The sequence below is a fragment of the Pteronotus mesoamericanus genome, unplaced genomic scaffold, assembly GCF_021234165.1.
Source record: "Pteronotus mesoamericanus isolate MK-2021 breed Mesoamerican mustached bat unplaced genomic scaffold, CSHL_Meso_final contig_214, whole genome shotgun sequence".
Taxonomy (NCBI): domain Eukaryota; kingdom Metazoa; phylum Chordata; class Mammalia; order Chiroptera; family Mormoopidae; genus Pteronotus; species Pteronotus mesoamericanus.
In genome coordinates, this window is record NW_026555089.1 from 1 (window position 1) to 253,111 (window position 253,111).

The window sequence follows — 253,111 nt, forward strand, 5'->3', positions numbered from 1 at the left end:
CAGCAGAAGGCCCAGCGCCACCTCGGGCCCACACCCACGCCGCCGCAGCGGAGGAAACTGAGGCCCGGTGCCGGGCGAAGCTGCGGGCCGGGGGCCGGTGGGAGGCCGTCGGAGCCCAGCCCCGGCTGCCCGCTGGGCGCCGCCCGCCGGGGCCTGGCCGGGGGGCTCCCGCAGGAAAACGGCAGACGCGCAGCGGCTTCCGAGACGGGCAGCGGGGAGGGGGAGGCCGGCCCCTCTGGCCGCACGCAGGGGTCACCACCCGGACCAGCTCCGGCCGGGGCTCCTTTCCAATCCCATCCCCGGACCCCCGCCCCCGCCTGCTCAGGAGCTCCTGCCCCGCCTGGCCACGCAGGACGTGGCCCCGCGCCTGCCCTTTAGCACAGCATCCATCGGCCTGGAGTCATCCCTCGGGGAAACGCCCGCCTGCTCGGCACGCGTCTCCCCGCTGCGCAGACGGAGCTGGGGCGGCGTGCGCCCCCCCGCTCCGGAGGAGACGCACGGCGCGGTCGGCGGCGGGGCTGGCGGGGCCGCTGCCGTCCGGGGGACAGAGCCCGCCCGGCCCCGGAGGGGACGAGGCGCCCCTTCGTAGCTCCGCTCCCTCGGGGACGGCTCGAATTCGGCGGCCCGTATTCGGGGCTCTCGGCGAGGGGCAGCCCCGCCCGGCAGGGCGACACGTCCCGGGGAGGCACCGGCTAGAGACGCGACGCCGCTAAGCCCACGACCGCCCCGCACAGCGAACGGCCAGCCCCACGGCACACGGCCGCCGACGCTCCTTTCCTCAGGGAGAAGGGCGGGCTCGCGGCCCGTCTGCGGAGCCTTCGCGCCGGGGCCCGGGGACACGCACACTCCGCTGCCCGCCCGCGCGCCGGGCCGAGACGCCGCCGCCCGGAGTCGCCGCCCCGGGAGGCAGAGGGGCGCGCCGCCCCCCCCGCGAAAAGCGGCGAAAGCGGCGACGGCGCGTCTCGCAGCCCCGGGCAGGGCGACAGGGACGGCCCGCCGGCTGGGGCTGCTCGAAGGCACCTCCGTCCGGGGGGCGAAACACCACGCCGCCGCCGCCCGAGGCAGGGCAGCGGCTCCGCGCGCGACGGAAGGGGCCGCCTCCGACCGCCCCCAGGGCGTCCGCGCGCTGCCGCCCCGCTTCCTCCGGGGGCCGGGGGCCGGGGCCGGGGCGCCGTCCCGTCAGGGGCCGCGGAAGCCCGCGCCGCGGCGGGAAGGCCGGGTACGGGCTCCGCTACTCGACGCCGCTACTCGACGCGCGCGGGGGCCGCTCGGGGATGACATCATGCGGGGGCGCCTCCGCGGGGCCGCGCTCGGCTCCGCCCCGCCCGTGCGCACCTGGCTCCGCGCCCCGCCCCCGCCGCGCAGGTCCGCGCCCCCCGCGCCCCCTCCAGGTCTTACCCCCGGACCCCTTCCTTCAAAGTCTGCACCCCGGGCCCCCCTCAGAGCGACACCCCCGGACCCCCCTCAGGACGACAGCCCCGGACCCCCTCAAAGTCTGCACCCCCGGACCCCCCCCTCAAAGTCTGCACCCCCGGACCCCCCTCAAAGGCGGCACCCCCGGAACCCCCTCAGGGCGACACCCCCGGACCCCCCTCAAAGTCTGCACCCCCGGACCCCCCTCAAAGGCGGCACCCCCGGACCACCCCTCAGGGCGACACCCCCGGACCCCCCTCAAAGTCTGCACCCCCCGGACACCCCTCAAACTCTGCACCTCCCGGACCCCGCCCTCAAAGTCTGCACCCCCGACCCCCCCCTCAAGGCGGTACCCCCGGACCCCCCTCAAAGTCTGCACCCCCGGACCCCCCTCAAAGGCGGCCCCCCCGGACCACCCCTCAGGGCGACACCCCCGGACCCCCCTCAGGGCGGCACCCCCGGACCCCCCTCAAAGTCTGCACCCCCGGACACCCCTCAAACTCTGCACCTCCCGGACCCCCGCCCTCAAAGTCTGCACCCCCCCGACCCCCCTCAAAGGCGGTACCCCCGGACCCCCGCCCTCTAGGTCCGCGTCCCCGGACCCCCCCCTTCCCTCAAAGGCGGCACCCCCGGGCCCCCCCTCAAAGTCTGTACCCCCGGACCCCCGCCCTCTAGGTCGGCACCCCCGGACCCCAGACCCCCGCCCCCCACAGGCCGCCGCCGCCACTCACAGTTGCGGATGTCGGAGATGAAGACCGCCAGGCCCCGCATCCCGTCCCCCTTGGACACGGCCGGCATCTTCGGGCCCCGGGGAGCGGCCTGCGCTGACAGGCCTGGAGGAGCAGCGGGGAGCGGGGAGCGGGAAGCGGGGAGCGCCGCCGCCCGAGGAGCCGCCTCAGCCCGAACCACCTCAGGCTCCCAGCGCCGCTCTCAGGGCGCCGCCGCGCGCGCGCGCACGCACGCACGCTCGCGGCCGCACGCACGCGCACGCTCGCTCGCGCGTCCGCGGCGCGGGGGCGAGCACGTTGAAGGCGGGCGTGTGATGATAGGCGCGGGGGCGCCCCCTGCAGGCCAACGCCGCGGGCGGGGCCGCGCTGAGAGCCACCGATTGGGATTCCCAGGCCCCCGCGACGTGCCCCAGCCTGGCCCGGCACCGCCCTGCCCAGCCCCGGCTCTGCGGCAGCTCGCTGTCCGCCTAGGGGAGCTGGTGCGCGTGCACAGCTGAGACCCTGATGCGCTTCGCCATAGCTGTCCAGAGACAGCCCCTACCTGAAGTGACAGGACTGCTCACCCCCGACCCCGCGACAGCACCAGGTGACCCGCAGGGCGCAGTCTACAATTTGATCCCTCCGTGCCCAGCCCGGGCCCTTTGCCACTGCTGCCACCATTGGCCCCTGCACCCCAGCGGGGTAGAGGCAGGGGGCAGCCCCTGTGGGCCCACACGGCAGCACACAGCGGGGCCCTTGGCCCGCATGACCACCCCGGGAGTCCGTTTGGACGGCAGGTGGCCCTGCCGAGGCCTCCTTTGTGAAGCCGGATGGCTTTGAAGAAGCTCCTTCTGAGTTATCTGGACCCCGCACCTGGAAGTGGCCCGAACCCAGCAGCAAGACCTGCCCCACCCTGGCTCACTTCCTCAGTTCCCGCGGGGGAGGTCAGGCCTGGGTGGACCCTCGCCAGGAGGAGGAAGGATCTGGCCCCTCCCACAAACAAGGCACCCCGCCCCCCAGGCTCTGGGCCTCCAAGACCCCTGGGGGAAACCGGAACATGTGGAGACCCAAATTCTTGTTAAGACAGCAATTTCACTACCTTCCAAGACCTCCCAAAGAGCTAGGCCAGTGACAGGGGACGGGGGGGCGGGGGGGGGGGGGGGTGTTCCTGGAAGAGGGGAGACACCCAGGCCCTGCGATCCCACAGGAGGAGATAACACTATCAGGTCCAGGCCGCGGGACTCAACAAACAGACCCCCACCCTCTCCCAGCAGCCAGGAGCGCACGGGGACCCTGAACAGAGCGCCAGCCCAGCCTAAAGTGGAGGGCTCCCCAGAGGAGGGGCTTGAGGCTGGGCAGGCCTCCGCCTTCTGTCAGGGGGGACTCTAGGCTCCCGAGCCTCCTGGGAAGCGTGTGTGCATGTGTGTCCAGGGCGGAGGGAGTGGCCTCAGGACCTGAGGGGAGACACAGGCGACCCGGGCGGTGCAGACAAGCCCTTCAGATCGCTCATCGCCATCGAGCATCGGGCCTGAGGCCACGCAGCCTTCCTGGACCACGGTCATGCTCCGCGAGGCACAGGCCGCTGGAGTGGTGTGCAGTGCTTGGAAACGGTTTCATTTCTTAAATTGCGTAAACTGGACATCTGCGACACTCTAGCCCACTTGTGGTCTCAGCACCGATCCCAAGGGCAGAAGTGGAGCCAAAATCTCTTTCCATGGGCGGTGAGGGCCCCATAGGTGGATGCCCCACAGTTGGAGGAGAAGGAGGACACGAAGGCGGGAAGCCCAGAGCCTGCAGTGCGGCCAAGGAGCCGAGGGCGTCCTGCAGCCGTAGCTGGCTGCGTCGCGGCTCGTACCAAGGCCGGGGCCAGCTCGGGCCTCCCGTGGGGCCTGTGACCAACCCGGCTTCCATAATGGGTTTCAGACAGTGACCCTTCCAGAAAATTGGGGTTGGCGGCCTGGTCCGGGCATGGCTAGAGGCCCTGGGCACCCATGCCTGTTCAGGGATGGGGAGGTGGCAGTCCTTGGCACCTGGTGGCTACCTGTGGTCACCAGGGATGACATGCTTGGGGAAGGCCAGTCTCTGGGGACCAAGCACATCCGGGCCATGGGCCCCGTGCAGCAGGAGGCGTTCAAGAATCCTGTGGGGGAGGGTGCTTCAAGCGGAGCTGGGCCCGAAGAAGGAGAGTGAGGAGCTAAGGTCCCTAACTGCTCCTGTGACGGTGGCAGGAGGGGCCTGAGACTGCAGATGTCATCTCACAGCCACAGAACTGAGCCCAAAGCCACGCACACAGCTGGGTTCGGATTATTGCAAAATAACCACAGAAATTGAACCTGAGGCCTCACCACGTCTTATGGGAACACTGGCGTGCGGGTGGGGCATGTAGGGGACCCAGGGAAATGCAATGCCATAAAAGGGGTAACTTGGGGTCCCTGGGGGAAGATCTGTATTTCCCAAGGGCCCCTGGCCAGCCTCCCCTCATTGGATGAAGTAGTCCCCATAGTGAAGACCCCATACTGACACCCAAGGAAGGAGTTACTTTCTAAGAGAAAACTCAGTTGCCCTCAAAGGCCCCCTGGCCAGCTCCATCCTCGGAGACCTGGGAGAGTCAGGTCCCAGCACAAAGTCGCACCTGGATGGGGACGGCTGAACCCCCATGACTGCAGGAAGTGGAGTTTACATCCTGCAGAGCACGTGTGGGACAAATTCCCAGGCAGCAGGCCTCAGGCAGTGAGCTACCTGGGTCAGCTGAGCCCACTGGGGCAGCCGATGGCCTGGAGGCTGGAGTCAGGGTGGCCCAGGACGCAACAGGGTTGAGATGCCAGAAAGTCTCTGGATGCCATGCGGAGAAAGGAACTCGGAGGTGCACTGCTCCCCAACAGGCCGCAAGTCTGCGGTCAAGGCGCCGGCCGGGCCGGCCCCTTGGAGCTGTGAGTGAGGGTCTGGGCCGGCCTCTCCTGCTCTCACAGATGGACGTCTTCCCTCCGTGCACATCCTTCAGCCCCCATTTCCCTTTTCTGAGGTCGCCAGTCACGCCCTCCTAGGAGCCCGCCCTACCCCACTGTGAATTTGTTGTACTTCAGTCTGCATTTACTCTCTTCCCACTTCACACCCGCCCCGCTGTGGTGGGGGGCGGGCGTCGGAGAGGCTTAGCGAGCACTGTCAACGTCAGTAAACCACCCCAGGAGCAGGCAGCTGGTGACACCCACCAGCAGAGGGGTGCAGGCCACAGCGACAGAAGTCCTGCCGCCCCCAGGATGCGGCCAGCTCAGGTGGCCCGTTCACCCACAGAGCAGGGACCAGGACCTCCCGTGTCCCTGAGTTACCGGTTGCAAAACACACCCCTTGACGTTAAAGGGCAGACCAGCCACGCCGGCAGCAGCCGGCCAGCAGGCCATCACCACACGGGCCTGGTGGTGGGGGCGTCTTCTGGCGAGGGCTGCCATCGCAGGCCGATGGACATTCACCGCCACCCAGCGCGGCTCCTCCCTCTAAGGGCCCTACAGGGCGAGCTGATGGGGTGTATGCCGTTTCAAGATGAGCCTGAGAGAAACAGCTTTAGGGGGGGAAACTTACCTAAGAACATCAGTTTCCCGGGGCCGCCGTAGCGATGACCACAGACCAGTGGCTTCTGAACAGCAGAAGCCGCCCCCTCCCCGCTCCCGGGGCCAGAAGTCCAGGCCAAGGTGTGGGCATGGTCAGTTCCCCGGACGCTCTGCGGGGGGCTGCTCCTTGCCTCTGCCCTCGCTTCTGGTGGCTGTGTGACCCCGGTCCGGCCCCCATGAGCTCCTGTCCCCATCCCCCCGTCAGTGAGTCAGAGTTCTCCATCTGTTTTGTTATTTTTTTTTTATTTCTTTATTTTCAGAGTGAGGAGAAGGGAGGGAGAAAGAGAGGGAGAGAACCATCAATTGGTTGCCTCTTGCTCGCCCCCCACTGGGGACCTGGCCCGCAACCCAGGCACGTGCCCTGACAGGGAATCGAAATGGCGACCTTTCGGTTTATGGGGCAGCACCCAACCCCCCGAGCCACACCAGCCAGGGTTCCACCTCTTTTCCCTTGTAAGGAGTCTATTCACTGGATTCAGGCCTCACCCTAAATGCAAGATGATCTCATCTAGGATCCCCAGCAACATCTGCAGGGACCCTGTTGTCAAATACGGCGGCCTTCACGTGCGCTGTGGTTTTGGGATATGCGCAACCTTCTGGAGTCCACCACTCGCCCCACTACGACCACCAAGAAACGCCGCCCATTTCACCGCAGTGACACACACACCGCCCTCCTGCTTTGTGCCAGGGCACGAGCAGGTTGGCCGCAGAACGACGAGGGGCAGAACTCCCGTGACTGACTCCGCGGAACACGGCCCCGTGCAGGGCCACCCACCCATCGCAGATGCCCGCCTGGGGGCCCGGCACCGCCTGGGTGCTGACCAGACGCCTACACGCTGGGCAGCACACGAGGCCCGAGTCTCGGCCATCGCTGGCCAAGGCCAGATGGGCCGGAGGGGCCCCCCGCGGGGGGACACAGACAGAAAATCTGCTGTGCCGGCCCTGGAGCTCGCTGAGGAGGCTTCCGCGCAGGGGACGTGCCTGCAGCCTCTCCCTGCCCGCTCAGGACTTTGCTTATCCCAGCACCTAGGGAGGATGTCTCCATCCACGGAGGGGGTGGCGGGGAGAGTCAGCAGCAGGAAATCCTGATGTGTGCATTTCTCTTCCTGAGCTTCCGGACTCAAAGCTGGAATGTCCCGAGGCCCAGGAGAGAGAGGACTCAGTCAGTGATAGTAGCCTGGGTCCTGCCCTTGGGGCGACCCCCGGCCAAGGCCTCCCTGATAAAACAGGACAAGTCGGGTTGCCCCTGCCGGGAAGGGCCTTGCCTTGTGCCGGCACTTGGCAAGTGAGGAGCGGCGCAGGGCAGCCTGTGGGGTTGGGACCCCACCCTCGCCCCACGCCAGGAGCCCTGGCCTGCTGGGGAAAGACACGGGTCCAGCCCGCAGCCGCAGGTGTGGCGCACTCCTGCGGGGTCAGCCGCGTAATGGGCTCCCCATAGTGACTCAGGGGTGCCACGGCGGCCGTCCTGGAAGGTGCGCCTGGGGTGGGGTACTCCAGCCCCGCAGGTGTCCCCAGACCACGGAGGGTCCAGTCGGTAGCAGGAAGGTGAGTCTCGCAGGGCCCTGGCTCCATGGGCCTGTCCCTGCCCTTGTCGGTCCTCTAGTGCCCACTGCAGACAGGCGGGGACAAGGAGAAGCACAGGTACGGTGGGCCAGGCTGGGGGTCACAGCACTGCTGGGTGGGTGGGCCCCGCGGGCCCCGCCCAGCAGAACCCCGGCCGGGCGGGCACTGCACAAGTCAGGGGGGCCTGGGCGAGGGTCTTAGACTCCGATTTAAAGGAAGTGTAAACAGGATTTACTGATGCTATAAATTCAAAACTTAATTTTTTTTTAACTTGTTAAGCTTAATTTCCCCTTGAAGAGCCTAACAGATTTTAAAGTCATTTTTTAAGGAGCCACTGCACCATGTTTTGTCCCATCTACAAAGAGAGTAAATTAAGCATTTTCAACATTTCAAATTGAAGTGATACATTACGTATCTTTTTTTCTTTCTTCAGTACTTTGGCTTGTCCGAAGGGACAGCAAAATCTCAGAGCTCGAAGAACTCACACACTCAGCAGATTACATGTTTAAGCGTGGTGAACCTGCTGTCTTAAATGTTCCAGAAACATGAAATACCGATGTGTTTGGGTTTCACTTAGTACGTAAATGCTCACGCTTTGGCTCTGGTTCTCTTCAACCTTCCTATGCCTCATTCTAATCTTCCTGTGGCTGAAAGATGTGCGCCCACTTAAAGAAGCCAGCTTTCAATCTGGGGCCCCGGGCACTGGCCGAGCCGCTGGGAGGCTGACAGCTTTGTCAGACCCCGGAATCCTGGCCAGTGCGGGGCGGGGGGCGACGTCTGCAGAGGGGGCCGGTGTCGGGCTCCCTGTCCCATCTTCCCACCTGCTCTTGGGGTCTGCAGTGCTGGTCCAGGGTGAACCCTGAGTGGGTTTTACAGTTCTTTAGCTCCAAAGACCCCTGAAGTCAATGGGATCCTAAGGTGACTAACCCTTTCTCACTGAGTGACCTGGGATCTTGCTGGGGCCACCCTGGCATGCGGGCCTGCACAGCTGGCCAGGCACCTGGCATAGCTTATCGGGACCCTGTCCAGAGCCCTGCCTGCCTTGGGGTCACTACGCCAAAGGTCAAGCCTCCAAGCTATGCTGGGTGCCAGAAACACAGAGCTGCCTGGTGACACCTGGCAGTTGGTCCATGACAAGTACCGGTGCACACAGCAGCCCCGACCACACTCCGGGAACACTGGCAAGAAATACGGGAAAGAGAAAGAAGACGACACGATTGGGGGAAAAAGAGAACAAAGTTCAGTTCAGGGAGAAGCCCGTCAAGCTGCAGAAAAGGGGAAACAGCTGAGCAGTAATCCCGGCAGTAGTGGGCGGGGCCGGGGTGGGGACCTGCTGTGTGGTTTTCGGCAGGAAGCTGCTGGAAGCAGCAAGGGATGAGTGAGGGATCTGCCTGCGAGTATCAAGTGATTCAAACTGCGGGCCAAGTGTGCCTTCAGACCATCCCAAGAGGCCCCCCTCCCCCACCGCTCTTGCTGGGGGCTGAGAGGCAGGGGTTCTGTTTGCATCTGCAAGACGGTGCCATTGTTCCTGGAGGCGAGCGCAGGAACAGCGCTAGGTCTCAGGTATATGGGGTTTTCGTGTCCCAGCTCCAAACAGCATGTGGGCACCGCAAGCCCATGGGCGGTGACCCAAGCCGAGGGCTGAGATGCATTCACCCAGGGAGATGTGAGGGATGGCGGAGGAGGGGGGCGGGCACCAGAGGAGTAGGAGGAAAGCCTGGAGAGGCGATTTGCGCGTCCAGGAGAGAAGAACGTGGAAGACGGTAGGATTTGCCCTGCGCGTTCCCCTCGGCCCCGCGCCCACACCAAGCTGAGGATCTGGAGCCTTAGGCGCTCTCTGGCGGTCACACGTGGCTACAGCGCTGACGTCGTACAAGGCGCCCAGGCTTTCAAGGAGCGCGTGCGCTGGGGAGGCAAGGAACCCACTCCCGCACACGCCGTGATGCCCACGAGGGGACCGCGACACCCCGGGAACCCCGCTTCCGCCCGGCAAGGCTGTCGGGCTCCCCGGAGAGCCCGAGACACGCGGAACTCGCGGCACGCGGCGCCTCGCTTTTCGGTCCTCCCGCCTCCAGGCCCCGTTCGCCTCCGGGTCCAGCCCCCGCGGGGCCTTAGATTCTCTGGGGTTCCGCCCCTTGACACCGCCCCCGGCCCGTAGCCTGGCCCCTCCGCTCACCCCGGCTCCTCCCCTCCGGCCCGCCCCTCGGCCCAACGCCAGACCCCGCCTCAATTCAGGCTCCTCCTCTCTGGGCCCCGCCCCAGCGCGCTTTGCTTTTCGACGGCGACGCGGAACTGGCGTGGCACAGGCCCGACAGGCGCGGGCGCTCTGGGGCGGGACTTCCGGCAGCGCTGGGTAGCGTCTTCCGGCCGTGCACGAGGGTGGTCCGGCCGGCCACCGGGACATGAAGGTGAGCCCCGTGGCGGCCGGCCGGTGTGGTGTCCGCGCCCTTGTCCCGGCGCTGCGCCGCCTCCGCTCACGGCCTCAGTCCCCTTCCGCGCAGTGGGCGCGCGGGCGGCGCGAGGCCGAGCAGTGTGAGAGCGGGCGTGGACGAGAGGGCTTTCTGTGCGGGGAGGACGTGGGCGGCGTGGGGGCACGGGCGCGAGCCGCGGCGCAGCGAGCGTGGACGTGTGCGGACGGGCGCATACGATAAGACCCTGAGTGGAAGCAGCACGGCACCAATGTGACAGGTGGCTGCGAGCGGGCCGGGAGGGTGGTGGCCGCCCTGTCCTCAGGGGCAAGGGTCCCCATGCTGCTTGGGGTGCACAAGGCAGGACCCCACCTCGCTCAGCCCCCAGCCTTGAAAGGCGGGACTTTGCACACCTTTTCCCTCGCCGCCCCTCGCTTCCCAGGTCACTTAGAGCTGAGCCCAGAGGGGTCAGGGGACAGTGGCTGGTGGCACAACCGGATCTCTGCTGGACTCCTTTTTCCATCGGCTTAGCGTAGCGCGGTGACCACGCGTCCTCCGCCCGCCTCCTGAGCCTGAGGGTATGCCGACAGGACCCGCTGAGGTGTGGGGAGCTCACGAGGAGCTCACGCCTGATACAGCCCGTGGTCATAAACGTCCTCGCGAGCTGCAGTCCTGCCTCCATGCGCCTTCACGCCTCCCCGCGGGAACACAGTGGGCTCCAGAATTTGCGCTCAAAGGCGAGAGCCGGGATGAATGACTGTCACACTTGCCGTTCCGTTAACGACAGAGTTGACTCAGGGTCTAGCCCGGTGTCAGTGATAAACACGCCGGACACATCATTCAGCGTTTTCAAATAGGCACATCAGTGACTAGGGAGACCAGCTGGACCGGTAAAAGCGAGTGTCTGAAAGGGTCTTAGAAGAGATAGCATCACCGAGTGGGGGCTCTGCTCAGCGCCTTCCCTGCACATGAACAGCGTGCACGCACGCTGTGTGGATGTGTGAACGGGGCCGTGGCCAGCATTCTTATAGTGGGTGTTCATGAAAAACGCTTGACCGACACTGGGGATCACTGCTTTTTGGGCACGTGGCTGAACCAATCACCCCAGGAGCTCACAGCGGGCCTGAGGGCCCCACCTCCAGCAGCCCTGTGGTTCGGGCGTGTAACAGCTCAGGCCGAGCTCAAGCGTCCAGTGGTCACTGCGCACCGCAGGTCCTTGGCAGCGGCGGTCCACACAGAGGCAGTCACGGGCAGGGGCGGAGGAGGGGCACGTTCAGACACGGGAACAGGGAGCGTGAGCCCAGCAGTCAGCTCTGGCAGGAGCACGAAGCCTCGGGCAGAGGCTGGGGGCCGTCACCCCACAGAGCACAGCAGGGAGCTGTGGGTGGGGCCTGGATCCCCTGCCCCGGGGTGCCCACTCGCCAGGCAGCTCACACACTGGGTCCCTGCCACCAAGTGCCAGGCCTTTGGTCGAGGGAGTCCCCTGCTGGTCAGGGGCAGCCAGCACCCCAAGTGCTGCTCCCCGCTGCTGCCGGGTCCTCCCTGGGCGGCCCTGCCCCACTCCGGGCGCGGGCAGGCAGGCTGCTGCAGTGCCCGCCAAAGCCTCACGCTCAGCCTGGTCCCCTTGTGTTGCTCCTTTGAGCACAGAAGCCAGCAGGGTCGTCACCCTCCAGATTGGCCCCCGCTCCGCCCTTTCCTCTTTCCCCCGGCGTGAGGTTGCAGGTCCAGGGGCAGGCAGAGGAGCCCGCCCGGGTGAGGACAGCGGGTGGGGTGGCCGGCTGGGGCCGGGGAGGGGAAGGGCACCACCGAGCCCCCCGGGTCACTGCTCTGTGAGCCCCGTCAACTTTGTTTCTCGCTCCTTTCCATCCTCCGTGACCCACGCCTGCACCGCAGAGCCGACGGGAGGCCTGCGGTCACCGAAAGGCCAGAGACAGGGCACCTGGCAGAGTGGGACCCCTCAACCCCGGCACTTTGCGTGGCCCCTGCCGGCAGGTCCCTCCTGTGCGCCGGCCCTCAGCTCTGTCACATGTGGGGCACCCTGTCAGGCCTCTTCCTCCTCACAGTGGCTGGGCCACCCTGAGCTGGCCCCTCACGGCTCGGCGGCTGAGGCTTCGTCCCGGCCAGGCAGCGACGGGTGATTCAGGGCAGCCTGCCCCTGCCGTGTCCAGGGTCCCCCGCCTTCAGGAGCTTCCCAGAAAGCCCGTGGCTGCCGCTGTGGCACTGCCACGCTGGGTTCCGAGGCTGGGAAGCCCCAGGGGAGGGGCACTGCCCCTGCTGTTAGGATAGATGCTGCTGTTGTCGGCAGCTCCGTGTCCTCTCTGCTCTCAAACCCTGGGCCGCGGCCCCACACGGCTGTGCTGCGGGCGCGTCAGGTGCCACAACATGGAGACTGCCCCGAGCGCCCGCCGCGCCCGGGGAAGGGACCGCCCAGAACGGCGCGGCCTGTGTGGCTCTGGGAGGGGGAGCTGGTCCAGAGGAGAGTTTCAGAGGGCTGGGGGGCCTGGCGCTGCCTGCTCCGACAGGCGCGCCTGCCTGACCGGGGCTGTGCACTGCCCTCCGGTCAGGGGGCTGGGCCCGGGGGCTGGTCTGGAGGGCGCGCCTGCCAGGGCCCTTCATGCCGGCACGTCTGAGTCTCTCAGGATGGCAGCTGCTCCGCTTCCCTGAGTGAGAGATGAGTAGGTGGGGTGGGAGGAGGGGTCTAAAAGCCAACGGTAAGCTGGGCCGGCAGTGCTGGGAGGGGGGCTGCGGCCGACAGGGCTGGTGCGGCGCAGGGCTGTGTCCTGGGCCCAGTGCCCAGCCCGTGCCATCAGCACCCCGGCCCCGCGATGACAAGGACCCCAGTCGCCAGAGGGGTGCCCCACGCTGTGGGTGGCCGCCACGTGCTCTGCGCTCTCTGCAGGCCCCGGACCCCGCGGTTGGACCCCCGCTGTGACCTGCCCGCCATGAAGGCTCTCCTCCACGTGCTCTGCCTCGCTCTGGCCTGCGGCTCTGCTCACGCCACCCTGTCGAAGTCGGATGCCAAAAAGTCCGCCTCCAAGACGCTGCTGGAGAAGGTGAGGGTGGTCTGGGGCTGGCCGAAGGGCTGACCCATCGTGCTTTCTCCCTGCCCACCAGGGCCCCATGCCCGCGTAGCCTGTGGGCCGGTGGGCTGGAAACTCGGCCGGTGCTCTGGCTGGACGGCCTCCAAAGGCGCAGCCTGTGGCACAGCCAGCTCTCAGAGAGGCCCTGCCCTGGCGGGCGGCACTGTGAGGCCCCCACGCAGTCCCTGGCTGAACGGAGAGGACCCCTCTGTCCCCGTTCCGCCTTCTGCTGCGAACACTGGGGACCCCTCCCCGCTCCTGTCGTTTCAGACCCAGCTCTCGGAGAGGCCTGTGCAGGAGCGGGGCCTGGTGGTGACGGACCTCCGAGCTGAGGACGTGGTGCTTGAGCATCGCAGCTACTGCCCCGCGAAGGCCCGGGAGCGGCACTTTGCAGGGGACGTCCTGGGCTACGTCACCCCAGTAAGCTGGGCCCGGAGCGGGAACGGGGCGGTCGTGAGGGCACGGGGCGACGGGCTCTGCGGTCTCGCCGCCGCCATGGGGGCGCAGGGGGAGACGCGCAGGGGTCCTCTGGGGGAGGCCCGCGGTGCCCCTCCGGCCCTGCTGCAGGGGGCTCACCCGCCCCCGTCCTCTGCCAGTGGAACAGCCACGGGTACGACGTCGCCAAGGTCTTCGGGGGCAAGTTCACGCAGATCTCGCCCGTGTGGCTGCAGCTGAAGAGGCGCGGCCGCGAGATGTATGAGATCACAGGCCTCCACGACGTGGACCAAGGTCCTCGCCTGGCCGCCCGTCGGCGCGGCCCCGGGCCCGGGGGGGTGAGGACGTGCGCGTGCGAGAGGACGCGTGAGAGCGTGAGCGTCTGAGTGTGTGCGCGCGTGACCGCCGTCCGCGCCGGCCTGCACCCCGTCGGCCTCGGCAGCTCGCACGCGCCGGCCTGGAGGGGCGTCTGGGGCAGGGCTGCTCGGCCTCGCTGGGGGCCAAGTCTGGGACGACAGGCACGGGGCGGCGTCTGCCGTGTCCGCATCCGCAGCAAGAAGGAGCCCCGGGCGGGGGTCCTCCCCGTTCAGCCAGGGCCTGTGCAGGGCCCACGGTGCCGCCCGCCAGGAGGCGGCCGGGCGGGGCCCCCCAGGAGCCGGCCGCCCCGGGACGCGCTCTGCCCCCAGGCGCACGTCTGGCCTGCCTGCTGCCACCGTGGCCGTCGCAGAACTCAACAAGCAGGTCCAGGGAGGAGCGAGCACCCAGCCGTCCTGACTCTGTTTTGCCCACCTGCGCCCGGGTTTACGCGGCTGTCCCCCGTCGGGGTCCGTGGGGACACACGTGTCAGCCAGTTGTAGGTTTTGAGACCCAGAGCAGCGCCCTGAGGTCGGAAAGGCAGCATCAGAGCCTGGCCCTCCAGATGCCCCTCCGCCAGGAAACAGCGCTGGGGCCGCAGCTGCCCTGGCCCAGGCCACTCTGCAGGGGGGAGGGCCCCGGGTCCGGCCCACCAGCCTCCCCGCTGCTCTCCCCTGCGCGGCCGACCGCTCTCCTCCCTGGGATGGGTGAGGGGCTCTGTCCCCACGTTGACTGTCCTCTTCGTGTCCTGCAGGGTGGATGCGTGTGGTCAGAAAGCAGGCCAAGGGCCTGCGTATAGGTGAGTCCAGGGCGTCTGGGCAGTCAGGGTGGCCGGCCCGTAGGCCACACACCGAGGGGTAGAGGCCCCGGCTGGTGGGACCTCCCCGTGAGAGGCCGAGGGCCCCGGGGTGCTCTCCATGCCTGTGGGTTGCACCCCGGCCACTCAGAAAAGAGGCCGACCCACAGCCTGGCACCTGAGGCCCTCGGTCCAGCCGGGGTCCAGTGGCTGCCCTGCCCGCCAGGCCAGTGCCTCCTTCACTGGTTCCTTCACTCATCCCGCGAGCTCTCATCGAGGGCCTGAGGGCCCAGCCTGAGAGGGACGCCAGCCCTGCCCACCCCAGAGCCCCCAGCCGGCGGCGGGGGTGACAGTGTCCCACAGCACAGCGGGCTCAGCGGGGCAGGGGCAGGCGGGGCGCAGGAGGAGCCGTGGGAGAGCCCTAGAGCAGACCGGCAGTTGGCGTCGGCAGGGAGCACAGGGCCAGGCCTGGGAGGAAGGCGGTCCAGCAGGGGCCAGGCGGCAAAGAGCCCAAACAGGGCTCCAGGCAGGCGGGGACCCACCTGCGAGGGCGGACGGGCCAGCACCTCCGTCCTCCCCCGACCGACCGGGGCCCCTCCCTCAGCAGGCCACGAGCTGCTGGGGTGATCGCGCCGGGAGCCCGGCTGTGCGGTCACTCTGCTCTGGAGGCCCACGGCCGCCCCGGGGGCGGAGCCGAGCGCAGGAGGGTCCCAGCACCTGCGCGGGCCTGTCCCCCCAGTGCCCCGGCTCCTGTTTGAGGACTGGACCCGCGAGGACTTCCGGAGCGTCTGGGACAGCGAGGACGAGATAGAAGAGCTCGGCAAGACCCTGGTCCAGATCGCCAAGGTGGGGGGCACGCGCCGCGTCCCTGGGCCGCGGGCCCCCCATGGGCGACGCCCCGCTGTCCGTGCGGGGCCCCGAGGGGCTGGGGAGGCATATGAGTGGGCTGCACACAGGGGAGCCCCGGCCTCTGTGGGGACCCCCACCGCCCCCTCAGAGAGGCCCTCCTGTGCCTGTGCCGCGGCCCTCGGGCCACGACCTTCCTGGGGGGCGCAGGCGTCTGCCGTCCAGCCCGCCCTCCAACCGCCTGCCCGCCCCGGTCCCTGCAGAGCCAGCACTTCGACGGCTTCGTGGTGGAGGCCTGGAGCCAGCTGCCGAGCCAGGAGCACAGGTAGGGGGTGCGGGTGGCCCTGCCTCTCGCGGCTCAGGTGGAGCCTGGGCGGGTGCGGGGAGGGGCCCCTCGGGAGGAGGCTTTTGTCCCAGGGCCGCGCTTCCCTGGCCCTGCTGGGTAGAGGGGAGCAGGAGGGGCCTCCCCAGGAGGCCAGGCCGGCCCGCCAGCAGGAGGCACTGCCGAGCCCTGGGGCCTCCTGGGGGCCTGAGGAGGGGCTAGCCGGGCCCCCTGGGCAAAGCATCCATTGGCTGCCCAGCCCTCAGGCTGTGTCCACCCTTCCCCGTGCGGCTCTTGGCCGCACTGCCCTGGGCCAGCGTGCCTGGCGGGAGTCGCCTGCCACAGCCACCACCCTGGTCTGCCAGGAACGTGGGAGGACGCAGGAGAACGCTGGGGCAGTGGAGGCTTTCGGCCGGGGGCAGCGGGTTCAGGAACGGGCCATCCCTCTGTCCCCACTCCCCACTCCGCCCCAGGCCTGAGTCCCGCTCCTCCCACGGCTTCCAGAGGGCGCTGGGCTGGGCTCCAGGCCTCCCCCTCTGAGCCACACTGTGCCCTCCTGTCCCAAAGGTGCTGGCCAGCCTCTGCCCAGGGGGAAGCCACGCCCCCAGCAGGGTCTCCCATTTCAGGGGGAGGCGGAAGGTGCACTATCATGGGGGCGAGGGGAGTGAGACCCCCACCTGAGGCACAGTCAGCTCTGCCAGGAGCCAGCGCGCCCGGGGCCCTGTGCCCCAGGGGGGTGGGTGCGGGGGCCCCGAGGCCCGGTCTGGGGGGAGGTTTGGGGGGGCGGCGATGGCCAGAGCCGTGCCGCTGCACAGCGGGTTCCAGGCAGCCCCGTGCTCTGCGCCCGCCCGGCCCGGCCCCGCTGTGACTGTGCAGGCAAGGTTCTGCGGCGCCCAGGAGGGTCACCCGGGGCAGCGTGTGGGCCGCTGAGCGGCTGGTGCCCGGGGGCGGGGTGTCCTGCGCCTGCAGGACAGAAGGTGCCACGGACGGGCGCCTGCCCGCCGGGCTCTCAGCCGAGCCTCCCGGCCTGACCGCCCTTGTCCCCGCAGGGGCCTCGTCCACATGCTCACCCACGTGGCCGAGGCGCTGCACCAGGCCCGGCTGCTGGTCATCCTGGTCATCCCACCGGCTGTCACCCCCGGGTAAGTGCCACGCTCACTCGGGGCTGGGGCACTCGTGCACCCGCACACGCGGAGACCGGTCGGGAGACCCCCACGCCGGGGGAAGGGTCTTGGACTCAGCGCCCCTCGCGCTCAGGTGCGGCCCTGGGGCGCCACGGCCAAGAACCCACCCGCCGGGAGCTCGGGGCCCCTGCCCCGCCCATGCGCCCTTCCAGACCCCATGGGACAGGGAGGTGTGGGGCCCAGGTGGCCTGGCTGCTCTGTCCCCGCTGCCCAGGGCAGGGCAGTGACAGGGAGGGCCACAGAGGCCCAGGCAGGCTGCCCAGGGGCACTGCCCAGCCCACAGCCCCTGAGGGACCAGAGAGGGTGCACCCCGGGCCAGTGACGCACACTGGGGACGTTCACAGGTTGATAGACACGCACAAGACTTAGCTGACAGGAGAGCCTGCGGGCAGGCCGGCCGCTGCGACACGCCCCTCAAGCGGGCGCTGTCCTCAGGTCAGCGCGCCTCCCCGGCGCTCGGCCCCTGAGGCCGGCAGCGCCCATCGCACGTTGCCAGAGGCCTCGGGCCCTTTGCGCGGCCCAGACAGCAGCCTCCTGCCCGGCTTTCCTCCCAGCGGGGCGGGCGGGCTGCAGGGAGGCGGGGTGCTCTGCGGGCTGGGTTCCAGACCTGTGCGCTCCGCCTGGGGCAGGGCAGCTTAACCCGGGGTGCCTCCCCCACGTGTATATGTGTGTTCACGTACGCGGCACATGGGTGCGGTAGGGCTGGCAGCACCGGTGCTGCTCCTGGGCCGGGGGTTCCTGTGGCTCCTGGGGGCCAGAGCCAGGCCCAGGAGGGGAGAGGAGCTGCCGCTGGGGAAAACGGGGCGGACACCCTGGCGGTCGGCACAGGCTCTGCTGCAGGCGCGGGCCCGCTCCCTGCCTCTCTTCGTTTCTTGGGGGCTTTGGGGGGCAGCTTCTCAGGCAGGGGTCTGCCCACAGCCGCTCCCTGCACGGGTTGTCCGCCCGGAGCCTCGCAGCAGGTGTCGAGGGCAGACGGGCGGTCGATGTGCGTTGGGGGAGCTGGATCCCCCTGGAGGGACCGGCTTCGGGCCCCGGCAGGGTCCTTCCCAGCTGCGCCCTCATGCCCAGCTCCTGGCACCGGGGCAGGAGGTGGGTGTGAGCCAGGGTCGCTGACCCCCGCCCTGCAGCCACCCAGGGAAGGAGCCGCCTCCGCGTGCCGGTCTGGGGGTGCCAGGGGCGGGGACTGGGGCCCGCCCCCCGCAGCCTGCGAGTTGTGCTGGCCAGCATGGGCTTGCGGCGGGCCCGGCGGCCGCACCCTGGGAGCTGACTGGGGGTCAGCGCTCCTCCTCCCAGGCGCCTGCCAGCATTTCTGTAGTGGACCCCTGATGGCCCGAGCTCCGGAAGGATTCCGCATGCAGAGGTGCAGTGCCGGGGGCCTCCCCGCAGCGGGGGCCTGGGCCCCGCCCCCCCCATTCGCAACCCACCCTGCGTGCAGCCACTGCGGTCCTCCAGCACAGGGGGCAGTTTGCTCAGCCTCATGCACCACTGGAGACGCCGGCGCCGTGAGCTGGTTCGAGGAGGGCCCTGGCCATCCCCGTGGGCTGGCTCCGGCGCATCTCCAGCGGCCACAGCTCCCGGCCCCCCGGCGGCTCGGCCCCTCTGGCTCAGTCTCAGGGAGCTGCCCTCGCACGGGACCTGCCAGGCCCAGCCCCCCAGCTGTTGCCACTGCCACGGCCGCCCCTGGGTTGCTCGTGGTTTCCAGTGGCGGTCACTCCGCAGCCAGCAAGCTCCTTCCGTGGCACCTCTCTGCACAGAGGCCCGTGCCCACCGGCCTGGGGGCGGAGGTCGCTTGTGGGTGTGGGACAGGCGTGGAGGGAGCCGTGTGTGCCACAGGGTGGGGTCCAGGCTGGAGGGCCGAGGGGCCTGCCCGCCGACAGTGCCCTCCGACCCTGGTGGGCAGGTGGGCTCACATTGAGCGGAGCAGCTGGGCAGGAGCAGGTGACAGCTGGTGGGGGGGCCAGGGCCACTGGGCACAGGGGGGCGCAGACGTGGGCACCCCCATCGTGGGCGGGCCTTCTGCTTGTCACCGGTGAGGTGCCCCCCAGAGCTGCTGTGGGGGCTGCTCTGCGACCGGGGGCAGAGGAGAGCCAGCCTGCAGGAGGCCGACTGGGGGCAACACTGGGGAGCTCCCCCATGGGCAGCGCTTCAGCCTCCAGGGTGGGCAGGGGAGCGGCACGAGGGGAGGGCAGAGCCGTGAGGGCCGGGCCACAGAGGGCTGAGGGCTGGGGAGGCGGCAGGTGTTCTCGAGGGGGGAGGGCACGCGGCGCCGGGCAAGGCAGGCGTCCTGGCAGGTTCGGGTGACCCACAGTGGGCTCCAGGCCCAGGGGGCGGCGGCCGGCTGGGGTGACGGGGGAAGGAGGTGTCCACCACGCAAGATGAAGCTGCGGGCAGAGGGTTTGGCTCTTGGAGGCAGACGAGGCCCTTGAGGTGACCGAGTGGACCTTGCACTCGCGCCTGCCTCCACCCCTGGAGCATGGCGCTGACCGAGCTGCCGGCTGCTGGCCTCTGCGCACGGGGCTGAGTCACCTCCAGGGTCTGGCCCGCACCCTCCTGGAGCGGCGGGGAGAAGGGGTGTGGGTGGGGGCGCCGGCTGAGAGGCCAGCAGGCCGTGCGAGGGGCCCCGGGGCTGCGCCTGTGTCTTGCAGGGCCGACCAGCTGGGCATGTTCACGCAGAAGGAGCTGGAGCAGCTGGGCCCCGTGCTGGACGGCTTCAGCCTCATGACCTACGACTACCCCACCGCGCAGCAGTGAGTGTGGGGCCCGGCCCTGCGCGCCCTGGCTTGGGCACAGACGCTCCCCGCCCACCGGGCTGGCACTCAGGAAGGCGAGGCCTGGCTCCTGCGGGCCCATGAGGGGGCGCTGCGTCAGCCCTCGGTTCCCGGGCCCGGTCCGTCCTTCCCCGAAGCCCACGGTGGGCCCGTGTTAGGCGGCCTTTGGCGGGGCGGGGGCGGGGGGCGGCGCACGACAGGTGGCAGCAGGCAGCCCCTGTGGGAACACCATGCCAGTGCCCAGTCCCGCCTCCAGGGAGTGGTGGCCACGGGTGGTGGGCCTGCCCCATCGCCAAGGAGACTGTCCCGCCCCTGGCACTGCTGCCCACCCGCCTTGGGCCTCAGCCTGAGCTGTGCCGCCCCCAGCGAGGCCGGCGTGGACACCAGAGCGTGGCAGGAAGACGCCAGGGGAGACCCACCGTCCACTGCCCCTTCCTTCCCGCTGAAGCGCAACCCCCCACCCCGCCCCGCAGGCCTGGCCCCAACGCGCCGCTGCCCTGGGTGCGAGCCTGTGTCCAGGCCCTGGACCCCAAATCTAGGTGGCGGAGCAAGATCCTCCTGGGGCTCAACTTCTACGGCGCAGACTACGCAGCCTCTCGGGACGCCCGTGAGCCCGTCATTGGGGCCAGGTGAGCTGGGGCTCCCTGCCTGCAAGGCAGCCTCCTGTGCCATCCGCCCCTGGGGCCTTCGTTCCCGTGGGGCTGCAGGTCCCCCGCTGGTGACGGGCCGAGCAGGCGGGGAGCCCTGGCAGGGTCTGCCCGCTGGTGGGTGCCAGTGGACGGAGCTTCTCCGAGCCTCGGGCGGGGGCCCATGCCAGCTCTGCCCAAGCCGGGGCCCTGCTAGAGTTGCCCCTGGTCAGCAGGCCCGTGGGCCCCCGTCACTGCGGGCGTGGCCCAGGCGGGACGCCACCAAGCCCTGGAGACTCTTGTCACGGGGACCCAGATTTTCTTCCACTCAAAGGACAGCCTCTCCGTTTCTCTCTGTGGCTGTGCTGGTGTGGGGTTTTGTTCAGGTTCATTCATTTTATATATTTATTCTTGGAGGGAGGTGGGGGGAGGAAGAAAGGCAGAGGATCGGATCACTGACGTGAGAGAGAAACGTCAGTTGGGTGCTTCTCGCCAGGGACCAAACCCGCCACCCAGGCCTGTGCCCTGACGGGGGAGTCGAACCGGCAGCCCCCCGCCGACCGAGCCACGCCAGCCAGGGCTGTTGAGCTTCATTTTGCTTCTCCTTCGGAAGGCTTTTGGGCAGGGCATGGAGCTCTGGGCTGTCCGCCTTTTCCCGGCTCTGCTGCGTGTGTCGCGCGTGCGGTGTTGCTCAGCCCTCTGGCCAGGCTGCCCCAGCACCCCCTGCCGTGTGCCTGGCGGGGCCTGCACAGGGCATCCTCCGTGTACTTGGTCTGCGTTGCACTTTTGGGATCTGTGGGCTGGTGCACTTCGCGGGTTTGGAAAGGTTTTGACCAGCTTCTTCAAATACCCCCCTGTCCTTGCCTCTCCCGGCTCTCCAGGCCCTCGAGTGTGTGCACGTCTGGTTGCTGGACTTGTCCCCAGCCCCCTGGTGCTCCTGGCGCGTTCCGAGCTCTCTGTCTTTTCGGTGCTCTTTCTGGCCTTGGTCCCTGTCCTCACGTTCAGTGGCATTTCCTGGCCTGTCGTCTGCGGCGGGTCCCCGGGCCTCTTCTGGTCACCATCGGCCCAGTGGCCAGGGTGAGGCCTTCCCTCGACTGCAGCGTCGCCCCGAACTCTGCACCGGACTGGCTGGTGCCGGTCCCGCCAGGCAGCGGCGGCTCCTCCCGGGGCCCTGCCGCCGGCCCTCTCCAGGCCCGCGCTCTGGGGCGGCTCGGCTCTCGCTCCCCGGAGACCGCGAGAGCTGCCACTGTTCTCCCGACCTGGTCCTGTCGGCGGAGGGCGTCCAGAGACCGCGGTTGGGCACACACGCTGCTGCAGCTCCAGGGTCATGCGTGGGATCCACGGTCATGGGCTGTTTCCGTCCGTCCATCCCTCTGGTCAGCTGCTCTGTGCTCCTGTGCGCCTCCCTCCCCGCTGCAGCCTTGCCCGGGAGGCCCGTGTGCCCCAGCCCTGCCCCGTCCCCAGTCCCTGGCCTGCAGGGGTGGGGATAGGGCGGTTGGCCTCCAGGGACCACCCATCTTAGCTCAGGCCGCTGCGTGCGCCCCTCAGACAGGGTGGCTTGCACCTCAGACACGGCCCGTCCTGGAGGCCGCAGGCCGAGACCCAGGGTCACAGGCCGGCCCCCCCGAGGCCTCTCCTGGGCGTGCAGACGTCGGACCCCTCCCCGTGTCCCCACGCGGTCGCCCTCTGTGCGCGTCTGTGTCCTGACCTTTTCTGACAAGGACCCCAATCCCACTGGGCTGGGACCATGCTGGTGACCGCATTTTACCTTCCTCGCCTCAGTCACGCTCGGAGGCCCGGGGCTCAGACTGTGGTGCCGGAGCTTGGGGACAGCCCCCCTCCAGTGCCCTGTGAGGGGCGAGGCGCCCCTGTCGCCCCCGGGCCTGGGCCCAGCAGCAGCCCACCCAGCGGGGCGGTCCGAGCCCTGGCGTGGCGCGTGGCTCGTGGGGTCAGGCGCGGAAAGGCCCCAGGCGGCCCCGGGGCCCCAGCTGTCCTGAGGGGGCCAGCGGCTGCAGGGAGGGAGATCTGATCATGAGGGTGCACATGTGTGCGCGTATACACGTGTGTCTGGGTGCGTGCACTGTGCACGCGTGCACTGGCTGCAGCCCCCGCTGGGGGGTCTGTGCCGTCTGCTGAGACCTCCCCGCCCCCATCCCCTCCTGTACGCGCCCCCCACGCGGACAGGGCGGGAGGCCGGAGAGGCCGGGAGCACCGATGTCCGCAGGTCGAGGGATGCGGCGGGGTGGAGAGAGGGGCCCGGGGCTGGGGCTGCTGCAGGTCGGGGGGAGCCGCCCCCCAGCCTCACCTTGGCTGGGGCGGGTGCTGCGCCCCACGGGCCTCCCTGGGGGCCAGGTCAGTCCACCCGCCCGCCCACAGCGCGGGGAGCAGAGAAGTGGCGGCAGGGCTGCGGCTAGTGTGCCACGAGGGCAGATGGGGGTCAGCGCCCACTGCGTCCTGCGGGGGCGCTGGGGGGGGGACCGGGCGGGCCTGTGACAGGCAGGGTCAGCTCAAAGCTCTTGGAGCAGGCTGGGGTCGCGTCTGCTTTGACTTCAGGGGCCGGCCCTGCCTGGCTGAGAGCCCTGGAGCCCCCCTCGCCCCCAGGCCGGGGCCACACCCTGCACGGTCCAGGGAGTCCTGGGCCGTGAGGGGCTCCTCTCTGCACGCGCCGGACCCCGGCCCGCCCCACTTGCTGCTCCCGGGAGGGGTCCCTGAGGCTGAGGCCCGGATGAGGTCTGGGCCCCACGCAGCCAGGTTCCCTGTGGCCTGTGGTGAGTCCTTGCTGCCTCCGCTGGGGTCCGCGTGGCGTGTGGGCAGGGCTGGGGGTCAGCAGGGACAGCCTCTCCCTGCAGGCGCACCTGGCAAGGGCCCTGCGCCCCCGCGGGATCCTCCTGGGGCAAGGGCTGCGTGGTGGGCGACGGGGTTTGACAGCTCTGCCAGGGGAAGGTGACTGGCGGGACCACGCACCTGCTGAGCCCCATCCCGTGGTGCGAGGCCGCAGCCTGGGATGGCTGTCAGGCCCTCGCTGGACCCTGGGCAGGGCTGGCCGGTCTTTGCCGCCCCATCTCCTGGCCCCATGCCTGGCCCAGCCCTTGTTTCCTCTGCCTTCGACCCTCCTCTGGGTGGCTCCCCTTCTACGGCAGCCACAGCCCCGCGAGGGCGGTCCTGGGCGAGGCCTCCCGGGGTGGGGGTGCCATGGGCAGGGGACGGCACCCACACCCAGACCCACGCCTCCCCAGGTACATCCAGACGCTGAAGGAGCACAGACCCCGGATCGTATGGGACAGCCAGGCCGCGGAGCACTTCTTCGAATACAAGAAGTGCGTGTGTGGCCAGCCGGGCTGGGAGCGGGGGCCGTCCCCTCTGCCTCCAGGGGACCCGAGGGGCAGGGGGGGGGGGCCGACACCAGGAGGCCGACGCCCCACTGTCTTTTGCAGAAGCCGAGGAGGGCGGCACGTCATCTTCTACCCGACTCTGAAGGTGCGTGTGGCCCGGCTGTGACACTGCTGCGGGGGCAGCAGGCCGGGCCCCTCCCCACAGGGGCCCTGCCCTCAGGGAGGCGGAGGCGGGCGGGGGGTGGAGCCGGGCCTGGCCTGCCACCCCAGGGCCGGGGGGCTCAGCCCCAGCGCGTCTCGGGGGCGAGGTGGCAGCCAGCGCTTCTCTCTGCCTGCAGTCCATGCAGGTGCGGCTGGAGCTGGCCCGGGAGCTGGGCGTCGGGCTGGCCATCTGGGAGCTGGGCCAGGGCCTGGACTACTTCTACGACCTGCTCTAGGCCCAGTGCTGGGCGGCGCGATCTCGGAGGGACGGGGACCGTGGGCGTGTGAAATACAGGCTTTTCTGTCGCCCTGGCCGTGTCTGCTGCAGTCCTTGGGTGGGGCAGACAGGGCCCGCAACCCCTACCTCCCTGGCAGTGACATGAGGAAGGACCCCCCCAAAACACAGTCCCTGCCCCCCGTGGCCTGTGGTCCAATGAGGGTTGGGGGCTTTGGAGCGGCCCAGGCGCTCAGGGCCTGTGCTGCTGGTGGCGGGGCTGCGCCCACACCCTCCTGTGGACCCTCCTGCCTGGCGCCCACCAGCAGCCAGGGCCCCGCGGCGGGGCGGGGGCCGCTGCGGAGACCCACCCCGGAGGGGCTGGGCCTCCCCTGAGGGGCTGGGCCCTGGGCCTCGCAGGTGGCAGCAGGGGCCCTGAGGGATGGCCGCATGGGGGCCTGGGCCTGCGCCCTTTGGGGCAGCCACGCTTTCGGGGTAGAAAGCTGGGAGGCAGTGGTGAGGGGCCCCTCCCCTCACAGCCCAGGAAGTCCCCTCGGTGGGCGCACCGGCCCCAGGACGGACCTGTCCTCGCGCTCGTCCAGGACACTGCACTCGCTGACCGAGGCCTGCTTTCCAGAAGCACTTGGGGTCCTGAGTCGGGTCCTGCCCCCTTCGCTGTAGGATGTGGAAGCGGGTAGGTGTCTGTCTTTGCGGGTCGGCCTGGCCCTGCCCACTGGTCCCTCACCAGAGCCGCTCACCTGCCAGAGCTGCTGAGAGGACCACACACCCAGTGTGGGCAGGCCAGCCCGGCGAGCACCCCACGTCTGCCAGGCCCTGCGACCCGTCCGCGGCACCCGTACGGAGGCCCCGGGGCTGTCCCTGGCCAGGCCTGAGAGCAGGCCCAGTAGAGCGGCCCACAGGCCCTGGGAGACAGACCGGCCGCCCAGGTCGGGCCTGAATGGCAGGATGGGCGGGGCTGGGGTGGCCCGAGGAGTGTGTGCTGCCACGGTGTGCGTGCGTGTGTACGCGCTGGCATGCACAGTGTCCACATGGGCCCTCTGCCTGCGGGCCAGCAGGTGCTGACCTGCACTTCCCTGAGCTGGCTTGTCCCCAAGGCCCCCGCCCCACCCCGGCTTTGAAGGCCTGGCAGCAGCGGGGGAGGCTGGGGCACAGCGCCAGGTTCTGGTGCGTCTGGAAGTCAGCAGGAGTTGGGGGTCCGCCGTGTGACCAGGGTGTCGGTGGATGTGGAGCCAGGGCAGTGACGGGGCTGGGCGTGCACAGGGGGCCCCTCGGCTTGGGGTTTGGAAAACGGGGACCAGTGAAGGGGACAGGGAGTTGAGTGACGCCCAAGGGCCCCCACACGGGGAGAGGCCGGCCAGGCGCTGCGTGGAGGTGCCACTGCAGGTGGGGCTGCCCGCCAGGGCCTGTCCCAGTGGGACTCCAGTGCCACTCGGACCAGGAGCCAGGGCTGGACACCAGCCCGCACCTGGCATTGATGGCCCCGTGGAGGCTGCGAGTGAAGGGCCCGAGCGTGCGAGTGCGCCCAGGGGCACGCGGGGGTGTGCGTGGGCGCTGGCCGACGGGGACAGCTCTGCCGGATGCAACTGTCCTTGCTTCCGGTCATTTGCGGCTGGTGTGAGGCGGTTCTGTGTACTGTGTCCCAAGACAGCCCCTTCCGCATGAGTGCTGGGTTAGGACCCCGGGGGGAGGGGGGTTGGGGAGCCAGCCCAAGGCAGGAGAGGGCCACAGGAACACGGGCTGGAGAGTGGGGACAGGTGGTCCTGGAGCCTCTGCACTGCACCCCCCGCCCCCTGGACTCACGCAGCAGGGGTTCTGCAGCTGCCAGAGGCTCATGGCCCCACCGGCCCGGGCAGCAGCCGGCCTGAGCCTGTGGGTGTCCAGGCAGTGCGGTCCAGGCGCTAGCCCCGTGCTCGTGGGGGTCCTGTGACCACAGGGATTGGCTGCACCTGGTCCCCCGGGGCAGGTCAGAGCAAGTACAGACTCCGGTGGGGGCTGCCACCCACGCACTTTATTAAGACGCACTGGGAGCCCGCCCTGCCCCACGCGGGATGTGGGCGGTGGGGCTCCGCCCACCCAAGCACCAGGGGCAGCCGAGGGCCCCTCCCCCACCTGTGGGTGGCCCCAGCCCCTTGCCCTGTGCAGGGTCCCGGGAAAACACTGCTCGGGAAGCACATGGGTGTGGAAAGTAAAATGCACCAGAAGCACCGCAGCCTCCGGCCCCCGAGGGTGGCCAGCGCCCCGCCGCGCCCTCCAGGGGGCTCCTCCGAGGCCTGGCCGGGGTCCGGGGGGCTCTGCCGCCTGGCCTGCCCTCCCCCACGCCCAGGCTGGTGCGGGCCTCGGTGGGACCGGCCATCTCGGGGCGGGCAGCGTCCTTTGGCAGTGAGGCACGGGGGCGGGCCACCTACGCGTAGGTGTCAGCCTTCACCACCTGGCAGTACATGGTCATGGCGAAGGTCAGGCCCAGGATCTGTGGGGACACAAGGAGCTGGGCAGATGAGCCACGCGGCCCGGTCCGCGGCCGCTGCCCCCCCCCCCCACTGGGGCCCGTCGCGGCCACACCCCTGAGCCTGGGACAGGGCCTGTCCGCCTCGAGCGTGGGCAGCACACGGTCGCTGGGCTCTGCCCCAGGCCCCCAGCGGCTCGGCCACCCAGGCTCTGCTGGTGGCATCTCCACAGCCCGTCAGCTCCAGGCTGGGTCTTGAGCCACATGTCCCCTTGAGCCACCTGCCTGGGGGGCCCAGCACCCTCCCCTTCGTCCTTCCGTCCCACACCGCTGCGTGTCCATCCGACCTGTCTGAACCCCAGGGACACTCGCGGCCTGATGACCACGTTCACGGACATGGCCTGACCCCCAGCTCCCCAGGTGCTGGGTTCAGGGCCCCCAGGCTAGGAAGCTGGGGCCACCAGCTGGGCCTGGCGGGCAGGGCCCGGGCCACCCGCCACTCCCTTTGGGTGGTCCCGTGACGACCACCTGCCACTGGGGCTGCAGGGACAGGCTGGCCCGTGCGCAGCATCCACGGCAGAGCCGTCCAGGCTGCACCCCCGCCCACTGGGCAAGGAGACTCTCCACGCGGAGCCCACGTGTCCCCGAGGTGTCAAAGGTCACCCGCTCCATGGAGGTGTCCCTGAGCCCCCCCACGAGACCCCCTCAGCCTTGGGACGTGGGCTCCACAGGGGCAGGGCAACGACCGATTTGTTCCCAGGAGCCCGGGGGCCCGTGCAGGTGCCGGGGGACCGGGTGGGGGCCCTGGGCAGGCCCCACCTTCCGTACCTGCACCAGCGCCGTGCACAGCCCGAAGACACCCACGGCCAGCAAGTTCTCCTGGAGCCACATCTTCACCGTCTCATAGCACGGCTGGAGGGAGAGCGGGCGTCACCGGGGCCGGTGTCCACCCGGCCGGGAGGCTGGCCCTCCTCCCCCAGGTCCCGGGGCCCACGCAGCGGGCGGCGGCGCTCACCGCCTTCCACCAGGTGCCGGGCGCGTGCAGCCCGCAGCCCTCGCTGAACTCCAGGCAGCAGGAGTCGGGCACGCGCGTGGCGTTGTAGACCTCGAACCAGTCCGTGTAGTTGGAGACGCCGCAGCAGCGGAACTGCAGGAGGCGCGGGAGGCGGGACGTGCTGAGGGGCGCCGCCTGCCGCCACCAGTCCAGCCCCCCAGCCCCCCACCCTGCGGGGCCACGCCCCGCCCCCACTCACATCAGTCTGGATGATGCTCCAGGCGTTGGTGAGGCCCACGTTGCCCGGGGTGCCGTACAGGTGCAGGCCCTTCTTCAGGTCCAGCTGTGCATACCTGTCGATCTGCAGGTGAGGCGGGGTCAGCAGGGACCCCCCCGGCCGGCCAGGCTCCCTCGCCCAGACCCCTCCTGCCTGCCCTCCGTGCCCCCCTGCCTTTGCCCCCGTGGTCTCCCTGGGCCCCATGGCACTGAGCCCTGGGCCAGTCGGACACGGCAGCCGGGACGCAGCCCGACGCGCAGACACGGGCCCGGCTCCCGGACCGAGAGCTGTGCGGACACGCACACGGCTCCCTGCTGCCCACTGAGGGGCCTCGTAGCTCCAGCACCCCAGGGCAAGCCGCGGACCAGCGCCCGGGTGCCCGAGCCCGTCCTCTGCTGAAGGGCCAGGGCCCCTGGGAGGAGTGGTGGTTCCCGGGAACACCCTGGGGGTGGGGGGGCCTGGGGTGTGTGGTGGCGCCAGAAGAGAAAGGACACGTTCCCTACAACGTGCGGGGGTGGGGCCCGGCCGGGGGTGGGGCCCGGCCGGCGATGCTCCGCGCGCTCGGAGGAGGACGGGCGAGCCAAAGACAGCAGAGTCCCGGGCTGGGCCCGAGGAGCCAGCCCCCTGTGACTCTGGTGGTGTAAACACGCAATGAAACAAGCGACTGGGGGGCGGGTGTCTGGCATGCGAGGGCAGCGGGAGCTCGGGCGGGGGCGGGGGCGGGGGGCAGGCGCACAGCGCCCCTCCCCGGCCCCGGTGCAGGAGGACCCGGCGCCCCCTGCAGGCCTGCCCCCGCGGGCTGCACTCCAATCCACACCCCGGGCCCCGACCCCTGGATGCAACGCAGGGGCCGCGGCCACCCGCTCGGAGCACCTGCCCGGAGACCAGCCGGGCCCTGCCGCGGCCAGTGGGCCGCGGTGGCTGCACCTTGTCGCTGTAGGCGAAGAAGAGGGTCGCGGCAGTGGCCTCCAGCAGGAACACCAGCAGCAGCAGCACGAAGAACTGCAGGGACACGGGAGGGGCAGGGGCCTCAGCAACGTGCCCCCCACTGCCCCAGCCCCCCAGGCCCCAGGGCCTCCCACCTTCGACGGGCTGGGCCACAAAGCCCCAACGTGCTGCCAGCAACCCCGCCAGGCCCCCCACGCGTCCCCCCCCCCCCCATCTTCACGCGTTCCCTCATCTGGCCTTGACCTCGCGGCTCAGGCCCCAGGGCTGTGCGTGCACAGGTGTGCCTGGGTCTGCGGGGGCCGACGGGCAGAGTGCTGGCCCAGGACGCCTGGGGACAGGGGTGGCGGGAACCCCCACGCCCCGCCACACCCTTCAGGGAAGCCTGGGGTGGCTGGTGCCGGCTCAGGCAGGACCACGCTGCAGGGGTCCCCAGGGGAGCACACCCAGACCCCGGGCAGCGCGCAGCTGAGGCAGCAGCAGCCCGGACCCGCCCAGCCTTTCCTCCGGGGCCACTGCCCAAGGAGGGTGGGCAGCCGGGGATGTGCCCAGGGCCAACAACGGGGAGGCAGGCCCCCAAAATGTTTTCCCCGCAGCCTGGGCCAGGACTCGGGGCCCACCCAGGGGAAAGCCTGGGGCCGGGCCCCATACGCACGGCAGCTTCCACCTCGATCTGCGGGGTCTCCCCCCAGCAGGGCTGAGGCGAACCCAGCTGCACCGCCACCCACACGCTGCTCCAAGGGCCCGAGCCCCAAGCCCTGAAGGGAGCCTCTGGAGCACGTGCGACACCCGGGGAAGCTGCACAGATGGGGGACGCGTCCTCCGAACCCCTGGGGCCCCCCAACGAGGGCACCCTGTGCGGAGGGCCTGTGTGAGGCAGGGGGTGCAGGGCTGGGCCGCCGCCGCCGCGTGTTACCAGCAGGGTCCGGGGGCCTGCCCCTCCCGACCCGTCTGCGGCTGGTGTTCCCGGGGCGACAGGCACATCTCCCCCCTGAGCCCGCCTCCAGGGCCCGGGTCGGGCCAGGTGTCTCATCAAAGGGTCCCGGGCCCAGGAGCTGGTGTCGGGGGTCCTGAGAGGGGCAGTCGCGGGGAAGACGGGCCCGGACAGGCTGCGCACGCCCCGCCTGGGCGCACGTCCTCCACGGGTCTGCCCGTGGCGGTCCCCGTCCTGTCGAGGGCAGCCCCCAAGCTCCGGCAGCATCTCCGCGCGCGGCCCCGGCCCCCCGTGCCCACAGCCCCACTCACGGTGAGCAGCAAGCACTTGTTCTCCTTGATGGCCCCGATGCAGCCCACGAAGCCGATGGCCATGACGAAGGTGCCGGTGACGATGAGCAGGTTGGCGGCCGACAGCGACGGGAAGGAGGAGGACAGGGTGGCGAAGTTCCCCTGCGTGGCGGCCAGCCAGATGCCGACTCCCAGGATGCCGCAGCCGCCCAGCTGGGACCGCGGGACGCGGGGGGGGGGGCGGCAGTGAGGCCACAGCCCGGGCGCCCACCCCGTCTGGTCCCGACACCCCCGAGCCGCAGCCACAGAGGCCCCACAGCAGGGCCTCATGCCCGCGGCTTGGCTATGCTGTGGTTGGCAGGGCGGGGTGGTCCGTGGACAGTATCGTATTGAGGCAGCCTGGGCCGGGGGCCCCAGGACTCCCCCTGAATGCCGCCCACGGAGAGGCGTCCCCCGCCACCTCCAGACCATGGCCTGCGCCTGCCCATCTCCCTGGCGGCCCAGAGAAACCCCCTTCGAGGCTCCACAGCGGCCCAGACACGTGCTCGTCCTGAAGTCTGGCTTCCCAGCGGGCGGCCCCACATGGCCGCCATCTCCTGGGTCCCTCTGGGCATCCCCAGCTGCCCCCTGATAAGCGCAAGCCCCAGAGCACCGCCCGGGCCCCTGAGGACTGGCAGGCGGGGAGCAGGGTGCCCACTCCTGGGCCTTGCTGCCCCCGCCCACTGGAGCTCTTATCGAGTTTCATAATTGCTCATTGTCACAAAAATTGAAGTCGGAGGAAGAAGGGGAGAAGGCAAGGCGGTGACGCACCCAGAGAGGGCCCTAGGCCTTGCTTGGTGCCGGGGATGCCCTGCGAGGGGGCTGCGTCTCCGCCTTCAGACACGGGGCCCCGGGCTCTGGGCTGGCTCCACCTGGAGGCCCCGCTGCCGGCTGCCGGCTGCGGGCGGGTAGGCAGCCCCGGGGGCCCGCCCACTCTAGGCTCCTGGCCCTCTGGCCTTGGCCCACCGGGCAGTCCCGGCCACCACAGCCACCCCTCGGAGTGCCCACCCTGCACACCCACAACAGGCCGCCACCAAACCCCACAGGACACAGCACTCCCCAGGGCCCCCACAAGCCCCGCATCCTCCCATAAGCCCCCCGAGCCTCAACAGCGAGACTCACCGCCTGAGGCCGGGGGACGACGGCCCGGGCAGCCAGCCCTGAGGAGGCGGCCACCCCTACCCCGTGCCCCAGGCTTGGCGCCTCAGCCCTGACAGGGACCCCCCACTCAGGCAGGCCCTGCAGCCCTGAGCCCCTGCCCAAGGAGGGCCCTCTCCAGCAGCAGCAGCAGCAGCAGCGGGGACGGGCAGTGCAGCCGCGCCCCGGGCTCACTGGGGAGCGCGCGGTGCGTTAAGCCGCCGGCTGGCAGGAGACCACCACTGCAGAGGGGCGGGAGGCAGCTCGGACAGGCCACCCACGGCGGCTGGGGGCCTGCGGCCTCGCCCAGGCTGAGCGGAAGGAGAGCCCCCCAGTGGAGTCCCCACGTGCCAATGGGGTCAGTCAGCCCAGGGGAACCACACCCTCCCCGCAAAACAAGGGCTGTCTAAGAATTACAGACACCTTTTCCGATGCTGCCAGCTCAAGGCGGGGCCAGGCGGCCACCCGGTGCCGGGCACCCTCAGTCGGGGCTCCTCTGTCCCTGGTCCGGGGCCACGGGGCCTGGTGAGGCCCCTCCCCGGACCGGGCAGGGACCGCGGCAGGGGCGGGGGTGCCCAGGCCCTGTGCTTCTGGACACCAGGTTGGGGGAACCCTGGTGCGGGGGCCTGCGGGGATCCCGGGGGAGCCGCCCTGTGAGACAAGGCCTCGGCCTGTGGCCCAGATCAGACCCTGCGAGGCCTGGCGCAGCGTCCAGCGCCGAGACTGGGGGCGGGGGCGGGGGGCGGCTGCCCAGGCGGGAGATCCAGGGCACTCGGGTGGGACGCATCACCTGCTGTCTGTGCCCCACACTCGGCAGCGGTTCCTGACCCGGCCACGCGCCCCGGCCACGCACACACCGCTCCCCTGGGCCGTCCTTCCCCAGGGTCCGGTGTGGGCACAGACCCGGGGCCCGGGGTGTGCTGGCTGCAGCAGGACCCCAGCCGCGAGGCGGGGCCGGGCACAGCGCTGACCGCAGCAAGGCCCCGGAGCGCGGGCCATGGGGCCTCTGGGCACCCCGCGCCTGCCTTCGTCACTGGTGACGTCACGGGGCACAGGGGAGGCAGGGACGGCACTGGCTCGCTGAAGTCTCCCACCCGCCGCCCCGGCTGTGCCCCCGCCAGTCCCCCGTGCCCGTCAGGACACCCGGCACCCCCTCCCACAGCATCTGGGTCTTGCGGGACGTCCACACACCCCAGCGGACGCCTGCAGCGGGGCCACCCACGGGGGCACTGTGTGCAGACACCACGGCGCAGACCCGCGCTGGGACGCAGAGGGCGGCCGCCACCCTGGAGGAAACTGGAGGTCAGGCCGACTCTGGCCAAGGGACACCATGGCCCACTGGGTCCGGCTGACCCCAGACCCCTTTCCAGGTTCACAGCTGTGGGCGTCAGAGGGTCACAGTTCGGGGCTGAGCCCCATGGCCGAGCCACGATGGGTGGGGCTGCAGTTGGAGCAGGTTCCCAAGCAGAGGGCTGGTGCCGGGGCTTTTAAAACCCAGCCAGGCCCCGGCCAGTGGGGCTCAGTGGATTGAGGGCCGGCCTGCAAACCAAGGGGTCACCAGCTTCATTCCCAGTCAGGGCACAGGCCTGGGGCGCAGGCCAGGTCCCCAGCAGGGGCGCGTGAGCAGCAACCCCCCCTGGATGTTTCTCTCCCTCCCTTCCCCTGTCTGAAAATAAATAAAATCTTTTAAAAAGTAAAGCCCAAACTGCCTGCACTCTGCCTCCAAAGGCGCAGGGCAGCCCTTGTCGGCAGGAGAAACGAGACCACACTGCCCAGCGGGGACGTGTGCACCGGTGCCTGGGGGACGCGACCGGGCGGGCGGCGCGGCTCCGAGTGCGCAGGACAGGCCCCACGGCCGCCCCCGGGGACGCGTGCTTCCCTGTCAGCGCTCCACAGGAGGCGCTCGCCAAGCCCCGCCCCCGCCCGAGACGGCAGGAGAGACGCCCGCGGGCCGTCACCCAGACCCAGAGGGCGGCCATCACCCAGCGCGACACAGACACGCCGCCCCGCTGTCCTGGATGCCCCGTGATCGCACGCTGCCCCGCACAGCAACGCACACGCCCCGCGCGTCGACGGCAGGCTGCCTGCGGCGGCGTCCCCGCAGGCCCCCGCACTCCGCCCGCTTGCACCGGACGGGCACCGGACGCGCACTAACAGGACACGCACGTGCCCAACACCATTACCTGTGATTTTGGAATGTGTCTGCGTGTGCAGCTTCTAAAACATTTTGGCAGGAAAATTACAGCGTCCGAGTGCGGGAGAAAACCGGCCCCGTTACACGCAGACACACAGGCTCCAGTGCCGGGCGCCCGGGGCCGAGGTCCCCCCCGGGCGGGGAGCTCCGGGCCCGCCCAGGCCCAGCGGGCCACACAGCGCAGCTGGGGACCCAGGACCCCACACCCGCCCAGCCAGGCAGAAGCCAGGTGGGCCCTGGCACAGGCCCCGGCCCCTCACAGCCCGGGAGAGGAGGGTCCACCCGCAGGGACCCCGCCCCAGCCCTGCCGTCCACTGGGGCCTCCCCCTCCCCCAGCCCCGGCCGCAGGCCCTGCCTTGGCTTTCCTTGTCCTCGCACTTTTCAGGCTGGCCTGGGGCATGGTCGCTGATGACGTCACCTCCGTCCCACAGCGTGGCCGGTGCCAGCGGGCCCTCTGCCGCTGCCCCTCCAGCCACACGGCTCCGCGCGGCAGATGGCCGGGCGGCTGGCCATGTCCTTGGAATGGGGTGGAGGGCCGGGCGCCTGCGGGGGCCCAGCCTGCGCCCAGAAGCCCCTCGCCGGTCTGCTGGCACAGCCGCGGGGTGGGGGCTGGGCACGGAGGGAGGGCTCCATCTACCCGCAGTTCGGGAACACGCTTCCCTGCTGTGCCGAAATCTGGTCTGCGGCGCCCAAGCTGGGGCGGGGGGCCGAGTCAGGGCCCGGGGCTGCCTTCGGACCAACGGCAACGTCCCCCACCCTGGCCATACCTTGTTACCTGGGGCAGCTCCCCGCCATCCGCTTAAAACTTACGCTATTAATTTTCTTCAACGCCAGGAGCCCCCTGTGCTCGTTGGTCCTCTCTCTCACCCCTGACCTGGGAGCCCCGAGGTACCCCCAGGACTCAGCCCTGGCCCGTCTGAGAGACGGCCCCACTGACCGAGGGCCCGAGGCCAGCATCCAAGGAGGGGTGGGGTGCAAGGGGCCTGCCGGGTGGAGACGAGGACCCGGGCAGGGCTGCCTGGGGTGGAGAGGGAGGGGAGGCAGCCGGGCCCGGCCCCAAAGGGCAGCACCTCGCCCCCTCAGTCCTCAGGACGGCCACAGAGGACGGGCCGAGCCCAGGGTGGTCCCGCAGGCCAGAGGCGGGACCGCGGCCAAGGCCTGACCCCTCACAACCTCCTGACCTCTGAGGTCGCCTTAGCAGCCTAGGTCACGTGGCTCTGCCCCAAACAGAGTCCCCACCTGGCCCGCAGCCCACCCCCCACCCCCAATTCATGTCTAGAAGGTCCGATTCCCACAGGGGCCTGGCAGGCCGCCTTCCCTCCCCGACCCCCCCCAGGCAGGATGGACTCCAGGGGCCCTCAGAGCCCCCGCAGAGCCCTTCTCAGTCACGGGCGGCCGCGGGCCTGACACGGCCACCAGGACGCACGGGAGCTGCCGCCACCGCCACCAGAGGCAGAGCCAGAGCCACAGCCAGGCAGGCAGGGCCCCCCGACAGACGGCCACGGCCCCAGCCCGTCGGGCAGCTGCTCCGGCCTCGCTTGTACTCAGAAAACTGTCCCTGCTGTGCCCGCCTGGGGACAGGGGCTCTGCCTGGGGAGGGAGCAGGGGGTGCGGCCACCACAGAGCGTGCCCGCATCCCCCGCCCCAGAGTCCCCGTCTGTCTGCCAGCCCGCGGCGGGCCCCCAGGACCGGAGCTCCCGCAGGACGGCTGCCCTGTGGCATCCTGACCTGACCTGACCGGGACAGCCGAGCACCCCCCACAGGGACACACCAGCGACTGCTGCCAGGCACCCTCCCGACCCGGTCCCACCAACTGCCACTCGGGGCCACCAGACAGCAGGACCCACTGCCCCGCCCTACGCGCTCAAGGGAGGAAGCCCAAGCCCGGGCACAGGGCCACCCCCAGCGTTCCCAGGAAGTTGGGGCCACAGCCGCCACAGGGTCTGAGGTCTGACGGCTCCCTGGCCCTGCCCTGTGACCTCCATTTCCCCAACTGCAGGGGAGTCGGGGCAGGTCACGGCCCCAGCTCTGCAGAGCCTTGTCACGCGTGGGTCCCCTCCCCTGACAGTCCAGGAAAACCCAGGGCCCCATGGGGCACAGGTGGGGAAACTGAGACCTCAAGGAGGGCAGGACTTGCCCCGGGTGCATCAGCGGGCAAGGGCCGGCAGGGCCCTGACCGCATGTGGGGACAGAGGCAGAGCGGGGGGCTGCAGGGCCGGCCGCTGGAACGGCCACACGGGGGGAGAAGACAGGGCAGAGGAAGGGCACCCCTCGCCTTGCTGAGCTCAGCCGCACCTCCACCCAGGTCCCCCCTGCAGACCCCCCCAGACGTCCCAGGCTGCCCTGACAGCAGCGACCGCCCCCAGGGCGGCCCTGAGCACCCTGCCCGAGCCCGGCCTCCACCTCCACTAAGGAAGAGCATGACCGGCGGCCGCCGGCCTCAGCGGCTCCCCAGGGCTGCATGGCCCCCCCCACCACAGCGGGGCCTCACCCCCACAGCAGGGCCCCCAGAAACAACCCTGGCCCCGTCTCGGGGGCCCTGGCCCTAAGCCACCACCACCCGTGCACCCTCAGAGGAGGCCCACCGTGCCCCCGCCCCGGGAGAGCCGTTTGCTGTGGGAGGGCAGGTGGGGGCCCGCGGCCCCTCGCCCGCCCCTCGGGGCCTCGCCTCCGGGCTCCCGGCCCCAGGCCCCACTCCACGTGCTGGTGACAACCGGCAGGCCTGTTTCCTCCCCTGACAGGAGTGGGCACGTTGACCCCAGGTCAGGAGGGTGACCAAGCTCTCCTGCCCCCTTGCACTGCTGGAGGGCCCTTCTCCGCGGCGGGTGCAGGGAGGGGCGGGTCCGCCCACCTCCGGGGCCTGACCACTCCCCACGTCCACTGCCTTCCTTTTCAGCACACACCCTGCGCCACCCACCACACGACACCTACGGCTGCCGGCGCTGGGCACCCTGGCCTCCCCTGCCCCGCGTCCTGTGCCTGCTCAGGGCCCCGGCGGCACCCACCCCCCTGCCGGCGCCTGGCTTCCAGGGTGCCCCTGCACTCTGGGCCTGGGCCTCCCCATCCCAGAAGCCCCTTGCAGAGAACAAACTCGGGGTGACCCTCTCTGGGTCACACTCCCACACTTGCCCCAGGCTAGCTGCCCCTCCCAGTGACCCCTGATGCCCCCACCAAAATGAGGTGGGGGGAGCCAGGGCCCAAGAGGAAGGGGTGTGCGGAAAGGTGGGCCTGGGTTTCTAGGCTTCTGGTCTTAACTGGACTGCTTGCCCACGAACACCGAACGCAGCCTCTTCCTGGAGGCCACACCCCCCCACTCCCAGGTGTGGCAGGAGGCCTGGCTCAGGGAGAAGGGGGAACAGGGAGCCGCTGGCGTCCTCTCTCCAAACAGCCGTCCAGCCCAGCCAGTGCAGCCCTAGGCCTGGCTGAGCTTGCTCCAGCCAGGCCAGGGGCGACACTTGCCTCGGCCACAGCCCAGGGCGGGTTGGGCAGCAGCTTTGTCCCCCGCCTTGGGGGCAGGAGCCACCCTGGGGCACCAGCACTGCTGGCACTGGGCTCAGGCACCTCCCGTTGGAGCAAAACCAACCCACCCAGCAAAAGTTATGGAAGCCCCCTCAACACACACCGCATTGGGGCGGGGGGGCGGCAGGCGCCCGGGCACCCACACACACTGGGTGGCCCACCCCGCCCCAAGGTCCTGCTCCGTGTCTGACCCACGGAGCCCTCGGTGGACACTCCCTCCCTCCCTCCCTCCCCACAGCACCTCGAGAGGGCAGGGGCTACCTCACCCCACAGCCCTCAGAGGCCTGCCCCCAGCGCCTGGGGGGCAGCCCGCTGGGTAGGGAGGGTGGTAAAGACGGAGCCTGGGGCTACAGGGAGGAAGGGGAGGGGACAGAGCAGGGGCGCAAGCACACAGACCAGGACGCGGACCCCTGGCAGGTGCGGCTCAGCGCTCCGGGCAGCCCCACAGGGCCCGCCGGGGTGGGACCCATCCCGTCTCAGGAGCGGAGAGGGCGCGGGGCGGCCGCCCAGGCGGAGAGGCGCGGCCGGACTCTCCCCGCTTCCCCTGCCGGAACCGCCCCCCATTGGCAGGTCCAGCCAGCACAGCAGTGACCCCGAGGACCACCCCCTGGCCCGCCATCTGCGACCCGTGTGTCCCGCCCCGCTCTGGCCGGGCCCCCATGATCGCCGGCGATGCGGTCCCGGCAGCCGGGCGGCCGCCACTCACCCAGAAGAGCAGGTTGAAGGCGAACATGAGGTACTTGACGCCCTGGAGGCAGCCGCGCGCCATGCCGCAACGCTTCAGCTCTAGGAGGAAGATGAAGGACAGGTCCAGGTAGAAGACCACGTACTTGGTGCCCTTGGGCGACGTGTAGCGCGCCTGGGCCGCTTTGGGGCCGGGGTTGGCGTGCAGACCGAAGAAGGGGCCGCCGGCATCCCCGCCGTCCCCGCGCCCGTACAGGCTGCTGTAGCGCCGGAAGGGGCCGCCGCGCGCGAAGCCCGGCTCCTTGCCCTGCGGCGACGGGCTGCGCCGGTACGTGGACTCGTCCGTGCTGGAGCGGCGCATCGCGCTGGGGCTGCCGCCAGGCTCAGCGCCCTGCGCCCGCCGCCCCTGAGCCCCGCATCCGCCGGCCGCCCAGCTCCACGCGCCCCCTGGCCCCGGCCCCCAGCCGGCAGCCCCCCCGCACCGCTGGGCTCGGCCCCGGCGGCGGGTCCCCGGCACCTGCCCGCCTGCCAGCCGCAGCCCCCGTGTCGACCCCGCAGCCCCGCCCCGTGCCCACCCGCCAATCCGCGCCCGCCCCGCCCCTTGCGGACCCCTCCCCGCCCCGCTGAGCCGCCCGGCAAATCCGACCGCTCCAACGCGCCGGCCAATCCCAGCCCCGGGGCGACGCCCCCGCCCGGCCCCTCACCAGGCGCCGGCGCCCCTCTGGTTCCCCTTTCCCTGCGCGCCTGGGAGGAAGATGTGGAGCACTGGGGAAGCGTTGGAGGGGGCTGGGCGCACAGGGTGCAAGGGGCGGGGGGCTAGTCCCACGCAGCTCACAGCCCCAGAACAGCGCCCCCGGTCTTCCCCACGGCCCCACTGTGTCGACCCCCAACCGCACCGATATGCAATGAAAGAGTGACCCAGTTGCTTTCGGGTGGCGACTTCGGGTGGCTCCGGCTTTGGTCCTGGGCCCAGGTCTCCAGACCAGAGCAAGGGAGTGAGTGTAGCCCAACACTTCTAGGGGTGCGCCCTGTCCGAGCAGCCTCTCACCGCCACCCCGGGCTTGGCGGGAGGGCTGCGCTGGGACCCCAAACCTCCCTCAGCACACAACTTGGGTGGGGAGGGGCTCCTGTGGAGACAGGGTGCGGGGTCAACCTGGGGTACCCGTCCTGGGGAGACAGTGGTTGGGGAGACAGAGCTTCAGTTCAAAAGAAAAGCCCCTGAGAGGGGCAGGGTGAGAGAGGGCACGTCGGGAGGGTGCTCTGGGGAGCCCTGGGCCGCGCGGGCAGGCGGGTCACTGTACCAGGCGGCTCAGGGAAGTTCTCAGACTTAAGGAGCGGGACTGGAGCACACGGGCTCAGGAGTGACGGCTGGGGACCCACAGACAGGCCCAAGGGGAGGCGGGCGGCCGACTGCAGGGCCCAGAGGCCACCGCGGGGCAGCACCCCGCTCCCGCCCGCCAGGCGCACTGAAGCCCCGTGGCCACCGTTTTGAAATTCTTGGTGATCTTTGATCAAAGGGCCCCGACTTTCGTTTTGCACCAGACCAGGCTGGGAGTCAGGCCCCAGAAAGGTCCTCACGCGCCTGCGGACACGGGCCCAGGCCAGGCTCACAGGTGCCAGGACCACTTGCACGCCCCCCGCGTGTGCATGAGTGCCCCTTGCACCAACGACGGGCACACCGGCTGCGCACACGCACCAGGAACAGCCGCGCAGTGCCCACACAGGCCCACACCCCCCAACGGGGACCGCTGCCCCCTGTATCGGGGCGGACGTCGCGGCCTCCAGGCCCAGGGGAGCTGCGCAGCTGCCAGTATGAGCCCTGGGCGCCCCTTCCTGTCGGGCCTGCAGCCCCTCCCCGACCTCAGGCAGGAGAGGGTGTGCCCTGCACCCTGGGCTTGAGAATGTGGCCGAGGCCCGCCTGGCGGCGTCTGCCCCCAGGGCAGCCCTGCGAGGACTCCCTTAGGGTCCCCGAGAGTCAGTCGGGCAGCACTGCTGAGGGCGGGGGAGGGGGGAGGGGGGACCAGAGAGGAGAGGAGGAGAGCGGGGGAGGGGTGCCCATGGCACTGTGACAATTTGAGAGGTCGGCATGCAGCAGCAGCTGGGGGCTGCCGCAGGGCCATCTGGACTGGACATCGGGGCTCCCCTCGGGACCACCAGCACCGGCCCGCCGGGCCCCCGCGGGCTCGTCCACAGGGGGCCCCTGGAGCAGAGCCGGCCCTCCTGGGGCTCCCCATGGCCCTTCTACCCCATCCCCGCTGGGCCCCAGGAGGACACAACCGTGCAGGCCCCCGGGGCGGGAGGAGAGGCAGGCAGGGGAGACCCCCAGGGCCCTGCGGAGACCGCTGTCCACAGCTCTGCCCAGGCAACCAGGCGCAGCCAGTGACCTCTCGGGGCTGCAGCGAGCCCCAGGGGCCTCTGGCCACCTCCCCTTGGCCCAACCAACTTGGCCAGCCCGCAGGCCCCCGCCAAGGGTGCGCTCAGGCTCCTGGGCATCCCTGCGCACGGCAGCGTGTGGGGGCGAGCTCCGAGCCCACGCAGGGCCGGGAGGGCTGGGGGAGGCCCAGCAGACCAGGAGACCCCCGCCCATCACAGCAGGCACAGCACCCCACCTCCCAACCCCCCCCCCGGCCCCGCCGCAGGAGCCCGCCGCCAGCCCCAGTGACTGAGGGCCCCAGCCAGCCTCGCCCACGTGGCGCCCCTGCAGCCCAGGGCCGCACTAACCCAGGGCGGGCTCCTTGTCTTCATCTTCCTTGAAGGCACTGGGGCCAGAGGTGGGTGGGGAACGCGGGGCTGGCGGGGCCTTGAGGACAAGAGGGAGGTCCCGGCGGCTGGGCTGCGAGGGGCAGTGGGGGCGTCAGCAGGGTCCCCTCCCTGGGCCCAGCACCCAGGACGCCCTCCGTCCCACCCCGCTTAGCCAGCGCCGTCCCTGGGTCCGCTGAAAGTCCTGCCATGCCCGCTCCCAGCTACAAAACCCAACGCCCATCGCGCCAGGTGAACAGGTGTGTCTGAGATGAAGCCAGAAAACCCAGCCCAGCACAATAGGCTCAACTGGAGTGCGGACCAGGTGCACCAGGACTGTGGCCGACGGGGCCTTCCCCAGGAACCCTGTCCCCAAAGCCCAGCGCCTCCCCCGCAGGAGCCCCCTTCCTCCAGCAGGTGGGGCCCCGACCCAGCCCGCTCAGGAGGCAGCCTCTGGCTCGTCGCCTGCGCCAGGCCCAGCAGTACCCAGACGGCAAAGGCCGGGGGCCAGGAGTGGGTGAACCCAGGAAGCAGCCAGATCTGCTCCCCACTGCCCGGCCAGGCTGTGAGGTGCCTGGGCTTTCCGCGGAGAGAAGTGAGGCGGCACAGCGTTCCCGAGGTGGCCCTTGGGCGGGCCCTGGCCAGTGGGCGCTCTGCGGAGGGAAGGCTGCCCCATCCCTGCAGACGACCTGAGGCCCACCCCCACCTCACTGGGGGGTATGGACAGCACCTGCCCCAGGGGAGTGAGGATGGGCCTGGGCCAGGGGCCCCCAGCCCCCCCCCCCCCCGGCTGTCCTGATGCCCTGGGAAAAATTGTCTGTGGAGGAGTTTCAGGCCCAGGGTATCAAAGGCAAGTGGACCTGCCCCTCCCCCATCTCTGACGAGCCCCCTCCCCAGGGCTACAGAGCCCAGAGCCCACAACGTTTCAGAAGCTAAAAACCATGTGTCCCACCACAGGCCACAGGCTGGGCCCGTGTGCCCCACCCCCAGACCAGGAAGGGGTGGGGGTCACCGCCTGGGCGTCCTTCACGCCCTGCGGCCCTTCTGGGCCCCAGGCATCAGGACCGAGGCCAACGCCACAAGGAGACTGCGCCCCCAGCCCCACCCACGGCAGCCCCGAGCCCTCTGGGAACGACCTCCGGGTCCAGGCCTTCCAGCCCCCACGCCACCTGGGCAGCTCACACACAGCCCTGCAGGCGGCATGGGGGCAGGCGCAGGACGGGACCAGGGCCACTCCCCTCCCTCAGCCAGGCCCAGCCACCTCCTCCAGGAAGCCTCCCTGCCCCACTCCCCACCCTGGGCTTCCTTTGAGGGCAAGAACCCACAGACCTGTGTCCCCCAAGACAGCACACACGGCAGGCAACAGGGACAGCGCCAAGGGAGAGCCCAGGACAAACACCCGCCTGCCAGCCCGGGCTGGGCTCCGTGAGGGACCCCGGGGCACTGTGAGCCGCACAGAGACTGCGGGCACCTACCTGGGCAGACCAAGGCCCACTCAGAAGAGGACCTGCCCCAACGCCGAAACAGGAGGCCTGGGTGGCAGCCGGGTGATGGACTGCCAGTGGCCCGCCCAGGGCCCCAGCGGTGGCCTGCAGCAGGGCCTGGCCAAGCACACAGCCCAGCAGGGGCCGAGCAGGGTGGGGAGCAGGCCAGGCGGCTCTGAGGCAGCCCTGAGGAGCCAGCAGGGAGGGCCCAGCCAACACAAACAGGCCTGTGGCGTCGCCTTCCCCTGCTCCATCCTGCGCCCACCCAGGCCCTGGCCTGGGGGAGGGGCTCGCAAACGCGGGTGGCACCCCCTCCACACCACAAGCAGGGCCCAGGCAGGGCTGTCTCCCCACGCAAGCCACAGCCCCCGGGGCTGGGAGACACCCACTCCAAGGGAGGGGTCCCCGGAAGAGGCCGCCAAGGGCCTCCTTTCTCCCATTGGGCCCACCCAGGCCATCCCAAGCTCAGGGCTCCCCACGCACCCCATCCCCACTGCTGCCCCCCACCCTCAGGTACTCCTCTGCCGGAGGCCACACAGGAGGCAGAGGTGGAGGGGATGCAGCTAGGGCTGGAGGGGGAGAGGAGGGCGCCTTCCCACCTACCAAGGCCCTGGGAGCACCCTGACTCAGACGCCCCTTGTATGCTCACCCCACCTCAGCAAACTCCCCTGTGCCACCCGGACTCCTACCGAGCAGGATCCTCAGGGACCCACAGGCCGCTGGGCTGGGCCAGCAGACAGCGACCTTCCCACACGCTGTGGGCCCAGGTGCCCCCACAGGCGGAGGGCCAGTTCGGGAGCGAGCACACCTGCGAACCCCAGCACTCCTCGCTCGCCGGCCCCCAGGGCTGGGTGTGGGCGCAGCAGGCGGCGGATCGGGTTGGCTCAGGGGACCCCACCCCGCTCTGCGCGCCCTGTGCGAGCACACATGTACCCACAACCAATGTGGCCGCGGCCAAGCCTGGGTCCCCAAGTCTGCACAGCCAGCCTGGGGAGGACCCCAGCCCGCGGCTTCGGAGGCCCGGCCGGTGGGCGGGGCCTGTTTCCAGGACAACGATCAGGGCTAGAGTCTCAGCAGCTAAAACTTCTGATTTCCCCTTGTCTCCTTCCTGCCCTCAAGTGACCCCTTCTGGCAGGGAACATGGCTCCTGAGTTCCAAACCACATGTAAGCATAGTTCTCTCTCCTCACGCCCCCGATCTCTGGGAGCAGGACACGGATTCTTGGAAAACCTGCGCCTCGCCCTGCGGCCCTCCCCGGAGGCTGGGCCGCTCCTCTGCTGCCATTGCCCCCTGAGGCTGTAGGCAAGGAGCACGCCCCCCACCCACCAGGGCTCCCTCCTGCCCCCGGCCACCCAGAAGAGAGCCTGGCTCTCACTTGAGCTTGCTCACCCGCAGCCCGCGCTCCACACACAGGGCCACTCAGGGCCAGGCTGTGGGGGCAGGGCTGACCTCGGAGGCTCCGCGGGGTCCTGCCGTCCAGCCGGGGCGGAGGTGAGCTGGGAGGCCTGGCTGCCCCCCCGTGCCCCTAGCGGCCCCCGCGCCCTTGTGTGTGGTAGCCAGGCACAGGGGCTGGGGCAATGGGGCAGCCACCCTGCTCCCCATGGCCTCTCCTGGGAAATTAGGGAGCCGAGGGGCGGAGCCGGGGATGAGGAGGACGGTGCTGCTGCCCCCAAATCTACGTACAGCGCTCAGAATTCCAGGAACGCCAACTTGGCTCCAGGCCGGGACCAGGACGGGAGGCTCCCTCACTCTTGCAGAGTAAACAGCTGGTGGGGGCAGGAGCCCTGGTGGGGCAGGCCCTGGGCCCCTCCTCCAGGAAGCCTTCTGCCCCCACCCACTCCCCAAGGTCCACCCAGCGAACATCCCGGCCGCTCTCCCAGTCTCCCCCTCACCTCCACAGCCTCCCGCAGCCTCTGGAGCTGAGCCTGGGTCTGACCCCGGGCCACTGTGACTCAAGGCCCCTATCCTGCCCCTCTGGCCAGGAACAGGATGTGCGTCCAGTGGGGGGGGGGGGGGGAGTGAGGGGTGTCAGCAAAGGGAAGTGGCTTTGGCTCGTGGCTCTGCACGTGGCAGGGTGGGGGATGGCAAATGCCATTGGAGAAGCGGTCCAGAGCTCAGGCAAAAGCAGAGGCACAAGTTCCAGGCAGGCAGCAGCTCCGGCCAGCTCGACCCTGGGCTCAGGGCACCCTGGGCCTCCCTGCCTCCCGGCTAATGTCTGAGAGGACAATTAGCCAACACCTGGGACCGAACCAGAGCTCCAGATACCCCAGGCCAGCGAGCCTGCCCTCGCCCAGAGCCGTGGTGCCACCAGCAGCACATCCACACCCGACAGCCCGAAGCTCCCCCCTGGCAGGGGGCCTTCCCTGCGCAAAGCCTGCCCCCAGCCCCAGCCCCAACATCACGGGGCTCACACCCCCCTCCCATTTCCAGACACACAGCCTCCCCTCCCTTTAAATCCTCCGTGTTCCTGCCCCATCACCTCGGGCTCCACCACCTACCCTGACCCTCACCCAAACCGGTCTCCTAGAGCCACCCGGCAGGTACGCGCCCTCCCGGCCTCTGCCGAGGCGCTCTGCCAGGATCTGCCCTGGTCCCCACACACTCAGGGGTGACACCGTGGGCTCCGCGGGGGTGAAAAGGCGCCTCTCGGCGACGCCCTCCCTGGCCACCCTCTCCGCCCCGCTCCCGCCCTCGGATCGCGGGGACCCGGCACAGTCTGGCCTGGGGCAGACGCAGGCCCATTCCGGCCACTCGCCCCCAGCCCCCGCCCCGAGAAGGAGGGACAAGGCGCGGCCGGGGCTGGGGGCTGGGGGGGCCACCGGCTGAGCGCGCCCTCCCGCCGTCGGGGCTACAGGTAACTAACTCCCGGGCCGGGGCCGATATCGTGCAGACGAGCGGGCCGGGCGGTTCCCCGAGGGGACCCCAGAACTCAGCCGCAGAGACCCTCGGGCGCCCGCGGGCCGGAGCTCCTGGCGAGTGACTCCCTTCGCGGATGGCTGGGGACGGCGGCGGGAAGACGCGCCCGGGGCCGCCGGTCAACCCCTCTCCGCCCTGCTGCGGGGTCGCCCCGCCACTTGTTGCTGCGGCGCGGCTCGGCGCTAAGCCTCGGGGCTCGAAGTCCACGCCGGTTCGCTCGGGTCCGGACCCGGGTCGGCCCCAGCTCGGGTGCCGCGCGCGCCGGGGCTCGGGCGGCATTCCCGCAGGCGGATGCCGTACCTGCGCGCGCCGTCGGCCCGCCGCTCAGCTGTCAGTCAAGCGACCACGAGAAACGCGAACCGCTCTGCCGAGCCCTTTAGGCCCCGCAAGGACGCCGTCCGCCGGGACGTACCAACGCTGCGGGCAGGGGCCGCTGCCTGCTCGAGCGCGGCCGCGCGGGCCCCGGGACCCCAGCCACGCTCGTAGGAAGCTCGTCGCAGCGGACAGCGAAGGCTCACCACGCCGGGGGCTGGCCGGCAGGGCCGGGGGCAGCTGGGGGCGGGGGCGGGCACCCCCACGCCCTGGGTGCGCCCGGGGCGGGGCGGGGCCTGAACCGGAGTGTGGCCTGGGCCGGAGCGCAGCCGCGGAACAGCTATCGCCATGATCATCCCCGTCCGCTGCTTCACGTGCGGCAAGATCGTCGGCAACAAGTGGGAGGCCTACCTGGGGCTGCTGCAGGCCGAGTACACCGAGGGGTGAGGCACCGGGCTGGACGGGCGAGGGCCTGCTGTGCAGGGGGAAGCGTCCCTGGGCCTTCCTGCGGGGCTGGGGCGGAAGTGGGGGCCGGGGCCGGGGGGAGTTGCCTCCGCCTACGGAGCAGAGGTTGGGGCCGGGACGGGGGTAGGGGGCCCGGCCCACGGAGCAGAGGTTGGGACCGGGACCGGGACCGGGACCGGGGGTAGAGGCCCGGCCTGCGGAGCGGGGGCTGAGGTCGGAGCACAGACGAGGAGTAGGGGGTGGGTGGATAGAGGTCTGGGTCTGCGGGGGGGGGGGGGCGGGGGGGATCCGATTCCAGTTTACCCTGCGAGGGCTTTCAATCCCAGCGTCTCTTACAGCCCTCCTCTCGGGAGGGCGCTGCCCGCCCCACCCTCGGAAGTTTGGAGAAAGGAGGGAGTTGGGTATCAAGCCAACGGTGTGGGGGGTTTCTAGGTACTCTCTGATCAGGCCCGGGGGCCTCTCCACCGCAGCTGAGCCCTCGGCCTCCTCCCTGCCCACCTGCTTCTCATCTCTTCTCTCTGCTCTTGGGTCCACCCCCGTGACCTGCAAGCCCCCTTGTCTTTTCGGATAGGACAGCTTCTTGACCACAGAGCTGTCAGCAGGAGGCTCCTGCCTTGTCTGTTTCTGCGCTTGGCCCTGTGCTCACAGCCTGACTGTATTTGCACCCCCAGGGCCTGGCGTGTGCCGGCGTACTCCAGGCTGTCAGCGCTGGCGTGGGAGGGAAGGGGAAGCGTGGATGGGCTGAGTGTCTGTGCCAGACCCCAGGAGGCTGCTGGAGTGACAAGAGCAAGAGCCTGGGGGGCTGGTAGGCTGCACAGGACCCCTCTCGGCAGTGCCACAGGCAGGGACCTCCCAGCCTGGCCTCCCCTTCCCCAAGATGCCCTCTCTACATGTTGGGGCCCACAGTGTGAGGATTTTCTGGAGGCCTCGGTGAATGGGCTGGGTCCCAGGGAAATAGGGGGCTCTGACTGGCTTGAGAAATGGGCCAGGAGGCTCTCTGGAGAGACATCCCCCTCCCTGATGTGGGAGCAGAGCTGAGGGGAGATCGACAGCACCCGAGAGGGGTTGAGAAGAACAAATCACACCCTGCTCCCTCCCGCCTGCAGGGATGCCCTGGATGCGCTGGGCTTGAAGCGCTATTGCTGCCGCCGCATGCTGCTGGCCCACGTGGACCTGATCGAGAAACTGCTCAACTATGCGCCCCTGGAGAAGTGACCCTGTGGACTGCGGCTGTGTCTGGGCGGAGCTGGTCTGGTGGGGGTGTGGGTAGCCGGAGGCCACGCCTGCCCCAGCCATGGGGACCAGTGTCCTGCTCTGGAAGGAACTCTCCAGTAAAGGCCTTTGCAGAACGAGAGGAGGTCCTGACACTTGGTCTGGCTTTCTGGGACCCACCGCCACCCGTGTCCCTGTGTTTTGCCTCATGCCTGAGGCTACTGAGCTCTTGCTTTGCTGCCCGGGAGGAGGGAGAGCCATCCCCACAGCAGCTGCTCGGCCAGGGCGTTCCCGTCTGGAGGGGGTGTTCCCACAGCCCCATAGAGACAGGCAGCTGAGAGCACTGGGGCGCTGGCATCGCCCCTCCACGTTCTGGGTGCTCTTCAGGCAGAGCACCGAGGTCCCCGATTTCTCTCTTGGGATTTGAAGAACGAGGTTTTCTGGGCCCTGGATAGAGTATCTGCTGCTCCTCCTGCGTGTCCACATGAGCTCGGAGGCCTCCCCCTGCCCAAGTTGCTGCAGAGCAGAGGGGCAGCGCCTGGCCTCCACCCCCACCCTGAGGCCCCCCGCAGATCGCAGGTGGCTCAGAGGGTCTGCTGGGGGGCAGGGCTGGCCAGGGCCCCGGGCTTAGCGTGTTGTCCTGTGGGCCCCCCGGCAGAGCTGTGACCGTGCAGAGGCCACACAGGCCCGGGGGCCCTCTGCAGCAGGAGGCAGACGCGCAGCTCAGGAAGGCAGCTTCTCCAGCCATGCTGGCCGGGTATCTGAGATGGAGTCTGCCCAGTGGAAAGCCCAAGCTCTGGGGACGGGAGCTAGGCAGCCACCAGGGCAGAGGTCCAGTGGCCAAGCCCTGGCTCCAGTTCACAGCGCACACCCTGCCAGACCCTGGGCCTGACACATGCCCTGCACATGGCCGCACCCAGCGGGTGTGAGGTTCTGCCACTAGGCCTGTGCTCAGCTGCCCAGGCCACCATCCTCCTCCCCTTGAGTCCTGTCAGCTCCTTGCTCACACCTGCCTGCCCTGGACCCCCAGAACATGCCCTCCTTTGTCATGGTGGTGGGGGGTGGCCCTGTGCTCCCTGCTGGGCAGGAGGGCTCTGAGGACCAGAACCGCCTCTCACCGACGTAGTGAGTCCACTGTCTATTACGCAAATGTTTATTGGACACCTGCTATGTGACAGGAGCAGTTCTAGCATCTGTAATACAGCAGTGAGTGACCCCCCAACCCCTGTCTCCAAGGAAGGAGGGCAGCAGGGAGCATTGTGGCCTCTTCGGGGATGGTGAGAGCAGTGGGGAGGCGGCGGGCTCAGCAGAGAAGGGCAGCTGGGACCAGGGGTCAGAGAGGCACGGGACCCTGGGGACAGGGCTGGCTGGCTGGCCGGGCCCCAGGGGGCGGGGTGGCGAGGGCATGGGCATGGTCACCCAGCCTAGGGGAGGACACACGAGCGCCTCCGTGGCAGCTGATCCGTATCCCCGGCCCCCCCCCCCCGCACCACCCCTCCGGGGCCTGCCCGGCCACCATGCAGGCTGTGGTGGCACCTGGCGCCGGCCAGCCCAGCCCATTCTCGCCTGGCCAGCCCCCAGACCAGCCCAGCCCTTCGGCTAAGCACAGGCATCAGAGTGCAGCCCGAGGTCCCAGGACCCCACAGGGAGGTGGCCTGTGGGAATGGAGCACGTGATTGTCAGAACCTCATCACCCCACCTGCGGCCCAGGCCCCCCCCACCCCCGGGGCAGAAGTGCTGCCCCCCACGGCTGGAGGAGACCCTGCCTGCCTCAGGCCTCGGGACTTTGGTGTGCAGCAAAAGGCACTTGACGCTCGCTCTGGGGTGGGGGTCCCCAGAAGTCACGGTGATGGCACGGTGGTGAGGGCACGGGAACACAACAACCTCCCTTGCAGAGGGGGGAGAGGGAAAGCATCCAGGGGCGCCGCCCCCGGCCGTCAGTAGTGTCAGCTCAGTAGTCGGTCTGCGGGAAACTGCAGCGGCGCATGCGCAGGGCCGGGCCCGGGCAGGGTCAGTAGTGCTCCAGCTTCAGGCTCTTGTACAGGCAGCACGTGAAGATCATGCCGAACACCTGCGGCACAGAGCCGGCTTGAGAGGCCGCTCACCGGCCTCCTCGGCCCCACCCCTTGCCCCCGCCAGGGCCCGCCCCGCCCCCAGCCCGCACCTGCACGCAGGCGATGCCGAGGCCCACGGCCCCGATGACCCTCAGGTGCTCCTGGATGAAGGTCTCCAGCTTGGTGATGCAGCCGCCCTGGCGGGTGGGGGTGGGGGTGGGGGTGGGGGCGCTGAAGGCAGGCGAGTCCTCCAGCTGCCCCCGGCAGCGGCCCCAGGCCCCTCCAAGGTGTGGGGTGGCCACCAGGCCCAGCATCCCTCGCAGGGCGCTCCAGGCCCCGCCCACTTACCTCCACCTTGTAGATGTTGGAGGCGTGATCCCGCTGGCCGCAGTTGGCCACCATGGTCTTGCAGCAGCTGTCCGGGACTGCGCGGCCATTCGCCTCCTCGGAGCGGATCCACTCGCTGTCCCGCCAGTCCTGGGAGTTGTTGCTGCCACAGCAGCGGAACTGCGGGCGAACGCGGGAGGGCTGAGTCCCCACCCACCCCCCTGCACCGGACTCCTGCGGGCGCTGTAAGGGCCCTCCCAGAGCCGCGCACCCACCTCCTGCTGCAGCTTGTCCACGGCGCTGGTCACGCCCTCGTGCCCCGGCTGGCGGTACCGCTTGGTCATGGTGTCCTTCAGGTTCTCCTTGAGTTCCATGTTCAGCTTGGGGTGAGGTGGTGACAACTTCAGCCACAGTCTAAGACCCTCCAAGTTGGGGCAGAACAGGGGCGAAGCAGGTGCTGGGAGAGGCGTGGGGCGGCCTCCAAGGGAAGGAAGGGCCACGCTCAGGCGCAGACGCTGGCTGGACTGGGCGAGCCACCAGGCGGCCACAGGGGAGCGGGTGCGGGGACAGTGCCCGCTCCGAGGGACACCGCCTGCCCCCAGAAGCCCCTACAGCACACACCACCCCCCTCTGGTGACCCAGCCCTCACCGCCAGGGCCTGAAGGCACAACGGTCAGCTCTGTGGCTTGGGGAGGGGGGTCCCCGTGTGGCCTGCCCAGGCCCCTCACCTGCTGGTAGTAGACGTAGGCAAGGACGCCAGCAACAATCTCCAGCAGGAAGATGATGAGGAGTAGGATGAAGTACTGGGGTAGGGGAAGGACACAGTGAGCGGGGACACAGACACCCCCATTCCGTGACGATTCCTAGTGCCCAGGCTCAACAGAGTCCCCACCCTCCGCTCCCAGCGGCCTCCGAGTGGGGGAGTCCAGACAGCAGGTGAGGGCTTCCCCCAGGAGCTGGTGTCTCCCCCTGCTGGGGGCTCACAGGAGGGCGGGTCACGTGGGAGGGACACCCCAGGTGAACAGAGGCTCTGCTGCAGTGTCACGTTCGACTCCCATCTGTCCCTTCTAACCCACTCAGGGCCCCAGAGCCGGCCCCAGATAGCCCCCCAGGCACCCCCACCCCCAGCGCCCGCCATGCCCTGCTGACCAGGCACAGCAGGTTCCGCCGCTCTTTGAAGGTGGCACAGCAGCCCAGGATGCCGGTGACCATGACAACGACGCCAGCCACAACCAGGATGTAGGCTGTGGCCAGGTAGGTGCCCGAGGCCAGCAGGCTGATGTAGTCACTCTTCAGGGCCAGCGTCCAGATGCCCACAGCCATGACGGCCAGACCCGCTAGCTGTGGGCCGCACACAGCGGTCAGTTAGCACATGTGAGCCCCAGACCAGCGCTCCTTTCGGGGACCAGGGACGGGTGCCAAGTGGAGAAGGAGGGTCAGGGAGAAGGCGGGCCCCCCTCACCCAGAAGCAGCAGTTGAAGGTGAAGAGCAGGTACTTGAGGCAGACGGTGCCACAGGTCGCCTTCTTCTCGTTGAACTCGCCCATCCTGGAGCTGGGGGGCGGGGGTGGTCAGAGAGCCCCCCCACCAGGACCTGGCTGGGAGGGCGGCCAGACCCCAGTGGGGACAGAAGGAGGGGACACGGACTCCAACGCCCAGGCAGCCGCGGGCCCTGGGCAGGGGCCCTGGGAGAGCGGGCAGGTGAACCAGAGCCCCTTCTGGCCGGGCAGCCCAGGACCCCCCGCCCCCACTGCCACCAGGGCAGAGGCCAGGCCCCCGCAGCCCTGAAAGTGGGAGGGCCGGGCTTCCCTGACCAGACCCCAGGGCACGGAGGCACAGAGGGCCCCCAGCCATCACTGGCTGACACACTCCCACTGGCAGTGAGGGTAGGAAGCCCTAGCAGGCACCTAGGGTGAGCTCATGCCGGCCACGCCCCCCGCATTCCCCAGGCCCCAAGTCACAGGCTGGCAGGAAGAACCCTCGGCCATCAGAGGGGAGGAGGCCGCTCAGAGACAGACCAGCCTGCCCTTTACCTAGCCACGTGGAGTTAACAGAGGCCCCTCAGGCCTGCCTCCCTCCCAGCCAGAGCGGGGAGTGGGGACAGTGGCGGGTGCAGGTGGGCGGGGCTGGCAGGCACACCCCCTGGCCTGGGGTGTCCTCGTTGCTGGAAAGGGGGCAGTCACACTAACCCCGGCGAGGGGCCAGCCCCAGGCCTGCTCCTCCTCCAAGGCGCCCCAGCCGGAGCGGTGACGGCACAGGAGGGTGGGGGAGGCTGTGGGACCAGACAGCAGCGCCCGGAGCCACCTTTCCAGACACAACACCCACAGCTGGACTTGTGCAGCCCCACCCAGCACTCACCTGGCTGGCGGGAGGACGGGTGGACAGAAGTTCCGCAGGAGGCTCCGCTAGAAGGGCAGGCACGGGTCACAGGCCTGGCCCACTGTGGACCCCGCCACCCCTCCCGTTGGCCGCCCCAGGGCCAGGACCTCCGGCGCAGGAAACGGTCGCTCCCAGCAGCAGAGGGGGAGTGGCCTGCCCGGTATTTTAGTCTGGGCCAGCAGGGGCAGGGGAGAGGACACTCCTGGACTGTCTGACCCTGACAGGAGCCTCAGGCCTCCTCTGAGTGCCACGCCCTAGGCCTTAGCACCAGACCTGTCACTGTCCCTTTCCCCACCGAGCAGCGCTAGCCCAGCCTGGCGGGGGAGGGGAAAGAGGCGCAGACCCCGACCGCGGAGCGGGAGGTGTGGAGGCCCCACGCTCGGCACACGTGCCCCTGGGCCTGCTCCGAGGTCCCAGGCCTCCTGGGGACGCTGATCCGGCCCCCGCGGCCGCGCGCGGGCCACGCATTAAGAGAGGCCCCTCTTTCCGGGAGAGCCTGGCGGATATGAACCCCAAGGGAAAGGCCAGCTAGAAATAGTTCCTGCGGCCGGGAACAGAGCTGCCCCACCCCAGGGCCCTGGAATTCAACCGGGCCCTCGGCGGCCCACGCGCCAAGGAGGGAGCCCCGCGGCTCGGCCCCAGCCAGGCCGGGTGGGAATTCCGCGTCACCGTGATGAAGTGGCCGCCGCCGCCCGCCCACTTGCACCGGATGGCGGGCGGGCCTGCAGGCGGAGGGCAGGGGGCCGGCGTCCGGGGACAAAGAGCGGGATGCTCAGCTGGGGCCTTTGGCCCAAAGGGACCGCCCGGCCGCTCTGAAGACCCGGGAGGCACCCTGCCCTGCCCTCGCCCTGCGCCCCCCCTCCGCCCGCCTGGCCTCCTAATGTCCGCCTCCCACCGGAAGGGGCCTCGCTGGGCCGCCGAGTCCGCGCCATTCAGGACCTTGCGACTCTCGGCCCCAGCGTTTGGCCTGACCAGGCGGCGCACTCACCGGTCACACTTTGGAGTCCGGCGGGGGCGGAGGTTTGAGCACCGGGAACGCACGGCAGGCGGGAGGCTTCGTGGGAGGTGCAGGCGCCGCCGGTGGCTCGCTCCCGCCCGCAGACCCCGCCCACGGCCGACAAACCCCGCCCCTGCCTGCAGGCCCCGCCCATAGTCTATAAATACGGGCTCGTGGGTCCCGCCCCAGCCACCAGGTCCCGCCCACCCGAGCCGACAAACACAGACCTGCGGGTGCGCCCACCGCTAACAACCACGCCCCGGCCCGCAGGCCTGCCGGCCCGCCGGCCCGCCCACGGCCGACGAACCGTGACCCGAGGCCCCGCCCACGGCCTGCAGGTCTGAACAGGTGCCCTTAGGTGGCAGGCGGCATCCCAGCCAGTGCAGGCGGCTTTGGAGGCCGGGGGGAGCTGCAGCCCTGGGGCCCCCACAACCCGGCGAGGGCCCACACCCTCTAGAGACGGAGACAGAGGACCTGGGCTAGGGGGACGGGGCGACGGGGGCGCGGGGGGGGCACCAGCCCAGCCAAGGCCCCGGACTCTGTCCCAGGCCCCGCTGTCCTCCAGGCCCCTTTCGTCCGATGCTCCCAGCACAGGGACCACCGGAGGCTGCAGGGGTCAGCAGACTGGATGCCGGCCTGACCGGGGGAGGCCGAGGGCTCCCGTGAGAGACACTACAGCCGCGGGATCGGGCCTGGCAGTGGTGGGAAGGCTCGAGGGAGGAAATCCGCTGACCCGCTGGACTGGGGATCTGGGAGTGGGGCAAGGAGGGCAGCCGCCCAACCCGCCGGCTCATCCCAGCCCCAGGCCGGGTCTGGGTGGTGCCCTCTTCAGGGACGGTGGCCGCGCTCCTCCCAGCCCTGAGCACCCAGCAGCCCCCGGCATGGGAGGTGGCTCCAGGCCCTAGCCCAGGGTGCTCCACGAGTCAGGACTGGCCTGACTCCGGTGGCTCCCCCAGAGCCGCGTGAGGACTGGCGCGGGAGGAAGCCCTGCCCGGTGCCCCCTGGTGAGGCACGGGCCTCTGTCTTCTTGTCCCTATGGAGAGGGCTATGGGGCTTCGAGAGTTCATAGGGTCTGGCCGGAGACACAGAGACACCCACAGGCACAAGCAGGGACTGACAGCCCCGTGCGTACCCGGGATACCTGAGGCCTGTGCCCCGCCCCCACAGGAGGCCCAGAGGCTGTGGTGCAGATGGTGGAGTTTATCTGGAGGAGGGGACAGGGATGGGTTTGATGGGATGGAGACAGGACGAGAGCCAGAGGGCAGCACAGGGGCCCCACCGGCCACCCCGGGTCAGTGCCTTCACGTCCACAGCCAGGCGGGCTGGACATCCCCTGGGTAGAGCCCGCATCCTGGGTGGGCCGCTCCAGCCACGATCAGTCACTTTCAAGGGGCAGTCTTTCCAGGTTCACGCCCAGTGAGCTGGGGGGCCGGTCACCGCGCACTGGGAAGGTGGCCTGAGCCGCGTCTGGGGGGTCGGGCCCCGGTGCTGGAGCAGCAGCAGCAGCAGCAGCAGCAGCAGGTGGGCCCCGGCGGGCGGGCGGAGGCCAGAGCCTTCCTGCGGCCACTGCCCAGCTGCTTGATCTCACAGGCGTCCCTCTCGTCTCGTAGCCGCGTGTTCAGCTCCCTGAGGAAGAGAGTCCAAGGGCTGTGAGAGGTCTCAGGGGGCGGCAGTTCAGGGTGGGCAACGGGGGCTGGGGCTCTCCCTCAGACCCGGAGGGAGAGGGGCGTCTGGCTGGGGCCGCGGGCCGCAGGCGAGAGGACAGACACAGGAAGGACTTCCTCGCCATCTGCCGGCCGGGGTCGGGGCGCCTGACCTCCGCGTGACCGAACCTGAGGAGCTCCAGCTGCCGCAGGAGGCTGACCTTCTCTTTCTGCATGTTCCTCGAGACCGCAACCACATCTCTGCGGGCGGGAGGCGGTGACCTGGGTGCGGGGAGACTCCACGAGCCCCCGGAGGACCTGGGCCCACGCAGACCCTGGGGGCGGGGCTGGGACTCGGGTGCAGACGGAAGGGGCCCCGCCCGATCCCCAGCGCGACTCCCGCCTCGGCGCCCGCCCCCAGCCCCAGCCCCACGCCCCGGGCACCGTAGGGTTTGCTCCTGGCGGCTCTGCGCGTCGCCCTCCAGTCGGCGGAGCTGCTGCTGCGCGGCCTCCAGCTGCGCCCGCAGCGCCTCGTTGGCCAGCCACAGCTGGGCGTTCTGCGCCTGCGCCTCCAGCTGCTCCGCGGCCCGGGTCTGCAGCTGCTGCTCCAGCTGGGGGTCGCGAGGGCATCGAGGCTGCAGAGGGGCCCCTCCTCCCCGCGGTGCCGCTCGGCCCCGACTTCCCACAGCTGCCAGGCGGCGGACCCTGGATACCAGGAGGGCGGGCTGGGGGCGTGGGCCGCCCGGACGCTCACCTCCCGCTGCCGTAGGCCCGCGCGCTCCAGCTCCTGCTCGCGGCTCTGCAGGTCCAGCTCCAGGCGGCCTCGCCGCTCCTCCCGGGGCAGGTCCTGGGAGGCGCGGGCGGTTCCTGAGCCTCCGCGGGCGGCCGCGGGGCAGGGGCCGGGGGAGGGACCAACACCGGGGAGGCGGGGCCAGGAAGACGCGCGCGCTTGGGATTGGGCCCGCCTCCCCGGTGTTGGTCCCTCCCCCGGCCCCTGCCCCGCGGCCGCCCGCGGAGGCTCAGGAACCGCCCGCGCCTCCCAGGACCTGCCCCGGGAGGAGCGGCGAGGCCGCCTGGAGCTGGACCTGCAGAGCCGCGAGCAGGAGCTGGAGCGCGCGGGCCTACGGCAGCGGGAGGTGAGCGTCCGGGCGGCCCACGCCCCCAGCCCGCCCTCCTGGTATCCAGGGTCCGCCGCCTGGCAGCTGTGGGAAGTCGGGGCCGAGCGGCACCGCGGGGAGGAGGGGCCCCTCTGCAGCCTCGATGCCCTCGCGACCCCCAGCTGGAGCAGCAGCTGCAGACCCGGGCCGCGGAGCAGCTGGAGGCGCAGGCGCAGAACGCCCAGCTGTGGCTGGCCAACGAGGCGCTGCGGGCGCAGCTGGAGGCCGCGCAGCAGCAGCTCCGCCGACTGGAGGGCGACGCGCAGAGCCGCCAGGAGCAAACCCTACGGTGCCCGGGGCGTGGGGCTGGGGCTGGGGGCGGGCGCCGAGGCGGGAGTCGCGCTGGGGATCGGGCGGGGCCCCTTCCGTCTGCACCCGAGTCCCAGCCCCGCCCCCAGGGTCTGCGTGGGCCCAGGTCCTCCGGGGGCTCGTGGAGTCTCCCCGCACCCAGGTCACCGCCTCCCGCCCGCAGAGATGTGGTTGCAGTCTCGAGGAACATGCAGAAAGAGAAGGTCAGCCTCCTGCGGCAGCTGGAGCTCCTCAGGTTCGGTCACGCGGAGGTCAGGCGCCCCGACCCCGGCCGGCAGACGGCGAGGAAGTCCTTCCTGTGTCTGTCCTCTCGCCTGCGGCCCGCGGCCCCAGCCAGACGCCCCTCTCCCTCCGGGTCTGAGGGAGAGCCCCAGCCCCCGTTGCCCACCCTGAACTGCCGCCCCCTGAGACCTCTCACAGCCCTTGGACTCTCTTCCTCAGGGAGCTGAACACGCGGCTACGAGACGAGAGGGACGCCTGTGAGATCAAGCAGCTGGGCAGTGGCCGCAGGAAGGCTCTGGCCTCCGCCCGCCCGCCGGGGCCCACCTGCTGCTGCTGCTGCTGCTGCTGCTCCAGCACCGGGGCCCGACCCCCAGACGCGGCTCAGGCCACCTTCCCAGTGCGCGGTGACCGGCCCCCCAGCTCACTGGGCGTGAACCTGGAAAGACTGCCCCTTGAAAGTGACTGATCGTGGCTGGAGCGGCCCACCCAGGATGCGGGCTCTACCCAGGGGATGTCCAGCCCGCCTGGCTGTGGACGTGAAGGCACTGACCCGGGGTGGCCGGTGGGGCCCCTGTGCTGCCCTCTGGCTCTCGTCCTGTCTCCATCCCATCAAACCCATCCCTGTCCCCTCCTCCAGATAAACTCCACCATCTGCACCACAGCCTCTGGGCCTCCTGTGGGGGGGCGGGGCACAGGCCTCAGGTATCCCGGGTACGCACGGGGCTGTCAGTCCCTGCTTGTGCCTGTGGGTGTCTCTGTGTCTCCGGCCAGACCCTATGAACTCTCGAAGCCCCATAGCCCTCTCCATAGGGACAAGAAGACAGAGGCCCGTGCCTCACCAGGGGGCACCGGGCAGGGCTTCCTCCCGCGCCAGTCCTCACGCGGCTCTGGGGGAGCCACCGGAGTCAGGCCAGTCCTGACTCGTGGAGCACCCTGGGCTAGGCCTGGAGCCACCTCCCATGCCGGGGGCTGCTGGGTGCTCAGGGCTGGGAGGAGCGCGGCCACCGTCCCTGAAGAGGGCACCACCCAGACCCGGCCTGGGGCTGGGATGAGCCGGCGGGTTGGGCGGCTGCCCTCCTTGCCCCACTCCCAGATCCCCAGTCCAGCGGGTCAGCGGATTTCCTCCCTCGAGCCTTCCCACCACTGCCAGGCCCGATCCCGCGGCTGTAGTGTCTCTCACGGGAGCCCTCGGCCTCCCCCGGTCAGGCCGGCATCCAGTCTGCTGACCCCTGCAGCCTCCGGTGGTCCCTGTGCTGGGAGCATCGGACGAAAGGGGCCTGGAGGACAGCGGGGCCTGGGACAGAGTCCGGGGCCTTGGCTGGGCTGGTGCCCCCCCCCGCGCCCCGTCGCCCGTCCCCCTAGCCCAGGTCCTCTGTCTCCGTCTCTAGAGGGTGTGGGCCCTCGCCGGGTTGTGGGGGCCCCAGGGCTGCAGCTCCCCCGGCCTCCAAAGCCGCCTGCACTGGCTGGGATGCCGCCTGCCACCTAAGGGCACCTGTTCAGACCTGCAGGCCGTGGGCGGGGCCTCGGGTCACGGTTCGTCGGCCGTGGGCGGGCCGGCGGGCCGGCAGGCCTGCGGGCCGGGGCGTGGTTGTTAGCCGTGGGCGCACCCGCAGGTCTGTGTTTGTCGGCTCGGGTGGGCGGGACCTGGTGGCTGGGGCGGGACCCACGAGCCCGTATTTATAGACTATGGGCGGGGCCTGCAGGCAGGGGCGGGGTTTGCCGGCCGTGGGCGGGGTCTGCGGGCGGGAGCGAGCCACCGGCGGCGCCTGCACCTCCCACGAAGCCTCCCGCCTGCCGTGCGTTCCCGGTGCTCAAACCTCCGCCCCCGCCGGACTCCAAAGTGTGACCGGTGAGTGCGCCGCCTGGTCAGGCCGAACGCTGGGGCCGAGAGTCGCAAGGTCCTGAATGGCGCGGACTCGGCGGCCCAGCGAGGCCCCTTCCGGTGGGAGGCGGACATTAGGAGGCCAGGCGGGCGGAGGGGGGCGCAGGGCGAGGGCAGGGCAGGGTGCCTCCCGGGTCTTCAGAGCGGCCGGGCGGTCCCTTTGGGCCAAAGGCCCCAGCTGAGCATCCCGCTCTTTGTCCCCGGACGCCGGCCCCCTGCCCTCCGCCTGCAGGCCCGCCCGCCATCCGGTGCAAGTGGGCGGGCGGCGGCGGCCACTTCATCACGGTGACGCGGAATTCCCACCCGGCCTGGCTGGGGCCGAGCCGCGGGGCTCCCTCCTTGGCGCGTGGGCCGCCGAGGGCCCGGTTGAATTCCAGGGCCCTGGGGTGGGGCAGCTCTGTTCCCGGCCGCAGGAACTATTTCTAGCTGGCCTTTCCCTTGGGGTTCATATCCGCCAGGCTCTCCCGGAAAGAGGGGCCTCTCTTAATGCGTGGCCCGCGCGCGGCCGCGGGGGCCGGATCAGCGTCCCCAGGAGGCCTGGGACCTCGGAGCAGGCCCAGGGGCACGTGTGCCGAGCGTGGGGCCTCCACACCTCCGCTCCGCGGTCGGGGTCTGCGCCTCTTTCCCCTCCCCCGCCAGGCTGGGCTAGCGCTGCTCGGTGGGGAAAGGGACAGTGACAGGTCTGGTGCTAAGGCCTAGGGCGTGGCACTCAGAGGAGGCCTGAGGCTCCTGTCAGGGTCAGACAGTCCAGGAGTGTCCTCTCCCCTGCCCCTGCTGGCCCAGACTAAAATACCGGGCAGGCCACTCCCCCCTCTGCTGCTGGGAGCGACCGTTTCCTGCGCCGGAGGTCCTGGCGCTGGGGCGGCCAACGGGAGGGGTGGCGGGGTCCACAGTGGGCCAGGCCTGTGACCCGTGCCTGCCCTTCTAGCGGAGCCTCCTGCGGAACTTCTGTCCACCCGTCCTCCCGCCAGCCAGGTGAGTGCTGGGTGGGGCTGCACAAGTCCAGCTGTGGGTGTTGTGTCTGGAAAGGTGGCTCCGGGCGCTGCTGTCTGGTCCCACAGCCTCCCCCACCCTCCTGTGCCGTCACCGCTCCGGCTGGGGCGCCTTGGAGGAGGAGCAGGCCTGGGGCTGGCCCCTCGCCGGGGTTAGTGTGACTGCCCCCTTTCCAGCAACGAGGACACCCCAGGCCAGGGGTGTGCCTGCCAGCCCCGCCCACCTGCACCCGCCACTGTCCCCACTCCCCGCTCTGGCTGGGAGGGAGGCAGGCCTGAGGGGCCTCTGTTAACTCCACGTGGCTAGGTAAAGGGCAGGCTGGTCTGTCTCTGAGCGGCCTCCTCCCCTCTGATGGCCGAGGGTTCTTCCTGCCAGCCTGTGACTTGGGGCCTGGGGAATGCGGGGGGCGTGGCCGGCATGAGCTCACCCTAGGTGCCTGCTAGGGCTTCCTACCCTCACTGCCAGTGGGAGTGTGTCAGCCAGTGATGGCTGGGGGCCCTCTGTGCCTCCGTGCCCTGGGGTCTGGTCAGGGAAGCCCGGCCCTCCCACTTTCAGGGCTGCGGGGGCCTGGCCTCTGCCCTGGTGGCAGTGGGGGCGGGGGGTCCTGGGCTGCCCGGCCAGAAGGGGCTCTGGTTCACCTGCCCGCTCTCCCAGGGCCCCTGCCCAGGGCCCGCGGCTGCCTGGGCGTTGGAGTCCGTGTCCCCTCCTTCTGTCCCCACTGGGGTCTGGCCGCCCTCCCAGCCAGGTCCTGGTGGGGGGGCTCTCTGACCACCCCCCGCCCCCAGCTCCAGGATGGGCGAGTTCAACGAGAAGAAGGCGACCTGTGGCACCGTCTGCCTCAAGTACCTGCTCTTCACCTTCAACTGCTGCTTCTGGGTGAGGGGGGGCCCGCCTTCTCCCTGACCCTCCTTCTCCACTTGGCACCCGTCCCTGGTCCCCGAAAGGAGCGCTGGTCTGGGGCTCACATGTGCTAACTGACCGCTGTGTGCGGCCCACAGCTAGCGGGTCTGGCCGTCATGGCTGTGGGCATCTGGACGCTGGCCCTGAAGAGTGACTACATCAGCCTGCTGGCCTCGGGCACCTACCTGGCCACAGCCTACATCCTGGTTGTGGCTGGCGTCGTTGTCATGGTCACCGGCATCCTGGGCTGCTGTGCCACCTTCAAAGAGCGGCGGAACCTGCTGTGCCTGGTCAGCAGGGCATGGCGGGCGCTGGGGGTGGGGGTGCCTGGGGGGCTATCTGGGGCCGGCTCTGGGGCCCTGAGTGGGTTAGAAGGGACAGATGGGAGTCGAACGTGACACTGCAGCAGAGCCTCTGTTCACCTGGGGTGTCCCTCCCACGTGACCCGCCCTCCTGTGAGCCCCCAGCAGGGGGAGACACCAGCTCCTGGGGGAAGCCCTCACCTGCTGTCTGGACTCCCCACTCGGAGGCCGCTGGGAGCGGAGGGTGGGGACTCTGTTGAGCCTGGGCACTAGGAATCGTCACGGAATGGGGGTGTCTGTGTCCCCGCTCACTGTGTCCTTCCCCTACCCCAGTACTTCATCCTACTCCTCATCATCTTCCTGCTGGAGATTGTTGCTGGCGTCCTTGCCTACGTCTACTACCAGCAGGTGAGGGGCCTGGGCAGGCCACACGGGGACCCCCCTCCCCAAGCCACAGAGCTGACCGTTGTGCCTTCAGGCCCTGGCGGTGAGGGCTGGGTCACCAGAGGGGGGTGGTGTGTGCTGTAGGGGCTTCTGGGGGCAGGCGGTGTCCCTCGGAGCGGGCACTGTCCCCGCACCCGCTCCCCTGTGGCCGCCTGGTGGCTCGCCCAGTCCAGCCAGCGTCTGCGCCTGAGCGTGGCCCTTCCTTCCCTTGGAGGCCGCCCCACGCCTCTCCCAGCACCTGCTTCGCCCCTGTTCTGCCCCAACTTGGAGGGTCTTAGACTGTGGCTGAAGTTGTCACCACCTCACCCCAAGCTGAACATGGAACTCAAGGAGAACCTGAAGGACACCATGACCAAGCGGTACCGCCAGCCGGGGCACGAGGGCGTGACCAGCGCCGTGGACAAGCTGCAGCAGGAGGTGGGTGCGCGGCTCTGGGAGGGCCCTTACAGCGCCCGCAGGAGTCCGGTGCAGGGGGGTGGGTGGGGACTCAGCCCTCCCGCGTTCGCCCGCAGTTCCGCTGCTGTGGCAGCAACAACTCCCAGGACTGGCGGGACAGCGAGTGGATCCGCTCCGAGGAGGCGAATGGCCGCGCAGTCCCGGACAGCTGCTGCAAGACCATGGTGGCCAACTGCGGCCAGCGGGATCACGCCTCCAACATCTACAAGGTGGAGGTAAGTGGGCGGGGCCTGGAGCGCCCTGCGAGGGATGCTGGGCCTGGTGGCCACCCCACACCTTGGAGGGGCCTGGGGCCGCTGCCGGGGGCAGCTGGAGGACTCGCCTGCCTTCAGCGCCCCCACCCCCACCCCCACCCCCACCCGCCAGGGCGGCTGCATCACCAAGCTGGAGACCTTCATCCAGGAGCACCTGAGGGTCATCGGGGCCGTGGGCCTCGGCATCGCCTGCGTGCAGGTGCGGGCTGGGGGCGGGGCGGGCCCTGGCGGGGGCAAGGGGGTGGGGCCGAGGAGGCCGGTGAGCGGCCTCTCAAGCCGGCTCTGTGCCGCAGGTGTTCGGCATGATCTTCACGTGCTGCCTGTACAAGAGCCTGAAGCTGGAGCACTACTGACCCTGCCCGGGCCCGGCCCTGCGCATGCGCCGCTGCAGTTTCCCGCAGACCGACTACTGAGCTGACACTACTGATGGCCGGGGGCGGCGCCCCCTGGATGCTTTCCCTCTCCCCCCTCTGCAAGGGAGGTTGTTGTGTTCCCGTGCCCTCACCACCGTGCCATCACCGTGACTTCTGGGGACCCCCACCCCAGAGCGAGCGTCAAGTGCCTTTTGCTGCACACCAAAGTCCCGAGGCCTGAGGCAGGCAGGGTCTCCTCCAGCCGTGGGGGGCAGCACTTCTGCCCCGGGGGGTGGGGGGGCCTGGGCCGCAGGTGGGGTGATGAGGTTCTGACAATCACGTGCTCCATTCCCACAGGCCACCTCCCTGTGGGGTCCTGGGACCTCGGGCTGCACTCTGATGCCTGTGCTTAGCCGAAGGGCTGGGCTGGTCTGGGGGCTGGCCAGGCGAGAATGGGCTGGGCTGGCCGGCGCCAGGTGCCACCACAGCCTGCATGGTGGCCGGGCAGGCCCCGGAGGGGGTGGTGCGGGGGGGGGGGGGGCCGGGGATACGGATCAGCTGCCACCGAGGCGCTCGTGTGTCCTCCCCTAGGCTGGGTGACCATGCCCATGCCCTCGCCACCCCGCCCCCTGGGGCCCGGCCAGCCAGCCAGCCCTGTCCCCAGGGTCCCGTGCCTCTCTGACCCCTGGTCCCAGCTGCCCTTCTCTGCTGAGCCCGCCGCCTCCCCACTGCTCTCACCATCCCCGAAGAGGCCACAATGCTCCCTGCTGCCCTCCTTCCTTGGAGACAGGGGTTGGGGGGTCACTCACTGCTGTATTACAGATGCTAGAACTGCTCCTGTCACATAGCAGGTGTCCAATAAACATTTGCGTAATAGACAGTGGACTCACTACGTCGGTGAGAGGCGGTTCTGGTCCTCAGAGCCCTCCTGCCCAGCAGGGAGCACAGGGCCACCCCCCACCACCATGACAAAGGAGGGCATGTTCTGGGGGTCCAGGGCAGGCAGGTGTGAGCAAGGAGCTGACAGGACTCAAGGGGAGGAGGATGGTGGCCTGGGCAGCTGAGCACAGGCCTAGTGGCAGAACCTCACACCCGCTGGGTGCGGCCATGTGCAGGGCATGTGTCAGGCCCAGGGTCTGGCAGGGTGTGCGCTGTGAACTGGAGCCAGGGCTTGGCCACTGGACCTCTGCCCTGGTGGCTGCCTAGCTCCCGTCCCCAGAGCTTGGGCTTTCCACTGGGCAGACTCCATCTCAGATACCCGGCCAGCATGGCTGGAGAAGCTGCCTTCCTGAGCTGCGCGTCTGCCTCCTGCTGCAGAGGGCCCCCGGGCCTGTGTGGCCTCTGCACGGTCACAGCTCTGCCGGGGGGCCCACAGGACAACACGCTAAGCCCGGGGCCCTGGCCAGCCCTGCCCCCCAGCAGACCCTCTGAGCCACCTGCGATCTGCGGGGGGCCTCAGGGTGGGGGTGGAGGCCAGGCGCTGCCCCTCTGCTCTGCAGCAACTTGGGCAGGGGGAGGCCTCCGAGCTCATGTGGACACGCAGGAGGAGCAGCAGATACTCTATCCAGGGCCCAGAAAACCTCGTTCTTCAAATCCCAAGAGAGAAATCGGGGACCTCGGTGCTCTGCCTGAAGAGCACCCAGAACGTGGAGGGGCGATGCCAGCGCCCCAGTGCTCTCAGCTGCCTGTCTCTATGGGGCTGTGGGAACACCCCCTCCAGACGGGAACGCCCTGGCCGAGCAGCTGCTGTGGGGATGGCTCTCCCTCCTCCCGGGCAGCAAAGCAAGAGCTCAGTAGCCTCAGGCATGAGGCAAAACACAGGGACACGGGTGGCGGTGGGTCCCAGAAAGCCAGACCAAGTGTCAGGACCTCCTCTCGTTCTGCAAAGGCCTTTACTGGAGAGTTCCTTCCAGAGCAGGACACTGGTCCCCATGGCTGGGGCAGGCGTGGCCTCCGGCTACCCACACCCCCACCAGACCAGCTCCGCCCAGACACAGCCGCAATCCACAGGGTCACTTCTCCAGGGGCGCATAGTTGAGCAGTTTCTCGATCAGGTCCACGTGGGCCAGCAGCATGCGGCGGCAGCAATAGCGCTTCAAGCCCAGCGCATCCAGGGCATCCCTGCAGGCGGGAGGGAGCAGGGTGTGATTTGTTCTTCTCAACCCCTCTCGGGTGCTGTCGATCTCCCCTCAGCTCTGCTCCCACATCAGGGAGGGGGATGTCTCTCCAGAGAGCCTCCTGGCCCATTTCTCAAGCCAGTCAGAGCCCCCTATTTCCCTGGGACCCAGCCCATTCACCGAGGCCTCCAGAAAATCCTCACACTGTGGGCCCCAACATGTAGAGAGGGCATCTTGGGGAAGGGGAGGCCAGGCTGGGAGGTCCCTGCCTGTGGCACTGCCGAGAGGGGTCCTGTGCAGCCTACCAGCCCCCCAGGCTCTTGCTCTTGTCACTCCAGCAGCCTCCTGGGGTCTGGCACAGACACTCAGCCCATCCACGCTTCCCCTTCCCTCCCACGCCAGCGCTGACAGCCTGGAGTACGCCGGCACACGCCAGGCCCTGGGGGTGCAAATACAGTCAGGCTGTGAGCACAGGGCCAAGCGCAGAAACAGACAAGGCAGGAGCCTCCTGCTGACAGCTCTGTGGTCAAGAAGCTGTCCTATCCGAAAAGACAAGGGGGCTTGCAGGTCACGGGGGTGGACCCAAGAGCAGGGAGAAGAGATGAGAAGCAGGTGGGCAGGGAGGAGGCCGAGGGCTCAGCTGCGGTGGAGAGGCCCCCGGGCCTGATCAGAGAGTACCTAGAAACCCCCCACACCGTTGGCTTGATACCCAACTCCCTCCTTTCTCCAAACTTCCGAGGGTGGGGCGGGCAGCGCCCTCCCGAGAGGAGGGCTGTAAGAGACGCTGGGATTGAAAGCCCTCGCAGGGTAAACTGGAATCGGATCCCCCCCCCCCCCCCCCCCCCGCAGACCCAGACCTCTATCCACCCACCCCCTACTCCTCGTCTGTGCTCCGACCTCAGCCCCCGCTCCGCAGGCCGGGCCTCTACCCCCGGTCCCGGTCCCGGTCCCGGTCCCAACCTCTGCTCCGTGGGCCGGGCCCCCTACCCCCGTCCCGGCCCCAACCTCTGCTCCGTAGGCGGAGGCAACTCCCCCCCGGCCCCGGCCCCCACTTCCGCCCCAGCCCCGCAGGAAGGCCCAGGGACGCTTCCCCCTGCACAGCAGGCCCTCGCCCGTCCAGCCCGGTGCCTCACCCCTCGGTGTACTCGGCCTGCAGCAGCCCCAGGTAGGCCTCCCACTTGTTGCCGACGATCTTGCCGCACGTGAAGCAGCGGACGGGGATGATCATGGCGATAGCTGTTCCGCGGCTGCGCTCCGGCCCAGGCCACACTCCGGTTCAGGCCCCGCCCCGCCCCGGGCGCACCCAGGGCGTGGGGGTGCCCGCCCCCGCCCCCAGCTGCCCCCGGCCCTGCCGGCCAGCCCCCGGCGTGGTGAGCCTTCGCTGTCCGCTGCGACGAGCTTCCTACGAGCGTGGCTGGGGTCCCGGGGCCCGCGCGGCCGCGCTCGAGCAGGCAGCGGCCCCTGCCCGCAGCGTTGGTACGTCCCGGCGGACGGCGTCCTTGCGGGGCCTAAAGGGCTCGGCAGAGCGGTTCGCGTTTCTCGTGGTCGCTTGACTGACAGCTGAGCGGCGGGCCGACGGCGCGCGCAGGTACGGCATCCGCCTGCGGGAATGCCGCCCGAGCCCCGGCGCGCGCGGCACCCGAGCTGGGGCCAGACCCGGGTCCGGACCCGAGCGAACCGGCGTGGACTTCGAGCCCCGAGGCTTAGCGCCGAGCCGCGCCGCAGCAACAAGTGGCGGGGCGACCCCGCAGCAGGGCGGAGAGGGGTTGACCGGCGGCCCCGGGCGCGTCTTCCCGCCGCCGTCCCCAGCCATCCGCGAAGGGAGTCACTCGCCAGGAGCTCCGGCCCGCGGGCGCCCGAGGGTCTCTGCGGCTGAGTTCTGGGGTCCCCTCGGGGAACCGCCCGGCCCGCTCGTCTGCACGATATCGGCCCCGGCCCGGGAGTTAGTTACCTGTAGCCCCGACGGCGGGAGGGCGCGCTCAGCCGGTGGCCCCCCCAGCCCCCAGCCCCGCCGCGCCTTGTCCCTCCTTCTCGGGGCGGGGGCTGGGGGCGAGTGGCCGGAATGGGCCTGCGTCTGCCCCAGGCCAGACTGTGCCGGGTCCCCGCGATCCGAGGGCGGGAGCGGGGCGGAGAGGGTGGCCAGGGAGGGCGTCGCCGAGAGGCGCCTTTTCACCCCCGCGGAGCCCACGGTGTCACCCCTGAGTGTGTGGGGACCAGGGCAGATCCTGGCAGAGCGCCTCGGCAGAGGCCGGGAGGGCGCGTACCTGCCGGGTGGCTCTAGGAGACCGGTTTGGGTGAGGGTCAGGGTAGGTGGTGGAGCCCGAGGTGATGGGGCAGGAACACGGAGGATTTAAAGGGAGGGGAGGCTGTGTGTCTGGAAATGGGAGGGGGGGTGTGAGCCCCGTGATGTTGGGGCTGGGGCTGGGGGCAGGCTTTGCGCAGGGAAGGCCCCCTGCCAGGGGGGAGCTTCGGGCTGTCGGGTGTGGATGTGCTGCTGGTGGCACCACGGCTCTGGGCGAGGGCAGGCTCGCTGGCCTGGGGTATCTGGAGCTCTGGTTCGGTCCCAGGTGTTGGCTAATTGTCCTCTCAGACATTAGCTGGGAGGCAGGGAGGCCCAGGGTGCCCTGAGCCCAGGATCGAGCTGGCCGGAGCTGCTGCCTGCCTGGAACTTGTGCCTCTGCTTTTGCCTGAGCTCTGGACCGCTTCTCCAATGGCATTTGCCATCCCCCACCCTGCCACGTGCAGAGCCACGAGCCAAAGCCACTTCCCTTTGCTGACACCCCTCACTCCCCCCCCCCCACTGGACGCACATCCTGTTCCTGGCCAGAGGGGCAGGATAGGGGCCTTGAGTCACAGTGGCCCGGGGTCAGACCCAGGCTCAGCTCCAGAGGCTGCGGGAGGCTGTGGAGGTGAGGGGGGAGACTGGGAGAGCGGCCGGGATGTTCGCTGGGTGGACCTTGGGGAGTGGGTGGGGGCAGAAGGCTTCCTGGAGGAGGGGCCCAGGGCCTGCCCCACCAGGGCTCCTGCCCCCACCAGCTGTTTACTCTGCAAGAGTGAGGGAGCCTCCCGTCCTGGTCCCGGCCTGGAGCCAAGTTGGCGTTCCTGGAATTCTGAGCGCTGTACGTAGATTTGGGGGCAGCAGCACCGTCCTCCTCATCCCCGGCTCCGCCCCTCGGCTCCCTAATTTCCCAGGAGAGGCCATGGGGAGCAGGGTGGCTGCCCCATTGCCCCAGCCCCTGTGCCTGGCTACCACACACAAGGGCGCGGGGGCCGCTAGGGGCACGGGGGGGCAGCCAGGCCTCCCAGCTCACCTCCGCCCCGGCTGGACGGCAGGACCCCGCGGAGCCTCCGAGGTCAGCCCTGCCCCCACAGCCTGGCCCTGAGTGGCCCTGTGTGTGGAGCGCGGGCTGCGGGTGAGCAAGCTCAAGTGAGAGCCAGGCTCTCTTCTGGGTGGCCGGGGGCAGGAGGGAGCCCTGGTGGGTGGGGGGCGTGCTCCTTGCCTACAGCCTCAGGGGGCAATGGCAGCAGAGGAGCGGCCCAGCCTCCGGGGAGGGCCGCAGGGCGAGGCGCAGGTTTTCCAAGAATCCGTGTCCTGCTCCCAGAGATCGGGGGCGTGAGGAGAGAGAACTATGCTTACATGTGGTTTGGAACTCAGGAGCCATGTTCCCTGCCAGAAGGGGTCACTTGAGGGCAGGAAGGAGACAAGGGGAAATCAGAAGTTTTAGCTGCTGAGACTCTAGCCCTGATCGTTGTCCTGGAAACAGGCCCCGCCCACCGGCCGGGCCTCCGAAGCCGCGGGCTGGGGTCCTCCCCAGGCTGGCTGTGCAGACTTGGGGACCCAGGCTTGGCCGCGGCCACATTGGTTGTGGGTACATGTGTGCTCGCACAGGGCGCGCAGAGCGGGGTGGGGTCCCCTGAGCCAACCCGATCCGCCGCCTGCTGCGCCCACACCCAGCCCTGGGGGCCGGCGAGCGAGGAGTGCTGGGGTTCGCAGGTGTGCTCGCTCCCGAACTGGCCCTCCGCCTGTGGGGGCACCTGGGCCCACAGCGTGTGGGAAGGTCGCTGTCTGCTGGCCCAGCCCAGCGGCCTGTGGGTCCCTGAGGATCCTGCTCGGTAGGAGTCCGGGTGGCACAGGGGAGTTTGCTGAGGTGGGGTGAGCATACAAGGGGCGTCTGAGTCAGGGTGCTCCCAGGGCCTTGGTAGGTGGGAAGGCGCCCTCCTCTCCCCTCCAGCCCTAGCTGCATCCCCTCCACCTCTGCCTCCTGTGTGGCCTCCGGCAGAGGAGTACCTGAGGGTGGGGGCAGCAGTGGGGATGGGGTGCGTGGGGAGCCCTGAGCTTGGGATGGCCTGGGTGGGCCCAATGGGAGAAAGGAGGCCCTTGGCGGCCTCTTCCGGGGACCCCTCCCTTGGAGTGGGTGTCTCCCAGCCCCGGGGGCTGTGGCTTGCGTGGGGAGACAGCCCTGCCTGGGCCCTGCTTGTGGTGTGGAGGGGGTGCCACCCGCGTTTGCGAGCCCCTCCCCCAGGCCAGGGCCTGGGTGGGCGCAGGATGGAGCAGGGGAAGGCGACGCCACAGGCCTGTTTGTGTTGGCTGGGCCCTCCCTGCTGGCTCCTCAGGGCTGCCTCAGAGCCGCCTGGCCTGCTCCCCACCCTGCTCGGCCCCTGCTGGGCTGTGTGCTTGGCCAGGCCCTGCTGCAGGCCACCGCTGGGGCCCTGGGCGGGCCACTGGCAGTCCATCACCCGGCTGCCACCCAGGCCTCCTGTTTCGGCGTTGGGGCAGGTCCTCTTCTGAGTGGGCCTTGGTCTGCCCAGGTAGGTGCCCGCAGTCTCTGTGCGGCTCACAGTGCCCCGGGGTCCCTCACGGAGCCCAGCCCGGGCTGGCAGGCGGGTGTTTGTCCTGGGCTCTCCCTTGGCGCTGTCCCTGTTGCCTGCCGTGTGTGCTGTCTTGGGGGACACAGGTCTGTGGGTTCTTGCCCTCAAAGGAAGCCCAGGGTGGGGAGTGGGGCAGGGAGGCTTCCTGGAGGAGGTGGCTGGGCCTGGCTGAGGGAGGGGAGTGGCCCTGGTCCCGTCCTGCGCCTGCCCCCATGCCGCCTGCAGGGCTGTGTCTGAGCTGCCCAGGTGGCGTGGGGGCTGGAAGGCCTGGACCCGGAGGTCGTTCCCAGAGGGCTCGGGGCTGCCGTGGGTGGGGCTGGGGGCGCAGTCTCCTTGTGGCGTTGGCCTCGGTCCTGATGCCTGGGGCCCAGAAGGGCCGCAGGGCGTGAAGGACGCCCAGGCGGTGACCCCCACCCCTTCCTGGTCTGGGGGTGGGGCACACGGGCCCAGCCTGTGGCCTGTGGTGGGACACATGGTTTTTAGCTTCTGAAACGTTGTGGGCTCTGGGCTCTGTGGCCCTGGGGAGGGGGGCTTGTCAGAGATGGGGGAGGGGCAGGACCACTTGCCTTTGATACCCTGGGCCTGAAACTCCTCCACAGACAATTTTTCCCAGGGCATCAGGACAGCCGGGGGGGGGCGGGCTGGGGGCCCCTGGCCCAGGCCCATCCTCACTCCCCCTGGGGCAGGTGCTGTCCATACCCCCCCAGTGAGGTGGGGGGTGGGCCTCAGGTCGTCTGCAGGGATGGGGCAGCCTTCCCTCCGCAGAGCGCCCACTGGCCAGGGCCCGCCCAAGGGCCACCTCGGGAACGCTGTGCCGCCTCACTTCTCTCCGCGGAAAGCCCAGGCACCTCACAGCCTGGCCGGGCAGTGGGGAGCAGATCTGGCTGCTTCCTGGGTTCACCCACTCCTGGCCCCCGGCCTTTGCCGTCTGGGTACTGCTGGGCCTGGCGCAGGCGACGAGCCAGAGGCTGCCTCCTGAGCGGGCTGGGTCGGGGCCCCACCTGCTGGAGGAAGGGGGCTCCTGCGGGGGAGGCGCTGGGCTTTGGGGACAGGGTTCCTGGGGAAGGCCCCGTCGGCCACAGTCCTGGTGCACCTGGTCCGCACTCCAGTTGAGCCTATTGTGCTGGGCTGGGTTTTCTGGCTTCATCTCAGACACACCTGTTCACCTGGCGCGATGGGCGTTGGGTTTTGTAGCTGGGAGCGGGCATGGCAGGACTTTCAGCGGACCCAGGGACGGCGCTGGCTAAGCGGGGTGGGACGGAGGGCGTCCTGGGTGCTGGGCCCAGGGAGGGGACCCTGCTGACGCCCCCACTGCCCCTCGCAGCCCAGCCGCCGGGACCTCCCTCTTGTCCTCAAGGCCCCGCCAGCCCCGCGTTCCCCACCCACCTCTGGCCCCAGTGCCTTCAAGGAAGATGAAGACAAGGAGCCCGCCCTGGGTTAGTGCGGCCCTGGGCTGCAGGGGCGCCACGTGGGCGAGGCTGGCTGGGGCCCTCAGTCACTGGGGCTGGCGGCGGGCTCCTGCGGCGGGGCCGGGGGGGGGTTGGGAGGTGGGGTGCTGTGCCTGCTGTGATGGGCGGGGGTCTCCTGGTCTGCCGGGCCTCCCCCAGCCCTCCCGGCCCTGCGTGGGCTCGGAGCTCGCCCCCCACACGCTGCCGTGCGCAGGGATGCCCAGGAGCCTGAGCGCACCCTTGGCGGGGGCCTGCGGGCTGGCCAAGTTGGTTGGGCCAAGGGGAGGTGGCCAGAGGCCCCTGGGGCTCGCTGCAGCCCCGAGAGGTCACTGGCTGCGCCTGGTTGCCTGGGCAGAGCTGTGGACAGCGGTCTCCGCAGGGCCCTGGGGGTCTCCCCTGCCTGCCTCTCCTCCCGCCCCGGGGGCCTGCACGGTTGTGTCCTCCTGGGGCCCAGCGGGGATGGGGTAGAAGGGCCATGGGGAGCCCCAGGAGGGCTGGCTCTGCTCCAGGGGCCCCCCGTGGACGAGCCCGCGGGGGCCCGGCGGGCCGGTGCTGGTGGTCCCAAGGGGAGCCCCGATGTCCAGTCCAGATGGCCCTGCGGCAGCCCCCAGCTGCCGCTGCATGCCGACCTCTCAAATTGTCACAGTGCCATGGGCACCCCTCCCCCGCTCTCCTCCTCTCCTCTCTGGTCCCCCCTCCCCCCTCCCCCGCCCTCAGCAGTGCTGCCCGACTGACTCTCGGGGACCCTAAGGGAGTCCTCGCAGGGCTGCCCTGGGGGCAGACGCCGCCAGGCGGGCCTCGGCCACATTCTCAAGCCCAGGGTGCAGGGCACACCCTCTCCTGCCTGAGGTCGGGGAGGGGCTGCAGGCCCGACAGGAAGGGGCGCCCAGGGCTCATACTGGCAGCTGCGCAGCTCCCCTGGGCCTGGAGGCCGCGACGTCCGCCCCGATACAGGGGGCAGCGGTCCCCGTTGGGGGGTGTGGGCCTGTGCGGGCACCGCGCGGCTGTTCCTGGTGCGTGTGCGCAGCCGGTGTGCCCGTCGTTGGTGCAAGGGGCACTCATGCACACGCGGGGGGCATGCAAGTGGTCCTGGCACCTGTGAGCCTGGCCTGGGCCCGTGTCCGCAGGCGCGTGAGGACCTTTCTGGGGCCTGACTCCCAGCCTGGTCTGGTGCAAAACGAAAGTCGGGGCCCTTTGATCAAAGATCACCAAGAATTTCAAAACGGTGGCCACGGGGCTTCAGTGCGCCTGGCGGGCGGGAGCGGGGTGCTGCCCCGCGGTGGCCTCTGGGCCCTGCAGTCGGCCGCCCGCCTCCCCTTGGGCCTGTCTGTGGGTCCCCAGCCGTCACTCCTGAGCCCGTGTGCTCCAGTCCCGCTCCTTAAGTCTGAGAACTTCCCTGAGCCGCCTGGCACAGTGACCCGCCTGCCCGCGCGGCCCAGGGCTCCCCAGAGCACCCTCCCGACGTGCCCTCTCTCACCCGGCCCCTCTCAGGGGCTTTTCTTTTGAACTGAAGCTCTGCCTCCCCAACCACTGTCTCCCCAGGACGGGTACCCCAGGTTGACCCCGCACCCTGTCTCCACAGGAGCCCCTCCCCACCCAAGTTGTGTGCTGAGGGAGGTTTGGGGTCCCAGCGCAGCCCTCCCGCCAAGCCCAGGGTGGCGGTGAGAGGCTGCTCGGACAGGGCGCACCCCTAGAAGTGTTGGGCTACACTCACTCCCTTGCTCTGGTCCGGAGACCTGGGCCCAGGACCAAAGCCGGAGCCACCCCAAGTCGCCACCCGAAAGCAACTGGGTCACTCTTTCATTGCATATCGGTGCGGTTGGGGGTCGACACAGTGGGGCCGTGGGGAAGACCGGGGGCGCTGTTCTGGGGCTGTGAGCTGCGTGGGACTAGCCCCCGCCCCTTGCACCCTGTGCGCCCAGCCCCCCTCCAACGCTTCCCCCTGTGCTCCACATCTTCCTCCCAGGCGCGCAGGGAAAGGGGAACCAGAGGGGCGCCGGCGCCTGGTGAGGGGCCGGGCGGGGGCGTCGCCCCGGGGCTGGGATTGGCCGGCGCGTTGGAGCGGTCGGATTTGCCGGGCGGCTCAGCGGGGCGGGGAGGGGTCCGCAAGGGGCGGGGCGGGCGCGGATTGGCGGGTGGGCACGGGGCGGGGCTGCGGGGTCGACACGGGGGCTGCGGCTGGCAGGCGGGCAGGTGCCGGGGACCCGCCGCCGGGGCCGAGCCCAGCGGTGCGGGGGGGCTGCCGGCTGGGGGCCGGGGCCAGGGGGCGCGTGGAGCTGGGCGGCCAGCGGATGCGGCGCTCAGGGGCGGCGGGCGCAGGGCGCTGAGCCTGGCGGCGGCCCCAGCGCGATGCGCCGCTCCAGCACGGACGAGTCCACGTACCGGCGCAGCCCGTCGCCGCAGGGCAAGGAGCCGGGCTTCGCGCGCGGCGGCCCCTTCCGGCGCTACAGCAGCCTGTACGGGCGCGGGGACGGCGGGGATGCCGGCGGCCCCTTCTTCGGTCTGCACGCCAACCCCGGCCCCAAAGCGGCCCAGGCGCGCTACACGTCGCCCAAGGGCACCAAGTACGTGGTCTTCTACCTGGACCTGTCCTTCATCTTCCTCCTAGAGCTGAAGCGTTGCGGCATGGCGCGCGGCTGCCTCCAGGGCGTCAAGTACCTCATGTTCGCCTTCAACCTGCTCTTCTGGGTGAGTGGCGGCCGCCCGGCTGCCGGGACCGCATCGCCGGCGATCATGGGGGCCCGGCCAGAAGCGGGGCGGGACACACGGGTCGCAGATGGCGGGCCAGGGGGTGGTCCTCGGGGTCACTGCTGTGCTGGCTGGACCTGCCAATGGGGGGCGGTTCCGGCAGGGGAAGCGGGGAGAGTCCGGCCGCGCCTCTCCGCCTGGGCGACCGCCCCGCGTCCTCTCCGCTCCTGAGACGGGATGGGTCCCACCCCGGCGGGCCCTGTGGGGCTGCCCGGAGCGCTGAGCCGCACCTGCCAGGGGTCCGCGTCCTGGTCTGTGTGCTTGCGCCCCTGCTCTGTCCCCTCCCCTTCCTCCCTGTAGCCCCAGGCTCCGTCTTTACCACCCTCCCTACCCAGCGGGCTGCCCCCCAGGCGCTGGGGGCAGGCCTCTGAGGGCTGTGGGGTGAGGTAGCCCCTACCCTCTCGAGGTGCTGTGGGGAGGGAGGGAGGGAGGGAGTGTCCACCGAGGGCTCCGTGGGTCAGACACGGAGCAGGACCTTGGGGCGGGGTGGGCCACCCAGTGTGTGTGGGTGCCCGGGCGCCTGCCGCCCCCCCCGCCCCAATGCAGTGTGTGTTGAGGGGGCTTCCATAACTTTTGCTGGGTGGGTTGGTTTTGCTCCAACGGGAGGTGCCTGAGCCCAGTGCCAGCAGTGCTGGTGCCCCAGGGTGGCTCCTGCCCCCAAGGCGGGGGACAAAGCTGCTGCCCAACCCGCCCTGGGCTGTGGCCGAGGCAAGTGTCGCCCCTGGCCTGGCTGGAGCAAGCTCAGCCAGGCCTAGGGCTGCACTGGCTGGGCTGGACGGCTGTTTGGAGAGAGGACGCCAGCGGCTCCCTGTTCCCCCTTCTCCCTGAGCCAGGCCTCCTGCCACACCTGGGAGTGGGGGGTGTGGCCTCCAGGAAGAGGCTGCGTTCGGTGTTCGTGGGCAAGCAGTCCAGTTAAGACCAGAAGCCTAGAAACCCAGGCCCACCTTTCCGCACACCCCTTCCTCTTGGGCCCTGGCTCCCCCCACCTCATTTTGGTGGGGGCATCAGGGGTCACTGGGAGGGGCAGCTAGCCTGGGGCAAGTGTGGGAGTGTGACCCAGAGAGGGTCACCCCGAGTTTGTTCTCTGCAAGGGGCTTCTGGGATGGGGAGGCCCAGGCCCAGAGTGCAGGGGCACCCTGGAAGCCAGGCGCCGGCAGGGGGGTGGGTGCCGCCGGGGCCCTGAGCAGGCACAGGACGCGGGGCAGGGGAGGCCAGGGTGCCCAGCGCCGGCAGCCGTAGGTGTCGTGTGGTGGGTGGCGCAGGGTGTGTGCTGAAAAGGAAGGCAGTGGACGTGGGGAGTGGTCAGGCCCCGGAGGTGGGCGGACCCGCCCCTCCCTGCACCCGCCGCGGAGAAGGGCCCTCCAGCAGTGCAAGGGGGCAGGAGAGCTTGGTCACCCTCCTGACCTGGGGTCAACGTGCCCACTCCTGTCAGGGGAGGAAACAGGCCTGCCAGTTGTCACCAGCACGTGGAGTGGGGCCTGGGGCCGGGAGCCCGGAGGCGAGGCCCCGAGGGGCGGGCGAGGGGCCGCGGGCCCCCACCTGCCCTCCCACAGCAAACGGCTCTCCCGGGGCGGGGGCACGGTGGGCCTCCTCTGAGGGTGCACGGGTGGTGGTGGCTTAGGGCCAGGGCCCCCGAGACGGGGCCAGGGTTGTTTCTGGGGGCCCTGCTGTGGGGGTGAGGCCCCGCTGTGGTGGGGGGGCCATGCAGCCCTGGGGAGCCGCTGAGGCCGGCGGCCGCCGGTCATGCTCTTCCTTAGTGGAGGTGGAGGCCGGGCTCGGGCAGGGTGCTCAGGGCCGCCCTGGGGGCGGTCGCTGCTGTCAGGGCAGCCTGGGACGTCTGGGGGGTCTGCAGGGGGACCTGGGTGGAGGTGCGGCTGAGCTCAGCAAGGCGAGGGGTGCCCTTCCTCTGCCCTGTCTTCTCCCCCGTGTGGCCGTTCCAGCGGCCGGCCCTGCAGCCCCCCGCTCTGCCTCTGTCCCCACATGCGGTCAGGGCCCTGCCGGCCCTTGCCCGCTGATGCACCCGGGGCAAGTCCTGCCCTCCTTGAGGTCTCAGTTTCCCCACCTGTGCCCCATGGGGCCCTGGGTTTTCCTGGACTGTCAGGGGAGGGGACCCACGCGTGACAAGGCTCTGCAGAGCTGGGGCCGTGACCTGCCCCGACTCCCCTGCAGTTGGGGAAATGGAGGTCACAGGGCAGGGCCAGGGAGCCGTCAGACCTCAGACCCTGTGGCGGCTGTGGCCCCAACTTCCTGGGAACGCTGGGGGTGGCCCTGTGCCCGGGCTTGGGCTTCCTCCCTTGAGCGCGTAGGGCGGGGCAGTGGGTCCTGCTGTCTGGTGGCCCCGAGTGGCAGTTGGTGGGACCGGGTCGGGAGGGTGCCTGGCAGCAGTCGCTGGTGTGTCCCTGTGGGGGGTGCTCGGCTGTCCCGGTCAGGTCAGGTCAGGATGCCACAGGGCAGCCGTCCTGCGGGAGCTCCGGTCCTGGGGGCCCGCCGCTGGCTGGCAGACAGACGGGGACTCTGGGGCGGGGGATGCGGGCACGCTCTGTGGTGGCCGCACCCCCTGCTCCCTCCCCAGGCAGAGCCCCTGTCCCCAGGCGGGCACAGCAGGGACAGTTTTCTGAGTACAAGCGAGGCCGGAGCAGCTGCCCGACGGGCTGGGGCCGTGGCCGTCTGTCGGGGGGCCCTGCCTGCCTGGCTGTGGCTCTGGCTCTGCCTCTGGTGGCGGTGGCGGCAGCTCCCGTGCGTCCTGGTGGCCGTGTCAGGCCCGCGGCCGCCCGTGACTGAGAAGGGCTCTGCGGGGGCTCTGAGGGCCCCTGGAGTCCATCCTGCCTGGGGGGGTCGGGGAGGGAAGGCGGCCTGCCAGACCCCTGTGGGGATCGGACCTTCTAGACATGAATTGGGGGTGGGGGGTGGGCTGCGGGCCAGGTGGGGACTCTGTTTGGGGCAGAGCCACGTGACCTAGGCTGCTAAGGCGACCTCAGAGGTCAGGAGGTTGTGAGGGGTCAGGCCTTGGCCGCGGTCCCGCCTCTGGCCTGCGGGACCACCCTGGGCTCGGCCCGTCCTCTGTGGCCGTCCTGAGGACTGAGGGGGCGAGGTGCTGCCCTTTGGGGCCGGGTCCGGCTGCCTCCCCTCCCTCTCCACCCCAGGCAGCCCTGCCCGGGTCCTCGTCTCCACCCGGCAGGCCCCTTGCACCCCACCCCTCCTTGGATGCTGGCCTCGGGCCCTCGGTCAGTGGGGCCGTCTCTCAGACGGGCCAGGGCTGAGTCCTGGGGGTACCTCGGGGCTCCCAGGTCAGGGGTGAGAGAGAGGACCAACGAGCACAGGGGGCTCCTGGCGTTGAAGAAAATTAATAGCGTAAGTTTTAAGCGGATGGCGGGGAGCTGCCCCAGGTAACAAGGTATGGCCAGGGTGGGGGACGTTGCCGTTGGTCCGAAGGCAGCCCCGGGCCCTGACTCGGCCCCCCGCCCCAGCTTGGGCGCCGCAGACCAGATTTCGGCACAGCAGGGAAGCGTGTTCCCGAACTGCGGGTAGATGGAGCCCTCCTCCGTGCCCAGCCCCCACCCCGCGGCTGTGCCAGCAGACCGGCGAGGGGCTTCTGGGCGCAGGCTGGGCCCCCGCAGGCGCCCGGCCCTCCACCCCATTCCAAGGACATGGCCAGCCGCCCGGCCATCTGCCGCGCGGAGCCGTGTGGCTGGAGGGGCAGCGGCAGAGGGCCCGCTGGCACCGGCCACGCTGTGGGACGGAGGTGACGTCATCAGCGACCATGCCCCAGGCCAGCCTGAAAAGTGCGAGGACAAGGAAAGCCAAGGCAGGGCCTGCGGCCGGGGCTGGGGGAGGGGGAGGCCCCAGTGGACGGCAGGGCTGGGGCGGGGTCCCTGCGGGTGGACCCTCCTCTCCCGGGCTGTGAGGGGCCGGGGCCTGTGCCAGGGCCCACCTGGCTTCTGCCTGGCTGGGCGGGTGTGGGGTCCTGGGTCCCCAGCTGCGCTGTGTGGCCCGCTGGGCCTGGGCGGGCCCGGAGCTCCCCACCCTGGGGGGACCTCGGCCCCGGGCGCCCGGCACTGGAGCCTGTGTGTCTGCGTGTAACGGGGCCGGTTTTCTCCCGCACTCGGACGCTGTAATTTTCCTGCCAAAATGTTTTAGAAGCTGCACACGCAGACACATTCCAAAATCACAGGTAATGGTGTTGGGCACGTGCGTGTCCTGTTAGTGCGCGTCCGGTGCCCGTCCGGTGCAAGCGGGCGGAGTGCGGGGGCCTGCGGGGACGCCGCCGCAGGCAGCCTGCCGTCGACGCGCGGGGCGTGTGCGTTGCTGTGCGGGGCAGCGTGCGATCACGGGGCATCCAGGACAGCGGGGCGGCGTGTCTGTGTCGCGCTGGGTGACGGCCGCCCTCTGGGTCTGGGTGACGGCCCGCGGGCGTCTCTCCTGCCGTCTCGGGCGGGGGCGGGGCTTGGCGAGCGCCTCCTGTGGAGCGCTGACGAGGGAAGCACGCGTCCCCGGGGGCGGCCGTGGGGCCTGTCCTGCGCACTCGGAGCCGCGCCGCCCGGTCGCGTCCCCCAGGCACCGGTGCACACGTCCCCGCTGGGCAGTGTGGTCTCGTTTCTCCTGCCGACAAGGGCTGCCCTGCGCCTTTGGAGGCAGAGTGCAGGCAGTTTGGGCTTTACTTTTTAAAAGATTTTATTTATTTTCAGACAGGGGAAGGGAGGGAGAGAAACATCCAGGGGGGGTTGCTGCTCACGCGCCCCTGCTGGGGACCTGGCCTGCGCCCCAGGCCTGTGCCCTGACTGGGAATGAAGCTGGTGACCCCTTGGTTTGCAGGCCGGCCCTCAATCCACTGAGCCCCACTGGCCGGGGCCTGGCTGGGTTTTAAAAGCCCCGGCACCAGCCCTCTGCTTGGGAACCTGCTCCAACTGCAGCCCCACCCATCGTGGCTCGGCCATGGGGCTCAGCCCCGAACTGTGACCCTCTGACGCCCACAGCTGTGAACCTGGAAAGGGGTCTGGGGTCAGCCGGACCCAGTGGGCCATGGTGTCCCTTGGCCAGAGTCGGCCTGACCTCCAGTTTCCTCCAGGGTGGCGGCCGCCCTCTGCGTCCCAGCGCGGGTCTGCGCCGTGGTGTCTGCACACAGTGCCCCCCGTGGGTGGCCCCGCTGCAGGCGTCCGCTGGGGTGTGTGGACGTCCCGCAAGACCCAGATGCTGTGGGAGGGGGTGCCGGGTGTCCTGACGGGCACGGGGGACCGGCGGGGGCACAGCCGGGGCGGCGGGTGGGAGACTTCAGCGAGCCAGTGCCGTCCCTGCCTCCCCTGTGCCCCGTGACGTCAACAGTGACGAAGGCAGGCGCGGGGTGCCCAGAGGCCCCATGGCCCGCGCTCCGGGGCCTTGCTGCGGTCAGCGCTGTGCCCGGCCCCGCCTCGCGGCTGGGGTCCTGCTGCAGCCAGCACACCCCGGGCCCCGGGTCTGTGCCCACACCGGACCCTGGGGAAGGACGGCCCAGGGGAGCGGTGTGTGCGTGGCCGGGGCGCGTGGCCGGGTCAGGAACCGCTGCCGAGTGTGGGGCACAGACAGCAGGTGATGCGTCCCACCCGAGTGCCCTGGATCTCCCGCCTGGGCAGCCGCCCCCGCCCCCGCCCCCAGTCTCGGCGCTGGACGCTGCGCCAGGCCTCGCAGGGTCTGATCTGGGCCACAGGCCGAGGCCTTGTCTCACAGGGCGGCTCCCCCGGGATCCCCGCAGGCCCCCGCACCAGGGTTCCCCCAACCTGGTGTCCAGAAGCACAGGGCCTGGGCACCCCCGCCCCCTGCCGCGGTCCCTGCCCGGTCCGGGGAGGGGCCTCACCAGGCCCCGTGGCCCCGGACCAGGGACAGAGGAGCCCCGACTGAGGGTGCCCGGCACCGGGTGGCCGCCTGGCCCCGCCTTGAGCTGGCAGCATCGGAAAAGGTGTCTGTAATTCTTAGACAGCCCTTGTTTTGCGGGGAGGGTGTGGTTCCCCTGGGCTGACTGACCCCATTGGCACGTGGGGACTCCACTGGGGGCTCTCCTTCCGCTCAGCCTGGGCGAGGCCGCAGGCCCCCAGCCGCCGTGGGTGGCCTGTCCGAGCTGCCTCCCGCCCCTCTGCAGTGGTGGTCTCCTGCCAGCCGGCGGCTTAACGCACCGCGCGCTCCCCAGTGAGCCCGGGGCGCGGCTGCACTGCCCGTCCCCGCTGCTGCTGCTGCTGCTGCTGGAGAGGGCCCTCCTTGGGCAGGGGCTCAGGGCTGCAGGGCCTGCCTGAGTGGGGGGTCCCTGTCAGGGCTGAGGCGCCAAGCCTGGGGCACGGGGTAGGGGTGGCCGCCTCCTCAGGGCTGGCTGCCCGGGCCGTCGTCCCCCGGCCTCAGGCGGTGAGTCTCGCTGTTGAGGCTTGGGGGCTTATGGGAGGATGCGGGGCTTGTGGGGGCCCTGGGGAGTGCTGTGTCCTGTGGGGTTTGGTGGCGGCCTGTTGTGGGTGTGCAGGGTGGGCACTCCGAGGGGTGGCTGTGGTGGCCGGGACTGCCCGGTGGGCCAAGGCCAGAGGGCCAGGAGCCTAGAGTGGGCGGGCCCCCGGGGCTGCCTACCCGCCCGCAGCCGGCAGCCGGCAGCGGGGCCTCCAGGTGGAGCCAGCCCAGAGCCCGGGGCCCCGTGTCTGAAGGCGGAGACGCAGCCCCCTCGCAGGGCATCCCCGGCACCAAGCAAGGCCTAGGGCCCTCTCTGGGTGCGTCACCGCCTTGCCTTCTCCCCTTCTTCCTCCGACTTCAATTTTTGTGACAATGAGCAATTATGAAACTCGATAAGAGCTCCAGTGGGCGGGGGGGGGGGCGGGGGCAGCAAGGCCCAGGAGTGGGCACCCTGCTCCCCGCCTGCCAGTCCTCAGGGGCCCGGGCGGTGCTCTGGGGCTTGCGCTTATCAGGGGGCAGCTGGGGATGCCCAGAGGGACCCAGGAGATGGCGGCCACGTGGGGCCGCCCGCTGGGAAGCCAGACTTCAGGACGAGCACGTGTCTGGGCCGCTGTGGAGCCTCGAAGGGGGGTTTCTCTGGGCCGCCAGGGAGATGGGCAGGCGCAGGCCATGGTCTGGAGGTGGCGGGGGACGCCTCTCGGTGGGCGGCATTCAGGGGGAGTCCTGGGGCCCCCGGCCCAGGCTGCCTCAATACGATAGTGTCCACGGACCACCCCGCCCTGCCAACCACAGCATAGCCAAGCCGCGGGCATGAGGCCCTGCTGTGGGGCCACTGTGGCTGTGGCTCGGGGGTGTCGGGACCAGACGGGGTGGGCGCCCGGGCTGTGGCCTCACTGCCGCCCCCCCCACCCCCCGCGTCCCGCGGTCCCAGCTGGGCGGCTGCGGCATCCTGGGAGTCGGCATCTGGCTGGCCGCCACGCAGGGGAACTTCGCCACCCTGTCCTCCTCCTTCCCGTCGCTGTCGGCCGCCAACCTGCTCATCGTCACCGGCACCTTCGTCATGGCCATCGGCTTCGTGGGCTGCATCGGGGCCATCAAGGAGAACAAGTGCTTGCTGCTCACCGTGAGTGGGGCTGCGGGCACGGGGGCCGGGGCCGCGCGCGGAGATGCTGCCGGAGCTTGGGGGCTGCCCTCGACAGGACGGGGACCGCCACGGGCAGACCCGTGGAGGACGTGCGCCCAGGCGGGGCGTGCGCAGCCTGTCCGGGCCCGTCTTCCCCGCGACTGCCCCTCTCAGGACCCCCGACACCAGCTCCTGGGCCTCGGGCCCGGGACCCTTTGATGAGACACCTGGCCCGACCCGGGCCCTGGAGGCGGGCTCAGGGGGGAGATGTGCCTGTCGCCCCGGGAACACCAGCCGCAGACGGGTCGGGAGGGGCAGGCCCCCGGACCCTGCTGGTAACACGCGGCGGCGGCGGCCCAGCCCTGCACCCCCTGCCTCACACAGGCCCTCCGCACAGGGTGCCCTCGTTGGGGGGCCCCAGGGGTTCGGAGGACGCGTCCCCCATCTGTGCAGCTTCCCCCGGGTGTCGCACGTGCTCCAGAGGCTCCCTTCAGGGCTTGGGGCTCGGGCCCTTGGAGCAGCGTGTGGGTGGCGGTGCAGCTGGGTTCGCCTCAGCCCTGCTGGGGGGAGACCCTGCAGATCGAGGTGGAAGCTGCCGTGCGTATGGGGCCCGGCCCCAGGCTTTCCCCTGGGTGGGCCCCGAGTCCTGGCCCAGGCTGCGGGGAAAGCATTTTGGGGGCCTGCCTCCCCGTTGTTGGCCCTGGGCACATCCCCGGCTGCCCACCCTCCTTGGGCAGTGGCCCCGGAGGAAAGGCTGGGCGGGTCCGGGCTGCTGCTGCCTCAGCTGCGCGCTGCCCGGGGTCTGGGTGTGCTCCCCTGGGGACCCCTGCAGCGTGGTCCTGCCTGAGCCGGCACCAGCCACCCCAGGCTTCCCTGAAGGGTGTGGCGGGGCGTGGGGGGTTCCCGCCACCCCTGTCCCCAGGCGTCCTGGGCCAGCACTCTGCCCGTCGGCCCCCGCAGACCCAGGCACACCTGTGCACGCACAGCCCTGGGGCCTGAGCCGCGAGGTCAAGGCCAGATGAGGGAACGCGTGAAGATGGGGGGGGGAACGCGTGGGGGGCCTGGCGGGGTTGGTGGCAGCACGTTAGGGCTTTGTGGCCCAGCCCGTCGAAGGTGGGAGGCCCTGGGGCCTGGGGGGCTGGGGCAGTGGGGGGCACGTTGCTGAGGCCCCTGCCCCTCCCGTGTCCCTGCAGTTCTTCGTGCTGCTGCTGCTGGTGTTCCTGCTGGAGGCCACTGCCGCGACCCTCTTCTTCGCCTACAGCGACAAGGTGCAGCCACCGCGGCCCACTGGCCGCGGCAGGGCCCGGCTGGTCTCCGGGCAGGCGCTCCGAGCGGGTGGCCGCGGCCCCTGCGTTGCATCCAGGGGTCGGGGCCTGGGGTGTGGATTGGAGTGCAGCCCGCGGGGGCAGGCCTGCAGGGGGCGCCGGGCCCTCCTGCACCGGGGCCGGGGAGGGGCGCTGTGCGCCTGCCCCCCGCCCCCGCCCGAGCTCCTGCTGCCCTCGCATGCCCCCGTCGGCGGGGCCAGACACCCGCCCCCCAGTCGCTTGTTTCATTGCGTGTTTACACCACCAGAGTCACAGGGGGCTGGCTCCTCGGGCCCAGCCCGGGACTCTGCTGTCTGGCTCCCCCGTCCTCCTCCGAGCCCGCAGAGCATCGCCGGCCGGGCCCCACCCCCGGCCGGGCCCCACCCCCGCACGTTGTAGGGAACGTGTCCTTTCTCTTCTGGCGCCACCACACACCCCAGGCCCCCCCACCCCCAGGGTGTTCCCGGGAACCACCACTCCTCCCAGGGGCCCTGGCCCTTCAGCAGAGGACGGGCTCGGGCACCCGGGCGCTGGTCCGCGGCTTGCCCTGGGGTGCTGGAGCTACGAGACCCCTCAGTGGGCAGCAGGGAGCCGTGTGCGTGTCCGCACAGCTCTCGGTCAGGGAGCCGGGCCCGTGTCTGCGCGTCGGGCTGCGTCCCGGCTGCCGTGTCCGACTGGCCCAGGGCTCAGTGCCACGGGGCCCAGGGAGACCACGGGGGCAAAGGCAGGGGGGCACGGAGGGCAGGCAGGAGGGGTCTGGGCGAGGGAGCCTGGCCGGCCGGGGGGGGTCCCTGCTGACCCCGCCTCACCTGCAGATCGACAGGTATGCACAGCTGGACCTGAAGAAGGGCCTGCACCTGTACGGCACCCCGGGCAACGTGGGCCTCACCAACGCCTGGAGCATCATCCAGACTGATGTGAGTGGGGGCGGGGCGTGGCCCCGCAGGGTGGGGGGCTGGGGGGCTGGACTGGTGGCGGCAGGCGGCGCCCCTCAGCACGTCCCGCCTCCCGCGCCTCCTGCAGTTCCGCTGCTGCGGCGTCTCCAACTACACGGACTGGTTCGAGGTCTACAACGCCACACGCGTGCCCGACTCCTGCTGCCTGGAGTTCAGCGAGGGCTGCGGGCTGCACGCGCCCGGCACCTGGTGGAAGGCGGTGAGCGCCGCCGCCCGCTGCGTGGGCCCCGGGACCTGGGGGAGGAGGGCCAGCCTCCCGGCCGGGTGGACACCGGCCCCGGTGACGCCCGCTCTCCCTCCAGCCGTGCTATGAGACGGTGAAGATGTGGCTCCAGGAGAACTTGCTGGCCGTGGGTGTCTTCGGGCTGTGCACGGCGCTGGTGCAGGTACGGAAGGTGGGGCCTGCCCAGGGCCCCCACCCGGTCCCCCGGCACCTGCACGGGCCCCCGGGCTCCTGGGAACAAATCGGTCGTTGCCCTGCCCCTGTGGAGCCCACGTCCCAAGGCTGAGGGGGTCTCGTGGGGGGGCTCAGGGACACCTCCATGGAGCGGGTGACCTTTGACACCTCGGGGACACGTGGGCTCCGCGTGGAGAGTCTCCTTGCCCAGTGGGCGGGGGTGCAGCCTGGACGGCTCTGCCGTGGATGCTGCGCACGGGCCAGCCTGTCCCTGCAGCCCCAGTGGCAGGTGGTCGTCACGGGACCACCCAAAGGGAGTGGCGGGTGGCCCGGGCCCTGCCCGCCAGGCCCAGCTGGTGGCCCCAGCTTCCTAGCCTGGGGGCCCTGAACCCAGCACCTGGGGAGCTGGGGGTCAGGCCATGTCCGTGAACGTGGTCATCAGGCCGCGAGTGTCCCTGGGGTTCAGACAGGTCGGATGGACACGCAGCGGTGTGGGACGGAAGGACGAAGGGGAGGGTGCTGGGCCCCCCAGGCAGGTGGGAGGGGACATGTGGCTCAAGACCCAGCCTGGAGCTGACGGGCCGTGGAGATGCCACCAGCAGAGCCTGGGTGGCCGAGCCGCTGGGGGCCTGGGGCAGAGCCCAGCGACCGTGTGCTGCCCACGCTCGAGGCGGACAGGCCCTGTCCCAGGCTCAGGGGTGTGGCCGCGACGGGCCCCAGTGGGGGGGGCAGCGGCCGCGGACCGGGCCGCGTGGCTCATCTGCCCAGCTCCTTGTGTCCCCACAGATCCTGGGCCTGACCTTCGCCATGACCATGTACTGCCAGGTGGTGAAGGCTGACACCTACGCGTAGGTGGCCCGCCCCCGTGCCTCACTGCCAAAGGACGCTGCCCGCCCCGAGATGGCCGGTCCCACCGAGGCCCGCACCAGCCTGGGCGTGGGGGAGGGCAGGCCAGGCGGCAGAGCCCCCCGGACCCCGGCCAGGCCTCGGAGGAGCCCCCCTGGAGGGCGCGGCGGGGCGCTGGCCACCCTCGGGGGCCGGAGGCTGCGGTGCTTCTGGTGCATTTTACTTTCCACACCCATGTGCTTCCCGAGCAGTGTTTTCCCGGGACCCTGCACAGGGCAAGGGGCTGGGGCCACCCACAGGTGGGGGAGGGGCCCTCGGCTGCCCCTGGTGCTTGGGTGGGCGGAGCCCCACCGCCCGCATCCCGCGTGGGGCAGGGCGGGCTCCCAGTGCGTCTTAATAAAGTGCGTGGGTGGCAGCCCCCACCAGAGTCTGTACTTGCTCTGACCTGCCCCGGGGGACCAGGTGCAGCCAATCCCTGTGGTCACAGGACCCCCACGAGCACGGGGCTAGCGCCTGGACCGCACTGCCTGGACACCCACAGGCTCAGGCCGGCTGCTGCCCGGGCCGGTGGGGCCATGAGCCTCTGGCAGCTGCAGAACCCCTGCTGCGTGAGTCCAGGGGGCGGGGGGTGCAGTGCAGAGGCTCCAGGACCACCTGTCCCCACTCTCCAGCCTGCGTTCCTGTGGCCCTCTCCTGCCTTGGGCTGGCTCCCCAACCCCCCTCCCCCCGGGGTCCTAACCCGGCACTCATGCGGAAGGGGCTGTCTTGGGACACAGTACACAGAACCGCCTCACACCAGCCGCAAATGACCGGAAGCAAGGACAGTTGCATCCGGCAGAGCTGTCCCCGTCGGCCAGCGCCCACGCACACCCCCGCGTGCCCCTGGGCGCACTCGCACGCTCGGGCCCTTCACTCGCAGCCTCCACGGGGCCATCAATGCCAGGTGCGGGCTGGTGTCCAGCCCTGGCTCCTGGTCCGAGTGGCACTGGAGTCCCACTGGGACAGGCCCTGGCGGGCAGCCCCACCTGCAGTGGCACCTCCACGCAGCGCCTGGCCGGCCTCTCCCCGTGTGGGGGCCCTTGGGCCTCACTCAACTCCCTGTCCCCTTCACTGGTCCCCGTTTTCCAAACCCCAAGCCGAGGGGCCCCCTGTGCACGCCCAGCCCCGTCACTGCCCTGGCTCCACATCCACCGACACCCTGGTCACACGGCGGACCCCCAACTCCTGCTGACTTCCAGACGCACCAGAACCTGGCGCTGTGCCCCAGCCTCCCCCGCTGCTGCCAGGCCTTCAAAGCCGGGGTGGGGCGGGGGCCTTGGGGACAAGCCAACTCAGGGAAGTGCAGGTCAGCACCTGCTGGCCCGCAGGCAGAGGGCCCACGTGGACACTGTGCATGCCAGCGCGTACACACGCACGCACACCGTGGCAGCACACACTCCTCGGGCCACCCCAGCCCCGCCCATCCTGCCATTCAGGCCCGACCTGGGCAGCCAGTCTGTCTCCCAGGGCCTGTGGGCCGCTCTACTGGGCCTGCTCTCAGGCCTGGCCGGGGACAGCCCCGGGGCCTCCGTACGGGTGCCGCAGACGGGTCGCAGGGCCTGGCAGACGTGGGGTGCTCGCCGGGCTGGCCTGCCCACACTGGGTGTGTGGTCCTCTCAGCAGCTCTGGCAGGTGAGCGGCTCTGGTGAGGGACCAGTGGGCAGGGCCAGGCCGACCCGCAAAGACAGACACCTACCCGCTTCCACATCCTACAGCGAAGGGGGCAGGACCCGACTCAGGACCCCAAGTGCTTCTGGAAAGCAGGCCTCGGTCAGCGAGTGCAGTGCCCTGGACGAGCGCGAGGACAGGTCCGTCGTGGGGCCGGTGCGCCCACCGAGGGGACTTCCTGGGCTGTGAGGGGAGGGGCCCCTCACCACTGCCTCCCAGCTTTCCACCCCGAAAGCGTGGCTGCCCCAAAGGGCGCAGGCCCAGGCCCCCATGCGGCCATCCCTCAGGGCCCCTGCTGCCGCCTGCGAGGCCCAGGGCCCAGCCCCTCAGGGGAGGCCCAGCCCCTCCGGGGTGGGTCTCCGCAGCGGCCCCCGCCCCGCTGCGGGGCCCTGGCTGCTGGTGGGCGCCAGGCAGGAGGGTCCACAGGAGGGTGTGGGCGCAGCCCCGCCACCAGCAGCACAGGCCCTGAGCGCCTGGGCCGCTCCAAAGCCCCCAACCCTCATTGGACCACAGGCCACGGGGGGCAGGGACTGTGTTTTGGGGGGGTCCTTCCTCATGTCACTGCCAGGGAGGTAGGGGTTGCGGGCCCTGTCTGCCCCACCCAAGGACTGCAGCAGACACGGCCAGGGCGACAGAAAAGCCTGTATTTCACACGCCCACGGTCCCCGTCCCTCCGAGATCGCGCCGCCCAGCACTGGGCCTAGAGCAGGTCGTAGAAGTAGTCCAGGCCCTGGCCCAGCTCCCAGATGGCCAGCCCGACGCCCAGCTCCCGGGCCAGCTCCAGCCGCACCTGCACGGACTGCAGGCAGAGAGAAGCGCTGGCTGCCACCTCGCCCCCGAGACGCGCTGGGGCTGAGCCCCCGGCCCTGGGGTGGCAGGCCAGGCCCGGCTCCACCCCCCGCCCGCCTCCGCCTCCCTGAGGGCAGGGCCCCTGTGGGGAGGGGCCCGGCCTGCTGCCCCCGCAGCAGTGTCACAGCCGGGCCACACGCACCTTCAGAGTCGGGTAGAAGATGACGTGCCGCCCTCCTCGGCTTCTGCAAAAGACAGTGGGGCGTCGGCCTCCTGGTGTCGGCCCCCCCCCGCCCCTCGGGTCCCCTGGAGGCAGAGGGGACGGCCCCCGCTCCCAGCCCGGCTGGCCACACACGCACTTCTTGTATTCGAAAAAGTGCTCCGCGGCCTGGCTGTCCCATACGATCCGGGGTCTGTGCTCCTTCAGCGTCTGGATGTACCTGGGGAGGCGTGGGTCTGGGTGTGGGTGCCGTCCCCTGCCCATGGCACCCCCACCCCGGGAGGCCTCGCCCAGGACCGCCCTCGCGGGGCTGTGGCTGCCGTAGAAGGGGAGCCACCCAGAGGAGGGTCGAAGGCAGAGGAAACAAGGGCTGGGCCAGGCATGGGGCCAGGAGATGGGGCGGCAAAGACCGGCCAGCCCTGCCCAGGGTCCAGCGAGGGCCTGACAGCCATCCCAGGCTGCGGCCTCGCACCACGGGATGGGGCTCAGCAGGTGCGTGGTCCCGCCAGTCACCTTCCCCTGGCAGAGCTGTCAAACCCCGTCGCCCACCACGCAGCCCTTGCCCCAGGAGGATCCCGCGGGGGCGCAGGGCCCTTGCCAGGTGCGCCTGCAGGGAGAGGCTGTCCCTGCTGACCCCCAGCCCTGCCCACACGCCACGCGGACCCCAGCGGAGGCAGCAAGGACTCACCACAGGCCACAGGGAACCTGGCTGCGTGGGGCCCAGACCTCATCCGGGCCTCAGCCTCAGGGACCCCTCCCGGGAGCAGCAAGTGGGGCGGGCCGGGGTCCGGCGCGTGCAGAGAGGAGCCCCTCACGGCCCAGGACTCCCTGGACCGTGCAGGGTGTGGCCCCAGCCTGGGGGCGAGGGGGGCTCCAGGGCTCTCAGCCAGGCAGGGCCGGCCCCTGAAGTCAAAGCAGACGCGACCCCAGCCTGCTCCAAGAGCTTCGAGCTGACCCTGCCTGTCACAGGCCCGCCCGGTCCCCCCCCCAGCGCCCCCGCAGGACGCAGTGGGCGCTGACCCCCATCTGCCCTCGTGGCACACTAGCCGCAGCCCTGCCGCCACTTCTCTGCTCCCTGCGCTGTGGGCGGGTGGGTGGACTGACCTGGCCCCCAGGGAGGCCCGTGGGGGCGCAGCACCCGCCCCAGCCAAGGTGAGGCTGGGGGCGGCTCCCCCCGACCTGCAGCAGCCCCAGCCCCGGGCCCCTCTCTCCACCCCGCCGCATCCCTCGACCTGCGGACATCGGTGCTCCCGGCCTCTCCGGCCTCCCGCCCTGTCCGCGTGGGGGGCGCGTACAGGAGGGGATGGGGGCGGGGAGGTCTCAGCAGACGGCACAGACCCCCCCAGCGGGGGCTGCAGCCAGTGCACGCGCGCACAGTGCACACACCCAGACACACGTGTATACGCGCACACACGTGCACCCTCATGATCAGATCTCCCTCCCTGCAGCCGCTGGCCCCCTCAGGACAGCTGGGGCCCCGGGGCCGCCTGGGGCCTTTCCGCGCCTGACCCCACGAGCCACGCGCCACGCCAGGGCTCGGACCGCCCCGCTGGGTGGGCTGCTGCTGGGCCCAGGCCCGGGGGCGACAGGGGCGCCTCGCCCCTCACAGGGCACTGGAGGGGGGCTGTCCCCAAGCTCCGGCACCACAGTCTGAGCCCCGGGCCTCCGAGCGTGACTGAGGCGAGGAAGGTAAAATGCGGTCACCAGCATGGTCCCAGCCCAGTGGGATTGGGGTCCTTGTCAGAAAAGGTCAGGACACAGACGCGCACAGAGGGCGACCGCGTGGGGACACGGGGAGGGGTCCGACGTCTGCACGCCCAGGAGAGGCCTCGGGGGGGGCCGGCCTGTGACCCTGGGTCTCGGCCTGCGGCCTCCAGGTCGGGCCGTGTCTGAGGTGCAAGCCACCCTGTCTGAGGGGCGCACGCAGCGGCCTGAGCTAAGATGGGTGGTCCCTGGAGGCCAACCGCCCTATCCCCACCCCTGCAGGCCAGGGACTGGGGACGGGGCAGGGCTGGGGCACACGGGCCTCCCGGGCAAGGCTGCAGCGGGGAGGGAGGCGCACAGGAGCACAGAGCAGCTGACCAGAGGGATGGACGGACGGAAACAGCCCATGACCGTGGATCCCACGCATGACCCTGGAGCTGCAGCAGCGTGTGTGCCCAACCGCGGTCTCTGGACGCCCTCCGCCGACAGGACCAGGTCGGGAGAACAGTGGCAGCTCTCGCGGTCTCCGGGGAGCGAGAGCCGAGCCGCCCCAGAGCGCGGGCCTGGAGAGGGCCGGCGGCAGGGCCCCGGGAGGAGCCGCCGCTGCCTGGCGGGACCGGCACCAGCCAGTCCGGTGCAGAGTTCGGGGGTGACGCTGCAGTCGAGGGAAGGCCTCACCCTGGCCACTGGGCCGATGGTGACCAGAAGAGGCCCGGGGACCCGCCGCAGACGACAGGCCAGGAAATGCCACTGAACGTGAGGACAGGGACCAAGGCCAGAAAGAGCACCGAAAAGACAGAGAGCTCGGAACGCGCCAGGAGCACCAGGGGGCTGGGGACAAGTCCAGCAACCAGACGTGCACACACTCGAGGGCCTGGAGAGCCGGGAGAGGCAAGGACAGGGGGGTATTTGAAGAAGCTGGTCAAAACCTTTCCAAACCCGCGAAGTGCACCAGCCCACAGATCCCAAAAGTGCAACGCAGACCAAGTACACGGAGGATGCCCTGTGCAGGCCCCGCCAGGCACACGGCAGGGGGTGCTGGGGCAGCCTGGCCAGAGGGCTGAGCAACACCGCACGCGCGACACACGCAGCAGAGCCGGGAAAAGGCGGACAGCCCAGAGCTCCATGCCCTGCCCAAAAGCCTTCCGAAGGAGAAGCAAAATGAAGCTCAACAGCCCTGGCTGGCGTGGCTCGGTCGGCGGGGGGCTGCCGGTTCGACTCCCCGTCAGGGCACAGGCCTGGGTGGCGGGTTTGGTCCCTGGCGAGAAGCACCCAACTGACGTTTCTCTCTCACGTCAGTGATCCGATCCTCTGCCTTTCTTCCTCCCCCCACCTCCCTCCAAGAATAAATATATAAAATGAATGAACCTGAACAAAACCCCACACCAGCACAGCCACAGAGAGAAACGGAGAGGCTGTCCTTTGAGTGGAAGAAAATCTGGGTCCCCGTGACAAGAGTCTCCAGGGCTTGGTGGCGTCCCGCCTGGGCCACGCCCGCAGTGACGGGGGCCCACGGGCCTGCTGACCAGGGGCAACTCTAGCAGGGCCCCGGCTTGGGCAGAGCTGGCATGGGCCCCCGCCCGAGGCTCGGAGAAGCTCCGTCCACTGGCACCCACCAGCGGGCAGACCCTGCCAGGGCTCCCCGCCTGCTCGGCCCGTCACCAGCGGGGGACCTGCAGCCCCACGGGAACGAAGGCCCCAGGGGCGGATGGCACAGGAGGCTGCCTTGCAGGCAGGGAGCCCCAGCTCACCTGGCCCCAATGACGGGCTCACGGGCGTCCCGAGAGGCTGCGTAGTCTGCGCCGTAGAAGTTGAGCCCCAGGAGGATCTTGCTCCGCCACCTAGATTTGGGGTCCAGGGCCTGGACACAGGCTCGCACCCAGGGCAGCGGCGCGTTGGGGCCAGGCCTGCGGGGCGGGGTGGGGGTTGCGCTTCAGCGGGAAGGAAGGGGCAGTGGACGGTGGGTCTCCCCTGGCGTCTTCCTGCCACGCTCTGGTGTCCACGCCGGCCTCGCTGGGGGCGGCACAGCTCAGGCTGAGGCCCAAGGCGGGTGGGCAGCAGTGCCAGGGGCGGGACAGTCTCCTTGGCGATGGGGCAGGCCCACCACCCGTGGCCACCACTCCCTGGAGGCGGGACTGGGCACTGGCATGGTGTTCCCACAGGGGCTGCCTGCTGCCACCTGTCGTGCGCCGCCCCCCGCCCCCGCCCCGCCAAAGGCCGCCTAACACGGGCCCACCGTGGGCTTCGGGGAAGGACGGACCGGGCCCGGGAACCGAGGGCTGACGCAGCGCCCCCTCATGGGCCCGCAGGAGCCAGGCCTCGCCTTCCTGAGTGCCAGCCCGGTGGGCGGGGAGCGTCTGTGCCCAAGCCAGGGCGCGCAGGGCCGGGCCCCACACTCACTGCTGCGCGGTGGGGTAGTCGTAGGTCATGAGGCTGAAGCCGTCCAGCACGGGGCCCAGCTGCTCCAGCTCCTTCTGCGTGAACATGCCCAGCTGGTCGGCCCTGCAAGACACAGGCGCAGCCCCGAGGCCCCTCGCACGGCCTGCTGGCCTCTCGGCCGGCGCCCCCACCCACACCCCTTCTCCCCGCCGCTCCAGGAGGGTGCGGGCCAGACCCTGGAGGTGACTCAGCCCCGTGCGCAGAGGCCAGCAGCCGGCAGCTCGGTCAGCGCCATGCTCCAGGGGTGGAGGCAGGCGCGAGTGCAAGGTCCACTCGGTCACCTCAAGGGCCTCGTCTGCCTCCAAGAGCCAAACCCTCTGCCCGCAGCTTCATCTTGCGTGGTGGACACCTCCTTCCCCCGTCACCCCAGCCGGCCGCCGCCCCTGGGCCTGGAGCCCACTGTGGGTCACCCGAACCTGCCAGGACGCCTGCCTTGCCCGGCGCCGCGTGCCCTCCCCCCTCGAGAACACCTGCCGCCTCCCCAGCCCTCAGCCCTCTGTGGCCCGGCCCTCACGGCTCTGCCCTCCCCCTCGTGCCGCTCCCCTGCCCACCCTGGAGGCTGAAGCGCTGCCCATGGGGGAGCTCCCCAGTGTTGCCCCCAGTCGGCCTCCTGCAGGCTGGCTCTCCTCTGCCCCCGGTCGCAGAGCAGCCCCCACAGCAGCTCTGGGGGGCACCTCACCGGTGACAAGCAGAAGGCCCGCCCACGATGGGGGTGCCCACGTCTGCGCCCCCTGTGCCCAGTGGCCCTGGCCCCCCACCAGCTGTCACCTGCTCCTGCCCAGCTGCTCCGCTCAATGTGAGCCCACCTGCCCACCAGGGTCGGAGGGCACTGTCGGCGGGCAGGCCCCTCGGCCCTCCAGCCTGGACCCCACCCTGTGGCACACACGGCTCCCTCCACGCCTGTCCCACACCCACAAGCGACCTCCGCCCCCAGGCCGGTGGGCACGGGCCTCTGTGCAGAGAGGTGCCACGGAAGGAGCTTGCTGGCTGCGGAGTGACCGCCACTGGAAACCACGAGCAACCCAGGGGCGGCCGTGGCAGTGGCAACAGCTGGGGGGCTGGGCCTGGCAGGTCCCGTGCGAGGGCAGCTCCCTGAGACTGAGCCAGAGGGGCCGAGCCGCCGGGGGGCCGGGAGCTGTGGCCGCTGGAGATGCGCCGGAGCCAGCCCACGGGGATGGCCAGGGCCCTCCTCGAACCAGCTCACGGCGCCGGCGTCTCCAGTGGTGCATGAGGCTGAGCAAACTGCCCCCCTGTGCTGGAGGACCGCAGTGGCTGCACGCAGGGTGGGTTGCGAATGGGGGGGCGGGGGCCCAGGCCCCCGCTGCGGGGAGGCCCCCGGCACTGCACCTCTGCATGCGGAATCCTTCCGGAGCTCGGGCCATCAGGGGTCCACTACAGAAACGCTGGCAGGCGCCTGGGAGGAGGAGCGCTGACCCCCAGTCAGCTCCCAGGGTGCGGCCGCCGGGCCCCCCGCAAGCCCATGCTGGCCAGCACAACTCGCAGGCTGCGGGGGGCGGGCCCCAGTCCCCGCCCCTGGCACCCCCAGACCGGCACGCGGAGGCGGCTCCTTCCCTGGGTGGCTGCAGGGCGGGGGTCAGCGACCCTGGCTCACACCCACCTCCTGCCCCGGTGCCAGGAGCTGGGCATGAGGGCGCAGCTGGGAAGGACCCTGCCGGGGCCCGAAGCCGGTCCCTCCAGGGGGGATCCAGCTCCCCCAACGCACATCGACCGCCCGTCTGCCCTCGACACCTGCTGCGAGGCTCCGGGCGGACAACCCGTGCAGGGAGCGGCTGTGGGCAGACCCCTGCCTGAGAAGCTGCCCCCCAAAGCCCCCAAGAAACGAAGAGAGGCAGGGAGCGGGCCCGCGCCTGCAGCAGAGCCTGTGCCGACCGCCAGGGTGTCCGCCCCGTTTTCCCCAGCGGCAGCTCCTCTCCCCTCCTGGGCCTGGCTCTGGCCCCCAGGAGCCACAGGAACCCCCGGCCCAGGAGCAGCACCGGTGCTGCCAGCCCTACCGCACCCATGTGCCGCGTACGTGAACACACATATACACGTGGGGGAGGCACCCCGGGTTAAGCTGCCCTGCCCCAGGCGGAGCGCACAGGTCTGGAACCCAGCCCGCAGAGCACCCCGCCTCCCTGCAGCCCGCCCGCCCCGCTGGGAGGAAAGCCGGGCAGGAGGCTGCTGTCTGGGCCGCGCAAAGGGCCCGAGGCCTCTGGCAACGTGCGATGGGCGCTGCCGGCCTCAGGGGCCGAGCGCCGGGGAGGCGCGCTGACCTGAGGACAGCGCCCGCTTGAGGGGCGTGTCGCAGCGGCCGGCCTGCCCGCAGGCTCTCCTGTCAGCTAAGTCTTGTGCGTGTCTATCAACCTGTGAACGTCCCCAGTGTGCGTCACTGGCCCGGGGTGCACCCTCTCTGGTCCCTCAGGGGCTGTGGGCTGGGCAGTGCCCCTGGGCAGCCTGCCTGGGCCTCTGTGGCCCTCCCTGTCACTGCCCTGCCCTGGGCAGCGGGGACAGAGCAGCCAGGCCACCTGGGCCCCACACCTCCCTGTCCCATGGGGTCTGGAAGGGCGCATGGGCGGGGCAGGGGCCCCGAGCTCCCGGCGGGTGGGTTCTTGGCCGTGGCGCCCCAGGGCCGCACCTGAGCGCGAGGGGCGCTGAGTCCAAGACCCTTCCCCCGGCGTGGGGGTCTCCCGACCGGTCTCCGCGTGTGCGGGTGCACGAGTGCCCCAGCCCCGAGTGAGCGTGGCACTTACCCGGGGGTGACAGCCGGTGGGATGACCAGGATGACCAGCAGCCGGGCCTGGTGCAGCGCCTCGGCCACGTGGGTGAGCATGTGGACGAGGCCCCTGCGGGGACAAGGGCGGTCAGGCCGGGAGGCTCGGCTGAGAGCCCGGCGGGCAGGCGCCCGTCCGTGGCACCTTCTGTCCTGCAGGCGCAGGACACCCCGCCCCCGGGCACCAGCCGCTCAGCGGCCCACACGCTGCCCCGGGTGACCCTCCTGGGCGCCGCAGAACCTTGCCTGCACAGTCACAGCGGGGCCGGGCCGGGCGGGCGCAGAGCACGGGGCTGCCTGGAACCCGCTGTGCAGCGGCACGGCTCTGGCCATCGCCGCCCCCCCAAACCTCCCCCCAGACCGGGCCTCGGGGCCCCCGCACCCACCCCCCTGGGGCACAGGGCCCCGGGCGCGCTGGCTCCTGGCAGAGCTGACTGTGCCTCAGGTGGGGGTCTCACTCCCCTCGCCCCCCATGATAGTGCACCTTCCGCCTCCCCCTGAAATGGGAGACCCTGCTGGGGGCGTGGCTTCCCCCTGGGCAGAGGCTGGCCAGCACCTTTGGGACAGGAGGGCACAGTGTGGCTCAGAGGGGGAGGCCTGGAGCCCAGCCCAGCGCCCTCTGGAAGCCGTGGGAGGAGCGGGACTCAGGCCTGGGGCGGAGTGGGGAGTGGGGACAGAGGGATGGCCCGTTCCTGAACCCGCTGCCCCCGGCCGAAAGCCTCCACTGCCCCAGCGTTCTCCTGCGTCCTCCCACGTTCCTGGCAGACCAAGGTGGTGGCTGTGGCAGGCGACTCCCGCCAGGCACGCTGGCCCAGGGCAGTGCGGCCAAGAGCCGCACGGGGAAGGGTGGACACAGAGCCTGAGGGCTGGGCAGCCAATGGATGCTTTGCCCAGGGGGCCCGGCTAGCCCCTCCTCAGGCCCCCAGGAGGCCCCAGGGCTCGGCAGTGCCTCCTGCTGGCGGGCCGGCCTGGCCTCCTGGGGAGGCCCCTCCTGCTCCCCTCTACCCAGCAGGGCCAGGGAAGCGCGGCCCTGGGACAAAAGCCTCCTCCCGAGGGGCCCCTCCCCGCACCCGCCCAGGCTCCACCTGAGCCGCGAGAGGCAGGGCCACCCGCACCCCCTACCTGTGCTCCTGGCTCGGCAGCTGGCTCCAGGCCTCCACCACGAAGCCGTCGAAGTGCTGGCTCTGCAGGGACCGGGGCGGGCAGGCGGTTGGAGGGCGGGCTGGACGGCAGACGCCTGCGCCCCCCAGGAAGGTCGTGGCCCGAGGGCCGCGGCACAGGCACAGGAGGGCCTCTCTGAGGGGGGCGGTGGGGGTCCCCACAGAGGCCGGGGCTCCCCCTGTGTGCAGCCCACTCATATGCCTCCCCAGCCCCTCGGGGCCCCGCACGGACAGCGGGGCGTCGCCCATGGGGGGCCCGCGGCCCAGGGACGCGGCGCGTGCCCCCCCACCTTGGCGATCTGGACCAGGGTCTTGCCGAGCTCTTCTATCTCGTCCTCGCTGTCCCAGACGCTCCGGAAGTCCTCGCGGGTCCAGTCCTCAAACAGGAGCCGGGGCACTGGGGGGACAGGCCCGCGCAGGTGCTGGGACCCTCCTGCGCTCGGCTCCGCCCCCCGGGGCGGCCATGGGCCTCCAGAGCAGAGTGACCGCACAGCCGGGCTCCCGGCGCGATCACCCCAGCAGCTCGTGGCCTGCTGAGGGAGGGGCCCCGGTCGGTCGGGGGAGGACGGAGGTGCTGGCCCGTCCGCCCTCGCAGGTGGGTCCCCGCCTGCCTGGAGCCCTGTTTGGGCTCTTTGCCGCCTGGCCCCTGCTGGACCGCCTTCCTCCCAGGCCTGGCCCTGTGCTCCCTGCCGACGCCAACTGCCGGTCTGCTCTAGGGCTCTCCCACGGCTCCTCCTGCGCCCCGCCTGCCCCTGCCCCGCTGAGCCCGCTGTGCTGTGGGACACTGTCACCCCCGCCGCCGGCTGGGGGCTCTGGGGTGGGCAGGGCTGGCGTCCCTCTCAGGCTGGGCCCTCAGGCCCTCGATGAGAGCTCGCGGGATGAGTGAAGGAACCAGTGAAGGAGGCACTGGCCTGGCGGGCAGGGCAGCCACTGGACCCCGGCTGGACCGAGGGCCTCAGGTGCCAGGCTGTGGGCCGGCCTCTTTTCTGAGTGGCCGGGGTGCAACCCACAGGCATGGAGAGCACCCCGGGGCCCTCGGCCTCTCACGGGGAGGTCCCACCAGCCGGGGCCTCTACCCCTCGGTGTGTGGCCTACGGGCCGGCCACCCTGACTGCCCAGACGCCCTGGACTCACCTATACGCAGGCCCTTGGCCTGCTTTCTGACCACACGCATCCACCCTGCAGGACACGAAGAGGACAGTCAACGTGGGGACAGAGCCCCTCACCCATCCCAGGGAGGAGAGCGGTCGGCCGCGCAGGGGAGAGCAGCGGGGGAGGCTGGTGGGCCGGACCCGGGGCCCTCCCCCCTGCAGAGTGGCCTGGGCCAGGGCAGCTGCGGCCCCAGCGCTGTTTCCTGGCGGAGGGGCATCTGGAGGGCCAGGCTCTGATGCTGCCTTTCCGACCTCAGGGCGCTGCTCTGGGTCTCAAAACCTACAACTGGCTGACACGTGTGTCCCCACGGACCCCGACGGGGGACAGCCGCGTAAACCCGGGCGCAGGTGGGCAAAACAGAGTCAGGACGGCTGGGTGCTCGCTCCTCCCTGGACCTGCTTGTTGAGTTCTGCGACGGCCACGGTGGCAGCAGGCAGGCCAGACGTGCGCCTGGGGGCAGAGCGCGTCCCGGGGCGGCCGGCTCCTGGGGGGCCCCGCCCGGCCGCCTCCTGGCGGGCGGCACCGTGGGCCCTGCACAGGCCCTGGCTGAACGGGGAGGACCCCCGCCCGGGGCTCCTTCTTGCTGCGGATGCGGACACGGCAGACGCCGCCCCGTGCCTGTCGTCCCAGACTTGGCCCCCAGCGAGGCCGAGCAGCCCTGCCCCAGACGCCCCTCCAGGCCGGCGCGTGCGAGCTGCCGAGGCCGACGGGGTGCAGGCCGGCGCGGACGGCGGTCACGCGCGCACACACTCAGACGCTCACGCTCTCACGCGTCCTCTCGCACGCGCACGTCCTCACCCCCCCGGGCCCGGGGCCGCGCCGACAGGCGGCCAGGCGAGGACCTTGGTCCACGTCGTGGAGGCCTGTGATCTCATACATCTCACGGCCGCGCCTCTTCAGCTGCAGCCACACGGGCGAGATCTGCGTGAACTTGCCCCCGAAGACCTTGGCGACGTCGTACCCGTGGCTGTTCCACTGGCAGAGGACGGGGGCGGGTGAGCCCCCTGCAGCAGGGCCGGAGGGGGCACCGCGGGCCTCCCCCAGAGGACCCCTGCGCGTCTCCCCCTGCGCCCCCATGGCGGCGGCGAGACCGCAGAGCCCGTCGCCCCGTGCCCTCACGACCGCCCCGTTCCCGCTCCGGGCGCAGCTTACTGGGGTGACGTAGCCCAGGACGTCCCCTGCAAAGTGCCGCTCCCGGGCCTTCGCGGGGCAGTAGCTGCGATGCTCAAGCACCACGTCCTCAGCTCGGAGGTCCGTCACCACCAGGCCCCGCTCCTGCACAGGCCTCTCCGAGAGCTGGGTCTGAAACGACAGGAGCGGGGAGGGGTCCCCAGTGTTCGCAGCAGAAGGCGGAACGGGGACAGAGGGGTCCTCTCCGTTCAGCCAGGGACTGCGTGGGGGCCTCACAGTGCCGCCCGCCAGGGCAGGGCCTCTCTGAGAGCTGGCTGTGCCACAGGCTGCGCCTTTGGAGGCCGTCCAGCCAGAGCACCGGCCGAGTTTCCAGCCCACCGGCCCACAGGCTACGTGGGCATGGGGCCCTGGTGGGCAGGGAGAAGGCACGATGGGTCAGCCCTTCGGCCAGCCCCAGACCACCCTCACCTTCTCCAGCAGCGTCTTGGAGGCGGACTTTTTGGCATCCGACTTCGACAGGGTGGCGTGAGCAGAGCCGCAGGCCAGAGCGAGGCAGAGCACGTGGAGGAGAGCCTTCATGGCGGGCAGGTCACAGCGGGGGTCCAACCGCGGGGTCCGGGGCCTGCAGAGAGCGCAGAGCACGTGGCGGCCACCCACAGCGTGGGGCACCCCTCTGGCGACTGGGGTCCTTGTCATCGCGGGGCCGGGGTGCTGGTGGCACGGGCTGGGCACTGGGCCCAGGACACAGCCCTGCGCCACACCAGCCCTGTCGGCCGCAGCCCCCCTCCCAGCACTGCCGGCCCAGCTTACCGTTGGCTTTTAGACCCCTCCTCCCACCCCACCTACTCATCTCTCACTCAGGGAAGCGGAGCGGCTGCCATCCTGAGAGACTCAGACGTGCCGGCATGAAGGGCCCTGGCAGGCGCGCCCTCCAGACCAGCCCCCGGGCCCAGCCCCCTGACCGGAGGGCAGTGCACAGCCCCGGTCAGGCAGGCGCGCCTGTCGGAGCAGGCAGCGCCAGGCCCCCCAGCCCTCTGAAACTCTCCTCTGGACCAGCTCCCCCTCCCAGAGCCACACAGGCCGCGCCGTTCTGGGCGGTCCCTTCCCCGGGCGCGGCGGGCGCTCGGGGCAGTCTCCATGTTGTGGCACCTGACGCGCCCGCAGCACAGCCGTGTGGGGCCGCGGCCCAGGGTTTGAGAGCAGAGAGGACACGGAGCTGCCGACAACAGCAGCATCTATCCTAACAGCAGGGGCAGTGCCCCTCCCCTGGGGCTTCCCAGCCTCGGAACCCAGCGTGGCAGTGCCACAGCGGCAGCCACGGGCTTTCTGGGAAGCTCCTGAAGGCGGGGGACCCTGGACACGGCAGGGGCAGGCTGCCCTGAATCACCCGTCGCTGCCTGGCCGGGACGAAGCCACAGCCGCCGAGCCGTGAGGGGCCAGCTCGGGGTGGCCCAGCCACTGTGAGGAGGAAGAGGCCTGACAGGGTGCCCCACGTGTGACAGAGCTGAGGGCCGGCGCACAGGAGGGACCTGCCGGCAGGGGCCACGCAAAGTGCCGGGGTTGAGGGGTCCCACTCTGCCAGGTGCCCTGTCTCTGGCCTTTCGGTGACCGCAGGCCTCCCGTCGGCTCTGCGGTGCAGGCGTGGGTCACGGAGGATGGAAAGGAGCGAGAAACAAAGTTGACGGGGCTCACAGAGCAGTGACCCGGGGGCTCGGTGGTGCCCTTCCCCTCCCCGGCCCCAGCCGGCCACCCCACCCGCTGTCCTCACCCGGGCGGGCTCCTCTGCCTGCCCCTGGACCTGCAACCTCACGCCGGGGGGAAAGAGGAAAGGGCGGAGCGGGGGCCAATCTGGAGGGTGACGACCCTGCTGGCTTCTGTGCTCAAAGGAGCAACACAAGGGGACCAGGCTGAGCGTGAGGCTTTGGCGGGCACTGCAGCAGCCTGCCTGCCCGCGCCCGGAGTGGGGCAGGGCCGCCCAGGGAGGACCCGGCAGCAGCGGGGAGCAGCACTTGGGGTGCTGGCTGCCCCTGACCAGCAGGGGACTCCCTCGACCAAAGGCCTGGCACTTGGTGGCAGGGACCCAGTGTGTGAGCTGCCTGGCGAGTGGGCACCCCGGGGCAGGGGATCCAGGCCCCACCCACGGCTCCCTGCTGTGCTCTGTGGGGTGACGGCCCCCAGCCTCTGCCTGAGGCTTCGTGCTCCTGACAGAGCTGACTGCTGGGCTCACGCTCCCTGTTTCCGTGTCTGAACGTGCCCCTCCTCCGCCCCTGCCCGTGACTGCCTCTGTGTGGACCGCCGCTGCCAAGGACCTGCGGTGCGCAGTGACCACTGGACGCTTGAGCTCGGCCTGAGCTGTTACACGCCCGAACCACAGGGCTGCTGGAGGTGGGGCCCTCAGGCCCGCTGTGAGCTCCTGGGGTGATTGGTTCAGCCACGTGCCCAAAAAGCAGTGATCCCCAGTGTCGGTCAAGCGTTTTTCATGAACACCCACTATAAGAATGCTGGCCACGGCCCCGTTCACACGTCCACACAGCGTGCGTGCACGCTGTTCATGTGCAGGGAAGGCGCTGAGCAGAGCCCCCACTCGGTGATGCTATCTCTTCTAAGACCCTTTCAGACACTCGCTTTTACCGGGCCAGCTGGTCTCCCTAGTCACTGATGTGCCTATTTGAAAACGCTGAATGATGTGTCCGGCGTGTTTATCACTGACACCGGGCTAGACCCTGAGTCAACTCTGTCGTTAACGGAACGGCAAGTGTGACAGTCATTCATCCCGGCTCTCGCCTTTGAGCGCAAATTCTGGAGCCCACTGTGTTCCCGCGGGGGAGGCGTGAAGGCGCATGGAGGCAGGACTGCAGCTCGCGAGGACGTTTATGACCACGGGCTGTATCAGGCGTGAGCTCCTCGTGAGCTCCCCACACCTCAGCGGGTCCTGTCGGCATACCCTCAGGCTCAGGAGGCGGGCGGAGGACGCGTGGTCACCGCGCTACGCTAAGCCGATGGAAAAAGGAGTCCAGCAGAGATCCGGTTGTGCCACCAGCCACTGTCCCCTGACCCCTCTGGGCTCAGCTCTAAGTGACCTGGGAAGCGAGGGGCGGCGAGGGAAAAGGTGTGCAAAGTCCCGCCTTTCAAGGCTGGGGGCTGAGCGAGGTGGGGTCCTGCCTTGTGCACCCCAAGCAGCATGGGGACCCTTGCCCCTGAGGACAGGGCGGCCACCACCCTCCCGGCCCGCTCGCAGCCACCTGTCACATTGGTGCCGTGCTGCTTCCACTCAGGGTCTTATCGTATGCGCCCGTCCGCACACGTCCACGCTCGCTGCGCCGCGGCTCGCGCCCGCGCCCCCACGCCGCCCACGTCCTCCCCGCACAGAAAGCCCTCTCGTCCACGCCCGCTCTCACACTGCTCGGCCTCGCGCCGCCCGCGCGCCCACTGCGCGGAAGGGGACTGAGGCCGTGAGCGGAGGCGGCGCAGCGCCGGGACAAGGGCGCGGACACCACACCGGCCGGCCGCCACGGGGCTCACCTTCATGTCCCGGTGGCCGGCCGGACCACCCTCGTGCACGGCCGGAAGACGCTACCCAGCGCCGCCGGAAGTCCCGCCCCAGAGCGCCCGCGCCTGTCGGGCCTGTGCCACGCCAGTTCCGCGTCGCCGTCGAAAAGCAAAGCGCGCTGGGGCGGGGCCCAGAGAGGAGGAGCTTGAATTGAGGCGGGGTCTGGCGTTGGGCCGAGGGGCGGGCCGGAGGGGAGGAGCCGGGGTGAGCGGAGGGGCCAGGCTACGGGCCGGGGGCGGTGTCAAGGGGCGGAACCCCAGAGAATCTAAGGCCCCGCGGGGGCTGGACCCGGAGGCGAACGGGGCCTGGAGGCGGGAGGACCGAAAAGCGAGGCGCCGCGTGCCGCGAGTTCCGCGTGTCTCGGGCTCTCCGGGGAGCCCGACAGCCTTGCCGGGCGGAAGCGGGGTTCCCGGGGTGTCGCGGTCCCCTCGTGGGCATCACGGCGTGTGCGGGAGGGGGTTCCTTGCCTCCCCAGCGCACGCGCTCCTTGAAAGCCTGGGCGCCTTGTACGACGTCAGCGCTGTAGCCACGTGTGACCGCCAGAGAGCGCCTAAGGCTCCAGATCCTCAGCTTGGTGTGGGCGCGGGGCCGAGGGGAACGCGCAGGGCAAATCCTACCGTCTTCCACGTTCTTCTCTCCTGGACGCGCAAATCGCCTCTCCAGGCTTTCCTCCTACTCCTCTGGTGCCCGCCCCCCCTCCTCCGCCATCCCTCACATCTCCCTGGGTGAATGCATCTCAGCCCTCGGCTTGGGTCACCGCCCATGGGCTTGCGGTGCCCACATGCTGTTTGGAGCTGGGACACGAAAACCCCATATACCTGAGACCTAGCGCTGTTCCTGCGCTCGCCTCCAGGAACAATGGCACCGTCTTGCAGATGCAAACAGAACCCCTGCCTCTCAGCCCCCAGCAAGAGCGGTGGGGGAGGGGGGCCTCTGGGATGGTCTGAAGGCACACTTGGCCCGCAGTTTGAATCACTTGATACTCGCAGGCAGATCCCTCACTCATCCCTTGCTGCTTCCAGCAGCTTCCTGCCGAAAACCACACAGCAGGTCCCCACCCCGGCCCCGCCCACTACTGCCGGGATTACTGCTCAGCTGTTTCCCCTTTTCTGCAGCTTGACGGGCTTCTCCCTGAACTGAACTTTGTTCTCTTTTTCCCCCAATCGTGTCGTCTTCTTTCTCTTTCCCGTATTTCTTGCCAGTGTTCCCGGAGTGTGGTCGGGGCTGCTGTGTGCACCGGTACTTGTCATGGACCAACTGCCAGGTGTCACCAGGCAGCTCTGTGTTTCTGGCACCCAGCATAGCTTGGAGGCTTGACCTTTGGCGTAGTGACCCCAAGGCAGGCAGGGCTCTGGGCAGGGTCCCGATAAGCTATGCCAGGTGCCTGGCCAGCTGTGCAGGCCCGCATGCCAGGGTGGCCCCAGCAAGATCCCAGGTCACTCAGTGAGAAAGGGTTAGTCCCCTTAGGATCCCATTGACTTCAGGGGTCTTTGGAGCTAAAGAACTGTAAAACCCACTCAGGGTTCACCCTGGACCAGCACTGCAGACCCCAAGAGCAGGTGGGAAGATGGGACAGGGAGCCCGACACCGGCCCCCTCTGCAGACGTCGCCCCCCCGCCCCGCACTGGGCAGGATTCCGGGGTCTGACAAAGCTGTCAGCCTCCCAGCGGCTCGGCCAGTGCCCGGGGCCCCAGATTGAAAGCTGGCTTCTTTAAGTGGGTGCACATCTTTCAGCCACAGGAAGATTAGAATGAGGCATAGGAAGGTTGAAGAGAACCAGAGCCAAAGCGTGAGCATTTACGTACTAAGTGAAACCCAAACACATCGGTATTTCATGTTTCTGGAACATTTAAGACAGCAGGTTCACCACGCTTAAACATGTAATCTGCTGAGTGTGTGAGTTCTTCGAGCTCTGAGATTTTGCTGTCCCTTCGGACAAGCCAAAGTACTGAAGAAAGAAAAAAGATACGTAATGTATCACTTCAATTTGAAATGTTGAAAATGCTTAATTTACTCTCTTTGTAGATGGGACAAAACATGGTGCAGTGGCTCCTTAAAAAATGACTTTAAAATCTGTTAGGCTCTTCAAGGGGAAATTAAGCTTAACAAGTTAAAAAAAAATTAAGTTTTGAATTTATAGCATCAGTAAATCCTGTTTACACTTCCTTTAAATCGGAGTCTAAGACCCTCGCCCAGGCCCCCTGACTTGTGCAGTGCCCGCCCGGCCGGGGTTCTGCTGGGCGGGGCCCGCGGGGCCCACCCACCCAGCAGTGCTGTGACCCCCAGCCTGGCCCACCGTACCTGTGCTTCTCCTTGTCCCCGCCTGTCTGCAGTGGGCACTAGAGGACCGACAAGGGCAGGGACAGGCCCATGGAGCCAGGGCCCTGCGAGACTCACCTTCCTGCTACCGACTGGACCCTCCGTGGTCTGGGGACACCTGCGGGGCTGGAGTACCCCACCCCAGGCGCACCTTCCAGGACGGCCGCCGTGGCACCCCTGAGTCACTATGGGGACCCCATTACGCGGCTGACCCCGCAGGAGTGCGCCACACCTGCGGCTGCGGGCTGGACCCGTGTCTTTCCCCAGCAGGCCAGGGCTCCTGGCGTGGGGCGAGGGTGGGGTCCCAACCCCACAGGCTGCCCTGCGCCGCTCCTCACTTGCCAAGTGCCGGCACAAGGCAAGGCCCTTCCCGGCAGGGGCAACCCGACTTGTCCTGTTTTATCAGGGAGGCCTTGGCCGGGGGTCGCCCCAAGGGCAGGACCCAGGCTACTATCACTGACTGAGTCCTCTCTCTCCTGGGCCTCGGGACATTCCAGCTTTGAGTCCGGAAGCTCAGGAAGAGAAATGCACACATCAGGATTTCCTGCTGCTGACTCTCCCCGCCACCCCCTCCGTGGATGGAGACATCCTCCCTAGGTGCTGGGATAAGCAAAGTCCTGAGCGGGCAGGGAGAGGCTGCAGGCACGTCCCCTGCGCGGAAGCCTCCTCAGCGAGCTCCAGGGCCGGCACAGCAGATTTTCTGTCTGTGTCCCCCGCGGGGGCCCCTCCGGCCCATCTGGCCTTGGCCAGCGATGGCCGAGACTCGGGCCTCGTGTGCTGCCCAGCGTGTAGGCGTCTGGTCAGCACCCAGGCGGTGCCGGGCCCCCAGGCGGGCATCTGCGATGGGTGGGTGGCCCTGCACGGGGCCGTGTTCCGCGGAGTCAGTCACGGGAGTTCTGCCCCTCGTCGTTCTGCGGCCAACCTGCTCGTGCCCTGGCACAAAGCAGGAGGGCGGTGTGTGTGTCACTGCGGTGAAATGGGCGGCGTTTCTTGGTGGTCGTAGTGGGGCGAGTGGTGGACTCCAGAAGGTTGCGCATATCCCAAAACCACAGCGCACGTGAAGGCCGCCGTATTTGACAACAGGGTCCCTGCAGATGTTGCTGGGGATCCTAGATGAGATCATCTTGCATTTAGGGTGAGGCCTGAATCCAGTGAATAGACTCCTTACAAGGGAAAAGAGGTGGAACCCTGGCTGGTGTGGCTCGGGGGGTTGGGTGCTGCCCCATAAACCGAAAGGTCGCCATTTCGATTCCCTGTCAGGGCACGTGCCTGGGTTGCGGGCCAGGTCCCCAGTGGGGGGCGAGCAAGAGGCAACCAATTGATGGTTCTCTCCCTCTCTTTCTCCCTCCCTTCTCCTCACTCTGAAAATAAAGAAATAAAAAAAAAATAACAAAACAGATGGAGAACTCTGACTCACTGACGGGGGGATGGGGACAGGAGCTCATGGGGGCCGGACCGGGGTCACACAGCCACCAGAAGCGAGGGCAGAGGCAAGGAGCAGCCCCCGCAGAGCGTCCGGGGAACTGACCATGCCCACACCTTGGCCTGGACTTCTGGCCCCGGGAGCGGGGAGGGGGCGGCTTCTGCTGTTCAGAAGCCACTGGTCTGTGGTCATCGCTACGGCGGCCCCGGGAAACTGATGTTCTTAGGTAAGTTTCCCCCCCTAAAGCTGTTTCTCTCAGGCTCATCTTGAAACGGCATACACCCCATCAGCTCGCCCTGTAGGGCCCTTAGAGGGAGGAGCCGCGCTGGGTGGCGGTGAATGTCCATCGGCCTGCGATGGCAGCCCTCGCCAGAAGACGCCCCCACCACCAGGCCCGTGTGGTGATGGCCTGCTGGCCGGCTGCTGCCGGCGTGGCTGGTCTGCCCTTTAACGTCAAGGGGTGTGTTTTGCAACCGGTAACTCAGGGACACGGGAGGTCCTGGTCCCTGCTCTGTGGGTGAACGGGCCACCTGAGCTGGCCGCATCCTGGGGGGCGGCAGGACTTCTGTCGCTGTGGCCTGCACCCCTCTGCTGGTGGGTGTCACCAGCTGCCTGCTCCTGGGGTGGTTTACTGACGTTGACAGTGCTCGCTAAGCCTCTCCGACGCCCGCCCCCCCACCACAGCGGGCGGGTGTGAAGTGGGAAGAGAGTAAATGCAGACTGAAGTACAACAAATTCACAGTGGGGTAGGGCGGGCTCCTAGGAGGGCGTGACTGGCGACCTCAGAAAAGGGAAATGGGGGCTGAAGGATGTGCACGGAGGGAAGACGTCCATCTGTGAGAGCAGGAGAGGCCGGCCCAGACCCTCACTCACAGCTCCAAGGGGCCGGCCCGGCCGGCGCCTTGACCGCAGACTTGCGGCCTGTTGGGGAGCAGTGCACCTCCGAGTTCCTTTCTCCGCATGGCATCCAGAGACTTTCTGGCATCTCAACCCTGTTGCGTCCTGGGCCACCCTGACTCCAGCCTCCAGGCCATCGGCTGCCCCAGTGGGCTCAGCTGACCCAGGTAGCTCACTGCCTGAGGCCTGCTGCCTGGGAATTTGTCCCACACGTGCTCTGCAGGACGTAAACTCCACTTCCTGCAGTCATGGGGGTTCAGCCGTCCCCATCCAGGTGCGACTTTGTGCTGGGACCTGACTCTCCCAGGTCTCCGAGGATGGAGCTGGCCAGGGGGCCTTTGAGGGCAACTGAGTTTTCTCTTAGAAAGTAACTCCTTCCTTGGGTGTCAGTATGGGGTCTTCACTATGGGGACTACTTCATCCAATGAGGGGAGGCTGGCCAGGGGCCCTTGGGAAATACAGATCTTCCCCCAGGGACCCCAAGTTACCCCTTTTATGGCATTGCATTTCCCTGGGTCCCCTACATGCCCCACCCGCACGCCAGTGTTCCCATAAGACGTGGTGAGGCCTCAGGTTCAATTTCTGTGGTTATTTTGCAATAATCCGAACCCAGCTGTGTGCGTGGCTTTGGGCTCAGTTCTGTGGCTGTGAGATGACATCTGCAGTCTCAGGCCCCTCCTGCCACCGTCACAGGAGCAGTTAGGGACCTTAGCTCCTCACTCTCCTTCTTCGGGCCCAGCTCCGCTTGAAGCACCCTCCCCCACAGGATTCTTGAACGCCTCCTGCTGCACGGGGCCCATGGCCCGGATGTGCTTGGTCCCCAGAGACTGGCCTTCCCCAAGCATGTCATCCCTGGTGACCACAGGTAGCCACCAGGTGCCAAGGACTGCCACCTCCCCATCCCTGAACAGGCATGGGTGCCCAGGGCCTCTAGCCATGCCCGGACCAGGCCGCCAACCCCAATTTTCTGGAAGGGTCACTGTCTGAAACCCATTATGGAAGCCGGGTTGGTCACAGGCCCCACGGGAGGCCCGAGCTGGCCCCGGCCTTGGTACGAGCCGCGACGCAGCCAGCTACGGCTGCAGGACGCCCTCGGCTCCTTGGCCGCACTGCAGGCTCTGGGCTTCCCGCCTTCGTGTCCTCCTTCTCCTCCAACTGTGGGGCATCCACCTATGGGGCCCTCACCGCCCCATGGAAAGAGATTTTGGCTCCACTTCTGCCCTTGGGATCGGTGCTGAGACCACAAGTGGGCTAGAGTGTCGCAGATGTCCAGTTTACGCAATTTAAGAAATGAAACCGTTTCCAAGCACTGCACACCACTCCAGCGGCCTGTGCCTCGCGGAGCATGACCGTGGTCCAGGAAGGCTGCGTGGCCTCAGGCCCGATGCTCGATGGCGATGAGCGATCTGAAGGGCTTGTCTGCACCGCCCGGTCGCCTGTGTCTCCCCTCAGGTCCTGAGGCCACTCCCTCCGCCCTGGACACACATGCACACACGCTTCCCAGGAGGCTCGGGAGCCTAGAGTCCCCCCTGACAGAAGGCGGAGGCCTGCCCAGCCTCAAGCCCCTCCTCTGGGGAGCCCTCCACTTTAGGCTGGGCTGGCGCTCTGTTCAGGGTCCCCGTGCGCTCCTGGCTGCTGGGAGAGGGTGGGGGTCTGTTTGTTGAGTCCCGCGGCCTGGACCTGATAGTGTTATCTCCTCCTGTGGGATCGCAGGGCCTGGGTGTCTCCCCTCTTCCAGGAACACCCCCCCCCCGCCCCCCCGTCCCCTGTCACTGGCCTAGCTCTTTGGGAGGTCTTGGAAGGTAGTGAAATTGCTGTCTTAACAAGAATTTGGGTCTCCACATGTTCCGGTTTCCCCCAGGGGTCTTGGAGGCCCAGAGCCTGGGGGGCGGGGTGCCTTGTTTGTGGGAGGGGCCAGATCCTTCCTCCTCCTGGCGAGGGTCCACCCAGGCCTGACCTCCCCGCGGGAACTGAGGAAGTGAGCCAGGGTGGGGCAGGTCTTGCTGCTGGGTTCGGGCCACTTCCAGGTGCGGGGTCCAGATAACTCAGAAGGAGCTTCTTCAAAGCCATCCGGCTTCACAAAGGAGGCCTCGGCAGGGCCACCTGCCGTCCAAACGGACTCCCGGGGTGGTCATGCGGGCCAAGGGCCCCGCTGTGTGCTGCCGTGTGGGCCCACAGGGGCTGCCCCCTGCCTCTACCCCGCTGGGGTGCAGGGGCCAATGGTGGCAGCAGTGGCAAAGGGCCCGGGCTGGGCACGGAGGGATCAAATTGTAGACTGCGCCCTGCGGTCACCTGGTGCTGTCGCGGGGTCGGGGTGAGCAGTCCTGTCACTTCAGGTAGGGGCTGTCTCTGGACAGCTATGGCGAAGCGCATCAGGGTCTCAGCTGTGCACGCGCACCAGCTCCCCTAGGCGGACAGCGAGCTGCCGCAGAGCCGGGGCTGGGCAGGGCGGTGCCGGGCCAGGCTGGGGCACGTCGCGGGGGCCTGGGAATCCCAATCGGTGGCTCCCAGCGCGGCCCCGCCCGCGGCGTTGGCCTGCAGGGGGCGCCCCCGCGCCTATCATCACACGCCCGCCTTCAACGTGCTCGCCCCCGCGCCGCGGACGCGCGAGCGAGCGTGCGCGTGCGTGCGGCCGCGAGCGTGCGTGCGTGCGCGCGCGCGCGGCGGCGCCCTGAGAGCGGCGCTGGGAGCCTGAGGTGGTTCGGGCTGAGGCGGCTCCTCGGGCGGCGGCGCTCCCCGCTTCCCGCTCCCCGCTCCCCGCTGCTCCTCCAGGCCTGTCAGCGCAGGCCGCTCCCCGGGGCCCGAAGATGCCGGCCGTGTCCAAGGGGGACGGGATGCGGGGCCTGGCGGTCTTCATCTCCGACATCCGCAACTGTGAGTGGCGGCGGCGGCCTGTGGGGGGCGGGGGTCTGGGGTCCGGGGGTGCCGACCTAGAGGGCGGGGGTCCGGGGGTACAGGCTTTGAGGGGGGGCCCGGGGGTGCCGCCTTTGAGGGAAGGGGTCCGGGGACGCGGACCTAGAGGGCGGGGGTCCGGGGGTACCGCCTTTGAGGGGGGGGTCGGGGGGGTGCAGACTTTGAGGGCGGGGGTCCGGGAGGTGCAGAGTTTGAGGGGTGTCCGGGGGTGCAGACTTTGAGGGGGGGCCGGGGGGGCCGCCCTGAGGGGGGGTCCGGGGGTGTCGCCCTGAGGGGTGGTCCGGGGGTGCCGCCTTTGAGGGGGGTCCGGGGGTGCAGACTTTGAGGGGGGGTCCGGGGGTACCGCCTTTGAGGGGGGGTCGGGGGGTGCAGACTTTGAGGGCGGGGGTCCGGGAGGTGCAGAGTTTGAGGGGTGTCCGGGGGTGCAGACTTTGAGGGGGGTCCGGGGGTGTCGCCCTGAGGGGTGGTCCGGGGGTGCAGACTTTGAGGGGGGGTCCGGGGGTGCAGACTTTGAGGGGGGTCCGGGGCTGTCGTCCTGAGGGGGGTCCGGGGTGCCGCCTAGGGGGTCCGGGGGTGCCGCCTTTGAGGGGGGTCCGGGGGTGCAGACTTTGAGGGGGGTCCGGGGGCCCAGGGGGTCGGGGTGCAGACTTTGAGGGGGGTCCGGGGGTGTCGCCCTGAGGGGGGTCCGGGGTGCTCGAGAGGGGGTCCGGGGGTGTCGCTCTGAGGGGGGGCCCGGGGGTGCAGACTTTGAAGGAAGGGGTCCGGGGGTAAGACCTGGAGGGGGGCGCGGGGGGCGCGGACCTGCGCGGCGGGGGCGGGGCGCGGAGCCAGGTGCGCACGGGCGGGCGGAGCCGGAGCGCGGCCCCCGCGGAGGCGCCCCCCGCATGATGTCATCCCCGAGCGGCCCCCGCGCGCGTCGAGTAGCGGCGTCGAGTAGCGGAGCCCGTACCCGGCCTTCCCGCCGCGGCGCGGGCTTCCGCGGCCCCTGACGGGACGGCGCCCCCGGCCCCCGGCCCCCGGCCCCCCGGCCCCAGGAAGCGGGGCGGCAGCGCGCGGACGCCCTGGGGGCGGTCGGAGGCGGCCCTTCCGTCGCGCGCGGAGCCGCTGCCCTGCCTCGGGCGGCGGCGGCGTGGTGTTTCGCCCCCCCGGACGGAGGTGCCTTCGAGCAGCCCAGCCGGCGGGCCGTCCCTGTCGCCCTGCCCGGGGCTGCGAGACGCGCCGTCGCCGCTTTCGCCGCTTTCGCCGCTTTCGCGGGGGGGGCGGCGCGCCCCTCTCTGCCTCCCGGGGCTGCGACTCCGGGCGGCGGCGTCTCGGCCCGGCGCGCGGGCGGGCAGCGGAGTGTGCGTGTCCCCGGGCCCCGGCGCGAAGGCTCCGCAGACGGGCCGCGAGCCCGCCCTTCTCCCTGAGGAAAGGAGCGTCGGCGGCCGCCCGTGCCGTGGGGCTGGCCGTTCGCTGTGCGGGGCGGTCGTGGGCTTAGCGGCGTCGCGTCTCTAGCCGGTGCCTCCCCCGGGACGTCGCCCTGCCGGGCGGGGCTGCCCCTGCCGAGAGCCCCGAATACGGGCCGCCGAATCCGAGCCCGTCCCCGAGGGAGCGGAGCTACGAAGGGGCGCCTCGTCCCTCCCGGGGCCGGGCGGGCTCTGTCCCCCGGACGCAGCGGCCCGCCAGCCCCGCCGCCGACCGCGCCGTGCGTCTCCCTCGGAGCGGGGGGCGCCGCCGCCCCAGCTCCGCCCGCGCAGCGGGAGACGCGTGCCGAGCAGGCGGGCGTTTCCCCGAGGGGATGACTCCCGGGCCGATGGATGCTGTGCTAAAGGGCAGGCGCGGGGCCACGTCCTGCGTGGACAGCGGGGCAGGAGCTCCTGAGCAGGCGGGGGCGGGGTCCGGGGATGGGATTGGAAAGGAGCCCCGGCCGGAGCTGGTCCGGGCCTGACCCCTGCGTGCGGCCAGAGGGGCCGGCCTCCCCCTCCCGCTGCCCGTCTCGGAAGCCGCTGCGCGTCTGCCGTTTTCCTCTGGGGTGACCCCCGGGCCAGGCCCCGGCGGGGGCGCCCAGCGGGCAGCCGGGGCTGGGCTCCGACGGCCTCCCACCGGCCCCCCGGCCCGCAGCCGCCCGGCACCGGGCCTCAGTTTCCTCCGCTGCGGCGGCGTGGGTGTGGGCCCGAGGTGGCGCTGGGCCTTCTGCTGCCGCTCTCAGGCCCCAGCCCCCGTCTGTCTTCCTGAATTGGGTGCTCCCGCCCGGCCTCTGAGACCCGGAAGAGCTTCCCTGGCCGGCGGCCCGCTCTGGCCGCGGGGAAGGCTGGACAGCGCTCAGCGCGGGCCGCAGGGCCCTGGCTCCGGCTTTTGTGGCGCCCAGACCGGAGCTGTTCAGTGCTTCGGAATCGGCTTGACCCATTTTGATCGCCTTCAACTCAGAGGCCACTGGGCTCAGCCAATGTGAGCTCAGTGTGTGGTAGTGAGTGAGCTGTTTCTCTCTGTCAACTGGCATTAAAGAACTGTTCTTTTATTTAGTCCCAGATTTTAAAGAATTTTTTTATTTTTATTTTTTTAAAAACATTGTGTTTATTTTTAGAGAGAGGAAGGGAGGGAGGAATAGAGGGAAACATCCGTGTGTGGTGGCCTCTCACGCACCCCCTGCTGGGGACCTGGCCTGCCCCCCAGGCCTGCGCCCTGACTGGGCATCGCACCCGCGACCCTCTGGTTCGCAGGTTGGTGCTCAATCCACTGAGCCACGCCAGCCAGCGCAAGAATTCTTTTTTAAAAATTTTATTTATTTATTTTAGAGAGGGGAAGGGAGGGAGAAACGTAGGGAAAGAAACACTGACGTGAGAGAAACATGGATCGGTTGCCCCTCGCATGCCCCCAACCAGGGACCTGGCCTGCCACCTGGGCATGTGCCCTGACCAGGAATTGAACCCACGACCTTTCGGTTTATGGGATGACACCCAACGCACTGAGCCATACCAGTCAGGTCTTTAAATAATTCTTTATTTTGAAACAAATGTAGATTCATAGTATGTTGCAAAGAAAAGGTCAGGGAGGTCCCCTCACTCCACTTCCTTTAAGGTAGACATCTTGTATAGCAGCATGGTGTCCACACCAAGGAACTGACCCTGGTTCAGTCCGCTAGGCCTGCTCACACTTCCCCCGGGCTGCTGCACTGGCGTGTCTGTAAGTCCACATGCTCTTACCACGGGGTAGCTTCGTGGAACTCCCACTCCACCAAGACACAGAGCTGTCCCACCGTCGCAGAGCCCCCTGTGCTATCCTGTGTGGCCAGACCGCTCCCAACCACTCATCTGTTTGTCCCCACGTCCCACCTCCAAGGTGCTGTGCAGCACAGTGCCCTTGGGGCCCTTCCAGGCTACCCTGAGTGACGTTCTGTTCAAGCAGACTCAAAGAAAATGAAAGAGCTTCTGGCACTAGGAGAATAATAGTTGTTTGCTACTTATTCAGTTATTTTGGAACTTTTGTTTGTTTTTATACCTGTGATATGTTGGAGGGGAGTCACATGCAGTTACCCTTGCACAATGTGAGGGTTACCGGCGTCAGCCCCTATGCAGTTGAAAATCTCCGTATGACTTTTGATTCCCCAGAAACTTAACGGTAGCTGTCACTCAGTATCCTAGGGGGGATTGGTTCCAGGATCCCGTGGATACCAAAATCCACATATGTAAAATGATGTAGATCAGTGTGTAGTGGGCTCTCCATGTCGAAGGGTTCCCAACTGTGGATGTGGAACCTGGGGACACGGAGGGCAGATTGTATGTATATTGAAAAAAAACAAAAAACCCATGAATAAGTGCAGCTGTAACTAGTGCATGGTACAGTGGTGGTACAGTGTAAGTAGTGCATGTCTTTATGCATTGCCATCGACTGACATGTCGACACTGGAGCATGTTGACAACGGGAAACTCTGCCGAAACGGCACCACACTCAGAATTGCCTGCAGGATCTTTAGGACCACAGAGGAAGTAAGGGGTCTCCCTTCTTCAGAGATCAGTCTCAGTGCCAGTGGGCAGGGAATCTGCCTTTCTTTCCTGCAGGCTGCAGTGTGGTGGGCTGGGCCGCACAAATGCATCCACGTGCTTGGAGGCATTTTATTCAGTCCCTCCAGGCACTCACTCAGATGAAGGGAAATGAGGGGAAAGGTGTAATTAGCCATTTGGCAAAAACCTGAATTCCCCAGTTCTTAGAGAAAGCATGCGATTTTGCTGCAGTCGCTCTGGTGAACTGGGAGAGCCGCCCTCGGCGCTCTGCCTGTGCGCTCCTCACAGAGTGTGGTTCCTTTCGTGTTTGTCAGCTCTGTTGGAATTTGGCAACCCTTTGCATTATACTTTAGCATGACTAAAGTTTAAAAAATGTTATTTGTTCATAAAATCCATTTCTTTTTTTTATCCTCACCCAAGGACATTTTTTTCTTTTGTTTTTAGAGAGAGAAGAAGGGAGAGAGGAAAGGAGGGAGAGAGAAACATTGCCTCCTGTACATGCCAGGGGTCATATGCGCCCTGACTGGGGATCGAACCTGCAACCTTTTGGTTATAGGATGATGCTCCAACCAACTGAGTCACACCGGCCAGGGAAAATACCCATTTCTTTTTCTTTTTCCTTTTCTTTTTTAAAAAAAGATTTTATTTATTTATTTGTAGAGAGAGGGAAAGGGAGGGAGAGAAACATCGACATGTGATTGCTTCTTGTGTGCCCCCCCACTGGGGACCTGGCCCGCAACCCGGGCCTGTGCCCTGACTGGGAATCGAACCAGCGACCCTTTGGCTTACAGGCCAGCACTTAGTCCACTGAGCCGCACCAGCCAGGGCCAAAAATCTATTTCCTATGATTCAGAAATTGGGCATGGAGAAACTGAACATAAAAATTTAAATTCAGCTTAAACTTCAGTGTAAAAATTAAAGCTGGTACTTGGTTTTCCTGTGTAGTAATAAGATCAGAATCAGAGTTTGCCCTTCTATTTTGTAACTTTTAAAGTTTAAAAAAAAAATGTAAGGTTCATTTTAGTCTTGACTGTACAGTTTAAAAACGCTGACTTTTTGAAAAAGAATGCTTTCCTGGCATATTTTCTTTTGCACCCTCATGCATAATCTGTGCTTCTTAGAAACTGATTAAGGAAGTATGTGACGGAGGGTATGGGGAGAGGCGGGCCACCAGGCCGAGGAGGAAGGAAGGGTTTGGTCCAGGTTGAGTTTTCCTGCTGAGGCTGGTGGCTGCTGCTTCTAGGAACTGTCCATGTGTCTTCCATGTCCCTTCTGGCTTCTCTGAATGGGGACAGTCTTGTGTGACAAGCTGACGTGTCCTGGTGATAAGTGTGTCCTCATGCCGGATGCCTAGAATGGCTGTCCTTTCCTCTTAAAACGATTTTCACCCTGATTCTTTGGCAGCAGGATGTGTTGGGTTCTGAAGTCTCAGCGTTGTTGGAGAGGCTGCCTCTGTGGGGGCAAATGGCATTTCCCTGGCTTCTGAAACATCCAGTAGAGTCAGACCAGAGGGGAGGCCTGTGGGGTTGGCACCGAGTCGAACGGGCAGTGAGACCCCTGTGTCAGCCCCGGAGTGGGATGGGCTTGAGCTCCCCGGGATTTCCCCTGCTTGTTTTTGCAGGTTCTTAGGACAAGGCTGTCCTCACATGGCTCAAATTTCAAAACTTGGAAGGCTCTCAAAACTAAACATCTTTTTTCGTAAGTCCCTGGTGAACTCGTTTTTCCACAGCGCTGGCCGGGCACACTCTTGAAGCTCGGTGTGGCCTCCCTGGCGGGCCTGACCCTAAAGTCTGCTGTGTCTGCCTTGCGGGAGAAATTGGGCCCTAGGTTTTGGATCTGGGATGCATCCGGGCCTGCTGCGTGACCTGCTGTGTGGGGGTTGGAAATGGCACGTAAGGGGCTCAGACAACACGCATTCCCTGTGATTGAGCGCCTCCTGTGTTCAGGACTCCTGCGTACACATGAGGGTGGACGAGGTGGGCCCTTGCCCCGGAGGGTTCTCTGATTTGGAGGTGGGCAGGTGCTAGAGGGAGGGTGGAGGGGAAGAGAGAAGCACCTGAGCTGCAGGGACATCTGGAGAAGGTGGTTCCCAGGCAGATTTTGGAGTGCTTCCTGTTGGCTCCTGGCCTTTTGGCGTGTTCTTTTTGGTGGAAGTGGGTCTGGTCCCCCCTCCCCACCCCACCCAGTGTGACGATGTGAGTGCAGGGGGCACAGGCATGGCCCCCGAGGTCCTGGCCCTGACTGGTCAGTACGGTCGGGCCAGACTGAAGGGCATGGAGGCTTGAGAGTGAAACCCCGTGGCGGGGAGCTTGAGAGGGGATGGCTGCTGTCACTCACGGTGGGCGGAGCGTGGGGCGAGTAACTTCTCCCAGCCTAACAAACAAACGAGTGCTGCTCGTAGGAAAGCGGAGGTCACGTGGTGTCTGAGGCTTCGAGGACAGGACTGTACGTATTGGCTGATTCTGGCATTTGCCTCCTTGCCTGTATTTCTGACTTCGGTATGAAAGCTGATGTGGTGGAAGTGTTGTGAAGGCAGCGTGTGCCACTGCAGTGAGAGACTTTCTGGGCACAGAGGTTCAGCTTGGTGCTTCCATGGGGCAGGGCGCTGAAGCTGAGCCAGACCAGCTTTTGTGCTCCAGCCTGGAGCACTGGAAGGTTTGGCCCAGATGCAGAGGGTTAGAGCATGCGCGTAGGTGTGGCCTGTTCTCCACCTGGATGTGGAGCTGGGACAGTGAGATGTATGCTCTGGAAAGGGAGGGGGTCCCAGCCTTGGCCAAGGTGCTGCTGTGCCCACAAGATACAGTTGACACTCTGCTCCCTCCCCTGCCTTCACAGGTCACTTCCTGCCATGCTTCAGCATTTTCCTTCAGTCTTGTTGGCAGAGAGGCGGGGGGGCCCCCTTCACTCACTAATGAGCGTATGGGTAGTGGGGCCCTAAAGGCTCCTGGGGTGGTGGCGTGCCATAGACTTATGAAGGGCAGGGATGCACCCACATTCGCCCTGGGCCCCAGAAGGAGAGGACCACCTTTGTGGCGAGGCTGAGACCCCCTCCTGGCGCAGTTCTGGCCCCGTGGAGCTCCCTCAGCCTCCTGGTGCCTCAGAGCAGCTGGCTGTACTGGATGTGGTCATGTAGGACGAACACTTCCCCAGGGGTTCAATCAGATCCTGATTCTGTTCCTGTTCTCTCACCGTTGCCCGCTGGGGCCTGAAGAGCGTGAGGTGTAAATCCGGTGAGAGTTGCAGTGGCTCCGCAGCCACCTGTTCTTGGAGGTGGGAAGCGGCCCCAGGATGTGGTAGTCATTTACCGGGTGCTGAAACTGGAGGCCAACATCCAAGTTGGGTTGCCTGGTTTTGGTTTTGCATTGTAAGGTGTTTTCCTTACCTTTAAAGTCCCTTCTGGTGGTGACAAGAGGGTCTCGGTTGTTCTGTGTAGTGTGTCTACATCTGTGCTGTATTGGGATTTGTGTTTTGCGTTTTCTTTTCTTTCTTTTTTAAATGTGTGGTTGCCTCTCATGCACCCCTTTCTGGGGACCTGGTCTACAACCCAGACATGTGCCCTGACTGGGAATCGAACCAGCGACCCCTTGGTTCTCAGACTGGCACTCAATCCACTGATCCACACCAGCCAGGGCTGTGTTTTGCATTTTCTGTGGCCAGCCTTCCTTCATGGCTGTGAGGCAATTATGTGTTCCTATTACAGCTTAAAAAGCATTAAAAATGGCACAAAATTGATGTTGAATTTCTTTTAAAACAGCCAATAGAAAGAAATACAGCAAAAATTTTTGGAACAATTTGGATTGCATTTATTGCTATGGAACAATACAATTCTATAGTGTTTTTTGTTTGTTTGTTTGTTTGTTTTCAGCCATGTGAAGTACAGCCAGGTCAAAACCTGGCTTTGAACCTCTTTGAGCTGGTGAGCATCAGTCCTCTGTGGCTGAGTCCTGCTGAGCGGTGTGGATGCGGGGCGACAGCTGCCTCCGTCACAGGCACTGCCCTCGGCTGTCAGTGTCTTCTTTGGCTGTTTCAGACTTTGTTTGCTTCCTCATGTAACTACCATTTTGGTTGTCCTTGGGTGGAGCCGCACTTCAGCCTCCTGGGCACCAAGCATGCATCGCTGAAGGGTCCTTCCGTGCCCCATTGTGCTGTCGCTGAGGCCTGGCCTTTCTAGATGGCATCCACGGGAGGGGTTTGGGTCCCCTGTGTGGACGCTGGACGCTGGTTGCGGATGGACAGAGGTACTCTTCTGTCGGTGCTGATGTCCGTCTGATGCGGATTTTCTGAGGCAGTGTTTCGGTGGGTCTTGTGTAAATCTGGTAATGAGTAGTCCAGAAAATAGTTGTTCATGTGATGTTCTTCTTTTTAAGACTTTACTTATTTATATTTAGAGAGAGGTGAAGGGAGGGAGAAAGAGAGGAGGAGAAACATCAACGTGTGTTTGCGTCTTACGTGCCCCCAACTGGGGACCTGGCCCACAAGTCAGGCAGGTGCCCTGACTGGGAGTCAAACTAGTGACCCTTTGGTTCACAGGCCAGTGTTTAATCCACTGAGTCACACCAGCTGGGGCTTGTGTGATGTTCTTAATGTTTTGCTGTAGTTTTGATGTATCCCAAGCGTGAACAGTGTTTTGAAAGGTGCGTGTATGCATTTTAAAATTTATTTTTGGTTTTTTGACATATCTACTCAGTTATATCAGATATTTTCTGACATAATTGTATAATTTGTTCATTCATTTGAGAAATCTGTTGAGTGCTTGCTTTGAGCCAGGATTATCTAGGCTCTGGAGTTGCATTGGTGTCAGAATTTAGTGCTTTCAGAACTAAATCCTTTTTTTTCTTTTTTGTTGAATTTATTGGGGTGACACTGGTTAATAAAATTACATCGGTTTCAGGTGTACAGTTTTATGCTGCATCATGTATATTGTATCGTGTGTTCACCAGCCAAGTGGAACTGAATTCTTGTGGGAACAGACAAAATAAGCGAGAGAAACGTCTGTATCTCTGTATCGCCACCCACTCGTCCATCTGTTGTGCAGAAGATAAAGCAGGGAAGAGAGAGGGCTCTCAGCGCTGCAGAGGGGTCAGGTGAGGCAGCCTGGAGGAGGTCTCTTTCCCAGAAGGTTGAAGGAGCTGTGGCAGTGACCCTGGGAGTCCCAGGGGACCCTCTGGACAGGTGGAGGCCAGGCCCTCGGGGTGCTGCGGCTGTGTCCGTCAGGGCGAGGGGGCAGCGGGCCCCTCAGAGGCCTTTAGCCCAGGAGCGATCTCCCGGCTGCCGCACTGACGTGGCAGCAGGGCCAGGCTGGAAGCAGCGAGTCAGTGTGGGCGCACAGTGTGCCGAGCACAGGGGCGGCAAAGGCCTGCCTGCTCCATGCCCTGTCGCAGGACGAGACGGGCACTGCCCGGGCCGCGTCTCCTGCGCTCGTCATTGTCTGTGTCTACATGTGAGGCGGCTCTTTCCTGTGGCTGCTCTTAGCGTCTTTCTTTCTCATTGGCATTAGTCAATTTTATTTTTGATGCTCCTCGTAACTGTCTTCAGGTTTCCTCTGCTTGGTGTTTGAGCTTCTGAGATCAGTGGGTTTATAGTTTTCATCAAACTTGAAAAACTTGGCCATTATTTCTTTAGCTGTTTTATCAGATATTTTTCTGTCCCTTCCCCCAGTGGGGTTCCGATCCCATGCCTGTGGGGAACCCCAGGCCCACACCTCGCTCTGTCATGTCCAGTGGGTTTTCCTCTGTATGTTCAGCCTGGACAGCACCTGAGCTGTGTCTGCAAAGCCTGGTCTCCTGCTGGTCCCCTCCACACGTTTCCACCTCAGACCCCGGGGGCCTCATCCTTCCCTCACCTTCTTCTGTTGCCGAGTCTCTGACCGGCTGGTCGTCTCCTGCGCCCTCACAGGCCTGTTGAATGGAGTCAGAACGCTGTTCAACATTCTTCCCTCCTGACTCTGTCATCTGCGTCGTTTCTGGGCCTGTTTCTATTGACTGATTTTTCTCCTACTCATTATGGGTTGTATGTTCCTGTTTCTTCACATGCCTGGAAATTTTTTGATGGATGCTGGCCATTATGAATCTCACCTTGTTGGTCCTGAATATTTTTGTATTTCTTTAAATGTTCTTGAGCTTTGTTCTGGGATGAAACAGTTTGATCTTTACAAGGAGGGACCAGATCAGCCTTTAGTCTGGGGCTCATTTGACCCCATTCTTGATAGCTTGCACTCCTTCTTGGGACTCTGCTCGATGCCCTGTGGTTTGAGTCTTCCCTTCGGTGTGCGGGCCCTGGGATCAGGGTTTTCTCTCCACTCCTTTCTGATGGAGCCCCTCCCCACGGTGTGCGCCCAGGCAGGCCAGTAACCAGACAGATGCCAGGGCCCCTCCAGAGCTTCCTGGTGCCTTCCTGCCCGGCAGCAGGCTCCACGCCCTGCTCTGCCCCATGCACATGAGCCTCCTGGGCCTGTCTCCTCATTTCCGGGAGACCTTTGGGCTGTTGGGGTTATTTGGGTTCTCCTCCGCAGGTTGTAAGGTCACCTGGTTTGTCTTCTGTCTCTCAGTGACTACTCTCTTTCATAGTCAGTTATCCAGTGTCTGGAAGCCATTACCTCATCTAGTTTGTCCAGGTTTTCACTTGCCTAAGATGGAAGGGTACCTCCTAGTTAGGTGTCCAAGACTGGCATTCAGAGGAGAGGTCTGGATTTGAGATAAGAGTGTGGGGGCCTTTATTTGTAGCTGGCGTTTATACCTGGGAGACAGGAGGTTCACCACGGTGTGACTGCAGGTCATCAAAGGTAGCCTCGCTTCCCTGGGTCCCCTGTGTATGGGTGTGTGTGCTCCCGGCACGAGCCCTTCCTGTGTTTGTCTGACCTGCATGGGAGTACTTGACGTTCGTTAGTACTACGAGTCTCGCTCTTACGGATGCGGGAACGAAGGCTCAGGAGCCCAAGGCCACGTGACTGCCTAGGACATGGTAGGGCCCATGCAGACCCCAGCTGCCTGGCTCCAAGTCTCTCTGAAGCCCAGTGCTTGGCCAGCTCGGCCAGGGCTGAGGGGGCCAGCAGGTGGGTCAGGGGAGAGGCTCAGTGGGCAAACCTGACGTAGTGGGTGAAGGGAGAAAGATTGGGAAACGTGAGTCTCATCTCTCTGAGGAGTTTTGTTGTAAAGAGGAAGGAAAGGGGCAGCAGCAGCTGTGTGGGTCTCCGCGGTCACTGTAACAGACAAACCAGCACTCCGGTCTTGTGCACAGCGGGGCTCCGTAGGGGCCCCGCCTGGGGTCTCACCAGGTGTCTGCAGAGCCAGCTGCCCCGTCCCAGTGGCCTCCTGGGGCTGAGGCCCAGGCAGGGACAGGGACGCAAGGACAGCGATGGTGGGCCTCAGCCCCCAGGGCAGGCTTGGCCACGTTCCTTCTCGTGCTTTCCTGGGGGACCCTCCAGGGAATCCCTTTCAGATGGGGACCTCTGACTCCATCAGCTGTATCTCCTGCCTCCAAGCAGAGAGTTTACCTGCAGGTGAGGGCTCATCTGATTGGATGGGGCTCACCTGCGGGACCCAGGATAACTCCCCGGTTTTAATCACATGTGCAGAGTTCCTTTTGCCTGGACATGTATGTAACTCACAGGATTCTCATACTAGGGCATGGTGTCCTAAGATTTTTTTTAAAAGATTAATTCAGTTGTTCAACATTTGCACCGTGAGCAAAACGTACAAGAAAACCCTCATGTGTCTAACATTTTAGGGAGGTAAATAAAATCAATAAGGTAAAGTACCTCATGTACTATATGAAGGGAAACTAGAGCAGGAACGAGGTTGCAGTTTAGATGGAGCAGCTGGGCTCAGGTGTGCCGTGTGCTGGAGTGCTGGCTGCGGTGAGGGCCAGTGTGGCTGGAGCAGGAGTTGGGAGACAGCCTGGGACATCAGAGCTGGGAGGCAGGGGAGAGGCAGATGTCGGGGAGCTGGAGGGGAGGGAAGCAGGAGACCAGTTAGGAGGCTCTGAACCAGGTGAGAGGCGAGGACCCCTGGGAAGGGGGGCACCTAGAGCAAGTTTGCAGGCTGGTGGGAGAGAAGGGCCAGGGAGGAAGTGAAGGGGTGGAGAGGCAGAGGGGCAGGCGGAGGCGGTGGAGAAGGGAGCAGGCTCCCCAGTCGCCAGTGTTGGAAGCGGAGGAGAAGCAGCTAGAAGAGCTGGTGGGCCTCCCTGGGCTTCAGGTGTGAGGCCAGCCCAGCGACTGGGTATGTGGTTTCACCCTTGGTGCCAGCTGGCCAAGAACTGGGCTCAGTAGGGAGGGCTTTTGCGAAGCAAGGGCACAGATGGAGAAGGAGGGTCAGGGCTTGGTCCACGAGATGGGACTGAAGCTGGCTGAGAGACGGTGAGGACAGGAGGGAGACACAGTGGGGCCAGGTCCTGTGGGAGCTCTGGGCGCTCCACGTGTGCTTACCTGGTAGGTGGAGCAAGCTGAGAGGCCAGGCTGGCGGCACGCCTGCGGTGGACTGAGGGGAGGGTGCCTGTTGGAGGGGGGGCTGTGGTGGGGGCCCGATCCTCTGAGGAGCCCAGGGCACGGGTGTGGCTTGGCGGTGGGTGGGTGGGTGTTCCGGTGCCGGAATATTCTTCACCAAGGGTGGGAGAGGGGATGCTGTCGTAAGTAACTGGGCAGGTCTTCCATTGCATTTTCTTCTTCTTTTTTTTTTTTTGGTCATTTTCTTCTTCTGGTGTCCTTAATCAAATGTTTAAAAAAATTTAAAGTCAAGAACGTAGTTTAAGCAGTTAATTATAAAACATAGGACCCCCTCCTCATCCCGTTCCTAAACCTCAGAGTCAATTATTTTCATTTAATGGCCATTTCTTCTCATGTTTACTTTATAAATGTGATTACTTACTAATTCTAAATTATGTGTTTATACAGTTTATGGATTTTTTCCCTTCCTTTAGTCATTATTTATTAACTTCCTACTGTGGAAGGTGAGGATTTAACTTACCTAAGCTCTCCTTCTCCCATTCTTTAATTTGTCACAATATTTGATCTCATTAATGTGCAGCATTTAATTCATGTCTGAAAGTTTTCTTCTCTGTGAGAAGAATGGTTCAACTTTAAATTTTTCAGAGTTCGTTATTGCCTTTGGCCTTACTACTTTTTAACGCACCTGTTGCTCCTCAGTCCCAAGCTTTGGGTCATGATTGTAAGAGCCTCTGACGCGGGCAGCCTCTCAGCCTCCCAACCCCATGGGGAATGCCCTGCCTGGAGCGGGCAGTTCTGGTCACCTGGCAGCCGTGGGACTTCCTGTCACTACATCCTGAGGGTCTCTTCTCTGGCTGGGGCTGTTCTTTGGGGATCGAATGTGTGTGCTCTGGGCCTGCGCTTAGCTGGCACTCAGTTTGGGCGTGCAGGTCTTTTTGCAGCTGAGAAATAGTGTTGAAGAGGTAAAATTGTTTTGAGATTTTGCATTGTTGAAAAAAAATGTATTTTTTTACCCTGATACTTAATTGAGAATTTGACAAGGGTACAAGTCTAGGCTGGAACTAACTCTTCCTCAGTTTCCAAAGCACAGCTCTGCTTCTAGTTCCTAGTGGTCTGAAACGGGAGATCTGTGTGCCCAGTGCGGCAGCGAGGTGCCTCAGTATGGAAACTCACGTCCTTTGAGTCTGGGGAAATGGTCTTGTCTTTTGGATAATTTCCTTTCACCTCTTTTTCATCAGTCCTCTAATAGTTGAAATTCAGATGTCTTGCCATACATTTCCTTCAGTTTTTATATTATGCTTTCCATTTTTTTGTCTTTGTGTTGTTCTATTTCCCGAGACTCTCAATTTGGTTCTCTAGCCCTTCTTTTGAACTTTGAATTTCTGTTCTCACTTTTATAATTTCAGGGTTTTCTTACTGTCTTTGTGCTCCTTTGGTGGCATCTGGTTCTGAAAGCTGTATTTTCTCTAATTTATGTAAGAATATTCATTGTGTCCTGGCTAATGTGGCTCAGTGGATTGAGTGACAGCTTGTGAACTGAAAGGCTTCTGGTTTGGTTCCCGCTCGGGGCACACGCCTAGGTTGCAGGCCAGGTCCCCAGTTGGAGGTGTGTAAGAGGCAACCAATCTATGTATCTCTCACACACAGATGTTTCTCTCTCACTCTTTCCCCCTCTCTAATAGTAAATAAGTCAAATCTTTAGGAAAAAAAAGAATATTCATTGTTTTGGAGTTTCCTTCTCCGCACACCCTCTGTGCTCTGAATTCCTTTTCTGTAGGTTCGTTGTGTCTCTGGCTCGTGCCATGGACCTTTCTGGACGCCCGGTGGTTGGTGCCTGTCCATTAACATGTAGCAGCACTGGCGCATGTATGCAGGGCTTCTGCGGAGGCCTCACTGCACGGTGTCGGGGGAGGGGTCTCACTTTCATAACGGGCAGACTTGTCAGCTGTCTTTTCCATCTTCTTCAGAATAAGCCCTCAGACCCTCCCGGGGCCGGGGGGGGTGGGCGGTGGATGGGTGCTGTAAGCCTGGCTGCCGCTGCTCTAGAGGGGTGTCTCCCTATCCCCCGAGCCCGTCTCCTGGTGCTCTCCTCAGTGTGTCACCCGGCCTGGAACTGCAGTGCTCCTTTTCCAGAGGGGACCCCTGTGGCCTTCTGCTGGGATGAGGGGCAGGTTGCCTGGCTGCGGCTTTTGGTGTCCATGCCACAGGCACCTGCGCTTCCAGTTCCTGAGCCTCTTCAGCTCTTGGTCTGAGAAGCTTTGCTCTTTACGGATCTTCCCTCCTGCAGGCAGTTATCACGTGACCATCTCTGTCCAGTGTCCAAAATGGTGATACAGTCTTCTCCTTTTAAAAAAATCTTTGACTAATTTTATACATTACACACACACACACACACACACACACACACGAACCTTGGTGACCATTATTTATACTTTGGATTAATCACCGCTTGAGAGAAGGCCTTGGGAAAGAATAATTTAACTTTCGCTACTTCTACTTTTTTATTTTTAAATGAAGTAATAATACGTTTTATTATTAAATCTAACTTGGACAGGTAGTTCTCACTGTGCAGCTTGTTTTGCATGTGTTTCTAAGTGGAATTTTAAAGGGAATGCGTGATTCTGTGGCATTTATTCTGGTTCTAACCTGAAACGAGCAAGCAGGGAGGGCCTTGTTCTCCATTGTGCACAATTGTGCGGCATGTGTTTCTGCATACCTGTTTTTCACGGGTTTAGTTTACAGTGCTCTGAAACTCAGAAATCAAGGCAAGGGAGCTAGGTGTCTGATAGGACTTTTCTCATAGACACTGTGTTGTAAGCAGTTTCTTGTTGGTAGAGGAATGGAATGTAGTCAATGGAAATTTCTCTTTGTGCTTAAGCCGGCATTGATTAACCACTATTATTGGTAATGCACCAGTCCAGAGTAGTTTGGATATATAAATTTCCAAAGAGTTACTTTATTTTATTTTTTAAATTGATTTGAGAGAGAGGGAGGAAGGGGGACGAGAGAGAAAGAGAGGAACATTAATTTGTTGTTCCATCTACTTAAGCATTCATTGGTTGACTCTTGTTTGTGTCCTGACCTGGGATCAAATCCTCAATCTTGGCTTATCAGGATGATGCTCTAACCAACTGAGCTACCCGGCCAGGGCTCCAAAGAGTTACTTTAAACCCTGAACTCCACCTTTAAAAATAGAAGCAGCCCTGGCCTGCACAGCTCTGTTGGTTGGAGCGTTGTCTCGTAACCAAAAGGTTGTGGGCCTGATTCCCAGTTTGGGCACATACGGGAGGCAGCCAGTTGATGCTTCTCTCGTGCATTGATGTTTCTGTCTCTTGCTTCCTCTCTCTCTCTCTAAAAATGCCCTTGGGTGAGGATAAAAACAGTGGAAATATTTTTTAGAATATACTTCATCCTGACGGGGGATCAAAGGGAGACTACCTCAGGTAGGGCGTTCACAGAGGCCTCCTGAGGGAGTGGCAGGTGAGCTGGGTCCTGAAGCTGCCTGGGACCAGCCTTGTGAGGGGAGAGACGTGGAGTGGGACAGAGCTGGCTCTGCTTCAGGACAGGGAGGGCCTGTGTGGTTGGAGTGCAGGGTGTGAGGGAGCACCACAGAGGCGAGGTTGGGTTCCTGGGCCGAGGCCAGGGCAGGCGGCAAGGCTGCGTCCCCCTTAGTGTCGTGCCGGAAGCTGCGGAAGAAAATCAGGTGAATGACAGGTCTAACTGTATTTACAAGATTGCCCGGGCTTCTCTTTGGGGGATCAGTTGGCAGCGGCCAGGAGTGGATGGGGAGAGTTGTTACCGTCTAGATAAGAGATGTGGGTGGGAATGGAGGTGGTGAGAATAGAGCATTCACTTGGGGGAAGAACGGGCGAGACTCCGACAGGATGGATGAGGGGAGGGAGGGCCTCGGAAGGAGCTGAGAAAAGATGTCACCTGCTCAGATGGAGATCCCAGTGTCCAGTGCATGTCCCGTGTCGCCCAGCTCAACTGCTCCAGAGCCCTCGGGACTGTTCTAGGTCACTGTCAGTAGCCAACCGTGTGCTGCTGCGTTGCGCGCACACTGTGTGCTCGGTGCTGCCTCCTCACCCAGGGTCTGCTGAGCACCTCTCGGGGACCAGGCCAGCCCTGGGTTCTGCGGTGGCAGCAGTGTGAGGCAGACACCTCTTCTGCTCTTGTGGAGCTGGAACTCTGGGGGGTGCAGACCGAGATGAGGACAAGGGAGTTTTGTTTCCTGTTAGAAGGCAAAGGTACGGTAGAGGGCAAGGAAGGAGAGAGAGTGATGGGGAATATGGGGCTGTGGGTTTTCAGCTCCAGATAGGGCGACCAGGATTGGGCTTGCTGCAAAGAGAACAGCTGAGCGGACCTGAAGGCATTGGGCCACACAGGAGTTAGGAGGAGGGTGCTTTGGACTGAGGGAGCAGCAAGTACAAGGCCTTCACAGGGGAAGAAGCCGAGCATGGGGAGGACACAGCAGGAGGCCTGGGTGGCTGATGCAGAGCAAGCCGAGAGGGAGGCAATAGGAGGTTAGGTCAGAGGGGGCAGGGAGACAGTGGGGCCAGACTGGCTTCTTTTCTTGCATGCTAAGCACTCAGGGTCACAAGACACAGCCCTGTCCTCGGAGTAGCTCAAGCCCTTGCAGTGCCGAGTGGTAGGTGGTTGTGAGAGGAGTTGTGGGAATGGTGATCAGCTTAGGGGAGGGGAGCCGGCCCTATAGCACATGGGTAATGCGCCGCCAGGTCCTGCCCGGACAGGGTGTGGGAGGATGGCCCAGGAAAGGGGGGAACAGCATGCATCCCCCTGCAGAGAGGCCTGAGGGTCAGCAGGGCACACTCACGGAGTTCTGGGTGGTTCCTAGTGTGAGCAGCGCCTAGTGGATGGTGGGGATGTGGCAGGAGAAGGTAAGATCCTCCTCTGTAGAATGTGGACTGTGGGTGTATTTTAAACAGGAGAGCGTCTCTATACAATTTATTTTTTATTAGTAGAATAGTCATTGTATTCCGAATGCAGAGGATGGATTTTAGGCTTGGCTCAGAGGCAGGAAAGCCAATTAGGGAAAGATGGCTCTGGTCCAGTGGAAATGGCGAGGGTCAGAATCAAGGCAGTGGGACAGAAAGGCAAGGGTGGGTTTTGGAGGGTTAGAATCAGGACTGACAGGAGACACGAGGGGTCAAGTTCTAGTTCTCTTTTCACAGTGGCTTTGAATCTGTAGCAGAAATGCCCTTCAGGCAGAATTGGGGGCGTGAGGCCCTACATACGCATAACCCTTGCTCAGAAGCAGTGAAGACACAGGAACAAATGAAACAGTCTCAGGAGGTTTTATTCACGAAAAACTGTGAACTGCACGCTTGGCCTCCTCTCAGTCTCCTCTTTTGTGGTCTGTGGCCACTGTGAAAACTGGCAGCCAGGCAGCCAGTGCGGGGATGGCCGGAGTTGGCCCTCAGCGTCCTTCTGAGTGTTGTCACTATCTCCGCAGTCTAGCAGCTCGCACCGAGGCCTTGTGGGCAGAACGTAGCATCATTTGACCTCCCTCAGTGGGAAGAGCCCTATTCTTAGTGTGTTTGTGGGAAATAGTGAGTGGCAGTTGTTTATTATCACAATTAGGGGCAAAGGGGAGTCTGGCCAGTCTCTGAAAAGGCAGATGTCAGGAATGACATGCCATCAGGGGCTTTGGAAAGCATTGATGGGTTCATGAGGACCTAGAAGACTGCACAGGAGCAGCACTGGGTGTGTCCAGGGCAGACTGGAGAGGGTCTCTGCCTGTCACTTCAGGCTCACCTTGACCCCTGCGCAGGGAAGAAGTGGAAGCAGAGGCAGAGCTGTCATGGTCTCAGTGGCGCCGGGGTGCCTCAGTTCCTTGAAGTGTCTGGACCCTCACTGGCTCAAGGCGCTTGAGGAGGTCCCTGAGCAATTCTTAACTGAGCACTCGGCTAGCTGAGCAAGACCTTAGTGTCTGCAAACGAGAGGGGGTTCCAAACTTCACAGAGATGGCTTAGGAAAGTCACTGAGCAGCGGCAGCAGCAACATCTCTGGGAAGGGGGTGTTCCTGTTTCCAGAGTTGCCATGTTATATATGATCTAAAATACCCCATGTTTAGTCTGTAGAAACTATCTTTGAAAGAGTCTGAACTTACTAGACAAGGAATTAGTTACCATAAATGTTCCAAGAGCTAAAAGAAACCATTATCTAAATGATTAAAGGGAACTATGAGAGTGACAGCTTGCCAAATAGAATGTCAGTAATTGAATCAGAAGTTGTTAAAAAACCAGAAAAATTCTGGGGTTGAAAATACAATAACTGAAATGAAAAATTCTCCAGAGGGCTCAACAGTAGATTTGAACCGGCAAAAGAAAGAATTGGTGAACTTGAGAACAGGCCTGTTAAGACCAATGAAGGCCTATAGGAAGGCACAAGCAGACCCACTCTGAGGAGCAGAAGGTAAAACGTACGAAGACAAGCGAGCGGAGCCTCGGAGCTCTGGGGACACAGTCAGGCCCACTGCTGCGCCCACAGTCCCATAGAGAAGGGCGTGGGGAAGAGGTAGCGAGTGTATTTGAGGACAAGCTTCCCAAATCTGTGACAAACATTATTTTTGTATGAACTTCCACCTTTTATATAGCATTTGCCTTTATCTAGTGACGCTTACATAGAGCTACAATCTTTCTCATACGTTTGCTTCATTTGGAAAGAGACTTTAAAAATGTACACACTTAAAATACTCTTCCTGGAAGTCATACACATTAGAAAATTAAAGTCAATAGCCAAGATCTGGAAGCAGCCCAAGTGCCCATCAACAGATGAATGGATAAAAAGAGTTGTGGTACATTCATATAACGGAATACTATGCGGCTTTAAAAAAAGAAGGAAACCTTACCTTTTGCGACAGCGTGGATGGACCTGGAGATTATTAGGATAAGTGAAATTAGCCAGTCAGAGAAAGACAGACACCATATGATCTCACTTATATATGGAATCTAATGAACAAAATAAACTGATGAACAAAATAGAAACAGAGGCAGGGACACGTGGAACAGACTGATGGCTGTCAGTTGGAGGAGGTTTGGGGGCTGGAAGAAAGAAGGTAAAGGGATTAAGCAAAAACATATGCATAACCCATGGACATGGGCAACAGTGTGGTGATGGCCAGAGGGAAAGGAGCGCGGAGTAAATATAAAAGACAGTATATTTTTGTAACTTTTTGTCTCCTATTTGACTTAAAAGACAACTGCATAAAATAATAATTTTAAGTAATTATACTAGAGTTTAAATAAAACTATACTGATGGACTTATAATATATGAAGATGTAATTTGTGTGACAATAATAGCACATGGGGAGGAAACAGATATGTTGGAGCAAAATTTATCCTATTAAGATTAAGTTTATATTAACCCAAACTAGATTGTGTTAAGTTATTAATTATAATCCCCAGGTAACTTTTAAGAAAGTAACTAAAAAATGTAGTAAAAGAAACAAGCGAATTAATTGGTGCGCTAAAGGTATCTATTTAACCCAAAAGAAGACAGTGATGGAAGACACAAGATATCCAAAAAATGCAGTAAAATAGCAGATGTCAATCTTATAAGTAATTATCTTAAATGTAAGTGAATTAATTGTTTGAATTAAAAGGCAGGGATTGGAAGAATAGATTTAAAGAAACTGTATACTGTGTTCAAGGTACACTATAAATTGAAAGATACAAGTAAAAGGAAGAAAAATGATATGCTTTGCAAATAGTAACTGGAAGAGAGCTGGAGTGGCTATATCAATAGCAGACAAAATAGACTTCAAGACAAAAATCATTTTTAGGGTCATAGAAGAACATTTTGTAAAGATAAACGGTCAGTCCCTCAAGGAGACTGAACCTTTTATAAGCACATTTATAAGATTGGCCAATTATAAGCATATCTACACCTGATAACAGAGCCTCAAAATACATGAAGAGAAATAGACGATTCAGGAATAATTGTTGGAAATTTTAATACTCTTCCTTCAGAAATAGATACAACTAGTCAGAAGGTCAGCAGTGAATGGAAGACTCTAACACTGTAAACCAGCCAGACCTGATGGACATCCATAGATTGCTCCACCCGGGAAGAGAAGAAACACCTTCTGCTTGCATGCAGAGGGGTTGTTGTTCGGAATAGATCATATGTGAGACCATAGCAGAAGTTTCAATACACTGAACAGGACTGAGTATGTGCAATCACAGTGCAGTGAAGTTAGAAACCAGTAACGGGAAGAAATCCACAAACATGTACCCTCCCAATAAATACCCTCCTATATAACCAATGGGTCAAGGAAGAAAACACAAGCAAGATTAAACGAATAGTTTGAGATAAATGAAAATAGAAACTCAACATACCAAAACTTAGGGAATGCAATGAAAGCAGTGCTTGGTGGGGGCTGGGGGGGGGGGTTCTAGCATTAAAAAAAGATTTCAAATCAGTAATCTAATGTTCCACCTTACAAACCAGGAAAAGAAGAGCAAACAAAACCCAAGCAAGCAAAAGAAAATGAAGATTAGCCCAAAGGTTGGTTCTTTGAAAAGATCAACAAAACTGACAAATCTTTAGCTGGACTGACTAAGAAAAAAGAGAGAGGACTCAAATTTATAAAATCAGAAATGAGTGAAGGAACATGATTACTGAGTTTGCAGAAATAAAAAGGATTGGAATGGAGTACCTTGAATAGTAATTGTATACCAAAAATTAGCTAACTTAGGTAAGATGGAGAAATTCCTAGAAAGACATAAATAACTGAAACTGACTCAGGGAGAAAAAAAGTCTAAATGGACTTATAACAAGTAAAAAGATTGAATCAGTAATTTAAAAACTTTCCACAAGAACAAAGCTGTGGCCCAGGTAGCTCCACTTCTGAATTCTACCAAATACTTAAGTAGTCAGTTCTAATCTTTACAGACTTTGAAAAAGCAGAGCAGGGAACACTTCCCAGTTCATTCTGTGAGGCCAGCCAGCCTCATGCTGACATCAAAGTCAGACAGGGATAGCACAGCGCAGAAGACTTATGTTCAGGCCAGCCCTTAGTCTTAAAGAGCACCCAGGCTGTGCTGTTCTGGTGTTAGGACACGTGTAGATAAGTGAGGCTGGCCTGAGAGTGCAGAAGTAAACCTTCACATTTTTGGTCAGTTGGTTTTTGACAAGAGCGACAAGACAATTTGCTGGGGAAAAGAATAGTCTTTTAAACAAATGGTGCCAGTATTAACTGCGTAATCCCAATGTAAAGGGATGGAACTGGACCCTGCCGTACACCATGCGCAGAGTTAACCAAAACAGTCATAGACCGACGTGCAAAAGCTACAGCTGTGAAACAAGAAAACAGAAGTAAATTTTTGTGACCTTGGGAAATGGCTTTTTAGATATGACAAAGTACAAATGATAAAAAAAGATTAATTAGCTCTGGTTGGTGTGGCTCAATGGATTGAATGCTGGCTTGCGAACCAAAAGGTCACAGGTTCTATTCCCTGTCAGGGCACATGCCTGGGTTGGGGGCCAGGTCCCCAGTTGGGGATGTATGAGAGGCAACCAATTGATATTTCTCTCCTCCTTCTCTCTCTGTTACACTCTCTAAAAATAAAATCTTTTAAAAAAAATAATTGGACTTCATCAAAACTAAAAAGTTTTGTGCTATATAATGCTTCAAGAAAGTGAAAAGACAACCCAAGAATGAGAGAAAATATTTGAAAATCATGTATCTGATAAAAAGGCTTTATCCAGAATATTAAAAATGGACAAAGTATTTGAATTTGTTTGTTGAAGGTAGATGTACAGATGTTCAATAAGCAGGTTAAAAGCCATCAGGCAGATGCAAGTCGAACCACGAGATACCACTTCACACCCACCAGGATGGCTGTGATGAAATGATGGCAGGAACAAGTGTGGGCAGAGTTGCAGAGAGGCTGGAAGGCTCAATCTTTTCTGGCGGTGATACGGAGTGGTGCTGCACTTTGGGAGAACAGCTCGTCACTCCTCAAAACGTGAAACACAGAGCGACCGTGTGGCCCAGCAGTTCTGTTCTTGGGTGTGCACTCAAGAGAAAGGAAATGTGTTCACACAAAAACTGGTACTGGAATGTCCATAGCAACAGTTTTCATAGTAGCCAAAAAGTGGAAACAACCCAATCTGTCAAGCGATGACCGGATAGCGAAGTGTTGCACATCCATATAATGTGACGTCAGTCAGCAGTAAAATGGATGGCACGCTGATCCTTGCTGCCGTGAAAACACCCTGAAGTGAAAGAGCCCACCAGAAAAGACCTTGTGGAAATTCTGCTTCTGTGACGTGTTTAGAAGAGGTCACTGTGAGAGCCGGAGCAGAGGGGCTGCTGAGCCACTGCTGATGGGGATGGGGTTCCTTTCTGGGGAAATGCATGTTTTATAAAATTGCATGGTGGTGGCGGATGCACAGCTCTGAATATCCCAGAGCCTGTGAATTACGTGCTTTCAGTGAGTGAATTCTGTCTTGACAAAGCTGATAAAAACATCCCTGGGGGCACTGGTCAGAATTTACCTTCTGTGGCACAGCAACTTCTCATTTTCTTTGAGATCTTTTATTTCAGTGGCTGCTGAGGAGTCTGTTCTGAGGCTTAGGCTTCTTGCGCTTTACTGAGGAGGACACGGTGAGAATGCCCCTGATGATGCTTGGGCAGCGTCCCGTGGCCCTAGTGCTCTGTGTGTACTTTTTGTTTGTGTTCTACTGTGGTCCTTATTGTGGCCCATGGGTGGAGAAACTGAAATGTGGAGAGGTTATGTTGATGGCCCAGGGTCAGTGCAGCTCGTAGGACCTGGACCAGCAGTTGTGTCCTGGCTTCTTTCAGAGTTTGCTGTTGACCGCTGTGCTGATCACCTTCAGTGTAATTTTAGCAATGATACCTTCCTTTAAAAATAGGCTTTTGGTCAATTTTGGGCTTTTGACTCACTCAGTGAACTCATACAAAGATGAAAAGTCTTTCCTTAGAGCAAACTTAACTGTAAATTTCAGACCTCCTACCTCACCATTTGGGCGCCTTGGTGTCCTGTAATGAGCTGTGACAGGCTCTTGCACTCTGCTTCCCAGGACATTGACTGCTGCTGGCCAGTACAGCTCTCATGCCAGGGGGAACTGTTGACCAGTGCGCTATTCTGGGTGGGGGACGGGCAGGCGCTTCCGCAAGTCCTGGAGCTTCTGCAGGGCCTGTGCCCCAGGTCGCATTCCTTGCTGCTAACTGGGCGCACGGGCCTCCTTTTCAGGGCAGAGGCTGCGGGCTAGTCCAGGTTATTCATTAGCTAGCAGGGCTCCTAAGTCCACGTTGAGGGTGCCTGTTACCAGCTGGGTGTCTTCAGTGGCCGACGGACCTGCCACATATATGAGGTAGAGCTGGTGTGGGGTGAGACAGAGGTCAGACTGCAGGCATGGTAGGGCATGTCGCTGAACCCTGTGACCCCTGCTGACACTGGACCAATTAAGATCAGTTCCTGAACTCAGTGTAGGTTCTAGGGCAGTAAACGCAGTCCCTCCCCCAAAGTGAATTCTTTATCTAAAAAGATAAGATTTTTTGCTAGACCTGCTCCCAGCAGTGTGGAGTGGCAGAGTTGTGGGTGAGGAGTGAGCAGGAACTGGCTTCCCGAGGAAGCCCTGCCAGCCCGGGCCACAGGCTGTCCTCTCCATGAGGGGGCCGACGGCCTGGCGGTGTGCAGTGGAAGAGGCCTCTTACTGCTGTGAGTCGGTGTGTGAGTCTGCGTGTGAGTTGACAGTTACCACTGTCACATTGGACTTCATTTACGACCTTCCCTTCTTGGGTGGGCACCTGTAACCCAGGGCCGCACTTTGCTCGGGCGGAATTCCCCTGGGGCATGTGCAGAGTTTGATCCTTGGGGTAGCCTTGCTACTCAGTATAAGCAGAACCTCCATCCAGTTCCGGGCTAGTGTTCATGGGCTGTGCTCCTGACGCTCTTGCAATATTGCCACTGTAAGAAGAGGACATCGGGGCAATAGCTTGGTTAGTGGGTGCACCAGAGAGGAGAGTACAGAGACAGGTTCCTATACACCTGTGGGAGCACACACACAGGTGTGCAAACAGACACAGACATGCTCAGGCACACAGGCATTCACACTGACAGGCATGCAGGGGCACACAGGTGTATGCACATGTGCATGCCCTCCTGTGCACAGTGCTTCATCCACACTCTGCCCGGCTGTGTGAAGCCACGTGCAGTCTTAATGTGTGTGCAGCAGAAGGCTCCCAGGCTCGCTCTCATGAGCCCTTCTGCCAGGTCGGAAAGCCTACTTCAGTAAGATAACCACTTTTTAAGAAAAATGTAAGAACAGGCTGTCCCTTGAGCAGCCCCAGGAAGAACTGGCAGGAGCGCAGAGGGTGAGAGTGTCTGGCTGGGGGGGTTGGGGTGCCCTGGTCCCCTTGCAGGCTGCACGCTCCTTCCCCAGAGCAGACTGTTGTGCTTTTCTGTTAAAGGTGTGCAGCCCCCACTCTCGCCCCAGTGGGGCTGGCAGCTCCCCCAGGGCGGGAAGCAGTTCTAACCTAAGTCTCTGCCCTCAGACTGGCTGCTGATGAGCCTGCCACGTGGCCCTGTCCTGACCTCTGCTCTGCTGGGGGCTTTCTGGGTAGGAGTGTAATTCACTCCTGTAAATCTGTAATTCAGCAGATTTTAAGCCGTATTGTTCAAGTTATCAGTGAAAGATGATGATGTTCTGGGTGTGTCCTGGAGAGGGGGCTGCCTTGCTGAGGGTCCCAGGATGGGTCCCAGAAGGGGTGGTGATAAGGCCGAGCGGGGGAGGGGGACAGGTGGTGTCCCTGAAGGAGAGAGCTGGTAAGCCTGAGCACCTGGGAGCAGCTGCTGGGACCTCTCCTTTCCCTGGAAGTGCAGCCACTGGACCAAGGCTGCAGCTGGACAGGGTCTTTAACAGCAAACTGGGTCGCACTTTCAAAGAGTGGTGAAAATTCACAGGCTTGTGCTTATAGACACCTGACATGCTCCTGTGTGGTGAATGGTTTCTTGTGCTTCTGCTGGGCTTATGTAGCCCTAGAAATCACTTGTGCTCTCTAGGCCTCGGTGGAAGAGGGTGAACATGGCCCAGTCTCCTTGTCACACTGATGTGTCCTGCACACGCACATTTGTGGAATTAAGGCCACCTTACAGTAGGCCCAGGAAGGAGCTAGAGGTTCACTGCCACTGCATCATGGAGAATTCTCACATCTCATTGAGTATTATAAAAGTGGAGCAGTTTAAGAGTTTGTAGATTGGTGGACTTCATAAGGAAAGAGAATTGGAAGCCTACAGTAGGTAAAAGTTTATACTTTAAAAAATGACCTGTGGCAGTAAAAGTTGATTTTAGGAGTAAACTATTAGCTGGAAAACATTCAACAGGTGTTTGAGTGCCTATTGTTCTAGAACTGGAGCGAAAGGGTGAACTGAAGGTGTCCCTGTAGAAGGGAACTTGCCCGCATGGACTGGAGGCCCCGCTGCCCACTGGGCTCTGGTTGGAGGCAGGTTGCTCTATTCCTCCGGCTTCTGGAGGCATTGATTCTGCCTTTTACGCTCTGTGTCGGTCTCATCAGGAGAAAAGTGCATGTGTACACATCAGTTAACGTATTTGTGCCTTTTTTTTTTTTTTTTTTTAGGCAAAAGTAAAGAAGCAGAAATAAAGAGAATAAACAAAGAGCTGGCAAACATTCGATCAAAATTCAAAGGTAAGTGTGTGTGGCCTCTGTCATGAAATGTTGTAAATTTCTTGTAGGAGAGGCTTAATCTCTTAATGTTGTCTTTTTTTTCCACTTCAAACCAAAGTTAAGTTCTTAGTACAGTTATTGTCATGGTTAGAGTTTAAAAGTGTTTTAAGTCAAGCTGTCAGTTATTCTTGAGTCATTTGATGTTTGCTCAGAGTAGATCAGCTAGCGTGGCCCCTTCCCAGACCTGGGCTCTTCCGGGAGCTGGAGGACGCAGCTCTAGACCAGTGACCTCTATGAAGACTTTGGCCCCACGGGACCCCGAGTGTGCGAGCCAGCAGACCCACACGTGGGGCTCCGAGGTGTAAGCTTGATAAAGATGTGCTCTGCCCGAGGCCACTAGGTACTTTGTGGAGTTTTATCAAGTGATCTGAGCACTTCCTGTGTTGGAACGTTTCTGCTGTGTTGATAGTGTTACCTAATCCACTCATTTTGTGGGGAGTACACCTTTAGAAGATTGGTAAAGTGTCATTCGCAGTCTTTAGGACATATTTGTGAAAGGCTGGTTAACCCTTTAAGCCTTAGTTTTTCAGGTAATTTTTACAGGTTTGAGGCTTTGTTCAAATCTCTGCGCTCACTTTAGAGACTGGCTGAAAGTTCTGAGGAATTGTGGGTGGAGGAAGAGGCTGGGAACAGCTCCAAGGAGTCATGGGGACAGGAAGACAGGACTGCTTGGCAGAGGTGCCCCTGTGCTGCCAGGTGATGGGACAGCTGATGGGGTTCAGGAAGGTTAGTGACTGGAGTGTGCCACACTGGAGTGTGACTGACCCCCGGGGAAGTACCGTGTTGCACTTCACTGGCTTTCAGCCAGGCCCGAGGATGCTCCCAAAGGCTGGGAAGTGCCTGAAATGGTTTGTGAAGTGGTTTGCTTGTATATGTGTTTTTGAGGGAGAGGCCTATAACTTTCATTGCTTTAAAGTTTTTTTGTTTATCTCTTCTTACTAAGAATTTTTTCAAAGCAGTATTATGTTCACAGCAAAATTAAGAGGAAGGTACAGGAATTTCCCACGTATACCCGGCCTCCCCATGCACAGCCTCCCTGTTAAGGATGTCCCCAGGAGATGGTGCCTTTGTCATAGTCAGTGAGGCTCCATGGACCCATCCTCACCTGGAGCCCACAGTTGACATCAGATTCACCTTGGTGTCATGTGTTCTCTGGATGTGGGCAAATGTGTAGTGACAGGTACGTGCCATTATGGTATCACTACTTTAAAAATCCTGTGTGCACCCCCTCCCCCGCGCCCGCCAGCCACTGAGCTTCCCGCGCCTTTCCCAGAGTGTCGTGGAGTCGGCGTTCTGCTCCCTGTCGCCCTTTCGGGTTGGCTCCCCTCCCTTAGGAACATGCATCTGCGTTTCCTCCATGTTTTTCGCGACCTGGTAGCTCATTTCTTTTTAGCCCTGAATTAATATGCCACCGTCCGGGTGGACCCCAGTTTGTCCATCCATCACCTCCTGAAGGACGTCCTGGTTCCTCCCCAGTGTTGCAGTTGCGAATAAAGCTGCTGTAAACATCTGTGTGCAGGTGTTTGTGTGGGTGTGGACGTAAGCTTTCAGCAACTCTGGGTAAACACCAAGGCGCAGAGTGGCTGGATGCTATGGCGAGAGCATGTTTGGTTTGGCCAGAAACCTCCAAACGGTCTCGCCGAGCGGCCGCACCGTCTGCGCACCCAGCAGCAGTGGGTGAGATCCCTGCTGCCCGGGTGCCCCCCGCACCCGGCGGTGCCCGCGCTGTGGACGTGGGGCATTCGGGGGGCGTGCAGTGGAGTCTCCCAGTGGCTCTAACACGCACTTCCCACGTGGCCGACCGTGGAGCACCTGTGCTTGTGCTCACTGCTGTCTGTGTGTCTTCTCTGGTGAGGGGTCTGTGGCTTTTATTGCTTCTTGGAGGGAGGGCTCTCCCGTGGTGGTGAAGATCCCTGCTCAGATGCTTAGGAGCTGTGTCTCCTTGTCAAGTCACTTCCCCCTTCTGCATCTCTTCTGAGCTATAAAATGGGGTGCTGATGATCTCAGGCGGGGCTGTCCGTGAAGCAGACCCTGGGAGGACGAGGGTCCAGAGAGTTGCAGCGATGAAAAATGCAGGGAGGCAGCAGGTAATGGTGTGGCTCTGCCAGGGTCAGCGCCAGCTGACAGGGCGCTTTGGAGCACACACTACCTGTTCGAGGGGCCTGGCGTTGGGTGGGAACAGCAGGGCCCTCAATCACACCATCGCTTTGCAGTGGCTGGAAAGCCCAGGAAGGCAGAGCTGGCAGCAGCCCCCGGCTTTTACTATGGGAGGGTCTGTGTCTGCTGCCCTGCCTGTGTCCAGGCATGGAAATAATTGTAAATTCCTGGGTAGGACAGGAGCCCTAATACACGTGAATGGCAGTGTTATAAAACCTTCACGGCTGTTCAGATGGTAAATCTTCCAGCCACCTGTATAAATATTTTTTCCTCCACTTTCACACTTGTCTAAGAGTGTAGAGAAGAGGCTGCCTGTCGTTAACCAGTTGGCACTGATTGAGCTTGAGTATATGCCCCGAATAGTAGCAGATAAGGGGAACCCACCCTTTGCCTGCAGAAGTGTGTGCTCTGCTCTGGGGGACTTCCACCCCCTCATGGTAGATTAGATGCTAGATCCGTGCTGTCCTCTAGAAATACCGTGGGAGTCACATACAGACACATGCCATTCTGAATTTTCTAGTACTCACTGAGAAACTAAAAGTGAATTTTAAATACATTTTATTTAACCCAGTGTACCTAAAATGTCACTACAATATGTAATCAATAGAAAAAGAAAACACAGGTATTTTATACTTTTTCACACTGAGGCTTTGCATCTGTTGTGTGTCTTGCACCTGGAACCTACTCGTTCTGCACCAGTCATGGTTCGCTTGGCTCAGGTGCCACAGGATGAAGCCGCCACATTGGACTGGGCAGACTTAGACCAGCCCTTTCACTGAAAAGAACTTAAAAAGAGGCCCTGGTGGGATAGTTTAGTGGGTGGAGTGTTGCTCCATACAGCAGGGGGTGCGGGCTTGATCCCCAGTTGGGATGCATATGGGAGGTAGCCAGTCAATGTTTCTCTCTCATAATGATGTTTCTTTCTCTCTCCCCCTCTTCTCTCTATAAAAATCAATAAAAAACATACCCTCGGGAGGATTAAAAAAAAAAGAGACACAATATGAAAAAAACCTTGAAAGCATCACTGAGTAAGAACAAAGTTGCCGGGCCTTATCCAGGAGGAGGTCCCTGCAGCGCACGCAGGTACTGCCCTAGGCTGCTTGTGCCAGGACAGCATTGGCTGACCCCAGAGACACAGCCAGGGACCGGAGTCCTGTTTCTGCTGGCCTTGGAAGTCTCCAGCGTAGTTATCAGCCAGTGACTTTGCCCTCCAGGGGCATTTGGCAAGATCTGGAGACATTTTTTGGTTGTCTCAACTGAGGTGGGAGGGTGCTACTGCCACCTAGTGGGGGGAGGCCACGGAGTCCGCTCAACCCCTTCCAGTGCACAGGACAGCCCCCAAGCGTGAGCAGCCCAGGTTAGAGGGGGAGAAAGTCAAAGCCCAGAGCCCACCCAAAGTAGAGACCCCCTTCTTTCCACTGTGAACTGAGAGCCCCAAAGGCAGTGCCCTCAGGGCAGGAGTCATTTGAAGGGGGTGAGCTCCATCACGACGCAGTGGGGCGCCGAGCACCTGGATGCTCGCGGAACCTCATCTTACACTGAGATGAGGGGAGAGGACGGTCCTTTCGGGGGCTGTCACAGGGCTGCAGCGGGCTCCTGCAGCAGGCTCTCCCAGCACGGCACCCAGCACAGAGTCATAGGGGATCAGGCCCGTGCAGAGACAAAAGGCAGTCCCAGAGACCCGGCACCAGACGCAGATGATGGTCAAGAACAAGGTTGACCGTGTTAAAGATGTAATCAGCAAACCTCACAATTTCAGCAGGAAACTTGGAAACTGTCAAAGGTGACAGAGCAGATTTTGAAATAAGAACAAATGGGGGCTTTAGAGCCGAGACCTTCAGTAGCCCCATGTAGAACTCTGTGGGTGGAGGTGATGACTGACGTGCTTGGAGACGGGTTGGTGTTCTGAGAGGTGGCTGAGGAAGAGCCTGTCCTGAACCCCTTGCTCTTTCTCGCTCTCTCTTGCCTGTGTTGTGGCCTCGCCCTGTCCTCGCGCTGCTCAGCCTGGCACAGTGTCCTGCTTCTGTAAGGGCCTGCCGAGGCATGAGCCTTAGAGGAGCTGATTGCTGGGGGCACAGACGGGGTGCCTTTGGGGTGGGTGGCCCACTGCTCCTCATGCCCTCTCCTCGTATCCACCAGCAGGACAGGGCCATGGCTGTCACTGTCGATGCCCCCGTCCACAGCTCAGAAAAGCCTTGGTGTGAGTTTCAAAGTGCTGGGATTAAAAACCCATCTAGCCCAGTACTGAAACTGACATGTTGAGGACTGTCTCAGGCTGGCCCAGCCAGGAGAGGAACCACACTGTGGGCTACAGGGGCATTTATTGTGAAGCACATTGAGCTCTAGTAAGGGTGACAATAAGACACAGGAGACAGTGTGGTCTCCAGGGCTGAAGGAGACCCCTAAGAAGGACAAGTTTGGAGGCCCCTCCTTGGAGGAAAAGGGCAGCTCACAGCCTGCTGGAGAAAGCGGAGGTGGCTGGCTTGGCCAGGTCAGGCACTGGCCAAGGGCGTGTGCAGAGAGCGGGGCCCTCCTGTGGGCAGTTGAGTTGCTGATGTGGGCAGCAGTCTGTCTGGGCACAGGGGTCGTGTTGAGAGGGCTGTGCAAAGATTCCGGCCAGGGTGTGGTCAGGGTGTCGCTGTGGGACCACAGAGGTCTATCCTCTTCCCCAGCTGCAGGAGGGCTTCTTCCTCAGCTGTGCCTCTCCAGTGCCGTCTCCTGGGACAGTGAAGGAGAGGTGTGCAGGGATTCTTCCCGGGGCTCATGCACCCAGCGTGCATTTGGAGCCGACTGGTGGTGCTCAGGTCCGGGGTCCTGATGATAAGTCTGTAGCTGGGAGCGGCCTTGGGCTCCTGTGGAATGAAGAGCGAGGCTTGGCGGTGCCCTGCGGTGGCCGCCAGGATCCTGGGTTCCTCTTGCACACTGCACCCTGGGCCTTGCTCCCGAGGGGCAGGGGACGGGGCTGGGAGTGTGTGTGTCGGGGGAGGCTGGTGGAGCCAGTGTGCGTACTTTCTTGATGGAAATGGACATCCAGGTTGTGTGTGGTGAGCAGAGCTTTTGTTCCCAGACCTGTCACGGAGCCTAAAGGGCAGGTGGTCACGGGGGGCAGTGGGGCAGAGCCCTGAGTGTCTCAGAACACGTGAGCGGTACCCGAGGTAGGATGTCTTCATGTTGCTCTCGAGCTCCTAGGTGACCCTGCCACTTGGTCCATAGCCTTTGGAGTGGCTGCTACTGGGGGCCATGTCTGGGAGGGCTGATGGTTCGAAACTTGCTGGGGAAGCCCCGGGGTTACCGTGAACCAACACAAGCAAGGCAGCTTGCAGCCAGTGTTTACCAGGCCAAGCCCAGGCCCGGTGGCCCCGGCCTCACTCTAGCACAGGTCTGGCAGTGCATGGAGCTGCTCCTCAGGCCCCAGTGCCAAAGCCCCTTCGCTTCCCCACTGAAGCTTGGGTGCCACGGACGGAGAGGGCTGGCTTCTCGTGGTGGCTGCTGAGTCACCGTGAGACCACCAGCCTCCCTGGGTTTCGCCTCTACAGTCTGCTCACAGTCGACCCCAAGGGAATACTGTACACTTTTAAAGTGACCCTAGAGCTTCTGGTGTTTATAGTGGCAAAGCCACTTGGGCCTCTGAAAGGGGCATTTTATGTTCTGCAGGCAGCATGGCTGGAGTGTGCCGTGATGTCTGGTGAGGGCTGTGATTGGGGTGGAGGAGGGGAGCCCTTCTGGTCCTGCTGTGAGGTTTTGTGGAGGGTGATGTGCCCTAAGGCTGACGTGAGACAGAAGATAATGTGGTGCCCATCTGCCTGATGAACACGCTCATTTAGGAGGTTGTTAATGTGTTGCTGTAAGGCAGGGCGGGCTCCAGGAGCCCTGGGGACTGTGGCAGGTTGGGGTGTGGCCCTGATGGTGCCTGCTCAGGGCTGACCTGTCCTGGGAGCCCACAGCCCAGGCTTCAGGTCTCCTGTTTCTGCAGTTTAGGGAGACCAGACATCTGGATTCTCGGGTGCACCCCGCTGTGCAGAGATGCCATCCGTGCCTGGTGCAGGGCCAGCATGTGTCTGGTGGGCCGCCCCCCTGCTGGAGGCGGCTCCCACGCCGCCTGCCTCACTCCTGCTGTTGAGCTCTCGGCTTCCCTCCTAGGTGACAAGGCACTCGATGGCTACAGTAAAAAGAAGTACGTCTGCAAGTTGCTGTTCATCTTTCTCCTGGGCCACGACATTGACTTTGGGCACATGGAAGCCGTGAACCTGCTGAGCTCCAACAGATACACGGAGAAGCAGATCGTGAGTATTGCTTCAGGGTGGGGCGTGGGCAGGATGGTGTCGAAGAAGGGGCTCCTGGCACTGCACCTCCTGATCAGCGCTGCCTTCCGGGGGCTCTCCCTGGGCGAGGGTTTTCTGATGCTGTGGCCATTCATTTCTTTACAATTTCCATGCAGTCTGGATGTTTCCGTGGGCGCAGACTGGTACTGCATGTGTCCAGCTGTCACGTGACGGCCCCCATGAGGTCTGCCTCAGAGGGAAGGGAAGGGTATCTTCTCCCCACAGCGCACCTAGTGGCCCCTTGCCCAACTTCCTGTTTCTGGAATGGGCACTGCTCCCACACGGGCTGGCTTCTGCTCTCAGGCACCTTCCCAGGAGGCCCTGGTCATCTTGGAGCAACACTGTGTCTTCACACGTTCTCCAGTGTCACCAAGTGACACTTCCCTCTGTTTGCCCAAGGGCTTAACTTATAGAAAGTAAAATCATCCCTGGTGTCAGGAGTTCTGTTTAGTAGTAGTATTTACTCAACAAGAATTGGTGTTTGTCATGGACCGAGCTGTGTGCCAGGGATACCCCTGGAGATACAGTGACCCAAAAGCAGGTGTGGACCCAGTGGAGAGATGGCATCAGACACCCCGTGAATAGAGAATTACAGCCTTGGCCTGTGCCCAGCGGCAACCCGGAGAGAGGGGCAACCAGGAGAGAGGGTGCCCTGGGGAGGCCCCCAGCTGAGACTGAGGGCGAGGGGTTGAGGGGGGGTGACGTGGGTGGAGCAGGAGGCACCAGCCACGGGCATGTGCACTCTGGGCGGGCCGCACTGGAAGGGCAGAGGTGCCGTTGTGAGCCTTCCTCCTGAGGCCCGACGAGCTGAGGAATCACTGTGCCCCGTGCATGCGGAGCGGATGGGCTGTCGGGTGACATGGGCCAGGTGGAGGGGGGACGCTGGGGTCACAGAGACAGCAGTCAGCTGGGATTCTGGAAATAACCAGAGGTTTTAGTTACAGTCCCCTCCTATTCAGGACAGCAGCGAGTCTGGGTTTCTCACGCACGTCAGCAGATAAATGAGTGGGACTGGTTCCCGTGGGGACATCTGATTGCCTCTTAGGTTCATCCTGCAGGACTTGCTCATGGCAGAATCAGAAGCAGAGACCCAGCTTCTGTAACAGGCGTGGCGTTTCACCTGGTGCAGACGGGCGCTTCCCAGCTCTCAGGGTGCGAACGTGCCAGAGGCTGCTTGTGTCTGCATGGGGCCGCCAGGGACCTTGGGCCCACATGGGCCTGGATGGTGCTGAGCTTTCTGCTCTCTTTGTCTTTCGGGCCCAGGGATATCTTTTCATCTCTGTGCTGGTGAACTCCAACAGCGAGCTGATCCGCTTGATCAACAATGCCATCAAGAACGACCTGGCCAGCCGGAACCCCACCTTCATGGGCCTGGCCCTGCACTGTGTTGCCAACGTGGGGAGCCGCGAGATGGCCGAGGCCTTCGCCGGGGAGATCCCGAAAATCCTTGTGGCTGGGTATGTGTGTTGTGATTTGTTCAAAAACGTCTCTCTCACGCTAAATAAATCAAGTGTGTAACTACTTGAAACATTTACAGAATGAGCTAAGTCTCTATGTTTCATGTAGTGGGAGACAAGAGAGTTCAGATGTCAGGTGAGGTCCAGACTGGCCTCCCCTCCCCCCGGCCAAGGACAGCCAAATCAGGAAGTGGCTGCAGCCTCACACAGGCCGCAGAAGAAGGGACAGTCGTCCTGTGATGTGCAGCACCTCTTCTTCCCCTTTCCCCAAGCGTGCCGAGGAGAAGGCCGCTCCCCAACCCCTGAGAATTCTTTGTGAACCACCTCCCCCCTCTGAACTTAGGGAGATGCTGCATGGGGTTGAGCAGGCAGCTCTTGGAGAGTTCAGAGTGGTGCTGGGCCACCCTGGGCCCCGGGGTGTGGGAGGCAGGGTGCTCCTCATGTTCTAGACACTGTTGAGCTTGGACACTACCTGGGAGTCATGTGCACGGGACACGCCTGGTTGACAGAGGACCCCAGCCCAGGGCGCTTCCTCAGGACTCTGAGACCAGGTCCTTCAGGACAGCTGGCCATGGGAGCATGGGAAAGATCCTCAGAGGGCACGTGGGCGAGGGCAGAGGATGTCAGCAAGTGCACCCACCCACATTGGAGCAAGGGGTCTAGGCCTGTGCTTCTCAAGGGCTGATGTTGCCCCAGGGGACCTGGGGCAGAGTCTCAGCACATTTGGTTGTCACAGCAGAGGCTGTTCTACTGGCATCTGCTAGGGGAGGCCAGGGATGCTGCTCTGTGTCCTGCAGTGCACCTGACAGGCTGCATGGCAGAGACCTGGGCCCATGTGTCAGCGTGCTGTGCGGAGCAGCCGGGGCTAGACCGAGTGCAGGAAGCACAGCCGCAGGGTGGCCATGTGAGCTCTGGAGGACTGTCACAGGAGAGTCACAGCAGGGGAAGATGGAGGAGTCAGGCAGGGAGAGACCACTCGGTCACAGCAGGGAGAGCTCGGTGAAAATAAGAGCTCCAACGCACAGCCCAGAGATGGGATGGGGCGAGCACAGGAGGGAGCCTTGCACAGCCGAGGAGGCTGGAGGGGAGTCCAGGGGGCACCGCCACGCACAGGTCATGCAGCCTTGGCGGGGCATGTGCAGGGGCTCTGAGAGCGCAGCACTGGGACGGAGAAGGACTAGAGATGGTTGGAGTGGACTGGGGTGGGGCTTGTCCACCAGAGGGAAGCTGGAGAGGATTCGGGCGCAGGGCTGCTCCCCACTGTGGGCAACACGGCAGCCCAGACCCCTTCCCCCGTGAGGGCAGCCCAGGACTAGCGCGGCTTCCTGGACCTTCTGCCCTGCGCCCTGGCCCCGGCCCGCCCTCTGATGGCAAGTACGGGGGTCTGAGGCTTCTGCCTGCAGTGGCTGTGGCTTTGTTCCCAGCATTGGAACCATGCCTGCTGCCTAGTAGGTGCTTGGTAGATACCTGTTGCACAGATGAAATGGAGAGCCGACAGAGGTAATCCCTGAGATGAGTTCAGAGGAAAACTCAGGAACAGGCCCCCGAAATAAGGATGGGCCTTGTGTGCAGCTGGGGGGCAACGGAAGGGCACGGAGGGACATGTGGGGATGAGCCCGGACCAGAGGAAGGGCAGGCAGGGAGCCGAGGAGCCACGCTTCCGGATGAGGGGCCTGCGGGCCACCTGTCCCCCCCACACTGAAAGGCTGTGGCAGTGTGACACCCACCAGCCCCCTCGACCAAGGTGGTCGACTCCTGAAATCCAGCTTTACTGCAACTTGGGAGTGCTCAGGAGGGCGGTGCCCGGAGGCGTGGAGCGGGCAGGAGGTGGGCGCGGGGCGGATGTGTGCCTGCAGCTCTGCGAGGACTGAGGCCGGGGGGGCGGGGGGGGCTGCGGTTTCCCTGGGTCCCCCTGGAAGTCGATGCTGCACTTCCTGCTCCTCGCACGCACATTCTTGCTGAGAAGGGCTGCGAGTGATGACTTTGGAGCCCTGCGGGAGCTGAGCAGGGGGTCTCCCCACATCAATCAGGACTCGGGGTTGTGAACATGGAAGGAAGCTGGCTACCCTAGGCCAGAGCTGTTCCTGCACGCGCTGGTGGCGTTGACGGCAGACACCCTGCCGGCGTTGTCAGCCACCGAAGCCCATCGCTCAGACAGAAGCTCAGCAGTGGGCATGGTCTGCCTCTCTTGGTGGGAGTGGTCTGTCCAGAGCGGGACAGGCCTCCCCTCCTGCTCCCCAGGCTGTTTGCAGCCCAAACAGGATTCTTTTCTTATGTCGTTCTTCTTTGCAAAAGAATAGGGGGTGGTTGTGGTTTGGGGGTTACCTGTGTTGGGTTAGACTCGTTTAGGAATGGAAAAGCCAAAAGGGAAGTAAGCTGTAGAGAGCCCTCAAACCCTTTCTTTCCTGCAGGCAGACTGGAGGGCCTAGAGCCTTTTGAACGCTGGCTGGTGTTCCGACAGCCCTGTGCTGGGGACAGACAGAGCTGGGGACAGGCTGCATCCTCTGCCAGTGCTCCAGCCAGGACAGGGCCCCTCCTGGGGTCTGCGGTGGGCCCCCCAGTCTCCCGGTGCTCCGCAGCGCTGAGGGCAGGCAGGGACTGGCACCTGCCAGTCGGTTGCTTTGAAGACGGGAGGGCATCTCCAGGTGGATGGACCGTTGCTTGCGCACAGCCACATAGCCAGGGGCGCCTCCAGCGGTTGGGGCGCGGTAGAGCTGGTCCTTCGGAGGGGGGTAGGCAGCAGGGAGTGGACTCTCCCTGGGGGTGAGCCGGGCGTGCAGTCCCTGGAGGCGGCCATGTTCAGCAGACCCCCACGCAGGGGCGTGTGCTCGGCCACCCCAGAGGCTGAGGTGCCCCGGCTCTGCGTGTCCCGCAGCTTGCCCACTGCCGCGCCTCTGCCGTCCTCTGGGTGGGTGTTCCCCTGGGGCTATGGGTCCTGCTGGCTGTGCTGCTGAGTGACTCCTGTGTCTGTCTTTCAGAGACACCATGGACAGTGCGAAGCAGAGTGCCGCCCTGTGTCTGCTGCGCCTGTACCGGACGTCTCCCCACCTCGTTCCCACGGGCGACTGGGCGTCCCGAGTGGTGCACCTCCTCAATGACCAGCACTTGGTAAATGCCTCTGACCAAGAGTCACCTTTGCAGGAATGTCTGCCAACGTGGCTCCGTGGGGCGCTTGTGCAGTCAGGGCAGTGCCAGCAGCGCAGCTCTCGAGCCTGGGAGCGCCCTCTTCAGGGGGGTGCATCAATGTGGCGTCTGGCTCACCCAGAACTCGGCACTGGGGACCTCCTGCGGGCTGCGCTGCACAGCCGAACAAGACAGAGGCCACGTCTCCTGGAGATGCCCTGTGCAGCGAGGGCATTCCCAGTGCGGTGGGCAAGAACGGGGCGTCTCGAGTGGCTCAGTGGCTCTGTTAGATGTCCACACTGAGAGGGTGCATGGGACGTGGCACTGGGAGGCGAGGTCATACAGGAGCAGGGGTTGGACACAGGGGCTTTGTCCTGCCTGATTTCTGTTGTATAAATGAGAGAATCAAACTTTACGACAAACAGGATGATTTTCCTGCTGAGGAGAGAGTATGGACATGTTAGCTGGTTAGTATGATTTTTCCCAGAAGAGAAATCTACCTTAAAAATCAAATTGAAAATAAGTGATCATTACCTGGAGATTCAGAGGCGAGAGCTTGCTGTGGTGTGATGGCCCGTGAGCTCACCCTGGGAAGGCGTGTGTCTGGACAGGGCAGCCCCTCCTCAGAATGGAGCAGGTGTCTGCGGGCAGAGCTGTTGGGAGAGGGGGCGGGCCTGAGCCGGAGGCCAGGGACTGCGGCTACACCTGCCAGCCATCCTTGCTGGGTCACGCCGGGTCAGACTCCGCCCGTGGGCTGGGAGGCTTCAGCTCTGAAGTCGCCCCTCAGGGGAACCCCATGAGGCAGTGGGGCTTTTCCCAGTTTTGCAGATGAGGAGACAGAGGCTCAGAGGGGTTAAAAAGCTTCATGGAGATCTGGGCCTGAGCCAGAAGTTGGTAAAGGCTCAGAGCTGGGGCCTGGGGCCCCCTGCTGTCCCAGAGCCCCGGTGTTGCACGAAGTGGGCAGAGTGCAGGTGGGGCCCAGGCGGGGCCCAGGCCAGGCCCAGGCCAGGCACCACGGCTTCCTCTGGGCACTGCACTCTGTGCAGATGCCATTGCTCAAGTGCATGGATTTCAGGCACAGGCCGTCCTGCTGCCTTGTCAGCCACACGGCTGACAGGCACCTGCGCCCAGCTTCTTCCCTACCAGGATGCCTGCAGGGATGCAGGGACAGCTAGAACCTGGGTTCAGTGGCCCAGAAGCTCCAGTCAACTCTTGCTGGCAGATTGCCCGCTTCAACCCACGGAGGCTGGGTGAAACTGGCCAGGCCCCAGACACTGTGGGGCCGCGGCAAGCAGCCCTCTGCTCTGGTGGAACCTGCGTGCTCGGCTTGGAGTTTGTGGGAGCTTTCTGTCTCTGTCTCTCTCTGTGGCCCAGGGAGGCTTTGGCACTTACCTTGCCCACCAGGGACAGATATGCTGGTCAGCGGCTGGCTGGTGCGGCTCTCACGTCCCCCTGGCAGCTCAGGGACTGCACAGCGAGGCTCCAAGGAGGGTCCATGCGCTGATGGCTCCTGCCTCTCTGCTCCGGTAGTCAGGCGGGGCGGGGGCACTTCTGATCCCGGGGCAGTTTCTGAGTGGACTTTGTTCACATCTTCACTGTGAAGTAGTGTTGTTCAGCTTATCTTTCTCAAATTTGTGAGAAAGCATCTTTACTTAACTGAAATCTTCCCACAAGAGCCACGAGTCACTGGGAACGACCACGGCTTGGGCTGAGTTGGTAACCGAGGTGCCCTGTGCTGCCGGGCAGGTCCCAGCGGGGAGCAAGGTGCCCCATCTGCCCGGTGCTGCTTTAGGGACGTCCCTATTGCTGTCAGATCCGTGGCCTGGGCCGCTATCTAAAAGGGGCTTGCCCTGGCCGGTGGCTCAGTTGGTTGGAACATGGTCCTGTGCACCAAAGGTTGTGGGTTCGATCCCCAGTCAGGGTGTGTGGGAGGCAAGCAATTGATATTTCTGTTTCTCCCTTTCTCTCTAAAATAAAAACATATTCTCAGGTAAGGATTTTAAAAGAAAAGGGGGGCAGAATGGGCTATTTCCATTGCTTTTCTATAGCCTCACTTTTGGGCTGGAAAGACTCAAGTGAATCTAAAGATAATGCTTCTCTCCATAGTCTCCTTGGGCTGATCATAAAGTGGGGCAGTGGGCACAGCTGTCCATGGGCCAGACAGTCGACTGGGCGGACGGGGCGACGGGGCAGGTGGGGACTGGGGTGTGGAGCTGCTGCCACCTTCGCCCTGGCAGGGGGTAGGCTGGAGCTTGCCGGGCAGTTGGCAAGAGAAGCTGGATAGAGAAAACCACCTGTGGGCGCCATCTTTTCTTTACAGCATCAGGTGGCCTGTGGGCTGCCAGTTTGTTGTTCTTAAAGTTTTATTGGAAAAATGTGTTGAAAATGAGAGGTCAGCTTTGGGTATCTTGACTGGAATCGAAACACATGCTGTTCGTGTGTCCTTCTTTCAGGGGGTGGTGACTGCTGCCACGAGTCTCATCACCACCTTAGCCCAGAAGAACCCAGAGGAGTTTAAAACCTCCGTTTCTCTGGCCGTCTCCAGATTGAGCAGAGTAAGTCTGTGAATGGGGAATGGAGCTCAGGGTGGGTTTTGGTCTCAGTTATTTTATGCAGTTAATACATTAGTTCACCTTTTAGAATGCAGCACAGTTGGTTAGCCTTTCTTTCAGCTTAGAGTCAGTGGAGAGCTGTCCCATCTGTGGGAAGGGGCCCAGAGCAGAGTGGCCCAGCTCCAGGCTCTCCCCCTAGGTGGGTGGGGTCCCATGGGGGAGGCTCGGGGTCCCTCCTGTGGCAGGGGTTGCATCCTCACTGCTGCGGCCTCAGTGCTCGCTGCCCCTCCTTTGCTGCCTGAGCCCTCGGAACGTGTCCCTCAGCTCTGTGTGCTTTGAATTGTTTGTGAGTGGATCAACAGTCTGTGTTCTTGTATGTTTAAATGATTTGGTCAACACTGTGAAGTTGTCAGGTTTGTTTTGTGTGCTTTTCATTCGTTTTTGATGCTGTGTAGAATTTGAATATACCACAACCAGCTTTCTGAATGTGCTAGATTGTGACTTAAGGTGGCACATCTGGGAGCTTTGTGGGGTGAAGACATAGGAGGTGGGGAGGCCCTGGGCACGTGGTAGTGGACATGTAACGTCTTGGGGATAGCATCTGCCACTGGGGGCCATGTGGGACCGTGAGGGAAGCGTGCCCTCCGGCCGTGGTGAGCTCATGGCAGGGTGTGCGCGTGGCGGCCATGGGGCGCGGGGCTGCGGTCAGGACACTAGCGTCTCCCTTCTGAGGGCCAGGGTCTCCCTTTTGTGCCTCATTCACTCCTGGTCCACAGAGGGAAGACTGAGTTCTGTAGGCGCTGTAGAGTCCTGCGCCGAGAGCCGGCAGCATTGCAGGGTTATGTCCTGCAGGTGGGACTGCCCAACATGCAGGTTCCCTGAGTGGCGAGGGGCCGCTGCGGGCATGAGCCGGGAGCAGCTGCCCCTCCGCCTCTGGAGCACAGAGGAGGGTGTTGGGTATTCTCAGTACATTGAACGAGACAGGTTTTCAGTTAGTGCGCGACCTGCGGAGCCAGAGCCTCTGGCTCTGTGTGGGTCCCCGCAGTGGGGGCTTCTCCAGGGACAGCTGCCTGCAGCCTCTCATGCCTGTGTTGATTTGCAGATTGTGACGTCGGCGTCCACAGACCTGCAGGACTACACTTACTATTTTGTCCCGGCTCCCTGGCTATCAGTCAAGCTTCTGAGGCTGCTGCAGTGCTACCCGCCCCCAGGTATGGCCGTGCACAGGCCTCTCAGTCGGGCTCCCTCAGCCCTCAGGGTCGGTCTTTCGCTTGGTCCCTTTAAAAGCTCCTTTACTGGTGCTGGCCCCTGTCCTGTGGGTTCTTCTGCGATGTGGCCATGCGTCTCAACCAGCAGCTATGGAGAACCTGCGAGGTGGTTACAGTCTGGAATCAGCTCTACTTTTGTGTAGTTTCAGATCTGTGCAGGTTTCTGAAACCCTCTTAAAATAAAACTCTAAACCATTAGAAACTTTGTATCCTGAATGAAGCCATATAACCTCAACATACACCCGGATGTGTTGTCCTCAGGTTTCATTCTGAAAAGTTACTCATTGGATTAGGACCTAGGTACCTAGAAATAGGATTTCTTGGTTGAAGTATGACCGTGAAAATTTCTTTAGATACTCCCATTTCCTTCTGCAAAGATTGACTTGTTGTAACTTTTACACTTGAATCTAATTTGTTTTTTATACAGGGTGCTTGTGAATTTTAAGTAACCTCTACACTAAGTATCTTTTATATCTAACCACATAGCCTTGGTGTGGGCCTCCCCTGCACCCATCCCTCTCCTCAGCCCAGGAGGTCTTTCGGTGGGGCTGGCTGTCTCCCCGCCACCCTCAGACTCAGGCTCCGACCCGCCCCCCCCCCCCCCCCCCAGCTTCCTGCCCTGCGTCTCTGGGTATGGATTTCCTCCTCCTGCCCCCTTTCGCATGAGGCTCTGGCTCTCCCCTCCCTGTCTGACCTGCTTTAGTTTGGGAACAGCCGCCCACCCTGGTGCCTGTGGGTGCAGGTCCCTCAGGGTGTCTCAGGCCCTGGTCTGCGCCCCACTGCTTGAGGCTGAGGGGCTCGGGGCCTGTGGGACACGTGCCTCCAGCACCGGGAGCAGGTGGCAGTTTCCATAGCAGGGCCCCACAAGCTATTTTTGCTGTTCTGGTATTTTTGTTTCTTACTGTTTTTGGTCAATTGTTTCTTCTGGTTTGAGTAGGAATTTTAAAATTTCCTTTTGTTTCTTGTAACATTTTTTTAAATTTCTGTTGATAATAGCACATGAAGAAAAAATATTTTGTCTCTTTTTCCTAAAACTTTTATGTATCATGTGTTTTGTCCACATGTCTGAGATTTTATTTTCTCCTGATTTACGTAATCTGTTTCTCAGTAAAAGTGTTGTGTGTTATTTCATTGAAGTGTACGTGTAGTTCCCTGGCTGTTGAATTGTCTTATTTTAAATGGCTGCACAATTTGAATAGCCACCGTTTCTCCCCGGCTTGATGTGACTTGACACTCAGGACCTGAGGCGGGCAGCTGGGAGGGCAGGGTGGGCTGTGGGGGAGCTGGCCCGACGGCTTTCTGTCCTGCCCAGAAGACCCTGCTGTGCGAGGCCGCCTGACCGAGTGCCTGGAGACCATCCTCAACAAGGCCCAGGAGCCGCCCAAGTCCAAGAAGGTGCAGCATTCCAATGCCAAGAACGCCGTGCTCTTTGAGGCCATCAGCCTCATCATCCACCACGACAGGTGAGTCGACAGGCGCCCTCTGGCTGCCTCGCTCCCCACAGCAAGTTTGACCACGTGGCCCTCTCAAGCACAGGCACGTGCGCTCCCCCTCGTTGACATCAGGCCTAGTGGGTGACCCAGTGTCCAGGCAGCCCGCGGGCATTGCTCATGGCCTCGCCCTCTCCTCCAGCAGCGCCTGCCCCCTGCGTGGCCCCTCTTCTCCATCCTCTGACCCTCAGAGCCTGGATACCTCCCCGTGAGGGCCTCTGCTGTTTCTCCTGAGCGTCGCACTGCTGACAGGAAGGACGGGGCACTTGTCCGCGTGGGTCTCATTAGTGCTCCTGCGGCCCAGAGCAGCGCTCAGTGCTGGTGACAGGCCGCTGGGGAGTGTGGAGGTGACCGTGCGCGTCGGCGCAGCACAGAGAGGGGACAGGTACCGTGGAGCAGTGGGGGTGTGCTGCCCTGCCGTCTCTGCGCTGCTCCTGTCTTCGAGCTGCCTGCATGCAGCCTTGCGCATGGAGCTGCGTCCTAGATATCCCGTGAGAGCGACAGCGTGGCCCCGCGTGGGGCTCTGAGGCGGCACAGGGAGCACCACTGGCCACACACACCGGCTTCCAGCAGTCTTCCGCCGCACCGCCCCTCCACACACGCGCGTGCCTGTGACAGAATGCAGTCCGAGTCACACATCGCACGGGACTTTCCGTATCAGAGGAAGTCGTTGTGTCTTTAGCAGATGCATTTAAAGAGCAACAGCCTCAGGAGGGCCAAGTAGGGGATGAGCAGAGAGCTAACCCAATTTTGTGGTAATTGGTACTTAAATATTCACCAGCCTCTTTTCCATCCTTGTCTCCGCATTTACCCCTTCAGAGTCCTCTCATTGTCAGGGCTCTTGTTCGATGACTCTCCTGGCCAGGGCCCCTGGCTGCAGTCCTGTTTCTGGCCACAGCCTGATGGCAGCCCCAAGGTCCCTGCCATGCGCTTGGGACAGGGCTGCAAGGGCGACTGGGTTGTGAAGGCACCCTGGTTGCCAGCAGCTCTCTGGAGTTGGTGGGATTCTGCAGATGTGCTCGAAAAAGCCCCGGCGGGTCTTTGACTGTGGGCGCTACCAAGGGGACATAAAACTGACTCTTGGGTTTATGGTTAGGGCTTCTACTCTCCACTCGAGCAGTGCGGTGACTGAGCACGGCACGGCATGATGCTGCCGTGCCGATGTCTGCGTGGCCCCTCACCCATGCCTCCCGTCCCTGCAGCGAGCCAAACCTGCTTGTTCGCGCCTGCAACCAGCTGGGCCAGTTCCTGCAGCACCGGGAGACCAACCTGCGCTACCTGGCCCTGGAGAGCATGTGCACGCTGGCCAGCTCCGAGTTCTCCCACGAGGCTGTGAAGACGCACATCGAGACAGTCATCAACGCCCTGAAGGCAAGTGCACTCCTCTCAGGAACTGTCCTCACCCTGGGGGCACTGTGGGTGGGCGCAGCAGCCGGGGTGGCTGCCGGCCCAGGCCAGGTTGCTGCTCCGGGTGCACGGCTCCCCTTGGTGCTGCTGTTTCCGCCTGTGAGGCAGCCTCTGTCAGCTGCCACACCCGACACTGTGTCCTTCATGTGCCAGGGCCATAGTCAGCGTTTATAGCAATAGAGTTAGTTCTTTTTGGTAGAGAGGTACAATCTTTAGTCTTTGTCTCCAATAAAACTTACCCTTTGCGGAAGAAAATTCACTTTTTTCAAGGAATTAAAATTCCAGATTTTGAAGGGCCAAGTGGAGGCTGTCCATCCTGTTGTCACATGTGTCAGTGTCCCCGGGGCTCCCACTTGGTAGTGCGCAGAGGAGCTGGAGGCTGGTGGGGGCTGCCAGGCCCGCTGTCCTGCCCCAGGCATAGTCAGAGTAGGGAGAGGTCCGGCTCTGTCCCTTCATGTTTGCATGGCTTTAACGGACATTCGGGCGCTGATTTGAATGGGGGGCCCACAGGGTTTGGAGCGAGCCTCATGCTCCCCTGGGTCCCTTCTGGCCCTGGTTCAGGTGTGCGCTCAGTCCATGGCTTACAGACTCGCCCTGGCTTTTGCACGCCGCTCAGCACAGAGCTGGCGCTCCTCGGGCCGTCCTGTGCTGAGAAACGAATGTGCAGGCCTGGGGCTGTGCGAGAGCCAGCACAGCGACCAGCTCCCAGGCAACACGGAAGGTGCAGCCTGTGACCACACAGTAGACAGTGGCCTCTGACCCGTCCCTTAGGAGACAGAGCTGATTTCGGGCAGTGCAGGGGCGAGAGGGCCAGTGAGCTGCCATGTGAGGGGCTCCACCTGCCGGAGCCTGTGGGGTCCCCCAACTCGGATGGTGAGCGAGGAGAGCTCTGAGCTCCTGGTGGTGTCCTGCCACCAAGCCCAGGCCAAGCCCGGGGGTCGTCCTCGGCTCCTCACTCTGTGCCTTGTCCCCCAGACGGAACGGGATGTGAGTGTGCGGCAGCGGGCTGTGGACCTCCTCTACGCCATGTGCGACCGTAGCAACGCCCAGCAGATTGTGGCCGAGATGCTGAGTTACTTGGAGACGGCTGACTACTCCATTCGAGAGGAGATTGTGAGTCTTACGGCCTCATGCTGTCACCGGCCACAGACGCTTGTGCCTCGCAACTCAAGTGCCTCCTCAGTGCCTCTGGCTCTGTTCCACAGGCTTTGCTGAGAACCTACTAGATCCTGGATAGAAGCTCCCTTTGCTTTAGCTTTTTAATCCATGGTTTTGGTAAGGTTCTCAGTCTTGGGGCACTGCCCATGCAGTCAGGGAAGCCTCTGTAGCTCAGGCTCCACGGGGGCTTCAGTGGGTGTCGCCGAGGTCTGCCTGGATGCAGAGTCCCATGGGCAAGACTAAGTTCGGACCTTTGAGTTAATCCTTCTTTGCTTGGCTTGTTTTCCCAATATCTCTGTGGTATATCTAGGAAGAAAAGAATCTGAGCCCTGTTTACTACCTGGCAGCCTCAGTTTCCAGTGTTGTTTTGTCATCTGCAAAGAGGGTGCTCACACCCAACAAGCTGTCTGAGCTCAGCAAATACTAACGGTGTGAAAGATGGGTCACTTTACAGAGTCTGAGGCAATGAGTCCCTGTGGCCCGTGGCCAGCAGAGAGGCGGGCCTGTGCTGCGTGTGGTCCGTGCAGGTCTGGTATGGGTCTCCGCAGGCTCAGCGTCAACCTGCGGACAGAAGCTGGTGGCGTGAGCAGCCCCAGAGCCTCTCCATTCTAGAGGGTGGAGAGAGAGAGAAACATGGACTTGTTGTTCCACTTACCGATGCACTTACCGGTTGAGTCTTGTGTGTGCCCTGACCGGGGATCGAACCCACCGCCTTGGAGTATCAGGACGACGCTCCAACCCACTGATCCACCTGCTCAGGGTGAACAGACATGTCTTATTTGTCTTTCTGGGAGCAAAGTGCAGCTGAGGCCTCCTTGGGAGCTTTGTTAGCGAGTGTCCGGTGTCAGAGCTGGCTTGAGTGACTTGCTCCTGGGCTGGTGCTTCTGAGTGTGTGTGGCTGTACCAGGTCACACCCTCAGCTCTGTAGGAGCCACTAGTGAAGGCTGTTGCTGCCCTGGCCAGGCCAAGCACCAGATGCTGGCCCTTAGTGCTGAGTGACCGGGCTTCAGCGAGGAGCTCGGGGCTCCCTGGAGCAGAAGGTCAAGGCAGGCTTCTCAGATAGAGGAACTTGTGAGCTGAACTGGAGATCAGCTAGAAGAGAGGCTGTAGAGGCAAAAAGGGCGAGGGTGTGTGGGGGAGACGGGGTGTGTGGGGGCTGGGCCGCACGTCTAATCTGGACCCCTGGGGGTGCGGGGCCGGCTCAGGCACTGTGGCCATCGCAGGCGTGTCCTTCCTCACTGTTGCCTGGCTGCTGAGCAGAGACAGGCGTGGTCTCGTGTGTGACGGTTTCTTTAGGCCTTGCGCGTCAGTCAGCTCTGTGTTGGCTCTTAGGCCCTTTTAAACAATGAGCGGCAGTCCTTAGTTTTAATCATGTGAGGAGTGAAGCAGACACTGTTAGTCCCCATAGGTCCTCTGTCTGTCCAGCCAGGTGTGTCTGAGTGGTTGTACTAGCTGCTGGGCACCCCCACCCCCAGGTGCACGCATGCCCTGCCCTGCCCCCAGGGAGCCTTTCTGTCCATGGGGCGGGCACGGCAGGGGCAGGACAGCCGCCTGCTTGTGATGTAGCTGAGGATGGACGGAGGTGGGGCCTGGATCCTGGGGGCCTCAGGGCAGCAAGCTGCCATGGGGGCTGGGGACTCATGTGGCAGCAAACTGGATGAAGAGGGCGAAGGCGCGGAGGCTGCTGGGGGCAAGAGGGGCTGAGCACTGCAGGACAGAGACAGTGGGACGCGGGCCAGTGTCGTCCTGAGGGCCAGGCACACGGCTGCGGATGAGCTGAGGGCGGGGATGAGGCAGGTTCAGGAATGATGCTCTGGGTTGCGGGGAGAGCTGTGTGGAGGCTGAGGGGGAGGGCAGCGCAGACGGACGCGGTTCGGGCCCCAGCAGGCAGGGGTCAGGGCACGGTGGGGAAGGTGGAGAAGGGCGAGGTGGTGGAGGCAGTAGTGCCCACGTGAGGACGGGCAGCTCTCCAGGACGTGGTCTGGTGTGGGCAGCTGATGTTTAGGGCGGTCACTCTGTACAAGAAGAGGGTGACTCGGGAGGCCGGGGGCTGGTTTTGACCAGCCCAGTGCAGTTGCCCTGGGGCAGTGATGTGGCCTGCAGAGCTCTCAGGTGCATAGCGGGTAAATGAGCAGTGGGTCTTCCTTGGAGGGGTGGAAGGAAGCTGGGGAGAAAGGCAGGCTGGAACAGGAGATCCCAGAGAGTGTGGCCGCTCCATGTGCCGTGGGCAGGAGGGTGGACCAGGGCTGGCTTGGCTGTGTTCTGGTCGGGTCGGCCCTTGTGGGCTCCTGCCGCTGGGACCCGTCTCTCCTGCGAGCTCCTACAGGTGTCCTGTCGTGTCTGTTGCTGAGGGTGGTGTGGCTTCCCTCAGTTAAATTTGCAAATCTTAAACTGTCTGGGCTCCTTTGAGAACCAGTGGGAGTGCCCACAGCCCCGGCTGGCCGCGTGGGTTCAGTCCAGAAGCCCTGTGTGGATGCCCTGCTGGCGCAGAGCTGCAGGCACCCACCCTGAGCGGCTGCCCCTGCAGGTGCTGAAGGTCGCCATCTTGGCAGAGAAGTATGCCGTGGACTACACGTGGTACGTGGACACCATTCTGAACCTGATCCGGATTGCTGGTGACTACGTGAGTGAGGAGGTGTGGTACCGTGTCATTCAGATTGTCATCAACCGCGACGATGTGCAGGGCTACGCCGCCAAGACGGTTTTTGAGGTACCCAGCTCACCCGGGGGAGGTGCGCTCCTGGGCTGCAACTGCTGCCCTTCCACCTGCTGTTGACCACCCTTGGAGGGTCCAGGTCTTGTCCTGCTGACCCCTCTGCTGGACTCTCAGCTCCTTCTCACCCTCATCCTCATCCATATCACCAACCATGGGTGGGACACTCTTTGCTCTCGAGAGGCTACCTGAGCACCGTGCCCGGGCCTGGCATCTCGGGCTTGCCTCCTCGTGCATGAGAGCCCCTGGGGGCCCCTGGGAAGACGCTGAGAGGCACCGCCCACCGCCCCGGGGCCTAAATGTCAGCTTTGGGGAGCGTGGCTCTCGCCATGGGGCAGGATTGGCCATGTCTCTGCCTCTGGGGCTCCTCAGTGTGACAGGAGGGATGGGACTGGCACACCCCCATGCCCGCTCGCTGTCGTGCAGGCTCTGCAGGCCCCAGCATGCCACGAGAACTTGGTCAAAGTGGGCGGCTACATCCTGGGCGAGTTTGGGAACCTGATTGCTGGGGACCCACGGTCCAGGTAAGACGCCCCTGGCATCAGGGCCCATCTCGTCTGAGGCTGGGCCGTGCCCGCTGGTTCTCAGGCCGGTGGTCTGATGTGGCCACCGGATAGCCCAGGATAAGACCCCCTCCGCTCTGTTTCCCTGCAAGCTGCACAAGAAGCAGAGGTTCTAGTGCAAAATACAGATGTGGGCGTGGGGGTCACTTTGCCCCCAGAGGAAGCGCGCACTCACTGGACGGAGTGGCTCTGTCCCTCCAGGGGAACCCTTGGGGCCCAGGCTCAGGCTGCCTGCCAGGTGAGAAGGTGAAGGGCTCCTGCCCACCTGCTCTCCTTCCCGCCCCAGCCCGCTGGTCCAGTTCAATCTGCTGCACTCCAAGTTCCACCTGTGCAGCGTCCCCACCAGGGCCCTGCTGCTGTCCACCTACATCAAGTTCGTGAACCTCTTTCCGGAAGTGAAGCCCACCATCCAGGATGTGCTGCGCAGCGACAGCCAGCTGAAGAACGCTGACGTGGAGCTGCAGCAGCGGGCTGTCGAGTACCTGCGGCTGAGCACGGTCGCCAGCACCGACATCCTGGTAGGCCTCAGTGCGCCGGCCCCGCCCACAGCCGCGCCGCCGCGCCACCACACCGCCACGCTGACCCGCTCCTTCCCTGCAGGCCACTGTCCTGGAGGAGATGCCCCCGTTCCCAGAGCGCGAGTCGTCCATCCTGGCCAAGCTCAAGAAGAAGAAGGGCCCGGGCACAGTGACAGGCTTGGAGGAAGGCAAGCGCGAGCGGGGCGCCGACGTCAACGGGGGCCCTGAGCCGGCCCCAGCCAGCACCGCGGTGGGTCCCTCCCTGAAGCCAGCACCCTGCCTGAGCTCCTGTGCCACTCGGTCCCCAAGATTCAGGGCCAGCAGAGCGTTTGTCTTCGGGGAGAAGTTGTTGTTAGATAGACAAGTGTGTGCCGAGAGCCTGCTGGTGGCCCCAAGTGTGAGGCCTCCCCCGTCCTGCCCCTGGGCACCCCAGGGAGTGTTCTCCAGATAGGCCCTTGTCTGCCTCTCAGACCCTTCACACTGTTGTTGTCTGGGACCCATTCAGTGCCCCGTCCTCCCTGTCTGCCCTGTGTTTTGGAAAATGTGGCCATGTGCCTCTTCTGTAGGCTCGCCTCCTGTAGGAGGCTTTCCCTGCTCGGTCCTGGCTTCAGGTGGGCCCACCCTGTGCTGCTCTCAGGGGTTTGTAGGCCTGGACTGGACCAGGGCATGCATCCCTGCTGCAGGCGACTTAGTAGGGCCCTTGCACGTCTATGCAAGCCTGCCCTTTGACAGCAGCAGGGACAACGTTGTGCTGAGAGCGCCATGTTTCCTTGCTGTCCCCAAGTGGACTGAGAGCTCCTGGAGAGCTGGCACAGTGGCTGGCCTGCAGCAGTGCCCTCAGCGATGCAACCGGCTCCCCGGGACTGTGGGCTTTCTGCTCGCCCTGGAAGGCTTGGTTTCCTCTCCAGGATGCTGGTCCAAGGGCAGGAGTAATGCCACTTCCCGAAATCAGGTGGCCTTGGTGAGGACAAGCCTCAGAGGCCATGTGTGGTTTGCTGTGCAGAGTGTGCTTATGTCTGGTCCATGCTCCTGGGCAAGGTTCCTTGACGCAACCCTGCTCTGCCTGTGTCCCCTGCAGACTGTGCCCGCCCCTCAGGCCAAGGACATGGGAGCCTGTATTCAGACCTCCCTGTCAGGCCCCTCCCCTGGGCCTGCTGCTTTCTCTCCAGAGGCTCCCACTTCAGGCCAGCTCTCGGCGTGTCTGCTGCTGAGGCCCGCTCCGTGGCCCCCTCCGTGGCCCACTCTGTGGCCCAGGCAGTTTGACTTTCAGGACTCATTGGTTTTGGAGTGAATGATAAATGGATGCTTTGTCTCCCAGTGGTCATCATCCCTTCCATGGGGTTTTCTTTTTAAACCTGTGCTTTTGACCTTTGTCCCATGGGCAGGAGGGGCCCTGAGCCTGAAGGCCGTGTGGGGCTGTCGCCTCCCACGCTGCTGAGGCTACTTGTGAAGAGGTCCCGAGCGTCTTCCTGCTGCCAGAGGTGGGGACGGCCTGGGTTCTGAAGTGGTGGGGTCCAGGCGGTAGTCCCCACACAGGCCGTTCGCGAGCTGCTGGCATCACGCCCAGAGGCGTGGTGTCCGAAAGGGGAGACTCGCAGTGAGGGGGGCGTGTGGGCAGGGGTCACACTCAGGGCCCCTTCCCGGCTGCTGCCCAGGAGAGCCGCGCAGGCCCGCTGGCATGAGCGGCGGCCGGGTGTCTCCTTCCTGTGTGGTGGCTGCTCGGACTGTGAGTGGAGCCTGTTGAGGCGAGCGTAGAAAATGGGCTTTCACGTCTGTTTTTGACAGTCGTGACTGGCCTTTCTCACTCGACTTGTGTCATGTGATGTGCACACATGCTCACTTAGCCTTTCGGCCACACCACAACACCCAGGATGCAGTGGGCCTGGCACCCAGGCCTCCATGCTTGGCTCAGTGCTTGCTCAGTGGGAATCCGATGGTGTTAGCGGTGAGCTGCACTTTGAAAATGGGACTGAAACAGAGTTTCCATTCCGTAAGCCTCCTGGGGTGGGCGTGGGTGGGGGTGGGAAGGCAGGCCCCCTTCCTGGTCGGTCCTGGGAGAGGAGAGCTCCCTCCGGGCTGGAGCTCTCCTCTCGACTCCGAGAGGCGCCTGGCCAGTGTGCGCTCGGTAAGTGGATGTTCGTGGCTATGAGTGGACGGCCGCCCCTCTGAGTTGAGAACCTGCAGCTCAGGTGGCTGGCGTTCCATTAGAGACCCCCTCTGAATGGGGAGACCTGTGGGGGCTGGGGAGGTGGAGGCATGGGAAGCAGGACAGCAGGGGAGGGCCATCCTGGCTGGGAGTCTGTACTCACCAGGGGCAGCCCCCTGAATTGTCACTGAGCCTCCTGGTTTGATAGGAGAGCCAGTGAAGCTTCTCGATGCTGCAGAGGTGCTCTTCTTTGAAGCAGTCCGCTCCCTGCACGCGTGGCCCTGTGCCGCTGCCTGCCTGCGCATGGCTGCGTTGGCCGCCCGGCTGCCTGCCTCCAGGCAGGCTGGGGGCACCTGGGCTGCCCTGCACTCCTGGCCTGGCGTGGCTTTTTACTGTTGTGATGCTTTGCTGTCGCAGTGCGGAGTGCAACTTGTGCAGACTGAGCGCCAGGTGGGCTCCCCTCAGAGGTCTCCCCAGTCCTGAAGTGGGGCGGTGGCAGAGAGGCAGTGGGTCCTAGCCTGCTGTGCGGCCTTCTGGTGGGTCCTCCAACAATGGCCTTGCTTTTATGTCTGTTGTGAGTTTTTGGGCATGTATTTGACTTAATTGGATAGAAGAGGTTTCCCGCTTTAAAAAGTGCCTGCACTGTTTTGGAGGAACCAGCGGTAAAATCTGGCAGCAGTGGGCAGAGGGAAGAGGCCTCCACTCAGGTTGCAGGTGCGTCTGCCCAGGTGCCTCTCCTGCATGGTTAGCAGCATGGCGCCAGGCTGCCCGGGATCAGTGACCAGTCCTCCCCCGTGGTCAGCTCCAGGTGGTAACAGTGCAGGAAGGGGCGTTGTCACAGGCCGGGGCAGGGGGCACTGCTGGACGTCCCATGCAGACCCTCCCTGGGCTGCAGATGCATCTCATGATCCTTCCTTTGGCAGCTCCTCTGAGGCCTCCCCTTTGGCTTGGCCTGGGGGCCCTTCACACTGGGGATGCCCAGGCGCTTGAAGGAGCCAGGGCTGCCCCTGCTGCCCCCCTACGGGGCTCCAGCCTGTGCAGACCCACACACTCTCTGCTGGGTGTGCATTTTGTGATGCTTCCTGCATCTCCACCTAGAATTCATACATAGTGTCACCTACCTAGGTAATTCTTTAGAAATTCAGTGCAGGGCTCTAACTTACCCTGAAAGAGAATCGAACAGCTCTTTATGTGATTGTGGATTTCCACATGCCCGTGCTGAGCGGGGCTGTGCCGGGAGGCGGGAGCAGGCAAGGCCAGAGCCCAGGGACATGCCCACTCGCAGAGGGAAGGGCTTCATCCTCTTCCAGCTCACGGGGCCGTCATGTTCCTGGAGGTGAAACATTAATAGCAGTAACAGGACTGGCATCAGGATCTGGCCTCAAAGTTACACACTGACTTTTACCTTTGTGAGGGTCCAGTGGGACATTCAGGTCCTTCAGGATGAGTTTTCAGGGCAGTGTGGCTCACGTCCCTCGTTCTTGCCTATGGCGTAACCCCCGTGACCATCAGAACCCCACACATTTGATGGGTGAAACCCACAGGTGCAGGGTCAAAGGGTGAGCTGCAGCTGTAGGGCCAGAGCCGCAAGCAGGGAAGGAGTGAGACAAGAGCTTGGCCACTTGTGTCCCATGTCGTCAGTGTGAGAGTGATCTCAGGGCGGCTCTGTTCTTCGTCGTAGCCAAGGATCAAAAAGCAAGTAACCCTTTTTTAAGAAAAAAAAAAAAGTTTGTTGTGTAGGCTTTTAATTCCCGTCTTCTCTGTGAGACAGTGCGCAGCCACCGACTGCCCCGAGGGGCACCAAACAGCGCCTGCTTGCCTTGTCCTCTCTTCAGCTGACAGTAACATGCACCGTCTCTGTTCTCCAACCAGACGTTTCTTTTTGCTCTCTTTCATGACAAAATAGTTTCAGAAGTTGTTTTCATTCAAATAACATCTGTGAAAAGAGGGGGGTTATTTTTCCAGTCCTGCGAGACTGTGACTCAGCCTCCATCGTATGCTGGTCTTGAGGCCTGACTTGGAGTGCAGCGGCTGCTCAGAAGTGGCGGGGGGGCCCCTCACCCACTGACCACGCACCGCCCTGTCTGGGTTCTGCATGCCTGGAAGGCTCCATGCTGACCTGCCTTCCCCTGGTTTCCAGTCCACGCCTTCTCCATCGGCAGACCTCCTGGGACTAGGGGCCGCACCTCCAGTGCCTGCGGGCCCCCCGCCCTCCTCTGGCGGGCTGCTCGTGGATGTGTTCTCAGAGTCGCCCTCCGCAGTTGCACCTCTCGCTCCCGGCTCCGAGGACAACTTTGCCAGGTAGTTGGTCTCCTGCTTCCTGAGGACAGGGACCCTTTCTGCCCCCAACCCCAGCCAGCGGCCGCGGGCGGAGGTGCGGGGCCTGTGGTGCTGGGTGGGCTTGGCCTTGCAACCACCTCCTCCTTGGCGGGCTGTCATGTGCACTGAAGAGAGTCCCCGTCCAGGAGCAGAGGGGACCTGGTGTAGAGGCCGCAGGGTTGGTTGTCAGCTGTGCCTGGTGTGCATCTGACACTGACCACAGTGTCTCAGCTCTGCTCTGCCCGAGAGCTGGCTTCCATCTGCAGCTCTGTGCTCGCTCCCTGCACCCCTTTCCTCTCGGGTGTGGCCCTTCTCTGTGTCTGCCTTCTGGGTACCCAGATTTTTCTTAAGTAATATTCTTCAGTTGCTTAATTGCTGCTCTATCCCATAAAGTCTGTGTCCGAGGCTTCCTCTTCCTCCTGTGATCAGCTCCGTGGCTTTGAGGGATTCACATACTGCCCCCTCTCCCCTAGGTTTGTCTGTAAAAACAACGGTGTGTTGTTTGAAAATCAGCTGCTTCAAATTGGACTTAAGTCTGAATTTCGGCAAAATTTAGGTATGTGTTTTTAATTATTTAATGCAAAATGCAGATGAAAACCACAGTGCGATACCAACTCATGCCTTTTGGTGGCTACTATCAAAAAAGCAAAATAACAAATGCTGGTGAGGAGGTGGGGAGAGTGGGCCCCCGGCATGGCTGCTGGGAGCGCGAGGGGCCTGCAGCCACCGTGGGGACAGGACGCAGGGTCCTGAACCGTGGGGCCTGCCAAAAAGTCCGTTTAGTTTTTTCCGTAAAATAAAAGACACATTTTTCATTTCCACCAATAACTTTATTGATGTGGATGTTTTGAGTATGTCAACTGTCTCCCACATGGCATAACATTGATTGTTCTCAATCATCGTCTTGATCGCTATCCACTTCAACTGGTCCACCTGACCATGGAGCGTCGCCCAGTGAGAAGTCTCTGTCTCGAAACTTTGCAAACCATCTGTGACACGTTCGATCAGCCACAGCACCTTCTCCATACACTGCACAAATCTTTTATTGTGTTTCAGTTGCATTTTTACCTTTCTTGAAATAATAAGCATACTATGCTGAAACTGTGTTTTCTTCCATCTTCAATATTAGAATGGCTACACAAAGATTCACCATATTTTTTAAAAGATTCATTTATTTTTAGAGATGGGAAGGGGAGAAAGAGAAACATCTACCGGTTGCCTCTCGCACACCCTCAACCAGGGGCCTGGCCGACAAACCCAGGCATGTACCCTGACTGGGAATCAAACTGGTGACCTTTTGGTTCTCAGGCTGGTGTGCAGTCCACTGAGCCACACCAGCCAGGCCATAAAATCACCAGTTTTGATGGTTTTTTTTTTTTTTTAATACACGATGATAATGACAGTTGTCACAATGCAATCTAACAAAATTGTTTTGAATGAAGTTAAAGACAACTAAGCACTACTGAACCACGCTATGGAAAAAACCAAACGGACTTTTTGGCCAATCCAGTATTAAACAGAATTACCATGTGACCACACTTCTGGGTGCGTCCCCCAAAGATTTGAAAGCAGGGCCTTGAAAAGACATCTGTAGCCCCATGCATGTCACAGGGGCCTCACTCACAGGAGCTAACGCATGGAAGCAGCCTGAGCGTCCATAGGCGGGTGCTGGGCACACAGGCTGTGGTCCCCCCACTCAGTGGACTGTCACTCAGCCTTTAAGAGGAAGGACATTCTCACCCCTGCTACAACATGGATGGGCCTTGAGGACATCGTGCTGAGTGAAACGAGCCAGGCGCAGAGGGACAGACACTGCGTGACCCCACTCACAGGAGGTCCCTGGAGGAGTCAGAGCCAGGGACAGAACGTAGGATGGTGGGAGCCAGGGGCTGGGCTGGGGGGAGGGGAGTGAGTGTGGCATGGGGACAAAGTGTCAGTTTGGGAAGATAGAAAGTTCTGGAGATGACAGTAGGTATGGTTATACGACCATGTGAATGTGTTTTAATGCCACTGAGCTGTGCACCCAAAAATGGTTAAGGCAGTAAAAAAGTGAAAGTGGGGGGAAAGGGAGAGGACCAGTATCCGCCCGCCAGTGTATTCAGGGGCCTTGCGAGGATTCAGTCACAGCCGCCCACCGAAAGTGCTTCGGTGGGGGTGTGATGCGCCCAGGGGTTTCCCTTGGTGTGAGCCGCTGACCTTGAAGTTGTGAGAAGGGCCGTGCTGAGCTGCCGTTTCCTGCGAGTTTGAAGGTCACTTTCCTTTCTGATCTCAGAGGGCGTAAAAATGTGTACAGGGTTTGTGTAAGGTCTCTATCCTGACGCAAATATCTGGGGACGAAGCAGCCGACGCAGCACCCTAACTGTCTGCCTGCGAGTCCAAGGGCACCTGCCGGGCAGCGCCCGGTGCCTGCAGGGAACCCGGCACCAGGCTGAGCCTCAGCTGGGATTGGGGCGGTCAAGGTGTGTGTGAACTGTGTGTGAAACAGACTGTTCCTTTCTAGGTCGCATGTTTATATTTTATGGGAATAAAACCTCCACACAGTTCTTAAACTTCACTCCAACGCTAATCTGCTCGGACGACCTTCAGGCCAATATCCTTGGTTCCGTCTGCCCCGCGCACCTGACAGCAGCCATTGGGCTTTAGGGGAGGGCTTTGAGGAAGGTTTTCTTTAAAAATCAGAATAGCAAGACATTCCCCAGGTGCTGCAGTCACCTCAGGTGATATTTTCACAGAACTTGCAGGTGTCCACACCTGGCTCCTCGGGCTCCTTGGAGCTGCCTGTCCCTTGCTCTGCTCTCCTGCAGCACTATGAGTCCCTCTGAGCTCCACTGTCCCTTCTCTGAGGACCCCCAGAGGCCGCTGCTGCTAGACGCGGGTGCGCACCACCCCCTGGGGTGAGCGATGTGGCGGGAGCTGCCCTGGCCAGTGTTGCGGCCGTGTCCGATCCCCTCTTCCTCCAGGCTGGGCCGGCCACGCACAGTGGTGAGGAGGGTCCAGGCTTGAGCAGAGGAGAAGCCTCCTCACCACAGGCCACGGGCATGTGTGTCATGAGAGGAGCACATTTAAAGCAAAGTGTTTTGGAACAGTCATTAACGTTACTTGGACGTGGGATCAACTGTGTTAAAGGTTTCATCTAAGATCAGTTGTGCGAGCCTCTTATGAGCCCCTTCTAGAACGTCTCTTGCCTCTGGGCTCCCTGAGCCTGGGTTCCACTGGGGTGGCTCAGCTCAGACCCATGTCCCCATGTTGAATTGGCCTCCTTGACACGTGCACACCTGAGCCTGCAGACCAAGCCTGTGGACCCGACGGTGGACGGGGGTGCACAGGTACAGCAGGTCGTCAACATCGAGTGTGTGTCTGACTTTACCGAGGCTCCGGTCCTCAACATCCAGTTCAGGTAGGAGCCCCAGGGGTGGTGCCCACTGGCCGGCAGGGTGTCCCAAATCCCGGCTCCGGCCTGGAGCGCCAGGGGCTGGGACTGGGCCTGCATGCAGCTGTGTCCCTGGGAGCCGTTTGTCCTCGCCGAGTGTCAGTGTCCTCCCTCAGAGGCTGTGCTGAGGACGGGGCAGGGGCACCCCGTGCGTGCTGACGTGGCCATGCAGCTGCAGCCCTGGCTGCAAAGTGTGACGGTGGGACAGACAGCAAGCCCCAAATCTGCAAGGCCGGCATTGTCCAGCGCCCTGGTTCCTGTTGGTGTGTCATGTCCGAGGCCCAGTGCTTTCGAGCTGACCGACGGGGCTGCCCCGTGGGGCTGGGGGCCAGCAGGTCCTGTGGGCCACTTGCCGCTTGGCCTGCTGCTCCGAGTCAGCCATGGGGGGAGGGTCCCTCCAGACCCTCATCGGCTGGGTGCGTTTTTGCAGTTGTACCCAGAGCATACACACTGTTTTGATTGTTTTTTTAAGAAGTATTATTTTTGGTGTTGCTACTGGTTCATTATTGTTATTTTTCAATGACTTTGTATGTAGTCATGACCACCGTGTCCCAGTCTTTCAACCAGTTCCCTTTTGGGCGTTTGTAAGGTTAAACTTGTTTTCAAACGTTAAATGAATAGAGAACTGATGATTGTGTACTTTGTAGAATTGAGGAAAATAGGCAAGTTTTTGTTGCCTTCTGTAGACAATGTCTTCAGTCTTTTTATGAGAAAAAGAAAAATACCCACCACAATTTAAACTAACTTGGAGTTGTAGGACACGGACCGAAGGGGAAAGTGACATCCTGAGGTTGGGGTGCCCTGCCTGAGGCCGGCCCCGGGGATGTGCTCGGCCCCACAGGCTCAGCCAGAGGAGCGCGTCCCCCGATGGGCCCTGGGGCAGCCCGTGGCCGGTGTGCTGGCCCCCCATCCCCGTCAGTGATCGTGTACATGGGGCCGCAGCAGGTCCCCCTCCGCACACCCCGCCCGCCCTTGCTGATGGGACAGGCTTCCCCGGGCCCCGGAGCTGTGCACCCAGCGGCGCTGGTCCGGAGGCGCAGCTCAGCCTGCTTTGTTGCTCGCAGGTACGGGGGAACCTTTCAGAATGTGTCCGTCAAGCTGCCCATCACACTCAACAAGTTTTTCCAGCCCACAGAAATGGCTTCTCAGGATTTCTTTCAGCGCTGGAAGCAGCTGAGCAAGTGAGACGGCCGTCCTGTGAGGTGGGGGTGCGGGGATGCCAGGCCTGTGGTCTTGGACTCGGCTGAGGGTGTGACACTGGCTTTTGTGTCTCACAGTCCCCAGCAAGAAGTGCAGAACATTTTCAAGGCGAAGCATCCAATGGACACAGAGATCACCAAAGCCAAGGTGATAGCCTTGCTCATGGCGTTCCCAAGTGGGGGCCCTGTGTCGTACCTCAGACGCCAGAGTGTCCCAGCTCTCCTGTGTCTTTTGTACAGATTATTGGGTTTGGTTCTGCACTCCTTGAAGAGGTCGACCCCAATCCTGCCAATTTTGTGGGAGCTGGTATCATCCACACCAGAACCACCCAGATCGGTTGCTTGCTGCGTTTGGAGCCAAATCTACAGGCCCAGGTCAGGCCTCTTGAGGAAATGGCTAAATACACTTAAGCCGTTACTGTGGTGTGATGCACAGGGGGTTCGGCGAGTTCTGATAGACGTGCACCTGTGTCACCCCACCAGCTCATGGGCACACGTGACATTCCCACCGCCCCAGAACGTTGCCTGCTGCCCTGCTCCGGCCTCCCCTCGAGGCTGCTCTGTGTCAGCCGCGCGTTGCTCGGAGGGCCACGGGGCACGCCTTTGCCCAGTGCGTTCGTTCCCTCCTGCTGCCAGGCTGCTGGGCTGTCCCGGGGTCATTCTGAGCAGAGCTGCTGCAGAGGCTTTTGCACGTGCCTTCGTGCAGACGTCTGTTTTCCTTTCATCTGAGAGGGGCCCCGTGTGCAACTGAGGGCTCACAGGGTCCACTCGTGGGTAGCTTTACGAGGGGCTGCCCCATGGCTCTCCAAAGGGGCTGGAACCTGCCCCAGTGCCACTGGTGGTGTCTGAGGTTCCAGTGGCTCACGTGCATGCCGGTATGTGTCATGGTCAGATTTTTCTGTTTCGGGGGCTGGAAGCACGTTTGATGCTTGAGTCTCTGTAAAACAGTGGACACCTCAGGCAAGGGGGGTGGTGTGGCCGCGGGCCCAGGGGCTGTGCTGAGAGGGCCCCGGAGGCCACTGACGTGCCCTTCTCATTTCAGATGTACCGGCTCACGCTGCGGACGAGCAAGGAGACCGTCTCCCAGAGACTGTGCGCTTTGCTGTCGGAGCAGTTCTAGTTCCTGAGGACGGAGGTCAGGCGCGTGTGCCGCGTCTCCTTACCTCTGCCGTTGTCCGCATTCCGTGCCGCACACAGGCACCCCCCGTGCGTGCTACAGGGCAAGGCTGCCGCCCGCCTCCTCCACCGCGTCCCTCTGGTGTGGGTGGGAGCGCGGGTGCGCAGTGTAAGAGGAAAGGCTAAGCCGGGATCGCGGCCGGCTTGCCAGGTCGGGAGGGGGCGTGGATCCTGGGATCAGATTTTATAGAAATCAAGACAGTTCTGTGGTTAAATCTACAAATTAAAGGGAAATTAGAAGTTTGAATGAAAATGGACATTTTTTTAAATGTTATCGAAATGTCACTGCTCTGTGGCTGCCAGCTCATCTCTTGTTCTCGGAGACATGTGGCAGCATTTTGTGGTAGGGGACTTGATCTTAACGAGGCCATGTGGCTGTTTTGGGGGTGACACTGGGTGCAGGAGATGCACGACAAGGTCCCCGTGTGGCCTGGCCCCGTGCTCACGTCCTTGGTGTGTGGCACAGAGCGTGCAGGCTGCAGACTGACCGTGGCATGCATGTCTGGTGGGATTCTCCACCTGGACGCTAGGCACGCATGTTTTTCACCCACACACCATGCACCTCGGCCAGAGCTGAGTACCTCCCCTCCCAGCCCAGTGTCCTCACAATGTGTTTGTTGTGCTGTCTGACCATGAGGCCTGGGGAGGGGTTGCTGTGGCTCCAGAGGGCGTGTAGTTGACCTTGCTCCTCCGTAGGCATCACCACAGTGGCCAGGGACTGGCTCCCATCTATGACCGGAGGGTTAAACGTGACCAGCAGAGAAGATTCTGGAAGGAGAGCTGGCCTCTGCCCTGTTGGTGACCAGGAGCTGTCTGTGCGGTTTTCCCTGGGCTCACAGCTGCTGGTGGCGCTGCTGACCTTGGTGGGCGCGGTGGCGGGGAGGTCAGGAAGCAGAGAGGCTGCCGAGGATAAGCTAGAGCTTGTCCTCCGCATGTTGCCCATGCTGCCTAGTGCTCGTGGCGGCTGCCAGGCTGCAGAGCTGCTCCAGGGCCTCTGTCCAGCCGGTGGGCTGGTACGTGGAGGGCAGGGGCTCAGGCTAGCAGGTGGGCCTGTCACCCAAGGGCCTTGGAGGAGCCGGGGCTCTGTTGGTTCCCCCAGTCCCCCCGCAGGCCCTGGGGGCCCAAGGGCTGTGCCGGGGGCCCTTGTGAGGCCTGTGCGGCAGTGCTCGTCCTGGGGAGGCCGGCTCAGGAGGCCGTCGGCGTGCTGGGGCCTGTGCCACACTGCAGCCGCCCCACCCCAGGCTCCCACACCCATCGTCTGTGTGACCCTGCAGGGCCTGCTCTGGGACCCATGCTGGCCTGAGGAACCCACGCCTGCCAGTCCGTGGAGTCCTTGGCTGGACACAGCAGACAGTGGTGCTGGGTTTACAGAGAGCATCGCTGGCGTGGCTGAGCCGCAGGGGCCATGCTCCCTGTGCTTCTATTCAAGCCTCTGGGCACGGCACATGGCCCCACAATGTCGTGTGGACACAGGGGTCTCCAGTGATGGTCTGTACCCTCCCTGGCACTAGGCCCTTGTTAGAGTGCCATCGTAGGTGCCAACCACCACGAAGTATGTTCCTCCCCAGGGGAAAATCATTGCCAGGACAGGGACGTGCGTGCCATCTGTGGAGGGAAGGGACGGTGATGGGGACGTGCGGGTCTCTCTGGAGAGAAAACACCCTGCGTGCAGCTTGAGATCCTGTCCTGTAGGCCGTACTGGCCATGGACCCCCGTGACCAAGGGCCTGCCCTGGGTGGGCCGTTCAGCGGCGCTTGGCGGTCTGGGCCACGGGTAAGCGGAGGTGCCCTGGAGAGGACGTGCCTTTTGCTCTGCACGTTGGTTCATCGTGCAGGCCCGGCCTTGCTCCCCACTGCACAGTGCGTGTGAGGTGGTCTGCGTCCTGGAGGCCGCGGGTCTAAATGACCTGGGCGACCGTGGCCTCCCTTCTGGGGAGTGAGCCCGTGCTCACAAGGGAGGGGTGAGCCCAGCCACAGCCTGGAGCTGCGTCCCACAGGGTGGCGGGCTTTCAGGAGCATGCTGAGCTGGGAGGCACCCTGGCGGTGCCCAGAGGAGGTGAGGGGGCCTGCCGGGCCGGGGAGGCCCTTGCGGGGCAGGCATGGCTCGGGGGTCACAGACGCCTGGGGGCACGGAGATGACAAACACAGCTCCGGGCAGCCTCTGTGCCTTGACCAGCGCCAGTTTATTTGCCACCTGTCCACGAGGCCTGTCCGTCGAGGAGGGTAGCTGTGGTGCCCTCCCCAGGGTGAGCTCCGTTGGTGTGCGGGCACCCCTGCTTGGGTGGCGCCTGCGTCCGCCCTCTTGCCATCCCTTCCCTTCCCTGCCTGGTCAGCCCCTCTCCTTGCTGCCTCTTCCCCGCCCGTCCTTGCTTGGTGTCTCTTTCTTCCTAGGCAGCCCCTTTGGAGCGGCCTTCCTTGGGTCGGGGTCTGCTTCCGGCAGGTCGGGGCAGCTGCCTCCCAAGGCAGGGAGGCTGTGTGGGCGGTGGGTGGCCGTGTCCTGGAAGGGCCTTGTAGGGCAGGAGGCCAGCAGTTCTTTGCAGCCTGTTGGGCTGGGCCAGGGCCTGCAGGGCTCCTGCCAGGCAGCCCCTTCCTGCAGGTGCCTGGGTGAGCTGTGCCCTGGGCTCTTGAAGGCCATGCTTGGAAAGGGGCTGCTGGGTGCAGTGAGCCGGGGGGGGGGGGGGGGGGGGGGGGCGCGGGGGGCTGGGGGCTGAGAGTGGTGCTTCATCCTCTCACGCGGGGGCTGCGCCCTAGTCTCTGCAGCGCCCGGGGCCGCACACGCAGCGTCTGAACACCTGCAGTGTAAGAACCAGTTGCTGCCCCGGGGCCTCAGGGTCTGGGCAGGGCAGCACCAACTGCTGCTTGTAGGAGCTGAGTGGGCGGCAGCAGCTGCACTGGGTGTCCACTTGATCGGTGCCCATGTTGAAGCTGTAAAGAATCCACCGCAGGGAGCGCGGGTCAGGGTCACGGCCTTGGGGGGGGCCCACTCCTCCCCAGCCACATGGGAGAAGGGCAGACCCAAGTGGGGACCTCAGGGCGTGGCCTCTGTTGCCAGCCTCCCTGGCTGGCAGGTGGGCAGCTGCAGGCACAGTCACAGGGGGGCGCTTGGAGCCTCTGTTGGGCATGGTGGGCCCCAAGCTCAGAGCCCGGCCGCTCACCTGGCAGAGGAGGCACAGACGCCCTCGCAGCGGGTCACTGTCACGTTGGCTGTGCACCCCTGGTAGGTGATCTCCTCCTCACGCTCCCGAACCCTGCAGACCTCTGAGCGCCGGGAGGGGGAGGCAGGCGGTGAGACACCCACCCCAGGGAGTGGCCACAGGGCACGCGCGGCCTCAGGGCCCCTGGGCCAGGCCCTTGAGAGGGCAGGGTGGGTGGGCGTGCCCGCTGGGCTTTGGGCCCCGGGTTCCCCGAGTGCATTCTCTGTGGGCGGGGAGCAGGGCCGGCCACTGGGGCCAGGGGGAAGCAGGACAGTAGCTGCATAGCTCCTTAGGGAGATGGCCCAGGGGGCCGCCGGCACTCTGCTGGGCCCCACGCGGGCTGCTGCCGCCCGTCCGAGCCCCACTGATCTCAGACCTCACGCTGGGACAGAGCCAGCTGGGCACTCCCCACCCCGCAGCCAGGGCTTGCTCAGAGGACGAGGCAGATTCTGCACTGTCCCCAGCCTCCCCAGCCTCCTCCCCCGCCAGCTGATACCTACCTGTGAGCATAGGTGGCTCTGTCCTGTCGGGCCCAGAACCTGCGGGCGTGACACAGGGAGGGGGTCAGTGTCCCCAGAAGAAAGCTCCCTGCAGGAGTCTGTGGTCCCCGTGTGGATCTCAGAGTTGGCGCATCACCTCAGGCTCACCCCTGGCAGCCGGCAGAGCAGTGCTGCCGCTGGGAGGTACCATTGTGGAACCGAATGAGAAAGCTAAAGGAAGCTCCTGAGCACAGATCGACAGCCCCCCGCTTTCCCCACTCTGTCCTGGCCTTGCCCTGCCTGCTCTGTTTTCCCGCTGGCAGGGACAGACCTGGCAGGGACGGGGCTCTGGATGTGTCCCCGTGGGTTCTCATCGCCCCTAGCTGTCCCCCTTTCCTGATCTCTCTCTCTCTCTCTGGCTCCCTCACCCCAGTTCCTGGGGTCCCCTCCCCAGGGACAGCTTAAACGTAGTCCTTGTCCCCCAGGAGAACCGTGTCACTGTGAACGGTCCCGCCTGGGGCTTGTGAGGGGAGCCCTGTCCAGGCAGTGGATGCTGTGGAGGGAACACCCAAAAGGGAGGCGACCGGCGTCCCTGAAGGGTAGGGCGGGTCAGGCAGCCTTGGGGCAGCGGGGCAGAGTGGGAGCTGGAGGAGGCTGCAGGGCTGAGCCTTTGCAAGACCAACCGTGGGATGGGGGGCCCTGCCGCAGTCCCAGCTTGGCCCCCCGCCGTCCCTAGAGGTGAGGCATGGCCGGCCAGTCTTCACTTTTCTTTCTGCAGCCTGGGAGGGGTGGGATGAGTGCCTCCTGGATGCCTGCCAGCCCTGCCCAGCTGAGGGGGGCTGCTGAGGGGAGGAGGCCCCTCAAAGGGAGGCCAGGGTTGCAGCAAGGGGGTGTGGGGGGTGGGGCATGAGGGAGCCGAGTCCAGGATTAGAGGTGGGAAAGGGGGCCAACCAGAGGACAGGTGCCCGCTGCAGCCAGATTAGGCCTTGCTGGAGAGGTGGGGAGACAGGAACTGGAGTCCCGTCCACCAAGGTGAAGCACAGGCCCCAAGGACGAGGGCAGCGTGGCAGAGGACAGGCCGGAGACACCAGAGGTGTGGGGGAGCCTAGTCGGGGAGGCGTGACCCAGACAGCCTCAGGGGTGACGGGCCCAGAGCCTGCAGCTGGTCAGAGGCAAACCTGGCCCTCCAGCCAGGCCTCTGCCCAGCGCCCCCTGCTGCCAGGCTCTCCCAGGGGAAGCGCGGGCTTTAGGGGGAGGAAAGGAGACACGCCCACCAAGTCAAGAGTCGGCTGGGGGCTGGGTGTGCGGGAAGCATCACAGCCTGGGGAGCAGAGGCAGGAAGGCGACAGCAGAGCCCAGGGGGTCACCAGGCAGGGTGAGGAGATGAGAAAAGGTGGGGACAGCGTGAGAGTGACCCCGAGTGCAGCCGACTACAGAAGCCAGGCGGGGAGGAAGCAGAGCACAGTGTCACTAGGTGGCTGAGAGAAGTCACTTACTGGAGTAGCTGGGGGCCGATGGGAGGAGGGAGGACGCAGAGGATCCGGCAGTGGGGGAGGCGGTGGTCAGCAGTCCTGTGGTCCTAGGGGGCCTGGTGGTGAGGTTCGTGGCTGGGGCACTGGGGACGGCTGTCACGCCCAGCGTGGAGGACATGAGGCTGGGCACGGGCACTCGAGTGGTGAGAGAGGTGGATTGCGAGGTGGTGGACTGGGAAGACACGGTGGAGGAGCCTAGGGTGCTGGCTGTGGTCCGTGCTGTGGAAGGAGGGACTGCGGTGCTGGAGGAGGGGACATGCGAGGGAGTGGGAGGCACCGGTGGCGCGGTCGGGGCAGGAGGAGGCGAGAGGGAGGCTGTCAGGGGCTGGGAGACAGCAGGGGAAGGAGATGGAGACGGGCGGGCTGTGTGTGAGGGGGTAGGACGTCCTGAGGACGCAGGAGTGCGGGTCACCGAGCTCCTGGTTGGGGGTCTGTGGGACGTGGAAGCCACCGAGGACAATGGGGAGGGGGGCAAAGAGTGTGGTGTGGGGGTGGAGGTGTGGGAGGGGGCCTGAGAAGGGGCCGGAGAGAGGGGCCCGCTCGTGGCAGGGAGGGAGGGGGACGAATGGGCGGGAGAAGAGGTGGCATGGTGTGGCCACTCAGTCGTGAACAAGGGAGTGTTTAGGGGGGTTTGGCTAGAATTGAGGGAAGCAGGAGGAAACACAGAAGGGCTGACGCTGGAGCCTAGGGACGGAGAAGGGGAAGGGCTCACTAAGGAAGTAGAAAACTGGCCGATGCTGATGCGACTGGACATGGGGGAGGTCCAAACAGTGGTCACGGTGCCCGGGGCGGTGTTAGGCGGGGGCGCGGTGCCGGAGCCAGGGACGTGTGTGGTCGGGGGCGTTGCGGAGTGAGGGGTGGGGGAGTGTGGCCGGGTTGGGGTGCCGGCGCGGGGAGACGTGGGGGTGACAGAGGAGGTGGCCGAGTGTGGCACCTGGGTGGAGTGCGTGGTCTTGGACGGGGAAGCGGTTGGGAAGGAGGTGGTGGTGCGGAAGGACGTCCCGTGCGGGGGAGGTGTCGAGTGGGCGGTGTGGGAGGGGGAGCCCGTGTGCCCGGAGGGGGTGGTGAGGGGCGTGTGTGGCGTGTGTGGCGAGTGGGGCGTGTGGGGCGTGGCCGAGGCGGGGTGTGTGCGGGGCGGCGTCCCGGATCCGGTGCCCGAGGCCTGCGTGGATGTGGTGCCGGAGTGGGCAGGTGCCGAAGGGTGGGCCGTGGGAGGGGTGGAGGTTTTGGCGGTGCTGGCAGAGTTCGGGACCGGCGTGGTGCCCGCTGTGGTCAGCGTGCCCGTGCCCGGGGCGGTGTTAGGCGGGGGCGCGGTGCCGGAGCCAGGGACGTGTGTGGTCGGGGGGCGTTGCGGAGTGAGGGGTGGGGGAGTGTGGCCGGGTTGGGGTGCCGGCGCGGGGAGACGTGGGGGTGACAGAGGAGGTGGCCGAGTGTGGCACCTGGGTGGAGTGCGTGGTCTTGGACGGGGAAGCGGTTGGGAAGGAGGTGGTGGTGCGGAAGGACGTCCCGTGCGGGGGGAGGTGTCGAGTGGGCGGTGTGGGAGGGGGAGCCCGTGTGCCCGGAGGGGGTGGTGAGGGGCGTGTGTGGCGTGTGTGGCGTGTGTGGCGAGTGGGGCGTGTGGGGCGTGGCCGAGGCGGGGTGTGTGCGGGGCGGCGTCCCGGATCCGGTGCCCGTGGCCTGCGTGGATGTGGTGCCGGAGTGGGCAGGTGCCGAAGGGTGGGCCGTGGGAGGGGGTGGAGGTTTTGGCGGTGCTGGCAGAGTTCGGGACCGGCGTGGTGCCCGCTGTGGTCAGCGTGCCCGTGCCCGGGGCGGTGTTAGGCGGGGGCGCGGTGCCGGAGCCAGGGACGTGTGTGGTCGGGGGGCGTTGCGGAGTGAGGGGTGGGGGAGTGTGGCCGGGTTGGGGTGCCGGCGCGGGGAGACGTGGGGGTGACAGAGGAGGTGGCCGAGTGTGGCACCTGGGTGGAGTGCGTGGTCTTGGACGGGGAAGCGGTTGGGAAGGAGGTGGTGGTGCGGAAGGACGTCCCGTGCGGGGGAGGTGTCGAGTGGGCGGTGTGGGAGGGGGGGGCCCGTGTGCCCGGAGGGGGTGGTGAGGGGCGTGTGTGGCGTGTGTGGCGAGTGGGGCGTGTGGGGCGTGGCCGAGGCGGGGTGTGTGCGGGGCGGCGTCCCGGATCCGGTGCCCGTGGCCTGCGTGGATGTGGTGCCGGAGTGGGCAGGTGCCGAAGGGTGGGCCGTGGGAGGGGTGGAGGTTTTGGCGGTGCTGGCAGAGTTCGGGACCGGCGTGGTGCCCGCTGTGGTCAGCGTGCCCGTGCCCGGGGCGGTGTTAGGCGGGGGCGCGGTGCCGGAGCCAGGGACGTGTGTGGTCGGGGGCGTTGCGGAGTGAGGGGTGGGGGAGTGTGGCCGGGTTGGGGTGCCGGCGCGGGGAGACGTGGGGGTGACAGAGGAGGTGGCCGAGTGTGGCACCTGGGTGGAGTGCGTGGTCTTGGACGGGGAAGCGGTTGGGAAGGAGGTGGTGGTGCGGAAGGACGTCCCGTGCGGGGGAGGTGTCGAGTGGGCGGTGTGGGAGGGGGAGCCCGTGTGCCCGGAGGGGGTGGTGAGGGGCGTGTGTGGCGTGTGTGGCGTGTGTGGCGAGTGGGGCGTGTGGGGCGTGGCCGAGGCGGGGTGTGTGCGCGGCGGCGTCCCGGATCCGGTGCCCGTGGCCTGCGTGGATGTGGTGCCGGAGTGGGCAGGTGCCGAAGGGTGGGCCGTGGGAGGGGTGGAGGTTTTGGCGGTGCTGGCAGAGTTCGGGACCGGCGTGGTGCCCGCTGTGGTCAGCGTGCCCGTGCCCGGGGCGGTGTTAGGCGGGGGCGCGGTGCCGGAGCCAGGGACGTGTGTGGTCGGGGGCGTTGCGGAGTGAGGGGTGGGGGAGTGTGGCCGGGTTGGGGTGCCGGCGCGGGGAGACGTGGGGGTGACAGAGGAGGTGGCCGAGTGTGGCACCTGGGTGGAGTGCGTGGTCTTGGACGGGGAAGCGGTTGGGAAGGAGGTGGTGGTGCGGAAGGACGTCCCGTGCGGGGGAGGTGTCGAGTGGGCGGTGTGGGAGGGGGAGCCCGTGTGCCCGGAGGGGGTGGTGAGGGGCGTGTGTGGCGTGTGTGGCGTGTGTGGCGAGTGGGGCGTGTGGGGCGTGGCCGAGGCGGGGTGTGTGCGCGGCGGCGTCCCGGATCCGGTGCCCGTGGCCTGCGTGGATGTGGTGCCGGAGTGGGCAGGTGCCGAAGGGTGGGCCGTGGGAGGGGTGGAGGTTTTGGCGGTGCTGGCAGAGTTCGGGACCGGCGTGGTGCCCGCTGTGGTCAGCGTGCCCGTGCCCGGGGCGGTGTTAGGCGGGGGCGCGGTGCCGGAGCCAGGGACGTGTGTGGTCGGGGGCGTTGCGGAGTGAGGGGTGGGGGAGTGTGGCCGGGTTGGGGTGCCGGCGCGGGGAGACGTGGGGGTGACAGAGGAGGTGGCCGAGTGTGGCACCTGGGTGGAGTGCGTGGTCTTGGACGGGGAAGCGGTTGGGAAGGAGGTGGTGGTGCGGAAGGACGTCCCGTGCGGGGGAGGTGTCGAGTGGGCGGTGTGGGAGGGGGAGCCCGTGTGCCCGGAGGGGGTGGTGAGGGGCGTGTGTGGCGTGTGTGGCGAGTGGGGCGTGTGGGGCGTGGCCGAGGCGGGGTGTGTGCGGGGCGGCGTCCCGGATCCGGTGCCCGAGGCCTGCGTGGATGTGGTGCCGGAGTGGGCAGGTGCCGAAGGGTGGGCCGTGGGAGGGGTGGAGGTTTTGGCGGTGCTGGCAGAGTTCGGGACCGGCGTGGTGCCCGCTGTGGTCAGCGTGCCCGTGCCCGGGGCGGTGTTAGGCGGGGGGCGCGGTGCCGGGGCCAGGGACGTGTGTGGTGGGGGGCGTTGCGGGGTGAGGGGGGGGGGGAGTGTGGCCGGGTTGGGGTGCCGGCGCGGGGAGACGTGGGGGTGACAGAGGAGGTGGCCGAGTGTGGCACCTGGGTGGAGTGCGTGGTCTTGGACGGGGAAGCGGTTGGGAAGGAGGTGGTGGTGCGGAAGGACGTCCCGTGCGGGGGAGGTGTCGAGTGGGCGGTGTGGGAGGGGGAGCCCGTGTGCCCGGAGGGGGTGGTGAGGGGCGTGTGTGGCGTGTGTGGCGAGTGGGGCGTGTGGGGCGTGGCCGAGGCGGGGTGTGTGCGCGGCGGCGTCCCGGATCCGGTGCCCGAGGCCTGCGTGGATGTGGTGCCGGAGTGGGCAGGTGCCGAAGGGTGGGCCGTGGGAGGGGTGGAGGTTTTGGCGGTGCTGGCAGAGTTCGGGACCGGCGTGGTGCCCGCTGTGGTCAGCGTGCCCGTGCCCGGGGCGGTGTTAGGCGGGGGCGCGGTGCCGGAGCCAGGGACGTGTGTGGTCGGGGGCGTTGCGGAGTGAGGGGTGGGGGAGTGTGGCCGGGTTGGGGTGCCGGCGCGGGGAGACGTGGGGGTGACAGAGGAGGTGGCCGAGTGTGGCACCTGGGTGGAGTGCGTGGTCTTGGACGGGGAAGCGGTTGGGAAGGAGGTGGTGGTGCGGAAGGACGTCCCGTGCGGGGGAGGTGTCGAGTGGGCGGTGTGGGAGGGGGAGCCCGTGTGTCCGGAGGGGGTGGTGAGGGGCGTGTGTGGCGAGTGGGGCGTGTGGGGCGTGTGGGACGTGGCGGGGGCGGGGTGTGTCTGATGAGTTGTGTGTATTGGGCTCTGGCCTGTTGTAGTATCGGGCGATCTCGCGGGCTCCGTGTGATGTGTCTCTTGCTGTGTTGTTGTTTCCCAGGTTCGTTTTTCGGTCGTTTCCTCTGTGGGAGTACAATGTGGATGGTTATTTTTTGTGTCCGTGGTCTGTCTGGTGTCTTCCTGTCCTGCTTACCACGTGTTGTCTGTGTACGTTTTTCCTCTCGGTTCCTGTGCCGTTTTGCCTCCCTGTACTGCTTGCTGGCTCTGAATGCTGGTCTCTCCCCGCTCCTTTTTGTATGTCAAGTGTGTGTACCCCTAAGCCAACGCACAGCCCCCATATGCCGTCTCAGCTTGGTTTGCCTGGCTTCAGCCACCCCTCTTCTCGTGTGCCTTAGGGCTGCGACATGTGACCCTGATGGCAGACGCGGGCCCTGCGCTGTTGTGACTCTGGACACCACTGGGCCCCGGGAGCCTGGCTCACCTGGTGTGGGTGTGGCAGTAGCTGTGGCGGAGAGGCTTGCCGACGCTGTGCCTGGAGAGTTGGGAGGGAGCGTATTGACCGGTGGGCTCCTGCCGGCCGCTCTGCCGGCTGCCCCCTTGTTCTGGGCTCGAGGCGTCCCTGTCTGGTTTCCCGAGGCCAAGCTCTTGTATGTAGCCCCGGATAGGTGCTTTGGGCATGAGGAAACCTCTGCTCTGTTTCCTCTGTGGGGACCCCTGGGTGGGGCATCCTTACTTTTGGGTGTGCCAGTGGAGGTTTCTGACATCGTCGGGGTTGGCTTTGCCGCTGTGGTGCGTGCCGTGGACCGTGCTGTGGATTGTGTGGCTGTGCTGAGGGGTGGTTCTGTGGAATGCGTTGTGGCCTCTGTCACAGTCGGTCCTGTGACCGTTGACCTAGGGGTGGCTGTGGGGGCCAGCGGCGATGTGGCTCCCGTGGTGATGGCAGAGGTCGTTCGAGGCGACTCTGCAGGGAAGAAGACCCAGAACACCGTCTTCGGTCCACTTGCTTTTGCCCCCTTTTCACTGCTGAGTCCAAGGACCTTGCTCCAGCTGTGCCACCAGAGCCTGGCCAGTCGGGTGCACTGGACCCCCTGAAAGGGGCATGTGTCTTTCTCTAGCTGACCCTCACGTCCTCTCAGGCAGCCTGGACTTGGTGGCCACAGTGGGTTTTCCAGTGCCCATGGACTCATTGAGCCACTGGCTTTTTCTTCCCCTGCCCATGCTAGCAGGACCCACATCTTGTGCCCTTGTGGTCCCTGGGCAGCTGGACGAGGGTGCTACTGAGTGGGGTGGGGTGGCTTCATGGGGGGGCTGTCACACGCTCCCTGCACCCGGCACACCCCACTCGTGTCTTAGCGACAGTATCACAAAGCAAGGAAGGGCAATGTCCTGGCACCAGTTTACGCTTCAAACATGCCTTCTGTGCCTGAGCCCCTGCTCTGTGGCGAGGTGAGGTGCTCCTGCCCCACAGCCCCACGGAGCACGTCTGTGACCCTGCGCGTCCTGCCGCCGCCGCTGTGGGGCCTTACCTCCAGCAGAGACTGTCCGGCCTGTCTGGGTGCTCGGGGCTGTCCCCGCCTGTATGGAGGAGTGGGCTGAGGCCGTGGGTGTGGCCGTGGGCGTGGCTGTGGGTGTAAAGCCGATTGTGGGGGTCCCAGGTGTGGGGGGTGAGCTGGCCGCGGGTACAGAGCTGAGGCGGCTGGTGGTTCTGGGGGAGGCCGTGGTGGGCCTGGCTCCTGTAGGGGGCAGAGGGGCCGTTACTGTGCGCACAGCCTTTGGAGGAGCCCCTCTCTTGCCCACTGAGCCTCTGTGCCTTGCAGCCCCCACCGCCAGGCAGACTGAGCAGAAGGTGGAGGGGGCGTGGCCCTCCGAGGCGCCCTGGGGTCCCAGCAGCCTTGCTGTGACAGTGGCCATGCGGCGGGGCCCCAGCGGGGCGGCTCCTGGTCGGCCAGGAGCTGAGCTTTACTGGACCCTCCCCTCTGCTTTCCTGGCCGGCACGGCTGCCCCCCGTGGGGCCAGCCCAGGGCGGCCCAGGCACGCTGCTGCGCTGCCCCACACGCCGGCACAGGCCAGGCCGACGGGTGTCCAGTGAAGAGCCCGGGGAGAGCGCCTGCTTCACCTTGGCACCTAGTGTGCGTGCAATCACCTGTGGTGGGCGACGGCGGCGCGGTGGGCAGCAGCACTGCAAGAAGAAGGGGGGTCAGCACTGTCTCTCCCCTGCCCTCCACCCAGTCCTCCCGTGTCCCCAGGGCCTGAGTCGGGGGCTCACCCGAGACGGGCGGCCCCTGCTCCTCTGTCCTTTTACCCCCATCTGCTCTCTCTCCCAACACACCCCCTGGCCTTGGTGGCGGCCTGGCCGCAGGGCTACGGCAGCTCTCCAGGCCGCGGCCCTTGGGCCCCCAGGTGGCTCCTGCTCTGCAGCCATGCGCCCAGCAGGCCTGCGGAGCCTGGGCCTGCGTCTGCCCTGCAGCTGGGGGCTGGGCGTGAGGGGCTCTGTGCGTGGGGAGGAGAGGCCCACTCCCTTTCCCCATGTCTGCCCTCTGGGGCACGGGGGTCTCAGCACTGCAAGGGCACAGCCTGGGGAGGGGGTCCTGGAGAGCCGGCCAGAGGTGGGTGCAGGGCCGGGGCGACCCGGGGAGGGCAGGGGGGCATGGGCCTGCGGACGGCGCTTACTGCACGGCATGCATGTCCCAGTGGCGTGGTTGAAGTACTCGTCCTGGGAGCAGTTGTAGCAACCTGGGGGCGGTGCCGGGAGCGGCCAAGCCTTAGAGCTGGAGCTGGGTCCTCTCCCTCCAGGCCCCGTTCCTGCCCTGCCCCGGCTTGCCTCTGAACCGCAGAGGCAGTTCCCCACCGTGTCCCCTCCCTTCCCCGGCCACCCTGCACTGAGCCTCTCGCCTCCCCCACCCCTTGCCTGTTGCAGTCCCCTGGCTCTAGGCTGTCCCCTCCTCCACCTGCCTTGCCCTGACCTTCACGCCCCTCTCCACGTGGCCTAGGAAGCCATCAGTCCCCTGGGCCGACCTCTCCCTCTCCCCACCCCATACCTTCGATGTTGGTGTCCGGGAAGCTCTGCAGCTGCTGGGGGCAGAGACACGGCTGGTAGTGCCACGTGCAGTTGGCCTCCTGTGTGTACTGGAACTGGCCGGTACCCACCCGTGTGTGGGTGTTGTAGAAGTCGCAGTAGATGGCTGGGAGGACAGGTGCCCGTTAGGGACCCTGAGCCCGCGCAGAAGCCTGGAAGGCTCGGGGTCCCCGTGTGGGGTCCGTCTGCAGGGACTCAGCCCACTGCCCACCCAGGAGCAGTGCTGCTGCCAGGGCTGCCTGCCGGGGGTGGGGGGCAGGGCACTCACGGCAGAAGTCGGGGGTCCTCCAGTCCACACACACGCCCTTGGCCAGGCAGGCCTGGGCATAGGCGGCCACGGCGTCGCACAGGCACTCGCAGTCCCCGCCAGTGTCGCACCCGCACGTGTCGCGCACGCAGGCCTCGTAATAGGGCAGGCGGTACACCTGTGGGAGCCAGCCCTCAGCGGCCGCCGCCCCCCCCCCGCCCCCCCAGGCCCGAGGCCCAGCCGTGGTGCTGCGGGAACCCGGCCCCAAGGCATGCGGCCCACCTGGCTGTGGCAGGCAGCGAAGGTCTGGCTGTTGATGATGCCGCACTTGCGCTCAGCCCAGGAGCGACGGAAGGCGTTCACGCTGCAGGGCTCCAGCGCAAAACTGGCATCCCCACACAGCGGGCTCTCCTTCCACGAGTTCACGAACTCCAGCTCGCTGGACGCCACGTACTTGCTGCGTGTCTCAAAGTCGTCCTTCATGTTCCCGTTGTAGTTGCCACACAAGCCGCACAAGGCGTCCTGTGGGGGCTGGTGTTAGGTGGTGGGCGGGCGCTGCCCCACCCCCGATGGCCTGGGCAGGGGCGCACTGACCTGTGTGGCGCGTGAGATCTTGATGGAGATGCTCATGTGCTTGTTCCAGATGAGGGTCAGGTTGTAGTTGCTGCCGATGGTGATGTCCAGCAGCAGGTGCAAGGAGCCCGCCTTGACCCGGTAGTGCACATGGGGCTCGGCCCCGCTGACCGTGTAGTTCCTATCCGCCAGCACGATGGACAGGCCCTGGGGGGCAGGGACGTCACCGGCTGCCTGCCCCCCTGGACCTGGGCTGCTAAATGCCGCCAGCGCTGCCTCCCCGCCTGTGCCCACCCAGGCAGGGTGGACGTGTCCATCAAGGACACGGGTGGGCCAGCGCCTGCCTTCTGGAGCCTGCCATGGGCAGAAGGTTCTGGAACATCATGGACACTGTGCTGAGGGCTGAGTCATGCTTCTGGGAGAACTCCCCACTCCTGCCCCTCCATGGCTGTTCAGCTCTGATAGACGCTGTTGCGCGTGGCCAGCCGCACAGAGAGGCTGCCATGTAGGGACACCCACCCAGCCCACTCACCCCCAGGGAGACCCTGATGGCCCGGGAGCAGGTGATGCCCAACTTCCCGCACACCACGTTCTCCGTCAGGATCTTGAAGGTGGGCCGGGAGTCGTTGGTGCCGCAGCCATCCTGCGGGGAGGGGGCGCTGAGGAGGAGCCAGCCAGGAGCTCCCCCACGGCCCCCCAGGGCCTCCTCCTGGCCGCCCTCCATGGTTTCCCTGCCCCCCGAGGCCTCACCGTGGCCAGGATGTACTCGCAGTTGCCCTCAAACACGAAGCGTTGCCCGTCGAAGGTGACCACGTGGCCCTCCCCATAGAGGGTGCAGGTGGATGAGCAGTGGGCACTCTCCTGGCACGTCCACTTGCCCCTCGAGCAGGTGCTGGGGGAGGAGCGAGTACTCTGGGGTTCTGAGGGACCCAGGCCACATGCACCCCCACAGGATGCTGACCCCGTGCCAACCCCAGAGGACCCTGAGGACAGCCCTGAGCCACCTGGACCCCCAGGGTTGGGCTGTGACGTACCAGGTCTTACAGTCAGTGTGGAGCTGGGCGCCCCGGGGGTAGGAGGCCCCTGCAAACTCGCACGGGCACTCTTCGGGGGGCACGCACTGCCCACTGGCGTTCTCATAGAGCCCCTCGGCACAGACACAGCCGGGCTCACACTTGGTGGGCACCTGCAGGGAGGCGGTCAGCAGCCCTGGAAGGGTGGCCCCGGCCGTGGGCCCTTCAGAGACCCCCCTGCCGTCATTCCAGGCCTGCTGCTGCATCTACCCTGCTCCGGGCCTTTCTCTTCAGGAAGGTTCCTGCTCCTCTGGGTCTCATGGCTGGGCTCTTGGACCCCCTCCACCCGCTCCCCACACTGGGGAGCACCAGCCCACAGTCCTCAGAGAACCCCGCAGATGGAGCACACGGCCCCTCCAGCTGCCTAGCCTCCCAGCCCCACTGGTCGCGTTTATCTTGGGAGGACAGGGACGGAAGGGCAGCTTGGCCCCTCGCCCGAGGGCTCTGCGGACACCCTCCCCCAGTCCGGAGAGAAGCCCTGCAGCGGTGACTGCAGGGAGGTCCCCCCCGGCCCCGCACAGGTCCCCTTGTGGGGACGGCCTTCTGGGGAGCGCCCTGCCCCTTGCTTGCCCCAGCCTTACGCAGGGCATGCCAGTGGCCAGCATCTGGCATGTGGGGGCACAGGCTGCCCCAAACTTGTTCTCTGAGGACTGGCTGCAGGACTGGAACGTCTTGGGTGCCGAGCAGGACGCTGCAGGGAAGAGGGGCTGGGTGAGGCGGGCTCCGTGGAGGCCGGGGCTCCTTGTGGTCCAGGTCCGCCGCCTCGGCCAAGCTACGTACCCAGGAACATCTGCGGTCGCCCGGGGCAGCTCAGCCGCCCGTTCACGCAGTAGCTGGAAGAGAGGCTGTGTGAGGGGGCGGCCCCAGGGCAGGGGCTGGGGGCAGGGCGGGGCAGGGCCAGCCACCAGGGACCCTCACACACCAGATGACGCCATTGACCACAGTGGACTGGCTGGCCAGGACGAGCCTGTGGTCGTCCAAGAGGCAGGGGCACTGGGCCTTGCGCACACACTCGGCCTTGTGGTTGAGGTAGGTGCCCTCCGGGCAGTTGCACCCTTCCACGGGGACGGCGCTGGGGTGGCACTCAGCAGCGCGGTCGGACAGCGAGAGGCACGTGCGGCTGCAGGCCCGGCTGTCGTAGCTGAATGTCTGGTTGCCCGTGCAGGGGACGGCTGTGGGGAACCCGGGCGTCAGGTCCCCAGAGAATGGCCGGCAGAGCTCAGACCCTGGGCCCTTGTGGTGTCCCCGCCCTCCGCGTGACCCCGGGGCCCCTGTGGTCCCTGCCACGCAGCCTCACGCACTGCAGTTGTCCACGCTGCTTCTCCAGCCCCAGAGCAGGATGCCCTGCGAGGCGCAGGCGTGGGCGTAGTCGCCCAGGGCGGCGCAGATGTGCGGGAAGGTCTCCTCGTAGTTGCAGGCCTGGTACACGCACCTCTGCCGGCAGACAGCAGTGTGGGCGCCTGCCCTTCTGACTCCCGAGTCCCTGAAGGGCCCCCCACCCCGTAGCCCTCCTGGCCTCCTGCAGGCCCTGCCCACCTTGTAGAAGGGCTTTGGGTTCACCACGGCGTGGCACTTCTCGAACACCGTGCCCTTGTTCACCAGCACTGCGCAGTGGGTCTCCGCACACACCTCTGCAAGGACAGGCCCCTGTGGGTCTTGCGCCCACCCGGCGTGGGCCTCCCGCCCACCCTGCAGCCCCCAGGGCCAGGCGCTCACTGTTGAGCTGGCTCATGGAGCAGGGGTCGGTCTCGCGCTCCAGGGCGGTGGGGCAGTTCCCAGCCCGCCAAGAGTCCACGAAGAGCGAGGCAGTGCCCTCCGCGACGCCCATGCTGCTCGTGAAGTCGTCCGTCGTGTCCCCGTTGAAGTTGCCGCAGAGCCCTGAGCCGGCCGGGCTGTGAGTGTGGGCCTGCGCGCGTCCCCGCCCTGCCCTGCACCCCTCTAACCGCGCCCTGGGCAGGAGGGCTGGCCGCCAGGAGGAGCTGACCTTCTGGGTCTTGGTGAGACTCTGGGGGCTCTTTGCTCCTGGTGCGGTCAAGCCAATTGGGCCGGAGCCGCTGGGCTGGCCCTGGGCCGGCGCGGGAGGGACTCACCCCTGGTCTGGCCTCTGAACTGGGGCCCGACTGTGATGTACGCCTGGAACACGGGCTGCAGCTGCACCACGAGCTCCAGCCCGAAGGTGGTGGCCATCTGGAGGTGGGTGGACGTCTGCCTGAAGACCGTGATGTTGCCTGCGGGGGGCGGGCGCTCAGTGGGCGGCCTGCCCTGGGGCCTGAGCCGCGACCCGGGGCCGCCCCGGGGCCGCCCACGTACCGGTCTTGTATGGCAGCCACTTGGTGTCTCCGTTGTTGGTGACCACCTCGTCCTGGGAAATCACGATTTTGTCCTGTAGGGAGGGGAACCGAGTCACCGGGGCGCCAGGAGTGCGGGGAGGCGTCCCCCAACCCCAGCCCCGTGGAGAGCAGCGGGAGGGGGCCGCGGTGGGGGCGCACGGCTGCTCGGGGGCCTGGGTGGGTGCAGCGGCGGCAGTCAGGGTGGCCTCACCTGGCTGGACATGTAGATGAGTGCCACCAGGGAGGTCTCCGAGTGCGAGTACCCAGACTTGTCGTACACGGCCATGAGGGAGCCCCCGTCGGGGAGCTGCGGGCTCTGGGAGGAGGTCCGTGAGCACACAGGGCCGGGGCTTCTGGTGCCTCCGCCCCGGCGGGACCCCTTGTGAGACCCCCACCCCGTGGTGACCCCCCACGGGACCCCTGGGCGAGTCCCTGGGGCAGGCCCGCGCTACCTGGAGGAGGGTGTAGGTGCATGTCCCGTGGAAGCGGTAGGGCCTGGCGTCGAACGTGGTCACAAAGGAGCCGCCTTCCAGGGCGCAGCGCCGGGGGCAAGGCCGCTCCTCGCATTTCCAGCGCCCCATGGTGCACCGGCTGTGGGAGGGGAGGGCCACCCCGAGTGGTGGGCAGGGCTGCGGGGTCCGGGGGGGGCACCCCAGGGTGCTCTGGGCCGGCAGAACAGCCGGCCTTCAGGGCTGAGGCTGCCCCCTGAAGCCCATGACACCCAGGCCCTCCGCGTCCCCTCCTGTCCCTGTGTCCTCGCAGGCTGCTGTGCTCACCAGGTGTGGCAGGCATCCGCAGTGACCTCCCCAGGGGCGTAGGCCACGCCGCCGCGTGTGCAGGGGCACTGGGTGACTGGCACGCAGGTGAGGTTTTTGGAAACGTCATCCAGAACCGTACCTGCAGAAAGGGGCTTCCTGGGGCTGTGTGGCAGAGGCACCGTCCCCTGACCCTCCCTGGGGGGCCCCTAGTTTCCACATCGGCCCTCCCACCCACGTGCACAGGCCCGGGGCTGCCCCTGGTGAGTGCAGGCCCCGTCTCTGGTCTGGTTCACAGCCCACCAGCTGCCTCTCGGACCCCTCAGTGGACACCACCTCACTGTCCCGTGGGTTTGCACACGCAGCTGCGGGCACACTTTTGGGGTGGCAGGCAGTTCCTGATTCCAGTGTGCCAGGCGGGGCCCCATGCTGGGTGGGATGGGGGCTGATGCCCTGCCTCTGGGCTGGCTGGGAGGGGCCTTGCGAGGAGCGGCGCCTCACCGTCTGGGCAGAAGCAGCCGAAGGTGCAGAAGCTGGCGCAGCTGTGCTGGGGGTTGGAGCAGGTCTTGACGCAGGCTTCGCCACACTCCTGGTACACCTGGTTGGCCGGGCACGGGCCCAGGGCTGCAGGTACATGGGGCCCTGGTGAGGAGGCAGGCACCCCCGGGCCCTGCCCGGCCCCTCCTGCTCCGGGTCCCCTGACTCAGGGAGAAGGTGGCGCTCGGGGTCCCCCTCAGGACTCACAGCAGAGGCCGGGGCCCCGCCAGCGGCTGACGGGCTGGCCGGCCAGGCTGCAGTGGCGCGAGTACTCGGACAGCGTGGCGCAGCCGCAGCTCTGCCGGCCCGGCTGGGCGCACACAGCCAAGTCTGCCTGGCAGCTCCGCAGGAACGGCTCCTTGGGCACGTTGCACTTGGGGGCCACCAGGGTCAGCAGCCGGGCACAGGTCTGGGCCTGGGCAGAGGGCCATGTGGTCACGGGGGGAAGGCCACGTCCCACCCCCAGCGTTTTGACCAGGAAGGCTGCAGCTGTCCCCCCTGTGGCTGACGGGCACTCGGGCCCCAGGTAGCCTGACCACCTCACGCACATGCTCCGCTTGCAGGACCCGGGGGCTGGGGACAGTCTCGTGGGTGCAGATCTCGTTGGGGTCGTCCAGCTTTTGCAGGGCCGCGTATTTGTGGGGCTCCAGGAGCTTGCCTGCGTGGGGGGGTCCGTGTCAGCACCGCGGGGCTGGCCACACGGGGGCCCCGGCCCGCCCCCACCTACCGTCCTCGCTCAGAAACTCGTTGGTCTTCTTGCCGTCGAAGTTCCCGCAGAGCCCGCACATCCTGCCCATGTGCTTGTCCTCCACCAGGACCTGGGGGCCGTGAGTCGGCACCACCGCGTGAGCGTTGCGAGGGGTGAGGGCCGCCGGGGCTCCGGGACCCTCGCCCAGACGCAGAGGCCGCCCGCGCCTGCCGTGGTATCCCAGGACGCCCTCTGCCTGCAGGTTGTGACGGCCCGCCCTGCCCCTCCCTGGGGACCCCTTTCCTCACCGGACGGTCCTCATCTTCAAGAGGGGAAACTGAGCCACCAGCAGAGCCCAGGCCCATCTGGACCCCTGGCCGGGGTCCGCGCCACATTGTAGGAAGTGGAGGGCTGGTCAGGACCCCCACCCCAAGGAGGGCAGCCCCGCAGCTCTGCCCGCGAAGCTCCTGCCTCCAGGTGCAGCCGCCCCTGCCCCAGCCCTGTCCTCACCATGAGGTGGGCGCCCGGGCCCCACATCACCACCAGCTCTAGCTCCAGCTGCTTGGCCACCAGCCGCACGCTCTGGCCGAAAGGGATGATCTGCAGCCCGTTGCTGGTGTAGGGCAAGCTGACGACTCTGCAGGGTGAGAGCCGTCAGCGGTGGCCACTGCGGCCCCCAGGCCCCGCCCTCTGCCCCCCGGTTGCTCAGCCGCACAGCCTACCCCACATCTCTGATGGAGATGCCCTCCTGCCGCACAGTGACCGCAGAGGACCCCAGCTCCACGATGACCCGGGAGATGTTGCCACTGGGTTCTCGCCGTAGCTGGACACTGAAGGTGGGCGAGGTGTCCGTACAGAGGGCCGCAAAGACGTAGTTGCAGGTCCCCTCGAAGTCATACACGTGGCCGTCGAAGGTGGAGAAGTGGCCGGCCCCCCACGTGGAGCACCAGCCCCTGCCTGGAGCTGGGGAAAGAGCCGGTGGGGTCACGGAGTTCTGTGTCCCCCGGCTGGCGTGGCGGGTTCGGGGCAGCCTGGCCGCACGAGCTGGGCCCCTGGGGAGCCCACACTCCTGGGGAGACCAGTGCTGTCCAACTTCCAGACCCTCCTGGGGTGGCGGGGGGGATGAGGCCCCACGCCCAGCGATGCCAGGTTGGGGTCTGTGTGTTACCAGCCCTGGGGGCTGCAGGACACCATGCCGGAGCCCAGCCCCTGCCCCACGGCCCCCACGCCCACCCGGCAGCACAGGCCGGTCTCCCCGGGGGAGCAGCTGTCCAAGGCTCTCCTGTGACTGGTGCCTCTCGTGGAAAGCCCAGATCCTGGCCACCCCGAGGCAGGACTGTGGCCCTCACCTGTCTGTGACGAGTTCTTTGGTCCCTGGAGGCCCGGGTGGACAAAGGAGGTGTCGTCCAGACCTGCGTGGACAGGGCCCATGGTCAGTGCTGGGGCCGGCCACCTCGCTCCGGGGCATGGCGTGCCCCTGGGCGCACCGGGCTTAGGTGGGAGCAGGGCCCAGGGCTGGGCGGGGACCACAGGCTGGCACCAGGCCTCAGCCCGGGCCCGGGTGCGCCCTTCACACCTCCAGCGTCTCCCATTGGTTCACTCAGTCATTCGCTACTTCCGCACATCTGTGTGGCGTGGGCACTGGTTGTGTGCCTGTCCCCTGCTGGGTACAGGAGACCCCGTGGGGCTCACAAGGTCCCTGCTCCCGAGAGCCCCCGAGGAAGGCGAGGCGCACACACGCCCCTGACCGTGCGTGTGCGCGCGCGCACGTGCACCCGCACATGCACCCACACATGCACGCACACACACGCGCCCAGGCAGTGAGCACGGCCTGAGGCCTGGAGACGGCTGCCAGGGTTGCGCTTGGCGGGGGGAGGGGGGCATCAGGGCTGATGGGTGGCACCCCCTGGCCCTAGGGCCTCTGCTGGTTGGCCCGCCAGGCCCCCCTGACCTGTGCACTCCTGGACGCGCCAGGCCCCTTGGATTGACGGGGACCCTGAGTGCAGGACAGATGCAGCCATGGCCTAAATGGGCTGGTGGCCCAGCTGGCCCTGGGCAGGCTCCTGTGTGGACCTCGGTGGGGGGTGGCCGGGGGGGCGCCCTGGGCGCAGGGGCTCGGTGGTCTGTGGTCAGGCAGGGAACAGGAGAGCCAGGCAGCCCTGGGGGCGGGACCCCGCGCTCTGGCTGCACCCTGTGTTCCCGGCTCGGCCCACCCGGTCTCCCTGTGCGGTCCTGCTTTGCTTCGCCCACCCGTCAGCCTCCCAGAGAACGCTGGTGACCATTGCCAGAGGAACGCCCGGGTGACGTGGGGCACGGTGACTGCGGGGCGGGGGGGGCAGGATCCATCTTCCCAGCAGGGTGGCGACCCCGGGCCGGGCTGTCCCCCCCACAGGGCATTGATCAGGCAGGGCCGGTCCCTGCTCACACCCGCGACCCCCAGAGGCTCACTCCCCAGGCCCCACTCTAAGTGGCCCCTCCACCGGCTGCTCATCCCCCGGTGCCACCTCTCAGAGCCCGGTCATGTCTCCTGCCCTTCCCTCTGCTCTGTCCCTGCCCAGGCTAGGGGCCTCCGGCTCTCCCTGAACTCTGACCGCTGACACACACACTTCGGCAGCGGGGGCTCCTTTGAAGACGCTCGGGAGCCTGGCTCCACATCCCACCGCTGTCAGAGCAGGCGCTGACCCCTGGCCAGGACCCGCGGAGCTGCAGGACGGCTGGTCCGCCAGCCCCCGGGCCCCGGGCCGGCCATGCGGTGGCCAGAGCATGCTGTTCCTTCTACACGCTTGGCAGCCCCGCAGGCCCCTGCCTGTTCTGGCTCAACGCTGGCCCAGCAGGGGCCTCCTGCCCGGCCCCACAACCTCGGGCCCCCACGACCCTGGCCTCACACCTCACCCTCTGGCCCCGGTGGGCAGGGCCCCTCGCTACCTCCCTCCCAGGCCAGCAAAGGCAGTGCCCACGGAGCCCGCCCCGCCCTCTGCCCCACACACAGCCTGGGCCCCCTTGGCTCCCCTGACCTGCAGGCCCCCTCTTCCCCCGCTGGGTCCAGGGCGCCTCCCCGCCCCCTGTTCTGGGCCCAGGTCAGGGAGGTGGCCTCGGCTGTGCCGGGGTCCCGAGTACACAGAGACGCCCAGGTTGGGAAAGGCTGTCCCTGGGGCGGGGTGGGGCGGGGCCAGGGAGGCCCGCGGGGCTGGCGTCTGCAGCTGCACCTGGGCCCACTCCCTGGCTTCCCGGGAGGCCGGTGGGGGGGGATACGGTGCCACCAGGGAGGGGGCAGCAGGCCCAGGACTAAGCCGAGAGGGGGAGCAAGTCCCTTCGGGCTCAGCCCCCAGCGCTCTCCGGCAGGTAGGGAAGACAAAGGACCTGGTGCCCGCGGCCAGTGAGGAGGGTCTTCCCCCTGGGCCCCCACCCCTCAGTGACCCTCGCAGGGTTGGGACAGGTGTGGAAACCACCCCTGAGCGATGTTGCCAGTGGTGCCTCGTGTTGGGCAGAAGGCATGGGGGTGAGGGTGGTGGGGAGACACACAGGGACTGGTGGGTGAGACTGGGTGGGCTCACGGTGGCCACTGAGGGATGGGGCCCTCGCTTCCACAGACGGGGAGACCGAGGCCCGGCGCCCACGGAGCTGTCGTTTACAGACAGGGCCCACGGAGCTAGGTCTTCGCTGGGGTTTTGGGGCCCCACACCATCATGGCCACCCCGGGCGACCCCTGGCAACCTCTCAGGACCCATGGCCCAGAGGGAGGTGGGAGTGCCCGGCCCCGGGCTGAGCCCCCCACTGTACACCTGGCACGAGCCCGGACACTTCACCCATCGTGGAGGAAACTGCATGTCCCCGCGGGATCCCGGCCCGCTGCCCAAGTCCGTTTGTCCAGGCATTTGGCCTCTGCACCCTCTGACCCTCGCTGGCTGGGCAACCCGGGCCTTGGCCAGGGCAAGGTGGCCAGAGCACAGAGGGCATCCCGTCCATCCACGTTCCGAGGCCAGCCCACGTCCAGCCGGGCCGGAGAGCCAAGCAGCCGGTCAGGCTTTCCGCTGCCCGGGGGCCTCGGAGGGCATCTGGCCGTCCCTCGGGCGTGGCCCGCAGGCCCGCACTCACCGGCGCCGAGCAGGGCCCCCCCGCAGGACAGGAGCAGCAACAGCTGCAGCCCCAGCATGGTGCGCGGAGAAGAGAGGTCGCAGCCGGACTGGCCCTCCCGCCGCTGGACACCGGGCGGGCTCGCGGCACCTGTGCAACTGAGTGGCCAGCCCCAGGCCCCTTATATAGGCGCCGCGGGCCCTGCCCCTGCCGCGCCCACCCGCACCCCACGCTCCAGTCCTGTAATTGTCACCGCCGGCCGGTCAGGCGCAGCGCTGGCCAAACAGGATCTCGGGCGCTGCTTTATCAGGATTTGGACGTCTTGGGAAAATTGTTCCCATTATCGCTCGCTTCCGCACCGGGGGCTGGCCCTGCCCTCTGGGGTCCTGCAAACGCCTCCCCCGTCTGCTCCAGGCTGCGGTCACTGGGGGCCGTCCTGGGAGACGGTTCTGGAGGACAGGGCCCAGGGTCAGCATGGGCGCTGCCAGCCCCAGCCCGGGAGTCCAGAGTGCTAGCAGCACAGCTCCTGGGGTGGCTTCCGCCCCACCCAGACCTCAGGATCCCCAAAAGGCACCGGCATGCCAGGCCCCCCCCAGGCAGAAAGACCACCAGAAGGGGAGGCAGGCAGACTGCCCTTCGGGTGGGGTCCCAGGTGCCAGGCCATCGAGCTGGGCAGCTGGCTGCAGGCTCAGACAGGACACCGGCCCGGAGGCCAGGGGGGCTCTCGAGGCTGGCACCACACACCGGGGCGTGGGGGCCTTTCCTAGAGACCCCTCCCAGCCAGCCTCCTGGGACTTCAGGCCCTGTGGGGGAGCGATCATGCTGCCCCCAGGTCTGTTTTCCGGCCCCCCACAGCTCAGCTCTTCAACGTGCAGGAGCAGCGTCAGAGTCCCTTGGGGGGCTACCCATCTGGGGCACCTTCATGGGGTTGGGCCAGCCTTAGGGTGCAGGCCCCCCAGCCTCCAGGGAGGACAGGGTGGCTTCTGGGTGCTGCGTCTCTGGGAGCAGGGGTCGCGGGGCCAGGGGCCCTTGTCCACAGGCAGGACACATGCCAGCGCCACAAGGGATCGGGGTAAAATCAGGTGAGGGCCAGGGCATGGGTGTTTGGGGTCCTCTCTGGGTCCCTCTCTCACTGGGGAGCAGGGCAGGTCTGACTGCTCTCAGGGCAGCCCAGCCCCAAGTGGGACGCCACGTGGGGACTCGGGGCCTGGCTTGGGGGGATTCCCCTTTCCCAAGGGTGGTTCTGTTCCCACGGAGACACAGGCCCCTTCCACTGAGAAGCTGCATCTGGGCTGCCAGCCAACCCCTGGCCTGGGGCCCCAGGTGGGTCTGCACCCTGGGTCGCAGACCCCTGAGCCCACGTGGCCTGGCTTGGGCAGCCCCCCACCCCCAGGAGGCCCAGCCACACAAGTAACTGCAGGAAGGGCCACCCGTTTATTTGCAGTAAACTTTAGTGTTAACAGGAAATTTTTCCAACAGAAACCGCCCTCTGTGAGCTACTGGTCCTCCGGTGCCGAGTTGCCGGGTGCTGTCCCCGTGCTTTCTCCTCAGGCTCGAGCAGCCCCAGCGCCCGTGGCCCACGGTGCCCCCCACCCGGGCAGGGCGAGAGGCTGGAGCCATCACAGAGCTTTGTAGGGGGTCCCGGGAGCTCAGCTGGGCTCACTGCAGTGAGGGGCGGTGTGAGAAGGGGCCCCGGCTTTGGCAGGGGCCTCCCTGGGGGCTCCCCGTCCCCCGGAGAGCTCCTGCAGTCACGGGGCTCCTGACGCTCCCGGAGCCCCACAGGGACACGGGCGGGCCCTTCCTGCAGGCCTCAGTCCCGGCCGGGGTGGAGGGTTGGCACCCGGACGTGGGGCTGTAGAGAGGCGACCGTCAGGCCTCAGGGCCGGGGTGGGGAGGCCCGGAACCCCGGCGGCGGGAAAGCGCCTGGGTGCTGGGCCTCTGCTCTGAAGGCCGCCCGGGGTCATCCCCCAGCACAGGGAGCCATGGGGCCTGGTGCGGCCTGAGGTGGTGGGCGGGGCCATCCTCTGGGGTCCCTGTGGCTGGGCCGGCAGTGGAACTGAGCCCTGAGACTTGTTCTCCGGTGGCCCACAGTTCAGGGCCCCAGCGGCTTCACCTGCCCCCGGGGCCTGCCGCCCAGCCACCGGCCCGCCCGCCACCCAGCCACTGGCACCTGCCTCGGCCCTGGCACGGCCGCCCCTCGGATCCCCCACACAGCCTGCAGGGTGCCCCGGCTGCTCCCTCCCGCTGCAGCCTTCCGCCCCCTCTCTACTTCGCGCCCCGCGTCAGGAGCTGTGGGGTCTCAGCAGGGCCTCGCCCCGGGGGGTTGGTCCGCCTGGTGTCCGGGTGTCCCAGCACCTGGAGGGCTGAGCAGGGGGCAGGTGAGGAGGAGGCTGGAGGGAGTGAACTGTGGTCCGGGGACATTCCTGGGTCACCGACCCGCAGGGCCTGGGGAGAGGCCAGGGGCACGTGGCTGGCAGGGGTCCCTATGCTGGGGTCTCCAGTGTCATCTCCAACACCTTAAGGGACACAGGGGTGCCCTGACGGGAGTTTGGATGTCACCTGGATGGCGGTGGGGCTCCTGCCCACAGAGCCTGGACCAAGGAAGCTCATGTGTGTATGTAGGTGTGTGTGAATGTGTGTGCATGTCCACGTGTCCTGTGTGTGCCATGCATGTCGTGTGCGTGTCTGTGCGTGCCATGTGTGAGTGTGTGTGTACCTCTCCGTGTGAGCTGTGTGGGCACGTGTGCACACCGCTGAGTGCATGTGTGCATCTGTGCGCATATGTGAGATGTGGTTTGAGTTTCCTGGAAAAACTGCGCTGTGCGTTCCGGGATCCGCCGCTGCAGGGCTGCCGGCCCCAGGGGCTGCGGTTGGTGGACGGCTCGGGGGGCGGGGGGGCATCACGGGAAGCCGCGGGCAATGGCGTGTTTGTGGCTGACCTGGGAACGCTCAAGCGCGCTGAGCAAACAGCGGGGCGATAAGAGTGTGTGCAGTCATTGTTCCCGGCGGCCTCAGCGATAAGAGCACATCCCGCTGGCTGGCCTCGGGAAGCGGAACCTGCGGGCTGGACAAGGGGGCGATTGTGCGCCCTCACGCCCCAGCCCAGACCCCCGCCGGGCCCTCCAGGGGCACGGCCTGCCCTGCGCGGCACCGGTCACCTGGGGCCAGGCTGGCTGTGCGTCCGGGAGCCCCGCGGGCCCTGAGGCCTGGCCGAGCCTCTGAGCCCAGTGACCGGGGAAGGGCCCCACACCACCTGCAGCCTCCTGACGCGGTGGGGAGGACGGGCAGTGTCTCCTTGGCCGTGGCTGCTGGACAGCCCCGACCTGGCCTTCACCGGTGGCTTGGAGCCTGGTGATGGCTTGGTGTCCCCCCCGAGCAGGTGCTTCCGGAAGGCTCCAGGTGGGCCGACCTGGCTCCCGTCATGGGCAGGAAGCCCCCACGACCCTGGGTGTGCTGGACTCTGGTTTACGAGGTGCCAGGGCCCACCCTGGTCTGCCTGCCCTCCAGGACCGCCGCCCACCACCTCTGTCCTGTGTGACACCCCTGGGGGGGAGGGCAGGCGGGGCTTCCCTGCCCCACCCTCCCCTGGGGGCGGCACCGACCACCAGTCACATCAGAGGAGACAGCCGTGGTTTTGGGCGAGTTGGGGGACCATTTCGACACAGGAGTGGAATTGCCCTTTGTGCGGCTGTGCCCTGGCCTGGCCAGCTGCCCTCGCCTGCCCACGGAGGGGCCCGCGCGGCGGGCAGGAGGCTGTAATGACCAGCCAGCACTGGGAGCTGGGCCCTCGGGGGCCTGCTGCTTGGGGACCCAGGGAGGACCAGGAAATTCTGCTGTGAGCATGTCCAGACCTCTGCCCAGTGGCCTGCAGCCCCTTTTCCCTGTAATCCCGCCTCACTTGGGAGCCTCACCCCAGCGCCACGGGCCCATGGGGGCCCCCAATTCTCCTTTCCAGACCCCACCCTGAGCCAGCACCGCAGCCGGGCGGACGGGCCCCAGGGAGGGCGCTCACCCCGCAGGCCCTCTGCCCACCCTGAGTCCCCCCTCCAGCTGACGCCCCCAGCGCCGACCCCCACATTTCCACTTTCGGCCTCTGGCCTGGGCCTGGGTTTGGGGTGGGCACTGCCCCGCCAGGACCCCCACAGGGCAGCCTCAGCGCTGACCGCTGCTCACTGCCCCACACTGGTGGCTGCCAGGTGAAGAGGACGTCGCGCCTGGGGCTGCAGCAGGGGTCCTGGTGGCGGCCGGCCCCCAGCCAGGGCGGTTCAGGAGCCCGCAGCCGGGACGGCGCTGTGCCGCGGTGGGACTGTGCTGTGAGCGGGCCGGGGCTGTGGGCCTTCTGGTCCACTCTAGGTGCTGGCCCTGGGCCGGGCCCTGACGGGGACACCGCAGGCGGCGGCAGCCAGGGTCGGGGGTGGTGGCGGCTAGGGGGCAGCCTGGGCTGGTGGGCTGGGAGAGCCAGCCCCCCGCCTCTCAGGGAGGGCTCAGATCGGGCTGTGTGTGGGGAAATGGCGCTCGGGGCGGCGTGGGGGGGGCTGGCCGCAAGCTTCAGGCAGCGCCCGGGGTGCCCCACTTGGCACGTGCTTGGCACAGCCCCTCAGCTTGCCTGCCACACTGGACCCCTTGATTCCATCCCCCTCAGGGCACCTCTGACCCCATTGTGGCCAGAGTTGGCACCACACAACCAGCACGCCCAAATGTGCCTCCTGCTCACACGCCCTCCCACCCCGTTGTGGGGACCCCGGGCTGCCCCCATAACACTCCCTGGCTTGTGTTCCTGTGTCTGGTGGGACCACGGAGCCCAGAGCCCTGGCTTGTTCCCTGCCCAGCCCCGAGAACGCCCCCCTCCCGGGTGAGCAGACCCCGGCCGGCCCACGCCGATTGCCGTGGACGTTGGGCAGAAAGCAAACAGATAAGGTAGGCCGGGCGGAGATGGGGGCTGGGCCGCGGCAGGACGGGCGCGCCTCAGGCCCGGGCGGGGCTCCCGGGGTGTCCTTTGCCTTTCGGGCGCAGAGGCAGCAGGTCAGCGGTGTTTGTTCTCTGCTGGTGGCCTGTGAGGGGATGTGGGGGAGGGTGGCGGGCACCGGTTCCCCTGGTGGCCCTGGTTGGGAGCCTGTGGCGGTGATGCTGGGGCATGCTCGTCGGGAGTGTCTAGCTCGGGGTGCTCCACAAAGCACCTGCGTGGGTGGCTTGTCAACGACACACGTTGGCGCTCCCGGCCCTGGAGTCTGAGACCGGGGGCCGGCAGGCTGGGCGGGCGAGGCCTCTTCCTGGTGGCAGGAGGCACCTTCTTGCCATGTTCTCACATGGGGACAGAGGGACAGAAAGGGAGCTCTGGGGCCTTCTCTCATAAGGGCTCTAACCCCTTCGTGGGGGGTCCCACCCACGTGCCTTTTTTCATTGCTTTTAGCGACAGAGGGCGGGAGAGGCAGGAACACTGGTGTGCGGGAGGCATCGGTTCACAGCCTCCCGCATGTGGCCAGGCCGCGGATCAGGCCCGCAGCCTCTGGCGCCGGGCCTGTGTGCCAGCCTGTTGAGCCACACCGGCCCAGGCGGGTCCTGCTTTTTCATGCAGTCTGAAAATCCATGCCTTTTTTTAAAAAAAATATATTTTCTTCTTTTCAGAAGGGAAGGGAAGGAAAGAGAGAGAGAGAGAGAAGCATCGACGTGAGAAACATCAATTGGCTGCCTCTGTCGTGCGTCTCAACTGGGGACTGAATCCGCCACCCAGGCACGTGTCCCGACCAGGAATCGGACCGGTGACCGTTCACCTTGCGGACAACACCCAACCCATGGGCCGCGCCTGCCAGGCACAGTCCATACGTTTTATTGGGGTTTCAGAGGACTGTGCTTAATGTAGCTGTTGACGTGCTTCAGTCAAAACCCGCCGTCTTGCTGGTTGGTTCCTGTCTCCCTGTCTGTCTCCCTTTCCTCTCTTCTGCCTTCTTTTGGGTGAGCTGAGTGGCTTTTCATGAGTTAGTTCGCCTCCTTTGTCGCCTTACCTGCTGCGGCTCCTCTCAGTAGTTCAGCGGTCGCTTCAGGGTTTGTAGTGTTTGATTTCATGCGTCACGGCCTGTCTTTCCCGTTACAGCCGCCTCGCTGAGGCAGGGCCCGCCGGGGCGCACCCCACACGCGCTATGGGCTCTGCATGACAGAGCTATTATTTTTGTCGAGTCAATTATCTTTTCAAGAGACTTAAATAACAAGCAAAACAACCTTAACCTTCATACCTGTGTGATCCCCATCCCAGAAGCTGGGCCCTCCTGCGGCCGTTCTCGTGCGGCCGCGCGGAGCAGCGGCTGCTTCTCTTGTTCTTTGCTTTGGAAAGGTGTTTTTCTAGGACGACAGTTGCTTTTCTTTTTTGCTTTAGAGAAGGTGCTGTGCTGCCCTCCCCTTTGCTGTGCAGGTAGTTTCCGGAGACAGAAAGCTTGCTGCCCCGCTGTGTGCCTTCCTCCTCACGCGACGTGGTCCCCACGCGCTGCGCTCCTGGTTTTCTTTTCAGCACTGGTTTTGAGCAATTTGGTGATTTGTCCGGGTGGCATGTTTCCTCTGCTCTTGCACTTGGAGCAAGCAAGCATCTCACATCGGTGGGTTTCCGGTTTCTGTTCACTTGGAACGAATTACAGGCACACCCCGGTCCCTGCGGGCTTTGGAACTCATCAAACCCTGGACCCATAGCACTTCGGCGAGAAAAAAAACGCTTCCGCCCGCAGCGCTGGCTGGGGACTCGGCGCACGTGCTAGAACCTGCAGGAGTCACGCCACCGCCCAGCACGACCAAAGGTGTCCTTGTTGGGTGCTCGTCTTCCGGCGCCTGTGGCGAGCTCTGCTGCAGGGTGACGGTCCGTCCCGAGGTGCCCTGTATTTCTCGACCTGTTTCCCGGTTCCACACGCTAGGCTGCCCGTGGTGTCCTCACAGCGCACTCTGGAGCTGTGTGTGTTTTGGGTTCTTTTCTCTGTGTTCTTTGGGGCAGTTTCCTCCGCTGTGTCCCCAAGTTCACTAATCTTTTCTTCTGCGGGCTCTAACCTGCTATGAATGTTCTCCAGCACCTCTTTTAATTTTTTTAAAGATTTTGTTTATTTTATTTTTAGAGGGGAAGGGAGTGAGAAGGAGAGGGAGAGAACCATCACTGTGTGGTTGCCTCTCACGCGCCCCCTGCTGGGACCTGGCCCGCAGCCCAAGCCTGTGCCCCGACTGGGAATCAGACCAACTGACCCTTTGGTTTGCAGGCCGGCGCTCTGTCCACTGAGCCCCACCCGCCAGGGCCCAGCGCGTTTTTTATCTCCTATGTGTTACTTCATCTCTAGGATTGTAATTTGGGTCTTTTTAAAATAGCATCCACATGCCTGCTTCACATGTTCCATCCTTCCTGTCGCATTTTGAACAGACGGAACCAGTTTAGTGTTCTTGTCTGCAAATGCTCACATCCGTGCCTGTTGCTTGCTGGTTTGAATGGCTGGCTTTGCTTGTGATTATAGGTTGACTTGTCCTTTCCCTCTGCCTGCGTGACACGCTCCGATTGGGCGCCGGGCACTGTGAATTCACCCTGAGGGGGGCTGGGTGTTTTCATCCCCCCATAAATCTTGAGCTGTGTTCCGGGGCACATTCAGGGCCCTTGGACGCAGTCTGGTCCTCTTGCGTTTTACCTGTGCGGGCGCTGAGGTGGGGCTGGAGCGGCGCTCGGCCTGGGCGGGACCCCTGGAGCACTGTGCCCGTCACGGCACGGTCCTGGGGTTTCCCAGCGGGGGCGGGGGCCGGGGCGGGCGCCGCTCCTGCCGTGTGGGGCCCCGGCTGCGGCCCCCCCATCCTCTCAGGTGGCTCCTCGCAGCTCAGGCGTGGCCCCAGGCGCGCACGCTGCCCGTGGGACCCGAGGGGCCCTTCCACCGCGTCCTGGCTGCTCCGCGCAGCTCTGTCCTCTCCAGGATCCCTCGCCCTTCCGCCGCCTTTGTCCTCTGGGGTCTCACCGAGCTCCTCCTGGCCCCTCCTCGCTCCTCGGCCTGCACAGGCGGGAGACGGCAGGCTCCTCGTGCGTCCCCGTCTCGCCTGGGCTCCGTTCTTCACTCCTCCTGTCGGTCCCGGCCTCCGCTGTTGCCCGTGTTCTGTCCCGTCTTCCCGTCGTCTCCAGCAGGCGGCGAGCCAGCCTCTGCCGCGCTCTTCGCTGGGCGTGGAACTCCCGGAGGAGGTGGAGTCTTAATTTGGAGTCTTAATTTAAAAGATCGTCAGGGGTGCGTAGTCACTAAGCAAAGGTGGAAAAAGGCAGACGAGGAGCAAGAAGAAAGGCCCCCCCCAGGAGTCCCTCTGCCAAGCCCTCCTGCTGAACCTGCCCGTGGCGCCGGCCCGGCTGTTTTCCGTGGGTGAATGCTGGGCCGTGTGGTCGCGACCCTGCATCCCTTTTCTGGGGTGGTCACAGCGAACACACGGCCTGGAGTGGGGCCTACACCCTGCGGGCGTCTCCCTGTCCCAGGGGCTGGGGGTCTGAGGTTGGTGCCGGCAGGAGGCTCCTTCTGAGGCCGGGAGAGGCCCCCAGGGGCTGGGGTTTGCCGGCGATCTGTGGGGCTCCCGAGCCTGCAGACCGGCCACCTTCCCGTTCATGGCGTGTCCTTTGCGTACGTGTCTGACTCAAAATTTCCCCCTTTTTATAAGGACGCTCGAGGGTGGTAGCAGGGAGGGAAGGGGAAGGGCCAGATGAAGGAACGGTGGGAAGGACCTTTGGAGGAAGCCAAGGTGGGGAAGGATGGGGGGGGGGCGCTGCGGGGGGCGGGGCAGGGGGGAGTGATGGCGCGGAAACGGGGACAAATGATTGGAACAATAAAAAAATTTTTTTTAAAAAGAGTAAGTACAGCAGAAAGCTTAAAAAAAAAACCAATAATGATAAGCCACACAATTGGAACGGACGTTCAGTTCACCAAGCCCTGTGCAGGCATCGTCGATTTTTAATAATGTCAAGAATAAAATTAAGGTCCCTGTCCAATCTCTCTATCAAAATCTGCGACTGCAATACGGAGAAAAGTTCTGGAACGGATGTCACAGCCACACACAGTGGGCTAAAGCGCCCACCTAAAAAAGCAACCATCAGACGCCCGGGTCAGCGTCGCACCTGCGAGCCCGACCCATCCTGAGCCCCTGGTCTCCCCCGTCGCTCCTTTCTTCAGTTCCTATTGTTCTCTCTCTCCATCTTTCTCGTCCCCCGCCCCCCCCAAAAAAGGACGTCTGTCACGTTGGATGAAGGCCCCTCTGATGACTTCGTCTTAACCAGTTACATCTTAACTACTTCCCGGCCAGGTCGTGAGGTGCTGGACTTGGGGCGCTACCACGGGAGTGCTGGGGGGAAGCAGCTCAATGCCACCCACACGCTTCCGTGTCGAGCGGGTCACCGTGGCCACGGGGCAGGGCCGCTCTGCTCCTCAGAGGCTGTTCTGGGGGCTGCGCCACGGGCCGGTCGTCCCTGGGGGCGGGCGGGCCCGCCGGTGCCCCAGGTGGCCGGGGACGAGCCCAGCGCCGACGGTCCTGCCGGGACCTGGCTGGCGGTCTCCAGACTCCCGCCGTGGGGCACGCCCTCCGGGCCAGACCAGGGTAACGGCCTTTCATGCCCCGCTTTTTCCTGCCTCTTCTCGGGCCTTGGCGCCCCAGGAAAAGCAGGGCGCCCCCGGGCCTGGGCCGGTCTGGCCTCCGTTGCGCCCTGCACCCTGGCCCCTGCCGCACCCTGGCTCGCAGCCTGTGGGACGTGGGTGGGCTCTCCGGTAGCAACGAGAACAGCAGCAGCGGCCACACAGCAAACGTGCCCTCTGCTCACCTGGGCCTCGACCCCAGCCCCTCAGCGCTGGCCCGGCCCCTCGGGGCTGACCCGGGGCAGGGTTGCCGGGCGGGCCGGTCCCCGCCAGCTGCCCCCTTTCTGTCAACTCTCTGCTCGGCCAGCTCTGCGACCTGCTGGCGCAAGGGCCACGTCCGATGCCTCGGGGCTGCGCAGGTGGCCGCAGGCAGATGCCGTCCCTGCTCCAGCAGCTGCTGCGGCACCAACCCCCTCCCCAGGTCCCGCTCCGGGGTTCTGCTTGTGGGGCCCTGGCACCTCCCGGGTATCGCCGTGGACTGGCTGCGCATCTCTTTCTGCAAGAGACCGGGGCCATGGGAAGCTCCCCATACAGTGGGGGAGCCAAACCCGTCCAGCCTGTGGACACTGCTGTAGGGTCCAGAGGAGCTCTCTGGAGTGTGCGCCCCCTGCAGGCAGGTTATTTAGAACTGAACACAGTCGAAGCTCAACAAACTCCAGAGAGATGTGTGGCACCTCTTACCTGTCCCCTTACCTGCCTGAAGGGATTCAGACAGAAAAACCTGCCTCGGCAGGGAGTTCTCTTCGCAGCAGCCAGGGCCCCGAGCGAGCCGTTTGCCGGTTCCACGCTGCAGGCCATCCTTTCTGGGGTCCCGCCCCCAAGAGCTGGGCGGCCACGTGCGCGCTGTTCCCACCACCGAGTGCGTTGCCCGCCTTCGCTCCCTGGCCCGGGGCCTGCCTTGCCCTGCGCCTCGGGTGCTTCCAGGCTTCTGCGACTGCCCCGCGTCCACATGGTAAGACTTGGTTCCCTCCTGTTCGTCTGTTGTATGTCATTTGGATTATTCAACCAGCTGGACAACCTGAGGAGGGAGGGAGAACGTGTTCCCTTGGGACTCTGTGCCAAGGCCAGACACCATCGCCTTCCCGGGGGACGGAGGCAGGGACGCCAGGGACCCAGCACCCCTGCCCGCGGGCCTGCGTGGCCACTCAGGCAGGGTCCCGCCGCCGCGTGCCCTCCCCACCCCCCAACCGCCACGGCGCTGTGTCTTCATGCTCACACGTCCGCCCCCCCAGGGGCCGGCGCCGGCGTGGGCCCTTCTGGCTTTTCTGGGAGGGGCCCTGGGAGGCGGGTCACAGCTCTGGGAAGAACAGGGCTGGGGGTCAGGCCTCAGCCGCCGGGCTGTCCCCCATGAGCGGGGAGGCCGTCAGGACCAGGTTCGGCCGAGTTCGGTTCGGCTGAGTCCCAGGAGCGTCTCCTAGTGTGGCTTCCGGCTCGGGTCCGAGGTGGCGGCCCTCGGGGGCGGGGGCGGGGCCGAGCAGCTGGAGGCTGAGTCCCCACTGCGGGTGCCCCTTAGCACGAAAGGGTCCCTGTGTGTGCAGTGACCGGACACTTCCCGGCCATCGCTGTGCCGGGGGCCCTGCTGGTGTTCACCCATCCTGTCCCCGTGTGCCTCAGAGGAGGAAACCGAGGCACAGAGGGGCGAGCGACCAGCCCCAGGCTGTGCAGAGGTTAGCTGGTGTCCGACTCCAGTGGGTCCAGCTGTGCGCCTGCCCCGACGCCGGGGAGGCCCGTGTGTCCCGGTGGCGGGGTGCGCAGGGCCACATGGGGCGCCTGGGCCTGGCCCACAGACGCGGGGCTTCCACGTCAGCAGGGGCTGACCACGGGGCTTCGGTGCCAGGGTGGTGAGGCAGGGTCCTCGAGGGGCAGGGCCCCCCACATGCGTGTCAGGTCCTGTGTCCGCACACGCACCTTACTCAGGCCCTGGTGCACACGCCCACTGCTTACTCACCCGTGGGGTTCCACACCTGCTCACCTGCTCACAGGTTCACGAGAGGGCTCACGCGCACACGCCCAGTGCTTTGCACGCGGCACCGTCCCTCCAGGACGGGTGTGGGCTCCGGGCTCCCCCTGCTGGTGAGCATTGGCATTGGCCAGCCACCCTCTGAAACCTGCCGTGGGCGGGTCCCACTGGCTGGGCCTGGGGTCTGGCAGAGCCGGCTCTGCTGGGGCTGGGAACCCCTGAACCCAGAGGAAACCCTGAGGCGGGTCGCCGCAGACGGTGAGGTGGCGGGGGGCCTGGCGGGGCCTGCGTGGGGCTCCGGGGCAGCGGGCCTGACCCAAGGGACTCGGGGGCCCCGAAGTTCTCTGTGGCTGCACCAAGCCCTCCCTTCCAGTGAATGGTCAGGAGGGGCAGCTCCAGCTTGAAACCCCGAGCATGGGAGGCCAGGCCCACCGGGTGGCCTTTGGGCCACATGACCTGGCCAGGATGGTGGGAGCCCCTGAGAGGAATGTCCCCCAGCTTCCAGCCCCTCGGGAACCCCGCTCACTGAGGACTTGGGGTGGGGCTTCCCCAGCACATCTGGGAAGTCAGGAGGTACCCCACCCCTCACCTCTCCCTCCCCAACACCATCTTGACCCAAATTGGCTTCTCTTCACCTTGACACCCCCTCTCTTGGGGCCCTGTCCCCACCCCCAGGCCTGGCCATGACCCATGACCTGGGGGGCTGGCCACAAACATCGCTGCCCCCACACCCGCCGCCCTGCGCCCCACGGGAAAGCAAGGGCTTGGGCTGCCGGGCCCCCAGGCCTGCCTCTTGGGGATCAGGGCCTCTGCCGACGATGCTTTGGGGGTGCGGATCCCCATCTGGGGGCCTGGCCTGCAGCTCTGCTTATTTACCGCGCGCCTGGCAAGTCTGGGGGTGCCTGAGGGAAGGTTCCGTAGGGCCAAGGTGGTCTCCGCGGTGGCCTCCACGATGGCAGCGGGTCCCCCCCTCGCCTGCCCCCTGGGCTTCTCAGTCTCCAGGTCACTACGGCACAGGCCCCCAAATCTGCGGTGCTGTCGGCCACCCCCAAACACGCCCCTGGGCGCGGGCCCTGTGGTGGGCCCGCGCCCAGGGACGGGGCCCTCCCAACACGGCCCTCCGGCCGGGGCTGGGCGGGAGGCGCGCCGGGTCGGTGCGGCTCCCCGCGGACGGGGACAAGCCGCCCGAGGGAAGGGGGTCACCCTGGGAGAGGCTGGCGCGTGCGGCCCTCAGGCCCAGGGCCGTGGGGGCGGCCGAGGGGCGTGCCAGGTGGGGGTGCCCACGCCCTCGGCCAGCCCTGCACCCCCTGGGCTGGCCTGTTTCCTCATGAGCCTCCTGGAAGCTCCCCCTCCAGGGGGCACAGGTGGGGGCAGAAAGTGGTCCCCAGAGGGCACAGGGCACAGTGGCACGGCCCTCCGTCCACCGCCGAAAGCTTTTGTTGAGTGCCAGCTGTATGCAGAGCCTGCCGCAGGTGGGAGCCCAGAGAAAACAGCTGGCCGGCCCTGGGGGCCGGGGGGGCGGCCTGCGGTTCCAGACCCCCAGAGACACCCCGACGGGGCCGCCGCCTGAGCTCCTCCGCCTGTGTGGCGCCCCCGGGGTGCCTGGTGGAGCTGCTGCAGGGGCTGGGGGGGCGTGAGTGACCATGGACCCAGGGCCCCTTCAGGGCAGGGCCTGAGGAGATGGCCGCCCCGGCGGCTGCAGCCCTGCGCTCCAGCAGAGGGCAGCCTGGCTGCTCCCCGCCCCCCCCCGCCGCCCCCCGCTGCCTCTGCATCTTGGGGCTGCCTGGGCAGGGCTGGCAGGGAGGGGTGGCTGCTTGGGCCCCAAGGACCCGCCCAGCCCCTGAGGAGGTGCCTTCCGGCCCCATGCCAGCTCCCCCGGGCCGCCTGGGCTCTGACTGGAGGGGTGGCCTGCTGGGTGGGGCCGGCGCTGCCAGCCCGGAAGGAAGGACGCGGGGGCAAGGAGGGCCCCCGGCTGCCCGGGGAGACCTTGCGGAAAGCGTCCTCCCTCGGGCCCCCGACCTTAGCTCCCCAGCCTCACCCCAGCTGACCCCTGCCCTGTGCCCCACTCCAAGCCCGCGCTCAGACCCCTGGCCCTCACATGCTAGCCCTCAGGCCCAGCCCTGCGCCCCAGGCCCGGACCCCGGACCCCGGCCCACCCCGACGCCCCGCCCTGGAGCCCCCGAGCCTGCACCGTGAGGCTGGACCTGGCTGGGCTGATCCTCCGTTTCCCCTCCCAACCCAGCTGATTTAATACATGCAGCTCAGAGGAGGCCGGTGGGTCCCCTCGGGGCTGCACCCCGAGTGCGTGGCCATCGGACACACAGGCCCTGGACCCGCGCTCTCTTTGGCCACATCCGGGATGCCCTCTGGGCATGTCTCCGTTGGGGCAGAGGGCAGCCTGGACTCGGGGGGTGCCGAGCTGGGGTGCCCCCTCCTTCCCGCTCCCTGAGCTGCCGCCCAGAGCTGCGGCCTGGCGGGGGGACAGCGGCCGGTCCCCCATCTCATGGAGCGAGAAGCGAATGCCGCTCCCGTCAGCCTGCATCGCGGCCCCACGGCGCCGGCGCCCGCAGCCCCGCCGGTTCCTGGAAGGCGCTGGAAGGGCGGCGGTGCTGGACCTGTGCCCGCAACAGGACCTGGCCATAAACTGGGCGGGGCGGGGCGGGGGCCGCGGCGCGGACAGCTGACCCTCCCGGCGGACTTTCCCCCGGCCTGGCCCGCAGCTGTCGGCCCTGCCCAGGGACTGGCCCTTTGTTTGTTCCTTGAAGGAGCTGGTGGGAGCCCCGCCGAGCCCGGCAGGTCCTCCGCGGGCCCCGTGGGGGCAGGTGGGAGGCAGGCTCGGGGGGCCTCGCGGCCGCTACCCCCAGCCCGGGCCCTGGGAGCTGCGGGACGGCGCCCACCCCACCCAACAGCGGGACACAAGCCTGGAGAGGCGACCCGTGGCCGGGGGGGACACTGGGCCCCGGGAAGGGCAGGGCTCGCTCGAAGCCTGCGCGGCCCCCGGCTGGGACAGGGGCCCGGCGGCCCACGTCCTCCACGGCTCCTCCCTTCCCGTCGCCCCGTCTCTGCCCCCCAGCCCGGCCTGGCCGCGGGTGCCGCCCCCGGAGCTCCCTCATGCGATGGCTGAGGCCCCTCCACCCGGGCCCTTGGTGGACGTTCCCTCCAAGGTGGGTGGGGGAGCCTGTCGCTTCAAAAACAGCGACGGGCGGGTGTAGCTGCTCGGGTCAAGTCAAACTTTCAAGTGGCAGCTAGAACCTGGGAACCTGCCGTCCGACGGGACACTTCCCGACCTCCAGACGGTTGTGACGGGCGCATGGCGAAGGGAATAGACGTGGCCCAAGTTCCTCATGGGAAAGGGGGTGTGTCCGTGCGTGGGACGCCTGTGACTCTGGAGACCAGGGGGGCTGCTCTGAAGTCACCACGGACCGGAGGCCCCCCCGCGGAGCAAGAAGGCCCGGCGTCCTGGTGTGCCCGGGCGCCGTGCGCTGGTGCGTCCACGGTCCAGGTCGCCCTTCGCCCTCAGGGGCCTGCCCCTTGTGGTCGTGGGTGTCGTGTCCAAGGAGAAAGTCCGCTGGAGACCTGCGCGAGGCCGGATGTTGTCGTCCACGCCCGGCTGGGGCCCGCGGGACGGTTCACTGAGCTTTTTGTTTGAGAAAATAGTGGGGTTTTTGGTAAAAATGTTACTTATGTGAGCGCGTGTGTGCTTATTGTTATTTTTAAGCTTTCTCAGTTTTAATGCCTCCCACGGCAACTGTGGACAGACGCCACCCACGTAAAGCGAAGCTCGGGGGCCCCTCCTTGTCCTGCGGGGCGTGCATTCTCGCCTGGTGGGCTCCCCAGCACCTTCGGGGGAGACCCTGACATTGGGGGGTGGCAAGGGCACCCCCGCTCAGGCACCGCCCCGCCCAGAGCCGCCCCGTCCACACGGCCGCCCCTCAGTCACCGCCCCTGGGGTCCCCGCTGGGGCTGCCTTGACTTGCATTTATTTACTCGTTACTTAAATTCTGTCTCCCTTTAAAAAAATGTTCCTTCTCAGGAGAGCGGAAGGTGGTGGGAGAGACACCGATGTGTCGTCCCGCTGACCCGCTCGCCCGCTGCTCGGTGCTTGCGTGCGTCCCGCCTCGGGGCGAGCCCGCAGCCGGGCGCTGGGCACAGGCGCGCTGGCCTGCAGCCATCACCGCCGTCGCATCCGGAACCTTCCATCGTCCCCGCTGTGGCTCTGTCCCCAGGACCCCCGCCCCCGCCGTCCCGTGTTCTCCCAGGGACCCGACTCCTCCCGGGGCCTCCTGTGAGGGAAGCCGCACAGCGTCTGCCCCTGCACCGGGCCCACTCCCGGTGCTCCCCCGGCTGGACGGGCCTCGGGCAGGGTGTCCGGCCTCCGTCCACGGACCCTCGGGCTGCTCCTGCCTTGGCTGCTGTGACCGGGGCGGGGGGTGGGGGCGTGCAACTGTTTCTTTAAAACCTGCTTTCACTGCCCCTGCGTCTGTACCCAGAAGCGGGGCGGCGGCGCCCCGCGGGCCTTCTGCGCTTAGCGTCTCGGGGCTCTGCGTCCCGGCCCCACAGCGGCCGCACCGCCTCGCGCCCCCGGCGGCAGCACCCGGCCCGCCGCCCCCGCATCCTCCCAGTGCTGTTGCGGCGCACGCCTGGCCTGCGGGGCGGCCGCTTCCGGGAGGGCCCGGGGCGTGGCCTGGGCACCGCGGAGCCTGAGGCGGGTTCTCCAACCCCCAGCACCTGTGTCCCCCCCTGCTGTCCCCTCCTCCCTGGGGAGCCCCTGTCGCCGCGCCCAGCCAGTCAGGGGCTGGAGGGCGCCCTTCCAGGACCGCGAGTCCTGTGGTCCCCTGTCCCTAGCAGGTGCTCAGGGTGCCCCCGTGTTTCAAGTCTGTGAGGCCTGGGGATGGGCCAGGACGCGGGCCCAGGCTCCTTGTCCTGCCGGCCCCCGAGGACCCCGGAGCCCAGGCCAGTGGGCCGGACAGCAGGCGGGGCCCTGGGCCCGCGTGGCACTTCGTGGTGCCCGGGTTCACTGCGCCTCGAGATGCAGCCGAGGCGCAGGAAGCAGCAGTTTATGGCCCTGGGCTGGGCCCGGAGCCAGGCCTGGCCCTTCCCCTCTTTACTTTGCGAACATGCCCACGGCAGCCGCGCCGACCGAGTGGCATCTGGGGAGCCGCCGGTTCACGTGGCAGGAACCGGGAGAGAAGGCCGCACAGAGGCTACGTCGCGGGCGGCCCCACAGTCCCTGCCGAGGCTGGAGCGGTGGCTGCCCCGCGCCTCCCTCTCTCCTCCCCTCTCCCCCGAGTGACTCTGGTGCTGCTTCTGTCCTTGCCACCCCGCCCCCGCCCCCGGGAGCAATTGGTGCCAAGTCCCTTGATTAATATCACGAGCGTCCCTGAGCCTGAAGGGCCCAGGGCGCCGGAGGGAGGCGCGAGGCGGGACACGCGGAGGAGGCCGCGTCCAGCCCGGGCCCGTGACCTGGCCGTGCCGGGCGGGGGGCGGGGGGACCTGACTGTGCTCACCGGGCTTCGCGCTTCTGTCTCACACCGATGACGGACGAGTTCGGCGGCCCCCTCTCTGGTCTGCTCCCAGGGGCCCCGGGCCACCGTGCCCTTGGCGTTGGGGTGCCCCCGCGGGCGCTGCCGCCCCAGGTCTGGTCACAGCCATTGCGCTGCGGTTTGGCTGCAGAGCAGAGTGACCACGGAGGGTGGGCCCCACGTTTTCCTTCCTGGTGCGGCGTCGGCGGCACCGGCACCTCCGGGGCAGGTGGGCTGGTCTCACGTGACACGTCCGGCCTGACACCCTCCCTGCCCCCAGCCCTTCGGACTCCCCACGGGAACCAAGGCGGCGGCGCTTGGGGGGCCTCCCGTGTGGCTGCCCTTGGGTCTGTGTTGAGTTAACCCGCCTGCCCACCGAGAGCCCCGAGCCGCCACCGAGGGGAGCCCAGTCCACGCGCCCTCCTCCCTGCCCCGCAACCCCGTGCGCATGCGCTCCGGCCTCCTCCCTGCGGAAGCTGGGCAAGGCGTGCCGGCCTGGCCGTCCGTACCGAGTCCCCTCTGCCTGAGGCGCAGGGTGGATGTCCCCGGTCAGCCCAGGGTCCACGGGCTGGACAGAGGCTGGGGAGCAGGAGTGGGGGCGAGAGCTGGTCCTCGGGGTCCCTGGAGACAGGACTTTGGGGCCGAGGGGTACGCAGGATATTGCGGGGCCGGGGGGGATGTTGAGCACAGAACAGCCGTGACAGGAAAGAAGAAAGATCTCACAACAATGACCTCGTTTCCACCCGAGAAACTGGGAAGAAGAGGAAAACGAAATCCAAGCAGGCAGGCGCAGCCTGGCACGGACGCAGTGGAGGAGAAGGACAGTAAAGCCCCCGGGAACGTCAGAGAGCGGTCACCAGACCCCGCCGCGGGGCCTCCGCGAAGGTCGAGGACGCTGGCAGACCTCCGGCCAGAGTGACGGGGAGAGCAGAGAAGACCCAAGCGCCAGTATGAGGAGTGAGAGGGGACGTCGCTGCGGCCCACAGAGATTACCAAGATGGCAAGGGAATGCGATGAACTCCCTGCCAACAAATTCAGCAACGTGGGTGGAATGGACAAAGTCACCAAAAGACATGCTCGCCCGAAGCTCGCCAGGAAGCGGTGACTGAATAGTCTCACGCGTTAAAGACCCTGGGGGCGGCCTTTTCACAGGAAGGCTCAGGCCTGGACGGCTTGCTTGGTGGATCCTGTCACAGATTTGAGGAGGAAGAAAACATCAGCTCTGCACACACACTCCCAGAAACATGGAAAAGGAAGGAATATTTATGAACGCTTTTGAAAAATTTTTTTCACTCAAGGATACGTTTTATTGATTTGAGAGAGTGAGTGAGAGAGAGAGAGAGAGAGAGAGAGATTGGTTGCCTCCTGTACGTACCCAGACAGGGGAATCGAACCTGAAACCCAGGCATGTGCCCTGACCGGAAATCGAACCCACAACCTTTTGGTGCCGGAGGTGATGCTTCAACCCACGGAGCCACCCAGCCAGGGCTCAGCTCTTTCTCTGAGGCCAGGTTCAGGCTGGTGTCAAAACCACACAAAGACGCCAAGAGAAAAGGCCATGATAGACCCACGTCCCTCATGGAGAGAGAGGTGAAATTTCCAAACAAAATTTTAGCAAACTGAGTGCAGCAACGTACAAGGGTCAGGAGGAGCGGGTTTATTCCGGGAGTACGCCGTCGGTCCAACACTCAAAATCGGGGACGCCGCGGCGTCAGGGACAAGAGGAGACAGCGCCCAGTCATCGCGACGGAGCCAGAGAAAGGCGCGACACGAAGCCCGGCGCTCGTCCCTGCTGCGAACGCTCAGCAAATCGCAGCAGACGGGAGCCTCCTCGTCCGGAGAAAGCGCTGGCCGCTGGCGTCACATGGGAAGGTGGCGCCCCTCCCTGAGGTCGGGACCCGGCGGGATGTCTGCCGTCACTGCTGCTCAGGAAATCACCGCCCGTGCACAAGGAAGCTTCTGGAATCAATGGGTGAGTGGATCAAGGCTGCAGTTACCACAAGACCAATGCACAAAACCAGCTGTAGGTCTGTGTCCCAGCAACGACCAGAAATTGCAGAAGTGCCCTTCACGAAAACTTAAAAATCACGCAGCACTTCGAGAAAGCCTGAGAACAGCTGTGAGAGACCTGCACCTGGCACGGCAGACGCTTGAGGGCGGCCAGCCTGGAGCCGCGGAGAGGCACCCCGCTCGTGTGCCCGGGGGCCCGGCGCCTGCCGGGGCTCGAGTCTCCCCAGCGCTACCTGTTCTGTAGAAGTGACAAAGTGATTTTAAAATTCAGACGGGAACGCAAAGGACCAGATACAACCCTGAAAAAGAACAAAGCCGGAGAGTGGACATCGGCTGGAATTGGAACTGTTACGAAGGTACAGAAATCAGAACAGTGTGGTATTAGCATAAAGAGAGAAGTAAATCGCGGTAACAGAATAGAGTCCAGAAATAAACACACACGTATACAAACGACCTTTTGTTTGTTTGTTTGTTTGTTTAAAACAAAGTAGCAAAGGCAAGGGAGTGAGGAAGGGCCAGGCCCAGGGCACAGGCCACCCACAGGCGATGCAATGGACTTGGAGCCACGCCTTGTCCGCGTGGCAGACTGAACTCCGAGGGGGCCGTGTAGAGCCCAGATGTGTAAAACCTCCAGAGGGAAACGCGGGAGGAAATGCTTGTTACGTGTGTCTGACACTGAGACGCAATCCATGAGTCACCTGATCAATGGGATTTCATCGAGATGAAAAACGTTAGCTCTTCACAAGGCACCACTGAGAGAGTGAAAAGACAAGGCACAGAGAAGGAGAAAAGTGCTTGCGAAGAATGTCTCCGATCAAGGACCGATACCTAGAACGTTCGGATACTCAGGGCTCCGTCCGGAAGCCCCGCCCAAACGGCCCGCTGTGAGCAGGACAAGGCTTGAGTGGACCCTTCACCGCCGAGGATGTGTAGGTGGCGGACAAGCACACGAAGGTGCCGGCGCCTTTAGTCAATGGGAACAATCAGCTCGAGCCATCACGAGAGACCCCGTGCACCTGTCGGATGGTCAAGGTGAAGAAGACCGGCCCGTAGGGAGGGCCCGCGAGGCGGTGGAGCAGGGAGCCTCCCGCAGCTGCGGGGAGCGCTGTGCGCGCGCTCTGGGAACCCGCCTGTTCCTGAAAAAGCTGAATGCGCGTCTGCGTGTGACCCAGGCACGGCACTCCCGGGCAGGCGGTCCACGCCAGGCCCGTGCCCTGTCCGCCGTGGCCCCACCTGTGGGGGCCTCCACCGGTAACAAGGCGGAGGGCGGGCGAACGGACACATTGCAGCAATTCCCGGGGGTGGGGGGACAACCCATCCGGTAAGGGAAGGAAGTGCTGTAGGTGCAACAGTGTAGCTGAAATATCGATACGTGTGACAATGTGGAGAACAAATGGATACAACAACAATGTGGATGAATCTCCAAAAATTGTGCTGAGTAAGAAATGCCACACGGAAAAGAGCCCACGGTGGGTGGGGCCCCTTCTGCCTCGGCCGGAAGGTCGGTCGCTGGGGCCTCCTGGGAGGGAGGCGGCAAGAGGAGGCCGCGCAGGCCCGCAGGCCCGAGAGTGGCCGAGTGGCCGGCGTGTGCGCGTCAGAACCGGGAAGTCCGCGGGTCAGCGCCATGGGTGCTGCGTTAATTACACCTCAGTAAAAGGTTTTAAATGATTTAGAAGTGATGCTTTGAGACAAAACTTTGCCCTGAGCTTCTCAGACAAGCAAATGGTGTTTCCCTCGTTGACATCATGACATCAGAGCCAGGAGGTATCATGAACTATTTTAACAGTTACAGATTTAACATTAACCATAGAAATACACATTCAAGCCCAACTAGAGCGAAGGTAGGAGAGGGCGGCAGTGGCGAAGGCTTTGAGGGGGCTGCACGGGGAGGGAGGGCTTTGGGGGCGGCGAGATCCCAGCAACGCTGCGATGGCGGGCGTCAAAGCCCCCAGAGCGTCCTGGGCCTTGATGTACGTGAAGCAAAGGGAGCCAGGAGGCCGGGGAGCAGGGTGGAAGCGGAAATGCGAGAGAATCGCCCAGTGTACCCCAAAGCCGGGGGCTGCCCGCGCTGCGGGGCGGTGGGGGTTGCCAGGCTCGGCTCCGAGGGCCCAGGAGCCTCTGGTGTCCTGTGACTCACCTGGGCTTCTCCCAGGAGGGGCAGCCAACCCTGCCGAGCAGCGGCAGCGCATGCTGTGGGCGCGGAGGGCTCCGCGGGCCCGCTGACGCTCGGCCTCGCCCCGGCGGGGGGGTGCGCCCAGCGTGCTGTCGTGCCCCCCCTGGACGCTGGCTCCCCACCCCCAGGGCGCCTGCCGTCAGCCTCTGCCTCCAGGGACCGCGATGCGGGGGCGCTGAGCGCGTCGGCAGGCACTGTCCCCAGGGGCTCCTGTGACGTGCGAGCTCCCCGGGCGGCCGCGGAGGCGCACCCACCGCCTGGGACCTCGCCTGCGTGTGCGCCCCCCCGCCCGCTCGCCCCCACGCGCCCGGGGGCAGAGTCTCTGAGGGCATCTGCTGTGGCGCGGGCTCACACTCACGGAGAAGCCACCCCGGCGCTGCCCTGGCGGCACTCACAGCAGGAAGGCCAGCAGGGGCCGCAATTTTAAGGGGGGTTTCAGGGAAGCGTCAACGTGGCAGCGGGAGCCTGAAGGCCGCCTGGAGGTGGGATCCTTGAATTTCCCCTGCCTTGGGGCCCCCCTTTCGAAGGCCGCCTGCGGGGTGGCTGAGGCCCACCCACGTTACGGGGGGGTCATGGGCTCACCCCTGAAAAGCACCTTCAGAGCAATACCTGGGCTGGTGTTCGACCCAGAACTGGGCCCCAAGGCCTGGCCGAGGTGGCAGGTGCCGTGAAGCGTTGCGCGAGGAGGCAGAGCGGGAGGGGCCTGTTCCCCCTCCCCAGCCGTCCTGTCTCCCTCCCCTCCCCCTCCTGCTCGCAGTCCCCTCCCTGCCCGCTGTGGCTCGCCCCGCGCCCACTTCCTGGTGACTCAGGGTTTGTGGACAGAGAGCAGCAGAACTGTCACGTCAGGCCGCGTTTCATGACATCTCTCTGGCCCCCTCCCTGTGGGCCAGGCCGTAAAGTCCCACCGCCCTTGGGAGGGTGTCTTGTCTGAGCAAACACCGTTGGGCGTGGGGCCGGCAGGGGGGCGGGTGTGCGCGGGCCCTGGGCCGGGGTCCCCCTGCAGGTCCGGCTCGGGCTGGGCTGGTCCCGGGGCCCTCGGACATCGCACCTCGTCCAGAGAGAGGCTCCTTGTCCACACCAGCAGTGTCCTCGACCATCTCCCCGCCCGGAGGACCGGCCAGTCCCCGGGTGGTGGCCGTGGGGGCTCAGGGAGAGGGAGGCCTCAGCTGAAAGGAGGGGCGGTGTGCACAGTCCGCCCTGTCCCCGTGGCCGCAGGACGGGTGTCCAAGTCCGAGGGCCCCGGGGGCCCGGCGCCTTCTTCGGACACGTCCTCGTTTAGTTCTGTCCCGGATGTTGCGGAGCCCGGGCCCCAGGGCCTGCCTGTGAGGGGCGCTGTGGCGGCCACTTCGGAAGGCCCAGGCCCCGAGGCCCTGGAGGCGCCCGGCTCTGCGAGTGGGGCCTGACCCTGCGGGGGCGGGGGCCCTGGTGCCCGGCCTGGCAGCGCCTGCCCCGCCGCCTCCATCCCCGCCAGCTCTGCCCCCCGCCCCCCGGCGCGCCCGCCCCTGGCTGGGCCGTCCCTCTGCCCTGGGGCCCCACCTGAGACCCTGCGCCTGGGCCGGGCGGCTGTCAGGGCCAGACCCCTGAGCCTCAGGTTGCCACCGCGGCACCCCCGCCCTGGGGGGACCATTGGGCCGACCTCAGAGCCTGGAGACCCCCGCCTCCTCTGTTCCGGGGTCCCCGCTTGATTCAGGGAAGGGGGGCCGTGCTGTGTGTCCTGTGTCGCCAGAGGAGCCTGGCCTGGAAAATCGGTGTCCCGGGCCAGCCTGGCAGGCCCCACGGGCGCGCGGCACAGTGGCCCGCTGGGTGCCCGGCCCCGGCTCCTCCTGGCCGCGGCTGCGCTGAGTCCCCCGCGTGCCCAGGCCCCGGGTCCTGGTCCTGTGCAGGGAGGAGCCGGCCCGAGGCTCCAGCTCCAGGTCGCCGCCTCTGAGGGGAGCCCGGGTCCGGCAGCTCGCGCCCCGTGTCCCCTTCCCCTGGGCGGCACCCCCACCATCTCAATAGCTGCTGGGGTGAGCCCTGTGCCCCTGACCGCGGGAGCTGCTGGCGCCCCCCCGCTCCGGCCCCGGTCTGGGCAGGCCATCTGCACTCTCCCTGGCCTGGCCAAAGCCCACCTCGGGGTCCCCATCTGTTCCAGGAGGAGGAAGCGGGGCCCCCCGCGCCCCCCGGGTGAGGTTTGGGGCTGAGCGAGGCAGCCGCACGTGGCCCTCGTGCAGCCCCAGGGCAGGTGCTCCGGGCAGGTGCGGGGGGCCTGAGGCTCATCAGGGGCCACGGTGCCTCTCTGTGGGGCGAGGGGCACGGCCCGGGGCCCCAGCCTGGCCTCTGTGTCCCAGGCCATGGGGGCGGTGGGGCAGGGCCTGTCCTGGGGGCAGGGCAGCTCTCCCCGCCCCCGCGGCGGCAGCTCCGACACCTGCCTGAGGCCGTTTCTGGGGCCCCAGCCCCATTCCCCTGGGGGACGACTGCTTCCGGCCGTGCCCCCTGGGCCCCAGAGAATGTGCCCCTTGCCCAGTCCCCTGCTGGGGCTCCCCAAGTTCCAGGGACATGTGACTGCAGAGGTGGGACCAGCCTGGGGTGAGGAGGGGATTGGAGGGTGGGCGGGCGCGGGGCCGGGCCGGAGCAGCCCCCACCCCCATCGAGCCCACACGCCCGCTGCCTGGAGGGGCTGGGGACAGGCCCCCCGACTGGCACGACTGGGGCAGCGTCCTCCAGGGGCCCTTGGGCTCTGCCCCGGGCGCCGGGCAGGTGGGGCGGCGGGGGGCCGGCAGGACATGCTTCCTGCTGGACCTCAGGCCCGCGGGCCCCTGTGTGGCTGGGAGGGACGGAGGTCCGCTGGGCGTGTGTTGGGACGGGGTAATTGGGGAGGAGGGGAGCTTTACCTAGGAAGATAAGTAAATAAAAAGATAGCCCTCAGATAACCTGAATCAATATTTCCCAACAGTGGCTCCCAGGGGCCCCCGCAGCTGTCTCCTCGGCAATTTGCCTAACGCTCCCCCACCCCTGCCTGGCCCCTCCCCCACCCGCCCCACCCCCGGGCAGCCCTGCTTGGCCATATAAGGCCCGGACCCCTGTCCTGGTCGCTCTCCACGCTGACCTGCCCGGCCATCATGGGGCTGCCACTGGGCTGCCTGGTGGCCCTGAGCCTGGCCCTGACCGCGGCCACGGGCGCGGAGCTGCGGAAAGGTGTGGGGGCCGCCCCCTGGGACGGCGGGAGGGCCAGGCGGCACGGGCAGACGTCCTGCCCGGGAGTGGGGGGGGCCCTCTTCTGCCCAGACCCTGGGGCGGCCGGTGTGGGGAGTGTCTGGCAGTCCCCAGTCCTGTGACTTGGGGTGGACGGACGGGCGGACGGACGGGTGGTCTTGGGTTCCCGCCGTCCCTTCGAAGGCGATTGCCCGGCCAGAGTGTGCCGTCGGGGGTCACGCCGGGTGGGAACACCCGAGCGGGGCCGACGCTGGGGGGCGCGGCGGAGGCAGGGGGGTTAGGAGGGGCCGGCCGGGGGCCTCGGTCCCGGGTGTCGGGGACCCTCAGAGGGGCACGGCCAGGTGTCGGGCCACCTGCAGAAGGGGGTCACTTCAGTTGGGGGGGGCGGGGGCACCTGTGTGCTCCCGCAGGACGCCCCGCCCTGGACCCCGCGCTGTGACCTCTGGGAGGGCGGCTGCCGGCCGGGCCGGGTGTCCAGCCGGGCCGCTCACCCTCCGTCCCCGCGGCTCCCCAGAGGGCAGAGCCCGAAACCATGGCCACAACGTCTGCAGCACCTGGGGCAACTTCCACTACAAGACCTTCGACGGCGACGTCTTCCGCTTCCCCGGCCTCTGTGACTACAACCTGGCCTCCGACTGCCGCGACTCCTACAAGGAGTTCGCCGTGCACCTGAAGCGGAGCCCCGGCGGCGGCGGGGCGCACCCCCAGGTCGAGCACATCCTGCTGACCATCAAGGATGACGTCATCTACCTCACCCGCCAGCTGGTCGTGGTGAACGGCGCCATGTGAGTGGGGTCAGCAGTGTCCCCTCCTGCGGGGCTCCCGTCCTCAGAAGGAGACTGTTGGTGTGAGGTCAGGCTGCCGATTCGCTTGGCAAACACGGATGAGTCCCCACCAGGAGCCCCGGGGGCCGGGGGCGGGGCTCAGGCCCGTGTTTGTCCTGTGACCCCTGCCCGGGGCCCACTGGGCTCTGCGTGGCGGTGGGACAGTGCAGGCACCTGGCCCCGGAGGGCCCGGGAGGGAGACCCTGTGCCCTGTGATCCCAGGTTAGAGCAGCACAAGCAGGAAAGGCCTGAGGGGGGCCCTGCCGCTGGGAGCCGAGAGTCCTGGGTGTGCTCCTGCCCAGCGGGCCCCGCCTCAGGCGGGCTCGGGCCCCCTGGGGGCACAGAGTTTGGGGGAGCACAGTCCTGCGTGGGCAGGGCAGGGGCCACGGAGACCCCCACCGGGTGGAGCCCGCCCTCCTCCCTCCTGCGTTGCCTGCCCAGACAGGGCCATGTTGGCGGGGGTGGGGGGATGTGGGCGGGGCTTGGCCCCCCGAAGGCGCCAAGCAGCCCAGGCGGACAGGGGCCCTTGGGCCACTAGGGCCTCCCACAGACGCGGCCCCAGGGTGAGAGCTGGCCGTGCAGCCGCAGGCCCCGCCGGGAGCGGGCTGGGGGGGCGACGAGGGGCTGCGTGGGCCGGCCCTGACCCCCGCGGCGCCCCCAGGGTCAGCACCCCACACTACGCCTCCGGGCTGCTCATCGAGAAGAACGACGCTTACACGAAGGTCTTCTCCCGCGCCGGCCTGGCCCTCATGTGGAACCGGGAGGACGCGCTCATGGTGGGTGCTGGGGCGCGGGGGAGGCTGGCGGTCGGCGACAGGCAGCGGCGAGGCCCTCAGGGAGGGGCCCCGGCCGACCCCGGCCCTCCTGCTGGACCTGACGCCCGGTCCGACGAGGCTGCCAGGAGGCCTGGCTGCGGGGGCCCGCCCGGCCGCCTGTGGCCGCTCACCCCCGCCCACCGGCTTCCTCCCCCGGCAGCTGGAGCTGGACGGCAAGTTCCGGAACCACACCTGCGGCCTCTGTGGCGACTACAACGGCCTGCCGACCTACTCGGAGTTCTTGTCCAACGGTGGGGGCCGCGGCGGCCGGCTGGCGGGCGGGGGCGGGGCGCGTGCGGGCCCCCGGCGCCCCCTTGACGGGCTCTGCCCTCCCCTAGGCGTGTTCTTCAGTGCCATCGAGTTTGGGAACATGCAGAAGATCAACAAACCTGAGGTCACGTGCGACGACCCCTTCCCTGAGGAGACGCCGGTCCCCAAGTCCTGCTCCCAGCACGTGAGTTGCCCGGGACTCCCGCCCGGGGCAGGGGGTATTCATTCCCAGGGTGGGGGTCCCGGGGCGTGGGCGTGGCGTGACCCCCCCCATCCCGGAGGCCCGGGGCAGCGTGGAGGGAGGAGGACGCGAGCAGCCCCCCACCGCCCACCCGCCACGTCTGCCCCCAGCGCGCCGAGTGCGAGCAGCTGCTGAGGGCCGCGGCCTTCGAGGACTGCCTGGGCCTGGTGCCGCTGGAGCCCTACGTGCAGGCCTGTGTCCTGGACCGCTGCCAGTGCCCGCCCGGAGCCTCCTGCGTGTGCAGCACCGTCGCCGAGTTCTCCCGCCAGTGCTCCCACGCCGGCGGGCGCCCGGGGAACTGGCGGACGGCCTCGTTCTGCCGTAAGCGCCGCGGGGGCCGGGGGGCGGGGGAGTGGGGCCCACGGGGAGGGCGGCCTGGTGCCCTGGTTGGGGGCCCAGCCCGCCACGCTCGGCCGCCCGGCCACGCCCGGCTCAGGGGCCCACCTTTGCCGTCGCAGCCCGGACCTGCCCCGGGAACATGGTGTACCTGGAGAGCGGCTCGCCCTGCATGGATACCTGCTCCCACCTGGAGGTCAGCAGCCTGTGCGAGGAGCACCACATGGACGGCTGCTTCTGCCCCGAAGGTGGGTGCTGCGGCCGCGGGGCAGGGGGCCCTGAAGTCAGGGAACAGGGTCCAGGTAGAGGGGACGGCAATGCCGAAGGCCCCCCCGGACTCACACAGAGGTGGCTTCTAGGAGTCTCGGGTGGGGGGACCCCTTCCTGGTCATCGCCCTGCGGACACACCTCCCCCTGCCTAACGCAGGGAACCTGGAAGTGTCCGGGAAGGGGCCGGGCTCTCAGGTGCAGGAAGGTCCCTGACCAGACACGGTGGGGGACCACAGTGTCGCTCGATAGACCAGAGAGGCCTGCGGGTGGGAGGCCTGGCTGGTGGCCCTGCCTCGGGGCCCCGGCCGAGTGTGACGCCACCCCGCGCTGTCCCAGGCACTGTGTACGATGACATCGGGGGCCGTGGCTGTGTCCCCGTGAGCCAGTGTCCCTGCAGGCTGCACGGGGACACGTACACGCCTGGCCAGCAGGTCAGCAGCAGCTGCGAGCGATGGTGAGTCCGGGGCCGGGGCCGGGCGGGCGGGCGGGCTGGGGCCGGGCAGGCCGGGGCCGGCGCCGAGCCCGAGCCTGTGCCCGCTGCCCGGCAGTGTCTGCAAGGCCGGCCGCTGGGAGTGCAGAGACCTGCCGTGCCCCGGGACCTGTGCGCTGGAGGGCGGCTCCCACATCACCACCTTCGACGGGAAAAAGTACACCTTCCACGGGGCTTGCTACTACGTGCTGACCAAGGTGGGCCGTCGCCCGGGGAGGCGCGGGGACGGAGCTGGGGTCCGGCCGCGTCCTCACTGCGGTCCGGCCTCCCGCAGGACGACCAGGGAGACTCCTTTGCCCTCCTGGGCGAGCTGGCCCCCTGCGGCTCCACGGACAAGCAGACCTGCCTGAAGACGGTGGTGCTGCTGGTCGACAAGAAGAAGAACGTGGGTGCCCCCTTCCCCCTGGCTCCCCCGGACACCCCTCTGCCCCGGACCCCAGAGGCCCTCCTCATCCCCGGGGTCCCCTCGGCCGTTCCCACAGGTGGTGGCCTTCAAGTCGGACGGCAGCGTCCTGCTGAACGAGCTGCAGGTGAACCTGCCCCACGTGACAGGTGAGCCCCCGTCTGGGAGCCCTGGGGGGCCCCGGGGGGGGCGGGCCAGCCGGCCAGGCGCCCCTCACGCCCTGTACCCCTGCCCCGCAGCGAGCTTCTCCATCTTTCAACCATCCTCCTACCACCTGGTGGTGAGCACGGCCTTCGGCCTCAGGCTGCAGGTGCAGCTGGAGCCGGTGATGCAGCTGTTCCTGACGCTGGACCAGGCCGCCCAGGGCCGTGTGCACGGTACGCGGTCCCGCTGGGTCCCCTCGCTGAGGCTGCTCGCAGGCCTGCCCGCCTGTGTCCCGCTTGCTCCAACCCTGTCCTGGCCCCTCAGGCCTCTGCGGGAACTTCAACGGCCAGGAGAACGATGACTTCCAGACGGCGGGCGGGCTGGTGGAGGCCACGGGAGCCGGCTTCGCCAACACCTGGAAGGCCCAGCCCGGCTGCCCGGACAAGCTGGACTGGCTGGACGACCCTTGCTCCCTCAACATCGAGAGCGGTGAGGCTCGGCCCTGCCTGGGGTGGGGGCCCGTGGGGCGGGCGCGGGCGCGGGCGGAGGAGCGGCCCGCCCTGCTCCGGGCCAGCCCTCCGCCTGCTGCCGGCGGCCCCGCGGCCCCGGGGGCTGCCCACTGCATGAGGGGCCTGGGGCTGGGCCGCCAACTGCTGAATGTGGCCTTCGTCCAGGCGCAGGCCTGGCGCCGGGGCAGCGCAGCCTCTTCCCTCCCATACGCCCCACCGCGCTTGGGAGGCTCGGGGGCTAGGCTCCTCTGGCTTGTCCTGGGCCGGCCTGACCCAGAGGGAGGGGACCGGGTTTGGTCCACAGAGGGGGCGGCGTTTAGTCCAGCTTGGGTGACCCGCCAGACTCAGGGGACCTGCTGGAGGGGCCTCCCCACTGAGGCGCCGGCCCCTTTCTAGCCAACTACGCCGAGCACTGGTGCTCCCTGCTGAAGAAGAAGGAGACCCCCTTCGCCCGGTGCCACTCTGTCGTGGACCCCGCCGAGTACTACAAGGTCGGTGGGGCCCTCACGCACACCCCCCGCCCCCCGCCCGGCCCCGGCAGGCTGCTCCTGCGCCCGGCTGAGCCTGGGCCCCCTGCTGGGAGCTGCTCAGCGGGAGTGTGTACATGTGTGAGCGCGCGTGAGTGCTTGTGTGTGTCCGGCGTGCCGCGCAGGCGTGCCAGCTCCCAGCCCCTTCCCTCTCGCCACCCAGAGGTGCAAGTACGACACGTGCAACTGCCAGGACAACGAGGACTGCATGTGCGCCGCCCTGTCCTCCTACGCCCGCGCCTGCGCCTCCAAGGGCGTCCTGCTCTGGGGCTGGCGGGAGCGCGTCTGCAGTGAGTGCCGCCCCCTGCTGGCGCTGAGGGGCTTGGGGTCTGGTGTCCCATGGGAGCTGGGCCTCGGCTCGCCCACTGTGCCCCGTGGTAGCTCCTGCTAAGTGTTGGGGCGCAGGGGAAGGTCAGCCCGCGGGGTCCCGGAGCTGAGGCCACAGCGTCTTTGCCCAGCGGGGCGGCGTTGGGGCGCACGTGCGCACGTGGCCCCGTCGGGTCCAGGGGCGGCCCTCGTCGGCCACTTGGCTGGGCAGGTGTCCTGGTGCTGGCAGGGGTGGGGCTGAGGGACAGGTAGCGGGTAGGAGCTGGGAGCCGGGCCCTCCCCGCCCCTCACGAGGCCCCTCGCTCTGCAGACAAGGACGTGGGCTCCTGCCCCAAGTCGCAGGTCTTCCTGTACAACCTGACCGCCTGCCAGCAGACCTGCCGCTCGTTCTCCGAGGCCGACACCCACTGCCAGCAGGGCTTCGCCCCCGTGGACGGCTGCGGCTGCCCCGACCACACCTTCCTGGACGAGAAGGGCCACTGTGTGCCCCTGGCCAAGTGCTCCTGCTACCACCACGGCCTCTACCTGCAGGCGGGCAAAGTGGTCATGAGGCAGGAGGAGCAATGGTGGGTGCCCCGGCCGGGGAGGGTGGGGGCGCCGGCCCGGGGAGCCCCTGGCCCGCCGTCCCCAGCTGTGGGCCCGCTCAGCCCCGCCTCTCCTTCTCCCCCTCCCCCTCCCTCGCAGCGTGTGCCGCAACGCGAGACTGCACTGCACGCGGGTCAGGCTGATCGGCCAGCGTAAGTGGACGCTGCCCTGCGTGCGGCCCCGCCCCTCGGCCTGCTCCCCCCACCTCTGCTTCAGCGGAGCTAAGGTGGCCCCTCCGCCCCACAGGCTGTGCAGCCCCCAAGATTCACATCGACTGTAACAACCTGACCACGCCGGCCATCCGGAGCCCCCGCCCCACCAGCTGCCAGACCCTGGCTGCCGGCTCTGTGAGTGCCTGGCCGGCCCTGCCGAGTCGGGGGCCTCGTTGGCTGGCCCGTCCCGGGGGGGAGGGGGTGCTCGGTGGGTGCCGCCCTGCCCTCCACAGGGAGCAGGGCCCGCGTGGGGGCCCCGGCAGGCAGCTCTCGCCCGCCGCCCGGCACGGGGTGGGCCCAGGGAGACAGGCCAGCGCGGGGCGGGGACCCGAGGGGCGTCCGCGGCGTCCGCCGGGCCGCCGGGAGCCGGGCTGGCCTGGCACTGAACCCTGTCTCCCGCTGCCCGGCTGCCCCCAGTACCAGACGGAGTGCGTCAGCGGCTGCGTGTGCCCCGAGGGGCTGCTGGACGACGGCCGCGGGGGCTGCGTCAGGGAGGAGCAGTGCCCGTGTGTGCACAACCAGGACCTGCACGCCCCCGGGAGCAAGATCCAAGTGGACTGCAACACCTGGTGGGGGGCACGGCCCGGCGGCGGGGGGCCGGCCCCGGGGGGGGGGGGCGCGGGCCCGGTCAGGCCGCCCTCGGCGCACGGGGGGGGGCGGGGTGGCTCCGGCGGCACCTCAGGGCCCTCTCCCGCTCTCCCCAGCACCTGCCAGAGGGGGCGCTGGGCCTGCACCCAGGCCAGCTGCCACGGCAGCTGCACCATCTACGGGAGCGGCCACTATGTCACCTTCGACGGGAAGCTCTACGACTTCGACGGGCACTGCTCCTACGTGGCCGCTCAGGTGAGGCCCGGCCCCGGCCCCGCTCTGCCGGCTCCAGGGCGGCCGCGAGGGCTGCGCCGGGCCCGTGAAGGGCCTGGGGCGGGGTGGCCGGCCCTTCCTCTCTCCCCCATTCTGGGACCCTCCGCGGCGTGTGGCGGGCGCCCAGGGACCCCGTGCAGCATGGGGACCCCGCTCCGCAGAGGAGGGGCTGGGGCGCGGCGGGGGCGGGTGCCCAGGGCCCCCGTGCCCGGCGGGCCTGGCTGACCCCCCGCGGGCCCGCAGGACTACTGTGGCCAGAATTCCTCACGGGGCTCCTTCAGCATCATCACCGAGAACGTCCCCTGCGGCACCACGGGCGTCACCTGCTCCAAGGCCATCAAGATCTTCCTGGGGGTGAGTGCTGCCCACGCCGGGGACGTGCGGGAGCTGGGGACCACGGGCGCGGCCCGTGACCAGCGTCTCCCTGGGCACAGAGGACGGAGCTGAAGCTGGAGGACAAGCAGCTCACGGTGATCCACCGCGACGAGGGCCACCCCGTGGCCTACACTACGCGGGAGGTGGGCCAGTACCTGGTGGTGGAGGCCAGCTCCGGCGTCATCGTCATCTGGGACAAGAGGACCACCGTCTTCATCAAACTGGCGCCCTCCTACAAGGTGCGCGGCCGCCCCCGCCCGGCCGGCCTCGCGGGCCCCTCGGCGAGCAGCTCCCGAAGCCTGCGCTTGCCTCTCTCCGCAGGGCGCCGTGTGCGGCCTGTGCGGGAACTTCGACCAGCGCTCCAGCAACGACCTCACCACGCGGGACCACATGGTGGTGGAGAGTGAGCTGGACTTTGGGAACAGCTGGAAGGAGACCTCCACCTGCCCGGACGTGACCGCCACCCCCGACCCCTGCCTCAGGAACCCGCACCGCCTGGCCTGGGCCCAGAAGCAGTGCAGCATCATCAAGGGCCCGGTCTTCCGCGTCTGCCACAGCAAGGTGGGCGGGGCCACGAGCCGGGGCGGGCGTGGGGGGGGAGGGCGCGGCCGTGGGCGGGGCCGGGCAGCCTCTCCGAGGGCGCCGTCCGAGACCCTGGCGAGCCATCCTGGGATCGCCCCTTGAGGCACCTGTCCTCCAGCTTCGCCTCCATCCTCTGTGTCCTTCGGACAAGTGGCCATATGTTCAACCTTCCTTCTGAGCCCTCTGGCTGTGCCCCCAGCCTCCCGTGCCCTGCAGGGCGGGAGGAGGCAGGGGCTGAGCCCCGGTCTGCTCCGCGGGGGGGGGGGACGCCCGCCGTCTCTGGGCCCCCCCGCCAGCGCCCCCGGAGGCCGAGCCGGGGCGGTCCGCGTCCCAGGAGCCGCGTGGCCGAGGGGCCCCGAGTCCCCGGGACCCGCGGGGGGCCGCCCCAGGAGGCCAGCGCGGGCCCAGCACACGGTGGCTCCCCGCAGGTGGACCCCATGCCCTTCTACGAGGCCTGCGTGCACGACTCCTGCTCTTGCGACACCGGCGGGGACTGCGAGTGCTTCTGCTCGGCGGTGGCCTCCTACGCCCAGGAGTGCACCAAGGCGGGCGCCTGCGTGTTCTGGAGGACGCCGGACCTGTGCCGTGAGTGCCCCCCGGCCCCCGAGGGAGGGCGGCGCCCCTTGGCCCGCGGCTGACCCGCCTGCCCCCGCAGCCGTGTTCTGCGACTACTACAACCCTCCGGACGAGTGCGAGTGGCACTACGAGCCCTGCGGGAACCGCAGCTTCGAGACCTGCAGGACCGTCCACGGCATCCACTCCAACATCTCCGTGTCCTACCTGGAGGGTGAGCCCAGCTGCCTCGGTCGCCCCACAGAGGCCGGGGGCGGGGCCGGGGCCCCAGGCTCCGTGGGGCGCGGGGGCGGGGGCGGCGGAGTGAGGGGGGACGAGGCAGGATAGAGTCGGGGGTGCCCAGCCCGCGAGGTCGGGAGCGAGGACGCCGCAGAGCAGGGCCGCGCAGGGGAGGGCGGCCTCCGAGCTGAGACCTGTCGGAGGGCAGGCCGGCAGGCGCCCCGCTCAAGGCGTGGGGCGGAGCCGGGGCCGGGGCCGGGGGTGTGGCCGGTGGGCGGGGCCTGGCTGTCCATCACAGGTGGGCGCGGCCCGGCCGTCCCGTGGGTCCCCTGGCGGTAAGTATGCCGGGCTCGGCAGGGGTTGGACCTAGGCGCTGGCCTCTCCAGCCCTGGCCTTCCAGAGGAAGGTCGCGGGGAGAAGGGCCTGCCACGGCAGGGAGAGCGGGTGGGGTCCGACCGACAGAGTTCGAGCCCGGGGCCCTCGTCCCGTAGGCTGCTACCCCCGGTGCCCTGCGGACAGACCCATCTACGACGAGGACCTGAAAAAGTGTGTCGGGAGAGACGAGTGCGGCTGCTACGTGAACGGCACCCACTACCCTCCCGGAGCGTCCGTCCCCCCCGAGAAGGACTGCCACTCTTGGTACCTGGACTCCCGTCCCGGGGACCGGGGGGCCACACACACATGGGCGCCCCGCACACCCACGCGTGCTCACGCCCGCGCGCGGCAGCCAGGGCGCAGGCCTCTCCCTGGCGTGTGCTGCCCCCGCCCCGCCCCGCCCCGCCCCCGCCCCGCCCCCTGGTACCGCCTTGGCGCGGGTTCCTTTCAGGCCGCACCCTGGGACTCTGGGCCTCCGGGACGCGGGACGGGCCGGCGTCCCCGGACCGGCAGCTCTTGCGTTTGCTTTGCAGCGTGTGCACCAACTCCTCGGACGTCTTCTGCCAGTTCGAGGAAGGTGAGCCGCTGCCCTGTGCGGCCGCCGCGGGAGCCTGGGGATGGGCCCCGGGTGGGCCGTCGGTCCCCTCCTGGGGGCCCTTCCTGCGCAGAGCCCCTCTGGTCTACAGCATGCCCAGTGGCTCCCGCCGCACACCGCCTTTCCCCGGCCGGGGGGCCCGGGGACCCTCCGGTGGCGCAGCATCTGAGTGTGGATGGGGCCACGTAAGGGGGTGGGGTTCCAAGGGAGCCTTGGTTTGTCCCTGAGAGGAGCTAGGAGGCGTCCTGCTTTTCCCTTGGGGGACAGGCGAGGGCTCTCGGTCCCGATGTGTTGATGTCAGCCCCTCTCCTACCCACCAGGGAAGGTTCTCAACTTCACCCAGGTCGGCGCCTTCTGCTACTGGGAGATCTGCACTCCCAATGGCACGGAGAAGCACTTCAACATCTGCGTGTCCACCTCGACACGCCCGCCCTCGCCGACGCCCACCAGCACCACACCTGTGCCCACCAGCACCACACCTGTGCCCGGCAGCACCACACCTGTGCCCACCAGCACCACACCTGTGCCCACCAGCACCACACCTGTGCCCGGCAGCACCACACCTGTGCCCACCAGCACCACACCTGTGCCCGGCAGCACCACACCTGTGCCCGGCAGCACCACACCTGTGCCCGCCACCCCCACCACCACAACCGGCACCACCACCACAACCAGCACCACCACCACGCCGACCCCGACCCCCAGCAGAGGTAAGGCCCGGCCTCGCGCCCCTTCCCCGGGGGGGCCCCGCCGTCCCCTGCGCCCCAAGCCCGCAGAGGCGGCCCTCCCAGAGGCGGGCACGAGGCTGGCACGGCAGGCGGGCGGCGATGCGGACGTGCCTCTCGGCGCAGGCAGTGGGTGCCCGCTGGGCGCCAGCCTTGCGCATGGGGCGCCTTGTGCACCCCAACTGCGTTCCCCAGCCCAGGCCACAGTGACGGTGGTGTGGGGCATTTCCCAAACCCGTGAGAAAGCACCCCCGTGGGTTAGCGAAAGCAGGGGCGTGGCCTTCGGTCCCTCTGCATGGTTCCGGTGGCCATCGCGCCACCGCCGAGTAGGCCGGCCCCAGGGAAGGAGCCTGTCAACGCGGAGACAGGGCACGGATCTGAGGCTGGGCAATGCCATGCCCTGCTCCCCGTTTCCCTGCCGTTTCGTCTCCCTCTCCAGTGACGGGTGAGTGTGCAGTCGATGCACTCAGTGACCGGTGGGCAAGGAGTCCCACCAGAGCGCCTGCAGAGCTGCCCGATGCCGGGCGTGCGGCCGGCTGTCTGGCCATCTGCTTAGGGACCACACAGGGCGCCTTTGGTGGCAGCTCCCTGATTTGCTGAGTCCAGGGACCCTTGCAGGGGGGCTTGCCCAGCTCCAAGTGACAGCACTGTGGGTCAAGGGGCAAGGCCGAGGCCCACCCAGTGCACTTCCTCCCCCGAGGGGCGACCCATGTGTTCGGAAGTTTTGTGGCATAAGGATTTGACCGCAGCTGAGGAAGGGGCCCCGGCCCCTGGCGTGTGTGTGTGTGGGGGGGCGCTCTGCCCCCCCCTCACGGGGCCTCGGTCTCAGCGCAGAAAGGGTGGCGTGGGGTCCAGCCCCCAGAGCTCTGAGCCAGCCCTGGGGGCCTTTGGTGGCGGGGCAGCCACGGGCTCTTGGAGCTCCCGGGGTCCCTCCTGGGGGGTCCGCTCCCGGGTGCGCAAGACCGACGCTGGGTCCTGCTCCCCTAGAGCTCTGCTGCTTCTGGTCCGACTGGATCAACGAGAACCACCCGGCCTCTGGGCCTGAAAGCGGGGACCAAGAAACGTTCCACAGTGTCTGCCTGGCCCCCGAGGACATCCAGTGCCGGGCGGCCGAGAAGCCCCACCTCAGCTGGGAAGAGCTGGGCCAGAAGGTCCAGTGCGACCTCACCTCTGGCTTCATCTGCAAAAACGAGGAGCAGTTTGGAAACGGGCCGTTTCCCATCTGTTACGACTATGAGATACGCGTCAACTGCTGCCTGCCGGTGGGCGAGTGTCCTGGGTCCACACCCTCACCCCCGGCCTCCACGACCCCAACGCCCACGCCCACTGCCACCACCACGGTGACCACCACCCCCACGGCCTCACCCACGACCACAGCAACCACCACCCCCACCGCCTCGCCGACCACCCCCACCGCCTCACCAACCACCCCCACGGCCTCATCGACCACCACGGTGACCACCACCCCCACGGCCTCGCCCACGACCCCATGTGTGCCAAGCTGCGAATGGACAGGCTGGAACAACTCGGGGAAACCGAACTACAACAAGCCCGGTGGGGACTTCGAATACATTCATCACTTCTGTCATTTGGGCTTCGCAGCCAACATCTCCTGCAGAGCCACGCAGTTCCCCAACACGCCCATCGAGCAGCTGGGGCAAGTGGTGCAGTGCGACCTCTCCGTGGGGCTGGTGTGCAGGAACGAGGACCAGGAGCTGGGGGGGGTCATCCCACAGCCCTTCTGCCTCGACTACGAGATCAATGTCTACTGCTGCAAGCCGTGCGGACCCACCCACACCACCACGCCCACGGCCTCGCCCACGCCCACGGGATCCACCACGCCCACGGCCTCGCCCACGCCCACGGCCTCGCCCACGACCACGGGATCCACCACGCCCACGGCCTCGCCCACGACCACGGGATCCACCACCCCCACCACCTCGCCGACCACCCCCACCAAATCGCCGACCACCACGGTGACCACCACCCCCACGGCCTCGCCCACGACCACGGCAACCACCACCCCCACGGCCTCGCCCACGACCACCCCCACGGCCTCGCCGACCACCCCCACGGCCTCGCCGACCACCCCCACCGCCTCGCCGACCACCCCCACCAAATCGCCGACCACCACGGTGACCACCACCCCCACGGCCTCGCCCACGACCACCCCCACGGCCTCGCCGACCACCCCCACCGCCTCGCCGACCACCCCCACCAAATCGCCGACCACCACGGTGACCACCACCCCCACGGCCTCGCCCACGACCACCCCCACGGCCTCGCCGACCACCCCCACCGCCTCGCCGACCACCCCCACCAAATCGCCGACCACCACGGTGACCACCACCCCCACGGCCTCACCCACGACCACGGCAACCACCACCCCCACCGCCTCGCCGACCACCCCCACAGCCTCGTCGACCACCCCCACCGCCTCGCCGACCACCCCCACGGCCTCATCGACCACCACGGTGACCACCACCCCCACCGCCTCGCCCGACCACCCCCACGGCCTCATCGACCACCACGGTGACCACCACCCCCACCGCCTCGCCGACCACCCCACGCCCCGACCACCCCCACGGCCTCGCCAACCACCACGGCGACCACCACCCCCACGGCCTCGCCCACGACCACCCCCACCGCCTCGCCGACCACCCCCACCAAATCGCCGACCACCACGGTGACCACCACCCCCACGGCCTCGCCCACGACCACCCCCACGGCCTCTCGCCGTCACCACCCCCACCGCCTCGCCACGACCACCCCCACCACATCGCCGACCACCACGGTGACCACCACCCCCACGGCCTCGCCATCGACCACCCCCACGGCCTCGCCACCACCCCCACCGCCTCGCCCCGACCACCCCCACCCAATCGCCGACCACCACGGTGACCACCACGCCCACGGCCTCCCCGCCCACGGCAACCACCACCCCCACCGCCTCGCCGACCACCCCCACAGCCTGACCACCACCCCCACCGCCTCGCCCACGACCACCCCCACGGCCTCATCGACCACCACGGTGACCACCACCCCCACGGCCTCGCCCACGACCACCCCCACGGCCTCATCGACCACCACGGTGACCACCACCCCCACCGCCTCGCCGACCACCCCCACAGCCTCGTCGACCACCCCCACGGCCTCGCCAACCACCCCCACCACCTCGCCAACCACCACGGCGACCACCACCCCCACGGCCTCGCCCACGACCACCCCCACCGCCTCGCCGACCACCCCCACCAAATCGCCGACCACCACGGTGACCACCACCCCCACCGCCTCGCCCACGACCACGGCAACCACCACCCCCACGGCCTCACCCACGACCACGGCAACCACCACCCCCACCGCCTCATCGACCACCACGGTGACCACCACCCCCACGGCCTCGCCCACGACCCCATGTGTGCCAAGCTGCGAATGGACAGGCTGGAACAACTCGGGGAAACCGAACTACAACAAGCCCGGTGGGGACTTCGAATACATTCATCACTTCTGTCATTTGGGCTTCGCAGCCAACATCTCCTGCAGAGCCACGCAGTTCCCCAACACGCCCATCGAGCAGCTGGGGCAAGTGGTGCAGTGCGACCTCTCCGTGGGGCTGGTGTGCAGGAACGAGGACCAGGAGCTGGGGGGGTCATCCCACAGCCCTTCTGCCTCGACTACGAGATCAATGTCTACTGCTGCAAGCCGTGCGGACCCACCCACACCACCACGCCCACGGCCTCGCCCACGCCCACGGGATCCACCACGCCCACGGCCTCGCCCACGCCCACGGGATCCACCACGCCCACGGCCTCGCCCACGACCACAGGGACCCCTACACCCACACCCACAGCGACCCTGACACCCACCACGACCTCCACGACAACCACACCAACACCCACACCCACAGCGACCCCAACACCCACCACGACCTCCACCACAACGACACCAACACCCACGCCCACAGGGACCCCAACACCCACGCCCACAGGGACCCCGACACCCACCACGACCTCCACCACAACGACACCAACACCCACACCCACAGCGACCCCAACACCCACCACGACCTCCACGACAACCACACCAACAACCACACCCACAGGGACCCCGACACCCACCACAACCTCCACCACAATGACACCAACACCCACGCCCACAGGGACCCCAACACCCACGCCCACAGGGACCCCAACACCCACCACGACCTCCACGACAACGACACCAACACCCACGCCCACAGGGACCCCAACACCCACCACAACCTCCACCACAATGACACCAACACCCACGCCCACAGGGACCCCAACATCCACACCCACAGCGACCCCGACACCCACCACGACCTCCACGACAACGACACCAACACCCACGCCCACAGGGACCCCAACCCCCACCACGACCTCCACGACAATGACACCAACACCCACGCCCACAGGGACCCCAACATCCACACCCACAGGGACCCCGACACCCACCACGACCTCCACGACAACGACACCAACACCCACGCCCACAGGGACCCCAACACCCACCACGATCTCCACGACAACCACACCAACACCCACGCCCACAGGGACCCCAACACCCACCACGACCTCCACGACAATGACACCAACACCCACGCCCACAGGGACCCCAACATCCACGCCCACAGGGACCCCGACACCCACCACAACCACCACGACAATGACACCAACACCCACGCCCACAGGGACCCCAACATCCACACCCACAGGGACCCCGACACCCACCACGACCTCCACGACAACGACACCAACACCCACGCCCACAGGGACCCCCCCACCCCCCCACAAGACACCAACACCCACACCGACAGGGACCCCACACCCACAGGGACCCCGACACCCACCACGACCTCTACCACAACGACACCAACACCCACGCCCACAGGGACCCCAACACCCACACCCACAGGGACCCCAACACCCACCACGACCTCTACCACAACGACACCAACACCCACGCCCACAGGGACCCCAACATCCACACCCACAGGGACCCCGACACCCACCACGACCTCCACCACAACGACACCAACACCCACGCCGACAGGGACCCCAACACCCACACCCACAGGGACCCCGACACCCACCACGACCTCTACCACAACGACACTAACACCCACGCCCACAGGGACCCCAACATCCACACCCACAGGGACCCCGACACCCACCACGACCTCCACGACAATGACACCAACACCCACGCCCACAGGGACCCCAACACCCACGCCCACAGGGACCCCGACACCCACCACGACCTCCACGACAACGACACCAACACCCACGCCCACAGGGACCCCAACACCCACGCCCACAGGGACCCCGACACCCACCACGACATCTACCACAATGACACCAACACCCACGCCTACAGGGACCCCAACATCCACACCCACAGGGACCCCGACACCCACCACGACCTCTACCACAACGACACCAACACCCACACCGACAGGGACCCCGACACCCACCACGACCTCCACCACAATGACACCAACACCCACACCGACAGGGACCCCAACACCCACACCCACAGGGACCCCGACACCCACCACGACCTCCACGACAATGACACCAACACCCACGCCCACAGGGACCCCAACATCCACACCCACAGGGACCCCGACACCCACCACGACCTCTACCACAACGACACCAACACCCACGCCCACAGGGACCCCAACATCCACACCCACAGGGACCCCGACACCCACCACGACATCTACCACAATGAAACCAACACCCACGCCTACAGGGACCCCAACATCCACACCCACAGGGACCCCGACACCCACCACGACCTCTACCACAACGACACCAACACCCACGCCCACAGGGACCCCAACATCCACACCCACAGGGACCCCGACACCCACCACGACCTCCACGACAACGACACCAACACCCACGCCCACAGGGACCCCAACACCCACGCCCACAGGGACCCCGACACCCACCACGACCTCCACCACAACGACACCAACACCCACGCCCACAGGGACCCCGACACCCACCACGACCTCCACCACAACGACACCAACACCCACGCCCACAGGGACCCCGACACCCACCACGACCTCCACCACAACGACACCAACACCCACGCCCACAGGGACCCCAACACCCACGCCCACAGGGACCCCGACACCCACCACGACCTCCACCACAATGACACCAACACCCACGCCGACAGGGACCCCAACACCCACACCCACAGGGACCCCGACACCCACCACGACCTCTACCACAACGACACCAACACCCACGCCCACAGGGACCCCAACATCCACACCCACAGGGACCCCGACACCCACCACGACCTCCACCACAACGACACCAACACCCACGCCCACAGGGACCCCGACACCCACCACGACCTCCACCACAACGACACCAACACCCACGCCCACAGGGACCCCAACACCCACACCCACAGGGACCCCGACACCCACCACGACCTCCACCACAACGACACCAACACCCACGCCCACAGGGACCCCAACACCCACACCCACAGGGACCCCCGACACCCACCACGACCTCCACCACAACGACACCAACACCCACGCCCACAGGGACCCCAACATCCACACCCACAGGGACCCCGACACCCACCACGACCTCCACCACAACGACACCAACACCCACGCCCACAGGGACCCCAACACCCACGCCCACAGGGACCCCAACACCCACCACGACCTCCACGACAATGACACCAACACCCACGCCCACAGGGACCCCAACACCCACGCCCACAGGGACCCCGACACCCACCACGACCTCCACCACAACGACACCAACACCCACGCCCACAGGGACCCCAACACCCACGCCCACAGGGACCCCGACACCCACCACGACCTCCACGACAACGACACCAACACCCACGCCCACAGGGACCCCAACACCCACGCCCACAGGGACCCCGACACCCACCACGACCTCCACGACAACGACACCAACACCCACGCCCACAGGGACCCCAACACCCACGCCCACAGCGACCCCGACACCCACCACGACCTCCACGACAACGACACCAACACCCACGCCCACAGGGACCCCGACACCCACGCCCACAGCGACCCCAACACCCACACCGACAGGGACCCCCGCGCCCACGCCCACCACCACCAGCACGTCTGTCACTGTGCCGCACCCCACTCGTCCTTCCACCGAATGCTGCTATTTGAACGGCACGTACTACGCCCCAGGTACGCACGCTTTTCCCTCTGCCGCAGGCCTCCGGGCGGATGCCGTGGGTCCGCCTTACCGGTGGCCGGGCTCCGGTCTCAGGTCTGCGTGCGGGGCTGCTGGGCCGTGGCCCGCTGAACGTGGGCAGCGTCCCTGTGGCCAGCAGCCTCTCTCTGCAGCCACGAGGCGGGGGTCTGCAGGGGGTGGGGGCTTTGCTCTGGTGGCCTCTGTGGGGGCCCCCGTGCACCCCCATGGCCGCTGAGTGGATGGCGCCGGGCCTGGGTCTGTCCCCGGCAGGTGAGACGGTGTACAACGGCACTCACGGGGACACCTGCTACTACGCCAACTGCTCGCTGAACTGCTCCATCGAGATCTTCGACTGGCCGTGTCCGTCCACACCGCCCCCCAAGCCCACCCCACCCAAGCCGACGCCCTCTGCCACACCCAGCCCGCCGCCCAGCAGCAAGCCCCCTGGGTGCCCGGACTTCGATCCTCCCAGACAGGTCAGTGGCTGCGGGCGCCTTTTGTCCGCACGGCATCACACACACTGTCCCGGTCTCACGCCCCAGGGCCTCCCTTTCAGCGGGTCATCTGAGGCGGCCCAGGCCCCTGCATCCCGAGCCCCCCCCTGCAGAGCGGGGCCGGCTGCCGGCGCTCCCCCGCCTCCTCACCACGCCCACCCTGGCGTCCTGGGGGCGGGCCGGCTGCGGGGAGGCTGAGGAGGTTGCCTCCTGCGCGGTGCCCTTGGCCTCCCGCCCCCTGGGAGGGCAGAGGGGCCGGCTGGTCCCGGCTGACCCCCGCCCACCGGCCGCAGGAGAACGAGACGTGGTGGCTGTGTAACTGCACCATGGCCGTCTGCAAGCACGACAACACCGTGGAGCTGGTGCCGGTGGAGTGCAAGCCCCCGCCCAAGCCCACCTGCTCCAACAACCTGGCGCCCGTGCGCGTCATGGACCCCGACGGCTGCTGCTGGCACTGGGAGTGCGACTGTGAGCCTGCAGGCGCCGCGGGGCCCTCTCCTGTCCGCCCGTCGGGGGTGGGGGTGCGGGGCCTCAGGACCTTGGGCACAGAGCCCAGGTGGGACGCGAAGGCCTGGACCGCCAGCCGCAAGTCCTGAGGCCCCCCCGCCCCCCGCCGCCTTCGCCTCCGGGCAGGGGGCGGGGCAGGGGGCGGGGCAGGGGCGGGGCTCGCCCGGTGCGGCCGGAAGCCTTCGTGGGATGAGGCCGCTTCTGGGGTTGCGGGCAGGCGGGAGGCGGGACCCAGACCTCTGCCCTCCCAGCCAGGCCGCGTCCTGTGGGTCGGGCCGGCCACTGGGGCCGCGTGGGAGACGCCCTCTGGGGGGCCGGGGTGGGGCCGGGCCCTCCCAGCCGGGCGCCCGCACTCCGGGAAGCGGACTCCTTGCTCTGCGCACGGGCCCCGCCCAGCACTGGCTCCCCCCGCCCCCCACAGGCTACTGCACGGGTTGGGGAGACCCCCACTACGTCACCTTCGACGGGCTGTACTACAGCTACCAGGGCAACTGCACGTACGTGCTGGTGGAGGAGGTCACCCCCAACGTGGACAACTTCGGGGTCTACATCGACAACTACCACTGCGACGTCCACGACCAGGTGTCCTGCCCCCGCACGCTCATCGTGCGCCACGAGACCCAGGAGGTGCTGATGAAGACGGTGCAGATGGCGCCCATGAAGGTGCAGGTACGCCGGGGCCAGGACGCTCTGGCCGTGGCGCGCCGATGCCGGGCCCGCCGTGCTCGGGGGCGCATCCAGTGGCTGCCACAGGGTCCCGGGGGCGTTTGGGGACCCCCCGGCCTGCCCCGCGCAGGCGCTGGCCACCACCCGGGGCACGGGTCTTCCCGGCTGGAGCCCCTCCCCAGGGACAGGGGCCGGCGGGCAGGGAGCGGCACAGCCCGGGTGGAGTCGGCGGGGCGCCCTGCCCCTTCTGGGGGCCCCGCCTCTGGTGGGCTCGAGGGGCAGCCCCTTGCCACCGCCGCCTCACCCAGGGACCAGCAGGACAAAGAAGAGGGCCGGGGAACGGGCCGGGGGCGGTGGCGGGCAGAGAGGCGCCCAGTGTGAGGAGAGGCGGGAGGGGGCGCCGCCCGCCCGGCCCCGCGCTGCCCCGTCCCCCGCCCGCTGGCCGCCCCTGAGCCCGGGTCCGTCGGCCGCAGGTGCAGGTCAACAAGCAGGCCGTGGCCCTGCCCTACAAGAAGTTCGGGCTGCACGTGTACGAGTCCGGCATCAACTTCGTGGTGGACATCCCTGAGTTGGGCGCGGTCATCTCCTACAACGGCCTCTCCTTCTCCATCCGGCTGCCCTACCAGCGGTTCGGCAACAACACCAAGGGCCAGTGCGGTGAGCCTTGCCCCGCTGGCCGCCGCGGCCTCCCCGCCCGCCCCGGCCTGGCTCGGGGCTCACGCAGGCTCTCTCGCCGACACAGGCACCTGCAACAACAACACGCAGGACGACTGCGTGCTGCCCAGCGGGGAGGTCATCTCCAACTGCGAGGTCGCCGCCGACCAGTGGGTGGTGAACGACCCCACCAAACCGCACTGTCCCCACGGCGGCTTCACCACCAGGCGCCCGGCCACCACGGCTGCGGGTGGCAGCACCGCTGCCCCACACAAGAACTGCTCGTCCCCTCTCTGCGAACTCATCAAGGACAGGTGACCGCGCCCCGGGGGCCTGCCTGCTGCCCGGGCCCCCCGCCTCGTCAGCGAGGAGAGGAGGCAGGCGCTGAGCAGGGGTGGGGAGGCCGGCGCCAGCCCCAAGGGGCCCAAGGCCCGGGCTCTTGCTCTCTGTGGGTCAGACCCCCAGGTCATCCCGCCCCCGAGGGTGCAGGGAGCCTGGAGCCTGGGGCAGACCCCTGGCCAGCACAGAGGGCGCACTCAGGGCTGACCTCGGAGGCCGGGTTGGGCTGAGATGGAGGGGCGCCCCCGAGGCCGGGGGCAGCCGGCACCTCGCCCCTAGCGGTGTGCACGTCGAGGCCGGGGGACCGCGTGCCAGGGCGGCCGGAGGGGGGTGCTGGCCACCCTGGAAGCCAGCCAGGGGCCTGTCCGTGGGCAGCGCAGAGACAGAGGCTGGGCAGTGGGGCTGTGAGGGGCAGGGAGGGCCGCTGGCTGGAGTGTGACCCGCGTCCCCCACAGCCTGTTCGCCCCGTGCCACGCCCTGGTGCCCCCGCAGCACTACTACGAAGCCTGCGTGTTCGACACCTGCTTCGTGCCCAACGGAAACATGGAGTGTGCCAGCCTGCAGACCTACGCAACCCTCTGTGCCCAGCAGGGCGCCTGCATCGACTGGCGGAACCGCACCCACGGCACCTGCCGTAAGTGCCCGCCGGCCCCTGCCAGCCGCTGCGCCGGGCCCGGGGCCGGGCCGCAGTGGGGTGGCCAGGCACTGGGGGGAGCAGGCTGGGTCTGGGGGCGGGAAGGGGGCGCTGCGCAGCTGGGAGGGCTGGGTGCCACTGGCCTCGGTCAGCACAGCTGGGCACCTGGTGCCCAGCTCGGGGCTGCACGGGGCGCGGAGCCAGACAGCGCCAGGCACTCGCCACCCTCAGCCGGCGTTGAGGGGGCCCGGTGTGGGGGGGCGGGGCAGGGCCGTCGCTTTGCGGGGCACAGGCCCCTCTGATCGCGCCTCCCCCCGCAGCGCTGGTGTGCCCACCTCACAGGGAGTACCGGGCCTGTGGCCCCGTGCAGGAGCCCACCTGCAAGTCCAGGTCAGCCGTGGGGGGCGCCCGGCGGGGCGGGCGCCCCGGGCGGGGGGGCAGGGGCAGCACCGCCCATGCACCCAGCTGCCGCCCAGGTCCCCGCTCACGCTGCCCCCCGCCCCCCCCACCAGCTGCCCGCAGAACGACACCAAGCAGGTGGAAGGCTGCTTCTGTCCTGAGGGCACCATGAGCTACGCGCCCGGCGTCGACGTCTGCGTGGATGTGTGCGGTACGCCTCCCGCTCGCCGCCCTCCCCCGGCCCAACACGGCCGAGCCCGGCCCCGCTCTCCCGGGCTCTGCTCACCGGGCCTGTCTCCTCTCTCCTAGGCTGCGTGGGACCCGACAACGTGCCCAGAGAGGTAGGCCCTGCCCCTCGGTGGCCGGGGTTGTCTTCTCCCTCAGGAACTGAGTGGCGAGTCTGCCAAGGGCTGCGAAGCGCGGCGGCAGGGATGTCCGCCCGGCCACCCAGCCACGCCTCCCTCCTTCCACCCCCGTCGTCCCACCCCCGAGCCCCCTGCCCCTCCGTTCTCCCACCCTTTTGTCCATCCATCCGCCCTCCGCACCGCCGGCCTGTCGGTCACGCGGTGCCCTGTGCGACGTGAGCTGAGGCCTCGGCCTGGGCCCCCAGCAGGTGGTCCTCAGCTCCCTCCTGCGCACGCTGCGGGGGCCGAAGGCCGTCTGCCGCGAGCCTGGCCTGCACAGGGACGCTTTGGCGGCGGGGAAGGCGGTCCCGGCTGCGCCACCGTGGCCGGCCCTGCGCTGGACCGGAGCCTCCCGCCGGCTGAGAGCTGGGAGGGCACGGGGTCCCCCCAGGGCCGCTGCAGCGCCCGCTCCCGCCGCAGCCCCGCACACGGGAGGGGGCTGGGGATGGGCGCAGCCCCCGTTCCGCTCACCCCGCCGTCTCTGCAGTTTGGGGAGCACTTCGAGTTCGACTGCAAGGACTGCGTCTGCCTGGAGGGGGGAAACGGCATCATCTGTCAGCCCAAGAAGTGCAGCCAGAAGCCCCCGGCCCAGTGCTCCGAGGACGGCACCTACCTGGTCACCGAAGTCGACCCTTCGGACACCTGCTGCAACATCACCACCTGCAGTAAGGCCGCGGCTGGGGGCGGGGCAGCCGACTTGGGTCCCTGGGTCCCCGTCCCCTCCTGGGGCCCTGGGGGTCCCTGTGGGCTGGGGAGCAGCCGCCCTGGGGGCCGCTGGGAGCTCAGGCACCTCCTGCGGGCCAGGTGCCCGACGGGGGGAGGGGAGCACGGGGCCCTGCCTGCGAGGAGCCCGGCGTGACTCCGGTGTCCCCTCCCTCTGTCCCCAGAGTGCAACACCAGCCTGTGCACGGCGAAGCCCCCACAGTGTCCACTGGGCTTCGAGGTGAAGAGCGAGCTGCTGCCCGGGAAGTGCTGCCCCTTCTACTCCTGCGGTAGGAGGGCCGGGGTGGGGCCGGGGCTCTCCGGGGGGACGGGCGGGCAGCCTCGGGCCACGGGGCTGTGGCGTGAGGGGGCGCGCGGCGCACGGCTCCCTTCTGGGGGGCCCGCCGACGCCGGCTGAGCCTCTGACCCAGGTCCCCTTCTCTTCCTCCCCAGTGCCCAAGGGCGTGTGCGTGGTTGGGAGCGCTGAGTACCAGGTGAGCCGGGGGCCGCGCCGCGGGCAGCGGGCGGGGCCGAAGGGTGGGGGCCGGGGCAGGCCCGCCCGCCTCACACGCCCCTCCCTGCGCCCCAGCCCGGCTCCCCAGTGCACTCCTCCAAGTGCCAGGTGTGCGTCTGCACCAACGTCACGGACAGCGCCACGCAGCTCAAGAAAGTGTCCTGCAAACACGTGCCCTGCAACAACGTCTGCAGCCCCGTGAGTCCCCCGCCGGGCGCCCGCGGGCCCCGCCCCAGCCCCTCCTCGCTCCCTGCCACGCTGAGCCGCCGCCCGCCCGTGTCCCCTAGGGCTTCGGGCTGGTGAACGTCCCGGGCGAGTGCTGCCCCAAGTGCGAGCAGACCGAGTGCATCATCAGCAGGCCCGGCGCCGGGCCCCTGGTCCTGAAGGTGAGTGCGGCGCGGGCGCCCCGGCGGGGCGGGCGCGGGGAGGGCGGCTCCTCCCAGCGCCTGCCCTCTGCACGGGGGCCCTGGGCGTGGCCGCAGGTGGGCACGGGGCTGAGAACAGCAGGGACAATTCTGCCCCGTCCTGGGGCCCGGGCGCCGGAGTCCGAGATCCAGGGGCTGCCGGGCCGCGCTCCCTCCAAACGCTCCGGGGGACGGTCCTTCCCGCCTCTTCCAGCCGCTGGGGCCGCCCGTGTGCCCGGGCGCGAGTGGCTGGACAGCATGATCGCCGACACGGTCCCTCCTCTCTGTGTCTTCGGTCACCCCTTCTAAGGACACTCGTCCTGGTCATCCGGGGCGGCCTCCCCGTGTGGTCCTTCACTAAGTCGCATCTGCGAAGACGCTTTTTCTTAAAAAAAAAAGAAAAAAAGAAAAAAGAAAAAGATTTCATTTATTTTCAGAGAGAGGGGGAGGGAGGGAGGAAGAGAGGGAGAGAGACATCCATGGGTGGCTGCCTCTTGCTCACCTCCTACTGGGGACCCGGCCTGCACCCCAGACCGGTGTCCTGACTGGGAATCGAACCGGCGACCTTTTGGTTCCCAGGCCGGCGCTCAGCCCACGGAGCCGCACCCGCCGGGGCTCTTTTTCTAAATAAGGCCCTGTCCACAGGCCCCGGGATCGGGGTGTGGACCTGTCTGTCCACTGCAGGCGGGGAGCTGTCCCTGGGCCCCTGCGCGTTGCCTCCTGGTGGCTCTGGGCCTGCAGGCGGGACCCGCTGTCCGAGAGCTGCACTTGGCCGCGTGGGGCCGGGCGCTCCCGTCTTCCTCCCGGACGGGCCCCCGGCTGGCCCTCACCAGACTGTCCTCTGCCCCATAGCCCGGGGACTTCAAGAGCGACCCCACGAACAACTGCACCTTCTTCAGCTGTGTGAAAATCCACAACCAGCTCATCTCGTCCGTCTCCAACATCACCTGCCCCGACTTCGACCCCAGAGACTGCGTCCCGGTGAGCCGGCCCGCCTGGGGCGCCAGCTGCGTGGGCCCTGCCGGGGGCGGGGGTCCCCAGCGCGGGGAGCGTGGCCACTGGCCCGGGCGGCTGTGGGGACGGCCCTGGGCCACACCCCGGTGGGGGCGCCTGAGGTCCCAAGCTCCCCTCTCCTTCCCTCCAGGGCTCCATCACCCTCATGCCCAACGGCTGCTGCAAGAAATGTGAGTACGGGCCCGGCGGGTGGACTCCCCGGGCCCCTCCAGGGCGGAAGCCCCAGGGGACGGTGCCCCAGGGCCCCTCTCAGCGGGGCGCCGAGGCGGTGGGCCGCCCGGGGGGCGTGGCGCCCCCGCCGAGCCCCCGCCTCGCTGCCCGCAGGCATCCCACGCAACGAGACCAGGATCCCCTGCTCCACCGTCCCGATCACCCGGGAGATCTCCGACGGCGGCTGCACCAGGAGGGTCACCATGAATTACTGCACCGGGTCCTGCGGGACTTTCGCCATGTGAGTCCGGGCCCGAGGGGGCGGGGGCGGGGGCGGGGGCCGGGGGAGCGGCGTGCGCGGGCCTCACCGCGCCGCTCCGGCAGGTACTCGGCCGAGGCGCAGGCCCTGGACCACCGGTGCTCCTGCTGCAAGGAGGAGCGCACCAGCCAGCGGGAGGTGCAGCTGCTCTGCCCGGACGGCAGCCGGCGCCGGCACACCTACACCCACATCGAGAGCTGCCTGTGCCAGGACACCGCCTGCGAGCTCCTGCCGGCGGGGCGCAGGGCCCCGGGCCGCGGCCCGCGCGCCGGGCGGGGCTGAGCCGGCTGGCCCCCGCCCAGGCCCCCCCACCGCCCGCATCCCCGACCCGCGGACCCTCTGAGCTCCCTTGCTTCCTACGCTGGCTTCTCTCGGTGGATATTTATTTTCGGAGCCTTTGTTCACATCCCCGCTTTCAAAATAAACTCAGGCAGAGACGCTGTGTGGGTGTGCTTCAGTGGGCGCCGGGCGTCTGGGCGGGCTGCTCCCTGCGGAGTCGGTGGGTCCAGAAGGCCCAGAGGGGCCCCGCGCCCCCGTGGGGCCAGTCGCCGGGCTCCGCACGCGGGACCCGGGGGTGGCTGTGCACGTGTGCCTGGCCTGGCTTTGGCGGGCTTCACGGGCAGGAGGTGGCGCCCGGTGACGCCCTTCTCCGGGGCTGCGCAGAAAGCCCCGTCCCACCCCGTCCCGCTCCTGCGGGCGCAGCGCCCCGGTCGGGTCCCTGCGAGGCGGGCAGCCTGTCCAGGAAGCCCTCCCGCCCCGGAAGTGTGAGGCGGACCCTCAGGTTCCCCTCAGGGCTGTTTGCCGGGCGCTCCGCTTGCGGAGGCCCCTGCTGCCCCGTTGCTGGGGGCGGGCGGACGTGCGCGCGCCTGCGTGTGTGGGAGGGTGTACACGTGTTTGCGTTGGGGACGCGTCTGTGAGCTTGCGCAACAAAACAGGGTTCGTTAAGGTTAAAACTTCCGCTCTTTGAAAGACAGTTACCAAAACGGTAAGGCACAGTCTGGAAGGAAATTTTGCAAAATATGTGTCTGGAACGGTGTTCATATCCAGAATACAAAAGGGACACCCAAACTCAACCACAATGCATCGAACAGCTCAGCGGGGGCAGGGCAAGGCCTCCCTCACCGCCCGCGACAGACGACTGGCCAGCACGCCCGCAAAAGGGCAGTCAGCGCGACAGCCGCCGCACAAGCCTGCTCACGCACCTCAGAGACAGAGTCACGGCCACCTCCCGCGTCCGCAGGCGCACCTCGCAGACAAAGCCCAGGGCTGGCGCGGGCGTGGGCAGCGGGGTGTTGCTGGAGGGGCCTGGGCTCCGACGGCAGCGGCGGAAAGCAAAGTCTTAGGCAGCGAAGTGTAAACCTTCCCTGCAACCCACGCTCCGCGCGGTAGGCGCGACGAAGGAAAACGTGCCCCCACAGAAAGACACCCGTGCGGGTGTGCCAAGCAGCACCGCACAGCGGTCCTGGGGACAGAGCAGTCAGGCGTCTGGCCCCTGAGCGGGAAGCTGCCGGACAGCGAGCCGGTGCGCGCGCCCCGCGGCGCTGGGGCGTGCCCCCCCCCCCCCCCCCCCGCTCCCCGGCAGCGTCCGACACGAAGGCCGGGTCGTTCCCCACGTGCCTGCAGCTCGCGATCGTGCACGCGGCGGTCACCCTGGCTTGTCTGTGTCTGACCGCGGCCAGGCTGGTGCGGACGCCGCCCCGCCGGTCCTCTGCTGCCCTGGAAGCAGGCAGCTGTCCATGCAACGGTCACATCGTTCCGGAGCCTGGCCAGAGGGTGGGCCAGGGCACAAGCACATGTCCTGTGTCCACTCAATGTCACGGTGGCTGCCGCCCCCGCAGCCCCGAGAGGTCACCCGCGGGCCCGCGGGAGGCAGGACCCGGGGGTGCAACGGCTGCGACCCGCCGCGCAGAGGGTCCGGGGCGGCGGGCAGAGTGGGGAAGCACCGCCGCCTCGCCCCTGACCCTGGACGAGCTGGGAGCGGGGCGGGGGGCACTCCAGAGCCGCCCAAAGAAGGAAAACGGCACACGTGTCGCTTGTGAACACCGATGCCGGAGCCTGGGGAAGGCAGGGCGCCCGGGAGGAGGCCCTCGGAGGGTCCGCCAGCTCGGAGAAGGGGGGTCTCCCAGCCGCCCCGCTCCCTGGGCTGCCCGTCCCGTCCGCGCTGTGCAGGTCCGGAGCCGGCGGGGAGGGAGGGGGGACGCCGGCAGGAGGACTGCGGTGCGGAGCTTCTGCCACCTCATTCGTCCTGCGGAGGGACCTGCGGGGCGTCTGAACCCTCAGAGTGAATGGTCGCCAGGCTGCTGGCGGCCAAGGGGGCCGGGGCATGCAATACTGCAGGCGGCCAGCAGGGGGAGCCTGCAGGCTGGCGAGCCGCTCCGCCGATGTTGAGGGCAGGATCCCTGGACAGAGGCCCAGAAAGCCCCGGGGAAAACGCGGGTCGCGTCGCGTTTTCTCTTTTAAAAAAATTTATTTTTAGGGAGAGGGGAAGGGAGGGAGAAAGAGAGGGAGAGAAACACCGATGTGTGGTTGCCTCTCATGCTCTCCCCTACTGGGGACCTGACCCGCAACGCAGGCAGGTGCCCTGACTGGGAATCGAACCTGTGACCCTTTAGTTTGCCGGCCGGCGCTCAGTCCATGGAGCCGCACTCGCCGGGGCTCAGGGAGGGTTCCCTGACCCAGTCTCTAAACTGCCGCCCCGTGGAAGTCAAGGCGGATCCCTTTGACTGATGACTTTTTAGCAACTGTATTGGAAAAGGACGCGTAACAAAGCGACAATACCAGTCAAAGACGGGGAAGGCGATTTCCGTGCGTGTGACCGAGAAGGGCCCGCGTCCGGAGCTCGAAGGAGCGTCCACCGCCCGCACAGCATCAAGACGGCAGGGCTCTGCACAGGCGGGTCGCGGCGCTGGCCCGGGGCCCCCCCCGCCCGCGATCCCCCACGCCCGTCCCGGTCCAGGCCGTCACGGGGCTGGGTCGTAATCCAGTGCGACTGGGGGCCTCGCAGAGGAGATGGGGACACAGACACACACAGCGGGGCCCTGTAGGGACTCAGGGGGGAGAAGGCCGTCGGCAGGCCCAGGAGAGAGAGGTCCCGGGGGAGCCGGCCCTGCCCGCACCCGGGCCTCAGACTCCAGCCTCCAGGATGGGGACCGTGCGTGTCTGTGGTTTAAGCCGCTCAGCTCAGAATGACTCAGGACACTCACGGGTGACAAGTCTTGGGAGGGGTCGGCCACCACCCTCATGTAACCGATGGCAAAAGGGGCTGAAATGGGCCATCGACCGGGGCCGGGGGGCGGTGTCTGCCCGGAGATGCTGCGGGGGGCGGGGCCTGGGCAAGGCCGGGGCTGCCCCTTCAGGGGGCGCACTCCGCGGGCTGGGGCGCTCCCCGCATCCGGGACCCCACTCTCCCCCGCTCGGGGAGCCCCCACCCCGCTCTCGGAACCGGACCTGCTCACGCCTGTGGTCTCCCATCCTCTGTGTGGCGGAGACACGGGCGACGGCCCCGCCCTCTGGCGCTATCAGCGGTCAGGCGGCATTTTCCGTCCCAACCTCCTCTCAGGGCAGCGGGCGTGTTTAACGAGGCCCCGGGTGGCGGTGGGACAGCGCTGGCCGGCAGGCGGGGCCCCTCCCAGGGGCCCGGGGCCACTGGTGTCCTCTTATCTCGGCCGTTACTGGGCTTTCCCGGGAGCCTGGAACGGGTTGCTACCTGCCGGTCAGCGTGTCCAGGGCTGGTGAGCCGCCTGGTCGTCCCTGTTTCCTGCACAGGTTGGGGGGCACGAGTGGGCTTGGCCTCAGGTCCTCAGGGCGCCTGTGGGGCCCGGGCCCAGCTGCGAACATGCGGGGCGGCCCCCGAGGTGGGGGCTGGGTGTGGCCCCAGCTCAGCGCCGGCCTCCAAGACCCTGCCTGCGCAGGACGTCCGGTCAGGGACCTCGGGTGGGGCCGCGCCGTGTACCAGGGCGCCAGCGCTCCCAGGGGCCTCTTGCCTGTGAAATCAGGGCTCAGATAAATCCAGACCCCGAACAGCTGCCCTCGGCCGGGCCACGGGCACCTCAGAGCATCCGCGCCGCTCGGCGGGCGATGGGCCGTGCTCCAGGCCGTGGACGTTTACCCTCCTGCCCCTGCTCCCCGGGGTGGAGCGTTGGCGTGGCTGATGGAGAGGCGGGATAAGCCCCCTGGCAGAGCCGCTGGTGCCCGTCCCGCTGCCTGGCCCGTGGCCCTCCTGTGCTTGGTGCGCCTCTGCCGGCTGTGGGGTAGGGGTGGGGGGCTGCCGCCCCTTCTGTCCCTTCCCCCAAGGTGGCCTCCCAGGGGCTGTTTCAGCTGCTTCCCAGGGAGCCCGTCGGGGGCCCGCTGACACACAGGGCTGCAGTGGGGGCAGGCACTGGGGGGTGAGGAGCCTGGGGGGGCAGCCGGGCGCAGCCACGTGGGCGGATGTGCCTGGGCAGGTGCGCCGCCCGCCGCCCCGCCCTCCCCGCATGGGGACCATGAGTCTGGCCTCCTAACGCCGGGTCCCCGTGACCCTGCCCCCGTTCCCTGGGCCTGGCGTTTTCCAGGACAACGGCAAGCTTTCCTGAGGCGTTGCACGACCTTCCTGCCAATCCTTTGGTAGCCTCTCGGATGCGTGTCTGGCGTCTGCGTCCTCCCTCGACACGCCGTCATCGCGGGCTCTGCGGCAAGCCCTTCGCAAACTCGGGAACTGGAGGGCAGCCTTATGTCCTTGTGTCTGAGTGACAATTTGGCTGGGTATAAAACAAAATTCAAGGTCTTTTCTCGCCAGCACTTTAAAATGGTCGCCCCAGGGGTCCTGGAGCCCGGTGGAGACATCCGAGGTCCTTCCCATGTTTCCCTGGGACTCACATGGACCCCCCCATCACTGTGGTGCGGTTGTCTTCGGTAATGGACTTCCCAGGCAGGGGCGCACCACGCGGACGCCCGGCCAGCGCCCAGAGCACCCCTGCACGGGGCGCTTCCTTCTGGGGTCTGTCCCCACCGGCCCCTGTTGCTGTCAGGTGCGCGTCAGCGGAGCTGGGAGCGGGGCCCTCGGCCTGTGTGGGGCGCTGGGAGCCGCAGACCCTCACCGTTTGTCACGGGGCCCTGTGTGCCGGGCCACTGACCGTGACGATCCGTTCCTTCGAACGATGGGTGGTTCGGCTGTCCCCCGCGTGTCCCCTGCACGCACACGTCAGAGCCCTGACCCCCGCGCCTCAGGCGGGACCGAACGCGCAGGCAGGGGGCTCGCGGAGGGGAGCCAGGTCAAAGGAGGCCCGGTAGGCGGGCCAGGCCCAGTGGGACCAGCCGACTGGGAGGCAGACGCACGCGTGGAGGACGGCGTGGGGACGCAGGGAGGCTGCATTTCCTGCGGTGGCTGCGCCCGCCAGCCCCGCCCGGGCCGCGGTGGCTCCGCTCGGTGCGTCAGTGGCCGGCGGGAGGGCCGGCTGTTCTGGCCGGAGAGCCCGCGGGGGCGCCCGCCGAGCCCCGTCCTTCTGAGGCCTCTGTCTTTTACTTTGGGAAAACGGTCTCCATGGTCATTTTAATTTTTCCCCTCTCCATTAAAATTTTTAGAAATTTTTTATTTATGGTAAAAAACAAAACAAAACAACCGCCTCACATCTCAGCTGTCTGAGGCGCGCAGCTCCCGGCACGGGGCCCATTCCCACCGTCGTGCAGCCGTGGCCACCGCAGTCGCCGGAAACTTCCGTCTTCCCCGACTGACGCTCTGCCCCGGACACGCCCGCGCCCGCCCCTCCCCGAGCCCCGCCCCCGCCCCGTCCCGCGCTCTGTCTCTGGCTCTGACCCCACCAGGGGCCTCCCGTGACCGGGTCGCGCAGCGTCTGTCCTTCGGGGTCTGGCTTGTGCGCGCAGCGCAGTGTCCTCGAGGCCCATCCCTGGAAATCCGGGGTCTCCTTCCGTCTTAAGGCCGAGAGAAGCCCACTGTGCGACGGACCCCGTCCGGCGCGTCCGTTCGTCTGTCGTCCGTGGACCCGCAGCTGCTCCCGCCCTCCGCCTGCCGTGAGCACGGGTGCGTGGCCTGGTCTGAGCCCAGCCTCGGGGGCTCGGGGGACGCACCAGCGTCTCCTACGGAGAAAGGAGGGAGGGCCCAGGCCTCAGCCCACCCTGGCCAGTCCCGTCCTGGTCAGACCGGAGCCGTGGGGCGGGGGGGAGGAGCCTCCGCGGGTCTGACCTCCTGCCCGGGTCGTCACACACACACACGTCTTCACCCGCTGCGACCGGGACGCTGATGCCGACCTCCTGCCGGGAGCCTGACGCGGGGCGAGGCCAGGGAGAGGCTGTGGGGCCCCCTCCAGAGCCCTGCCTCCCGTGGTCGGCGCCCGCCCGCCTGCCCGGCGGCAGCCACTGCCCGGGCCAACGGACCGCCCGCCCCGCGGGTCAGCCTCGGGGCTCTCGGCAGCTCGGCCCCCCCGCCCCCCACCGTCTCCCTGTGCCTGCGTCTCCCTGTCTCTCCGTGTCTCCCATCTCTCTCTCTCTCTCGGACCACTCCCTTCCCGGGTGTTGACCAGCGCCTGCGTCATGAGATAGGGCTTAATTAAAACCCTATAAATCTCACGCCTGACGGGGCCAGCCCTGTGTGCAAACAAGCACCCATGCGGCCCCCGCCCACGGCTTGGGGAGTTCGGGGACCAGGCGGAGGGGCTGTGAGGTGGGCACTTCCTCCCAACCGCACCAGCACCTCCGCCCTCAGGGTTCGGGGACAGGGTTCGGGGACAGGGGCCGGGGACAGGGGCCAGCTTTGCCGGGTCTCACACTGCTCTCTGGGACAGGGGTGGGGGGCAGGCTCGGAGCCCGGGACCCCGGGGTCCCGCCCAGGCCACTCGCGCGGTGACTCACGAGATAGGCAGCCGGGCCGTGGGAGGGGCCGGGCCTCGGGGTCTTGGGGAGCCCGCCGAGGAAGCAGGTCTCGGGGAGTCGCTCGGGCCCAGAGCCCCAGCTTTAGACTTGGGGGCCCCGTCCTGGATTCTGAACCTTTTCTGAGCATCCTGGGCCCTGCCTGGGGCTGTGTGGCCGCAAAGTGCCTGCTTGGCACGCCGGCTGGTCACTGTAGCCGTATCCCTGTGTGCCAGCCGCACGGGTCCCAGAAGACAGACGAGGAGGGTCCGACCCACGGAAATCGCCACCCATGGCGTGTCCGTGCCAGGGCCGGAGGCAGGGTCTCGGTGCGTCTCACGCCTCCAGTTTCCTGGTCACGGAGCTGCCCACTGCCCTGCAGTCGGGCTGCCCACGGGCCAGCCATCGCCCGTCACAGAGGCCTGCCCTGCCCTCGCACAGCGGGGGGGCGTGGGGCCCTGCACGCCACCCCCCACTGGGCGTGGGGGCCCGTCCTGGAGCTGCCTCCGCCTCCCGGCTGGCCAGGAAGGACCGGGCTTTGCCTTCGGTGGGCTTGCCCCTCCCTGCTGCCCCGGGGCTGCAAGGTGGGGGGACGCAGACAGGGACTTGCCTCCCGGCGGCGGCCGCTCTGGCGCAGGGCGGCTCAGACCCCACCCAGGACCTCCGTGGGCTCCCTCGGCGTGACCCCGGGCTCCGGGCTGCGCGGGGGCTGCGCACAGACCGGCCACGCGCACCGAGCCTTCCCCGATCGCCCGCGCGGCCCCTGGCCCCTGCCTCCCGCTGCACCCCCACCGCGTGCCCTGTCCTGGAGGACAAGTGAGAGGACCCTGTCCCAGGAGGCCCGGGAGAGGAGGCCTGCGGCCCGAGGGCGGGCCGATGGCACCGTCCTGCCCCTCGGCCCCCAAGGCAGCTCTGCTGGGAGCGCTGGGCGCAAGGGGAGCCGAGCGGCACTGGCCCTGGGCGGCCACCCCCGGCCGGGCGCCCTCCCGCCTCGCGTCCCCCGCAGACGTGTCTGTGGGACAGCCCACGGGACAGCAGCCGGCACAGGGCGCCGGGTCCCCCAGCAGCGGGGGGCCTCGGGGCCGTCACGCGTCCTCTTGTGCCTCGGCCAGCACCGCTCACCTGTAGGGCCCAGAAGTGGCCTTAAGATCCAGCGAACAGGCTGCTTGGGGGCGCCCAGCACCGGGGGCGGCGTCTGAGCCGCGCACCTGGCGCGCTGCTGGCCTGGCCCACCCCCCAACCTGGACGCCGCGGCCCGGGCGCCCGGATCGACAGGAGCGGCCAGCGGGTCTTCGGGCAGGAGCGTCCGGTGCCCCCCGGCCTGGCTGGTGGCCCCAGCCCACGAGCCTGGCTGGCCTGGTGCTCGGCCGACGTTCTGAGTCACGCTCCCTCGTCACCCAAGGCCTGACCTCTCCTCCGGGGTCACATTCCCATGGTCAAGAGCGCAGATTAGCCAGGCCTTTGTTTTCCCAGGGAGGAGAGGAGGGGAGAGCTCTTTTCTTTTCCCTGTGAACAGACGTGGCTTCCACTGCCCTCAGGCCAAGTGCCTGGCCCACTGGCCCCTGGGACAGGGGTCTGCAGCGGGTGACTCAGGCCGCCCCAGGGGGAACCCGGAACTGCTGAGCCCTGGGCGGGAAGGGATCCGGATGAGCCCAGAGGGAGGCACGCGGCTGCTGTTCCCTCGCCCGGCCCAGCCCGGCCCCACCTCCGCGCTGGGGAAATAGCGCCGGCCAACCCCCCCGGGCACGACCTCAAAGGCCCAGCGGTGTCCTCCGCGGCCACGGCCCGCCCTCCGCCCGGAGGCTGACCTCTCCAGAGGCCTCCTGCGAGGGGACTGCCCAGGTCTGTCCCTCTGTGGCTGCCCTCTGCCGTCAGCACGGCGTCCTCGAGGCCGCCCGCGGGGCCGGCGTCCCACGTCCTCCCTTGTGAGGCTGAGTGACAGCCCCGTGCGAACGGCGTGTGGCCCGTTTGCCCGTCGATGGTGCCCAGGCTCCCCCACCTCCTGGCTGCTGGGACCTGGGGGTCACCCTGCCGCTGCCCTCTGTCCGCTCCCAGGGGCCAGCACGGCCCCGCCGGTCTGCCGCCAGGCCGCCCAGGGCCCGTCCTGCGCCCCGACCCCGCACCCAGCTCCCCGGGCCAGCGGCACCCTGGGCACGGGGCCCCTTCCTCTCCCGCAGGGCCCTGCACCCACGCCGGCCGGGCCCAGCCCTGCGCCTGCCCCGGCGCCTTCATGGGTGGCCGGGCACGGAGGCCCAGGGTCACTCAGCACGTGCCGCCTGCCGCCCGCTGCCCTGCCCGGAGCTGCCCGATGGGGAGGGACCACGTGGGTGCAGCCTGGAGTGTGTGCACGTCGTCCGGCCGTCCGGGGTGGGCATGGGGACTTCCAGAACCTTCCCTCCTCCGGAGGGGCTCTCCTCTGGACGACGGCCTGGCCACTACCATGGACAGAGGCCACGTCTTGCCCAGCGGTCCTGCAGGTGGGTGTGGCCACCACGTGACCCCCGCAGGTCTGCAGAGGCGGGGGCAGGGCGCCTGCTGGACCCTCCGCTGTGCCCCGCCCCGGGGTGGGGGGGCACAGCGGAGGGGGCGGGCAAGCCCTCCCCCCATCTCGGCCTGGGAGGGGCTCCTCTCGGGCGGGGCCGCCGCAGCCAGCAGATTAGCTCTGTGTGCCCTCCTGTGTGAGGCTGGCTTTATCGGGGCCAGGATGTTGTCTCAGGTGGGGCTGGGTGGGCCCAGGTGAGGCGGGCGTTCCCTCCCGGCCACAAACGGACCTCGGAGTGAGCGCAGCTCCCGCCTGAGGCCCGAGGCCCGAGGCCCGGGGTGGGGGCAGGGGAGGCTGGGCCCGGCGCCTGCTGCCTGCTGGTCCTGGCAGAGGGATGGGTCAGGGTCTCTGTTGCCGGGAGGCTGTGGAGAGGGTGGAGGGGCCAGGCTTGGAGGGCAGGGATGGGGGTGGTGGGCGGGGAAGGGGGCCGCGTGCTGGGGGCCGCAGAGGTGGGAGCTTGGGGGCTGGGCCGCGGGCCGGGGCCAGGCAGGGAGTCTTGCCCCACGTGTCTCCTGCCCCCCCCCGAGGGCCCCTGCTCCCCAACCGACACTCCCGCAGGGAGTCCCGCCCCAGGATGGCCTGCCCGCCCCCAGGCGCCGGCAGGAGCCTCAGCCGAACGCCCCCCACGAAGCCCGGAGCCTCTGGGCACCGCCAGTGGGACCCACGTGGCTGTCTGGCTGCCACTCACCGGCCTCGTGGCCCAGGGTGGCCCTGCGTCCGCCACGTGAAATCCAGGCCTGCTGGGCCAGCAGGGACCGCCCTGTGCCCCCTCTCCCTGCATGTCATGCGTTTCCTGTCTGTACAGCCCACCCGGCAGCCTGTCGCCAGCCCCGGTCCTGACCACACTCCCCACACGCTCCGCGCCTTCCCGGTCCAGGCGCGCGCGCACCTGACGGACATTCCCAGCGCCGCGCGCACCGGGCGCACCGCACGGCGTGTCCTGGCTGCGTATCTGCCACGGTGCCCCCCAGAGTCAGGCCGACCCACCCGTGAGGTAAGTGCCTGACCCAGACACAGCAGAACCCAGTCTCCGCCGCGCGTTGTGAAGCGTGTGCAGTGCGTCGGTGACGACGTGGCCGGCAGCCGAGAGGAGGACGGCGGCCCACGGACCCGCGCCCACGGAGCGCGAGCAGGAATTCGCGGGTCAACAGTGGGAAGTGGCCGTTGTAAACATGTCCAGTAACTTTCGGGGGGAGTGGATGCAGCGGAGAAGAGGTGGGGAAAGCCGCGGACGGTCTGAAAAGAGCCAAACGGAAATCTCACGCAAAACGGCATCTGAAATAAAAGAGCGATTGCCAGGAAATCGGGGACACCGGCGAAGGGCCAACGGGCTGCAGACAGGCTACCACGACCGGCGCGGGCGGGAGAACGGCGAGAGCGCTGTTTCCCAAAGCCTCGGCGACGGCGAGGCAACGCCCCGCATCAGGTTGTCTGCGGGGAAGAGGGAGAAAGGGGGCCGAAGAAATACTTGAAGAAAACAGGGGCAAACATTTTCAAGATTTGACTAAAAACATCAATTATTCACTCCAAGATACAGAGCTCAAGCAAAATTTATGTTGAATGTAAGTGGGCTAAATACTTCAATTAGAGGCGGAGATTTTTCGATTGGACACAAAAAGAGCACAATGCAAGTCTCTGCTGCTCCCAGGGGACACCACGTCACTATAAAAACACAGAGCGGCCCCGGCGGGTGCGGCTCCGTGGACTGAGCGCCGGCCTGTGACCCAAAGCGTCGCCGGTTTGATTCCCCGTCAGGGCACAGGCCTGCGGTGCGGGCCAGGTCCCCAGCGGGGCGCCCGTGAGAGGCAACCACACATGGAAGTTTCTGTCCCTCTTCCTCCCTCCCTTCCCCTCTGTCTAAAAATAAATAAAATAAAATCTTTTAAAAAAGTCACGTGTTAAAAGTGGAAGGAGAGACACCTGTGAACCGTGGGATCGGTCATCAGGACGGAGCTAGAGTGGCTCCATCAACATCAGACAAAACAGACCTCAGGGTGAGAAGTACTGCCCGAGAGAGGCCTGGGCCATTCCTTCATGGCAAAGCGTGCACTGGTGACAGAGGCCGAACACCGTTCAACGTACGTGCACCTGACGGGAAAGCTTCCAGATACGCAAAGCAAAAACTGACAAGACTTGAGAGAGAAACGAAACATCCTCAGGGTCGGGAGATTTGTAACACGTGGTCCCCTCAGCGGCCCGTAAAGCAGACAGGCCGGCGTTCAGTCAGGCCGTAGAAGTTCCAGAACTGGCTCCCCAGAACATGGCCCAGAGGGTCCCGGGGACGACCCCCTCCGAGCGCCGCAGAGGGAACGCCGCCAGGCGGGACGGCGAGCCTCCCCCGCCCCTAGGATGCAGAATCCTCAAAGTGTGGCCTCTCACGGAAGCAGAAACAGACCAAACCCAATCGCAGCAGAAACTGTCCGACCTGACGACGAAGAGGAAATGGATGGAAAACAATGGACAGAGCCTCAGAGACTGCGGGGTCACACAGCCCGGACGCACCTATCACGGGGGCCTGGGAAAGCCGGGGAAGGGGGGGCCGAAAAGTATCAGGAAACGCCCGGCCCCTCCCAGGAGATCCAGGGAGCCGCGCGAATCCTACGCAGGTCCAACCCAGAGAGAGCCACACCGGGACACAGCAGAGGCGGACGTCTGAAAACTGAAGCAGACACCCTACGACCCCCCGCACATGGGGAATCTAATGGACAAAAGAAACCGTCGGGCAAAATAGAGACAGAGGCCTGGACACAGGGAACAGACTGACGGCTGCCAGAGGGGACAGGCGTCGGGGGACAGGATGAGAGAAGGCGAAGGGATTGAGCAAAAACAGACAGGTGGGACCCGCGGACCCGGACCACAGTGTGGTGATGGCCAGAGGGAGCGGAGCCGGGTGGACGCGGGCGAAGGGGGAACACGGACACCTGGGATAGCGCCGCCAATAAAAACAAAGTTTAAAAAAAAAACAACTCTTGGCCGGGGTCGGGGGGCGGAGAGAAACGCGTCGCCTGCTGGGGAAGAGCGGTTCGGACGATAGCAGGTTTCCCATCCAAACCACAAACGCGCGACATCCCTCAGCGCAGGAAGGCAGGACCTGCCCCTGCAGAGCGTGTCGGGACGGGGAGGAAGCTGGGCAGCTGGGGGCGGGGGGCGGGAAGAGCCTGTCACAGCAGGTGCCCCACCAGCGGCCGGGCGCAGCGCCTGGGAAGACGAAAGGCGAGACGCGCAGAGCTGCACTCGCGGCTGAAGCTCCGGCGCCAACCCCCGCCCCCAGCACCTTAACAGAAGCTATGGACAGAGATGCGCCGCGGACGTGCAGGAGCGTGACGCGTCCACATGGCCCGCGGCACCCACGGGGCGCGCCACCCAGCGCAGCGGGGCCCGGCGGGCCAGACCCCGGCCAGAGAGCGCCCAGCGAACAACGTGACCGAGGTTGCACGGCCTGAGGTTAACAGAAAATCCTCAGATACTCAGAAACACAGTCTGGCCCTGACCCTGACCCTGACCCTGACCTGCTGGGGGCAGGGCTGAGGGAGGTGGCTGCGGAGGGCGGCCCAGCCCGGAGGCCACGGAGCAGGGGCCGCGGGCCAGGCGCACACACTGCGGGGGCGTGGAGTCGCTGTCTCCCCCGGGGCCACGGCCCGGCTGCCTGGGCCTCCGGCTCTGGCGTCCCTGGCCCCTGGGGGTGGACGGGCACAGCGTCGTCCCTGCCTAGCTCTGAGCCAACGTGCGGCGGCCGCCTTGGTCCTCCTGCTGCTCCCGGCCTACCCGAGGGAGGCGGGGTGTCAGAGTGCCGGCGCCGTGCAGCTGGGGCCCGCGGCCGCCCCGAGAGGGCGGGAGCCCCAGGCGTGAGGGCGACCGTGGGCCCCGCGCTTGCCCAGCGGGAGCCCCGGCCAGGTGGCTCCCGGGCACCTGGACCTGCTCTAAGAGCTGAGCTGCCCCTCTCCCGGGGCCCCGGGAAGACCCAGCCCCTCTGCCACCAGGGATCAGGGCCCCTGGAACCATGACTTCCGTGAACGCCCCTGGGGACGTGGTTGGTTTACCTGAATTTTGGCTGCACCAGGAAACCCGGGTGGGAGGGAAGGCCCCCAACCCTGGGCCGGGCCGTGGGAGGGACACGGGCCAGGGTGGAGGCCAGGAGAGGGCGTGGGAACCCCTGCCGGGCCACCAGGACCGTGCCCGGCATGTGGGGCACACGGTGGGGGCGGTGGTTTCGCTTCAACTTTTTTCCACTGAAAGCAACCGTGGTAAAACGCACGGGACAAAACCGGCGTCTGAACCGCTGCCGGCGCACAGCTCGGCGGCACCGGGCGCCCTCAACACAGTCCTACAGCCGGCACCGCCGCCACCTCCAGAACGTTCTGCCCTCCCGCCCTGAGGCTCTGTGCCCACGAAACCCCCCCAGCCCCTGGCTCCGCGGTGCCCTTTCTGTCCGTGGGCCTGACCGTCCCGGGGACCTCCAGGGACTGGGTCGCGCGGTTGTTGTCCCCCCGGGTCTGGCTCCTGCACCCAGCCGTCACCCCGAGGCCCATCTGCGCTGGAGCGGGGTCCGAACACCCTTCCTCATCTGGGCCGACCGGCACCGTGGGAGGGGCCGCGTCCTGAGTGTCCGGCCTCCATGGTGGGCCCTTGGCTGCTCCGCTCTCGCC

The 253,111-nt window shown here is 66.2% G+C and overlaps 12 protein-coding genes across 23 annotated transcripts; 7 read left to right on the plus strand and 5 right to left on the minus strand.

Moving 5' to 3' along the window:
- Positions 1-9,639: 9,639 nt before the first annotated feature.
- Positions 9,640-23,906, plus strand: LOC129068321 (chitinase domain-containing protein 1). The gene is made up of 13 exons (XM_054570483.1): positions 9,640-9,696; positions 12,596-12,749; positions 13,047-13,196; positions 13,373-13,505; positions 14,320-14,364; positions 15,101-15,207; positions 15,471-15,532; positions 16,579-16,671; positions 19,359-19,460; positions 19,955-20,110; positions 23,344-23,424; positions 23,542-23,584; positions 23,778-23,906. Exons 2-13 carry the CDS (start codon positions 12,639-12,641, stop codon positions 23,874-23,876), a joined length of 1,182 nt encoding a protein of 393 aa, XP_054426458.1. The 5' UTR covers positions 9,640-9,696; positions 12,596-12,638; the 3' UTR covers positions 23,877-23,906.
- Positions 23,907-25,977: 2,071 nt separating this feature from the next.
- On the minus strand, positions 25,978-44,847 carry LOC129068322 (tetraspanin-4). Of its 5 annotated transcripts, none has more exons than XM_054570485.1 (8): positions 44,771-44,847; positions 37,354-37,433; positions 29,780-29,971; positions 28,517-28,591; positions 27,572-27,673; positions 27,334-27,465; positions 27,147-27,230; positions 25,978-26,342 (listed from the first exon to the last, which is right to left on the minus strand). In XM_054570485.1, the coding sequence occupies exons 2-8, from the start codon at positions 37,414-37,416 to the stop codon at positions 26,277-26,279; spliced, it is 714 nt and encodes a 237-aa protein (XP_054426460.1). In that variant the 5' UTR covers positions 37,417-37,433; positions 44,771-44,847; the 3' UTR covers positions 25,978-26,276. The 5 variants fall into 5 exon arrangements, with proteins under 5 accessions (XP_054426460.1, XP_054426463.1, XP_054426459.1 ...); XM_054570488.1 differs by lacking the exon at positions 44,771-44,847 and adding an exon at positions 43,447-43,543; XM_054570484.1 differs by lacking the exon at positions 44,771-44,847 and adding an exon at positions 43,238-43,286.
- Positions 44,848-45,079: 232 nt separating this feature from the next.
- On the plus strand, positions 45,080-46,612 carry LOC129068324 (DNA-directed RNA polymerases I, II, and III subunit RPABC5). Its single transcript, XM_054570490.1, has 2 exons — positions 45,080-45,225; positions 46,354-46,612. Exons 1-2 carry the CDS (start codon positions 45,131-45,133, stop codon positions 46,460-46,462), a joined length of 204 nt encoding a protein of 67 aa, XP_054426465.1. The 5' UTR covers positions 45,080-45,130; the 3' UTR covers positions 46,463-46,612.
- A 1,582-nt stretch (positions 46,613-48,194) lies between these two features.
- LOC129068325 (CD151 antigen) lies at positions 48,195-52,338 on the minus strand. 2 transcript variants are annotated; one of them, XM_054570491.1, is made up of 9 exons: positions 52,207-52,338; positions 51,198-51,244; positions 50,303-50,393; positions 49,990-50,181; positions 49,569-49,643; positions 49,116-49,220; positions 48,862-49,020; positions 48,624-48,710; positions 48,195-48,530 (listed from the first exon to the last, which is right to left on the minus strand). In XM_054570491.1, the coding sequence occupies exons 3-9, from the start codon at positions 50,384-50,386 to the stop codon at positions 48,471-48,473; spliced, it is 762 nt and encodes a 253-aa protein (XP_054426466.1). In that variant the 5' UTR covers positions 50,387-50,393; positions 51,198-51,244; positions 52,207-52,338; the 3' UTR covers positions 48,195-48,470. The 2 variants fall into 2 exon arrangements, with proteins under 2 accessions (XP_054426466.1, XP_054426467.1); XM_054570492.1 differs by lacking the exon at positions 51,198-51,244.
- Positions 52,339-53,262: 924 nt separating this feature from the next.
- LOC129068441 (uncharacterized) lies at positions 53,263-56,190 on the plus strand. Its single transcript, XM_054570663.1, has 5 exons — positions 53,263-53,343; positions 54,308-54,994; positions 55,138-55,304; positions 55,488-55,559; positions 55,766-56,190. Exons 1-5 carry the CDS (start codon positions 53,263-53,265, stop codon positions 56,010-56,012), a joined length of 1,254 nt encoding a protein of 417 aa, XP_054426638.1. The 3' UTR covers positions 56,013-56,190.
- A 1,089-nt stretch (positions 56,191-57,279) lies between these two features.
- On the plus strand, positions 57,280-61,637 carry CD151 (CD151 molecule (Raph blood group)). Of its 2 annotated transcripts, XM_054570493.1 has the most exons (9): positions 57,280-57,395; positions 58,357-58,403; positions 59,207-59,297; positions 59,420-59,611; positions 59,957-60,031; positions 60,380-60,484; positions 60,580-60,738; positions 60,890-60,976; positions 61,071-61,637. In XM_054570493.1, the coding sequence occupies exons 3-9, from the start codon at positions 59,214-59,216 to the stop codon at positions 61,128-61,130; spliced, it is 762 nt and encodes a 253-aa protein (XP_054426468.1). In that variant the 5' UTR covers positions 57,280-57,395; positions 58,357-58,403; positions 59,207-59,213; the 3' UTR covers positions 61,131-61,637. The 2 variants fall into 2 exon arrangements, with proteins under 2 accessions (XP_054426468.1, XP_054426469.1); XM_054570494.1 differs by lacking the exon at positions 58,357-58,403.
- A 1,343-nt stretch (positions 61,638-62,980) lies between these two features.
- On the minus strand, positions 62,981-64,526 carry LOC129068327 (DNA-directed RNA polymerases I, II, and III subunit RPABC5). Its single transcript, XM_054570495.1, has 2 exons — positions 64,381-64,526; positions 62,981-63,251 (listed from the first exon to the last, which is right to left on the minus strand). The coding sequence occupies exons 1-2, from the start codon at positions 64,473-64,475 to the stop codon at positions 63,143-63,145; spliced, it is 204 nt and encodes a 67-aa protein (XP_054426470.1). The 5' UTR covers positions 64,476-64,526; the 3' UTR covers positions 62,981-63,142.
- Positions 64,527-64,758: 232 nt separating this feature from the next.
- On the plus strand, positions 64,759-83,455 carry TSPAN4 (tetraspanin 4). Of its 5 annotated transcripts, none has more exons than XM_054570497.1 (8): positions 64,759-64,835; positions 72,173-72,252; positions 79,643-79,834; positions 81,028-81,102; positions 81,954-82,055; positions 82,162-82,293; positions 82,397-82,480; positions 83,278-83,455. In XM_054570497.1, exons 2-8 carry the CDS (start codon positions 72,190-72,192, stop codon positions 83,341-83,343), a joined length of 714 nt encoding a protein of 237 aa, XP_054426472.1. In that variant the 5' UTR covers positions 64,759-64,835; positions 72,173-72,189; the 3' UTR covers positions 83,344-83,455. The 5 variants fall into 5 exon arrangements, with proteins under 5 accessions (XP_054426472.1, XP_054426476.1, XP_054426471.1 ...); XM_054570501.1 differs by lacking the exon at positions 64,759-64,835 and adding an exon at positions 66,060-66,156; XM_054570496.1 differs by lacking the exon at positions 64,759-64,835 and adding an exon at positions 66,318-66,366.
- Positions 83,456-85,689: 2,234 nt separating this feature from the next.
- Positions 85,690-100,000, minus strand: CHID1 (chitinase domain containing 1). Its single transcript, XM_054570502.1, has 13 exons — positions 99,932-100,000; positions 96,878-97,031; positions 96,431-96,580; positions 96,121-96,253; positions 95,261-95,305; positions 94,417-94,523; positions 94,089-94,150; positions 92,947-93,039; positions 90,158-90,259; positions 89,509-89,664; positions 86,193-86,273; positions 86,036-86,078; positions 85,690-85,843 (listed from the first exon to the last, which is right to left on the minus strand). The coding sequence occupies exons 2-13, from the start codon at positions 96,986-96,988 to the stop codon at positions 85,745-85,747; spliced, it is 1,182 nt and encodes a 393-aa protein (XP_054426477.1). The 5' UTR covers positions 96,989-97,031; positions 99,932-100,000; the 3' UTR covers positions 85,690-85,744.
- A 7,240-nt stretch (positions 100,001-107,240) lies between these two features.
- Positions 107,241-166,921, plus strand: AP2A2 (adaptor related protein complex 2 subunit alpha 2). 2 transcript variants are annotated; one of them, XM_054570703.1, is made up of 22 exons: positions 107,241-107,472; positions 133,563-133,631; positions 139,968-140,110; positions 141,413-141,606; positions 144,585-144,714; positions 147,183-147,284; positions 148,384-148,492; positions 149,862-150,012; positions 151,242-151,410; positions 152,422-152,559; positions 155,132-155,314; positions 155,744-155,841; positions 156,167-156,398; positions 156,481-156,648; positions 160,685-160,845; positions 161,337-161,419; positions 163,364-163,453; positions 164,137-164,260; positions 165,358-165,474; positions 165,571-165,640; positions 165,733-165,867; positions 166,535-166,921. In XM_054570703.1, exons 1-22 carry the CDS (start codon positions 107,406-107,408, stop codon positions 166,610-166,612), a joined length of 2,811 nt encoding a protein of 936 aa, XP_054426678.1. In that variant the 5' UTR covers positions 107,241-107,405; the 3' UTR covers positions 166,613-166,921. The 2 variants fall into 2 exon arrangements, with proteins under 2 accessions (XP_054426678.1, XP_054426679.1); XM_054570704.1 differs by having other exon boundaries at positions 149,865-150,012.
- Positions 166,922-169,414: 2,493 nt separating this feature from the next.
- MUC6 (mucin 6, oligomeric mucus/gel-forming) lies at positions 169,415-189,992 on the minus strand. Its single transcript, XM_054570664.1, has 37 exons — positions 189,935-189,992; positions 187,189-187,251; positions 186,562-186,802; positions 186,350-186,476; positions 185,879-185,969; positions 185,700-185,809; positions 185,359-185,566; positions 185,116-185,238; positions 184,636-184,756; positions 184,312-184,450; positions 184,071-184,175; positions 183,840-183,912; positions 183,620-183,757; positions 183,246-183,407; positions 183,066-183,160; positions 182,831-182,963; positions 182,452-182,701; positions 182,310-182,362; positions 182,111-182,220; positions 181,491-181,642; positions 181,207-181,348; positions 180,989-181,099; positions 180,478-180,663; positions 180,166-180,405; positions 179,905-180,061; positions 179,599-179,742; positions 179,231-179,293; positions 178,704-178,739; positions 178,087-178,293; positions 177,042-177,092; positions 175,865-176,682; positions 173,828-175,586; positions 172,585-173,138; positions 171,837-172,044; positions 170,362-170,400; positions 169,823-169,925; positions 169,415-169,592 (listed from the first exon to the last, which is right to left on the minus strand). Exons 1-37 carry the CDS (start codon positions 189,990-189,992, stop codon positions 169,415-169,417), a joined length of 7,548 nt encoding a protein of 2,515 aa, XP_054426639.1.
- Positions 189,993-214,284: 24,292 nt separating this feature from the next.
- MUC2 (mucin 2, oligomeric mucus/gel-forming) lies at positions 214,285-239,365 on the plus strand. Its single transcript, XM_054570666.1, is given in 55 exon segments — positions 214,285-214,360; positions 214,893-215,163; positions 215,864-215,978; positions 216,178-216,268; positions 216,356-216,471; positions 216,639-216,849; positions 216,987-217,112; positions 217,471-217,588; positions 217,683-217,821; positions 217,899-218,009; positions 218,107-218,176; positions 218,267-218,404; positions 218,496-218,660; positions 219,077-219,171; positions 219,371-219,497; positions 219,845-220,100; positions 220,219-220,271; positions 220,366-220,466; positions 220,749-220,900; positions 221,036-221,174; positions 221,436-221,546; positions 221,627-221,806; positions 221,889-222,128; positions 222,578-222,734; positions 222,805-222,936; positions 223,433-223,580; positions 223,850-223,893; positions 224,232-224,340; positions 224,509-224,615; positions 225,624-227,112; positions 227,114-227,209; positions 227,211-227,501; positions 227,503-227,603; positions 227,606-228,252; positions 228,297-229,487; positions 229,490-231,180; positions 231,182-231,876; positions 232,154-232,359; positions 232,671-232,845; positions 233,306-233,553; positions 234,024-234,207; positions 234,293-234,518; positions 234,999-235,177; positions 235,498-235,567; positions 235,690-235,787; positions 235,886-235,917; positions 236,468-236,645; positions 236,868-236,972; positions 237,136-237,176; positions 237,272-237,394; positions 237,484-237,582; positions 238,453-238,581; positions 238,745-238,784; positions 238,939-239,065; positions 239,149-239,365. Coding segments are annotated over 55 exon segments (12,576 nt in total).
- Positions 239,366-253,111: the final 13,746 nt, after the last annotated feature.

Bases quoted from the DNA above. Each gene is read 5' to 3' on its own strand.
- LOC129068325 (XM_054570492.1), bottom strand. From the start codon at position 50,386: ATGGGCGAGTTCAACGAGAAGAAGGCGACCTGTGGCACCGTCTGCCTC. The intron at 49,644-49,989 runs GTCAGCAGGGCA...CCCCTACCCCAG, and splicing joins GGCGGAACCTGCTGTGCCTG to TACTTCATCCTACTCCTCAT. The intron at 48,711-48,861 runs GTAAGTGGGCGG...CCCACCCGCCAG, and splicing joins CCAACATCTACAAGGTGGAG to GGCGGCTGCATCACCAAGCT.
- LOC129068321 (XM_054570483.1), top strand. From the start codon at position 12,639: ATGAAGGCTCTCCTCCACGTGCTCTGCCTCGCTCTGGCCTGCGGCTCT. The intron at 13,506-14,319 runs GTCCTCGCCTGG...CGTGTCCTGCAG, and splicing joins CCTCCACGACGTGGACCAAG to GGTGGATGCGTGTGGTCAGA. The intron at 14,365-15,100 runs GTGAGTCCAGGG...CTGTCCCCCCAG, and splicing joins GGCCAAGGGCCTGCGTATAG to TGCCCCGGCTCCTGTTTGAG.
- AP2A2 (XM_054570703.1), top strand. From the start codon at position 107,406: ATGCCGGCCGTGTCCAAGGGGGACGGGATGCGGGGCCTGGCGGTCTTC. The intron at 133,632-139,967 runs GTAAGTGTGTGT...CTTCCCTCCTAG, and splicing joins CATTCGATCAAAATTCAAAG to GTGACAAGGCACTCGATGGC. The intron at 165,641-165,732 runs GTGATAGCCTTG...TCTTTTGTACAG, and splicing joins CAGAGATCACCAAAGCCAAG to ATTATTGGGTTTGGTTCTGC.
- LOC129068441 (XM_054570663.1), top strand. From the start codon at position 53,263: ATGGGGCTTCGAGAGTTCATAGGGTCTGGCCGGAGACACAGAGACACC. The intron at 53,344-54,307 runs GTACCCGGGATA...CGGGCACCGTAG, and splicing joins AGGGACTGACAGCCCCGTGC to GGTTTGCTCCTGGCGGCTCT. The intron at 55,305-55,487 runs GTGCCCGGGGCG...TCCCGCCCGCAG, and splicing joins CGCCAGGAGCAAACCCTACG to AGATGTGGTTGCAGTCTCGA.
- TSPAN4 (XM_054570497.1), top strand. From the start codon at position 72,190: ATGGCGCGCGGCTGCCTCCAGGGCGTCAAGTACCTCATGTTCGCCTTC. The intron at 81,103-81,953 runs GTGCAGCCACCG...CCTCACCTGCAG, and splicing joins TCTTCGCCTACAGCGACAAG to ATCGACAGGTATGCACAGCT. The intron at 82,056-82,161 runs GTGAGTGGGGGC...CGCCTCCTGCAG, and splicing joins GGAGCATCATCCAGACTGAT to TTCCGCTGCTGCGGCGTCTC.
- CD151 (XM_054570493.1), top strand. From the start codon at position 59,214: ATGGGCGAGTTCAACGAGAAGAAGGCGACCTGTGGCACCGTCTGCCTC. The intron at 59,298-59,419 runs GTGAGGGGGGGC...TGCGGCCCACAG, and splicing joins CCTTCAACTGCTGCTTCTGG to CTAGCGGGTCTGGCCGTCAT. The intron at 59,612-59,956 runs GTCAGCAGGGCA...CCCCTACCCCAG, and splicing joins GGCGGAACCTGCTGTGCCTG to TACTTCATCCTACTCCTCAT.
- MUC6 (XM_054570664.1), bottom strand. From the start codon at position 189,992: ATGCTGGGGCTGCAGCTGTTGCTGCTCCTGTCCTGCGGGGGGGCCCTG. The intron at 180,062-180,165 runs GTGGGCCGCATG...TGGCTCCCACAG, and splicing joins TCGCTGCCTGCCACAGCCAG to GTGTACCGCCTGCCCTATTA. The intron at 178,294-178,703 runs GTGATTGCACGC...TGCCCCCTACAG, and splicing joins GCCGCCGTCGCCCACCACAG to GAGCCAGGCCCACCACGGCC.
- CHID1 (XM_054570502.1), bottom strand. From the start codon at position 96,988: ATGAAGGCTCTCCTCCACGTGCTCTGCCTCGCTCTGGCCTGCGGCTCT. The intron at 90,260-92,946 runs GTAAGTGCCACG...TGTGTCTTGCAG, and splicing joins CCACCGGCTGTCACCCCCGG to GGCCGACCAGCTGGGCATGT. The intron at 85,844-86,035 runs GTGCGTGTGGCC...CTCTGCCTGCAG, and splicing joins TCTTCTACCCGACTCTGAAG to TCCGTGCAGGTGCGGCTGGA.
- LOC129068322 (XM_054570485.1), bottom strand. From the start codon at position 37,416: ATGGCGCGCGGCTGCCTCCAGGGCGTCAAGTACCTCATGTTCGCCTTC. The intron at 28,592-29,779 runs GTGAGTGGGGCT...GTGTCCCTGCAG, and splicing joins ACAAGTGCTTGCTGCTCACC to TTCTTCGTGCTGCTGCTGCT. The intron at 26,343-27,146 runs GTACGGAAGGTG...GTGTCCCCACAG, and splicing joins TGTGCACGGCGCTGGTGCAG to ATCCTGGGCCTGACCTTCGC.
- LOC129068324 (XM_054570490.1), top strand. From the start codon at position 45,131: ATGATCATCCCCGTCCGCTGCTTCACGTGCGGCAAGATCGTCGGCAAC. The intron at 45,226-46,353 runs GTGAGGCACCGG...TCCCGCCTGCAG, and splicing joins CAGGCCGAGTACACCGAGGG to GGATGCCCTGGATGCGCTGG.
- LOC129068327 (XM_054570495.1), bottom strand. From the start codon at position 64,475: ATGATCATCCCCGTCCGCTGCTTCACGTGCGGCAAGATCGTCGGCAAC. The intron at 63,252-64,380 runs GTGAGGCACCGG...TCCCGCCTGCAG, and splicing joins CAGGCCGAGTACACCGAGGG to GGATGCCCTGGATGCGCTGG.